Source organism: Salminus brasiliensis, chromosome 9 (genome assembly GCF_030463535.1).
Source record: "Salminus brasiliensis chromosome 9, fSalBra1.hap2, whole genome shotgun sequence".
Classification (NCBI taxonomy): Eukaryota; Metazoa; Chordata; class Actinopteri; order Characiformes; family Bryconidae; genus Salminus; species Salminus brasiliensis.
The window spans coordinates 37,492,061-37,780,418 of NC_132886.1; the positions used below are offsets into that span (position 1 = coordinate 37,492,061).

The window sequence follows — 288,358 nt, forward strand, 5'->3', positions numbered from 1 at the left end:
TTAGCAGAGTTTGTTTGGGACTGAGCTGAAGCCTCCTCATTTAAAGGGTCTGAGTGAGGTTGATTTTGGGCCACCTACAGGTGTCGGGCCATGGGTTAGTAAGGCGTGGAAACTAGATAAAGTTGTTTCCACGACTTTTAGTAAGGCAGGACTCCATATGATGTAGTCATGGTGACCCCTGGTTCTGTTCACCAGCATTGGAAAAAAAAAATAAGAGCTGGTAAGTTTCTCTATGTCAACCATTTCACACCAAACCCCCCACCGACCGACTTGGATACAGAAATTTAGAAAATTGAGCAGAACTCCCTTTAAAGGGAGATCACACTGCACTCACTGACCACAGTTCAGTTTTCTGCTACCTGTCAGATAACGGCCTACTGCCAACCTGCAACCTCCGACTCGACCATTTGTTGAGCTCTGCCGCCACCCTGTGGAGAAAACCAGCAGCAAACATCAGGAATCGCCGCAGAGGAATTTGGTACGCTTTTATTAAAAAATAACCAATATCCCCACAATCAAACCTACATTAACCCCACAAGAAATCATCAACGTGACTGAATTTGACAGTGCCCCTCCCCCTGATTGGACAGTACAGCAGATGCAGTAGAAGACGAGGCGGCATCCGGCGCGCCTCGCAGACGTGGCCGAGCGAAAGGCACCAAGCGGAGCGTCCGCTTCCGTGGTGTTTGTGCTTCCTGTAGGGAGGGTGGTCTGTTCAGTGGCGAAGGCCGTGGAGCTCTAGTGGTCAGAGGCATGCGGGCACCAGGGCAAACTGATGGGTCTTAGAAGGGAGGGAACCAAGGACAAAAAGCCGAAGAGGTGAAGGGAAGGGGGGGAGGATCTGAACAGGAGGTCCCCAGTGCCTTATTCAGCATGGTTAGGTACAGATAGAGCCCATCGGAGAAATTTATCTTTGGCTACAGAAGGCCGCAAAGAAAACTCTGGCTTATGCAAGCAGCCTGACAGCGTTTCTATGAGCACAGGAACCCAACAAAGCCTATAAATTACAATAACAGAACACTGGCTACCTTTCTCTCACCACCAGCAGCAGCAGCACTCAAACACGACCAAGCCTCAGGAGAGCAATGTGTGGCTTTCTTACTAACAGCATGCAACGGTACCTCACTTTCCACAACATGGCAGTAAAGCATCAGGCATGGTGCTATAGAGGGAGGGGGTGAGGGAGGTGTGCGCACACACACACTCGCACAGACACTCACACGCATACACTCACATTAACTGGCCTTGGAAGGACTTGAAACATGAAAGGCATATCCAGGCTCAGTGACAAGCCGACAGTTGACCGCACAGCCGCAGGACGCCTCGCAAAACAACGTACAGCTCTTGATGCAATTTCCCATGATTTGATGATGATGGAATTCCACAGTAGCCCTGCAGGGGGAGCCAGCACAGCGTCCAGACAAGTGCTCAGGTTTATGACGGGACGGAAATGCGCCCCTCCTCTACGGCCCTGGACCCTTTCTAGTCCTACCCTACGCCCCAGAGAGGTTGCATTATTCCCATTCAAGTTTCACAGCGCCAACGTGGACCCCGCTCCAGGACAATAGGCTTAGTTTAAAAGAAAGAGGAAAAAAAAAAACACAACAGGAAAAGAAAGAAGGGAGGGGTGAGGGAAAAAGACGACTCTTTAAACAGAGTCAGTCGTTCCTCCGCTGAAGGGCTTCCGCCTACAGCTCTGTGTGCTTGTCACCTAGGAAAGACAGAGAGAGAGGGAGGTGAGAGAGGGGAAGATGAGGTCATTTTTTTTGATAGTGTAGCAGTATTCCCCCCCTATCCCAAATACCATCAAATTACACAAAGCTGACTTTTCCTGCTACAAGTATGATGTGGCCAAAAGTTTGTGGGCACCTGCTCTTGCAACGTTCGTTCCATAATCAAAGAAGATGTTCTTTCTCTTCAAGGGGGGCTTTACACTAGGTTGTGGAGGATATGATTGCATTCAGCCACAAACGCATCAATTGCTGATTTTGGATAATCAATTCTCAAGCTTCATTGCTCTAGAGAAGAGCATGCAGCAGGGAGTGCAGCAGAATCTGCTGATACGAAGGGGTGTCCACAAACTTTTGGACGTATAGTGCAGAACAATGCACAGTGCAATGTGTCAGGACACATAAACCAGCCCATTGCAGGGACAGGTGTGTGATGGTTGAGGGCAAGGCGTCATTCACATCAAGCTGGAGCGCGCCTGACTCTACTGGTGGATCGGTTATATGAAGTTAGCTCCTGCTTGGTTGGAGTGAGAACCTGCAGCCACACTGACCCTTTGAGAGTAGTTCAGATTAGTGATCAGTGATCCCTGCAGTTTCCATAGTACTAAATTGGTGGGGTTTAGCGGCCACTAGCTGTTATCCCCATTAGCCTGGTAGAGGCAGACTTCACCAAACATGTCTTGGCCTACTGGTCGTACCTTTCTGTGTCTTTCCTTCGTGTGTCCGTTTGCTTCCTGAGGGACCTCCTCTCTCCTCCAGGAACTTGTTGTAGATCCTCTTGATCTCCTGGTCATAGTCTGTCCATTCCGCCACTATCCGGACAGCAGCCTGCAGCTTGGGCTCTTTCGTTTGGGGGTTATTGCACTGGGACAAAAAAATATAAGGGTCAAATCAGGCCAATGAAATGAAAAAAAAGTAGTGCAGTAGATTTGTACATGACAGATACACTATATGGACAAAAGTATTAGGACACCTGCTCTTGTTGGGAGTAACTGTCTCTACTATGCGGGGATAAAAGTCTTTCCACTAGATTTTAGAGCATTGCTGAGGTCAGGATGTTGGATGAGCACCACCCCGATGATAACAGATGCTGTGTGCTTGACTGCAGAGCTACAGAACCCCTCATACTTATTTTTAAAATGCTCTCAGATTTGTTTTGTTAATAATAAAAAAGGTGATGGTATTTGCAGTCATTACCAGGTCTATAGTTTTGGCACTCTTTTTGGAAGAATCATCACACCAGGTTTCGCACCACAGCCACTCTTGGGGCAGAGACTTGATGGGCACCTGATGGATCATGTTGTTTGGCAGATCCTAAGGTAGGAGGGAAGGACAGAGAGAATTCACACACACGTAAACATGTAACGCATTTATATTAAAGCCATTTTAATAAACGTGTAGAGTCATGCTCTGTGGGTCATGCACCTGATCCAGGTTAGACAGGCTGTTCGGGTCCTGGCTCAGACCCTGGTACTGTCCTCTGAGTCTGTCCCCAGCAGCGATCTTCCTAAACTTCTTGAGATCCACCACATACAGAGCGCTAGAAAGACATGGACAGTGAAAGACGTGTGAAGAAGTACTGCGCTGGTTCGATCCCCAGTACCATCAGGAACCCCAAATTGCTCCCTGGGAGATTTATAGGTGTTTATGTTCTCACTGCCCTAATTACTAGTGTTCAAGTGTGTTGCTGTGTAATGAGTGTCTTTTCTTACCTTTATTTGACACAGGGTTGTGGGTTTAATATCCACATCCACTAAACCGCCACTGTTGGGTCTATTAACAATATTTTAACCCTCTCTGCTCCAGATGTATCACAGCATGGTTGACCCCTGCTGTGGTAGCAGTGGTGGCTCAATGGTTACAACACTAAGTTACTGACCATAGGGTTGTGGGTTCCATAGCCGCATCCACTTTTGGGAACTTGAGTAGGCTAGACTAGCCCTTAACCTTCTCCATATCCGGCCCCTCACCTGATGTGGTACTTGCGGCCAGCCAGGTGGCTCGCCCAGTAGCCCGACTTCCAGAAGCGGTAGCCGTCCATCTCCCTCCGGCTCTCGCAGAATGGAGTGTAGCCGTACGGCGCCCCTTCCAGGTCAAAGTCCCGCAGCTCCTTCAGGTCTGTGCGCACTATCTGGAAAAGCAAAAAAAATTAAATGAGGAAAGCAGCAAAGGTTCTGGTCCGTCAAGTGTAAAAAAAAAAATAATAATAAAAAATTAAAAAGGAGGAGAGGACTGGGCGAGCAAAGTGGATTGGGGGACAAAAAATACTGGGATGTTTAATATACAATATTTAATATTTCCACACTGTACAAGTTATTGTTAGAATAGTGGTGGTCAGACATTCAGCATTACACAGTTCTACCAGAAGGGGGCAGCAGCGTATAGGTTATGGGGCTATTAATACTGGCTGTACTCAGTAAAACATTTAAAAGCCATACGATTCTGCTGGACTTTACTGATCCACTTAACCGTTTCCTAAAAAAACAAAGCCATCTCAGCGCCACGGTCCCATTCAAGTACAGCTCCCTTCTTTTCGGACTACACATCGGACCGCAGGTGTACCTGATCAGCATCCACGAACAGGATCTTGTCAACAGCCAGTGGGAAGAGCACATCCAGGAAGAGGATTTTGTAGCCCCAGATAATTCTCTGCTTCTCCGTCTGCTGATGCAGCCAGCGAGGCCACTTGTACTGAACCAGCTCATACTGGAAACCGTATTCTTTAGCCATGTATGGGATCCACTCCTGTGGGAAGGAGAGAGAAGAAAGACAGAGCTTAGAGAGAGATAGATAATTCCTTGAAGATTATGGAACGATCACTTCATCGTTCGGAATTGTAATGAGGCTTCTTCATCTGTGATTCATAAAGCTCCTCCTAATTTTCCATCCAGCAGCCCAGCAATTTCCAAGTATTATTCGACAAACATTCATCTCTGAATTCAATAAAACTTCAGGAAATGAACAGATCACAGCTGCATAACAATGGCCCACATCTCCTTTTGACCTCAACGGCAAGTGACACTTTAAATACTAACAACATTGATAAAACAAATATGAAATACTATTAATAAATGCTGCTAATACTACTACTAAGGTAACTATGCAGCACTTTTTTATATGAATAATCATAATGTCATGTAGGCACTACAGATTTAGACCAAAATATAATCAGGAAATATAAACAAACTCAATTAAAAAAGGAATTCATTAGTTTGTCATTTCAAAACCAAATCACTGCAGATCATTATAAAGGCTGTATTAAACATGTCAACTAAGACTATGTTTAACTAGTTGGCTCCCAGGTAACTCGGGTTACTCATAAGAGATTACCATACTCATGAAGGAAGCAAGTTTTGGGCTGCGGATGTGACGTGGACTGGCTAAAGCTCCACGACTGAATTGTGCCTCAGTCGTTACTAAGCCCCTATAGCATGATGCGGCTGCCAGCACCATGTTTCACAATGAGGATTGGTATTAGCCAGGTGGTGTGCAGTGCCAGTCATGGCTTTTTTTTTTTTTTGTCCTGACAATGCAGTGTAAATTGTGGGGCTTTAGGTGTACAATCAGTGACTGGTGTGGCACTATGGATAACACTACTATCTGCCAGTGAGCTACCACACCACGTAGGAGACTGGGGTTCGATTCCCGGACTTGATTTCCTGGGCAAGACTCCTAACATGGCATTGGCCCACTTACGAGTAACCCTGTAAGTCCCTCTGGATAAGAGCATCAGCTAAATGCCATAAATGTAAATGCAATCACAATTAAACACAATGTATAATAACGATGTTTTTCATGCATCGTTAAGGGTGATTAGATGAAGACTGATGATTAAATCCAGCATTTATATTCATTCCAAATCCACAACACAAGTCTGAGTATTTTCTGAATCCTATATCCTATAATCATCTGTCGTAAACACACAATAACAACAGCCTGTTTAATTCGAACACGTAAAGAGAGCTCATAAAAATACGCCACTGTTTTTTTCTCTACAAAAAAGCCAGAAAAGTTAGAACTAGACCCCAGTAAAAGGATTGAAAGAACTGTTGGATACGTGCCCTTTAAAAAGCATTCAACTGAACCTGACGATATCTTTAAAAGCCCAGACAGTGCAACAGTCTACTGCTGTCCTATCTTAGAGAGCCCTCCGATGGCCTTTTTGAGAGGCTTACCTTTTATATTTTGCAACATTTCGGTATTATGTTACCACTAACTGTCAAATATAATTAAATATAAATGTAGTTTAGTCAATTACGAATATAATAAAATTATATTATATATAGGAGAGGGGTGTATCTATCCCCTACTCTCTCTGTCAACTCATCTTATACTCTAAAGGCAGGTGTTATTCATATATGGTATTTGTCTACTTCATTCCTTATCTAATTGGTAACTCAGGCTATGGTGTACCATTAATATATCTGTGACCTTAAACCAACCCTACTGGTTTGCACTGTTTTTTTCTAAACTGCAATTAATAGCATAATGCTAAGCTAAAGCTAAATAATGTATATTTATATATATGTATTTTATAAAGTAATTATTAAAATTATTAACAAAGTATATGTAAACACAGTCACTAAAGACTCCCATAAAAATATAGCATATACCTTAAACGTTGGAGACAGGTAGTTCTTCAGAAACCAGAACTTGACCGGCGTCTTGGTATGTTTCAGTACAGACAGCATCATTATCCTGCAGAGAGAAGCAGCAGCTCAAACCTTCGGCATCGACGGCATGTCTCTCAACAGTATATACTGATCCCAGATCCTCCTCTCCTTGTTCCTACAACTGTAACAGTTCAACTATGAAAAGTAGAAACCGATGCCAGATCAGGGTTGTCGGTTCCGCAGTTCGACCCAGCTAAATCTGCCTGCAGTCACAGGCCGTGGAAGAAATATGCGAATGACCTTAAAAACTGAAATCTACTGGCAGAGGAATAATGCCAGTTCTAATAAGATATGGCACATCTAAAGTTTACTGATAGAAAATGGGCTCATTCTGGAGAAAAATAACATGGAAAAAAAAAATCATGAAAAAAAAAAAAAAAAAAAAAAAGTACACAAATGTAAAATGTCACCCAACGGCAAAGACAGCTGGTCATGTAAAGTCATTTTTCCCCCTCTTTTAAATATCAATAACGCTAAGACTGTGCCATTTCCAAATACCACATGAAACCACGAGAAGGATGCCGGTCTTTGTACCTCAGGAACCTCTCGTACAGGTGACCGGATGCCACTGAAAAAATGTTGATGACGTCATCTTTCTCCTGCTTGGTTTCGTCCACTTTTGTACCTCCAGTGAAACCTCTGAAAAAGACAGAAAGCGGATTCATGAAATTTTCTACACTACTTGTCCAAAAATGTGTGGACACCCCATTATTATTATTATGTTTGTAAATGAATTCATGGTAGGTACACCAGTTAGGTAGGTGCACACTCATAGCCTACATAACATCTAAAAGAACAGTCTGACAGTAGGATAGGATATTCTTGATGAGCTGAACATGAGCCTAAGATCACCAATCCTCTTTTCAAGCATGGGCTAGCTAGAAGGCTCTAAGGCCACCCAACACTGGACAATCCAATAGCTTGGGATGAGTCAGAATTCCAGAGCTAATCATCTAACATCAGTACCGGTCATCACTAAGTCTCTCATGGCTTAATGCAATTAAAACCTCACTGCAATGATCAGACATTTTGGCCATTATGGCCTGAGGGTTGTGAGGTCGAATCCCAAGCCCTTGCAATCAGTGGCCCAAGACTAAGACAGCACAGTTGGTCGTGTTCTCTCTGGGGGAATAGATTATCATTATCAATGTTGGGTGACACAGGCTTCTGTTAGGTGGTGCGGCGGAGCCGGGGACTCGATGCTGTCCTCAGAGTGTGTCGTCTGCTCAGCAATGTATCCTTACCCTCCTGGTGCCGAGAATTTTGTTAGGGCTAGGGGAGCTATGAATGGGTGGGTTTCAAATTAGGGGCAACAGGGGAAAAAGGGCCACTGATGGCAAAGCGGCCTCACTCGGGATTTGAACTCATGACCCCCTGGCCACAGTGGCAGTGCGGCAACTCTCTTACTGCTGAGAGTGCCGGACACCTTTGCACAGTACTTGGTTAACCTGTACCTTGTTAGAGACTGCCAGAACCCGGAGTCGTTCTCATTAGTGCCGTCACTGAGCAGCTCCTCGTTCATCCTGTCCGGCTTTTTCTGCACCTGAATTAACAAGACAAGAGAAATAGAGAAAATTCAGAGCAATGGACACTGAACTGAATCAGAGGTGAGCAAGACGACGATATTTTATCCTTATGGTGAAAATCTGTTCGTGCTAAACTCTTGTGGATCATAATTAGTCCTGTTTCACTGGATGTAGTGCAGCAAAGTTTGAGTAAAAAATCACTGAGAGGGGGAAGCAGGGCAGGGTTTTTTTTTGTCCAACAATCAATCAGTTAAGCCCACTATTATTTCATTACTCAGCTAATCAGTGTATTAAATCTTCTGCTGTTTCCTCAGACATCGCCGCCGGTCACAGAAATCATCGTTCAACGTTCAGTCAGTGCAACAAAGTGAGGTCTGAGGTCTCCCAGAGTAACTGTGCGCAAGTCTGTGTTCAAGCCCAGCACTAACCTTCACTTTAATAATCTTGCTCTTGAAGTTATTCAGCACGACTATCAGGTCCTCCGCCTCGGCTGGAGAATCTGTGCCATCGTGACTGTGGGAGGAGAAGAAGAGTGAGATACACTTCGAGCTTCAAGTACGGCTCAGCTCGACCCGACATCCTTCAAAATCCACAGAAGACGAGCGTCCAGGCTTTTTTCTGTCCTGGCACCAAAGTGGTGAAATGAACTTCCCCTGGGTGTCCAACGCTCGCGGTCTTCAAACCCAGACTGAAGACCCTCCTCTTCTGAGAATAGTTTAGTAGTGTCTAAACTTAGAGGATCTTTGCATTTTTAAGCCTGTTCAAACTAACTGAGGTTTTTCTTGGGTTAATAGTGACGCTCTTTTGTAAGTCGCTCTGGATAAGAGCATCTGCTACTGTGGATATTAAAGGTTAATATTATCACAACTTCAAACAAACATATCGCAAAAAAAAAATTAATGCAGAAAGATTTTTATACTTGAGTTTAGATGTGAAAACATAAAAAGGCGACGAGTTCAGAAAGCAAATCCCTGTATCAGACTTTGGCGGCATCATTCCCGTTCACAAAGCGAGTGTAACAGGAATATTCACTCTGAGATTAAATACAGGGGCAGTTGTGGTTAAATTATTTAGTTTATGGAGTTCAACAACTCTGTGAATTCATGACAAATTCCGAAATGTCCAAAATCTTCTTTTGGTCTGCGTTTGAGATCACACATCCATTACAAATCAGGCAAGTCTAAAAACACAAGTGTCACTAGCTCTACTGGCTCTATAATGGTGCAAAGTGCTTGGTCCCCAACGATTGCCGTGTGCAATGTAATCTGAGGACGCACAGCACATATAGCTCAGCACAGCACACTATGGAAATCAGTGTTCCACACTCTAATTTTTCTAAAATTCATAATATTTTTCAAATTTCAGTAAGGTCATCTCATCTCTGACTGGTCCATAAAAACGAAATACTATATATTAGGGATGCACCACTCTATATTTTTGTGTTCCGATACAGATACAGATACATAAACTTTGCGTATCGGCCGATACTCAATACCGAACCGATACCATTGTTGAATTAATAAACCATATACCTGACCATCTAGGAGAGACTTAAGGCATTTGGATTGACATAATAATTACTTTACTCACTTCACAAAACAAACTATAACAAATGAACACAGATATAAATGATCCCAATTTCTGTTGGTCACTAAAATGAATAACTGTGCTGGACCTCGGCACACTGTTGTCTGGGCTCAGGACTTTTTGGCCAAAATCTGTGAGACTATCTTGGTTCTCCTTATATGGAGGACAAGCTGGATTACTCGCCGATAGTTGATGACAGATCTAGTTAGATAGGGGGGAGTCTTGCTGTTTGCTATAATGTGCATGATGTCTGTAGGTTACTCTGATCCTGGGTTACGAAGCCTAGAATACAGACGGTGCGAGAATTGGGTTTTCTGAATGGATCGGCCCTTTGGATTAGACTAATTATCCGATACCTAATCCAGCTAATTTCGTTAGTATCGAGGCCTAGTATCGGATCGGTGCATACCTACTATATATATAAATATATATATATAAAATATTTAAAAAATTCTGAAAATCACATTGTCTGAATATAATTATTTATATTTTTTTATATTTGCAAATAATGGTGGAAAATAAATATTTGGTCACCTACAAACAAGCAAGATTTCTGGCTGTCACAGACCTGTAACTTCTTTTTTAAGAGGCTTCTCTGTCCTCCACTCATTACCTGTATTAATGGCACCTGTTTGAACTCGTTAACAGTATAAAAGACACCTGCCCACAACCTCAAACAGTCACACTCCAAACTCCACTAGGGTGAAGACCAAAGAGCCATTGAATGACACCAGAAACAAAATTGTAGACCTGCAGCAGGTTGGGAAGACTGAATCTGCAATAGGCAAGCAGCTTGGTGTGAAGAAATCTACTGTGGGAGCAATAATCAGAAAATGGGAGACCTACAACCCACTGCTAATCTCCCTCGATCAGGGGCTCCACGCAAGATCTCAGCCCGTGGGGTCAAAATGATCACAAGAACGGTGAGATTGAATGAGAGAGTGAATGCTGAGTTGCATCCAAAGAACACCATACCAACTGTGAAGCATGGGGACGGCAACATCATGCTTTGGGGCTGTTTCTCTGCAAAGGGACTAGGACGACTGGTCCGTGTACATGAAAGAATGAATGGGGCCATGTATTGTGAGATTTTGAGTGCAAACCTCCTTCCATCAGCAAGTGCATTGAAGATGAAACGTGGCTGGATCTTTCAGCATGACAATGATCCCAAGCACACTGCCAGGGCAACAAAGGTGTGGCTTCGTAAGAAGCATTTCAAGGTCCTGGAGTGGCCTAACCAGTCTCCAGATCTCAACCCCATAGAAAACCTTTGGAGGGAGTTGAAAGTCCGTGTTGCCTGCCGACAGCCCCAAAACATCACTGCTCTAGAGGAGATCTGCATGGAGGAATGGGCCAACATACCAGCAACGGTGTGTGCCAACCTTGTGAAGACTTACAGAAAACGTTTGACCTCTGTCATTGCCAACAAAGGATATATAACAAAGTATTGACATGACAACTTTTGTTATTGACCAAATACTTATTTTCCACCATTATTTGCAAATAAATTCTTTAAAAATCAGACAGTGTGATTTTCTGATTTAGTAATTTTTTCAATAGATTTTAAATCTATTGCCCATTGTGTTTACTTAATGAAGAGAGCCTGTTCATATGAATAGGTTATATGCTTGACTTATATAGGATATATATATTTTTTTATATTCCAATGTCTGAACATTCTTAATAATTAAAATTTATTTGCTCTTTTAAAGGATGTAATTGTATTATATTATCATCAGTGACATAAAATTGTCTTAAAATGATACACTGTGTGCAGAATTATTAGGCAAATGAGTATGCCTAATAAACATCATCATTTTTATACAACAGCAGTCTTGAAATTGCCAAACTTTTGAAACGTAATCACCGAACAATCAAGCGTTTCATGGCAAATAGCCAACAGGGTCGCAAGAAACGTGTTGGGGGAAAAAAAAGGCGCAAAATAACTGCCCATGAATTGAGGAAATCAAGCGTGAAGCTACCAAGATGCCATTTGCCACCAGTTTTGTCATATTTCAGAGCTGCAACGTTAGTGGAGTATCAAAAAGCACAAGGTGTGCGATACTCAGGGACATGGCCAAGGTAGGGAAGACTGAAAAACGACCACCTTTGAACAAGAAACATAAGATGAAACGTCAAGACTTTTTCTAAGGTTTTATGGACTGATGAAATGCGAGTGACTCTTGATGGGCCAGATGGATGGGCCCGAGGCTGGATCAGTAAAGGGCAGAGAGCTCCACACCGACTCAGACGCCAGCAGGGTGGAGGTGGGGTACTGGTATGGGCTGGTATCATCAAAGATGAACTTGTGGGACCTTTTCGGGTTGAGGATGGAGTGAAGCTCAACTCCCAGACCTACTGCCAGTTTCTGGAAGACACCTTCTTCAAGCAGTGGTACAGAAAGAAGTCGGTATCGTTCAAGAAAAACATGATTTTCAGGCAGGACAATGCTCCATCACATGCATCCAAATACTCCACAGCGTGGCTGGCCAGTAAGGGTCTAAAAGAAGAGAAAATGATGACATGGCCCCCTTGTTCACCTGATCTGAACCCCATAGAGAACCTGTGGTCCCTCATGAAATGTGAGATCTACAGGGAGGGAAAACGGTACATCTCTCTGAACAGTGTCTGGGAGGCTGTGGTGTCTGCTGCACGCAATTTGATCGTAACCAGATCAAGCAACTGACAGAATCTATGGATGGAAGGCTTTTGAGTGTCATCGTAAAGAAAGGTGCCTATATTGGTCACTGATTTGTTTTTGGTTTTGATGATGGGTATATATTTGGGGTGTATATTTGTTTTTTATTAAGTTGCCTAATAATTCTGCACAGTAATGGTTACCTGCACAAACAGATATCCTCCTAAGATAGCCAAATCTAAAAAAAAAACCCACAATATTAAGCTTTGATATTTATGAGTCTTTTGGGTTGATTGAGAACATAGTTGTTGTTCAGTAATAAAAAGAATCCTCTCAAATACAACTTGCCTAATAATTCTGCACACACTGTATTGCAATAATTACTGGGACTGTATATTGTCCAAAAAAGACACATGCTGCAGGTTTCTTCTTTAAAATGTCAATAAAATGTCAAACTTCTGTGGACATGCACACATACAGTCACACACCTACCTGTAGATCTTGTATATATCATCGGATCGTCCTTTCCTCAGGCGGAGGATCCAGGCTCCGGGGTTGGCCTTCAGCTGGAAGTAGCCCTGTTGGAGACAGGAAGGAGCAGCTGGAATTAAACCCCCCTGCACTAAGCCGTATGTCCTTCAAGTGCACACTTAAGAGTATGCATTAGTTACATCAGTCATTTTCCCAATTAGTATGTGCTCCTCACCAGGTTGGCCATGACGATGGTGTCCACTATGACTGGATCCGATGCCGTGCCCAAGGTGAACTGGAGGCCGCGGGGCGGCTGACCCGTACTCACGTCAAAACAATGACCTTCTAGCAGGAGATACTCCAACTCGTACTCAGCAGCCACAACACTGTCCACCTGAAGAGCGTCCAGAGGCACATTCATTTAGTGATTTAGCAGACTGTCCAATCAAGCAGAACAACAGTTTGTGGTTCTACGATCACAGAAATAATGACTCCTGGCTTCGCTATAAGCTTCTTTAGCTGAGAAATGACACTGGTTCTTCTGCCTTTCCACTGAAATGAATGCCTATTGAACAGTTATGGAAGCCAGAAACGGATTTCATCCATTATCTTCTGGGAATCAGATCACAAAGACTGGCCTACCTCCTCAAGGTAGATGTTGTCCAGGTCGTAACGCGTATGAACTGACTCTACCATCCAGCTCTCGGGGGTGTTCAGGTTCAGGGTGAAGAGAGGAGACTGTGGCATGTCCAAGAACTTTGCCATTGGGCCCGGCGCAAAGCTGTTATCGGTCATGAAGGACACTTCTGGTTCCAGAACATAGCGGTAGAAACTAGAGGAGGCACAGAAAAAGCGTATGAAGTTCAATTCTTGGATTCTTTCTAAAGACTAGACATGGAACGTGGACCAACGTCACCCTGCGTCAAAATAACAGCTTGTATGAACTTGGGCTTCAGACTATGTGAAGGCTACAGCGAGCTTTAACGAAGTAAAAACATTAAAATCAGTATTTTATAAAGGGAACCTTATATAAATAAAGCACAAACTGGGCACAAATATTCCTGAAGCCACGGGTTTTGTCGGGGGCTCACCTTTTCAGCGGCATGTCAGAGAGCTTGGACTGGCAATTCATGAAGACTCTCAGGTTGACGTTGACCAGCTGCTTCAGGACCTGAAGGGCAAACCCAGACATGGAGGAGATGAGCTTTAAACCTCAGAGCAAGAGGAAAGGCTCTGAGCTCAGATCAAGCTTTCCTTTATTTATTCAACAATCAATCAATAACAACAATGGTCACCCAGCCCGACCTGCTGGAAGACTGCCCGCTGGGGTCCCCTCTACCTGCGTCAGACCAGCTGCCACCTACCAGTCCGACCAGCAATTTTATGTTATTTATTTTTATATTCTATTTATTTATATATATTTATATTATTTTAAAATAACTGAATTGATGTGGGGAGAGCGAGAGACTTCTACCCACCTAGGGAGAGCAGGGTCAATTGTGCTCTCTCAGGCTCCAGCTGCTGATGTCAGGGAGCATGACCTGGGACTGTAAATTTGTCTTCCTTACCAAAGTATTCCCTGGATTTAAACCAGCGATACTCAGGTCATGCTGCCCCCCCCCCACACACTTTTCAAAGTAAAAATGTGGTACTGTACTACAGTTGGATTTAAATATGTAAATCAACAACAGTAAAAGCTCAGTCTTTTGGGCTATGGAAGGCTGTTAAATAAATCACAGTGCTGTGGATTTTACCAAGAGCAGAGGGGCCAGTTTCTGTGCATCTCTGGTGACAGGGTCCACCACAGCCACCACATCAAAATACACCTCCTCCTCCTTCGGTCGGATCTTCACGGCGCTGTGAACAGGAAAGACAAAGCGATGACACAGAGTGCCGACTGGAGATGATAACTCCATTTACAGCAGGCAATACTTCAGTTTATCCGGCTTTTAGAAAGAAACAAAAAAAAAAAAAGAAAGAAGGAGAGTACCTGTATCTGTCCGCTGCAAATCCGTACTCAACCCGCGCCTCGCCTTTGGGCTGGGAGGAGAGCAGCGCGTCCACCTTCATGACCAAATCACTGGCTCTGGAACAGCAGAAGCCTCATATTCAACTACTTTCCTATAGATTACTAAGGAGCGATATGGTAAAAATACTGTATCACGATATTTTTTATCAAGACATTTTCACAATACACTGTATTTATCACGATACATGTAATCATGTAAATACATCAGTAGCTTCAGATTCTTAAACACTACTATTCAGGTACACTCCCATACTGAGTACACTGATATTTACTCAACATCTGCTGCTCTTCATTCAATTAAACCAGTCTAATTACACTGTTTGTAATAAAACCTGCAGCTGATCAGTGTTTATTAAGCACTACCAATACCATCCATATGCTTAGAAAATCATATTGTCTATCAGAATGACTCAGAATGTATCACAATACGATAAAATATTGTCATATTGACCAGCCCTACTTATACCTACATTTATCAACATCAGGCTAATGTAGATAATAATAAAGTAATGGAGGCTGATATCCACCAATTAACATACCACAATCTGCATCCCTAAATCAACACACACTTGCTTATTAAGTAAACTTATTAAGCTTTTTACAGATGTGGTCAGAGGTTTCCGTAAACTCCTCATGGGCATAACTGTCAGGGAAATACTGGGCTTTCAATGATCTCTGGTGCGCAGGTTTTCATGTTTGGGTCAAGGAAAAGTTTTGGATGTTTGGACGAATAAAGGTGATGCATTCAGCCCCGAGAACACCAAGTCAACTGTTAAGCATAGCATGTTGCTCTGGGCTGTTTGGCTGTCCGTGGAACTGCTACAATGCACAATGAAGAAGAACTAGCTCAAATCAACAGCTAGAGCAGGGGTCTCAAACTGCCGGCCCGTGAGGCAGCTTCACCTGTTAATGTGTTTGGATTAAATCCGGCTATTTTATTTTTTTAATCAGAATTTTCCATTTACCCTCATTTTTATCTTGTTTCTTCATTTGTTTAATTTTGCTTCAAGTTCTAAAACAATCACTAAGGTGCTGCACAGGTGCTAGCTCACCATTCACGGCACAAAAGCATCAATTTTGACTAAATCCCAGCCACTAGACATGTAGATCAGTATATGCTAGGTACTGGACAGAGGACAGAGGGAGCTGCCGTATACAGAGGCAGTTTCTGGAAGACTGCAGGCTTCAGGCTGCTCATAGTACGAGGATTCAGTGCCAGACGTGCACGATAATGCTCAACTCTATAGCTATATTTGTCGGACAAGGAACAAATGACCGGTTTACGGTGACTAAAGAAGTGCTATACCACCTGTCCAGTGCACAGAACGTCCGAGAACACCACTAAGGATATACTGCAGGAGCCGTGCAATGTCATATATTGTGCATTGTGGACAGTGCATACTGGAGAGCAGTTTTTTCACACAGATATTTACTTTCAAAAAGCTTCGTTAGAACAACCTGGTTCCTTGGAGAACACTGCCTGGCTAGTGGCCCCCAGGTAATCTGAGTTTGAGACCCCCGAGCTAGACAGCTGTATATATTTACCTGTCCTCCTCCACATTAAGCTGCTGCACTTTGCTCTTGATTCTCTCTCCAGACGTCTTCAGGATTAGGCTCTCGAGGAGCAGGAAATCGTCCTGGTTAAAGACCTCCCCCTCCTCTAGTGGACCAATAATCTGCAAGGGTAAAGGAAAGAAGGAGGGGGAAAAAAAAGACAAAGATAAAGTCATGCCGGACGAAAACCCTAAGGGTCTCCTTTACTTCATTAAGCTAAACCCACCCGTCCATTACTGATGACAGCCCTCTGGCCCTTGTGCAGCTTCAGGACATCCCGGCAATAGGCAGAGTGAGCCAACAGAAAGTCCACTTTAGGCGACTCGTATGCGCTCTTGAACAAAGGCACATCCATTCCCTTAGGGACAAGCAGAAGAGATAAATATATTATAAAGAGAGATTATAAAGTACAGCTCAGAACTTTTTAAAAGGCTTAAACATTTGTGCTCTACTGGCTGCATAATAGCACACGGTGCTTGGACCCCAAACATTGCCACTTGCTATGTAATTTTAATAGGGGAGCTCAACTCGCACCTCATAACGCACACAGTTATGACAGTGCACAGAAATCCATGTATTTTAGCGACTAACTAACTACCTGCTGGTGGTCTTGGCTGTTAAAAACTACCATTTATTAAGTTAACCATTAAATCCCATTCCTAGAAAACAATTAAACCTGAATATGAAATCTGAAACCAATCCTGATGCTTATTATACATGGCTTTCTTTTCTTACATTGGTCACTTTCTAGTAGTTCTGATCGGCCCATAAAATATCAGACCTAGGGGTGGACCGAAAAATTACATTAGCCGCTCCTGTGCTCTGTTAAGGGGAGAGGGGGAATTGGCGAAAGCTGAGACCTTTACATGTATGTAAACAATGCTGGCCAACACTGTACCTGCAGATGCTACATAGATGCTCACCTAACATTTTACAAACCTCCAACTGAACGTAACCCTGCACCGAACACCTAACCCGATATTTCAGGAGTAACAAAACACAGGGCCGGATGTCTTCTTTACCCCAACTGCAAAGTCTGCGATGTTGGTCCCAGAGTAAAGGGCCTGGGCCGTCTCTTCCTTGGCCATCTTGGTGATGAAGTTCTTGGCGTTGTTGGCTGTTTGCGTCTGCATGGCGGCCCAGATGGCTCGGGCAATCAGGGTGGTGGAATTGGAGGGGCTGTCCATTGGGTTATTGATCATCCCCAGTCGTACGTTATTGCTGGTTTTCTGAAGGACAGTTTCAGAGAAAGATATGAGCAAATTACAGCCAATTCAGGCTCTGTTCACTAATGGAAAAACCCTGGCTTGACTTGTGTGTGTGTGTGTGTCTCGGTGAGGAGGACGGTTACCATGTGTCGGATGGCATCATACAGGAGCTGACGGCCAGAGGGATGGTCGAAGTCTCCAACCACCCAGAACGTCACAGGACGGATCACGCCATCATCTGTGAATCACAGAGAAGAGGAGAGGGCATGTCGGGGTCATTACACAGCTGTTTGGACGCTTTTCTGCAAAAATGGCTTACTGAACCCGACCATTGTATAAAACAGAGAGGATCCAGACACAAAGCACATGATGCCAGGTGTAAACAGCCTCCATGTCCAACATGTTGAGTATTACATGCCAAGGGAACATAGCAGCAGAAGCCATTAGCAAAAGCAGATCGCATATGAAGGAAACTGGGCTGGGTGTGACAGAATGATTATATATATATATATATTAGATATACATTTTAGATACCAGTCCGTTTTCTCAATTATGACATAATTCAACATAAATAAATAATCATACCTTTAAAAAATAATATATTTAGGCTCAACTCTACAGCTATATTATATTTATATATATTTTAATGACTGATCTTAGGTGACTAAAGAAGTGCTATCTAGTGCTATCAAGAATACCATTACTGCAGGAGCTGTAAGATGTCATGTATTGTTCATTGTGGACAGTGCATACTGGAGAGGAGTAGGCACGCTGTAGGGCAAGACCGCTGTGCCACCGTCCCACTGTCCCTCACTTTGAGTCTTTCTCTTATGAGAACCATTACCCATACTGCATGTAAATATCTTGTTATTCCATTAATAATAATAAAAAAAAATTGACAGCTGATTGGTGGACAGTAAAGAGGAGGAGCTTTCATTGTAGCTGGCTCACAGACAGGCAGCAGAGCGCATTTAGCCTAAGAACAATTTTCCAGTGGTGCTCAGCCTCACGTGTGGCAATTTCATCTGAAATTACAACAAATTTAGCTGTGCACTATATGGAAGATACTGAACAGCCTTAAGAGCGATTCGTCCGAACAGGAAATTCATTCTTCACTGCGATCGCTTCTCGTTTCAAGGCTTTTTTTTCTGTAAAAAAACAGCTCACTAGCTAAAGCCCCGGCCCGACTAGAAAAAGATTCAAAGCAAACAGCAGCAGAGCACTGCCCATTTGTGCACCGTGGTCATCTTTATTACTGTTAAGATGATCTGTGGTGCTGAGAGTGAATGGCTAGATTTCTTCCCCCTCCTGATTAAGTGAGGGAGAGGCACACACAGTGAGGGTCGCTGTTCCCACCTGTCCAAACGCTCGACCCAGACTGAGGAACCGGCTGGTATTGATTTGGATTAGGGTTATTGTTCGATAGCCCAGACCTAAGAGCAATAAGACATGGAAAGGGAAAGGAGGAGGGAGGGGATTATTGAGACAGCTCTGCTCATCCATCTAACCCTGACAGTTCTGACTAATGACAAATGTGTTGCCGTAGCTAAATCCATACATGACACCATCGAAGCCCTTCTCTCAGAACACACACACACACACAAACATAAATGAGATGGTTGAGAAAGTGGGGAAACTTCAGTCTGACAGCAATTTTAGCAGAACTTGCAGAATGAAAATTGCTGCAGCGGTGGCTGCATGCTAATCTAGAGGACTGAGGATGTCCAGCTGCAGCGCTTTCCATCCAACACATCCATCGCTGCTGTGTGATTTATGAAAATTAGTGTTATTAAGATCAAACAAATCAGGCGCGGGCCAACCGCATTTCACTGCGCAAACAAAGGCAATTACCAGAGGATTCACTGGACTGCATTCCTGAGAGAGAGAAAGAGAAAGAGAGAGAGACAGACAGACAGACAGACAGACATGTACTAACACAGACAGTCAGGGGGAGGAAACCAACGGTTACGAAATGCAAAAGAGGACGGAATCAGGTTCTGCACCCGCCTCCTGATCTAGAACCTTCAGCCACAGGATAAACAAACAACACTGTAGACTCACTCACTCACTGGCCACTTTATTAGAAACACCGATCAACTGTGCGTGTTTCTCATGAAGTGGCTAATGAATGAAAGTATATGGTAGGTGTTTCTAATAAAGTGGCCAATCAGTGAAATGACACGGTAGGTGTTTTTAATAAAGTGGCCAGTGAGATAAACTACAAGGTAGGTGGCCAGTCAGTGAAACTACAGGGTGTTTCTAATAAAGTGACCAATGAGTGAAAGTATATGGTAGGTGTTTCTAATAAAGTGGCCAGTGAAAGTGGAAGGTAGGTGTTTCTAATAAAGTGGCCAGTGAGTGGAAGTACAAGGTAGGGGTTTCTAATAAAGTGACCAGTGAGTGGAAGCACATGGTAGGTGTTTCTAATAAAGTGGCAATGAGTGAAAGTATATGGTAGGTGTTTCTAATAAAGTGGCCAGTGAAAGTGGAAGGTAGGTGTTTCTAATAAAGTGGCCAGTGACATAAACTACACGGTAGGTGTTTCTAATAAAGTGGCCAGTGACATAAACTACACGGTAGGTGTTTCTAATAAAGTGGCCAGTGACAAACTACACGGTAGGTGTTTCTAATAAAGTGGCCAGTCAGTGAAACTACAAGGTAGATGTTTCTAATAAAGTGGCCAGTGAGTGGAAGCCCAAAGTTGAAGTTTCTAATAAAATGGCCAGTGAATGAAACTACATGATAGGTGTTTCTAATAAAGTGGCCAGTAGAAGCTCACCAATCCAAAAGATCTGCCAAATGTTTGTAAATGTACAAATTTTCTGGCATAGGAAAAAGGGTGAATTCAGGACTGGGCAGCAAAGGTTGTGTGTGTGTGGACTGAACGGACTGGAGAGTGAAACTTTTACAATGTTTACACACTCTATCAAACTCTTTTATTACACCAAAAAAAAGGTGAGGACAATACGGCCGATATGAGGCCTTTAAGGCAAGAAGAAAATAAGGGAGGTGGAAAACGCACCGCCTACAGCTCAGTGGTGACAGGCTATTTTCAGAAATGAGTCGATAATGACCAGCCTCTCACACATTTCTTCCCTTATGTGAGTCGGATGTAATTAGGTGCCTTTCCCCACGGAGGCTAATGACAGCTATTGCCTTACCTTTCTTTGTCATGTAGTTCATGCTGTTCGCCACAGCTGTGTTCTTCTCTTTGGTGTCCAGGAAGAGAAAGCGGGCGTATTCATCAATGAAATGGTTGTCTAGAGGGAGTGGAAGAGGGGGGGGGAACACAACACACAATAGGCTTAGTAAAATAAAAGTTATTACATACGGAGCGAGCGAGGTTAAAACAGCTTGCTGAATTACACATTTCCCTATGCGTGGAATCAAACCCCATGCATTTTGGTATTCAGCTGCTTCAGAACATCGACTGTTTGAGTTCATGTCCCTACTTCAGCCTCCCAGAGCGTGCAAATACCCGCACGCCAACTTGATCAAAATTCATCTCCTTGAGGAAACAAAATGGGTTATGAATATCATTGCCGACGCCTCATTTTCCCCCACTCTTTGTACATAAATGGATTTTCAAGAACAAACAAGACATTTAGCGTGGAATTCAAAACGAGGAGGCATTCCCCAGAGCCAGCCAAGCACCAAGCTCTGTGAATCTGAGGTGCAGACTAACAAAGCAGAGCTTGAACAGGAAATAGATGGTAGAAGGTCAAAAGAACAGACAGTCAGAGTCTCGGTCTGATGAATTGAGAGCAGAAAAGTGAAACTGACTGGTGCTGGACAGGTCCAGGTAGGTCCTAGTGGTGGTCAGGATCCTGGAGTTGATCCGCGGCACCACATTGGGCTGGTTCATGATGAAGTCCAACACGTCATGGTCGGTAGCCAGCTCCCCCTGAGAAGCACAAGTGGTTAGTGCATCATCATTCCTGACAGTGCACACGTGGTAGAAACCTCAGTCGTACTTATGAGCTGTAGAGCGCTTCTCTAACAGCAGAAGACCGTAGCTGGTCTGGACTACGCACCGATCAGCCATAACATTAGCACTACATGCCTAGGCAGCAGATCCTTCAAGTCCTGTAAGTTGTAAGGTGGGGCCTCCATGGACCTCCATGGACATACATTAACTCACTGGTTGTCCTTTGTTGGAGCACTTTTGGTAGGTAGTGGCCACTGGCCACCAGAACAACCCACAATACCTGATGTGTTTGCCAGAGTGGCTCAGATCCTTATGTTTTTAACATCACCTTTGAGAACTGGCTGTTCACCTGCTGCCTAATGTATCTTCCCCTTGACGGGAGCCGCTGTAGATGAAGATAATCAGTGGTTTTCATTTCACCGGTCACCGGTGGTGCTAATGTTATGGCAGGTCGGTGTAAACATATTCATATTGATAATGAATAAGACCAATCTTAAAACATTGGCCATCATTTGTGCACCGATGCTCTGTGTTTGGACCCTGATTGCCGTTTTCATTTAAAAATGGACACATTTCTAATAACCTTTATTAAAAGTATGTTAAATATTAAAATAAGTTGCTGCACGCTGAACGTCAAGCGTAACAGGCCAGGCTTGATGTCTTCAAAGCGCACACGTTGGAGTTTCATCAGTGGAACACTGTGACTGTTCTCACCAAGTAAACGGCACGCTGGAAGAAGCTGGTCGTCTCCAGGATCTTGTGCATAACGGTGGTCTCCAGTTCATCAGGGTCAAGCTGCTCACGCTGCAGAGGCATGCCGTTGTACAGCACCACGGGCAGCGGCCCCACTCCAGTCTGCTCGTAGTAGGCCTTTCCTTCCTGCAAAGACAACACATCAGCCTGTCTCTCTCAAGAGCCAAGAGGTCTCCTAAATCATTTACCAACCAGGATAACAATCAGGGTGAGACTTAGGGAAAAATGTACTACTTCAAAAAGACTGATCCACCACGTTAGTATCAACCAACTTTCAGCCCTACGTTTAGCCTGGGCTGTTTACCACAAACCTGTGCAGGTTCACAAGTGGTTCTGCCATTCATTGATGGGGCATGTTTACACACTCCTGGCATTAACATACATTTCATATCTGGATCTACTCTAACCAGACTCTGTTTACACTGGGCATTAAAATGTGTCTCCTTTCGGAGCTTCTTCGGGAACCTCTTATGGTGCTTTGAGAAGGTCAAGGTTTTTTGGGGCAATGGAACTACTGAAAACACTCCAGGATGGTTGATCGCCAAGCCTGGACATGATCACCCTACAAAGAAAAACAGCACAACACACAGAGTCTTCCTGTACCTTGCGGTTGCTGTCGTATGCGGAGTCTGCTCCCAGAATACTTCGGACCTCTACGTAGGGATAGCGCTTCTCCAAAACCCCCACCACATGCTCCACCTTCAGCTTTCCTCCACTGGGCACTCTGTTCAGCATCTGATTCAAAATACACAGTCGTTCATTTCATTATCTTTCGATAAAAGACCATTTTTCATGGCATTTTGACATTTGGCTTTCATAACTTTAATAAATGTAATGTAATAATAATAATAAACCAGTTTCTTATATGATTATTAAACATCCCAGAAACGCCAACAAATACAGGATCCCTCATACATGCTGAATTTTTAAATTGAAGTAAGAATTTCTTCATATAGTTATATAGGGACAAAAGTAATGGGTCCCCTAACTCCCTCGTAGCCCACGCCTGGCCTTAGGCAGGATACCAATGTAGTGCCAATGTTGATCTGCTCCAGAGAGTCCTATTCTATTGGCAGTACTTCTCAACAGGGACTAGACATGCTGTGTGTGTGCATTTGAATATTCGTGTCAGTAATGGGTGCAATATAAAGTAGCTGAATGCATTCATTAAAAGGGAGGGGGAAATATGGAGCACCTATTTATAACAAATTCTGAATGACTGCAAATGGACTTACGGAGAGGACGGCATCAAAGGCCATCTGGTTGTCCACTTCATCTGCGATGTAGTTGAACGCTCTCAGCATGGCCACTCCAGCGTCCTGCATACCATCAATGTCATCAGCATCATTCACCACAAACACCAGCCCAATCCTGTGAGGGACAATAAAACAACCACAGACCCAGTTATTGAACAGCAGACTCTGACAAGACCAGCAAAACTCTACCCCACAAGACCTGATGCCTGATGTTTTGGAGACCCAGTTGTCTAACCATCACAATCTGGCTCCTGAAAGTGTGTCTCAGGTTCTTATGCTTGCCCATTTTTCCTGCTCTTAACAACATTAACAACACCTGGAGGTGAAAGTTTTTACAGGATTTGAAGGCCTTGAAGGGACAACGCAGAAATTCTCGCTGAGAACCGGATGTACTGGAGAACACTTGCTTAGCATGGTAGGATCTAAAGCCTGTGTGTATGTGTGTGTGCAGAGACTTACCTGAGGGGGATATTGTTGCTGTAGAACATCTCTGCCACACTCAACAGCTCTGCTGTGTTCTCATGAGTAGGGTCCAAGATCAGGACCTTAAAAAAAAAAAAAAAAAAAAAAAAGCCACACAAACTTTAGACTTTTAGGCTGTTACGGGGTTGTTTTGGGAATCATTACAGGCGTAGACATCAGTGGAACAGGCAAATCAAATCAGATGGTCAAATCCTTTCTGGCAAAAGTGGTCTGAGTCCGAGAATTAGCTACTTCAGTCTCCCTGTTGACTCATCGCTATTGGATATATTGGGACAGGCAGCTGATTCATCACTGGTCCACAAGCGACTGGTTGCTTTAGTGCGTCCAAACGCATTCATGTTCAATGAGCTTCTCTCATTAAAGACTTAACGAATTAAAAAAACCAAAAACAAAAAAAACACAGAATGTCATCTAGAAACCTGACGTATAACAGCGGAAACAGTTCAGTGCTCACCAGGTTGTGAAGGTTCTTGCGGATCTGTCTTATGACCCCCGGGAAGGTGGGCCTCAACAGCTCCTGCACGTTGGATGGCCAGGAAGCATACCGGCCATCGGTCTCCAGATTGTTTATCCACTACAGAGGGAAAGAGAGAAAGAGAGAGAGAGAGAGAGAGAGAGAGAGAGAGATGGATGATCTACCCACCCGGAGAGAGAGCTAGGCCAATTGTGCTCTCTCAGGCTTAGGCTGCTGATGACAGGCTGCTTGTTAAAACCTAGACCGATAAATGGCAGTCTTCCGACCCCACAGTCCTTTTACTCTGATTTAATGCATGTTTTTTTGTTTGTTTATTATGACATTTTTTATATATATATTATAAATATTATAATATATTGTTATTATACACATATTATATAGTGTCCTTTCTTTTTTCCTAATTTCTTTGTTAAATAAATGGCAGTAAAATTCTCACTGCTTTTGCAAGATCATGTTTACTCCATAAAAAGGATTAAATATTAATAATATGTCCACGTTTCTTAATAAAGAACTAAATATTTAATTGGGTCCCAAATATTATTTACTTATTTTATTTATTTATTTATTTATTTTTTACACACAATTTACACAACCAGTACACAGTGTAAGTCAGTCTCATTGGCCACTGGGTAAGCTATACCAACTGAACTGGCCTCTGGACACGGTCCATCATGCCAAGGTTGAGCGTGCGGTTTGGAAGCTTACGTAGATCGAGGGGCTGCGGATGTCTACAGCATAGTCCGAGTCGGCGGGCTGTACGTTCAGTTTGAGTATGTCGTGGATGAAAGGCGAGTCGATGAGGAGGCTGCGCAATCCCTCCATGACTCGCGCCTCGTTCCTCAGCACGTCGAACACGCTGCAAGAAATCACACACCCGTTTAGAGACTAACACTTGTACCGCGGCAGCATGCTAATGGCCACAGATTTTTTTTTTTTTGGTATGTGGCAGAGCTTCAGAATTGCCATGCGGAGCAGGTGTTCGCTACAGTGCTGAAATATAGCAAATCCATCACAGAGTTTGTTAATCTTCTCCACCTCTCCCTGTCTTCACTATATCTGCCGAATTTTCTAAGCCCTTAAACAGTCCTGCTTTGCATTTCCCGACTAACTCGGAGAAAGACTGGACGGGTGCAAGCTGGGTGAAAATGTATGGGTGATGTGTTATACATAAAGCCACAGATTCAGACTTCTCACATTCCTATAGTTTTTCCAGATGTGAAAATGCACAGTGCAGGCTAGAAAAAGTAAGTGAACTTCTGCGTTACAGACTTCACCAAGAGCAAATATGTTTTTAATTAATGAGATGAGATTGGAAGTGTGGCTTTCACAGGAGCTTTGCCCATTGAATAAAAGCATACAATGACATGACAACAGATTGGTTAGCGGGAATCATGCCTCTATGCTAACATCTTTCAGAAGACCTCAGAAGATCAATATTTTGCTCTGTTCCTAAAGCCAGTAATGCCAAGCAAAGGCTTGAATTTTGAACACCAGCAAAAGGACAGCTGGCTTTGAACAAGGAGGTGATTCTGTTCTTATGGTATCAATACCCAGTTAGACATTAGAACATTAACATACAATAACAATATTATATGTAACAATAATAATAATAATAATAATAATAATGAAATACATTAATTAAATGGTAACATCGACCAGCTATAATGCTGTTTAAATGAGTATGTATGCTAAAAACATAAATAAATATTAATAAAAAAGGTCCCCACCTGAAGATGTCCTGCACATCCAGGTCAATGTGAAGTCCATTAATGAAGAGAGCAGAGTCTCCCGGCTGAAGGCCCAAGGATCCCTTGAAGTACTACAGAAAGCAAATTAACATACACTAATTAACATTAAAAATTTGAATGAAACACGATTCATAACTCAGCCTCTATCCGCATGATATTTACTGCTTTAGTTAACAAAAGGAGACGCTAGGCTAGCGTTGCTAACAAACACTAGACATAAGACGGTCACCAGTCTCAGCGGGGGTAAGTGATAAGTCATGTTGATGTTAGATTTTTCTACTATTCCTTTAAGTAATAGGAAACAGGCTGCTTCAGTAAAGCCCACTGGATCATTAATCACAGGATTGTGGGTTTGAGACCCAGGTCTGCCAAGATGTCACTGTTGCACACCTGAGCTAGGCCCTCAACCCCCAACTGCTCCAGAGGTGCTATAGGATGGCTGAGCCTGCACTCTGACCCTAGATTTAGGATCATGATGTTGTGGGCTCAATTCCCACAACTGGAGGGTCTCTGTTGGGCCCTTGAGCAAAGCACAGCTGTCTGTTAATCTATCCCTCCCTGTCTGTTCCAAGTGTGCTGTAGCATGGAAGCCCCTGCTCTGACCCCAGCTTTTAACAGTGGTGGCTCAGTGGTTAAGGCACTGGATTGATTATTGATCATATGGTTGTGGATTCGATACCCGGCTCTGGTAAACTGCCACTGTTAGGCCCATGACCACTGCACCTAACCTACTCTCCTCCAGTGGTGCTGTAGCATGGCATACCGTGCTCTGACCCCAGCTTTTAGCAGAGGAGAACTGGGTTATTGGTCAGTGGGTTGTTGGTTCAATACCCATGTCTGCTAATCTGCCACTGTTGGGCCCTTGAATAAGGCACTTAACCCTGTCTGCTATAAGGGCGCCCTGTGCTGGGCCATGGCTTTTAGAATTGGTGGTTCAGTGGTTATTGATCATAGGGTTGTGGGTTCAATACCTGGCTCCACTAAACTGCCAATGTTGGGCCCTTAAGCAAGTCACTTCGTTTGTTATTCTGTTCCTTCGAGAGAAGTCTGTTTGTCGTGAGGAATGGGAAGCGGATTCACTGCAGGCTTCATTAAAGGAACTGAGAGAACGCTTTGGATCAGGGCGACTTTAACGAGAAGCACAATGACACAAGCCTCGGAAGAACCGGGGACAAGAGCAGCCGCATAATTTATTCCCTTCTGCCGGTCCGGACCAAGAACAAACGTGATGTATATGCAGACATTTCAAAACGGGACTGGAGTGGAGGGGTTGGTTGCTGGTGGAGAAGTTGCAAAAGGAATAATCATTCATTTAATTAACACACAACCGAAGCTGCTGTTCGCCAACGTGCTCTCCTTTCATCTCAGACGCTGTTTACAATTTGCAGGAAGATGAAAAGTGGAGGGGGAAAAAAAAGAAGAAAAGAAGAAGAAGTAAAAAAAAACATGTGTCTTAAAGATTTCTCCCAATGTGAGTTATGTGGCGTAAACAAAGGTTTGACTGAGGCCCTTTTTCACGGCTGTTATCGCAGCCTTGCAGCGCAGTACAGCGGCACCACTGGGACTCATAAGGGCTTAGTCATTGCTAATATGGCACTCAGTTAGAGCTCCAGCTCGGCAGAACAGACCGGCGGAATGGCTTAAAAGCACAGAAGACGCTGCCGGAGACGTGAGGGAAGGCAGGGAAACACTTTACCTTTTGGTTCTCTTCAATCTCTTTCCGGATCTCGGAGTTCACCACTGTCTTGGTTATGGACCTGAGGAGCAAAATCACATTAATGCTGGTGTCATTATTTTATTATTCCCCATTTCCATATAAACCACAGGTGAGTTATGCTGTAATAAATGGAATATTTCCCCGATTCGTCACACTGGAAGCAGCCAGTTTAGAACAGACAATAGTTAATGCTGAGAGGCAACCCAGCATAACACACAGACAGCCTTCTGCACGTATTCCTGAACATGTCTGTAGGTCCCGGCCCACTGTAGCTCAGCATACCCAATAAAAACGAGTGTCGGTGATCTTAAACACAGTAACTGAGGTTGGCTAGATGTTAACTACTCTAGCTGATTTAAGCTAGATTTGAACTACTCTGGCTGAGGTTAGCTAGATGTTAACTAACCCAGTTGATGATACCTAGATGTGAACTACTAACTACTAGCTACATGTTAAACATTCTAGTTGGAGTTACCTTGTTGTTGGCTAGATGTTAACTACTCCAGCTGATGTTGGCAAGATGTTAAGTACTCTGGCTGATTTAGGCCGGATGTTAAATATTCCAGTGGATGTTAGCTAGACGTTAAGTACTCCAGGTGATGTTGGTTTGATGTTAGCTAGATGTTAACTACTCCAGGTGATGTTGGTTTGATGTTATCTACTTCATTAGATGTTGGTTTGATGTTAGCTAGATGTTAACTACTCCAGGTAATGTTGCTTTGATGTTAGGTAGATGTTAACTACTCCAGGTGATGTTGCTTTGATGTTAGGTAGATGTTAACTACTCCAGATGATGTTGCTTTGATGTTGGCTAGATGTTAACGACTGCAGGTGATGTTGGTCTGATGTTGGCTAGATGTTCTCTACTCCAGATTATGTTGCTTTGATGTTAGCTAGATGTTAACTACTAAAAGGGTAAAGGTAAAGGTGCACATATTTGTCACTGTGTCCTCCGCATTTAACCCATCTGTGGTAGTGAACACACACACACTAGTGAACTAGGGGCAGTGAGTACACACACCCAGAGCGGTGGGCAGCCAACTCCAGCACCCGGGGAGCAGAGAGGGTAAAGGGCCTTGCTCAAGGGCCCAACAGTGGCAGCTTGCCAAGCCCGGGAATCGAACCCACAACCCTGTTATCGATAGGCGATGTTGCTTTGATGTTTGCTAGATGTTAACTATTAGCTACATGTTAAATATTCTAGTTGCTGTTCCTAGATTTGCTAGATGTAGAACTACTGTAGTTGATTTTACCTAGAACTTCTCCAGCTGATGTCAGCTAGATGTTAACTACTCTAATATTTTGCAGATGTGTGTCTACCCAGAAGTATAAATCAAGCTATATAAATGCACTTAAATAGCAAAAGAAATGAGAATACGCGAATCCCTTCAGCATCCCTAAACAAAATCCCTTTCTAAAATTCAAACAATAAGCTCAGGGTGGAGTGAAATGTGCGTACCTCGCCTTGGTAGGAAAGTTCTGACTTAGATCCCTCATGACGTTGAGAGCGTCAACAGCGGGAGCTGCCAGGATACGAGCTGCTGTCTGGAAGCTGAGATCTAAAGAGAGAGAGGGAGAGAGAGACTGAATGAGTCAGTTACAGAGTCTAAAATTTAACGTTCCAGACCAGGATGAGCTTAGGACAGGGATGCATTGCCTGCACCCACTCCCTGACCACTTGCAGCAGAATTTGTTGGCCGTCTATTAGTCCTTCATCAATGGTCCGTTTCTGCCCAGTCCCAGCTGGATATATTTGGGTGGTGGATACCCAGCTTGGCACAGAGTTTAATACACCATGCCAGTGTCTCTTTATGTTGACTATGGTTCACCACCTAAATCATATCTACACAACACTGGTGGACGGAGGAGAAGGGCTGATGAATGATAAAGCAACAGATGGTCTTCAGATGAAGTCTACTGATAGCAAACTTCCATCCAAGGAATCAACGTTTTATTACTTGAACACTGACGGGAAGCATCAAAGGGAGTAACTGTGGAGTTACTAATACGTGTGAAGTGTGTGTGTGTGTGTGTGTGTGTTTTCCAGCAGCCTAAATGTGTGCTTGCCTAAATCTCCTGGGATTTCCTCCTAATAGAGCTCTAATGAGCTTCAGGCACTGTGGTCTGTATACCGCACTAGACAGACAGAGCCATGGCTAATAAAAAGACAAGGGAATAGTGTAGCAGCCTTGGTGTATACACTCATGAAACTAAGAAATCCAATATCTTAAATTATTAGAATTTTTCTTAAGATCTAAAAGAAAGGGATGTACTGAAAAGCGCTCAATACTTGGTTGGGGCTCTTTTACCATAAATTACTCCAGGCGATGTTGTTTTGATGTTAGTCACATCAATAGTTAGTTACATCAACAGTAGTTATGTTAACAACTCCAGGCGATGGGTATGGTGACCTTAGGCCTTAGGTGACCTTAGGCTCATGTGTGGCTGCTCCAGCAGAGTGCCCTGCTCCACTGGAAATGCTTTTTTATGGAGATTACATGAGCTGTGAGTGCGGACGAAGGGGTGTCCGGATACTTTTGAATATATGGTGTGTATATATCCTGTCAGCTTGTCAGTCAGAACAGAGATGGGTCCAGCATACTCGCCTTGCATCTGCCAGACTTTGAGCGGGGCCATGTCATTGGTGCTCTCGATCAGGTGCTTGCGGAGCTCCTTCAACTGTTCCTTCAGTTCGGGGTATATCGTCCTGCATGTAGGGAGCGAGCAGACAGTTAGCAGATCTTCCTACTCTACAGGAGAGCCCCTCTCTAATTCTGAACAGTTAGAAAGTAGCACTCACTTGAGTTTTCCAAACAGGAAACCTTGGACTTCGTCCACTGGGTCGTTCTCACCAATCACCGTAGCGTTGACATCAGCACCTGCAGGTTATAGGAAGGGTGTTGAGTGTGTTATAGAATTTTTTTTTATTATTTGTGTGCAAAATCTGGTCATGTTGCTGGACCTTGAACTTGGGTGTCATCTTTGGCCTTGTACTCCTGGTTTTTGATAGCTAGCTCCACCCCATAGCCAGACAGGAACACTTTACTCTTACTTTGATGCTGTTGGAAACAGAGGAAAATTCATCACATCTGCTCCTAGATGAGCTAAACCTTTGAGGTGCTGAGATGCAAAAATGCTTCTTAATGGAAATCAATAACGTCTGAAGGCATCATGCAGTCGATGTTCTATCCTTACGGGGAGGTAATGCCGCAGGACGTAGTTAATCAGTCCTTTGTTCACTTTGGACAGCATGTGCTGATGGAAGCTAGCAAACTCTCTGGTGCCCAACTCGGCATAGAGAATGACCACAGGAGCTCCTGGATTGGCTGAAGGAAACCGGTGGTCGCCTTTGAACAGGAATGGTTTTGGCCTGTAAGAAAAAATGGAGAATAGTGTTACTAAAGGATAAGGTCTACAGGCGTGGGCTGTGCAGCAGTGGAACTACGCTTTCTTTAGAGATGGTGCCCTGACCAATATCTCTGGGATTAGATGGCGTGTCACAACCAAACATTCAACCAACATCAGTACTTTTCCTCACTAATGCTTTTGGGCGTCTAAATGCAATCAAATCCTCCCAGCAATGTTCAAAAATCAAATAAAAAGCCTTCCCCAAAGAGTAAAGACATATACTACAGCAGAGACTTATTCTGAGCACCCTGGAAACATTGGTTGTGCAGGTGTCCACAAACCTTTGGCCACACTGTGTATGTTTGCATTTACCGCTCAGAAGCCGCGTCGATCATCGCTTTCAGACTCTCCAGGTCACATGACTTCTCCCCATGGACGCTGAAGAAAGCCTTGCAGCCTGGTGGAGGAGGCTCATTGGAGGCAATCTATGCAACATCAGAGCAAATAACAAAAGTTAGCCGACCCTACAGCTGGGAGCGAAGCCTGCTTTTAGGTGACCGCGGACAGTGGACTCGACTCACCTGCTGGAAGGAGTGGATGGTGGAGGAGTAGGAGCGCAGTGACAGGGCGAATTTGAGCAGCCTCAGCTGCACAGGGCTCAGGAGCTGGCCAGCCCTCTTCAGGATCAGCTCATAGTAAGACAGATCAGAGCCTGAGGGAAACGAAACACCAACCAAGCGTTATGTCCAGGGGTTCCTCTCCACTCAGTCTTGGCAATGCAGTAATGTACCAAGCAAGGCAGTAACTGGACAGTGAAACTGGTGGTCTGGCCTTACCATCATGCTCGTTTTCAATGTCCTGGTTAGCCTCCACAAAGTCCCAGAACTTGTCCTGGCTCTCCTCAGAGAGGAATTCACTGGTGATAAACAAGGGGTTCACTATTAGCACATGTGCACCACAGCCACAGGATATACTTTTTTTTTTACAGGATTTTGCTACGGAAGGATGAAGATTCCCTTGCCCTCAACGTTAGTCTCCATGTTGGATCGATTGGCCAGAATTTCAAATATTGCAGGTATAGCAACATTATATGGTTACACTTTACTGAAAAGCATTGTTCATAAGGCCACATAGCACCATAGCAACCTACAGTACCTAAAGTGCTACCAGGTCATAGCAGGAGTAGAGGCCCCATAAGATCTGCAAATTACCGGGTGAGCGGGATCAAATTTGCAGCCCTCGTGAGTGTTGGCGCTCACTGGGAGCTGAGAGAGGTGGGCCTGGATGGTTAAAAAAAAATCCCATCCACAAGATCTCCACTACTTCTGCTGATGCAACAGCTGATGGACAGCTGAACACGCTTGGATGAGAAAGCTAACCATCATTTCTGTTATGTCAACTAACAAACTGGCTAGCACTGAGTCATGGTCACAGCTAGATGGCTGTGGCATCACTGGGAATCACACCAACACTTAGATGGTAGCGCCACTTGAGAGTCCCCAGGTGAAGACAATGGCTGGCATGACATCCATGACTGCTAAAAATAAAGCCTTGCGCTTTCAAGAGTGGGCTGATGGTACTTTCCCCCCGCTCCATCACTCCTACTGTGATCAGCACAGGTGCCTGTTAGCTGCCGTATTGGAGCTGGGGGTTCGCGCTGCCCTCCAAGCGCTAAGCTGGTTGTCAGAGGTCGGACTTCGAATCTATGCAAGTTGCAGTGTTCAGCTGGGAGTTTCTACAGTGACCACCATAGTGGCTGTTGGTGGTTATAGAAAGTAGCATGTAAACATCATTAGCATCTGCTGAAGCATAGCAATGTGGCTAAACAGCTATGATCAGGAACAAACACTTCCGAAGATAGTCTGGAATGTATTTAAGCCAGATGTTGTACCACAGTTAAGCCATAGACGACGACCATATGGGGAAGGAGCATAGCTCCCTATGCTTAGAAGGAGCACAGCTGATGCCCGGGTCAATGCTTATCAGGTACTACCAGGTGTAAACAGGGTCTTTGGTTTGTGGATAGAGGACCGACGGAAAAACTGCCCTAATTCTGAACGAGCACCTTCCAAAACAGTCCCGCCTCACTCAAATCCCACAAACTCCAAAAAGAGTCTCTCAACTGAAATGACCACTGTTGTTGATCTTCTAGTAAACAGCACACTCCGGCATAGCGACTCCATAGCGAGCACTGAAATCATTAAAACGGTCACAGGACGGGAACTGAAGAACCACTGACGCTGTACTGCTTACCTTGCCTCCAGCAGGAGAGGCGTAGAGGGCCATTTGGTGGTCAACGTCGTGGTCACAGCCTTCGAGCTCCCATCAGCAGAGGCCACAAAGTGCAGAACCACCAGAGACACACACAGCAGCCACATCTTCCAACCTGGAACAGTGTCAACAGAGCAACAATGAATAAAGCAGCTCCATGCTGGTAATGAACAGTTTCTCATAGCATCACTGTCACGCAAAACCTCGCATCTCCATTTTTGGACCAACATCTCTTGAAAGACTATATTTCCACAGACTTCCTTGGAAAGTTGAGCAGTAAAACCGCCCTTTATGGAGATACAAGGTTTTTTAATAAGCCTGGGTGTGTTAGCTACCTAAAGGACAACCTGGTCTGATCTGAGGTTCCTTCATATATACACATTAGAACAGTTCTGTTCTGTTCTGTTCTGCAGAACCTCAACTTGCTTCTTTCCGGCACCGATGATGCTTTCGCTTTCGCCGGCTCACTTCTGCTACCCTTCCAGCCAATCAGAAGCCTGAGCGTGGCCGTCCTCGCAGCTGTTATCCAATTAGCGGCGATTTCGAGCGGCAGATCCGGCTCATCCCATTGGCTACCGGAGTTAGCTTAGCCGCTGCGATTCATTCAAAATGCAGCTTGAGTTGTAACTCTCCCGTTCCACCTTAAACGGCCCAGCGCCGGCACTGCGGCCGCGAGGCGGCAGCCTATTTAAACCACGGTGATATTTAAGGTGGACCGGGCAATTCAAATAGACGTCGGCAAATAACGAGTTTGTCGCGTCTGTCGGAGCACAGCTGAAGATAAACACCTTACTGAAGGCTTTAGAGCTCGGAGAAACTAAATAAGCCCTTAATTCGCTATAAATTCGCTCAGTTTTGTGGTTAACTAGGCTAGGCTAGCACTAGGCTAGCTAATGTTACGCCCTTTCGCTAAAGCAGGTTTTGGCGTCTGCTCGTTTAGTGATGTAGATATAAACACACTGTTTTATCCACCAGTTTCACTCTTTAACGGCTGTCTTTACTACATTTATCCGAAATGCGCCGAAAATAAGCCGCAGAGACTCGGCTAGCTGGCTAGCTCTTCTCATGTAGCTAACTAGCTAGCTAGCTAGCTATCGCTAACCGGCCATTACTGCGCCATAAAACAGGACGAACCTGAGACTAGACTAAAGCAGCACCTGTTTACCTCAGATATATTTAGCTAGTAAACAACCAACAACCAGCAAGAGAAGACATGCTTTAGTTTAGGAGGGAACTGTCGGCTAGTTAGCTAGCTAGCTACCTCCACCGGCTCCTGAGACCTCTCCGTGCAGAGCCATGTCTGGTCCTTCAGCGCTCCAGTCCCCCACAGACCGCAGCGCCCGACAGAAAGTCCGGCTACAGCGGTCAGAGAAACGCCTGAGACGCTGTAAAGACGTCTGATGTGAAAAGAAAATGTCCACAAACTAATTTATTTGACTAATTGTTAAGGAGGCAGACAGTCGAGAAGCTAGTCACAATGTTTACATGGGCAGTTGACTGGGCTGCTCACTGGCGCCGTCCATTAATTTTTTTTTAGCTCAGTTTACAAAATAAGAGTCACGGCTTTTATTGTTTATTTAATGTTGAACTAATGGTAATTAAATGAAATTAATAAAATAAAATAAAAAACACCTCCTTATTTCGATACTCACCGCCCTTTGCTGCCATTTAGGAGAACTCTGTAGGTCTGTAATTTCAGCCTGTAGTCTAAGCCGAAATAGCTCAGTTGGGAGAGCGTTAGACTGAAGATCTAAAGGTCCCTGGTTCGATCCCGGGTTTCGGCAGAAGGGGTACTGTATTGTACCTAAGATAGTCCTTTATTTTGGGGCGGTGGTGGCTCAGCGGTTAGAGCGCCGGGATATCGATAACAGGGTTGTGGGTTCGATTCCCGGGCTCGGCAAGTTGCCACTGTTGGGTCCTTGAGCAAGGCCCTTTACCCTCTCTGCTCCCCGGGCGCTGGAGTTGGCTGCCCACCACTCTGGGTGTGTGTACTCACTGCCCCTAACACATGTGTGTGTGTGAGTGTGTGTTCACTACCAGATGGGTTAAATGCGGAGGACACATTTCGCTGTACAGTGACAAATACGTGCACCTTTACCTTTACTTTACTTAGTTGGCCCTAGGACTTTCACTCCATTCGTCAATGGTCAGGACCACCACGAGCAGACTGTAGTATTTGGGTGGAGGGTCATTTCCAGCAGTGCACCAAGATGTTAGCAGCATACCCTCCTGTAAGTCCTGTAAGTTGTGAGGGAGGTGGGCCCTCCATGGTTTGTATCAATGAGCCGTGGTGTCCAAAACCACCTGCCTGACCATGTTCAGCCATCTGGCATCACCTTCAAGAACTGACGGGTCACTTGCTGCTTAATATATCCACCCCACTGTAGATCAATCCTTTTTTTTTTTTTTTTTTTTACTTCACCTGTAAATGGGGCTAATGTTGTGGCTGATAATGATAATAATAATTATATTAATAAAAATAATAATCATAAAGGGAGTTTCCGAACACGGTAGCCGAGCAGAGGGTAAACCATGAAGAACGCTGGGGCTGTATTTCAGACTGTAACCACAAGGTGTTCTAGGTGCGCTGCAGTCGCAGTGCAGAGATGATTGCAGTGTGCTGATTGCTCTTTATGGATACAGCACCCTGGACAGCAGCCTGTGAGGGATCAGCCCGTCCTATGATTTCCCACAGGCTCTGTAACACCATATCGCAGCTGAACCTGCAGAAACTGTACAGGCCTGAGCCTGGAGACCAGAACCTGCTGACGCTGATGATGAACTGCTTAGGAACTCGGAGATTCTTGGTGGTCTTTAAAGCTCATTGGGCTTTCGGAACCACACTCCAGGGACTGCTTTGCACTTCTTAATGATAAAAATCCGCAGCGCTATGAGGCAGAGTGTCGTGAGGCTACGTCCACAAACTTTTGCTACTCCTCCTCCTCCTCCTTGCCAGGTGGCAAATAAGCCATATATTACTGCTGTACAGCTCATTGTATTAGATAAGTAATATCAGTATATATATATGTTTATGGCGTATGTTGATTTCCCTGTGGTCTCTGAGCGTGCAGCAGTGACGCCACTCCAGAATCTGGATGGTGCCACAAAAGCAGTTTCCGGGTCACTGAGGAGAGGAGGAGGGCCGGTAGGGAAGTTTGAGTCTTCAAATATCTCCACCTTTTCAAAAAGCTCCAATTTCTTTGACTAAAAACTGTGTTTTCTTGTGAACGGGAGGCCAAAACTCAGACAACAGACCTCTGGTTTTAGTATACAGAAACATGTGGACCAGGCCTGAGAGGCCTCAAATCTATTGGGGTGCCTAAACTTATGAATAAAATGAATAAACTGTGATCATAAACTTCTAAAGATCAGATCATCTTCTACTCACATCACTGTTCACAGCAACAGGGGTGCCCAAACTTTTGCATGCCACTGTATGTCAACAGTCTCGAATGCGGAGCATAAAGGGTCTCGAGCGTTGAACAGAGGGGCTGCTGTTACGGGGCTGTTATCTCCTGATTTATCAGACCTTTTCATCATCTCCTTCTGTTTCCACTAGGACCATCCAAGCACCATCCCCGCTGACATACCGTCTGGCCGTCACGTTCGAAGAGGCCGCCGCACCTTCAGGAAGGTGAGAGGTCAAGCAGCGGACTCGGTTATTTCCCCTTTATGGGCAGATCAGCTGCAGCCCGGCCTATAAATCAACCCTTTATTAAATCAGGCCTCGGCTCCTGCATAAATCTTCAGAAAAATCATCTCAGGAAAGCTGTGAGGTGGTCTGGTTCCCCACAAAATGAGTTCCCTCCGCCCCTACTGTCCAGGGAAGAACTCATCCCAAAAGTATTGGATGGAGCTCCACCATCCATCATTTCAGAGAACACAGCTCCTCCACTGCTCCACAAGCTCAATGCCTGGGGGCCTTGTATATACCCCTCTAGCCCACGCCTGGCATTAGTCAGCATGGCGCCAATAGGTCCATGTTGAGTCCTATTCTATTGGCAGTACTCAGACGGATCTGTGTCAGCAATGGGTGCAACTTAAAGTAGCTTAATGCTTACATTAGAAGAGGTGTCCACAAACTTTTGGCAAATAGGAGACCACTGGACTAAGCGCTGGCCGCGTAATCAAGTAATCTTGATCCTAGATGATGCCCAGCCTCTCTGAGTGGGTGGGTGGGATAGGGTGGGATAGCCCTCCCCCTAACCCCACCTACATGCAACTTGATGCAAGCCAGTGAGGGCATCGGTTAGCTGTTGTGACACTGGAACTGGCACGTAGCGCTGTCCAGCAAGCACGTTAGTGACCAGTGACCAACTCAAATAGCCACGGTAGTCCACCGGAGGCCGAGACCTTATTCATGTTCCGAAGAGCCCCGAAAACCTTACGCCAACGGACCACCTGCTGGAGTCTGCAACTCTGCCCGTAGGCTGGTAGATATTTCATGACCAGTCCAGAGTCAAAGTGCATGTGCCGGTTATGATACAGAGCATGACTGGGCACTCAGGACCTGTCCAGTTATTAGCTCCTCCAAATCCAACCGACAAGGGCACGGCTGATATTTATACCCACTAGTGCAGGGCCAATCGCCGGCCGTGATGGGGAGGCCGGAATTAAAGCGGTAGATCAAGTGTGACAGGCCGGTGTGCGGCGAGGGGAAGCAGTCCAGGCTGCTTTATGGGGTCAAGGTTCCTCTCTTATAGATCAGCCTCTAGGACACTGGGGATGGTGGAGGGGGAAGGGTGGAGGGCAGACCTATGAGCCTACTGAGACTACAGCTGTGCCAGTGAAAGACCAGGAAACATGCTAAGGTGGGGCTCAGATGGATGGAACATCGGTGGGCTTACCTAATGGGGTCCATTGTTACAGCCCACCTTAATCTCACATGGGTCCATCTTTTTGGACTTTGTTGTGGCTGTGTCCACCCTGTTATGTCCACTATTTTAGGACTCGGTTGTGGCTGTGTCCACTCTGTTATGTCCACTATTTTTGGACTTGGTTGTGGTTGTGTCCACCCTTTTATGTCCACTATTTTTGGACTTGGTTGTGGTTGTGTCCACCCTTTTATGTCCACTATTTTTGGACTTGGTTGTGGTTGTGTCCACCCTTTTATGTCCACTCTTTTTGGACTCTGTCGTGGCTGTGTCAACCCTGTTATGTCCACTCTTTTTGGACTCGGCTGTGGCTGTGTCAACCCTGTTATGTCCACTCTTTTTGGACTCGGCTGTGGCTGTGTCCACTCTGTTTGGACTCTGTTGTGGCTGTGTCCACTCTTTTTGGACTCTGTTGTAGCTGTGTCCAATCTGTTAAGTCCACTCTTTTTGGACTCTTGTGGCTGTGTCCACTCTGTTATGTCCACTATCTTTGGACTCGGTTGTGGTTGTGTCCACCCTGTTATGTCCACTCTTTTTGGACTCGGTTGTGGCTGTGTCCACCCTGTTATGTCCACTATTTTGGGACTCAGTTGTGGTTTGTGTCTACTCTGTTATGTCCACTCTTTTTGAACTTTGTCCACATTACGTTGCTGTTGTTGTGTCCACCCTGTTATATTGACACTTTTTTAGTTGTGTCCTCTCCGTTTTGTTTTTTTGTTGTTGTGTCCAGCCTGTTATATATTTTTATTCACTGTTAGTCATCTGTAATGCTGAAGGTACAATAGTGGTAGTTCTGTAAACACTCTTTCTTTCACGTTTTCTTCGGGGACTATTTTGCCACACCCTGAATGTATAACTCTATCAGACATCAGGCAGTGCATTCCCAATCTTTTCATGTCATAAAATTCTGTGATGGAGCTTCGTAGACACTTACCTCTTCAGATGTATGGCTCCATTCACCAATTCTGACTGGGTAGGCTTCTCTTATATGGCGCATTTCATACCAAACCCACTCTGGATGACTTTGCTTACCTCGTCACTGTTTAATTAAGCAGAAATTTTGAAAAACAAAGTTGCTGGAATTCCTCTTTAATGTCCCTTGCACTATCCATGCTAACTGCTTTACGAGTCCATTGCTAGCGATAAGCGCTATTTTACTGACAGCGACTGAAAAAGATACTGTTCGTCTGGGGCGACCCATAATGACACTGCTTTTTCTGCTAGTTAATGCTTAGCTAGCTGTTCAGAAACCGAAGCTCATTGTGCTTCCCTGCCTTTGGTTCGATACGCACTCCAGAGATATATAGGGCCGCCCGTCCACTCTGGAGCTACTTCATCTTCTCCATTCTGTACTATATTGTATTTGGCGTATGAGAAATCCTATTATATCCGCAGCACAATACAATAAGACGGAGCAGGCCTGGAACAATAGCTATAAGCCGAAGCGGGCCTAGGTGTGGCCCCCGTCCAACCGTGGGCTGCGGGCCTGGCTATTCATTCGGCGAGAAGTTAGAGCCATCACCCCCTCTATTTAAGACAATAACGGCTGCTGATACCGCCTTGCACTTGGACAGGACAAAAGGAGTGAGACCGGCGGCCCGCGCCAGGAGCTGTTTTTGTAATTACCAGAGAGAGGTGCGTTCGACTGACTCAGCCGCTTCTGTGGCTGTGGGCTCAGGTCCAGGATCTCCTGGCTGGTGCAGTGTGTGTGTGTGTACACCCTGCACTCCTCCCTTCCTCCCTGCTGTAGCTCCTGGTTACTTCTTATAGTGTGAACAAATGACTGTTCTGTGGATATGCTACAGATCATGCTAACGCTACACTGGATGCTAACGCTAATCTGTCATTCCAGGCCTGTTCTCAGTCGCAATCTCTTGCTTTACCTCCCCTGGTGGGTGGGTGATGGTGCTAGGTTTTCACATTCTGGAGGTAGGTGGCTACGTCCTATATATGCTAACTAAATCCAACTGAATGGCTCTAGAATCCATCTAGTCTGATTCTCCCAGATCAGGGTCGCGGATAAACTGGAATTATGCGAATTACGGGGCACCAGTCTATCGCGGGGTCCCATAGACAACCATTCATTCACGCCTACTGGCAATTTAGCTTGGCCAATTCACCTACCATGTGTGTTCTTGAGAATATAAGTCATCTGGGAAGGAGATAAGCCAGGAATTGTGAAATTCTGCTAATTTTTTCCCCCCCAATTTTTGATATTGTAATATTGGAAGTTATTCCTTCCAGTTTCCAGATTTCCCAATAGAACCAATAGAAATGCTCCAAAATGGCTTGGAGTGAAATCTGTATTACACTGACTTCCATGGAATGCTAAGAAGGATTTTCCCTTCTCCAGTGAAGTTGCCATTTTGGAGATACAAGGTTTTGGTTCGACAGTGACGTTAAAAAGAGTCCAAAACTTATTACAAGGCTTAATACACCTTCCTCAGTAACTACAGGGACTTCTGTACAAACCGGTGTGGCTATTCTTAGCCAGTAGAAGCGGGCAACGACACTTTCGGCCCGCCGGCGAGCCATCGGCTGTTTAAAGGGTTGACTTGGTATAATAGCAGGAATATCACGCTAAGTGTCGGTGCTATCGCGCTAGTTTGGGGATGTGAACAAAACCCAGCTAAGGTTGAGCGCATTGCTCAGAGCTTGTGCTGCCAACATGAGGAGCAGTAATGAGGCGAAGCGGAAACTCAGCTGCCCACGCAGCTTTCTGCTAGCTTTCTAGCGCCGCTGCCTGTTTATTCCTTTTCTGATGAGACCCGATTGCTCCAACAGCACTTGCGCATTTAATTGCTTATTAGTCAGCGCTCTGCAATGCTTAGCCTGTATGACAGATCTGTGAGTTGCTTTGCGTATGCTTTATTCCTGCTCCGCTCATTTTTTTTCCCAGCCAGTTTATCCACGTGGAAACCCGGCGCGCTGCTACGCCGCTGCTCATCACTTTTTTTGGTGGCGCTACAGGTGTGCAGCTGCCTCTAGAGGGAACACTGCACCCACGGCAGCTGTGCGAGATGTGGACGTCTGCTGTAGTTCTGGGAGGAATTGTTGGAAAAAAGACACTTACCTCGGGTGTAGTCGATCAGCTGATGCATGTTTGGGGTCCGATTTCTGCTTCGGGCCTTAAACTGGTGCTACAAGGCTAATGCTATGCTAACAAACGGCAAAGGCCAGTAGTCCCTCAAACTGTTCCCGTAAATACAAGATCACAAGCTTCTCTAAGGGCTCAAATTACATTTTAGATGTTTATTAAGGTGAAGCAGATGTGTCAGGGTGGTGCAAACCTTCACCGCGTAGCTAAACGCTAGGCCGTTTTACACGTAGGACATGACCGAAGATCTGGACGTGGGTTGAGAGAAACTTAAGATCATGTATTTCTGACCTTGTTTGACCTTGTTTGGTGTTTGTTAGCATAACGTTAGCCTTGTAGCTTCAGTTTAACACTAAGGAAGCACAATCTGGACAACCGATATGTCTAATAGATCATTAATAATGTATTAATAGTAATTATAATGTCCACAGAATTCAGAAACCACAGCTGAACCACAAGCTCATCTTGCTGATCTTCATTAAACATCAGTGATTTATCAGTCCACTCAGGCTTTAGCAGGAACTGCTGTTTACTGGTATGACGACCCAAATTAGGGTCCCAAATACATAAATACAACCAAAAAAAAAAAAAACAACAAATTGATTTATATATAAAAATGAAATCTTTTATTGGTGGCTTTGATGATCCATTTTTGCAATGCTAAATTAAAACAACAAAACAAACAAACAAACAAACAAACAAACAAAAAAACAGGCAGAGTGGAGGAGCTGGAATGTGATGGACTCACAACCTGGGGACAGAAAGTTCAGGGACTGTCCAGTGCCGTAATACTTTCTCAGCCTACATCTAAAATGTTGGCTTTTGCTGACTGATCCCAAAAACACTAATGTGGCTCTTTAAAGGGATAGTTTTGTAAAAAATCACACTTAACCAATTTCCCCTTTTGCTTTAGTCTAAATCCAATCAGCCAAGACATGTTTTGGTGTCTTAAGTTCGCTTGCTTAGTTTATTTTTTTTTTTTAGCATTGAAGCGACAAGGCTAATTTAGCTAGTAATGACAGTGTATACCCCACCAATTAGCACTGTGCAAACTGACTTCATGAAGTTGCTACAGGGCCAATATTAAACATATTTCTTATGTTTTATTCTTTTATTTAAGAAAAATCAGCTTTGCGATTTGATTTGATTTGTTCTGATTGGTTGCTTTGAAAAGCAGTCTGAGCTGAAACACTACTTATAACTTCAGCATGGATGGGTGGGACTACAGTGATGGCTAAATGGCCGGGTACACAGTACGTAAATTGGTTAGGTTTGACCTTAGCCTTGTAGCTCCACTGCAGGACTTCTGACCCCAATCATACTGGCTGACTACATTCGGGTTAAGGGACAAACTGTGTCCATTCGATTTTTGGCAAACTGTCCCTTCAGCATAAGGCAGAGGATTTAACAGTACAGCCCTCCTCTCAGACCACTAAGCAGGGTCACCGAGACCAGACACCTCAGCCTAGAACTATACAGTGACCACCACCGTGGCTTGCCGGACGCTGAGCGTTTCTGTATCGTTCGCGGAAAAGGACACGGCATTACATGGACAGAGCGACTTACAAAGTCAGGGCGACCTCGGTAACGTGACACTTCATGACGAGCTCCCTTTCACGAGATGAAGTAGTATATCAGGCTTGGTTAAATACGCGGTCGTTCAGTAGTTCAGAGTGTCGTCCTTGGTTTCGAAAGTCGCGTTCCCAGAGCCCGGCGTTCCCAGAGCCTGGCGTTCCCAGAGCGGAATGAAGAGAAGCCCGATCTCTTCCAGCAGCTTGAGGACAGGCAGAAAAGGGGAAGGTACGTTTCCAGTGGGTTCACTCGCGTCTCCGAACGTCACATTCACAACTTCGTTTTCCTGGTTTGGCGTTTGGAGTTACTTAGCCTTTTGCAGAGCGACAGCAACACGCTGCGGTTAAGCGAAGGCTTGTGTTTGGGGAGAGAGGTGCTTGCTGGGCCGATAACAATAACCGATAGTTAGCGCCCCCTTGTGCCCGATAGCAAAATGAATAACTGACTGTCTGACGCTCTCATTCAGAGTGACTTAGATTTGAATACGGTTTCACAGGTATGAGAATGTAGAGTTAGGAGTCTTGCCCAAGCAATCTTATTGATGTAGCGTGGTGTGTTTGCTTGGCTGGGGAGTTAAACCCTAGCCTGCCGCGAGGAAGGCGCTGTTGTTTACCACTATGCCAAACCAACCACCAAAACAAAACTAATCAGACTACTGTTTAGTCCAAGTTTAGATATTTAGCAGACACTCTTTCCACCAGTAGGTGAATGTAGCTTTACACTGTTCCCTAACAGCAAGCAAGCGCTATAGTATTGCATCACGTCACATCTAGCCCTCGAGATGTCTGTACTGTTTCAAAACGTAGGACAATCACTGCACTGGGAGTCGATTTCCAAACCCAAGCATTCGAGAAACAGGGAATTTGACTCTGGAGATTACCAATTCCACACATAGACAATCAAATCTGCTTGCGCACTACATACCACGGCTTCCACAGTACACAGCAGGATAATGCACTACCACCAGTTCAAATCCTGAGCCATGCCGCTTTGCCATCGGCAGCCGGGGTCAGAGAAAGCACAACTGGCAAAGTTGGAAAGGAGGTGGTGGCTGGTTTCGCATGTATTGGAGGAGACGTGTTAAGTCCTTACCCTCTTAGGGACGGGAGCGTTGCTAGTGCTAGGGGAGCTACGAACGGGAGGGTTAACTGGCAGAACTGAATTGGGAGAAAAGGGTAAAAATCTGATTTGAAAAATCAGTTTTTAATAAATACAAAGAAAAATAGTGGCATACAATCAAACAGCATAGCCAGTGAGGTTTCACAATCACCCAACAGTCAGCTAAAGTTAATTTCGCTATGGTTATCTCCCCAAATTGCTTTGCTTGGATCTTGGGTTTTGGAGTCGAGGATCAGGAAAATTGGAGTACATGTGGAATATACTTCAGCAACTCCCACAAGAGCTAATATTGAACTGGTATCTAAGCTGGGTTGGTGGTATGGTCTCTAAACGAGAGGGGACAAGGTGTTAGGACCAAATGGTGCGCCAAGTTATCAGTTGTAATTATCGACCATAGCTCCAGTATTGGGCCTACAGTGATAACGAAGTTCTCCCCTTTATCAGACGACCAAAATATCAGCACCCTTTCTTATTTTTTCCCTTCTCCTTACTGGCTTTAGCTTCAGTCCCTGAAGACCACGGCAAGAGATCGTAATAATCGCGGAGGAAAAGCCCTCGCCACACATGAACAGGAATCCCATACGTACTATTTACATTCACACTCAATAGAATGTATAAACTATGTACACACATTCATACTTCTCTCAGCACTCACACTCACAACCACACAGATGAGTAGTCAAGGGGAAATGGGAACGGCGGTGCCATTTAGAAAGTGTCTGCTTCTTCCTTCTGCTCTGGGCTTTATGAGCTCATACACACACACACAACCACACACACCTACATATACACATACGTCCACGCAATTTGTAACACTCCCTCGATAACCTAATACAGAGGAGCTGTCACAGAAGCAATACTGTTCCCACTACCATGCAGAACCAGCAGCCCAGGAGCACACAGAAGTGAAATAAGACATAGGTTCCTCTTTGGATCACCCCCCCCACCCCCCGCCCCCCTTTTTGTTCCCCACTTCAGGCATAAACCAACAGCCTCAGAATGCCGTAGAATGGCTGTGACGCAACTGCGGTTTAAGGCCAAGTCGTTGTCTCTCACCTCTCGAACATTCAGCGAGAGTGTGTGTCAGTAGCCTCGACCGACTCCCATACGTTATGCTGAAGGCTTAAATAATGGCTATGGTCCACGCACATCGGGTCATCCGACACGATACGAAAATAACTGCGCAACAGGTCTCGTCAAGTCTTATCGAACCCTAATGACAACTAACAGAAGCTGAGAAAAATTGCATCCAATAAACCTTAGGCAGCATCGTTGGTCTCAGTGCTATAAAAACGACCTCTTTGAGGAAGTGGGAAAAAGAAAAAAAACCCTGAAAAGGAAACGGAAATCCGAACAAAGGTGTGAAGAGCGCCGTCGTCCCAGGTTTCCATGGCTGAAATGGCAGCAGACGTTTAGGCAAATAACCTCTTTATACAATTTCGCGTCATTCGCTCGTCCTTTCAGATCTGCAGTGAGTATAAGTCGTCTAAACCCGCAAAGGTCTTCTCCCTTTAGGCCGAAAAGGGCTTGATGGGTCTTTCCTTTAGGCTTGGGTGACCTCTTTCGTGACTCTCTGCTGCATCCCGGGAATACGAGCACACAAGTCTGGCAGCTGGAGAGCCAGACAGGGGTGGGAATGATGGTCATTTTGAGTGATGAAGCAGCGCCTATCGCCCCCGGTTCTATCCACCTGGTCCAGCACTCATCCAGTGTTAGGGCTACAACTGACGATTCCTATCAGTTAATCTATCGACTATTTCTCGATTAATCAGAACCATTATGCTTCTGCTTTTTTTTTGTCTTGATGGTGCAAACGAACGAAACAGAAGCCATAAAGAGACCCCCCCCTATGCTCCCTGTGGGGTGTTACAATCTGTCGGAATAGCCACATGTATCGTATGAACGTTGCCTCTTTTTTTTTTGACGTTCGCTGTCCGATCGTTGCAGCCCTATCCAGTGATCAGCAGCCCCTTTTTTTGTTCCCGGTCCTCCCCCTGCTACCAGCGGTTTATGATGTGGTTCATGTAGTCCTCTGTGGGCAGGCGGGAGGCAGCTTCCGACTCAGCTGTGCCCTCGTCCCGGGACAAGGGCGGCTCGTTTAGGGCGTAGTTGGGTGAGCGGCGAAAGGGCAACAAGGCTGCCCGCTCTTTCAGCCTCTGTTCGCGCCTCTCCAGCTGCCTCTTGTACATGTACCTCTGCTGGAAGAGGTCCCAGGCGTAGTCGTAGAGCTGCACGTCCAGGTCGTTTAGCTCTTCGATGCGCTGCACCGTGTCGTTGTCCAGGTCCACGCCAGCCGCCCTCGTGCTGTTGTACTGCACGAAGGGCCGGATGAAGCGCAGGCGGAAGGTGCGCTCGAACAGGTACTGCGTCTTGCGCTGGAACTCGGTCAGGCCGAAGAAGGCCATGTCGCGCAGGTTCTTCTTGGCCGACTCCAGCAGGATCTGGGCGCGCTTCTTCTCAGGCAGCGTGGACACATTGTAGCAGCCCACCAGGCTTAGGTCGGCCAACATGCGCACCTGCCGGTTGTTGGCCAGGTTGTACGGGCAGTCCATGAACTGCTGCAGCGTGCAGCCTGACCAGTCTGCGCCCTCGTAGCACGATGGGAGCTCCTCAGGCGTCGGAGTGCGGCCGTCGCACATGTGCAGAGAGGTCTTCCACGTGGCGCCCCGCTGGACATGCCGCCACTCGCTGAGGTAGCGGGACACCGGGTCCCTCAGGAGGGTGATGTAGTAGAACTTCCTGCAAGACGAAAGACGAGAAGTAAAGGGTCAGTGCAGGTCATGCCCGGTGAAGCCCACTTATATGTTCTGGACATTCCAAACTGCAGGAATTACGAATGGAACTACTTTAGCATAAACAAAGGTGCTACAAAGACTTGTTAGAAGAACCAGCTTCTGGTTCCGTGAACCACACCATCATAAGCAGAAGTTCCTTGAGGAACGTTTAGGGGTTCTTCAAGGAACTTATACTTTTAACAGTGTTTGTAAAAGAAAACGTTTAAATCGGGAAGAAACCTTTTCATCAACTCTACACACCTGACGAAAGGTCCTTCACACTCACTCTTGGTTCTAAATGGAACCAAAACTGGTTCTTTAATGGCAACCATTGTAGCCCCTTTATTTGCGCTGCTGCAGATACTGAAAATAACTGCTAACGAAAACACTTTGACGACTCTACGGGAGAAGTAAGGAGAGCGCTTAAACTGGTAAGGAACCCTTACACACTTGTAAAAGGTCCTGCACACTCAGTCTTGGTTCCTTATGGAACCAAAATTGGTGTTTCTATGGCAACGCTCAGAGAACCACCTTCATTTTTAAGCATGTGCTGCTGCTTATGATTGAAAAATATCTGTCATGAAAAAACACTTTGCAAGAAAGGAACTGTAAGGACTGTAAACCACACTGTTAAAAGTAGAAGATCCTTGAGGAACTTCTAGGGGTTTTTTGTAATGTAAACTGTGAAGGAACCTCTTAAGGTGCTTTGAGGAACCTTCATGGAAGGCTGAAGGTTTCTCAAAAAAAACTGGTAAGGAACCTTCACATCAATTCTACACACATGTTAACGGTCCTTTACACTCACTTTTGGTTCTTTATGGGACCTAAAGTGTAGCACTCTTATTTGTAAGAGTGTGCTGTTGCAAATAAAAAAAAATAATACAATTTGTCACGAAAACACTTCATATCTCCAAAACGATGACTCTGTAAGGAACCGGTAAGGAACCTTGCCGCAATGGTTTCAGCTTACTGAAAAGTAATGTAGTAGTAGAAAGTAAATAACCTACATCACTAGTTACAGTCCCTTCGCTGTACGGAATAGCTTGCTGTTGGTGTAGACTTTTGCTACAAATTCTCATTCACTTAAATGGGATGAATGAACCTTATGCAACCTGGTAGCTACAGAACAATGCACTTGTGGGTGGAGCTTGGATGGATAGGTCAATTAACTTGAATTCCTCAAGACAAAAGGAACAATCTGACTACAGTTGTCTAAATCTGTCTAAAAATAAAGGAAAGCTTCCTACCTAGCACGAGTGCTACTAGGTTCCATTCGTTGCTCACAACATAACAACTGATTTTTTCCCCCTCCCTCTGTCTCCAGCCATATGAGACAGTCTGTCTGGGTGTCGTCTGGACTACTGGCGGTTGTGTAATTTTAGCAACAGGACATTTATTATTATTATTATTTTTAAAAATAAGGGGAAAAACAGAGTGGGAAGTATCAGGATACAGTTTTTGGAGCTGTCCAGTGTCACAGCCTGTCTTTTAGCAGTCATACAGATACCTACTGTGGCTATTCCTGCATTCTAAAAATCATTAGCAAGACAGAAAGGGAGCACGAGAGAGAGCGAGCGAGCGAGGGAGCGCGAGAGAGAGCACAATAAAGGGTAAAGTGGATGTGACTGTAAGTCGCTTCATTATTCTATTGCGCATAAGAGTCCATTATTATTCATTATTCGCTACACAAGTGGGAGGGAGAAAGACGGCGCACTAATGAAAGCCACAAAACCTCCACGTTTCTCGGCTCCCTCTTCTGTCTAATCAAATCTCGCATTAGTAAATTAATCACCGGAACAGCTCCGCCGCGCTCATCTGGCTGCGCGGAGCGTAATGAGGGCGTTTGCTTTCTGGAAGGATACTTCCAGACACAGAAGATCACCACGGTGTACGCTCTTGAAGACGAAGGTGCTACAAAAGCTGGTTGGAAGAACCAGCTTCTGGTTCTATAAAGTATTACGTTCCTTGACGAACGTTTAGGGATTTTTCCATTTGAAACTGTGAAGGAACCTCTTATGGTGCTTTAAGGAACCTTCAAGGATCCCCTCACCAGGTTCCTCCACTGTTTCGAATTGAAGAAGCTCCAAAAGTTCCTCAAGGAACGTTTGTAAAAGAAGAGCCTTTAAAGCAGTAAGGAACCTTTACATCCACTCTACACACTCGCTCTGGGTTCTTTATGGAACCTAAAGTGGTTCTTCTATGGCATTGTCACCGCCATGAACTTCGCATCTCCAAAACGAAGACCTAACATTTAGTGGAAGTCAACGCAGAAGATATTTTCATTTTTGAAGCTTTTCTATTGGTCCGTTCACCATGTTGATGCTCAGTTGGTGTTGAATACGAAGGCTCTTAGAGCTCGTGGGTCACGGCCCGTTCTGCAGGCAGCTCAACCCCGAGCTCAGTCCGTTGTGTCTCAGGGAGGGGCAAAATGTGTAATCAATCGTTCGGACTTCTTTACGATCCAGGCAGCGGGATATATGGGCCTGACCGTGAAGCTTCTGACCCTTTAACCTCTGTTTAATGGCTATCTGCATCTGCAGGAATGCCTGGTCTCCCTCAGATCATACTGCACTTTGTTATTGAAATGTTGGTCAGAATTTCCCAGATTTGGCAAAATTACAGCTGACCCCTTTCATCCGGACATCACCTCCTCTCTGGTAGAAGACTCAGAACCATCAAAACCATCAAAACCAGCACAACACATCACGCTAACAGCTTCCCCACCCACCCCCAGAGCTATAAGCGCTGCTAAACCACAGTGGACAGCTCATATCAACAGAGGAGATAAAGGAAGAGGAAAATGGAGTGAAGGAGGTCAGGGTCAGCAGCTCAGCACTGTCAGACAGAGACAGGTGAGCAGTTTACAAAAATGCTATAAACGGTTTATGCTAATGCTAACCTGCCTTTTAAAAGCATGCATGCTAAGGAGGGAGGGGTGTTCACATGGCTCATCCATTAGAGGGTTGGAGCATCCAGTGCCCGATTCATTACCACTGGAATCGGATCATGGCATCCATTAATGGGACATCACCTCTTCCAGACACTCCTCTCTGGTAGAAGACTCAGAACCATCAAAACCATCAAAACCAGCACAACACATCACGCTAACAGCTAACCCTAATATATAACTAATAACTAATATAATTATATCTGTATATCATAGTTTTGGGGGGGGGGGGGTTTACAGTCTTTAATGTTTTTTATTACTTTTTAAACATATTATTCTTTATTTGATTTCTTATTTAGTGTATTTTCTATCTCTCAGTGTAAGAATACTTTGTTCCATGTGATACTTGTAAGTAAAATTCCCGAAATAAGGAGATTCTGATTCTGATCCCACCAGCAGCTCCCCTGATGTCCTCTAATGAAGGACTGACTGGATGAAGGAGCTGGAAATACCGGGCTTTCTCAGATAATCGCCTCTATACATCATTTTCTCTTCACTTAAGACTTTCGCTCTTATTGGTCGACCAGTCCACCACTCTATAGACCTTCTTGAAGCTGTTTGCGCAGAGCTCCCGTAATACAGAACCACGCAAGGCCTCTCTCAGGCTTGCTTGAGGAGTCGTTTAGCTGCCTAATGAAAATCAACAGGCTTGCACTGTTGCCAAGCAGTGTTTTACCCGAGTGCGCTGGGTCACGCTAAAGCGCTAAGTGGCTCAGCAGCATCAGCAAACCTGCCGTTGCCGTGTTCTGTTGCTAAGGACCAATCCATTTACTCAGAAGCTCCTGTCAGACTCGCGCGGTGACCAGACGTTTCCGGAGACGTGACTGGCAGACAGGCGGACAGCAGCCAGCTTATGTCCGGCTCTATTAGCATGTGACTGGACTGGACTTGAGCAACACACTCATGCAGAGACACACACACACACTTATGAATTCACTGTGCAAAGAGTCAAAGACAGGCATGCAGGGCCTGACAGCAATGTGACAAACATAACAAACACACACAGGATTTGGGGGGGGGGGGGGGGCATCACTTCTTAAGCCATGAGGTGACAGATCCACTCGGTACACCCCCTTTCAGCAGGCACCTCCCTGCAGTGTGTATCACACAGCGGTAGCAGTGGGAAGTAGGAAAAACTGACACTCGCTCCCTCACTTGTCTACACATACACATTCACACAAAATACACACACACACACACACTCCTCCTGTGTTCCTCTTCTGTGATGTGTTAATAAAGACGCGTGTCAGCTGTGGCAGTGGTAAACAGGGGAGATAAAGGAAGAGGAAAATGGAGTGAAGGAGATAAACACTAAGGAAATACGACGAGCACAGGGTCAGCAGCTCAGCGCTGTCAGACAGAGACAGGTGAGCAGCCTTCAGAAATGACGGTTTATGCTAATGCTAACCTGCCTTGTGGGGTGTTCACATGGCTCATCCATTAGAGGGTTGGAGTGTGTAGGGCATATCGGTCGTTCTAAACACTGCAGTTAAAACAAAGCCTGGGAACTGGATGGCCATTAAAATAGCCAGTGCCCGATTCATTACCCCTGGAATCGGATTGTGGCATCCATTAACTGGACATATTTCCCAGCCGGCAGCAGTGTGGACATTTTCTGAAGGTCACAGCACCCCCACCCCCTCCACCCCCAACCTAAACATCATCACAAATCTGTGGAGCAAGTGCAGCAAGACCACCCAAGAATCTCACAGACCTGGAAGCCTCCTACAGAGAGTGTTAACAAGCTGTGACAATCAACCTGAAGGAGTGTTCCTAAGTACTAGGCACCATGCAGGGTGCCCAAACTTTTGCTGCAAGCCATCCACTCAAAAGTCTGGAGGTTGTCTTGGCTTGGTTTGCAGTCTCGACGTATCCAGAGCCGATGTTCTGAACCTAACCTCTGAACACCCGCTTGCTGCTAGGATGTGCTGTACCGTAGCCCACAGGTGGGGCGGTTCACCGTAGCAGACACACACACACACACATACACACACACACAGCACTGTAATCAAACATTTGCTGAACATGATGGATGTGTGCAGATCATGCATGATACACTTTAATGTTCTCGGAGTCACGGCCATCAGGGACACGAGGGGCTGAGCTCAGGGCTTTCGGGAGGCGCACACACATAAACCTTAATACACGTTACTGCTCACACACACACACACACACACACACACACACACATAGTGCTGAGCTTTGACTGATGACTTTTATCCAAACCCATAAGACGAATAGTTCTGATATATAACAGCTCTCCGGGGGCAGCGACACACACACACTCACACACACACACACACACACACACAAACATGGCCTTGGCACAGGTGTACATAATCTAGGTTTAGGGCTGTGATTTGCCTTTCCAGTTTCACTATCCTGTTGCCTAGACCCTTTTTTTTTTGAAGCAGGGTCCAGGGTGTAGCAGTGGACCCTGATAAACAGTTGTGAAAAAGTAAGGACACCCCATGAAAACCTTTTTTTTAATCAACTCCAGTACAGGTAGAATAGCTCCAGTCTGGTTTTACTGAGAGCACTGCCAGGAGACCAAACCGCAATCGGTCTCAAGGTTCTAGCAAACGAGGCCATGAATCTGGTTCTAAAGCAGTTCTAAAGACTTCTCAAAAGGGGGAGTTATGCGGTCGGCAGGGAAAATGAACAGTGACGCTACTGCAGCTCGGCAGAACCACTGGAAGACGGGTTTGAGCTCCCAGCAAATGAGTAACCGCTAAGAAGTCTTGTGGGGGTCCATGGGTTTGTCTTCACACTGAAAAGGGGTGGTCCCAGCACTCTCTTCAAAGCTCTGGTTGCGACTCCATGGACCCTGCTTCAAAAACGATGGGCCTAGGCAACAGGATGGGAAGACACGGCACGGGTGAAGACACTGGACCTAAAGGAACAGGGCTGGCTTGTGAACTACTGCTCTACACTAACACAGGCACTCTTCCTGCACTTCATGTGTGGGGTTAAAAATAGAGAAGTTCCAGTAGTGGCCACTTGGTGGTGCTGCCCACACAGAAGTCCGGTGTTGTTTTTGCGCAACAGGGTAAAGCTGCAGTTCTGTATCTGCTAAGACTACACTGTACAAGACCTGGCTATACACTTAGACACTATTACGATACATAGGGTTCTAGATAGATGCACAGGTGGTCTACAGGGTTTGGGGTGGGGGCTGATGGCTGTTGTTCTGACTGCAGTATAGAAGAAGACAAGGAGTGAAAGTGCTGGCACAAGCACATCATACACACACACACACACACACACACACACATTTGTTCATCATGATTCGGTCACACACATCTAGAGAATATCATGACCACCCACTTTATATACACACACACACACACACACACACACACACACACACACTATCAACTCATTGCCAGTAATTGTGTGTGTGTGTGTGTGTATATATGTGTGTGTGTGTGTGTGTGTGTTATGATCAGGGGTTGGGTCAAGTGGGCCTATTTAAATTAAACAGAGCCCCCCCAACCAATAACCAGGGACATATGAACCTGACCGCTCACTGACCGCCCCACTATCTACCACATTAAAAACCCCACCCATTCCATCTACAACAGATTAGCCTCGCCCAGTCATGCTGACGTTACAAGGGAGCGTTACAGCCTGGACTGCTTTTTCATTGAGGTACCATACAGGCCAGCCAATTAGAACCGAGCTCATTTACATATATTGGCTTCTTTAGTGAAAAGAAGAGCAGCGCTTCCTAAAGAACCATTTGAATGCAGGCCTCCTGTATTAGAACGCTATTAAAGCACCAAAAAAGGTTCCGACCCCCTTTTCGGTGCTAGATGGGACTCATTTTGGGCTACACGGTTCTTCTGCATGATGGAAAAAAGGATCTGAGTGGCACCAAAAATGGGTCCAACCCCCATTTCAAAACTGATTTTCAGTATGGGCCCTTATACGCTACTCAATATAGGTTCGGGACCCTTTTTGGTGCTAGATAGAATCATTTAAAAAGGGTTCTGATATCAACTGGTTCTTTAAGAGAACGTCTGCTTTTAAAGAGCCCAGATCCTTCATCACTCTCTACACGCTTAGCAAAAAGAGTTCCAAAGCTTGTTGCTAAGTGGTTGTTATCGTATACCAGGTGAATGCTATGGGTTAGCTAAGTTGTTTCTAGGTGGTTGCTATGGTGTTGCAAGGTGGTTGCAATGATGTCACTAAATGGTTGCTAAGTAGTTGCTGTTCCCGCTTCCACCAGCAGTTGCTACACTGTTTCCATGTTGTCATTAGGGTGAAACTTTTTTTTAGGTGGTTGCTATGGTGTACCAGACAGATGCTACATCACTCTCTACATGCTTAGCAAAAAAGGTTCTATATGGCATCAAAAAGAGTTCCAAAGCTTGTTGCTAAGTGATTTTTATCGTATACCCGGTGAATGCTATGGGTTAGCCAAGTCATTTCTAGGTGGTTGCTATGGTGTTGCAAGGTGGTTGCAATGATGATTACACTAAATGATTGCCATGAGGTTGCCAAGTAGTTGCTGTTCCCGCTTCCACAAGCAGTTGCTACACTGTTTCCATGTTGTCAGTAGGGTAAGGTAGGGTGGTAAGGTGGTTGCTATGGCGTACCAGACAGATGCTACATCATTCTCTTTTCAGTACTATATGGAACCCATTATCGTTCTTTTTGCTATGTAGGCTATTGGCCCTTTAACACCCCACAGTCCAGCTTCAGCTACTGTATGAAATCAGATATGGACCAACACACACACACACCGACACACACACACACGGATTAGGTCAGGCCACTGGCACATGCAACAGCGTGTGGAATTACTGCGGGTGGGTTTCCAGTGCTATCATATGTTTTACACAATGGCTGTAGATTTCTTTTACATAATCATGTGATCGTCCTCGATTACACACAGCTCTCTTTATGCTGTAAATAATAGATCTGGAGCACATGTGACCCCTGCCACTATAGCAACCACTAAACACTATATTTCCTCAGCTGCTTTCATGCACAGGCAGTTGGTGTGTGTGTGTATGAGAGTTTGTGTGTTTGTCCATAAATATCCTAGTCCTCACTCTTAAATCTGGCCGAGGCTCAGGGGAAATCTGTAACTCTCCCCTCCGCTCAAATTTACGAGCCCTTTCAGAGACCGCTGAGAAAAACAGGCAAATACCTGAGCAACTTCAAACTACCTGCGCTCACACACACACACACACACACACACACACACACACACACACACAGCAGGGCCAAAAAAAAAAATATCAGGGCAAAGTCACATTAGTCGATTTTCCCTCAGTGACTAGATTGCTATGGTTGCTATGGTATACCAGGTTGATGCTATGAGTTTGCTACATAGTTGCTAAGTGCTTGCTATGATGTTGCTAGATGGCTGCTTCGGTTTTGCAAGGCAGTTGCTATCGGATACCAGGTGAATTCGATGGGTTTCTCGGTTGTTGCTAGATGACTGCTGTGAGGTTGCTAGGTAGTTGCTGTTCCCGCTTCCACAAGCAGTTGCTATGGGTTTGCTAGGTAGTTGCTAGGTGGTTGCTATCGGATAGCAGGTGAATTCTATGGGTTTCCTAGGTTGTTGCTAGATGACTGCTGTGAGGTTGCTAGGTAGTTGCTGTTCCCGCTTCCACAAGCAGTTGCTATGGATTTGCTAGGTGGTTGCTATGGTACACTAAGAACAAATACTTTATAGATCCTGAAGGAAAATGCTGACTATCTCAAGTAGTTGCAATGGTGTTGCAAAGTAGTTGCTAGGTGGGTGGTAGGGTCCGGCTTTGCAGTATACCAGGAGGTTGCTATATTGCAGCAGGTGATTACTATGGAGATGCTGGGTGGTTGATATGGTGCAGACTGAAAGAAAAGCTGCCCAGGTGTATGCCTAGTAGTTGCTAAGGTGTTGCCATGTAGTTCCTAGGGTACTTCTAGGCATTTACATGACCGTAGCTATGTCTCGGGGGTTGCTAGCGCATTGCTAAGCGGTTGCAGTGGGAGTGCTGTACCCTGTGTGGTTGGTAAAGCGTATTCAAGGAAAGAAATCTGCAAAACTGCCCTATATAGCATCAAAAAGGGCTCCAAGGGGGTCAAAGAACCCTTTTTCAACACTACACAGAACCCACTTTTGCCTAAAGTGCACAGTTTTCAGAGACAGGAGGTAAACAGGTTCAGCTGAAGACGGCGCAGGCTCTTAAAAGATAGTCGAGCCTCGTCTGGACATCACAGCCATTTGTTTCCTCTGGATCCCGGAGGTCCAAATGGAATTCCTTCAGAGGCTCTTATTGGAATAAACAGCCTGAGTGTGCGAGCCGGTCTGTAATTAGATTAAGCGAGACCTGTCTGAGGAAGTGCGTGGCTTGCAGTGCGTTGGGAAATGGAAGGGCGCATTAGCTCAGGGATGAATGCGTCTCGCTCCGGTTAATGGCCAGCGTCGGTCAAACGGAAGAAGCCTTTCCGGGGGGCAAAGCAGGGCAGTGGGCTTCCTATCAATGTCCTGGACTGTCTTTCTTTCGGCACACAAACACAGCTCCTTTCGACCAGGTCAGGGTCAGGGGTGACTGGACAGACGAAGAAGCCCTTTCCTGCTTCAGGAAACTTGGTGCCGCTCTGATTCCATTATTACAACAATAACAAGGATTTGTCCGAAGATGAGGACGGAATCGCGGCCTCGTTCCAATCTCAGCACTGTGCACTTTTAGGGTTCTTGTTTGAACCATGTTACACAGGTAGGAGAATGTAGTTTTAATGTAGCGTTAGGAGTCCTGCCCACGGACTCTTATTGGTGGAACATGGTGTGCTAGCCCGACCAGGGAATTGAACCCTACACTGTGCCCCAGTGCTCTTGGAAGATGGCGAGCGATTCTGGCGATCCGACACCCAGGGGAAGTTCGTTCCACCCCTTCGGTGCAGGACAGAAAATGTCTGGACGCTCGTCTTCCGTGGATCTTAAAGGATGACTGGTCAAACCGAGCCGTACCTGAAGCTGGAAGGACTCTTTGGCTTTGCAGAGGGCAGCAGAGGAGTAACATGGCTACATGACCAGCAACAACAACTGGAACTTCTAAGAGTTCAGTAACAGTTGAGACAGGAAAGCATCGCGAACAATGAACAAACAGTTAGCGAGTGTTCACTAGCATCATGCTAATTGGGCATCTTACTAATTGGTGGCTCTTGGCTTCCGTTCAGCCATGTTAGCATTTTATCATGAACCGTTCCCGCGAACAACAGCCTCGCTTCCTCTGTCTGACTCCACATGGCTGGGCCGGGAAAAAAGCCTCGTTAGCATAAACATCGATAGCTGCGGTCGGCTCGCGCTGCTTGTGGTTCAAAACTGCGTTTGATTAAGAACACTGCAAGATAGGGCAGCACTGAAGACAAAACCTGTCGGCTCTCGATCCCGAACACGGCGGTATCCGTTCTCCGGGGACGCTGCACCGGCTAATCAATTTCGACCCGATGGGAGCTTCATCTACATAACAAAAGCTAATTACCGCGGCCTAATCAATCAGCACATCCTAATTAGCTCCGGGCTTCGGGCTGGGCGTACTGCCACGGTGAGACGTACTCACATGTGTATGCACACACACACACACACACACACACACACACACACTTAAACAAGGGCCCACAATATAGACACATGTTTTAGCACCTGCTGTTCACACATACAAACAAGCTTGAGATGCTAATCCCAGAGAGGTATTCTGTAGACTGCAGCCTAACTCCGTCTGTGGGTGGGGGGGGGCCGGTCAGTGGTTGCCATGGTGATGCTGGGTGGTTGTTATGGTATAGATAAACAGAAGTACTTTATTGACCCCAAAGAAAACTGCCCAGGTATATGTCTGGTAGTTTCTATAATCAGACATTCTGGTCCTCCCTGACCAATCAGCTCCCAGCTCCCTTACACAACACTGCAGTCTAATCACTTCCTGTGTGTGTGTATGAGTGTGTGTAGTGGTACACACTCTGGACTAATATCTGTTGTTGTTGTTAGCATTAGCATTAGCCTCCACTCGGTTCTGAATGGGTTCTTCAGTGCTGGTTTAAAAACAGAGATAGGCGAGTGAGCGGTTCTCCGGTTCTCCCGCTGGTAAAACGGAGCGTTTCAGTGATGGTTTAATAAAGGGTCAGATATTATGGTCTGTTTATATCTTTCACTGTAAAATAGCTCCACACTGCAGAACCTCAACTCCTTTATTTACCTTCTGAGAACGTCCGCACCACAGCTCACTGCTGGGGATGACCAGATGGGGCTCTGAACTGGATTGGGATTAAAATAGCCGATACCCGATCCATTAAAACCTGCCTGGATTGGCTCTGATCTGGATCGTGGTTTAGCTTTTCGAGGGGCATTTTCACACATTCAGCCCCGTATGCAGTATATTAATGACATATGGAGGTGCTGAATGCTCTAGAAGCTGTGGAGATAACTTTTCATTCTGCCCACCTGCAGTGTGTGTGTGTGTGTGTGTGTGTGTGTGTGATACCTCACATACCGACCAGAACTGAAAGAACATTTGTTCTTCTCTTAATAAAATGACACGCCACGTCTCAAGGCCGCTTTCCTGCGTTTGTTTGTGCATTTGGTTGGCCGCTGGAGCGCGGATTTATGTTTTGTTTGCCCAGGTCAGGAATATTCATCATCCCAAATGTGTGTGTGTGTGTGTGTGTGTGTGTGTATACGCAGGTGTTCCGCTGGAGTGGAGTAGCAATAGACTTTGGCTCAGAAAGAATGACATCAGTGGGTGGTGTGTTAGGAAAGATCACATCCACACACATTTCTGGGAAACCTTTGTTGGCATGCCTCTGGGACTACAGCTCACATTAGCATTGGCTATTCTTGCATCAATCGTGTGGAATGTTCTAGGAGAAGAACCACTGGGGTTTTACTCAGCATCTCATTGACTGCTAAAAAAACGGAAAATCGGAAGTCTCCCTTCATGAGGACCTCCAGTACTTTAGAAAAGCAATGCTTGAGCGTTTACGTTTACTGTAAAAACAAGTTCCGCCCAATCAACAACCTACTAGAAGTTCACAGAGTGCAGCACTGATTTCCTGATGATCAATCAGCAGTTAGACAGTAGCGCCACTCGACATTTCTGTGTCCTAGAAAAGGCAAATTTACCTGATGTTCAGCTAACATTCAACTAATTGTCTAAGTGACTGTCCATTAAATGCAACCCCGTCCCTAACCCAAAACTTACCCAGGGTAAGGTAAAGGTTAGGGTTAGGATTTAGGGTTGATCTGAGGGTAAGGTTGGGGTTAGGGTTGGGGTTAAGATTTAGGGTTGATTTGAGGGTAAGGTTGGGGTTAGGGTTAGGATTTAGGGTTGATCTGAGGGTGAGGTTGGGTTCAGGATTTAGGGTTGATTTGAGGGTAAGGTTGGGGTTAGGGTTAGGATTTAGGGTGGATTTGAGGGTAAGGTTGGGGTAAGGCTTAGGATTAAGGGTTGATTTGAGGGTAAGGTTGGGGTTAGGATTTAGAGTTGATTTGAGGGTAAGGTTGGGGTTAGGGTTGGGGTTAGGATTTAGAGTTGATTTGAGGGTAAGGTTGGGGTTAGGGTTAGGATTTAGGGTTAATTTGAGGGTAAGGTTGGGGTTAGGGTTGGGGTTAGGATTTAGAGTTGATTTGAGGGTAAGGTTGGGGTTAGGGTTGGGGTTAGGATTTAGAGTTGATTTGAGGGTAAGGTTGGGGTTAGGGTTAGGATTTAGGGTGGATTTGAGGGTAAGGTTGGGGTAAGGCTTAGGATTAAGGGTTGATTTGAGGGTAAGGTTGGGGTTAGGATTTAGAGTTGATTTGAGGGTAAGGTTGGGGTTAGGGTTGGGGTTAGGATTTAGAGTTGATTTGAGGGTAAGGTTGGGGTTAGGGTTAGGATTTAGAGTTGATTTGAGGGTAAGGTTGGGGTTAGGGTTGGGGTTAGGATTTAGAGTTGATTTGAGGGTAAGGCTGGGGTTAGGATTTAGGGTTGATTTGAGGGTAAGGTTGGGGTTAGGGTTAGGATTTAGGGTTGATTTGAGGGTAAGGTTGGGGTTAGGGTTGGGGTTAGGATTTAGGGTTGATTTGAGGGTAAGGTTGAGGCAGGGATTAGGGTTAGGTGTTAGGTGCAGGGCTTCAATAGACAGTCATTTATATTCAACTTAAAGTTCAGTTGCATTTAATAGACATTTAACATTTCTGAATATCAGATAAGCAATCTCCTACGGACCATCCAAGTACAGCCATACCGAACTTTAAAAGGTACTTTTCACACCTATGCATCTCTTAATGGAATCAGCAGTGGTTCTGCTATGGCCCTGCTCAAATAACCAACTGTACAGCACTCCCTCTAGTGTAGTACTGCGTAATCAAGCAATGACTGCAGCCCTGTTTCATGTGAACAATAGTAAAAAAGTAAAGGCTTTCAGAAAAGTGTCCAAACATTTGATTGGTCCTTAAGAAATATTCAAGAAATCTATTCAGGAAGGTCTTTCCACCCAGGAACAGCAGCTTCCCCCGCAGTGCTCGACTCTGCGGTTAAAAAGTCCCGGGTTAATCCACAACAGGCTCGAAAAACTGTGTGCTAAACACCCGAGCCTCCAGGGACCCCATTAAGAGCAGAATAAGAAAATACCACAAAATCAAACACAGGTGTCGCACCTTTGACAGCGTCTAAGGACCTGGCTGCCTCCGCGTTTCCCGGAAAAGGGTATGACTGTTTTTCAGGCATGTAGCACCCTGCCACAACGCTAACTATAGCAGCGTCATTATCGCGCACATTATAGACAGCACAGTGACAGCGTTATTTCACCAAACACCCCAACATTTCACAATAACAAGCTCAGATTCGCTTCGTAAATAACTTTAATGACGGAGCTAGGTAAGGTGGCTCCGACAGCTGCCCTATGACGAGTGGAATGGCGGGAGCCGTGGGCCTTTCGGCCCTCTAGTGGGTGTCTTATTAAAGCCAAAGCTAAATGAGGCGTCGCAGCACCCTGTCGATGCCTACTGACGCCTCTGCGGAGTAATTGGCCAGGCCGACGGAGGACATGCCAGTGCCTCATCCGAGCGGGTAAATATCCCACTTTACTTCTGCCACATGCTAACACACACACACACACACACACACACACACATGCCCATGTCAAGCTAGCTGCGTAATGAGAGGAGATAATGAAGCGAGGAGCAGCGCGTTATGTAACTGTGAAGCTACGCACACATGGGTGAGCCCCAAGGGCCAAATAAGTGCAGCCTACAGTGACCGGGCAGCACCGATGTGTTCAGAGCAAAGACAGACTCATGCAGGCGGCCTCCTAAAGAGTCCTAAGGTGAGGTGTACCATGTGGCCAAAAGTATGTGGACACGCTCCTACTGGTTAGGCTCAGGTTAGGTGTTGACGGGACAGAATCTAGCACAGGTCATGCAATCTGCATAGACACGCTGCTAGTAGGATGGACTGTAACCCAGGATGCCACCTTTGCCACCCTAAATTTAGTTTGTAAAATTTCTGCTCTGCTAGAGCTGCCCCAGTCAACTGCAAGTGCTGGCATTTTGAAATGGTGCAACGACTGCTCAGCCACCGCACCGCTGACTACAGAGGTTTTTTTAACTGCTTTTGGAAGCAACGTCAACACAAGCGATGAAGAGCATCAGGAGCTTCAGAAACTAGGTTCATGAAATCTGAGTTTTGCGAGGCCAGGAGAACGCAACCTAGAGTTTGGTAGAGGAGGAATAATGGCTTAGTTGCAGTGACAGGTGGTATTAAGTGATGTTAATTCTATAGGTAACGGTTTGTACCTACTAGAAGTTCACAGAGTGCAGCACTGATTTCCTGATGATCAGTCGGCAGTTAGACAGTAGCGCCACTCGACATTTCTGTGTCCTAGAAAAGGCAAATTTACCTGATGTTCAGCTAACATTCAACTAATTGTCTAAGTGACTGTCCATTGAATGCAACCCCGGCCCTAAGCCAAATCTTACCCAGGGTAAGGTAAAGGTTAAGGTTGGGGTCAGGATTTAGGGTTGATTTGAGGGTAAGGTTGGGGTTAGGGTTGGGGGAACTCCGGTGGCCTGCACAGAGCCCTGACATTAACCTGGCTGCCTCTGCCATCAGTACAGCGACGACTGACATTATGGATCAGTCCTCCTGTAGAGCTTCCGTCCAACTCCAACTAGTAGGGTCATCAGGGGGCAGATCAGGGCTGAATTAAAAACCTGGAAGGAAGGTAGACCACCACAAGACCAAGGCTGTAAATTTGATCCCACAGCTCTTCATGGCTGGGTGTCCCAGAGAGCATAATTAGCCTCCCTCATGTCTGTTCGTTGACATAACAGGATTGGCAGTTGGCGTTATTCTCCAAGCGCCTTGAGCTGTCCAGTGATGCCGAGGTGTGCCAGCCCTTCGCCCATTAAGCCCATTAAGATCTAGCTAGGCTGAGTTCAGGTAGAATAGTTCATAATTAGCCCTACAGCTTCTGAAGACTCTGGTTTCTCCATCGATCTGATGGACTGGCTTTTCTCCCTCCACAACACATTATATTCTCCAAACTAACGCAGCCCAAAGCAGCTCTTGCCAAACAGGCAGACACCCTTGGCAGTGCGCGAACCGCTTTTAATGGCTAATAAGAGCGGCCCCATCTAAACGCCCCTCTTAGCTGGAAGAGAGAGCCTATTGACCGATCAGCGTGGCCTCCGAAAAAGAGACGGGGAAGTTGTTCTGCTTTGAGGCCCGAAAGACAAAAACGAGGGCCGTGCCGCCCTTCAGGCTTTTGCCAAGTTGTGCTGCAAAGGGCCCTTGAATTGGAATGGACCCGGAGTCAACAGGGGCGGACCGCCGTCGGGCCGGACCCGCGTCAGGGCGCCTCACAATGACCACTCCTGAGGCATGAATGAGGGCTGCCGCTCAAAAGCGCCTCTCTGTGTGGGAAAAGAGTCCGGTCCTGTTCTGCTTGAGTGACAAGGCCCTTCACACTGATCAGCAGCTATTCAAGCAGAGACACTGGGAAAAGGTGTAGTGTCACCAGAGCAGAGAGCTTGAAAAGTGCTGATGATGTTCTCACACACACACACACACACATACACACACAGCTTTCTTTGTCAAAATACCTTCGACCTTCACAGACCTGCGCCAAAGCTGGCAAAGCCCAAGTCATCAATGCAGAGTCAGTCCTTTAGAGTTCTACACAAGGGAGCCTTCTGCACACCGAATGTGAATTATCTGAGCCATCTACTCGGATTTCAGTAAAGTTATTCAAATACATATAACACTGATAATAACTGAGAAAGATGGCAAAAAGGCGGCATTACCTCATTCGCCCCCTATTCCATCCCAATTCCATATTCAGGGACACTTTATAATAAGGAACACAAATCAGGGGCTTATTAAGGTCTTCTAAGGCTACATTACACATTTCCACATCTATAAGGCCGCTAATAACTGCCTTATTGGTTGTAATAATGCAAAATATGCACTCTTTACCACCCTGTTACGCACATTATTCAGTGTTTTTTAGTCTGTAATTAGTGACATATTTAACATATAGCATCTAAAATGTCCATTAGACCACATGCAAGCTGGGGAGATGCAAGACCAGGTTAATTTAACCTGTTTTTAACAAGCAAACACTGATAAACTGAACTTTTGTATGAAACATTCTGACATAATAGAGATTTGTTCCATGAATAGATAATGAATTTATGATTTTTTAAACACATTTAGAGCTTTTTAGTCTTCAATTAGTGATGAGCAGAACCTCACTTTAGAATATGAGGTGCTTTTTGATGCATTAGTGACTCATTAACTTATAAACTCACATAAATCAATAGACCTGGTGATATCTAGAACCCATGTGAAGCAAAGTGATGGCAGTTACACACCTTTAACATGCAAATTTAGGAAATGTATTGTTTAAAAATTATGCTCAATCCTTAATACTTAATAACAGAGAGGTAACAAACTAATAATTGGTTCCAACTAATATTATTATTACTGATTTGAACATAACCTTCCGTACTTTACATACTAATGAAGGTCAACATGATTAAAAGCTTAGTGCCTAGTGAATATTTCATTATGAACTGTCCAATTTGAGGCTTTAGTGAACAAAGAACAAAACCTTAATAAATCTCTCATTTTTATTCCTTAAAATAAAGTGTTTCCCTAAATTATACACGATCCAACCTCAATTTCAAAATCCATAATTTGTATTTTTTTGCAATTTGTAAAATACATAAAAAAAATAAGAAAAACATACAAATCAGCACATTCATTAATAAAATAATTACTAAAATCATAAAACATATACATAAACAAAACATTTAATTAGTTCTATTTAAAATACATTTATAATCGTTCATTTTTTTTAATTATTTGAATAAGAATAAGAATAAATAATCTTAATAATACAGGTGCTGCAAAGGATTCTTTGATAAATGCTGTAGAAGAGCCAGTTTTGGTTCTTTAAATAACTAGTATGAATATGAAGAGCCTTTACATTCATGAAGACACTTTGCATCAAAGCTTCTTTACACAGTTCTTTTACAAAAGGTTCTTTATGAAAGCAAAAGCGGTCAGGTGAGCAGTGGTCAGGTGAGTAAGGTGGTAATCCAAGCCTTGAAGTGAGTTTATTAACCACCATAGTGACATAGACATAATGAGCGGAGGCAAGCGTCCATTAAGGGCACATTAAATAAATGAAGCCCACCCTCCGTCATGTCTCGTGGACAGAGGAAGCCAGGTGTCTTAAGCATAGAGCTCTCAGTGATGAGTATATTCCACCGCGCTCAAGCTTTTACACTTGTCTTCTATTACAATAATCGACCCTCTTAGTGAGAGCCCCTCTACCTTCGTACCGATGCTCATATTTCAGCCTAGAGGAGGCAATTCTGCTCCCTGACTGATGAACCTTGTTGAACCTTGTTACACACGTGGTACGTTTAGCCACAAAGCTAACAAGTATCTGAGCTGCTGAGGTAGGCTGAGGTCAGGTCTCCTTGCCTTGTGCCCCTGGCATTAGCCATCGCTGATGTTATCTAACGGCGTCTGGTCTATGAACCTACACTAAAGCCATGCCAGCTGTAGACCAGCAAAGCAGGGGTTTCCAATAAAGTGGACAGTGAGTGAACGTCTCGACCCATGGTGAGTCGGTCAGTGTAGTACATTAGTATTGACGGACTGTTCAGTTAATTGATGTTTCTTATTGATTTACTCTAATCCACTTGATCTAACTGCTAAATACATCAGCATGTATGGAAAAGCACTATGGTGAATTAGTCTGTGGAATGAAAGGTGATATCTGCAATAGGAACAGACACATATTACACACACACACACACACACACACACACACACAGTTTCTGCTTGGCGGAGTGTGTTATCTGCAGATGGTGTCGGGATGTGTATTTTTTTGTTGTTGCCTCTAAAAGGTTGGATGTCATTTCTGAAGCAGTCAAGCAGGGGGCTTCAGAAATCTACTCTATCAAGACTGGCTTCTGCCTCTGTCTTACACAAAAACACACACACACACACACACACACACACGTTTTCAATACCTATTATTGTATTATTATTATTATTATAATATGCAAATACTAACATTTACATGAATATGGGGCATGCATACATAAATAAATATACATACATAACACACACACACACACACACACGTGTACTAATACTTTCAAATATATGGTGTATATGTAATAATAACATCATATGTAACATATGTAAGTACCTATATATAATAATAACATGTCCCAAATGTAATATGTACCTATAATTGGCAATAATGTGGCGTAAGTGTCTATATGAAATATGTCATATATAATATATGTAAGAAAGTATATGTTATGTGTTGTGATACATGTATATAACTATCTGTAATAACATGTCATGTAATATATGTATGAAACTACATGTAATAACATTTCTCATCTACAAGTATCTATTTTTAATATTAATGTGTAATACCTATATATATATATAGGTTATATACACATAACCTATGTGTAATATGTTTCAGGTAAAATATGTATGTAATAACATGTCCCATATATAAATAGCTATAGGTCAAACATGTATATAACTATGTAATAACATGTCTCATCTACAAGTATCAAGTATCTATTTGTAAAATGAATGTGTAATATGTAAGAATCTACGCATAATAACATGTCTCATGTAATAGAAGTAATTATCTATATGTAATAACATGTGGCACACGTAATATGTATATATGTAAATACGCATATGTAATCACATGTACTTACATGTAATAATAATAATAATATCAGGTGTCACGTGTGTCACATGTAATATATGCAAGTACTTTAATATTTATTTATATGTATGAATGTATTTAGTATGATAATAATAAATCCCACATGTTTTCTGTGTAGGTTTTTATATGTAATAAGAGCTCTAGAAGCCCAATCCTACATCTATAAATAACCCGTCAGCCCTGTTCATCTCTGATTCTCCTGTTCGTCTTAGAAATGTACGAAAACAGATGCAAACACACACATACACACACACACACACACACACACTTGTCAGATAATTAAGTTGGAGGTGTGAAACTGATGATTGAAATGTTTCTGTCCTTCCATTTTGAGAGGACATGATCATAATTCACAAACACGTGGACAGACAGCTATCTTCTCCGTCTCACACACACACACACACACACACACACACACACAGTGTGGTCCAGACACTAAATAAATTTCATATGGAAGCTCAAAGACGTCCTTATAACGGATAAGATGATATTTCAGGCAACAAGCAGTTGTGCTATCTGGCACTGGCAGGCAGAGTGTGACCTAGTGAATCTCTCCCTTTCTCTCTCACACACACACACACACACAATCACGCAAACACACACACACAGGCTTTCTGCTGTTAGATCACTTACCTTTGAAGTGCCAACAGGAGCAGCACACAGAACGCAGCAGTAGGCAGAAAATCCATGGAGGGCGAGAGAGGAAGGGAAAGAGAGGGAGAGGGAGAGAGAGAGAGAGACTTCAATGAGCTTGTGTAATACGGGCGGAAAGGCTGGGCTGGCAGCCGGAATGATTTATCAAAGTTATTGCTTCTCTTAATGAGAAAGCATGTCACACTCAAGGCTTTGTAAAAATGACAAGCAAAAACAAAACAGCGAGGGAGAAACGAGGCCTTTGTCTCGCAGGCTAAAAGCAAACAAACCGGAGGCTGAAACTCCACCGTCATAATAAACCTCCCCGCGCTCAGAGGCGAGGCTCGACAGCAGCCCTGCTCACTCAGTCCTCACTTCAGAGCGCATTTTAATAACAACACGCTCGGCATTTCATACAGGAATATTCCAAAATACTCCAAATACCTGCGCTTCATTTTTTTAACAGAATTCAGCGAATACTGGGGCGAGTCTGCCTAATACATGCTGTGTTACGGGGTGGTAAATGGGGGGTGGTAAACAGGGTGGTAAACAGGGGGTGGTAAATAGGGGGTGGTAAACAGGATGGTAATCGGGGTGGTAAATGGGGTGGTAAACAGGGTGGTAAATGGGGTGGTAAACGGGGGGTGGTAAACAGGATGGTAAATGGGGTGGTAAATGGGGTGGTAAACGGGGGGGTGGTAAACTGGGTGGTAAACAGGGGGTGGTAAACTGGGTGGTAAACAGGGTGGTAAACAGGGGGTGGTAAACAGGGTGGTAAATGGGGGGGTGGTAAACAGGATGGTAAACGGGGTGGTAAACAGGGTGGTAAACGGAGTGATGGTAAACAGGGTGGTAAACGGGGTGGTAAACAGGGTGGTAATCGGGGTGGTAAACAGGGTAGTAAATGGGGAGTGGTAAACGGGGTGGTAAACAGGGTGGTAAATGGGGGTGGTAAACGGGGGGTGGTAAACAGGGCGTTAAACAGGGGGTGGTAAACAGGGCGTTAAACAGGGGGTGGTAAACGGGGTGGTAAACAGGGTGGTGGTAAACAAGGTGGTAACATTAGCTAGATGTGAACTACTGTAGCTAGCATTGTGTAAATGTTAACTACAGTAGCTAATGTGGGCTAGATGTTAACTACTCTAGCTGATGTTAGCTTGGTGTTAACTACTGTAGCTGATGTTAGCTAGATGTTAACTACTCTAGCTGATGTTAGCTAGATGTTCACTACTGTAGCTGATGTTAGCAAGATGTTAACTACTCTAGCTGATGTTAGCTCGGTGTTCACTACTGTAGCTGATGTTAGCTCGGTGTTCACTACTGTAGCTGATGTTAGCTAGATGTTAACTACTGTAGCTGATGTTAGCTCGGTGTTCACTACTGTAGCTGATGTTAGCTAGATGTTCACTACTCTAGCTGATGTTACCTCGGTGTTCACTACTGTAGCTGATGTTAGCTCGGTGTTAACTACTGTAGCTGATGTTAGCTCGGTGTTAACTACTGTAGCTGATGTTACCTCGGTGTTCACTACTGTAGCTGATGTTAGCTCGGTGTTCACTACTGTAGCTGATGTTAGCTTGGTGTTAACTACTGTAGCTGATGTTAGCTCGGTGTTCACTACTGTAGCTGATGTTAGCTCGGTGTTCACTACTGTAGCTGATGTTAGCTAGATGTTAACTACTGTAGCTGATGTTAGCTAGATGTTAACTACTCTAGCTGATGTTAGCTAGATGTTAACTACTCTAGCTGATGTTAGCTTGGTGTTAACTACTGTAGCTGATGTTAGCTAGATGTTAACTACTCTAGCTGATGTTAGCTAGATGTTAACTACTCTAGCTGATGTTAGCTAGATGTTCACTACTGTAGCTGATGTTAGCAAGATGTTCACTACTGTAGCTGATGTTAGCTAGATGTTCACTACTGTAGCTGATGTTAGCTCGGTGTTAACTACTGTAGCTGATGTTAGCTAGATGTTAACTACTCTAGCTGATGTTAGCTCGGTGTTAACTACTGTAGCTGATGTTAGCTCGGTGTTAACTATTGTAGCTGATGTTAGCTAGATGTTCACTACTGTAGCTGATGTTAGCTCGGTGTTCACTACTGTAGCTGATGTTAGCTCGGTGTTCACTACTGTAGCTGATGTTAGCTAGATGTTAACTACTGTAGCTGATGTTAGCTCGGTGTTCACTACTGTAGCTGATGTTAGCTAGATGTTCACTACTGTAGCTGATGTTAGCTCGGTGTTAACTACTGTAGCTGATGTTAGCTCGGTGTTCACTACTGTAGCTGATGTTAGCTCGGTGTTCACTACTGTAGCTGATGTTAGCTAGATGTTAACTACTGTAGCTGATGTTAGCTCGGTGTTCACTACTGTAGCTGATGTTAGCTAGATGTTAACTACTGTAGCTGATGTTAGCTAGATGTTAACTACTCTAGCTGATGTTAGCTAGATGTTCACTACTCTAGCTGATGTTAGCTAGATGTTCACTACTGTAGCTGATGTTAGCAAGATGTTAACTACGTGTTCACTACCGTAGCTGATATTATGAGAGGTTAACTACGTATTCTAGCTGACAAACGCTAGATGTTAACTACTCTCGTTTGACATATATTACAGTAGCTGATGTTATGTAGATGCTAACTATTTTAGCTAATGCTAATTTAGCTAATTTGAACTACTTTATCACCTCAAGCTGATGTCAGCTGGGTCCAGAAACGCTGTTACTTAACACTGATATGAAAACGTACAGAATTGGCCCAGTAAGACTACAGCCCTACGCACACTTCAGCTAAAGGTCATTTGCTTGGCTTTAGTTGGTTGGTTTTTCCTTCCCCGAATAGCAAACTGTTCACTTTTACAGTTACTCGAATTTCAAGATGATAGCGAACGGCCCTTGTATAATATCACGTGGAGCCATCTTCGTTAGTGCGCAGCACCGAATTAGCAGGTGCGATTAACACCGAAGCAGAAGGTGGACCGGCAGAACTAATCTCGGAGAATCCCGTGTGAATAGGGCTTAGCGAGAACGCTGTAGCGCATTTGTTCAGAGCCATTTTCAGAACAATCTACATTGTCCCGGTGTTTGCAACATGCTGCTTTCTGCTCGACGTCTCGGGCGCACCCAGGAAGGCCTTCGTTCTGAAGGCTTTATCTTTCCTACATTGCGCTAAATAAAACATCGGCCCCTGCTCCATTATGGCTCTGACAAGCTTTCTAGCGGGAGAGGAAATCAAGACAGAGCATACGAGTGAAGTGCCATGGAAAATGGCATCTTTATGCTCCGCCAGACAGAAACAAACATACACTCGGGAGGGCCGTGGCTACAATACTAGCACTGTGATTATACTGCAACATACTGCAAATGTAATAGACCTTGAAATCTAATGAAAAGGCACTGGTGAATCAATAATGGAGCACAGTTAAAGACCTTGAGTCGTCCGAACACCCACTGCGGCCATCGAATGAAATGTTCTGCAGCCGTAATGCACATAGAAAGGGGACAAATGTCGGCCGGACAGCAAAACGGACAAAGCAGAGAAAGCGTCCTTGGCTGGTTCTGTCTGTGCCTCCACTGCCCACTCATCCCACCCCTCCTGCGTTCACTTGTGAATGCGTATAATACACTAGAGTGGACGGAAGCTTGCCTCAGCAGTGGTATTGATTGCCAGCTTCGCAGAGACTGGCCTGCTCCGTTAGCCTGAGGGCCCAGAGGCGGCCTGTCTCTCCGTGTTATCGTCTCAATGAACAATCCCGATTAAAAAAAAAAAAAAAAAAAAAGAGGCTGCGGCTACCAGGACGCACTTGGTAGGAGGGCTTTTGGGAAACGTAGTCCACAGAGAAAGCGCGGTTAACCGACTTAGCATTCCCTGCATTCCCTGCAGCCTCCCACGCACTTCTGTCCACCGTCTTGAGCTCTCAGCTGTCTTAAGGAAGTAAACAGCTCTAAACATGTCCTAATAAAGACATCTGTGTCTTCGTAATGCGGTCTGGTGAAGAGGCCACGTCGGAACCTCATGGGGACCCTCCTTGAACATACATACATACAATATGTCTACAACAGGCAAGACAGATGGAAATCCGGGCCAGTGTTTCCCCAACCTAGTTCCCGGGGATGGTCAATCTATCCCAACCCACAGTGGAGTCAGGCTATGTCCCAAAGTAGTGGTCTTCAGGGCCTATCTCAGGGCCTTTCCTATATCCATATATGTTGTGGGTTGGGACAGAGAGAGACTGTCTGGAGGGGGGGTGGGGGGCTTCAAAAACCAGTGAACCACAGAAATTGCAAATATTTTTAATTGCAAAAATTGAAAATACAGGGTGAGCATACCTCTTAAGCTCACCAAAATCCACAAAACCTCAAACCCGTCCCAGTTCCAAATAAGCTCACAATACATTAGATTAAAAATAGTTAGATAAATGATTGAAAAAAAGGGTTTATTTGAAGATAAAGAGCCAATAAAAGTACCAAACCACTTAAATCTAGCAACTGAGCCTTTAAAACATGTTAATTATTTCACTCACAGTGGAGCGTCATGTCGTTTTAACTAGACTGGACTGGCTATGGACATTTTAGGGGAGGTTTGAATGTTCACGGTTTGCGTATAAAAAAGTGCTTTTTATATTTTAAATGAAACATCCAATGATTTGTAGAGTTACAGGTGCTTACAATGCTTTTCAATGGTGCAAGAATTCCTACCCTAATTCCCTACCTGCATGAATGTCATTCCATTTAAATAGGAGTCTAGTGCTTTTTCCCTACTGTCCTCAATGTTTCCCAATAGTAAATGGATTTATTAACAGTCAAAAAATTGTCATATTAAGGCTAAAAAAATATATTCTTATGCAAATTTTAGAAATAATTTCAAAATAAGAACTATCCACAAATGTTTAAAGCTTTTTTAAAAATGTATATAAAATTTAAAGACTTTAAAGAAAGTATTTGGGAAATATTTACATGAACATTAAATGCAACGCTGAGCTCACTGAGCTTAACTGGAGTGGTAATATAAAGTTAAAATGACATTTTAAGTACAATATCATGTAACATACATAATCAAGGTTATACATCAGGTTGTACATTGCCTTAACATAAATAAATAATATTTAATATATGTTTATTAAATGATACTTTTTCTTCGTGTTGATCTTCACACCGGTTGCTAGAGCAATGTACCTTACATTCTTCAAAAACTGAAGCAGCCTACAATGGTTTAGCATTAATAAACGTAACATTTATGGTCTTGGAATGGAATTAAAAAAAAAATTAAATACAAGGCATAGCTTTATATTTATTAATATTATATGACTTGCTAGGATGCTAACTGTGTACTGTAGCACTTGTGCTGTTTCTTTATAACAAGTTTTTTATTTATTTATTTTTATTAAACTCAACTATTTAAAAGCGAGCATCCAACTTACATACTATCTGAATCTCGTTAGTTTGCAAAAAGTAGTGACACTTCCCCAAAAGTTAAAACATGGGGCTGTTTATGGGAGTTTTCAGAGCCATTTCTTACTATACAGTTCTCTAATAAAAGTATTTATTAAAAATATAAAGTAAAATAACTATAATTTCTTTAAGTAATTTGACCTCAAACATGCTACTACGCCTAATGGGTACATGAGCTTGATAGGTTCGTTTACCCTACCAGTCATTTCTGTTATCGAGTAAGACTGAGTGATGTTGATTTGAGCCCCTCATAGCCTCTTCATTCCTCCAAAACACCTCAAAATCGTACTGAAATCTTACACCAACGAGTTCCCAATCCTTCCTCAACCCCACCAAGGTCCTGGTGTCCCCTCCTGGCTTCTGCTTCCAAGCTTATTGATGGATCTGTCGGACTCTGCTTAATCAACCGGTGAAGCGCAGTGGAGGCCTGGCGGGTTTCCAGGGCACTGAGGTGCTCTCTAGAGTGCCCATAATCACACCGGCTGCAGGAAGGGTATGGTTCCACTGGTAGCAGTCAAAAAGCACCTCCGTTCGTTTTCACCCGAGGCGACAAAAAGGATGGATTCATGGTGGATTATGGGAGAGGTAGGTGATGGGACTTGACCAGCTCCTCTACTTACACCTTCTCGTCCGTCCTTCTGTGCCTGACTACCTCTTGCTCGGACTCTCTTGTGCTCTGGGGGGCCACCGGCTGTATTCCCAGCATCCAGTGGTTCCTGCGTTTCATGCCACGGTCAACCTCAGAGAAAGCACAAGATGTCGGGACCTGTACTTGGGGCCACACTCTGATACTGCTCAACATTCTTTGCTCTCCATAAAATCCTCTCAGAACCAACTCTCTCTTTTTACCTTCTCCGAGTAAATGTCGAGCCACCCAGCCCGACCTGCTGCCCACTTCCCCGTCCAACCCAGCAAATGGAGAAAAGAAACCGGAACAGGTCCGGCACAGGAAGGTCGGACGGCGCAACCGGCGGAAAAGAGGCCATGGAGTAAAGGTATTAGTAATGCCAATAGTCTAATCCAATCCCCGTGTACCCTTGTACACCCCCGCACCCCCCCCCCAGTCTGATCTTCCTCAGATGCCGTGATGTGGTTGCCTTGCCATGCTGCATATCAAACATACCTGCGAGCACCTGGCCATGGGGACAGCAGGAAAGCCAGAGCAATTTTAACAGAGGCTTCGCTGACAGATTTTGTGGGAGTGTATGTATGTGTGTGTGTGTGTGTGTATGTGTGTGTGTGTGTATTTGTGTGCACTTTAATAAGAAGGCAGCTTGTTGCTGCGTGACTCATGCTAGGCAACATGTCCGACTGATGAAGGAATGGAATGAAAATGGCTCCGAAATCCCTCTTGAGAATCCCATTATTTCTAGCCAAGAAGGAAAAAAAAAAGGAAAGTTAAAGAACAGAGCAGCTTCGGATGAAAGGAAGGGAAATGACAGCGGGGCCGTGACATCTTAGATTTTAAAATTAAAAAGAGAAACTTGTCTTAAGGAGGGCTTATGGGAATTGCTGTTTGGAAAGAGCAAAGAAAAGCTCGGGAGTATTCGAATAAAGTGACAAGATAAGGATGTGCGTGTGGGTATGTTTGTGGTGGGGTAGTGAGATACGAATCAAGTGGCGGCAGGAGCCGGCAGCTGGAGTGGCTGGCGGCTGGAGCGGCTGGCGGCTGGCACAGCAGAGGCAAAATTCTGCCTTTACAACAATATAATGTAGGTTTCTCCAAACCATCAGAATGAGGCCAAAGTCCAGAGTCCAGACGCTGCTAAACTACAAGGAACTGCGCAACAGGAATACAGGGATCTCTAAGAAAGATCGCTAAGGCTGTGTTTATACTTGTCGGCTTCGATTCGCTAAAAACGAGCCCTGGTACAATTGCTCTGTTGGTGTGGTTCATTAGATCAAGTGTGAATAGTGATGGCTGCCTTTTGAACTCTCAAATGCACCAAACTAGCGTTTCTGAACGAACTCTGGTGCGAATGCGGCTCATCTGAAGTGTGAACGCAATACGAACCAACGGCATCCAAACAAACCGGACGCAGAGTTGTGGACGGGCACGGGGTCACTCCTTCATCACGGGTGAAGATCTCTGTGCAGACCTGCCCATGTTCCTGCACTTGAACTTCTTCTGTCTGGCTCTAGTTTCCCAAACCACACAGGACAACACACTACCACACATTCACTAGTGTAGAAGTAGTGAAGGCATGTGCGAGTTGGGATGCAGCCACATTAACGGTGGATTTTACAGTAACGAACGCCTTTCCATGAACAAATTAGCATGGTTTGCACCCTACTTGCAGACCTGTGCTTGCAGCCTTCTGTCATACATTGCATCACATGTACCTTTTTTCCCCCCTTTGCTTCAATTGTAAATGTCTCAGTATGAACACAAAGGAAACCAGAACTTAAACATAGCAATGCATCATTCCCTTGCTTGGGCCTGACTGAGGGAACCCAACTAAAAGTACAAACACACCCTAAATAAAAATGCAATAAGATCTTCCAGAGATTGCCTTGCAGTGACCTGGAGCAAGTTAAAGTGGAGGCCTCAAGGTTAGGTTGATTCTGACACAGGGAACAAGGTCTACAAAAGTGAGTCTTTAACTGCCTGTAACAACAAGGGAAAGCCTTGCCTCCTAAAGGGAGGGCTGCTCGTTTTCTTTCCGAGCAGCCCAACTGGCAGGTGATCGAGATTTTGAAAGGGGGTGGTGGGGATCGGGCTGACACGTCGCCTTCTGCTGCTGGAAGAGGCGACAGCTGCGACCTACATACTGCTTAATCCAGGCAGTACAATGCGAGCTCACTTAGCCAAAAGATCCCTTTTCACAGTGAGAAAAGGTCTCGCTTTCTGAAAGCAGGAGAGACTAAGAGGAGGCCACGGAGAACACCGCTCCTCCAGGTGGAGTTACCCAGGGATGAAAGAAACCATGGCAGTGTCTCAAATCAAGTACCTCTCTGTAGTGTGTACTAGGCACCAGCTCAAGGAGCGTGTTCACACTGGGAAATGAAACAGGATGTAGTGTGCCGCTAATACATCGATGACATAGTGAAACTATCAGAAAATGCAACGTTCGCCCTCAGCAGCTGCAGCCAAAGGGAAGCCGTCAAGAAGGCAGCTGGAGGCAGTTTCCTGTTGCAGTTTCCAAAATTCTGGAGCTGATCTGTTCTGAAAATGAGGTGAGAGCAGTACAGGGCAGTGAATATCTTATTGGAGGTGTGGAAAATGGGTTGGAAAGCTGTTGATAAGGACTGCACAAAGGAGTGACTAGTCCAAAGGCCATAGTGTGAAGCATATGGTCATACGGGTCTACCAGCAGTGGCAAAGTTAGCAGACCTCCTGTTGGCCGTGCTGAAGCCCACTGAAGTTTTCGCAAGGAGGCTGAAAACCCGAAGTGCTATGATAGGGCATTTTTTAATACTTGTCCTAGGACCAATTCTGGGCTCATTTGGTTTCACACAGAGGAATCCCATGCGAACCGTCGACCCCTTGCCCAATTTCGACCACCACATTTTTTTGAGCGCATCTGTGCAAAATTGTAGGACCTGGGTTCATTCGTTTATCACTTTTCCTTATTTGTCTTGGATACAAACACCTTTTTTTTGGCGTCATGGCATTTCACCCTGCAGGAACACCTGCAAACAAGGAGCCGTTCTCACAGGAAGCAGTCACATGACAAAATCAGCCAATCATGCAGCCCAACACACGGCACAAGGAGCAGATACCTGCACACCTGCAGTGGACCACAGCAGAGCCAGTTTAAGGTGGACCCCAGACCACAGATCTCAGGGCTTCTGGACCGTTCCTGGGCTCAGAAACAGCTTTCCCACTTGACTAAACATACCGAGCAGGTGCTCCCGGGTCCGTGAAAAAACGCTGGTGTGAAAACGGGCGGGCGGAAGTTCGATAATGCTACTATTCAGAGCCGGAGGTGACGTCGCAGTGGCCGTGGTAAAGGTCTATACCCTGGCCGCTCTTGTCCGACAGCACTTACAGAATAAAAGTCCCTTTTTTCTGCACTTACAAGAGGAAACCCCTTTCAGTCAAAGGAAGACATGGAGGACAGGGACTTTCCCTTCTCAGGGAAAACAGAAGGGAGCGGTGAACCTCGGGAGGTCAGACTGGTATTAGAGGAGCGGAGATGTGCGGTGTGTTTAGGTCCGTCCCCTGGTTCGCTGCTCGTTCTGTGAAGGCTCTTTGTTCCCACTGAACTCTGTCTAAAGCAGGCTGAGGCTCTGAGGGAGGCCATGTAGTGTCAGAGCAGCACTCCAATTTACTCCACCCGCCTGATACTACTCCAGCTTCACATGACCCGCCGTCTCTCCCTCTCTTAGAGTTCCTCTCTCTCTCAATCTCACTCAATCTCTCAGTCTCTCTCTCCCTCTTTTTCCTTTGTGTCTCTCTCCCTCTCTTTCTCTCTCATTTGCTTCTGAGTTCCTCTCTCCCTCTCAGTCTCTCTCTCCCTTTTAGTCTCTTTATTCCTTTCCAAATCTCTCTCTCTCTCTCTCTCTCCCCCAGTCTTTCTTCTTTCTTCTCAGAGTCTCTCTCTCCCTCATTTTCCTTTGTCTCTCTCTCTCTCTCTCTCTTTCTCTCTCTGTTAAAGCTGTCGTTCGGGGTAGCCTCTCTTTTCCGGAGCACAAGGGTTTCAGTCTGTGTGTGTGTGTGTGTGTGTGTGTGTGTGTTATGGCTGCCACCTCTTTTTAGTGTTTTATCACTTGACTGTCAGAACGAGCGCTGCTCTCCTCAACACTTCCCGCTCTCCTCCCTCCATTTCACTGTATCTGTAAAACATCTCCACTCGTATGTCCAGGCGTTGCCACGTCACACTCACCAGAACAATGACTAAACACACACACACACACACACAAAAATACATATGTATGCTCCTGAGTGACTGGGCCGGCGCTCCTCCGGCCAGGTGATTAAATAACTGGTCTCAAGACAGCTGTTCCCAGAGCCTGTTTTCAAAACGGGCAGAAATGCAGACTCCCAGCGTCCAGTGGATTGAGGCACTGCCACTATAATCCCATGAGTCAGAGAGAGCACAACTGGCCTTGCTCTCTCAGGGGTGGGCTGATGGCACTTCCTCCCCACCCTATCACTCTCAGTGTGATGCTGGTCAGCACGGGCGTCTGCTAGCTGTTGTATTGAAGCTCAGATGCTGTAGGTGGCAGGCTTGTGTTGTAATTCTGGAATCCTGTGTGCCTGGACTCCTTCAACAATGATCATTATAATTACTTATAATTATAATTGTTGACCATATGCATCCCTTCATGACCCTACTTTACTACTACTCATCTTCAAACAGCTCCAGCATGACACAAAGCAAAAGTCATCTCAAACTGCTTTCAGGAAGGTGATACTGGTCCCGTTTCCACTGGTCATTAAAATACATCCACAGCATGACCAGAAGAGATCAGATTTTCCTGTCCAGTGGAAAAAATTACACCAACACGTCCAGTATTTCCTTCATACTTCCTGTAAACAGCGGTCTCTCATCAAAACTGTGGGACAACACTGTAGAACAACATCTGGTTCTCAGATTTCTATAATGGTTCTATTGAAACCACAGGGGAACAAACTCTAATATTGTGGGCATGTACGCATACGCACACAAATCTTGGAGAGAGCAAAGATCCACAGTTATTATTATAATAATTAAAAAATTTGGCAAATTTTCGCCTGTCTGTCAGAATCCGATCACAGAAAGCACTGTCTGTTTACACTGGCATTGAAAGTAGACGAGATCAGTCTCTGACCGCCTCTGAATGTGGTTTGAGTACTGGGGGCGTTTACACCAGGCTTTTTTTTTTTCAAGCGGACGAATTGAAATCGGAGCGTAAACAGGCCGATTGAGTTCAGAGTTGTTTAATGGAGGTTCTTCCCAGTCTCCTGAGCTGAAGCCAATAGCACATCTTTGGCATGTGGCCGAACGGGAGATTCCCAGCGTGAAAGCTCTCCAATTATTATATTATAATATATTTGTTGAACTGAACTTTCTCGGCTGTAACCTGGACGCGAGTGTATTTTCGGAGAACGCGCTGGCTTCTGTTCGCAAATGAGCCCTACTGTCATGACTGGCTAGGTCAGACAATGACGGGTGAACCCTCGCAGGGACGTTGCGATGCAAGGTATTTATTTAAACACAAAACAGGGGACAACGTAAATGTAACGGCAGCAAAGTACAGGGAAAACTGAGAACCAAAAACAAACAATAAACCCACCTGAGGCTGGTGGAAATCTAGGAAGCTAAGCCTGAACAGGGGAAATGAACAGGGAGGTATAACAAGAACAAAAACTACTGGGGGGAATATAAACAGCGCTCGTCAGGCGCAGCAGAAGTTACTCAACGTGAATACAGAGCTGTGAGATCAGTCGCCGAACCCAAGAGGCGACACAGAACAAGCCAGAGCAGTAGTACTCTCCTGAGCGGTGATAGCCGAGCAGGACCCTGGAACCGTGAAGGAACTAACTAGACGCTCGACTTCGTGAACCAAACTCAGACGCCAGCTCACCAGGTTGGCTCAGGACGGTAAATTCTCGGCAATGAGAATACTCGCGCTGGCTCCCTAAATACCCCTGCCTCAAAACCAATGAACATGAATCAACACAGTGAACATGAATCAAGAGTCCGTGAGCAGTGATGTGAACCTTGACCTGGAAGTCCGTGAACATAGGCATGAATAGAGTGTCCTGAGGAGAGCCTGCAGGCCGTGGGCTGAGTTTCCTGGGAACTGCACTAGGATTGTGGCTCTGGCTTGTGTTTATGCTTTACCCCTTATGGTTTAATTACCGGTAAAAACCCAGGTATGTGTGAAAGGGTCTATTAAGGCTACGGTGACTGGCATGGAGGTGTGGGATAAGATTGGAGAGTGAATTGGAGTGGATTTTATGGAAAGGGAAATGGAAAACAGTTATTTTTTTCTGAGCTGGAGCTTCTTCAAATAAAATAAGTGAAGCTCATGGGTGAGGGGTAAGGGGAAAGGACACACACACACACACACACAGAGAGAGAGAGAGAGAACGGGGAGGTATTGAGTTATGTTTTCATCTCAGTGTTGGAGATTTGCAAGTAAAATGACTTCCCTGCCAAAACAGAGTCAACCTGAATGCATTACAGAGGGACAGGAGGAGACGGTGGCTTTGCGTTCACTCTCTCTCTCTTTTTCCTCTCTCTCTCACACACACACACACACACTGGTGAGGTCGTCTGCTTGAATCTGTGTGTGACAGGTAGATGATTGATCTGGTACAGGCCTATGCTGACAATAGGATACTGCGGGATCAAAGCCCTATAGCTCCTCATCCATATGAATGCCTGTGTAGAGACAGAAAAAAGGCCCTCATTTACATCCCGCTGGGCTCTTATACACGTATAATAATAGTAAGCAGAAAGAGAGGGGGAGAGCGGGTCTACTTGACCCAAATACAGAACAGCCCGGTCCATATAGGATATATATGAAAACTGCAGGTTTCAGTTCGAATTATTTATTTCTTCTGTTACACTTTTAGAACCGCTTTTCTCTGGCTTTCCGTCTCCCCAGCTTTTTAGAAGGGCAGCTGTCTTCATTAGGGGACAGAGGGTAATGCGTGTGATTGTGGATCTGTGGTTGTGGTGCGTCGTACGACGTTGAGTGTATTATATTATATTAGATTGGTTCTGGATGTGAAACCGAAAAGCTCAGCAACATTCTGTAGAAAGCAGAATTTCCCAGCATTACCACAAATGAAAACTCAGACTGACTCCCCAGAGACTCAAGACATGACACAGACTTGCACCCAGAAACTCGACTCAGATGCCAGAGACTTAGGACATGACTTGGACTCAAGAAAAACATAAAAAGAAAAACATAAATCAGAATAACCTGCTTGACTCAGACTCATACCTAAAAACCTGACTCAGACTCAAACCCCAAAGACTCGAGACGTGACATAGACTCGCACCCCAGAGACTCGCGACTTGACTCAGACTCATACCTAAAAACTTGACTCTGACTCTCATGCCAGAGACTCACGACTTGACTCCGACTCACAACCAGAAACTCAACTCAGACTCACATGCCAGAGACTTAGGACATGACTTGGACTTGCACCCAGAAAAACATAAATCAGAATAACCTGCTTGACTCAGACTCAAAGCCCAAAGACTCAGAAACAACTCAGACTCACGACTTGACTCTGACTCACAACCAGAAACATCACTCAGACTCACGACTTGACTCAGACTCACGACTTGACTCAGACTCACAACCAGAAACACAACTCAGACTCACGACTTGACTCAGACTCACAACCAGAAACACAACTCAGACTCAGACTCAAAACCCAAAGACTCGTGACACCCCAGAGATTTAAGGCTTAACTCGGACTCACATCCAAAGACTCAAGACCCCTTGCAGACCTGAGACTCGACTTTCGGTCATGATCTTTATATTCTATTAATCACATTTCATTGATTGAGCGGTTATGTTTCTGCTGCACTGCCTAGATCACTCTGCCCTCTCCATCCACACGGACACACCCAGCTGTCAGCACCCTGCAGGAAGGCGCATGCAGACACCAACACTGCAATTTCAAACTAATTAATTTCAAAATATTTACCCCTGCTTCCCAGACTGATGTGCCAAAGCCGCACCTCGCTCTGATATGCCGCTGCGCCAGAAATACACCGATATCAACACTTCTGCACACACAACACACTCATTTTCACCTTATCTTTCCTGCATTTCTCTCTCGAGTCCTGTTCCTGTCCCCCCACCCTCTCCTGCTCGCTCGACGCTCTCTCTCTCTCTCTCTCTCTCTCACACACACAGGCACACAGGCACACTCCAGCATTGGCTTGTTTAAGCTGCTTATTCTTAGTTAATCCAAAAAACATATTTACACACGTGGGAGAGGGAAGGAACACTTGGACGTCTAGAAGCCCCCAAAAGTGACACAAATCTGACGTCGCCTGCCGTCCAACTGCAGTCATGCTACCTCCATTGGGAAAACATCAGCTGTCCTTAAAAGACCCCGAAACATCGTCTGTTTCTTTGAACGCCTTCTCTAGTGACAGTACACAAGACTGTGTTGGCTGGACTCCCATCGCAGCATCTCTTACAGAAGGTCATGCACAGGTGCAGACTGGGAAGGCGAGTCCTCAGCTCTGAGAATAGTGAGGGAAAGCTGTGGAGTTTGAGTTCGTTTGAGTGTCAGGAAATGCTTTTTTACTGGAATTGGAAACAGATGCACAACAGTCCAACAGAATTCAGCCTCCACAGTTAACCAGTCCACGGCAGTGAACCCACACACTCACACACTAGTGACTTGCCCGGGAAGCAAGTGGAGGTTAGGTCTTGGGTGCCTTGCTCAAGGGCACTATGGCCACGAAGGTGGAAGGAGAAGAAAGCCCTCGTCCCTACTTTTCGCCTATTCAAGCAATTTGAGTGACCTTCTTGTTCCCAAGCCTACCTGTCTACCCAAGCTTTGCTGCCCTGAAATCAAAAGAGAGCATGAACGCTAATACCATCCCTAGTACCAGAAATGATGAGGTCCAGATTTCCACATTTGGGGAATTTGCAAGGGATAGCACCACCAAAAGTGTAATGGCTGAGCCTCGCCCTGGGTGAACCAGCTTTGTGGTCATGGTCAGGCCAGGTAAGGTGCAAGCCAATGGAATCAGCATATTTATACTGTTAGGGATGGCATGGTGTGTCTGGCACTGCCAATTCCCAAAGTATTTACAACAATCTACTTAATTACTGGACTATTTGGCTTACTCAGGACACAATCTGACAGCATCCTCTGTCCTGTAGTCGTTGTTGTAGGTGGTTGGTCTACGTCAGATCTTCAGAATTACTTCAGAACGGCTGGAAGGGAAAAGGCAGGAGGAACTGAATAAAGTATCTTACCACTTAATGGTATCACTCCAAGCCAAAACTCGATCCATCATCATTAAGGGTACAGTTAGGACTTGGCCACGTACCGAGTGTACACGGCACGGCACGGCAAGTTGCCAGTAACAGAGAGAGAGAGAGAGAGAGAGAGAGAGATAGAGAGAGAGAACGAAACCCTTTTGCAAGGAAACTGCTGCCCCTCCCTCCCCCCTGTGAAAATGCTGCTGCTGGAACACAATGAATCCTACATCCCACATTTGCCAGACATCCTGTTCGCGGCTAACTGAAATGACCACTGACAAGAAGCTGCTGCACTGCTGGAGGTCATACACGGGATTCAAGAGGATTCGGCTGTCCTGCTGTGGGACTGGGCGCCATGCACCAGTAACCATTTACTGCAGTGATCAGCACTCTGCTGCATGACTACGGCGCATCAACGCCAGCCTCTGTTTCATTATTAATTAGAAGAACAAGGAACAAGAATGGCCGATGTGTTTTTTTTTTTTTGGGGGGGGGGGGGGGGGGGTGCCTGGGGGTGAACAGTGAGAGAGAGAGAGAGAGAGAGAGAGGAGGTGGCAATCATGAAAAAACACCATACTGCGTACTGCAGGTAATGTTGCACTGTGCCCATTGTGATCCAGAGGCATATCAACAGATGTGTTGTTATTACAAGGCACCTTAATGCTATGCTAATGACAGCGATCACTCCGATCAAAGAGAGTGGGAGCACTCGGCAGGAGGGAAAGGAAACCGTTGAAAGAGTTGCTGGTTACTTCAATGCTTGCCTGAGGATGTACACCTTTTTAGCTCCAGCCTCCTCGCAACACCCATAAACACAAGATTAGGTAGCTGATGGGTTCCTTGTTTGTGATTGGCGATGCTTACGTTTTTCGCTGTGGGCCGCAGGGAAACACCTCAGCGACGCCGAATCCAACTGACCTTCTCTCTCGCTGTCTACCTCTCTGAGAGGATGCAGCACACAGAGCTCTGCCAGCTGTTCCCCCCTTTCAGACGATTCTCAGGTCCTTTCGTCCGGGGGCCATCGCCGCAGATCTGGTCAACATTGCTCGAACCCCTAAACACCGCCTCCCACAAACTTCCTGTGACCCTTGGCAGTTCCGCCCCAAAGACTAAGCAGGGAATAATTATTATCTGAGGGAGGGGTTGTGTAAAGAGCTGCATAAAGTTCAGAATGGGATGTTTTACGCAGCGAAGCATCGACACGGGATCTGATATTTGTCATGTGCTTGTACCTGCAGATGATCTTGATCCATGAACATTTCTAAAATGCAGAAACTGGGACCGCATCCTTCACGTTAAGCTGAAAGACATGCATTACGTCATCCTGTTTCTGGCCTTGAAGCCAATGCGTGGTCAAAACAATGCAATGCAACCAATGGATGCGGTAAACTAGGGACATTGTGTGTATCCTCGCAGGCTGGAAATGCTCTCCTCCAGCTAAATCACATCAGTACTGGCACCTGCCCATCAAACGAGCCAGGCTACGCCTGTGCACCCTCAGGCATCGCTTCATGTTCTCTGCATGTCTAACAAGAATGAAGCACTTAGTGTATTCTCTCTCACTCTCTCTCTCTCTCTCTCTCTCTCTCCGTGCTTTGCATTATAATGTGGTTACACTTTAACCTGTTTTAGCATTAACCTGTCGCAGCACTGCTTCATTGTGTCTCAGCATTTGATGCACTTTACAGCAGGGGTGGTCAATCCTGGCCCACCCTGGACGGTTCAGATCGGACTACCCTCGCTCTAGTTTTCGGACCTTTGTTACCTGGATCAGGTGCGTGAGATCATTTGAGTCGGAACTCTAACCTAAGGGCAGGGCAGCGAATTGCCGGCCCCAAGGACCGGGATTTGGTTATCGTGCTGGTTGCAGTCCAGTACATAGAGGTACAGTTTTGGTACAGTCTGTGCTCTCATGTCCTGAATATGTCTTCTGAATTTTGGATATGCTGTGGCTTTCCCCCCTTAAGAGAATTCCGTGTTTTTTATTTATTTATTTTTTCAGGTATCCTTATTCTTACTCTTGCTTACTGAGCAAACCGTACATCACATCCATACAGCGCAATGGTTATAATTGGGTTTCATGCGCACCTTTTCCTCCTCGTCACTCTCACACACTCGCTCTCTCCACCTGTCTCCTCGTCTCTCTGTAGCTAATGAGACCAGAATAGCTCGCCAGAATAGCTCGCCAGAGAGAGGGAGAGCAAGAGCGAGAGAGAGAGAGAGAGAGAGAGAGTCCAAAACAGGCAAGAGAGGAGACAGGTCCTCCTCTCTTGCTCACTCTTTAAGGAAAGAAGTATCGACACGGGCTCCCACCTCCAGCGCCTGTTCCACTCGACCGCTGCGACGTCTGCTGCAGAGGCCGATCGATAGCCTGCCTTAGGCTGCAGACGGGCCAGGTTAACAGACACAGACGAAGGAAGGAGGGAAAAGGGTGGGGGTGAAGGAGGGCGAAAAACAAGTGGGATGTGGTGTAAAAATAATATGAACGAAAAGGGGACGGGGAGGGGCGAGAGAGAATGCCTGGGGATGAGGAGAAGGCTGAAAGTTTTCAAAGTTTTAAAGAGAAACAGCAGGTCAAGGAGGGAGGCTGAAGGGAGGACGTCAACCACTGTAAAAAGACAGAGACAGAGAAGTAAAAAGAATGGTGGCCTGAGAAAGAGAGAGAGAGAGAGAGAGGGAGGGGGAAAAAAATCCAAAAGGAAAATGGAGTGCCTCAGGGGACTATACTATGGCCATTCCTAAGCTTCGGGCTACAGCAGCTGGGGAAGGTACGGCACACTAAGCACAGCTGGGGAGGCTGAAGGAGGAGGAAGAAGAGTATAAGTAAAAGGAGGAAGGCTACTACTTTTCTCGCCTCTTATTGAGTTGCGAGACCACCAACGAACACCAAGTCTGTCACATCTCAGCAACCTTTGGCGCCTACAGTAGACTCCTGCACACGGCAGCTTTCCCGCAGACCTGGCTGATGGACAAGGTGTTGATGGGAATCGGTAATTGGCTCCTTTAGTGGACAGAGAGACTCAGGCTTCACCTTTCGGCTTTTCAAGGCCAAAGTATTGGTGGCTTTTTGAGTTTTGCTTGGGCACAGCTCATCGATGCCAGTCCAGAGTCCGGATATTAAATGTATGCGAGGAGAACTCCATTAGCGCCACCCAGAGACAAGTCTGGTCATTTCCCTGTCCAATTAAAGCGCCCCTCCACTTACAAACTCCTGAAATGCTCCCCTAAATTTGCACTTATTGCACTTAATTGCTACTTCAGCAAGATTTTGCTTCAAAAGTTACGTTGTCGAGAACACGTCCTTCCTCATCAGCATCACTGCCGAAGGGTAAAAGGATAAGATCTCATACCGAAGCTTGTGAGCGACGAGGGCATCGGATTTTAGAGAAGTGCTCTGTGGACAAATCCATTTTCTTTAAAAGCCTCTTACTTTGCATGTGTCTGCCTTTTCTCTGCCACAACTGACTAGCAGCCAAAATAATGGTGATGAGTGGTCCTCCGTTGTGGCTGCAGTGCTTAATAATGCCGGTAATCAATACACAGCGGTGTTCGAGCTGCTGGAAAAAAAGGGGGCTTTTCTCCAAGCTGCTGACTGGCGATTTGTGTATGTATGTGTGTGTGTGTGTGTGTGTGTGTGTGAGATGGGGTCTCTGTATAAATCAAAGCTCATCCTTTAGTGGGGCGGCATGGCAAAATGAGCTGCCATTAAAATGTCCCGAGTTATTGGCTACGGGTCATTCGAGTACCACAATGGTAATTAAGGTGGCTCTTTTTTGTCTCCTGGAAAGATGGCAGCTGAGTGAGCCACAGCACGGAGAGAGGGTGGGGAGGTAGAGAGAGAACATGTCGGGATGAGGTCAATGGAGAGACTAAAAAAAATTGTTTACCTAATGCCATTACGCCCTGGTCATCAGCGAACGACTATCTTCCCAGGACCAGAAGACCAGGAGCGATTGTGCCTACTCGAGGATACCTCCATATAGTCTTAAGGCACTGAAAGCTTTTATGACTGGTTGACTTAATCAGCACAAAAAAATAAGGACCAAGTGTGATTAAAGAATGCATTTCCTGATGGTTTGTTCCCAGCCCCCCCCCAACATCTCGAGCCATCTTATGATCTGATTCCGTAGGCATTTATCTCCAGAAGCTGTCTCTTGCAGCGATCCCGCAATGTCAGCAAGTCTGGACGAGGGCTGACTGCTACGCCTATTACGTCCATTCCCCTGCATTAACCTTTCATCTAAGCCAGTAATGCTTGGCTATTTCACATAATTGTGCTGGTCGGCGCAAATGCGCGCCTGCCATTATGCTGAAAAACAACCACTCCCTGCTCCGAACGGGCCGAATGTGCCTCGTGACATAATGGCGCTGAGTGACATTGACGCTCATTGCACCATCAAAGCAGGGATGACATCTGAGCACTGACCGGCTGGCGAGATGACGGGACGGCTTGAAAAAAGGAGCAGAGGAAGTGGTTCTGGCCGTCCTACACACTTAAGCCAAGTTGACTGCAAGTAGAGGCTTGTGCTGTGGCACCACAGTCTCCCTGAATGCCCCGTAGCGCTCCTCGTGATTTGGGCGCATTACTAAGTAGCTGTGAATGGAAGCGACAAGGATTGCATCCCAGGGTGTGACATCTACGGTGCAACGTCTAAGTAAGAATGACATTAGCTGGCCTCGGTGAAAGAGGATAGGAAAGACGAAACCTTCCTCTCTGGAGGTCTGGAACGGCCTCTGTGCTCCCTCGAGTGTCCTATAAATCTTCCATAGGTTCCACTAAGTGCTGTAATTGGCTTCTTTAGAGACCGGGACAAAAACTGGGACTTAATCCCCCATATGGAAGGGAAGTGCAGGAGCTCCCGTTTAAAACCCTCTGCTAGCACCTAAAGCAGAGAGGGGAAGCTCTGTACCAGCGCCCACCCCCTGAGAACCCTTCAATCAAGCACTCACCTCCAACAGCAGGGTTAAGCAGTCCTTAAACCCAAATACACCCCTAAGGAAGGATTACAATGCTTAAGACATGGGGCTGCAAGCGACGTTCCCCTCGCTCACAGCCAAGCGATTTAGCACACTATGATGGCCAGCAGACCGACGCCTGAGCTATTTCCAAGCGTTCTGTCTGTGATTTCAAACCATTTTAGCCGAAGAGAAGAGCGAAGAGGGCTGCTGCGAGTTAGTTCGCATCTGAAGAGCCAGCGTTGAGTCATATGTTCTGCTGCCAGAGAAGCTCGAGATGTTAGACTTGGAGCCTGGAGCAAGTTCATGTGGGCATGCGAGTATTTGTTTAAACATTTAGTCATCAGTCATCGCAAAGATTGCTTTCCAGACGCTTACCTGTCAAGCGAGCAGGCGAGGGCATGACGAGAGGAATGGGGCAAGCAGTCGGCAATATGAAAAAGAAAGAGAGAGAGAGAGAGAGAGAGGGAGGGAGAGAAAGAGAAACTGGATTAGTTCAATTCACACCGGAGAAGAACAGACCAGAGCATTGTGCATGATAAACCTGATATGGTGATTAGCCTCTTCGCTCAGGGTCTCAGGGGCCCTTTTGGACCCGGCAGGAATTTTATCTGTTCATTATTATTAAGCATTGGCTGCTAAGTGCTGGAGCACAAAAACAAGCAAGGCACTGAACGGAGAAGCGGCGTGCATCCGTCACGGCGCAAAGCAGGTATTCAGCACTGCTCCGGATTAGCCTTAGTGTTACCAAAGGCCTACAAACACTTGACGTATGGGAACCATCGCAATTTACTCGAAGATTAATAGGCTTTTCCAGCACAAAAAACAAGCTCACGTACTTAAAGAACAGACCCAAGCACAGATTTATGACCTGGACATTGTGGTAAGCTCAGAGACGGGCCCCTAGGCCTCGGCAGAGTCAGAACGCATGGCCTGCCAGCCACGGAGCCGTGCCAAGTGTGGTGCTCCCAGGAATGTTCTGGGACCTGTTCGCTCATGTAATGCACTCTGGCAGGAAACCAGAACTGTCCTACGAAGGGGGGGGAAAAAGGAGGACGGAAAGCGCAGAGATCGACTGTGGAGCCAGGGGTGGAAGGGGGAGGTGCTGAGTGGTGGATGGGATTCCCTCCAGTGTTTCTGTGAACTGAAGCATGAGGCAGACTTGGCCTGCGCTATGTGTATTGTGTAAGGGTGTTTTCTGTGTGTGTGCTGCCTTGCAGAGCAAGGCTAGTTCTGTACCTCCTAGACCCAAGACCTGGTTTTACCAGGATAAGGAAAGATCGTCCAAGCATCTGGTTCATTAAGGCTTTATACATCCTATAGGTGATACCAATACGCTGTTATTAGAACCCACTTCTGCAGGATGCGAACATCTGGTTCATTCTGGTTAAGGTTCTTATAACCCACTCTCTCGGTTGCAACAGATTTTACCCTGCATTCCCCGCTGCTTCGGTTTCCTTGACGTTTCCTTCTCGCGCTCTAGAGATTCAACAGCTGACAGATGACATACTGTTCTATCTGCACTGCACAGCGTGAGTACTGCGTTAAACTACAGTGCAGACGTCTCGTTTATTAAACAACTGTCAGAAAATATGATTATTAAATTAAATACAAGTCAACAATACTGGGTGATTTATACCTTTCCAAGGAAGCCAACTATCCAATACCAAGTTTATTTTATCGGTACATGGGAAGTGGAGCTGATGGGATGGGCCGAGTTAATTCTGAACCAGGGGTGGTCGTGATAGTCTGCTAAGACTGTATTTTTAAATTATTATTATTATTATTATTATTATCCATTATGGACATTTAACGTACTGCAGAATGCAAGAAAAGTGGATCAGTGCACTGGAGGACAAGAAGATTGCCCTACTTCCATCATACGTTTGGACCCCTGAGACTATCTGAGGCAAAACAAAATGCATGTCTGAGAAATGTGTCAATAATCAGCACAACAAAGTCGGGCGGTGCAACAAAAGCCGCCACAAATGCAGTACAAGGCAGGGCATGCCGGCATTTTCACCACTGACTCTGGATACCTAATGCTTAGGCTAAGCCTTCTGAGTCTGAGAATCCTTTAAGACAGTGCTTCTCGATCCTGGTCCTGGAGCAACATTGCCCAAGTTGCAATGTTCTCCAAAAAGGCTCAAGCCTTCTGAGTCTGAGAATCCTTCAAGACAGTGGTCCTCGATCCTTGTCCTGGAACAACATTGCCCAAGCTGCTCTCCAAAAAGGCTCAAGCCTTCTCAGTCTGAGAATCCTTTAAGACAGTGCTTCTCGATCCTGGTCCTGGAGCAACATTGCCAAAGCTGCAGTGTTCTCCAAAAAGGCTCAAGTCTTCTGAGTCTGAGAATCATTTAAGACAGTGGTTCTCGATCCTGGTCCTGGAGCAACACTGCCCAAACTGCAGTGTTCTCCTAATAGGCTCAAGCCTTCTGAGTCTGAGAATCCTTCAAGACAGTGGTCCTCGATCCTTGTCCTGGAACAACATTGCCCAAGCTGCTCTCCAAAAAGGCTCAAGCCTTCTCAGTCTGAGAATCCTTTAAGACAGTGCTTCTCGATCCTGGTCCTGGAGCAACATTGCCAAAGCTGCAGTGTTCTCCAAAAAGGCTCAAGTCTTCTGAGTCTGAGAATCATTTAAGACAGTGGTTCTCGATCCTGGTCCTGGAGCAACACTGCCCAAACTGCAGTGTTCTCCTAATAGGCTCAAGCCTTCTGAGTCTGAGAATCCTTCAAGACAGTGCTTCTCAATCCTGGTCCTGGAGTAACATTGCCCAAGCTGCAGTGTTCTCCAAAAAGGCTCAAGTCTTCTCAGTCTGAGAATCATTTAAGACAGTGGTTCTCGATCCTGGTTCTGGAGCAACACTGCCCAAACTGCAGTGTTCTCCTAATAGGCTCAAGCCTTCTGAGTCTGAGAATCCTTCAAGACAGTGCTTCTCAATCCTGGTCCTGGAGCAACATTGCCGAAGTTGCCGTGTTCTCCAAAAAGGCTCAAGCCTTCTGAGTCTGAGAATCCTTCAAGACAGTGCTTCTCAATCCTGGTCCTGGAGCAACACTGCCCAAACTGCAGTGTTCTCCAAAAAGGCTCAAGTCTTCTCAGTCTGAGAATCCTTCAAGACAGTGCTTCTCGATCCTGGTCCTGGAGCAACACTGCCCAAGCTGCAGAGTTGTCCCTGCTCGAACATACCTCCTTCGACTCAGGAAGGTCTTGCTAATTGGTTCTTTAGCTGAACCAGATGGCCTGAGAGTGGGACAGGAAACTCTGAAATGTGCAGGGCAGCAACACTCCAGGACCAAGGCTTTGAGAAACTTGACAATGGAGATGGCTCGGCTTGTAGCAATATGGTAAACAGACCGCACAGCCATGTCTGCTGGTGTGCTGGCTTTATCAGAATACATTACCTCGGAATGAACGAACAGTATGAATAATGGAGCCTGATGTGCATCACACATCATAGTTAAACCATCTTCACCCCCAACAAGGCGGAGGTCAAGCGATGAACGGAGCGTGAAGGAGAGGAATGGGCTGGGGTGCAGCAGACGGAGAGATGAAGGGAGGATGGATGAGGGAGCTTTCACCCAGTCTTGGTGGCCTGCGTGTGCCTTGATGTTAACGGGCACTTAATGAGGCTAATGATGAGACAGATGGTGCTGTTAAGAGAGTGGGACCAGTGCCTCGGAACCTTCCGGCAAAGGATTATGGCGGGATTTTGATGCTGAGAGCCAGGGGCATTTGAGACGTATATCCAGACCGACCCCCAAACAAATCTCTTCATTTGACAGGTCCTTGTTTCTACAAGGGATTCTTTGAGTGACGCCATAAGACAACGACTGTTTTGTCTTGTAAAGAGGAGCGTTGGGCGAGTGTATAGCACCTTTTGAAGGTCACTTGCTGGAAAAGTTGGTAAACCCTTTTCCCAGAGCGTCTGCATAATTTTGTCCTAAAATGTCCTCAGGAGAATCCAATCAAATTAACAAGACAGAAATGCTAGATTATTTATTTATTGAGGAAAATAATAATTTTCTAATATTACAGATATATGAGTGGCAAATGTATGTGAACCTTCGCTTTCCTTTGCTTTAACTGTAGATAAAACTTTCCAGTAACTGTTGATAAGTCCTGGAATTTCAGCCCATTCTTCCATACAAAACAGCTTCAGCTCTGTTACTTTGGTGGGTTTCCTCCCATGAACTGCTCACTTTAGGTCCTTCCACAGCATTTCTGTTGGATTAAGGTCAGGACTTTGACTTGGCCATTTCAAATCTTTAACTTTGTCCTTTTCAAACTCTTCTTCTGAGGTTCTCCGAAATCTCCTTTGTTCGTGCTAAGATACATTTCCACAAACATGTGTTGTGAAGATCAGACTTTGAGAAATCACCCCCACTCCCAGTACGTCCCTTAGATCTCCCCTCTGTCATGGACATTTACACTGCCCGCTGCATCCGCAAAGCAACCAGCATTTTGGATGACTCCACCCACCCTTCACACAGACTGTTCTCCATCCTGCCATCAGGAAGAAGGTACCGCAGCATCCGGTCCAACATGACTAGACTCTGCAATAGCTTCTTCCCCCAAGCCATCAGACTTCTCAGCTCCAGAGACTAAACTGATGTTTTTTTCTGTTCCATGCACACACACCATGGCCCTGGAGGAACTTCCCCTGGGTGTCCGAACAGCAGAGTCGCTCGCTGTCTTCAAAAGCAGACTGTAGACCCTCCTCTTCCGAGAGTACGAGTAGAGTACTATGGTCTTCTTATTGACTAGAGTCTAAGATTAGAGGTATCTGAATTTTTTAGGCTATTCAAACTAGCTGAGGTTTTTCTTGAGTAAATAGCAAAGCACTTTTGTAAGTCGCTCTGGAGAAGAGCGTCTGCTACATGCTGTTAATGTAAATGTCTAACATCTTCAACTTGGCTGCTAATCCTAAATGTTCACATACTTTCGCCACTCCAAGATAGGTAATATTGGATGGAATATTAGATTTTCCTCAATAAATAAAGGACCACCCAAAATGTTTGGCTCAATTGTTTGATTCAGTTCTCCTTACAAACCCTTTAGGACTTGGGTAAAAGTCTGATGAAGTTTTAGGTAAAATTTCTGCAGAAATATATAAAATATAAAAAAATCAAAGGATTCACAAAAGTTCTTTATGGAACGAACAGTGGGTCTTCTATGGTACCTTTGTAGCACCTTGACTTTTTAGAGTGTATATTCCAACAACGCATCTAATATGTCTCAAAATTGTTGTGGAGAGTAAAGACAAAAAAATAAAAAATAATAAGAATTCTACAGCACAGCCCACCTCAAGCATCGTTACCGCCGCTGCTCTCTATATGGGTTTTGCATCATGGCTGCGAGAGGTGTAGAGGCCTCATGTTCTGAGTCACACCGTGGCCATAGTGTTGCTACCGCACCAAGAAAAACACGCCACCTGAAATTACCTCTCCGGTCGACTCCGAAGATTACACTTTCGACAAATCAAAAAGCTCTCAGGGAAAAGAATCAATTTGCTCTGTGAAAGCCTTCTGTGAAATGGCTCAGTCCTTTGAAAAGCAGCTGAAATGGAAGTTTTTTTCCCCTCAGACAGACACTCAAGCACTCACAAAGCCTCATTTCTAGTGTTTGCATACATGAGCAGAGCCAAATGGAGTGGAGTCCTTCTGTAGAGCATAACACTGGGCAGCCAAAAATGGGACTTGTCTTGCCAGTGGAATTACAACCCAACCCTGTATTTTACAAACTTCTCTGGGACACATTAGCCCCTGCATCTGACACCTGCTCCTGGGAAATTGGGTTGGAATGGGAACTATCTTGCCAAAACCGCAAGGAAACTCGGATTATCTGAGCCAATTTCCCTGTTCTGCCTGTCCCTGAAGACCCAGCTATGAAGAGATGAAAAATCCTGAAATCAGGAGCATGTTTAGGCAGAAGCAGCTCATTCAAGCAGTGCTTCCACCCTTACGCATCACGAGGTGCGCGACCTTTCGGCCATCTAAAACGCCTCCCTGTGATTTCCCCATTCCCGTAAGATACTGTGAGCAGAGGCTTTCCTTGGACAATCCTTTTCTTGGAGGATGATCCTCTCAAGCAATCCACTAAAGCCATCCCGGAGTGACAGGGCTAGAGTGCTGGGTGTCTGCGCCCGGCTGGCTACCACCCTCGAGCAGGTGGTTGGGAGCTCATAGCCTGGTCAAAGCATGTCACCTATGAGCAGTAATTACAGCCACATAATAGGATATGGCCCAAGGCCCAAGACGGCATCTTCGGGTTGCGGCCTGACCCGGGGGTGTGGCTGCGTAGTCCAGGAGAGGATCAGGCCGAGGTCAGGGGGTCACACCGTCGCACTGATGGGAGTAGGAAGAGGGGTGAGTGATAAGACTCCCAGTGTGAGACAACTCTATGGCAACTCCTCCGACAACTCCCCAGAATAAAAAAGGATCAGTCAGGCAGCACCGTGGGGAAGCTATGCACTTTAGCACACAGCTTCTAGATCCTGTCACCCAGAACCCACGCTCAAATATAGCCGAGTGCAACAGACGCCAGCCCGCGCTGCATTATTAAAGACGCTCTGATGAACACGTCAAGTTCGGCTGATTAGCCCCGGGATGGGTGAAAGAGGACATGGACGGCGCGACGGGGGGAAGAGAACTTGAGTTAAACTCCCACTAACAGCGTGTCCCGAAGTCTAAAAGAACAGGGAACACAGAACACTGTGAATTAAATGGACTGTGGTTTCAAAAGAGACCGGGGCAGGCTGAAATTCATAACAGTCTTATTAAGCCTACTTTCTCTCTGCTCTCATTAACCTTTAAGGAGAATTTGACCACAGCGCTAACACGTCTAATGAGGAGGGAAAGATGGTGGTGGTATAGCTCGCAGGAAGCGGCGAGATATTACTTTCCACTTACTCTTAATTGCGTCTGCATGCTTATTTGGATTCGCCGACTTCGCAAACAAGCTGCGAAATTGGGAGTTCTGAATGTTCCAGGACATCACAATTAACCCCTCGAACCCCTTCCTCGAAAATCTCCAAATCTGAAATCCGGGGGTCCCCAAGGGCGTTTCACACGCGTGTCACCGGACCAGGGAATTTAAAAAAGCTCTGAGTTTGGTAAGTTTGGTCAAGTGCGAAAGCTGTTTTCGAGCCTGGGAACAGTCCAGAGAACCGACCTCTGGTCCTCTTGAAATTGGTGCTCTGGATTTCGCTGCAGCTTCGGAAGCTGTCCACTCCCGGCATCGCATTTGGGGTTTTGATTGGGTCATTTTGTCAGTGACCGCTTCGAATGTATCGCTTGCATGGCTAAAAAGAAAGTCCTATGAGAAACGTAATGGAATTATCGTTGGACATTTTTCAAAACTAAGACAAATGCTGTGTTATGCATAGTATCAGATAAGCACATGATAAATATCGGACACCGGCACGAGCCCACAGACAGAAAATATTCAAGCAACGGCAAGTGGGTTCACCGCAGATTCTAGTTAAGAGCCCATAGCTGTGTGCTCTCAAATTAGGCAGTAGCCCAACTGTTTCCCCCAGGGCCAGCAAAGCGGGTGGGATGGGAGGAGGGGTGTTTGACGATACATGCTTGAGTCTTCCCTCCATGCCCAATTAATTCTGAATCGGCAAGGAGGGGCTCCTGCCAAATATGTCCCTGTTGCATGGAAGGGGGCCACTGGGCTAATGAAGAGGGCGAGAAGAGTTCTGGAAGGGGAAACCGCCCCTCACCCCCAGGGATCCCTGGGAAAGCCTCGGAGTGATAGGACTGTAGGCCGAGATCACGGTCCCCCCCCCACCACCACCCCTTCCTTCCTTCCACTGGCCTCACCAGTCCAGTGAACTTGCCTTTAGCATCAGTTAACAGGGCATTCGGCCAGCATGCCGTTGTGGTCACCGCTACGGCCAATGTAATTACCGCACCTAGAGATTACAGCACATTAACGTGGGTATGCTAGTGCGTGGTGTTCGCTGACGAGAGATCAGCATTCCACAAACATCTGGGAAGCATTACCGTTAGTCCGTGGCTGAAGGATTAAGTGATTAGCTCACTGGTCAGGGACGCATTCATGATCAACTGTCAGGGGGTGCTTTACGATACACCCAATACAAACAACTCCACTCCTCTGCGGAATTTGGACGGTGTTTGGGTGGAGGGTTCGCGTCCACAAGTCCACATTCCCGAATAATCACCCGTCAGCACTGAGAACTATGCTGTCAAGGCTCATTCAAAGTCTTGCTGATATTCTGGGGTATTTCGGTGGAGTGATGGGAGTCTGGGGGCTCCCGTGGTGCAGATTAGCATACATAATGTCGGGTAGGGGGATCACGGCGATGCCTCTCCATGGTGCGCGACAGTGTGGCGAAAGCTCCGGGATGACATCATGAGGAGACTGCTTTGGAACTCCAAGCACACACAAATCACAGACGCTCACACACAAAGAGAGAGCCCCTCCTGAGGTTGGCTGTGCTACAGTTATCATCAGCCAAACAGGCACAGCAGAGGAGGGAATCAAATTAGAGCAAAACACACACACACACACACTCACGCACACACACACACACACACACACTCACGCACACACCCCGCATCCCAAACCATTCCGTTCCAATCCCACAATGGGGGCATGCAGTGATAGAGGGCCAAATATTGTGCAACTGAGCAACAACATTGTGGGATATTCCTAACCACAGACGGCTCATTGGGAGTGTGTGAATGCGCTCCCACAGGGCCGAGGGTGAAAGGGGCCCATTGTGGCGAGCCGCAGTGACCCGTGCCCCGCACAGCCGGAGACTCTGAGAACAGAGCCGGGCTGCAGGACCGCTGCCTGGGCCCGTGACAGCCCAGTTCCGCTAGGCTCTCTGTGGTTTCCTCTGCTTGGTGGCAGGAGAAGCGCTACCTGCTTTGTTTAAATCCGCTAGCCTTCTGCCAGCGACGACCCAGAGAGTTCCAAGCAGGCCAGCGGTCATTTGGATTTCAATGCAGAAATCTCAGAAATGTCAGTGTTTTTAACCTGCATCACAACCTGTAGTACAGCAACTGAAAGTAAACTACTGATTGCAAATAAATGTTAGGATTTGATTAGATTTGAAACAAACTGAGCTGTAGATTAGAATTAATTTGAGACAAATGCTAACAAATTCGGTTTTAATTTAGAATTCAATTTCAGATTTAATACTACAAACCTTAAATTTCATTTTAATTTAGTTTCAGATTTTATACTGCTCTTCTACAAACTTAAACTTTTAGTTTTAATTCAGTCAGAATTCAGTTTTAGATTTTATACTGCATTTCTACAAATCCTAACAAATTCGGTTTCAGATTTTATACTTCTTTTTCTAACCAACTGAAAGTAAACTATGAACTGCAAATAAATTAAGATTTGATTAGATTTATTTGAGATTTCATACTGCTCTTCTACAGACCTTAAATTTTGTTTTAATTCAGAATTCAGGTTCAGATTTTACGCAGAACCAATTTTTATACTGCTTTTTCTAACAAACTAAAGGTAAACTATGATTTGCAAAAAGATTTGATAAAGATTAGATTTGAAACAAATTTAGTTTAAATTCAAAATTCAGTTTCAGATTTTATACTGCTTTTTCTTTTACAAACTTTAAATAAAAATTAAATTAATAAATAATCATTTAAATTCAGAATTCAGTTTTAGAATTTAGTTTCAGATTTTACACTGCCTTTTCTACAAACCTTAAATTCATCTTCAGTTCTGAATTCAGTTTCAGATTTTATACTGATTTTGTTTTTTACAAACTTTACATTCAATTTTAATTCTGAATTCAGTTTCAGATTTTACGCAGATCTTCTACAAACTATATTAAATTCAGTTTAATTCCTTTTCAGATTGTATACTGTTTTTTTTTTTTTTTTTTACAAACTTTCAATTCAGAATCCAGTTTCAGATACAGATTCCAAATAAAACTTTTTATGCATTTCAAAAATTCTAATAATTCCAACAACCTACTCTCCTGGGTTCTTGTTTGGCTCAGCAAAGATCAGATTCTGAAATAGCATACACAACATCGCTGTTTATGCTAAACCTGGAGTGGAAAAACCTAATGAGATTGGAGGCACACCGCCCTCATATAGCAGGCTATATTGGAGGCTATATTGGAGGCCCCCCCCCCCCCCAACAGCCTGCCCATTGTCCACTTCGTCTCTCCATCTTTCCAAACCATTTGGTTAAAACTCCACAAGCCCCCTTCCGCCACCAGCCTGTCAAAGCTTTCCTAATTCCTGGCCTCTGTTAGAGGCCATGGCAACTGAAAGCACCATTTGATCCCGCTGGTTCAGGCACGTCCCTCATCCTGCAGTGCGTGGAGCACTAGCGGAATTTAAGAGCACCTCAGGTGAAAGAACTGACCTGGAGATTGAAGAGCACGGCTTTCTTCACAGTCACTTAATTAAAGCTTTTAAGAGCTCCACTTCCTGATTAAATCCTGGAGTCTTGCTGAGAGCTTCCACAAGCTGGAGCCTTTTCTGTTTCTCCTTTTTGCTGTAGCTGTAGTCAGGCTGAGATACACTTGTGTAGGATTTGCCACAGACTGCACTAGAATTCCTGATGCCAAATAGTAAATGCATAGCAAGGCTGCTGGCACTACGAGTTCTGGTCAAGAGGTTTGGGCAACCTGGAGTTTTACAATCCAAGTAATCAAGGACTGCTTGACATAAGCTTAGAAGGGCAAGGTCTGTCCGGACTGTGCCAGTGCATACAGGCCTGCAATGCAAGGGAGTGCAGAGTGGAGCAGTGGGGCTAGCTAATCAAGAGATTAAGGGCAAGCTGAAGCGCTAAGGGCTGTGGCTCAGATCGCGGGGGAGCCGTCCAGGCTTGGCACTAAGACAAGGACAAACAGCAAGTCGTACCCGGGGTGGTTGAACTAGTTCACAATAGCAATAAAGCCTCAACAACAGTGTCACAGTGTCCATAACAGTGTCCATCAGAACTTCGGAGGAATCTAAAGAAATCCGTCGGCATGATCTAAGAGAATGTGACCGAAATCTCCCTCCACTGAAACGTAAAACAGCTTAAAGAACCGTTTTCTGCTTTCTCTAAGCCTTATGACCCCTACACCCTCAAGCATGACGGCACCCATCCACACGAACTCTGGAACAGACGCTTCCCTGTGCTGCCCTTCCAATCCCGGATCAGATGCTGAAGAGGAATTCCAGCGTGAATGCAGCTGTCAGCTCGGCTTTCCCTCCCAGCAGATTTGGCCATCCCAGGGATAAAGAGACACTGAGAGGGGGAAGCAGATCTAGAGCAGGCACTGGTTCAGTAACTTGGTGACCCCTGAGGAAAGCCCCAATTGAACCAGCTTGTGGCCTTGCCTGGCCTTCTTTAGCTTGCTTAAGTCATCGCTCAACTCCACCCCCTCTCTGATGGACGAACAGCCGACAGTTCTTACTGGTGCAAATTCCGTACGCTGGACGTCCTCAAGGTCTCTATCTAGGCCTTAAATCCCTTTGATAGATGCGCTGTTAGCGAGGAAATGAACGGGGTGAGGGGTAAGGTGTTGGGTGTGATCATAAGTACTGGTACCAGTAATTGACTAATTTACGCTTTGTCCATGGGATGCATGGGATGTCGGCCCTGCATATGGATGCCCACCAGGGTCAGTGAGGGGACCAGGGGGAGTTAAACATGAGCCTGTTGGCTGGGGCCTTTTTGCAGAGCCTTTTTTCGCTTAGTGTGTCGTAGATTGTGGTCTGTGAGCTGGCGGGGGAAGTGAAAATCTCTCCAAGATTGATTCCAGAGCCGAATCTTAAGATTGATTAGCGACACTTCAACTCTGTGCTCTGGATAATTAGACAAACACACGTGCAGTTCGATTTGATTTGTTCCACTAAGGTGCAAAATGGGACCGTGTTAAATGGCTACATGGGCTTGTTGTTACTGGGATCAATATTCATTGTACCTGGGACCTGAAAGTTGCACACGTGCTTGCTTGCCCAACAACTACATGTGAAGGCTCCACTTAGGCCATGCTCCAAGACTACTCCTTGAACATGATGAGGAATAATGGTCAACTCTCTCTTATTCTTGTTAATGCAGTACAAGGACATTGTCTTCAGAATCCCCTTCCTCCTACTATAGCTCTCTTTGTTGAGATGGCCCTTGAGAAGAACCTTCCCCCTTATGCCAATAGGATAATGTGAGCCAATTGGCTCCTCAAATCCTCAAAAACGACCTTACATGGAACTGCCTATCTAAGATACACACAGTCATATCAGAATACTATGACTGCCATATTTAGGAGCAATGTGTAGTTCAATAATTACACACTGTACTCCACACTTTGTCAGCCTCCTTTCAGTCTGTACTTCAACGGTCAGGACCACACAGGACTGGCCACCACAGAGCGGACTGTTGCATTTGGATGGTGGCTCATTCTCAGCACTGCAATGCTGGTACCAGTGGTAGATCAGACAGAGCAGTGCTGCTGGAGTGCTTAAACACCTTGGCATCACTGCTGGACTGAGAATTGTCCACCAATCAGAAATATCCTTTAAATCTACAGGGTGAACCAACTAGGTAGGAGCATCTAACAGAGTGGACAGTTAGTGGACACGGTGTTTAAACACTCCAGCAGCACTGCTGTGTCTGATCTACCGCACTACTAACACACCACCGCTATGACCCAAATACTGGTTTGTGGAGCTGATCTAAGGGGTCAAATTCATTCTAAACCAGGGGTGGTAACAGTGTTGGGAGTGTTGGGAAGTGACCTCTTCCTTTAGCATCCAGGAACAACCTAATCATTATATCCAGGAGATTTCCAATCAGTTAGGTCCCTACGAAAGTGCTTATGTGGGGCTTACATGGCTGGAACACGGGCCAGATGGATTCCAGGTGGGCATGGGCTGATACGTACATACGTTCCTAATGGGACCCATCGTTACAGCCCATCCTAATCTCACATGGGTCCCATCTAGGTCCCATCACTGACCCTGGTGGGCATGCATATGTGGGGCCAACATGGAACCCATGGACAAAACATTCTGGTTGCTAGTTGAGCTACCCATACAGGCCCCACATGGGGTAGAACTACTTCAACCAAAACATGGGTGTGTACTATGTTTATGGGGAGTGGGTGGGGGGGGGGGGGGGCGCAAACGGCTCGGCTAAAGGGCTTGAGACCCGACATAGCCATGGTGTCTTTTTCTCAAAGCGGGCCCTTGAAAGACTTTATTATGTTTGAACTCGAGCAGGGGCCGCAAAACAGGGTCGGTATTAACATGTAAATCCACCTCGATATTCTAAAGTGGAAAGCAGCCAAGCATTTAGTGTTAAAAATCCTGCGGTATTCGCCATTCTCATGCTAAATTTGCGAGGCCGTGTAAACATCTATTTTAGTCAAGCTTGAGAGGAGCGGGGAATTGAGAAAGAAGAGAGAATAAGTCACGATATTTTCTGCCTTATTTATATTCATAGTGGGACGGCACATTGGGAGTACTGGACAAAGAGAGAAAGGAAAATGTGTAAATGAGAGAATGAGGCCGAGCGAAAAAGATAGGGGACAACTAAACAGTGGGACCTCCAGAATGTCTCTGGACTGGAAGTGATACGCCGGTAATCCTTAGCTGCGCTGGATCAGCGAGCTACGGCCAAAAGGTACGGCCAAAGTCGGTGGGCTTCTAAAGTGCCAACTGAAGCGCTGGAGGCGCTTCACCAAGTCTGTCTCCCTCGTTTCCCCCACCTCAAGCTTCACTGCCTGCTTGGTTTTTCCCCAAGAACACTTCCACTCTGACATAATTACAGTGGACAAGAAGAAACAGGGACACTCGCGATGCTTCTTCTCTCCATCTCTGGGGTCTAGGAGTCTTTGCTCTGAAAAATCCAGCTTAATCAAACTTTCATGGCAGATGGAGGATGTGCAGCAGACTACGCATTTGCCCCGGGAACGCCGTCAAGATGCGCCGTCAAGGGGGTGGTGCGGAGGCAAGAGACAAGACGATCAGATCCAAAGCTTCATTTTTTTATTCTCGAGCAAGCTGTTGGGAGCCGGAGGAGTCATCTTCATTCCCTCTCTTTCTTACAAGACAGAAAATCCCCCCCCCTAAATCCAGGCACGCAAATGGCACCTCAGAGTTGACGGGAAATAGATGTGGCAACCTCTGCAGACTGGAGACCTTGGTAGATGTCGTCGACCAAAAACTCTGAAGGAGTTGAAGAGCTCTTTGTGTAAGCCTGGGGCTGCCTCACTTACTGCTAAAACCTGACCTACATCTCCACTTACCCACTCCACAGGCTCTCAGAAAGAACCTCCCAGTCCTAACTGTTCCAAGACACGGCTCTATGAGGTCGCGGGGGAGTCCTCAAGTCCTCGTTTGGGACGTGTCCTGAATTGGAGGTCATTTACTCAGATGGTGTGTTCGAAGCAGTAGGATGTGGGCTCATGATGAAAAGAAGACACATGAGGTCGAGGTGCTTTAAAGTCTCTCTAGTTACCCGGAGATCAGGGCAGAGAGAAGGCCACTCCAGCAGGCCGCAAAGCAGGGAAGGACCGAGAGAACAACACGGCGATTGAAGTCCAGTGACGGGCTGAGATTAGCCCCAAGGTAAGCTTCTGTTCTTTAGCCTTAACAGCCTTCTGAGCTCCTCGCCCACATTTGCCTTTCCCTTTCTATGAAGTGCTCTCCTTCAAAACGTGCCCGTCCTTGAACTCCTCAGACAAAGGACCTCCGCAAAAACTCAGGAACTAGGAGCGTTTGACGTTCTGGAGGTTCGCTCCCTCGCCTGCATCTGTGGACGACCATCTCCGTCTTCCAAACTTGTCCCCTGGTGGCCTTAGGGGATTTTGTGCAACCAAACTTGGACTGGCAATGACAAATTGCCCCTATGTGTGAGCGAACGGTGTGCGTCAGGGACTGGCGGTGGATTGCCACCTTGTCCAGGGGAGGAATTCCTGCCTTGCGCCTAGAGTTTCCAGGTAGAGAAGGAACCCTCACAACCCTGACCATTTCATGTGACCCTGCCTGGGAAAGGACTACCACGGCGTTAATGACCAGCCGCTTACAGCAACCCTGAGACAAGAGCCGGGACTGAAGAAAGCATTGTTCATTGTTGGAGGTAGAGGGGGGTACACTATAGAGGGTAAAACAAGCGAACGAGTGAAAGGCAAGGCTGAGCGATGTACGAAGGTGTCTGAATTGCGGGGTTTCCAATGGACCTTGGAGTGATTCCATAGAGGAACCTTTTATTTATTTATTTATTGTAGTTGGATAAAAAAGGTACTGCCAACTCACAACCCATTTCTTCGACGGTGCCGTGTCCCTACTTCCATCGCACCAGCTAACAGAAGAATGTGCCGGCCACCATCGCTTAAAAGTGATGAGGGGAGACAGCGCCATTTACCCACCTGGAGAGAACAATTGTGTTCTCTCTGACTCCGGCTGCTGATGGCAAAGCAAAGTAGTGGCGCATTAGACTGGGCTGAGCCACTCGGGAGGCCTCGGAAGATTTAGTAGTTGTGGAGGTTAAAGGAACTTGGCTTGAGACTAACAGTGTGGTAGCGATGCTGGGCAAGGCCGACTGTAGTAGTGCCTGGTGAGGCCAGCAGCCATTGTGCTGCCAACGCCGTGGTAGCACCAGGTGCTTCATCATTTCATAGGGAGAGAGATAGTGTGCAGTACGGTGAAACGCCCGGGCCTTTATCCACCACCCATCTGCACCAGCTGCCGACAGCAGGATTCGAATAACCTAGTATAGGTGTTCCAACCATGAAAATAAACTGCTTTTACCTGTGTAATACCATGTCCTTTTAAATATGGATGTTGATATCATGATATTTTGGTGCTCTTGGGTGTCCCAGGTGGCGTTACCTTCGAGTGTGTCGAGTGTGCCTTGGGAAGCTCTGATGAGAACAACCGTCCGTCTGCAGCTACTGACGTGTTATGACGCAGAGTACATGCATCAGCTCAGAACGCGGCAACCGAAGAGGGGTGGGGTGGGGTGGGGTGGGGTGGGGAATAAACGAATGAAACAACAGCGGCGGCAACGCGCAAACACAAATGATCAAGATGTGTCACGGATCCGCGCCGTAGCCTAATGTTCCATTCACTGAGCAATCAAAAATGTTTTCCAGGAAAAGCACTACGGCTCGGATTGAACAATAATGAAAGCTTTCTGCTTCGCCAAGACAAAAACAGCAACAGCTGCTCCAGACAGGGCGTAATTTATTCATTTTCACTCATCAGAGAGCGAGGAGGAACGGTTTTTGATGAATAAAACAGTTCCTTTCCCTTAAAAAAATAAAAAAAACACAAAAAAACAGAATGCAATTTCAGAAGAACGATAGAACTGGAGATGGAGGCCCATATGTTTGCTGAACTGTTTCAGAAGCAGGTGGTCCTAATTCCTCCCTCGATCCCAGGGCAGAAGGTGCGGAAGCGCAAACTTTACCCACACCAAACATTAGAGGGTGTGCCAGCCGAGGAAATGCGCTTCTAATGCGCAAATAAAAACAGTAGAGGGATCGTCTGCGGTGCCTCGCGAAGACGGGTGTAATGGATGTTCTTTTGTTCGCCTTGTTCAGGGAGCATTAAATGAGATGATTGGCAATAACGGAAGGAAATGGGTGATGAAAGCAAAACTACAATTTGTGCGGAGCCTAATACCAACCTCACCTCCCCCCCCCCCCCCCCCCCCCCCACACACACACACATACACTCACGCAAGGATTTCGAGAGGATAGAGTTTAATTATGTGGCCGTGGCTGGCAGCACTCTCTCAGGAGAAGCAGCACTCTTAACACACCCGACGTGTTGATCCGTCACTGGTCGTATTCACTGGCTGCACCAAGCAGTTTATTTATCAAATAACGCGTGACAGGTTAATGACCTGCCGCTTACAGCAACCCTGAGACAAGAGCCGAGACTGAGGAAAGCATTGTTCATTGTTGGAGGGAGAGGGGGGTACACTATAGAGGGTAGAACAAGCAAACGAGTTTGCGGGGTTTCCAATGGACCTTGGAGTGATTCCATAGAGGAACCTTTAATTTATTTTAGTGGGTCGAAGGTACTGCCAACTCACGACCCACTTCTGAAACCCACCTCTGCCTTGGAAAAGTGCTCAGAGGACGGTGCTGGGTCCCCACTTCCATCGCACCAGCTAACAGACGAATGTGCCGGCCACCATCTTTACCCCCCTGGAGAGAGCATGGCCAATTGTGCTCTCTCTGACTCTGGCTGCTGATGGCAAAGCAAAGCGGTGGCGAATTTGACTGAGCTGAGAACAAAAATGGTTTTGTAATAAAGAGAATTAGCAGCTTATTATCCTTTGGAGGGTGAATTAAGGCAGCTGTTCAAGAAGAGGTTCCTTCAAGGTATCTCCTGCAATTGCAACACACCTTGCGATGTATTATGCTAATATTGTGTAGCTCTGACGCGCTGAAGCATGGACTGGACCTATGCATACCGGGAACAGCCCAAATGACCTGCCTGATGTTTTGGATGTTTATGTTCTGACCCAGTCGTCCAGCCATCACCTTTTGTTTTTTGTCAGGGTGTATATATATATATATATATATATATATGTATGTAAATATGCCTGGATCAAGCCTGACTCCGGTCCACTGGATCAGATTGGACACTAGTTTCTTTGATTTTCGCATAGAAAATGATGTTCAAAGCTCAAACTGTCCTCACACTCACTCACACAACACCGGAGCTGACCTCCGACCTTCTGTCCCTCAGAAGTGGACGAGTGGACAGCACCCAGCTTTGGTTACACGCTTGTGGATTTTACTGAACTAAGGTAGTCCCACCAACTTCACCAAAAACATCCAGCAGACCACAACTCCGAGCAGAACTCCCACGTACCAGCCTGTCGCCGAGAAAAGCGCCGCAGATGCACCAACCTTTCTTGTCTGTGAAAAACAGCGCTCTGCTCCAGGCAAGCTTTACCTCTCCGGCTGGCGACACAAGGCAAGACTTCGAAGACTTCGGCTCCTCGCTTCCATTTTCACATCAGAGCCGGGACATATGGTTCTCAAAGGAAAAGCACGCTCTGTAGTTGGGCGTACAGTCGGTGTTTGTTCAGGCCCGTGGATCAATGGCCGAACGCAGTCTGCACTCCAGTCCATTTTGAAGTGACCGGCATCTCCACCCACGCACATTTCCATGCGCCAACCTGCAGGCATCGGCGCCGACCCAGCGGTGCAGCAGCTTCAAAGAGCCTCTGCTCGGCTCTTGTTGCGTGGGCCATAGAGTTTTTGCCACAGGCTGAAATCTCAGGCTGCTTCTTCCTCTAGTTGATCTCCAATTAGAGCTCATTAGACTGCCCTCCACTTCATCTGGCCAGTGAAGGTGACGACTGGGTGACAGGTGATGCTGGTCGTTAATTAGACTTTCTTTTACTACATGCAGACATGCTGCGGTTATGGCACCTGGTGTCATTTGGCTTAGCGCAATGAAGAGAGCTATACGCCGATTGGCCATATTAGCCATAACGTAGCCATGCAACACTTGGGCCGCCAGAACAAGCTCTGACCAGTCAAGGCATTGGACTCCACAAGACCTCTGAAGGTGCCGTGTGGTATCTGGGACCGAGACGTTACTGAACACTGCATCCTGGGAAATAGGGATGTCATAAGAACCAATACTTTGGTACCAAATTGATAACATACATTTAAAACTGACAGTCCTTGATTTTATATGGTACCTTATGAAGCTAATGAAGGTCCCCAGACCAACGACGACTAATAAATAAATAATAAAACAACAATAAACATAACAAAAAAATACTCACGTTTGTATTTGGATGACTGTTAAGTATTATAAAAATCCTCTGATAAATATTATTTACAATCTAATCAATACAAATAAATAATTATTGCATTTCCAGCTAGAAATATTCTAGATTATTCATTTCCAACCAGACGTTTAAGAACATTTTTGAGCAAAACATGGTCAAATTCATGCTAATATCTAAATTCTGTTTATACAAACACACATCTCAAACGAAGACGTCCTGGAGTAGCCTAGGATCTCCTGAAAATAACATCTGGAATGTGTGACCGTCTCCTATAAAAACAATGTAATTTTCTGTCCAGCTATCAAAACATGCCACAAAATTGCCTAGGGGTCCTAAGAATCAAATAACAGAAGATGTAGTTAACTAAAGGCTCCATTCCATTCATGTTGCTGGAAAAAAAAAAGTGTTTTTTATATTTTTAATATATATATGTATAAATATATTCACTTAATTGGTTTTCGTTTTTTTTGTCATGGTTGATTGAGTTTATGTTATCGTGACATCCCAACCAGGAACACCCCCTTAAGACCTGCCTGCTGTTTTGGAGATGTTCTGACCCGGTGGTCAGCTTGGTGCTTGTCACAGAGTCTAAGATTCTCACGCTTCCCCATTTTCCCAGCTTTTAACAACACATCACCCTATACCTCCACCCCTTGACCGATGCCCTTGTAACCAGATCATCAATGTTATTCGCGTCAATCGCCAGTGGTTTTAATGTTATGACTGACCAGTGTACCTTCTCAGAAGTCCAAGCATTTTGTTCTTTCAAACATGAGCAAAATCAGCAGAGTGTCCACAACAGCTGTTGTTGCCAAGCAAGTGGCAGGTGTTTAGCTTAGCTTAGCTTCACAAAGCTAGGAGCTCTGGAAGGAACGGACAGTGTGGTGCAGTTATGTTGCAGTAGCTGCAGACCAAAACAATGCTTGGAAATGCTCAAAAATGCTTGGAAATGCACTTAACAGGGCTCCAATGCTCAACAACATGCTCATAAATGCTCAAAAACGGAAAGATATGCTCAAAAGCTCAGATATACACTTATAAATGCTCAAAATCCACTCAAAAATAACCCGAAAAACACTCAAAAATGCTCAGAAATACATTAATAAATGCTCAAAAATGCAAAAATTACGCAAAAAAATGCTCAAATGCTCAAACATATGCTCAAAAGATCAGAAATTCACTTATAAATACTCAAAATCCACTCAAACATAATAAAAAAAACTCAAAAATGCTCAGAAAGACATTAATAAAAGCTCAAAAATGCAAATAAATATGCTACAAATGCTCAAAAATATGCTCAAAATTCAGAAATACACGTATAAATGCTTAAAGTCCACTCAAACCATCAGAAAAACACTAACAAAATGCTCAAATGCTCAGAAATACATTCATAAATGCTCCAAAATGCTAGAAATATGCTCATAAATGCTCAAAAGTTTAAAAATATGTTCCTGTATGGGGAAAAAACTCCACTATGAACGCCCAAATCCGATTCCACTGGGTACCTAGTCTGCATGACTGTAGTCCTACTTCCAGATCTTCTTAATATCAAAGGAAATATTAAACTGAACTCATTAATACTCAAACCCCGAGAATACTGCCTACCAATACAGTGGCATTGTGAAAGCGTCTTAAAAAACTATTGCGATTGGTCTTTTTTTTTTAAAGCAAACCCCTCCCTCCCTCTCTAATGTTAACAATCTTCCACCCCCCCACCCCTCTCCGCGCCGCTTGGTCCGTCCCGCTGAGAAAGAGCATGCCCAGAGGCAGGGGTCGGCTTAGACAATAACCAAACACAGAACATTAGAGAGGGGGTTACGAAAACACAGCTCGGAATCTGGCAGCCGCAAAGACAGAGTGGGTTTTCAGAGCTTAGCTTCGCTCCTCTTGTCGGAGGACGGCTTTTTACATCTTTTTTACCGCTCTTATCCGGCCCACCCTTCGAAAGGCAGAAAAAGAAGAGGGAGAAAAGAAAAAAAAAGGAAAAAGGCCACGGGGCAAACAAGCCATTTGGTGCCTGTCCGGAGCCATACACAGGCATATGCCTATAAGGAACTGTGATTTATCACTGTCCACCCCATACACACACACACCTTACACCACAGTGCAAAGAAAAACACCGGCACCTGAGGGCAGGGAGGAGATCTGTCCGCTCCTTTCAATAAGACCAGAGAGTGCTTTACGGCCATGTTTACAAAAAAGGCTCGAGAGGCCATTATCCCAGAAAACGGACCGAGGTAGCAATCCTGACATCAGATACTTACAGATGCTGCATGTAAAGGTTTAGAAAATGTTTAAAAGGTTTGTGAGATGTTAACTACTGCTGCTGATGTTTGCTAGCTATTAGATACGCTAGCGGATGTTATTTAGATGTTAACTACACTAGCTGAAGTACTCCAGCTGATGGTAGCCTGATAACGACTGCTCTAGCAAACGTTATTTAGATGTTACCCACACTTGACGCTGAAGTACTGTAGCTCAAGTTAGCTAGATAGCAACCACCCAAGCTAATGTTAGCTAGACATTAGCTGCTTTAGCTGTTGTTAGCTACACCTTAACCACTCTAGCTGACGTTGGCTAGATGTTAACCACTCTAGCTGATGTTGGCTAGATGTTAAGAGCTAGCTAAGAGCCAGCTACTGCAGCCAGGCACTGCAGCTGATGTTAGTTAAATCTTAACTACTCTAACTAATGTTAGCTAGATGTTAGCTACAGCAGCTGATGTTCGTTAAATGTTAACTGCTCCAACTAACGTTAAATAGATGTTAACTACACTAGCTGAAGTACTCTAGCTGAAGTTAGTCAGATGGCATCCACCCATGCTAATGATAGCTAGGCAGAACACAGGTATAGGCTACATCTTAACTACTTTAGTTGATGTTAGCTAGATGTTAACCACTGCAGCTGATGTTAGTTAGATCTTAACTGCTCTAACTAATGTTAGATAGATGTTAACTACACTAACTGAAGTACTCCAGGCATAGGCTACATCTTAACTACTTTTGTTGATGTTAGTTAGATGTTAACTACTCTAGCTGAGGTCAGCTAGATGTTAACCACTGCAGCTGATGTTAGTTAGATCTTAACTGCTCTAACTAATGTTAGATAGATGTTAACTACACTAACTGAATTACTCCAGGCATAGGCTACATCTTAACTACTTTTGTTGATGTTAGTTAGATGTTAACTACTCTAGCTGAGGTCAGCTAGATGTTAACCACTGCAGCTGATGTTAGTTAGATCTTAACTGCTCTAACTAATGTTAGATAGATGTTAACTACACTAACTGAAGTACTCCAGGCATAGACTACATCTTAACTACTTTTGTTGATGTTAGTTAGATGTTAACTACTCTAGCTGATGTTAGCTAGATGTTAGCCACAGCAGCTGATGTTAGTTAGATCTTAACTGCTCTAACTAATGTTAGATAGATGTTAACTACACTTACTGATGTACTCTAAATATCAGCTTCTCTAGCTGTTGTGAGCTAGACAGCAACTACTCTAGCTGACGTTAGCTAGATGTTAACTACAATACAGCATTGCAAAACATAATATTGCGATAATTCGATACAGTAATATTTCAAACCCCTCCAATTCTGACAGAACGTGACATTTAGCCGCAGAATCACAAGGGCCGCTGTCGCAACATCAGACACTACACTGTTCAGCCCTTGATTCTGACTATAAAGACGGAATATAAAGGTTTTGAGGTCACAGTAAAAAAGAGGAATGGTTAAAAAGCCCTCCGCTCTGCTTATGCTGCTAATTATGAAGGGAATGAGCAGACATCAATGATCATCACACTAAATGAAATCATGCTAATTGGCCCCTATAGTTTTCATTCCCGGTAAGCCACGCTAGCATTGTCAGGTGAAGTCCTTCATTAAGGGAGCGCCGAGACCGAAATCTAGAGACGCAATAACCAGACACCCAAACAAAGTCCATTCCGGCTCTAATCAAACTGAGCTGGCGCACTGCCTCACAGAAACACAGTGAGTTAGGCCTCGCAGCGTCCAAAGAAGCCACGAAAGAGGGCAGCGACTCCGGGCTTCCTAATTAGCTGCAAAACACAGAGATCTGCAGTGGATAGTCCACATCAGCACCAATCCCGCTGCATTCAGAACCGCTTCAGACATCATGCTAATGGATACACATCCCAACCATTCCTAGACATATCGGCAATGGGGTAATGATAGGGAGTCTGACCAGCTGAAGTGACCACCTCTGTTCTTCTGGGAAGGCTTCACATAGTCCAAAGGTATTGGATGGTGCTCCACCGCTCCAGAGAATGCAGTTCCACCTGTCTGGCACCGGGCACGGTGACCATACCCTTGACCCGGCTGTCCCAGAGTGTCCCATTCTACTGGGAACGGAGCTTTTCTATGGAGCTACACTGCCTGGATTCCGGAGTCAGAAGTAGGTGAACCTCAAAGAAAGTGAACTCACTAATTATAAGAGGGTGTCTGGATACAGTGTTGGAAATTGTCGAAAGCAATTGTCGAGATGGCCAAGAAGGCCAGAGATCTGAATCCTTTGAAAGCCCGAGATGCCCAGATGTTCAAAGGCTGGCGACCGTTCCATGCATGCACTGACCAAAAAAAAAAAACACATTACACATCAAAACCCAACGTCACACTCCGTAATTATTGGCACCTGGATAGCCATTGTCCCCTCAACCCTTCATCTTTCTCATTTCCCGCCTGCCCGGCAGAGCGGAGGGCCTTCCAGGCTGGCCGTGTGCGTGCAGAATGTGTACATTATGGAATCATAATCCTGTAGCTTGCTCTTGGCTACATCTGCCTTGCGCATCCCCCAGCCCCAACAGCGTAAGGGGAGCTATTCCACGGTCCACATGCTTTCAGCGTTTTTCTTTTTTTCTTTTTTTCATGGCACCTGCGAGAGGAGATAAACCTGAGAAGCTTTAACCAGGCAAGCAGCAAATATGAGGGAAAAAATGCACTCATACTATATTTATTTATTCATTTGTTTACTTATTTCTTTCTTTCTTTCTTTGAAATGGGGTTTCTCTTGTCTTTCCACTTCATGCATGTATGGACAGTAAAAACACCACCACCTAGGACTGCACAATAACACGGACAATATCAATATTATACTGGTTCATATCTCAATTTCAAGGTTTTCAAACTATATTTACAAAAAATATGCTGATATATACATCTGGGAGCTAAATTGGTCAGGGAGGAGAGTCAGACTGCTATTGAACATATTAGGAAAAGTCTCTACTAAAACTAAACCAATCAGGATAACTCTCGGATCTCAGATCGGATCATTTTCCGCCGATACTCAGCATTAAGGTAATCGGATCGGATTGAGATCGGCCAATACTCAGCACTGAGGTACTCAGATCGGATCATTATCTGCCGATACTCAGCATTAAGGTGATCGGATCGGATCGAGATCAGCCCATACTCAGCATTGAGGTACTCAGATCAGATCATTATCCGCTGATACTCAGCATTAAGGTGATCGGATCGAGATCAGCCAATACTCAGCACTGAGGTACTCAGATCAGATCATTATCCGACGATACTCAGCATTAAAGTACTCGACTTGGATTGATACCAGCAGGTACTCAGCATTGAGGTCCCCCTGATCAGTGCAGGCCATTAAAGTACTTGGATTGGATCGATATCAATCAATACTCAGTATTATGGTTACTCAGATCAGATCATTATTTGCCAATACTCAGCATTAAGGTGTTGGCCATTAAGGTGGCCAACACCAATGCATTAAGGTGCCTGGATCAGGATCAGCCAATACTAAGCATTAAAGCACTCAGATCGGATCGGATCGTTACTGGCCTATACTCAGTGTATTAAGGTGCCTGGATCAGGATCAGCCAATACTAAACATTAAAGCACTCGGATCGGATCAGATTGTTACTGGCCTATACTCAGTGTATTAAGGTGCCTGGATCAGGATCAGCCAATACTAAGCATTAAAGCACTCGGATCGGATCGTTACTGGCCTATACTCAGCATTTAGGTACTCAGATTGAATCGATACTGACCAATACTCAGCATTCAGATACTTGGACTGAATCAATATCGGCACATACTCAGCATTAAGGGACTCAAGGGGATCAATATTGGCCAATATTTAGCATTAAAATACTTGGACTAGATCGGGTCGATACTGACCGATACTCAAGATTTCAGATACTCAGCATTCAGATACTCAGATTGGACTGATATTGGCACATACTCAGCATCAAGATACTCGGATCAGTATCGGCCAATACTGAGCATGAAAGTACTTAGGTTGGATGGTCATTGTCTGATAGTCAGCATTAAGCTTGTTAGATCAGATCGTTATTGGCGGATTCTCACCATTAAGGTACTGAGATTAGTACTGGAGAATACTGAGCGATGATGTACTTGGATCGGATCGATAGTGGATCGGATATATGATCTGTATCGGCTGATACTGAGCATTAAGCTACCGGCCAACACGGACACCAAACTACACAAACCAGTCTAAATAAACAGTCTACATAAACCTGCATCCGATCAATATTAGCCAGTACTCAGGGTTAAGGCTCTCGGATCGGATCAATATCGGCCGATACTCAGCATTAGCCACGGATCAGATAATACACTGTGCAGAACCTACATGAAGCAAACATACGTACACAGTCCAGCTCCCACACACTCTGCCCTGCTACTGCAGCAGGGCCATGGGTTGGAAGGTGGGGATTTTACGGATGATGGATGATAAGAGAGATCCCTATCCCAGCCGGTACAGTATCTGTCTGGCTCCTCTCTTCTGTAGCCGGGAAATCTATCTCCCGCATTCCGGCTCGCAATGTGTGTGTGTGTGTGTGTGTGTGTGTGCACATACTGTCAAAGTCCTCCCTGTGTCATTACCCCTGCTACAGCCTCTGTCTCCTAACGGACCCATAACGGCCTGCAGTGTGCTGGAATAGCACTTCATATTCCCTAATATAGCTCCGCTCAGCCTTTCCCTGCTTTACTGCTAGCCCAAACGGCTCCCGCGCCGCAAGGCACAACGAAGGCTGAATAATGCATGAGGCAGTAAACAAAGGCACGTATGATCGCCGCCTCGCCGCAACACACCTACCTGCCCACACGCGCCAGCAATTGAACCGGTGCTCGTATAGAAAGCATGAATTCAGGCTTTCCGTCTCATTTCATGAGCAAACTCAGCCTTGTCCCTCTCGTTCCCTCCCTCTCGCTTTGCACGACAGGCCCAACACACACCCTCGAACATGCATGCAAGTTTGTCTGTCTGTCTAAGGGCAGCAGGGTCTTAAGTGGCCGGGAACCTCCCGAGAGCTAAATCCACTTCATATCCGGCTATGACCTGCTGGGTCAGTCCACAACGCCCAGGCCTCTCCAGTCCCTCGCTTTCTCTCTCGCTTTCCATCCCTCCAGTCCGTGTTCTTTCGCTCTCTGCTCTCAGCCGGTCTAGAGCAAATAACCCACGCAAGGTCAGCACAGACCTGGGGCTTATCTGAAATTAGCAGAAAGGTGTAGGATAGGCAACCGTTATTTTTTCGGAGCATATCGTGGATCTCATCAGGACGAGAAGGATATTAAAGGAGCACTTCCGTGAAAAATCAGATGAAAAAAATTCTCTGAGCAAAAGAAATCGACGTTTAGATGTTTTCTGAGCAGGTCGAGAGACGTTTGGAGGCGTGTATTAATAGAGAGGAGATTGGTGACAGTGACGGTCTAAGCCCAGTGTAACATTAGCCTAGCATTTCCTGGGGTATACTACACACGTCTTCACCGATTGGCTGAATTTAGAGGAAGTGATCAGTCATGTTCATTGGCTTTTTTGCCAATCTGATTGGATCGATATCAATCAATACTCAGTATTAAGGTTACTCAGATCAGATCATTATTCGCCAATACTCAGCATTAAGGTGTTGGCCATTGGCCAATACTATGTATTAAGGTGCCTGGATCAGGATCAGCCAATACTAAGCATTAAAGCACTCGGATCGGATCGTGACTGGCCGATACTCAGCATTCAGATACTCGGATTGAATCGATATCGGCCCATACTCAGCATTGAGGTACTTGGATCAATACTGGCCAATATTTAGCATTAAAATATTTCGACTAGATCGATACTGACCGATACTTAAGATTCAGATACTCAGCATTCAGATGCTCAGATTGGATTGATATTGGCACATACTCAGCATCAAGGTACTCGGATCAGTATCGGCCAATACTGAGCATAAAAGTACTTGGACTGGATCATATCGGCCGATACTCAGCATTAAGGTACTCAGATCAGTATTGGACAATATTTAGCATTAAAATACTCGGATTAGATCGATACTGACCGATACTCAAGCTTCAGATACTCAGATTGGACTGATATTGGCACATACTCAGCATTAAGGTACTCGGATCAGTATCGGTCGATACTGAGCATGAAAGTACTTAGATTGGATTTTAGATTCACTAAAAAAAACTTGCCTTATTTGCTAGTCCGATTAATTATGGGCAAACTAACTAAAGGAAAACTGGTTTGGTTTTTTCTCAGTTTAGTTTCATTTGGTTCATTAAAGCAGAGCATTTTTGAATACGGTATTTCATCACCTTCATTGTTAGTTAGCAAATGCATAAAACAACCTCAGGCTAATTTGAAAAGCTGTTGCCTTTATACAAGTAATTTGGTATCTGATCGATTCATAATCCAAATATTTGATTATTCGACTGTTAGAATAGCCGTTTGTTGGAGCCCTAGCCAGGCACAACACTACTGGGATATACTGGGAACATACAGTGATGCTGAATTTCATCTGTAATACCCAACACATAGTTATGAGATGCTTCTTTACCCACCAAGAGAGATTTTAGGGGAATACTCATAAAGCAATGGTGAAAACAATCAGTATGCCAGCGCTGTCTTCTCTTGCTGCAGCTGCATACCAAAATAAGCAATTAGACCAGACCATCAGGGTAGAAATAGAAATTTATATTATAATATTCTCCACTTTCTAGTTAATAATGATATTATATCACTATATATATATATATATATATATATATATATATATATATATATATATATATATATATATATATATGGAATAATAATTCCAGGAACTAGGTACTGTTCCCAGTCCAGTGCCTAGGACTGCTGGGACGGTGGAGGCTAACATGTGCTAACAATGCCACTGGACAGCTGAACATGCTTGGAGGAGGACACCAACTACCACTGATGTACCAGTTTAGCTAACCGCCTAAAGAGAGAGAGGCCAATTCCGTTGTTTGGGACTTGCAGCCATTACTTACAGCTCTGGCATCCCCAGAGATCAAACCAGCAACCTCATGATGATGGTCCAGCGAATCAAGGCAGTGGTTTAAAAAGATCAACTTGGCAACTTGATCAATCATATGGATGCTGAAATGGCCTGGCTGAAATGGCCTCCGTCTTAATCCAAGACAGGGAATTCACTTCACAGTGCGCTCACTTTTGGACTGGGATAGCCCCCCGCCACATCAGTATAATCACTGACCCTTCCCTAACCATTGATCCCAAGCCAATCAGGAAGGTATATCAGTTTTCGGACAATCCCCGATGTTAGCCAAAAGGTCTCTCTGCCAAATTGGGACGTTCCAGTTGGAGACGTCTCTGACAGACAGAGGAATAGATGACTTCCTGGAAAGCAGAGATAGTCGGAGACTGTCCCCTGAGGAGCCGGCTTCAAGAAACGATCTGACCGAAAGGCCAGCGAGTCCAGCAAAACAGGTCCAACAGGTTGCATGCATGTCCTCCCTTGTGAGGTGACCTCAAGGAGCCACCGTAAACAGCAACCTTAAAAAAAAAAACGCTCCCAGCTGTCGCCCTCGGTTGCGCGGTGAGGGAGTCTCGTAGGTGTCCGCGTCATGCCCATGCAAACTGTTTATTAGCTTAGCTGTCTCGAAGGCTTCATCGGGGGATATACCTTGATTAATCTTTAATGAGGGAGCTGACACGGCTGCCAATTTAGCTCTGTCTTCGAGACAGAAGCCCTGAGCTCCAGATAATTGAAGTCGCTTTGGGTCTCCTCGAAGAGAAGGGGAAGGTGAAGAGTTCGCCGCTGAATGACTGCGGCACAACGCCGCCGAGATTAGTGTTTGATCAGGCAATTGAGAGTTGCTTCAGTTGAGATGCAATCTCTCCGGGACGTCATCACTTCAAACAGGCCTCCAGCAACTTAGCGGAACGTCCTGGCCCTCCCGGTGCTCCTTCTTTTTCTGCTTAGCTCCAGTTTTTTGTTGTTGTTGTATTTGTGTCGTTCTGTTGGTGTCTCCAAAGGTGAGCTCTGAGCTCTGAAGGATCTGACGCAGGGCATTCGAGCAGCTATCCCAGAAATATACTAGAGGATGAAGAACGTCCTGGGCTGAACGTCCCGGTGGAACGCTTACAAGCCAGGCTGGGCCCAGTTTCCTCAGCATGGTTAGCTAACTACACTGGGGTCCCGGAAGTGTTTGGTGGGAGGGATTAGTGGATGTTGATGCTGCTGATTGGCTCCATATTTGCATCATCTTCATGCTTAGAAGCTAGATAATCAATGCTGCTAATGTCATGGCTGAACGCTGTAAGGGTGTAAGATCCTGGGTCTTTCTATTTCCAGTACAAGCAATAAGTGCAAGACTAGCTGTTCCAGGTTAGCCTCTTCAAATGCTCTGATAATTAGTTTGTGTGGCGACAAGTACGCTTAAGTAATAAAGTTTAGCATCCATGAGTCGCCTATGGGCCTCGTCCAACACCAGTACCGGCGACTGATGTTTTCGGTACCGGGTTTCCTCATTAAGCTGATGTCTACCAGCCGTGCTGGACTATGTTCAGGATTTTGCGACTGTATATCTATGTTTTCTATGCCAGGACCACAGCTAACCTGAGTTCGTTTCAGACAGACTTGACTACTATATCTATAGTAAAATTGGCCTACTTGGCCTACGTGGTTTGAGACTTAAGCTGTAAGTACATTAGCCAAGAAGTTGTAGACTAAGCTTAAGACTAAAGAGCGAAACTCTTGCATAATTATTACAAGGTCATGCATGCACTTCCTGGTGCTGATTTTTAAGCAACATTGCTAGCGGGGCCGTACTGGCATGGAACAGTACAACATGGCCTTAGTAACCATGTACCCCTGCCGTGGAAAACGGGCCAAAGCATTCACAGGCCAAAAAGTAGACGTCCCAAAGATATACTTGAGCAGAAAACTTCCAAAAAGAATTATGGAACTCGACTAGTAGACGACATCCAAGTGTCCACATACTTTTCTCCATGACCTCGATTGTTGAACAAACCCCCCCCCCCCAATGCAGATTTAAACAAGCAGTTCCACCAGAAGCTAAAAATTAACAGGAGAGTGACTAGCCCCCCGGTGCCAGACTGCCTTACTGCATACACATCTGCTGCAAACTAGACAGACCTTGAGTGGAGGTCACTTTTAGGGTGAGTAGACTTTAGACTCATTCAGGCCTGTGGTGATCTTGTTATATGCAGGTCAGACAAACACAGCATGTCAGACCGAAAGTGTATGTGGACATTTTAGCTAACAATTACCACTGGGATTACCGCAATGACCGGCAACCTTTAACTGAACTCTTGAGCAACTCATGTGGTCATTCATGCTGAGCTTACCTGGGTTTAGACGATGGTCGCTGGTACTGCTGGACTTCCACTGCAAGCGCTTAGCATCCGGTCAGTTCTACGACTGCGTCCGAAAAGCAAGCAGCCAGCCAATTGTCCTCTGTAGCTTCTATTCATTATTAGCAATATTTGAGTATCACTTCAAAAACCTGCAGAAGGGAAGGTCTACACGTTTTACTAGGGCCTTCCCCTCTGAGAATCCCCAGGCTAACATCCAAAGAAAGCCTCCAGGAATCTGGAGACTGGCACGGACTGTGCTGTTGACGCTAAGCTGTCACCAAGAGCTAATGTTCCTGTTTCTGTCCTTTCTGTCATTTACGAGGAGAAACAAAGTATGGGCCTTTTCTTCAGAATGCCGACTGGGTGAAGACGAGCTAAATCAGCAGAAGAGGTTTCAGGGCCGGAGGATTTTAGATGGACAGCTTAAGGAGGTGCACAGGGGTTTAACTCCTGGTCACTTCATGCATCTTGAGTTTTGGGATGGATAAGGCCTGGATAAGGCCAATGTGTGTGAATTCACATATACCCTCCCCCATGCAGTGATCCGATTTCAGTCTGACTAACCCGAGACGCATTGGACTACCGGTTATAAATGCATGTGGCTAAAAGCTTTTCAGGATCTGATCCAGATACCAGTCACATTAAGTTGACCAGGTGGGTTTAAACGGGGTCATAGACTGGAGAAATACACAGATGAGCTAATACGCTAATGGACGAAGCGAATAACGCTGATTATGTGTTAACAATGGTGCATGTCCAGGTAAGGCATGAACTGGACAGTCGTAGGATCTCGTAGGCCAAATGTTGGATGCAGGAGAAATGGAGAAATGGTCAGGCGGGAAGATCTGAGCCACTCTGACAAGACTGGGCCAGATTGTTATGGCTAGACAACTGGGTCAAAGTATCCCCAAACCAGCAAGGCTTATGGGCCCTCCTGGTCAGCTGTGGTGGGTGACTGCTGGCAGTTGAAAATACACAGTGCAGTTTCCCCAATCCCCCATTCTCGGAAGAGGAGGGTCTTCAGTCTGGGTTTGAAGACAGCGAGCGCTGGACTCTGCTGTTCAGACACCCAGGGGAAGCTCGTTCCACCACTTCGGTGCCAGGACAGAAAAAAGTCTGGACGCTTGTCTTGCGTGGATTTTGAGGGATGGCTCTCGGTGCAGATCGGCTTTTGACCATTGCCATCAAGTACGGAGGGGCTGGCTGGTCCAGTCTGGGCTTTGAATCTGATGCGGGCAGCAGCTACAGGAAGCTACAGTGCAGAGAGAACGCAGCAGTGGAGAGACATGGCTGAATTTAGTTTACACTGAAGTTTACACTCATGGTTCTTTACAGAATCCCAAAGGGCTCCTTCTGCCCCTCATCTTTAGGAATGTAGAGTGTAAAAGGACAGTTCATCCAGATGTCAAAAGCTTCACTCAATGCAGCATCCGCTCCGAACATGCCCCCTGCAATCCCGGAGCGAACACGGCCCTTCTACGTAGACAAATTAGCAGGTTTCATTCCATCAGCGTTCATCACTATTTCATATTGCGTTGAATTTTTCATGGGGAGGCCAGAGGCCGCCAGAGCATTAAGTATTAACGCTGCTGTTGGGGCTCAGGGGAGAGGGCGGCCTTTACGCGCCACGTTCCTCGAGCGCTTAGCCTAGACCCTTTCCAAGACGGCCCTTAGGGGAGCCATCACATGAGCTTGGAGAGTGACAGTAGGCGTGACCGGTGGAGGCGAGAGCCACGGTGGCAAAGTCTATGAGAGGGGGCAGTGATTACTGAGCCATAACCCCACCCCCACCCCCACCCTAACCACCCTCAACACACAAACACATCATCTGTCAGGAGATTCTGAGCAGCAATAAGGTCACCTGCTTCATCTTCTTCGTTTCAATATTGGAAATATGCTGATGTGTGTTACCACATGCACTGGTGAATCAATAATGTGACATGATAAAGACTGGCCTGAATTAATTGGACAACAATACACAGAGAGGTTCAGGTGTATAGACAGAGAGTCATACAGAGAGTCTTACATCTTTACCGGCTGTATGTGTCAGCAATGGGCGCAACCTAAAGTAGCGGAATGCATTCATTAAAAGGGGTGTCCACAAACATTTGGACATGTGTATGTATATATATATATATATATTACAGCCTTCTCTGAGATGATAAAAAATAGTGTGTGCAAAGACTAATTAGAGACTACACAAGCTGTGTGTGCACACCTGAAAGCCTGTGTCAGCAGCGGGTGCACCTTAAAGAGGCTGAATTGACTAATTAGGAGGTGTCTACATTTTTTTTTGACACGTAGGAGTGTACTGCACATTCATGTGTGTGTGTGTGTGTGTGTGTGTGTGTGCACATCTAATAAAATAAACATTAGACATGAAGCTAAGCACAGAATGTTGCTCACATATGTCTGAACAGTGTGTGTTTTCTAGACTGGGCTGCCTTCTCTTCCCAGAAGACATCTCTCGGATGCCCATTAACTTCTCAACAGCTTGTCAGAGGCCTTCCAACCCTCCCATTCTACATGTCTGTGTGTGTGTGTGTGTGTGTGTGTGCGTGTGTGGTGCGTGTGATGGGTGGGGATGAGCGTTTTAAACAAATTGCACGAGCCAGCGCTTCCAAAACACGCTCGGTGGTGACGACTGTATGCAGCCACACGCCGGAAGGGTGTGTGCGCACACACACACACACACACACACACTCTTCTGGGTCTACCACAGTGTGTGTCGGTCTATGTGCAGTCTGGTAGTTGTGCTCTGGTGCGCCGGTCAAGCGTGCGTGCATGAGTGAGCAGCAAGTGTTGGTTATTGCTGCCTAACGAACCAAAGTCCTCAGATACCAGTTCAGACAGCGCTCCACACCTGTTCGTACTCACACACACACACACACACACACAGCTGTTAATATCACTTGAGTGCGGCACACGTACATACATACACACATACTTGTTTTCATGCATTGTCAGGACATAGGTTTACACATACTGCCCCACACACACACTACATGTGCAAAAGTTTGTGGACACCCCTTCTAATGAATGCATTCAGCTACTTCAAGTTGCTCCCATTGCTGACACGGATGTGCAAATGCACACACACACACACACACACACACACACAGAGAGCTTCACTAGTCCCCATAGAGAAGTACTGCCATTAGAATAGGACTCTCTAGAGCAGATACGCCTACACCTACATGCACCATGCCTAATGCCAGCTGGGCTAGCGGGGCACAAGGCCGCTAGAAGCCTGTAACTGACGTTTGGTAGCGTGAACGTTACCTTACCCACAACCCAGTGCCCCCCCAGGTGAACAGCTCTGAGTTCTAAGGAAGTTGCGGTGTGAACTGAAAGAAGTCTGCTGACCTTTTTAGTCCCTTTTAGATGAACACAGAAAGCACTGAGGTCAGCTGCAGCTGGTTCCCTTTCAGGTTCCCTTTACCAAAACTGAGGCTGGGTTTATTTCAAATGAACTAAATGTACACACACGCCACAAACCCCACCTGTTTAATTACTGGAGGGAAGCTGCCTGCTGCTCTTGGCCGGGCTCTCCTGCTGTGGGCTGGTGGAGACGCGGGATATCTACTCATTTCCCTCTCTCGCTCTCTCGCTCGCTCGCTCGCCCTCGCTCTCCTCTGCAGCTCAATAAAACATTCACCTGTTTGTTTAACAGCTTGTGCTCCGACCGCACCAAAAACCTATTCCTGTTTCCATCCTGTCTCCAACCACACACATACACACACACACACCATCTATCTACAATTAGCCATACAGCGCCAGTCAAAAGTTTGGACACACCTGGTTTAAAGCATGCTGATCATCATTATCATCTTGCCCATATCTTTGTTTTTTTTTTTACTGGGGACACATGGGTATCCACCGTAGTTAGTATGTTTGTATGTGGCTCGAGGAGGGGTTTCAAGTAGTAGGACTGTGGCAGTGTGTATGTGTGAGGCTGGAATACCTCTCGAACCCTGCAGCTACAGTTGTTGCATCAATTTTAATGTACATTAATACATACACATGTAATCATTTAGCAAGACCGCTAAATAGCCTTAACAGCCCGTATGACCAAATCACCTCCTTTCAGTTCAACGCTCAACTTAGCCCTACTTGAAAGCTCCCCCTCCCCGGCCACGGCATCCTAACTACGGTGGATACCCGCGTGTCCACGGTGTCCCCGGTGTCCTCTTTTCTGAAAACAAAACCATGGTCACGCTAGCATCTAGATCAAGCGTTTAGAAGACGATGATCAACACCCGTTCAACCAGGTAGGTCCAAACTTTTGACTGGTACTGTACGTTAAGGTGAACATCACAAGCTTAACCTCTATACCCCCAAATCCCGAGACCCTCTCTGCTCCTGACCTCTGTTTCAGTGAGAACGCGAGAATATGAGCACGGCTCCATCGGCGTAATCCACTGGCATGCTTTCCTCAAAGTCCACGGCCTAAACAGATTCAACACACACACACACACACACACACACACACACATTCACTCCCCGATGATCTGGGCTGTGGAGAAGAGATCAAACGAGATGCCTACATACCTGAGAGAATTAGGAGTGCAAGTACACACACAGTCATTTGCACAGCTCGGTGTAAAATGCATCATCGTATGGAGGCCTGACGCAAGCTGAATTTCTATATATATATATACACACACACACGTCCTGAATGAGATGCAAACTTCACACGTACCTCAGGCCTGAGGGTTCATCGAGAGTTCCTGAGCTTCTGATGAGTTCAGCTAAAGATTCATTTATGTTTCAACAGCTACAACTCTCCAGAATTCCACTTTACAAGAGTGCTACATGTGTTAGCTACGGAAAACACAAGTACCATACAGTTCATCTGTGTTTTTTTGGCACTGCAGGGTTCAAAAGAATACCAGTACGCTGCATGGGTATTACTACAAACAGTATTCAGCCTTGGGTCCATAATCGAAATAACTGTACACTGCAATTTTTAAACAGGTGCTGAAATGACGCTAATCATCACACTTTTAATACAGCTAATATTTATACCAAGTTCTCACAATGGGGTCCAGGAACCCCCAGGAGTCCATAATGTACAGCTAGGGTGTCCTCATTTTTTTCATGTACATACTGTGCTGAAATTTTAGATACCTATAAAAAAAGCTGGAATATAAATTGTGTGTTTATTGACTCAGCAAAACACTCAGAAACACCCCTGCGTGTTTAAGGTGGTAGTAACTTCAAGCTCAAGAATGACCGGGCTATTAATACATGTGGGGTGTGTGACAGGACTCAGACTGTGAGAAGAGTGCAGTACAATGCAGTGAGTGTCTCGTTGGATGGGTGGAAAATGTGTGTGTGTTCATTGCCATGAAACACCCCTTTAAAAATAATCAATAATAATCTTTTAGCGCAACTGTGCAGCAAAACAAAATAAAAATCATTTTTAAAAATAAGAACTGGAGGTGGATTAGGGTTAATATAGTGGATACCCGATGCGTTGAAATATGCCGGGATTGGCCCAGATCCCAATCCACTGGATATCTCTATCAATTATTCAGTAATATTAGAAGCTAGCCCAGTTGGAAAATGTGAGCTGTGGGGTAAGGTTCTAAGCTCTGCTCACACACACATGTGTTACTTCGTTATCGTTATGGGTAATTATCATCCCAGGCATTTCCATGTGTTTACAAAGGACAGAAAACACTTAAAATAGAAGATATTGGGCAGGTCCTTCATTAAACAGTACAGGGACTACAGTGGCACTGGTTCAACAAGAAAAGAGTCTAATTGTACACCAGCAAGGTGAAGCTACAAACTAGGGGTTTCTAATAAAGTGGCCAGTGAGCGTATGCTATTTGAAATACCTCCCGAATCCAACAGCTTAGAAAGCTCCGTAAAGGAATCAAACAATCAATGGGAAAACGCCTGAACTGGACCAACGAGCGAAAGGGAAATCAAGAAGCTCTTTCCGGCAGCCAGCTCACGCCCAAGCGATAGCTCCAGATGTTGTTGTTTTTTGGCCCTCTGCACAGCCGAGATAACTGATAAAAGACAGATTAAAAACAAAGGCAGAGAACAAGAAAAAAAAGAGGATATGAAGCAGGATGTGTGAAGAAGAGAAAAAAAAACCTGAGCAAATCTTCTGAAGCTGCTGAGGAAACATCAGTGCTTCTGGGCTGTTCGACAAAGCAGACTGTATAGAAGAAGCATTTGGACGTCTTAGAAGGGATGCGTTGGATAGATCTTAGAACTTCATTGATACTGATACTGTGTTTACTGTGAGGCTCTACTGACTGTAATTCGGGAGGACAGCGTCACAGTCACAGCTACTTCAGGCTCGGCTTTCAGTGAGGGTACTGTATTGGGTATCTCTCAGCTCGTCCAGAAAAACGTGTCCTTTGGTGGGGGCTCAAAGTGCAAATTACACCTCCGGTCTGTAGGGGGAGCCCATGGTGTTGCTTTAGTAACCGGTGTTTCTAAAAAGCCTCAAAGCCTTGCACAGTTAAAGTACTACGTAAATTCACCCGCATATTAACAACTAACCTGATGTGTTTGTTAGTCGTACAGTAACGGGTGGCCAGTAGAAAAGCACCTAGAAGCCAGAGGCCGCTAATTCTGGGGGACGATAAAGGTAATTATTATACATCAAAATTTTACATTTTTTAAAAATGACTAAATTACTTAAAAATCATAAAGAAAATCTCATTAAAAGCTCAGATTTTTCCCCCTTCTCATAAAAGTTGCCATTCTGAAAGCGAAGATTTTTGCGCAAAGCTGCTGCGATATATAAAATATTGTTTTACGCAATAATGGTAATAATAATAATAATAATGATGATGATGATGATGATGATAAAGAAGCCCACACATTGCAGGCAGTTGAAATATGATTTGCTGCTTAATGTTATATATATATATATATATATATATATATATATATATATATATATATATATATAAAAATGTGGCACCAAAACTAGATTTGATTCGATCTACGCAGTCGTATGTGTGTATATCCGAATTTTACAATCGCCAAGAACAAAGGGTGGACAAAGGGGGCCAGAGTCCAGTCCAGTCCAGTTTTCTGATTTCTCTGCTCTACTAGATCTATTCACCTGGCAATTAATAGGTAAGTTGAATCAGGTGAGCTTAAATAGGAAATGGAAAAGTTGCACAGGAATCTGGCCCTCCAGGACCGGAATTGCCCACCCCTGGCCTAGAGCATAGTAATATATAATAAGTAACATTATTACTAATATATTACTAATATTTACTGATATACTTTTACGGCACAACGAAATTCTTCTATTTGCATTTCCCCCCCGGAACATCCCTCAGCCAATCAGATTTCACCAATCTTTAATTCATTACATTTATTTATTTTGGCTGTCACGGTAAATCTCTACTGCATATCTCAAGGCTGGTCCAGGGGGGGGGGCGGGGGCCAACAAAGACACTCTTTCAACTCATTGGTTAAGTTTTAGTTTACGGGAAAGACTCGCAGCACTGACTCTGACTGATTGATCAATTTCGGGAAACTCGCCCCACAGCGGTATCTGCAGTCCTGGATAGTGTATGGCAGGTGCTGCTGGGGTAAAATGCCCATCAAACCAAGGTTATCTGTTGTGAAAGGCTGTAGAATGGGCACCATCCTTTCTGCTCCTCTAAATGGTCTCACTGTTCCATACTCTGTTATCGCAGATTCATCCGAAGACAAGCCGCTGGCAGGGTGGGACAGCAATATCCTGCCTTTTAGAGACATTCTCCACTCATATACACACAAAAGCGCTTCCTCTAAAAGGCCCATATCATCATAAGCTCTGCTGTTCCCTCTCCAGCTCATATGGTGCATATATGGCATTAAAAACCTAAGAGAACAGACATTTCCATGGTGATGTCAAAATAACCAACAGATTTGCATGTTTACACCCACCCACTTTAGCTCCACCCACTCACCCTGAAGCCAGTCGATCGAAACAGAGCTCATTTCTATACACTATATATGTCCAAATGTTTGTGGACACCTCTCCTAAGGAATTCATTGAGCAACGTTGCAACACACAAATGCCCACATACACACACATGGCTTGTCTAGTCCCTGTAGAGAAGAAGTACTGCCAATAGCAATGGATCAACATGGACCTACTGGCACCATGCTGCCTAATGCCCCCCCCCCCCCCCCCCCCGAATGCAATCAATCCTTCACAGCAATGGTCCAAAATCAACTGGAAGCAGGACAAACCCTTGATTTCAGAAGAAAAAAAAAAAGAAAGAACATGCAGGTGTCCCAATACTTTTGCCCATATAGTGTAAATCAGCCCCAAACCCATACACGGGTTCTAAGTGGGCCTCAATCCTTCCATATACCGGCTCCTGATGCCTGGCGTACCTCTCCTGCCATCCAAGCCGAGCCAGGCAGTCAGTGGTGGCTGACTCACTGTCTCCTCCCCCTCTCGTTCGGAGTGAACGGCACATCAAAGCTGGCGCTAATGAAACCCGCTAATGCTAACTGCGTGCGTTCTACTCGCAATTAAAGCTCCCTCGTAACCCTGCAAAACACACCGCCGGCAGAGTCGCATTAGCGCCGGGCGCGATGTCAGCGAACCACAAAATCAGCACACGGGCAAGAGTCTGGAGATAAAAACTCCAAACCCGATAAGCAGGCCGAGTGAGTCATATGTCAAACGGCTTATCGGCTTCAGGCAATCAGCATCTCTTCAATTCATAGAGACTCGCAATGCAGGGAAATTGAGACGAACGACAACAGAGAGTGCGGCGGAGTCAGATTCCCCCTCATGAAGCCGTTTATTTATACTGAATGGTATTAGGACTCAAGGGACATACCTTCGACTCAGGTGTACAAAAGCTGACAGTCTTTCCTTCTAGGGCTGGGCGATGTAACGGTAATATTGTACAGTGTGGTATTTGAAAGTATTGGCGTCCTCTCAAAATAAGGATGTCTCCGTCTCTTTCTGGTCCGTGTCTTTATCTAGTTCATGGCCAAATAAGCTCATTCAAGTGCATTTAAGATAGCCACAGGGTGGGGGCGCTGCGTTCCCCTGAAAACAGTCGAACCGCACTCCTAAGACCCCTAATTTGACTCTGTGCTCTCAGAAATGAGGCCTCATCCTCTAAACCTGTGAGATTTGAGCCTCGGTTGGCTGGAACACGGCCTGGGCTTGGTGTTTGTAGCCTGATAGCTAACTTATCTAGGCCTAGCTAGCCGGGGTCATGACCTATCCCCTCTGACGCCATCGACAGCTGTGTGAAGATGTGCACCATTTATTAACCAATTGAACAGTCGGGGGGGGGGGGAGGATGTGTCCGGGGGGATAGGATAGGATGTAAAGGGGCACGTATACATATGTGTCCTCCGTATTTGACCCATCTGTGGTAGTGAACACACACCATCCACCCCCCCACCCAGAGCGGTGGGCAGCCAATTTTTTAATTAAAAATAAAACCTTAAAAAAGGCTCTTTAGTTCCTCATAGTCTCTCTCTCTCTCTCTCTCTCTCTCTCTCTCTCTCACACACACACACACACACACGCACTTGCTTTCCGAGCTTCAAAATGTGTAGCTTGTACTCTAGTACTGTTGACAGGATGTCTAAGCAAAACACACACACACACACACACACACACACACACTTATATAATCTATAAATCTATGACACTTGAAAAGTCTTGTGATGAAAGGGTATAGGCTAAATTTCCAAACTTCAAAGAGAGCTCTATTAGACTTCTCCTCTCGCTGCTCTTCTTCCTCAGACGGCGTTTCAGAGGGGTCTCGTGCTGAAACGGGGAGCCGCCATGAAAAGGCTAATTATGTAAAAGAAGGCCTTGACTCGACTTGCACGTTTTGTTATGTCTGGCTAATCCTGCGCATTCAGAACCACAGCCGCTACATCTGCAGCACTCCTGCTCTCAATGCGCTCTGCGGCAACTCTGCTATTGTGTAGACAAACCCGGAGTTACGCTAAACTACCCTAAAGGCTGCCTGTCGGCCGATCTGATCCGATCTGATCTGATCTTTGTGTTTACGCAAATAATTAGGGATGTTCCGATCAAGGTTTTTATAACCCCCTAATCAGATCTGAGTACCCTAATGCTGTGCTGACTGTCCACTGATACCAATCCGATCTTTGTGTTTACGCAAATAATCAGCAATGTTCCGATCGAGGTTTTTATAAGCCCCTAATCAGATCCGAGTACCCTAATGCAGACTGTCCACTGATACCAATCCGATCTTTGTGTTTACGCAAATAATCAGCGATGTTCCGATCGAGGTTTTTATAAGCCCCTAATCAGATCCGAGTACCCTAATGCTGTGCTGACTGTCCACTGATACCAATCCGATCTTTGTGTTTACGCAAATAATCAGCGATGTTCCGATCAAGGTTTTTATAACCCTCCAATCAGATCCGAGTACCTTAATGCTGACTGTCGGCTGATATTAAACCGATGTTTGTGTTTACGTAAATCATTAGCAATGTCCCGATCGAGGTTTTTATAACCCCAAATCAGATCTAAGTACTTTAACGCAGACTGTCCACTGATACCAATCCGATCTTTGTGTCTATACAAATCATTAGAGATGGCTCAAACTAGGTTTTTGTACCTCCCCATCAGAGTACCCTAATGCTGCCTGTCGGCCGATACTGCTTTGATCTGATCTTTGTGTTTAGATAAATATCCGAGATCCGAGTCTCTCCTAATGCTGAGTTTCTATTTCTGCTGTTAAATGTACACAAACACTGTAACGGCCGCACCGTTTAACGTGAAATGGAGAGTTAGCATTAGAAGCTATGCTATTTCCTCTATGAAATAAGGTCACAGATGAACTCTGTCTGGGGTAGTTTTTGTCTGCTGCAGCTGAGGATCATGTCTACTAATTGCGCCTAGAGGGCGCCAGATAGCATTCAGCAAAAATAGCTCCAGCAAATCTAAGGATCGGAGCTTTAAAAGCTGATAAACTGTGTCTGAATCGGCCCCTCCGATCAATGGATCAGATCAGGACATCCCTACTTTTTACAAAGCTGCACAGTAGAACAGTGCGCCACCCTGAGAACTCCATGAGGTCTTCCATGTAGTTTTCCTATTCCTCTCTCTCCTCACGTTCGTTAGCTAAATGTTATAGCGTAGGTCTTCTACTCAACCCTGCAAACCATAGAGTGAACTCGGGCAAACAAGCACGTGAACATCCTTTCCCTCTGCAAGGCTTATTCTCTTTCCACATTTCAGCCTCAGGGAATTCACTTGAAAGTCATGTACATGTCGCAGAAGGCTGTCAGCATTCGCTTCGGCACAGAAAGTACAACATGTAAAGAGAGCAGAGAGGCTTACCTGCGTGACGACAAGAATCAGAACCAAGGCCAGCCGGGAGCAGACATAGGGAGGAGAGAGAGAGAGAGAGAGAGAGAGAGAGAGGCATTAGTATCACTGCATATAGTGTTGCACTATATGGACATACAATGCCATGTTCAACAAAGCTGTTGGATATTGTGATGATGCAAGAAGTAATGCATTCTGGTCACAACAGACTTCGTAATTAGTTTTTTGATTAAACAAAAGAGCCCACAAAATAAATACAAAAATCATAATTGATTACTGCGCAAAATAAATATAATGAAGTCTTAATGCCATTTTTTGTGCATTGCAAGGCAGTTAGAGACTAGCAGTCTCATCAATTAGCCACAATAGTTTACAACTGGATATTCGGTTTAGCCGCGGGTTAACGTCAGCAAAACTTTAAAGTATTTCTGTATTTCTTAAAGTATATTTTTAATTCATAGCACTAAAAAACGGTGCATAAAGAAGTGAAATACATTTTTGTAATGATGGCTTATTGTTCAGAAAGCGTGGTAAATGTGTAGTGGTCATGCTGGATGAGTGACTGAGGCTGTCAACACGTTAGTTTGTCAGAAAAATGATGTTCATGCTGTTTCTGAACCAAGCTTACAACAGCTTGAACAGCTAACATCTAACTAACATCAGGTAGCCAAGATTTACCCAACATTAGGTAGAGTAATGAACATCTACACTACATCAGATAGAGCAGAAAACATCTACCTAACATTAGCTTGAGTAAATAACATCTAGCTAACATCAGATAGCCATCATTTACCCAACATTAGGTAGAGTAATGAACATCTACACAACATTAGGAATAGTAATGAACATCAGGTGGAGCAATGAACATCTACCCAACATTGGATAGAGTAATAAACATCTAGCTAACATCAGCTAGAGTACTAAACATCTAACATGAGTAAAAGTGGTTGACATCTGCCCAACATCAGATAGAGCAGAAAACATCTACCTAACATTAGCTTGAGTAAATAACTTCTAGCTAACATCAGGTAGCCATCATTTACCCAACATTAGGTAGAGTAATGAACATCTATCCAACATTGGATAGAGTACTAAACATCTAACATCAGTAAAAGTGGTTGACATCTACCCAACATCAGATAGAGCAGAAATCATCTACCTAACATTAGCCTGAGTAAATAACATCTAGCTAACAACAGTTAACATCTACCCAACAAAATTAGGTAGAGCAGTAAACATCGACTTAACATCAGGTAGAGCAATTAACATCTAACCAACACCAGTGTGAGTAGTTAACCTTTACTAACATCTATTAATAATTAAAAGGTCCGCCCAAAAAAAGAGCCCTATGGTTTATGCTAGATGTTACATCACTAAACTGTAGAGCCCCCCTGCTAGCCATGTAGACCGGGGGGACGAGAGATCTGAAAGAGTCTAGACGAGTCTGTGTGAGACTCGGGTGCTCTTTCGGTTGTCCTGTTCGTTTCGGCTGTCAGCTGTCCCAGTTTGCCACTTCAAACACACTTTTTGAGCTGAGCTGTCTCCTCGATGATGTCGAGTATCAGCACAGACACACACCCTGTCACTACCCCAACACTACACCATGAAGGCCTATGTTCACTCCATTCTTACTGTTCCGACCTACTGTTCTCTCTGTGCATCCAGCCAGTCACAAAAACAAAGCACTTGCCTGAACTGTAGCTCCAATCACTCAAGTGTCAAAACGAAGGCAGTATGTTCGACAGATGCTTTCTGCAGGAAGAATCGGCACTTCGGAAACCAAAGATCACATGCTGGCTGGGATTGGCAGAATTCGTCCATATCGGAGTAATCCGCCAGCATACAGTACTAATTTACAGTAAAAAAAAGAAAATGAACACAACAAATTAGACGCCGATAAGAACCAATCCCAAACGGACGGAGGTCTCAGAACAAACAAGGACCTTACCAGAACCGATCACAGTCACAACCGATCACATTTGGGGGACGTTTTAAAAAAAGAAACGAGGTGGTGATCAGAACCAATCCGAGTCAGGGGGAGGTCTCAGAACAAATGAGGAGGTGACCAGGACAAATCACAATCCCCTTAGGTCTTAGAACAAAAAAATGTGGTGGCCATGAACAACAGCAGTTGCCAGAAGGTCTTAGAGCAAACAAGGAGGTGACTAGAACCAATTATAGTCAGGGGAAGTCTCAAAAAACAAGAATACAGATGTGATTAGAACCAATTACAGTCAGGGGGAGGTCTTCGAACAAACAAAATAGGTGACCAGGACCAACAGCAGTTGCCAGAAGGTCTTAAAGTAAACAAGGTGGTGACTAGAACCAATCATAGTCAGGGGAAGTCTCAAAAACCAAAGATACAGATGGTGATTAGAACCAATTACAGTCTGGGGGAGGTCTCAGAACAAACAAGGTGGTGACCAGGACCAATCACAATCAGGGGAAGGTCTCAGGACAAAAAAAATGTGGTGATCATGACCAACAGCAGTCGCCAGAAGGTCTTGGAGCAAACAAGGTGGTGACTAGAACCAATCACAGTCAGGGGAAGTCTCAAAAACCAAAAATACAGGTGATGATTAGAACCAATTACAGTCAGGGGGAGGTCTCCGAACAAACAAAAAAGGTGACCAGGACCAACAGCAGTCGCCAGAAGTTCTTAAAGTAAACAAGGTGGTGATTAGAACCAAATCAGTCAGGGGAAGTCTCAAAAACCAAAAATACAGATGTGATTAGAACCAATTACAGTCAGGGGAAGGTCTCAGGACAAAAAAATGTGGTGATCATGACCAACAGCAGTCGCCAGAAGGTCTTGGAGCAAACAAGGTGGTGACTAGAACCAAATCAGTCAGGGGAAGTCTCAAAAACCAAAGATACAGATGGTGATTAGAACCAATTACAGTCAGGGGAAGGTCTCAGGACAAACAATGTGGTGATCATGACCAACAGCAGTCGCCAGAAGGTCTTGGAGCAAACAAGGTGGTGACTAGAACCAATCACAGTCAGGGGAAGTCTTAAACACCAAAAATACAGGTGGTGATTAGAACCAATTACAGTCAGGGGGAGGTCTCAGAACAAACAAAAAAGGTGACCAGGACCAACAGCAGTCGCAAGAAGGTCTTGGAGCAAACAAGGTGGTGATTAGAACCAATCATAGCCAGGGGAAGTCTCAAAAACCAAAGATACTGGTGGTGATTAGAACCAATTACAGTCGGGGAGGTCTCCGAACAAACAAGGAGGTGACCAGGACCAACAGCAGTCGCCAGAAGTTCTTAAAGTAAACAAGGTGGTGACTAGAACCAATCACAATCAGGGGAAGGTCTCAAAAACAAACGAGGTGGTGATTAGAACCAAATCAGTCAGGGGAAGTCTCAAAAACCAAAGATACAGATGGTGATTAGAACCAATTACAGTCAGGGGAAGGTCTCAGGACAAACAATGTGGTGATCATGACCAACAGCAGTCACCAGAAGGTCTTGGAGCAAACAAGGTGGTGACTAGAACCAATCACAGTCAGGGGAAGTCTTAAACACCAAAAATACAGGTGGTGATTAGAACCAATTACAGTCAGGGGGAGGTCTCAGAACAAACAAAAAAGGTGACCAGGACCAACAGCAGTCGCAAGAAGGTCTTGGAGCAAACAAGGTGGTGATTAGAACCAATCATAGCCAGGGGAAGTCTCAAAAACCAAAGATACTGGTGGTGATTAGAACCAATTACAGTCGGGGAGGTCTCAGAACAAACAAGGAGGTGACCAGGACCAACAGCAGTCACCAGAAGGTCTTAGAGCAAATAAGGTGGTGATTAGAACCAATCACAGTCAGACTGAAGTCTCAAAAACAAACGAGGTGGTGATTAGAACCAATCACAGTCAGACGGAAGTCTCAAAAACAAACGAGGTGGTGATTAGAACCAATCAGAGTCAGGGGGAGGTCTCAGAACAAGAAGGCGATCAGGAGTCGTATTCAGCATACGGACACTACACCAGCGGTGTGTCTTTTTGGAGTGGTGTGGTGCCTGCAGCAGGACGGGAATGGCGGACATAGGGAATGGAAAGTCTTGGGCAGTGACGTAATCTCGAGATCTCAGACCTCAAGCTGATGGCGCCATCGGTTATGTGAAAAAGCACAAAGGGACACGGCTCTTTATGTACGCCATTCCGTAAACGCAGCAGCGGTGAAGGGAAAAAGATCTTTCAAGCCTCTTCTGTTTGGAACAGTGCCATTCACACACACACATACTTCAGCAGGAGTGCGACACAGGCCATTTTAAAGATTAACAGTTTGACAGCGGGTGTACGCGGCGTTCCATGACGGAAGGCTGGGTTTTGTGGCCAGCGTCGTGTAACCAATAAAGTATTCCATTTACACAACCCTCGGAGACCTGCCAGGCTGAGAGACTGCCTGTGATACGTATAGAGTTCCACTGCAGGGGTAAACAGAAAAACTGCTTACTCCGAAAACCCTGGCAAGCCCTTATTTTCAGGACGGTTAGGAGAGGGTATACTTGACTGTAGGTACCCTCTTGCTGGAATCCCCCCACATTATGAAGGACAAATCACTTCCACAAATCAGCATAGACCCATCTGAGAAGTTCCCCCCTGAAACGAGGTCAGCGACTGCTATTTTAGAGCACTGGACGATTGGACGTGTCCTGCAAAGTTCGGTACGGTGAGTCAGCAGATTCTTACGGCTACATCCTGTTTTCTAAAAACCCCTTCCTTCCTCTGCCCCTACGTTCCTCACTTCGGGACACGCTCTCTACAAAATCAGACTTGACAAGAGGTCCGTGTCATCGCCGCGGCTGGCCTACTTGTCCTTCGTCCAATTACGCTGATTTCAGCACTGATGCCTGGACTTGCTGTGGACATTGGTGGACATTTTTATCAGGTATCAGGTATTTTAGTGTTTCTTTAGGTCTTGGTCAATTACCAAACTCCAATCACATGCAATGCTCCCGACACTGGGAGGGTGAGGACTGACCCATGCCTCCTATGCCGCTGCCTCTTTTCGAACTGCCGTCAATGCTACGTCAGGAGGACGTTACGCCAGGTACCCAGCTCTGAAGCGCCGGCACCATAGTCCGCTGGCCATTCAGAGCACCGCTCTGGTCGGAGACCCACTTAGGGTACCGTGGGGAAAGCAGGGCATGGCCTACAGTGGGGTAAAATGTAACATGTAGCAGACAGCTGAAGCATGGCCATTAGCTCGCCGGACTACGCCGGTCACTATGCGACTTACTATCCGCAAGACATATACCCCAAGCATCTCCACTAACCTTGAATGATGGGGTGTATTAGAGGCATTAATGGGTAATTGTTTTGGTAAAGGGGACAAGGGTGGTTCATTTCGAACAGCATTTTCACAAAGGAACGCTTAGCCGCTGAGGCAGGGGGCTTCGCGCTAGGCCGACAACACCAGTAACACAGTGCAAGTCAAAACACGCTCAGGAGTGTGAGCTCCAAACAACGTGAGACAGAGGTGAAAACGACCAGGGAGGCTCCCTCGAGGAGCTTGTGTCATCGTACTTTTTCCTCAACAACCAGTCGTGCCTCCAAAGCTTGGAACCCTGTTTGCTCCAGAACAAAGGAGGGTGTCAAGAAAATGCAATTATGACATGAATAAACACACTGGTCCAGTTTCCAAGGGACAGATTAAGCCTAGTTGTGGACACCTGGAGATGGAACCTGTTAAACCTAATAGTGGGAATAACCACCCATGGCTCGGGTGACCCTAGCGAGACATCGTAGAAGGTGGTGATGGAAGATTTGTTCGTTATAGAGGATAACTGGTCCACGGCTAGCAGTTTCCGAGATGCCACCTACCCAACTTTTCGCCCAGTTCCAGGCCGTGTTCCAGGCCTGTGTACTGAAACAAGGGCTCTGGAGCTTTCCCATTTAAGAGCTGGGCAAAGAAAGCCAATTTTGCTCCAGCAAGCCATATTGACTTTGGTTCTGACAGATGTCTTTGCCGTTCGGTATTGAAACCAAGAGATTCAATCACGCCTGTCAAAAGCTCTTTTCTGTGGTCACCACTTCAGTACAGTTCACTGCCTCTCTGAGTGATTTCAGTCTGAAAGATTGCTTTCCAGGAAGGACGCTTTCTAGAGCCAGAGATTAGCTTATTGGCGAAATCAGCTGGCCACCCGGCCCGCCGAGTGCTCTGTTCATTTAGGATGGTGTACTAGCGCAGGCACCGCAGAGATCGATCTGGCTGCCCGTTCCGAACAAATCTCTACCCTCTTGGCTTCGGTGGCCTGCTCCGATACACCTGGCTGGATTTGATAAGTCTCGGTCTGAAATGTATTGCTGATCACTTGGATGCCCCCGGTATGCTTAACTGGCTCGAATTGAAGGAGAATGTAGGTTTTAGCCAGAGATACTTGGGCTTGAGGCCGTGTTTTTTTTTTTTTTTTTTGACTGACACGAACCTGAGGCATCTAGCGAAGAAAACGCCGCTGGGCTTTCACATGTTTGGAATAGTGCCATGCAATTAGCGACGAGGAACCTGTGCCAATGGACTCAGAAGTCAGGATAGAGGAAGCTCTATACATTCCACTCCACCACTTACCTTTGGTTTGCCAGCAGCACAAGCACGTTATCAATGGCACATAAAAGACCAAAATCCTTCAGATTTCTGTTCAGATTCAAACAAAACATCATGAGAATAAAAGAAAATGCATTCAGGAAATGAGTCAAATCCAGCTCAGCACACGCATGGCCTGTATTTCGGGTGAGCCTCACAGGAGCTGACAGGGTTCACGGCATTTTAACAGGATTGGAGGCAGATTGTGTGGGTCGTACGACGGCTAACTGTGATTCTGGCCCACCGGCTCAGAGCTTCAGGCCGTCACGGCTAACCACAGATTAGCACGTCAGTCTGCTTTATCCCTCTCACCACACATCTGTTTCACTGCGCAGTAAACACTGGCCTGGCTCTTACTTACTTACTTGCTTGCTTACATTTCAGGTCATTGGAAGCTCAGTAAGTAACATTTGGAGGACCTGGCGTGCCCTGTGACCAAGCAGCTGGACACCTGGAGATTTGAGGACAAGGCTTTTGTACACATCTGTCTTATTTCTTCGGTAATACTCTTAACCAGATTGAACGAGATAGATTCTCATCAAGAATAGTGGGAATGACCACCTTTGGCTCGGGTGACGCCAGCGAGATGAGAGGGGTCTTCGTCATAGAGGTTAACTGGTCCACTGTGGCCTGTCAATTTGGCATCAATGGCCCTAGGGGCACCGCCGTTATGCTGCTGGGGGGCACAAGACCAGTCCATTCCTGGTGTGCTATTACTTCAGTTATGAACATGTAGCTATGCTAACATTACTTTCTATCCTGTGCGAATCGGACATAACCTCTACATGTGAAACTCATCTCGTCCCAATAATGCTTGAGCCTGAGGTAAGAGGAGCATCACTGACCAATTGGAGCGGCCTATGAGTTCATCCTTTTCAAATAACCTAGTCCGAATAAATGAATGATTGCTAGACGCACCTGTCCAAGTCACCATTAATGCAAACGTCCAGCATTCAGCTCAGCGCCACAGCTAAGGCAACTGTCTACGAGACCATCAAAGAAATCGTCCAATTCGAAATCCTTAAGAACAGCGTTTTCCCCCCTTCAACCAGCAACTCCGTCCAACGAGGTTGAAGCCTAATTAAAATGGGAACCATTTTGCCAGTTCGTTTACACTCCGAAAAAAAAAGGCTTTTGATGTCTTTTGAACTTCAATGCACACCGCAATGCAACAAACCGGCTCTTTGAGGGAGCGCGAGAGGCAGACCGAGCGAATATACGCTCGTATATTTGAGAAAAGCTTTTCTACTGTCTACATACACACTCGCGCAGGCGGCCCTCGTATGAACTGGCACGTGGATTTGTCCGTCCGACTGGGAGAAATGCGGGGGGCTCATTAAAATAAGGAGCAGACCATACTTATTTTTAAATCCTTTTGTTGCTTTCCAGAAAGCGTCTCCCGGACCACCCCCACTCCCCACCCCAGTGGACAGCAGCCTTCTGAAGACTCGCCAGCGCCCAGACAGGCAGCAAAGATGGCAGATGGAAAGAAAGAGAGAGTGAGCTGGGAGGAGAGAGGGGGGGGTGGAGCAGGAAAAATGATGAAAGAGGAAGAGGGTGAAAGACACAAATGTGAGGATAGATAGAAAGTGAGGAAGAGGAGTGGGGAATTGCTGAGAAATGGCTACAGTATGGAGATAAATCCGTCTGCAGTCCTGCTGCACACCAACAGACGTGGGGAAGCAGGCCTGAATGTAGGTGAGGGAAATGGTCTTTATTGGGGTATGTGTTCCTGTACAATGACGTGGTATTAGTTTTAGTCAGAAACACACATTTGCCCGATCTAGGCTTCATTTGGGATATGATAGGATTAGGGATGTAACCATGCGTCGGAAAACCACAACGATGGGACAACTAGGACTGGGCGATATGGTAAAAAATACTATATCACGATATGTAAAGACTTTTTTCGTGATGCACGATATTCATCACGATATATGTAAACGGCTAATTAACCCAGTTTAATTACACTGTCTGTAATGAAACCTGCAGCTGATCAAATGTCCCTTGCACTAACAGTCTCCTCCATAGGCTTCGAAATAATATTGATATCACCATATCAAAATGTATCACGATACGATAAAATCTCGCCATATCGCCCAGCTCTAGGGACAAATAATCCTGGAGAACCTCAACAACCTACACCAGCCGTGCTCCACACTTGGTCTCATTAGTAAATTATGCAACAGCATGGATACAGTCTCCAGATATTTTGTTATAATAATCATAGGGATATTGAGCGGTAAACATGGTGTTGAATCGTGGGCTGAGTGTCCATCGTCGTTACACCCCTAGCTGGGTCCACATAATACCAGCAGATACACACAGATATAAAAGCATATCATAAGCAGAGACAAAAATTAGGTTTAGAAAATCAAACCCCCCAAAAAAACTCAACCAGTGATTTTAACATGAAACGTTTGGGGAATTTCTATGGAAATTATTCATGTCAACAACTATGCAAATTCAGGTCATGTCCATAAATCTCATTGGAGACCTCACATCTATTACAAATCCTGAAAGCCATCCTGACATACAAGATGACATCCATTACCCATCTTTTGTACTGTACTGGCTCTATAGTGGTGGCTCAGCGGTTAGAGCGCCGGGCTATATCGATATCGATAACAGGGGTTGTGGGTTCGATTCCCGGGCTCGGCAAGCTGCCGCTGTTGGACCCTTGAGCAAGGCCCTTTACCCTCTCTGCTCCCCGGGCGCTGGAGTTTGCTGCCCACCTCTCTGGGTGTGTGTGTGTACTCACTGCCCCTAACACGTGTGTGTGTGAGTGTGTGTTCACGGAAGACACATTTCGTTGTACAGTGTACACTGTACAGTGACAAATACCTGCACCTTTACCTTTACCTATACCGGTGCTCTCTGTGCTTGGTCCCCAAATTGCCGCTTGCATTGGACGTTACAGACTGACTTGACTTGCATAACTAACTCTCATAGTGGTTACAGCTGTCCGAAATGGACATCATGTTCAGACCTAGACTAACTATCAGCTGGTTGTCTTGGTTGCTTGATCAAGGCCATAAAGTCATAACCTTTTAAAGATCACAGTTAGAAATTGGAATATGATCAAACGAAACCAACCAATAAAAGTGGATTTCTCTCCACGGTCGGGAAACGTGATCCTAGTTCTGATTGGTCCATGATAATACAATGTCAGTGGGGTGGCTGAATAATAATGTGAGCTGCTGGACTTACTAAGACTAACAGTCTTGTGAGGATCTAAACACAGTCAAGTACTTTTTTAATGACTCGTTTGCGGACTGGTCAGGAATGTGGACGGTTTCTTTCTTTACACTGACAGAAAAAAATGTTCATTCTGGTCTTTCCATTGCAAATCTATCTAAATCTAGGTGTGACCTTCCTTTTTGTTTAAATGCATTTTCTACTTTGTACATTTAGGCTTGCAGCGATACACCATGGTATGAAAATGGACACTTAATATTAGTATTTTTTTTTTTTTAAATGCCACCCAACATAGAACACAGCCAAGTCTATTCTGAGTTTTAAACTTTAAACTAAAATGCAGAAATAATGAAAAACAAAAATCAGCAGATGAATCAAATTTTAAAAAATCATTTAATCATTAGCTAAAAACAAAACCGCATGTGCAGCTTTATTTATTAGTTTGTGTATTTATTTAGTCATATTATAAATAAAAAGGAAACTGTTTACATACACCTCCCTTATTAAATAGTTCAAAATGTTTTATCTATAGTAAAGCAATTGTTCAATCCAAAAAACTCCTGTTTTCATTCCTATAAGGGTCACTGTATCTGATATTACTATTATTATTACTATTATTATTATTAGTCTTAAGAAAAAGAAAAATTAGTCTCATGGTACCACAATATGGATTTTAGGAAATCCTGGATACTGACATTTATGACAATTAAACCACAATCAGTTTTCATTCCAAGACACTAAAGATAGTAAATAATGCTTTACAAACAATAAAAACATACATACATAAGTTTGATTAAGAGTAATTACAATTTTGCTTATCATTTTATACTTGAGGTAAACAAAGTGATAATATTTTGTAGTACTGTAATAATTTTGTATCAACTTCATCAAGTTGTTTATTGTTTTATAGTAATTGTAACACCGTATGAATAGATCTTGCATATAGTGTATATCTATTTATATTATTCCAAACTAAATAAATGAGGTTCATTTATTTTACTTGCTTAAGTTATTATTAGTAGTAATGTAGTAATAAATATAGTTTTTATATACATGTTTTGTTTTTGTAAATCATGACAACATCATTATCTGGAGAGTACGTTTCGATGATGATATAGCCATCACATTTTTACCTGGGTTACACAGAACCCTGGATAATGTGAACTGGTCCAATACTGTGTTTTGAGATGCTGCCAAAAACACTACAAAGCACAGAAAGAAGAGAGCGGAGTCTCGGACGCAGATAAACGTTGGAGGGAGCAGCTGGCATCTTCCCGCTGATGTGATTCCATCTCTAAAAGAACGAGAGATACCATCTCCCTTTCACAAGCATGGACGAGACAGAGAGAGAGAGAGAGAGAGAGAGAGAGAGAGAGAATGCACAGCTGTTAAGAGGATATCGTAATTACAATCTGAGCTTGACGCATCAGCAGGGATGCAAGTGAGGAGTGGCTGCGGTTGTGTTAGTGATCTTCCCATCTTCAGCTCTGTGTGTGTGATTGTGTGGCAAGAGAGAGAGAGAGAGAGAGAGACAGACATAATGGAGGGGCATCTCCACTGTGCCAGATTCAGACTGTGCTGAAATGCAGCAGGACGTTCACACGCTCAGTAGAGTGTCCAAAAACACTCACCATCCTCAATAAAAGACCATAATGGAAAAAAGTGCTAGTGGGAGTATAACAGCACATACACACACACACACACATACACATACACACACACACTTTCTACAATCATCCCCCAAGAGCATTTCTGCTTCACTCTTAGTCCTTATACTGTTAATGTCCATTACAGATAGACTGGTCAATCCAAACTGAGTCAGTAGGAATTAAAGCCACTTAAACCCATATCACCCATATAACAGTACACACTGTTAACAAGTGCTAAATACTTTAAATAAATACTAAATACTTTACTAAATACTAAATACATTTATGATTGCTAAATACTTTTAATAAATACAAAATACTTTACTAAATACATTTATGATTGCTAAATACTTTTAATATATACAAAATACTTTACTAAATACATTTATGATTGCTAAATACTTTGAATAAATACAAAATACTTTTCATGATTGCTAAATACTTTTAATAAATACTAAATACTTTACTTAATACTAAATACATTTATGATTGCTAAATACTTTGAATATATACAAAATACTTTACTAAATACATTTATGATTGCTAAATACTTTGAATAAATACAAAATACTTTTCGTGATTGCTAAATACTTTGAATAAATACTAAATACTTTTAATGATTGCTAAATACTTTGAATGAATACTAAATACTTTACTAAATAATAAATACGTTAAATGATTGCTAAATACTTTTAATGATTGCTGTTTTTTAACGAGTGCTTAAGACTTGGTGTTTACCATATTCCTAAACAAGTGCTAAATCCTGCTAATGAGTGCTTAATACTTTTAATTAGTTCTAATACTTTTAATGTTAGCCATATTGTTTAACGAGAACTACACACTGTTAACGAGCGCTTAATACTTTTAATGAATGCTAGATCATTTTAATGAGCTCTGAATACTTTTGAGGAGTGCTAAATGTTTTTTACAAATGCTGGCTGGGTCCTTACTGCCTGAGTGCTAAAGGTCCGAGTGCTGGCTGGGTCTTTACTGCCTGAGTGCTAAAGGTCCGAGTGCTGGCTGGGTCTTTACTGCCTGAGTGCTAAAGGTCCGAATGCTGGCTGGGTACTTACTGCCTGAGTGCTAAAGGTCCGAGTGCTGGCTGGGTACTTACTGCCTGAGTGCTAAAGGTCCGAATGCTGGCTGGGTCCTTACTGCCTGAGTGCTAAAGGTCCGAATGCTGGCTGGGTCCTTACTGCCTGAGTGCTAAAGGTCAGAGTGCTGGCTGGGTCCTTACTGCCTGAGTGCTAAAGGTCCGAATGCTGGCTGGGTCCTTACTGCCTGAGTGCTAAAGGTCCGAGTGCTGGCTGGGTCCTTACTGCCTGAGTGCTAAAGGTCCGAGTGCTGGCTGGGTCTTTACTGCCTGAGTGCTAAAGGTCCGAATGCTGGCTGGGTACTTACTGCCCGAGTGCTGGCTGGGTACTTACTGCCAGAGTGCTGGCTGGGTACTTATTGCCCGAGTGCTGGCTGGGTACTTACTGTCCGAGTGCTGGCTGGGTACTTACTGCCAGAGTGCTGGCTGGGTACTTATTGCCCGAGTGCTGGCTGGGTACTTACTGTCCAAGTGCTAAAGGTCCGAGTGCTGGCTGGGTACTTACTGCCTGAGTGCTAAAGGTCCGAATGCTGGCTGGGTACTTACTGTCCGAGTGCTGGCTGGGTACTTACTGCCCGAGTGCTGGCTGGGTACTTACTGCCTGAGTGCTAAAGGTCCGAATGCTGGCTGGGTACTTACTGTCCGAGTGCTGGCTGGGTACTTACTGCCCGAGTGCTGGCTGGGTACTTACTGCCTGAGTGCTAAAGGTCCGGATGCTGGCTGGGTACTTACTGCCAGAGCGCTGGCTGGGTACTTACTGCCCGAGTGCTGGCTGGGTACTTACTGCCCGAGTGCTGGCTGGGTACTAACTGTGTGAGTGCTGGCTGGGTACTAACTGTGTGAGTGCTGGCTGGGTACTAACTGTGTGAGTGCCGGCTGAGTACTTACTGCCCGAGTGCCGGCTGAGTACCAACTGCCCGAGTGCCGGCTGGGTACTTACTGCCAGAGTGCCGGCTGAGTACCAACTGCCCGAGTGCCGGCTGGGTACTTACTGCCAGAGTGCCGGCTGAGTACCAACTGCCAGAGTGCCGGCTGAGTACCTACTGCCCGAGTGCCGGCTGAGTACCAACTGCCCGAGTGCCGGCTGGGTACTAACTGCCCGAGTGCCGGCTGGGTACTAACTGCCCGAGTGCCGGCTGGGTACTAACTGCCCGAGTGCCGGCTGGGTACTAACTGAGACCGACACCCTAGAAAAATCCCTGAACTTCCCACTGCCCAGTTGCCGTCTGATTGGTGCCAAGCAAAGCATTAACTGACGATGTCCTGCCAGAGTGGATCGGTCCGAGAACATAGCAGGCTTATTTGGCAAGATTCCTATTGGCTCATATGGAAAGAGCTCATCATGCTAGACCTTGGTGGACCATTGGGGAACCAGGAACACCTTCTGTTCTGGACTAGCTGTAGATTTCAGAGATTTTATCTCCAGTGTGGAGATGCATGTGTATTCTCAATCTGATATCAATGTCAAACTCAATCAAACATGTCTTAAAGTGTTCATTATCCTGTAACGATAATCGCAGCCCTCCCACAGATAGCATCAAGGTAAGCGGCAGTAATAAAGTGGCTCGATCTAAACAGGTCTGAGGAACGAACGGGGTACTATGGTTCATCAGAGTTGAAAAAAAAGATAACGCTGGTTATGGGGAGCTACGCTGAACTGTGTTTTATGGAAGGAAGCGAAAGGTCACGGCCAGAATGTGTGGTTTGTAGGAAGGTTCTTTTTCTTGAAAAAGATGTGTATGAAAGCCTGCCATAGAGGGAAGTGAGCTGGCGCTTGGCCAGGTTCATGTTTGCTTTTCATTTTCATCATTGGTTATCAGAAGTACAGGTGTTTCCAAGATGTTTTATCCGTTTCATGATCACAGGCATATGGGTATGCTGTGGTCTCTACATTTTGACTGGATTCATTACCGATATATATATATTTATTTTGCACAGTATGGGACGATTCCACTTTTATACAATACAATACCGTATGTCATTTTTGAATGGGCTGATACCATTACCACTACCATTTTTCTTGTATATTATGGCATTATACCACTGTATATGCGGTACGATACCATAAACAATTTTCATATGAGATACAGTGCAATTTTCCTTTTCCTTGTAATGCTACTTGTTTCTTGTACGATATGGTTAGATATTATTTTTTGTACAGTATGGGATGTATGTACAGTACAATATCATACCTAGTTTTTCGCATAAGATAAAGTACGACACCACGTCGTCCAAGATCACTACTTTCTTGTATGGCGCAATATCACTTTTCTTGTACATATGGTAATAATACCATTTGGTACGACGTTTGTCTTGTACAGTATGGCATTATACCACTTTATCTTGTATATGGGGTATGACAATAAATAATTTTCATGTATGATATGGTATGATATTACTTTTCCATGTAAGGCATAGTACAATACTACTTGTTTATTGTACAATATGGTTAGATATCATTTTTTGTACAGTATGGGATGATACCACTTTATCTTGTACGTACAGTATGATATCATACCTACTTTTTCGACATCACTTGGTCCAAGATCACTACTTTCTTGTATGGCACGATATCACTTTTCTTGTACATATGGTAATGATACCATTTGGTACAATGTTTGTCCTGTACAGTATGGCATTATACCACTTTATCTTGTATATACGGTACAACACTGTATATTACTGTCATGTACAATATGGCACGATATCACTTTTTCGTGTAAGGTATAGTGCTATACTACTTGTTTCTCTTATGAAACACCGCCACTTTATACGGTACACTACTGCATACAATTTACGTATTTGATATGGTACAATTTCACTTTTTTCTTTAATGGGACGATACCACTGTCTTGTACAGTATGGGACGATACCACTTAATACAGTACAATACTGTATAATTTTAATATATAATACAATATACTGTTTTCTATTATGGGGTGATATTTCTTTTGTTTGTATGACATGGTACAATATCACCTTATATATATGATATAATTCCACTGATATGATACTATTATTTGTTATACAGTATGGCATTATACCACTTTATCTTGTATATACGGTACAATACTCAATATACAATTTTCTTATACAATATGGCACAATACCATTTTTTCTTGTACAGTATGAGACAATACCACTTTATCTTGTATATACACATTTACATTTATAGCATTTAGCTGACGCTCCTATCCAGAGGGACTTACAGGGTTACTCGTATTACAGAGGTGGGCCAATGTAGTGTTAGGAGTCTTGCCCAAGGACCCTTATTGATGTAGCGCAGCATAGCCACCCAGACTGGGGAATCGAACCCCAGTCTCCCAAATTGCATGGTAGCTCACTGGCCACGTTACAATAACGTATAAAAATGTAATAAATTATATGGTACAATACCATTTTTTCTTGTACAGTGTAACATTATACCACTTTTTACTCGTATATATGGTACAATACCACTTGTTACACTTCCATTTTTTGTACAGTATGGGAGTAGACCACATATCTTATATATATATATATGGTACAATGCTGTACATACTTTTTGTGTACAATATGGCATGACTCCACTTTCTAGTACAGTAAGGTATCAACCACAAATGGTAGAAATCCACTTGCCAATCCATGTGCCAACACCACATTTTATGTACACTACTGTACAACACCGTTCATACCATGTTTGCTTACATAAGAAATTCTTATATAATAAAAAGCTGCTTGGTGGGATCAGTGTCTGAGTCTCACTGCTCGTCTTCCTTCCTGTTAAATTCTCTCAATATTTACCAAGCTTTTGAGGAAAAAAAAAAAGAACTGCTCTAAAACAGGTACTGCTTTTTCAAACATCCCAACAGGAGCCGAAAGGATCGGATCCTACATCACTAAATGTTTTCTTTTTCTCCTGGAGAGCCGCTGCATCTGACAACTGGTGGCTAACCCAGGTTCTGCCAACTGGCTCTCATTTAAACTGTTTAATTTTCTCCTGTTTTTATCAGCGTTTTGTTGTTATTGTTGCTTTGTTTCCTTTGTTTTACTTGCGCACCTACGACATGTAACCCGCTTCAAGCACTTCCATCTTTTAAACCCCCCTCCTGAAAGCTCCTCTTATCTCGGCTTCTGTTCCTTTTTAGCGTATATCTCGGGAAGCGCTGGGCTCGCGCCGGCAAAGTATAAACAATCAGGTTCCCCTTTTCCCTTTCTTAACAAAGTGGAGGAAGGCGATTGTGATGCATCTACAAGAAATGCGAAGAAAAAAAATGCATGATGTTATTAAATTTCTTATTTTGTGAAAGACGGGGTAGACACATCAAAGCCGGCGGAATGAAAGCGCCGCTGGCGGCCCGTGATAAAGGTGTGACACATACAAACCAATTAGTTTTCTTCTTTCTTTTTTTTTTTGGAGGGGTGGAGGGGGGGGGCGAGAGAGTCGGCGAAGGTGGCCCGGTAATTGTGGCATTTGGACGGCGCTGCTGTTATGGCGACAGCCTCATTGCAATGCAAAGAGAAATGAATCTGAAGATAAGGGGGAAACTTTCGGAGCTCCTGGAACAAAAGCCCAGTTCTTTGAAGGTTGAGAACTTGGTAATGGGGAATGATTCCAATAGAATAACTGTAATGAGAGGATTTGTAGCATTGAACACACACACACACACACACACACACACACACATATATATATATGCAGGAACAGCGGAGAAGACAGATGGTGAGCAATTCACATTAAACCATAAATACTCATAGATGCATGCTATTTACAAATGCTAATGCAATGCAAAGGACTTAGCTAGCGAGACATCAAAAGCATTAATGCACAAGTGTGTGTGTGTGTGTGTGTGAGCCAGAAAGCAGGTCGAGAATGTGGAAACTCAACTGAGCAGCACAGACTGACAGCAGATGCAGTGCTCTTCAGACTTTTAATGCTCAACAGAGCAGCTCATCGAATCATACACATAAAAATATGCCATCAAAATATCATCGAAGCTCTTGGCTGGGAGGACACTGGCGAGACGTGTCGTGGCATGGACTGATGGAGTGTATGGGGTGACGGAAGGTGTACCACTTGCTGGAGTCGTTGCCGTTCCCCTCTGGCATCAGTGGTCCGTGGGGAAGCGCTCAGATGAGCAAGACGCAAGTTATCAAACCACGAGACGCTCCCACCCTTCACCCGGTACCCTTCTCTCACGACAGCGGTTTTGCCCTCTGCTACAACTGACTGGTGTGCTCGCTTATTTATATGTGCAGCAAACCCTGTCGTCACCCAGTCGGCATCGGTGATGACGTGGTCATAATGTTCTGACATGAATGAGACAGTGGGCGAATGGTAGCATTCCAGAAACCGCCAACTGTATGGGATGTTCTAGAGCTGCTGTAGTGAAGCTTCCACTTCATCTCCTCAGCTTCTTTAGTTAGCTCCTACTTCATCTCCTCAGCTTTTTTAGTTAGCTCCTACTTCATCTCCTCAGCTTCTTTAGTTAGCTTAGTTAGCTCCTACTTCATCTCCTCAGCTTTTTTAGTTAGCTCCTACGTCATCTCCTCAGCTTCTTTAGTTAGCTCCTACTTTATCTCCTCAGCTTCTTTAGTTAGCTCCTACTTCATCTCCTCAGCTTCTTTAGTTAGCTCCTACTTCATCTCCTCAGCTTCTTTAGTTAGCTCCTACTTCATCTCCTCAGCTTCTTTAGTTAGCTTAGTTAGCTCCTACTTCATCTCCTCAGCTTTTTTAGTTAGCTCCTACTTTATCTCCTCAGCTTCTTTAGTTAGCTCCTACTTTATCTCCTCAGCTTTTTTAGTTAGCTCCTACTTCATCTCCTCAGCTTCTTTAGTTAGCTTAGTTAGCTCCTACTTCATCTCCTCAGCTTCTTTAGTTAGCTTAGTTAGCTCCTACTTCATCTCCTCAGCTTCTTTAATTAGCTCCTACTTCATCTCCTCAGCTTTTTTAGTTAGCTCCTACTTCATCTCCTCAGCGTCTTTAGTTAGCTCTTACTTCATCTCCTCAGCTTCTTTAGTTAGCTCCTACTTCATCTCCTCAGCTTCTTTAGTTAGCTCCTACTTCATCTCCTCAGCGTCTTTAGTTAGCTCTTACTTCATCTCCTCAGCGTCTTTAGTTAGCTCTTACTTCATCTCCTCAGCTTCTTTAGTTAGCTCCTACTTCATCTCCTCAGTGTCTTTAGTTAGCTCCTACTTCATCTCCTCAGCTTCTTTAGTTAGCTTAGTTAGCTCCTACTTCATCTCCTCAGTGTCTTTAGTTAGCTTAGTTAGCTCCTACTTCATCTCCTCAGCTTCTTTAGTTAGCTTAGTTAGCTCCTACTTCATCTCCTCAGCTTCTTTAGTTAGCTCCTACTTCATCTCCTCAGCTTCTTTAGTTAGCTTAGTTAGCTCCTACTTCATCTCCTCAGCTTCTTTAGTTAGCTTAGTTAGCTCCTACTTCATCTCCTCAGCTTCTTTAGTTAGCTTAGTTAGCTCCTACTTCATCTCCTCAGCTTCTTTAGTTAGCTTAGTTAGCTTCCACTTCATTTCCTCAGCTTCTTTAGTTAGCTCTTACTTCATCTCCTCAGCTTCTTTAGTTAGCTCCTACTTCATCTCCTCAGCTTCTTTAGTTAGCTCTTACTTCATCTCCTCAGCTTCTTTAATTAGCTCCTACTTCATCTCCTCAGCTTCTTTAATTAGCTCCTACTTCATCTCCTCAGCTTCTTTAGTTAGCTTAGTTAGCTCCTACTTCATCTCCTCAGCTTCTTTAGTTAGCTTCCACTTCATTTCCTCAGCTTCTTTAGTTAGCTCCTACTTCATCTCCTCAGCTTCTTTAGTTAGCTTAGTTAGCTCCTACTTCCACTTCATCTCCTCAGCTTCTGTAGTTAGCTTTTTCTGTCCTGGGCTGAATTAACTCCAAACCGGGGTGGTCCTAATGTTCTGATATGAGTGGGAAGGTGGGCGAGGGATGGTAGCTAACCGCATGCGGTCCTCTAGAGCCATCACAGTGAAGGTTTACCAAGAACGAACCTTTTCCATATTTCTGGAGATATTTTTCTGAGGGTCAGATCATTGGTTCCCAGTTCTGGTCCCAGCAGACCTCTTGTCCTGCACATTTCAGTGTTTACGCCTGCTATCCCTTTCCATCATCTCCCAAGGCTTCTCCTCATTGATGGAGCTGATAATGAAGAATGGGCTTAACAAAAAGACGATGAAGAGGCCATTCTCTCATGGAAGGACTGGAGCCAGTGCAGAGCTTTGGAAGACCCTGACCCTGACCCTTGGTCCACCGCCCCGTTCTCGCACACACACACACACACACACACACACACACACACACACAGGCGGCCCTCCTCTCGGCTGGCGCTGGAAGACAGAAGAGGCGTTTCTTCTGCGCTGACTAGCCGCTCTCTAATCAATTAGACAGAGCCAAGGAGAGTGAGGTTCTTCAAAAGGCCAGCGTGTCAGTGAACCTTTCACCTCGGCGACACTCAAACACTCACTCACACAAAGGGCTTTCGGGCCAATTAACATTCCATTCTGTGGCGCTTTGGTAGGACAGGCCGAAGAGTTGAGGAGACACTGCCTAAAGAACAATGTCATTGCGTGAGGCTCGCCATAAACAACAGTAGCATTCTTGGGAGAAGCCTTCTACCTCTGGAGTGTGAGAAATCCACACAGATTAGCCATGCCCTTAAAACCACCAGGTGAAGTGAAGAAGCTTGACTGCTGGTTATTGACCTGGGAAGATGTTGGAGATGCATTTTAGATAGAAGGTAAGTTCTGGAAGGTGATGTGTTTGTTGGAAGCAAGAAAAAAAGCGTAGGAATCTGAGCAGCTTTGGTCCAAACGGTTTCTTTGGTCCTAGTTAGCTCCTACTTTCATCTTCATATCTCCTCAGTGTCTTTAGTTAGCTTAGTTAGCTTCTACTTCATCTCCTCAGCTTCTTTAGTTAGCTCTTACTTCATCTCCTCAGCTTCTTTAATTAGCTTAGTTAGCTCCTACTTCATCTCCTCAGCTTCTTTAGTTAGCTCCTACTTCATCTCCTCAGCTTCTTTAGTTAGCTCCTACTTCATCTCCTCAGCTTCTTTAATTAGCTTAGTTAGCTCCTACTTCATCTCCTCAGCTTCTTTAGTTAGCTCTTACTTCATCTCCTCAGCTTGTTTAATTAGCTTAGTTAGCTCCTACTTCATCTCCTCAGCTTCTTTAGTTAGCTTAGTTAGCTCCTACTTCATCTCCTCAGCTTCTTTAGTTAGCTCCTACTTCATCTCCTCAGCTTCTTTAGTTAGCTCCTACTTCATCTCCTCAGTGTCTTTAGTTAGCTCCTACTTCATCTCCTCAGCTTCTTTAGTTAGCTCCTACTTTATCTCCTCAGCTTCTTTAGTTAGCTCCTACTTCATCTCCTCAGCTTCTTTAGTTAGCTCCTACTTCATCTCCTCAGCTTCTTTAGTTAGCTTAGTTAGCTCCTACTTCATCTCCTCAGCTTCTTTAGTTAGCTCCTACATCATCTCCTCAGCTTCTTTAGTTAGCTCCTACTTTATCTCCTCAGCTTCTTTAGTTAGCTCCTACTTCATCTCCTCAGCTTCTTTAGTTAGCTCCTACTTCATCTCCTCAGCTTCTTTAGTTAGTTCCTACTTCATCTCCTCAGCTTCTTTAGTTAGTTCCTACTTCATCTCCTCAGCTTCTTTAGTTAGCTCCTACTTCATCTCCTCAGCTTCTTTAGTTAGCTCCTACTTCATCTCCTCAGCTTCTTTAGTTAGCTCCTACTTCATCTCCTCAGCTTCTTTAGTTAGCTCCTACTTCATCTTCATCCTAGGCTGTAGATTGACTGGCGGGCGAGTGGCACTTTTCACCTCGGAAGCACTTCAGGCAGAGACCTCCCCCTTGTCTCTAGCTCTCTCTCTCTCTCTCTCTCTCTCTCTCTCTCTCTCACACACACACACACACACACACACACACACATACACACACACACACACACACACACACACACACACACTCCTCAGCTCGACCAAGGCCTAATCCCTTCTGACACTGTCAAGACCCAGCACTCAACTGGCTGTCACTGCCTGTCACCTCCTGGCATTACATATGCCCCCACGCTGTGCACACACACACACACACACTCTTCACATGGAAACTGAGATGGTTATTTGTTTAAACAGCTGCTGTAGACATTCCACAATGCAATGAAAAGCTACCGAGTTTATTTGTGTCTGAGAGCCTCATTAACAGAAGAAATCACACAAATCAAGCGGCCCAAAGCTAGAACAGCTTTTCCCATGAAACCTCAGCTCTGCTCTTAAACCACACTGAAGCCAAACAGCATCAAAACAGCCCAGCGAGCAGCACAGCTCCTCCACAACACACTCTCAATCCCATTCCAAATCACTGACGAGCCATTCAGAAGGGCAGTGCCCAACGCTCTCTACCCGGGCAATAGGTACGCTCTGCAGCCGTAAACGGCAGACGCCAGGCGCCTAAAAGCAAAGCTCGCCGTGACGTTCAGTCAGTCCGAACCACTGCTCATCGTTACGAAGCGCTGGCTTTTGGAGCTTCAGAGCCATCCCCCCCCCCCCCCCCCCCCCAGACCTGTCCCTTTGACCATCGATGATCCATAATGACTCCGTGCGTAAGGTTAATGAGGCTACCGTGGAGTCTAAATGGCTACCATGTGGCCTATTCGCCCGTGCTAATGAAGGTCCTGCGCGAATGCTTTTCGGCGACTGCCTGTAGAGAGGCTACGGTGGTGTAGACTAATGATCAGGTGAAACACAGAAGAGGTTAGTCTGAAAGTACCGAGGAGAGTCGGAAGTGACTTACTGAATGACGTGATTAGGATAGGGTAGGCAGTTTATCGGAAATTAATCGAAAGCGGAATTCCGAACCTCTACCGATCCGCCTGGTCCGCGACATGGAAGCAACTTGGAGGAGAACTCAAACACAGAGCCAACCGAGCAACTCCAGCAGCTTCTATAATCGTAATTGAGGTCAAATGTTCAATTAATCCGGATACTAATTTGAGGTCATATCACCCAGCACTATTACACTATTAATCCAGTGATGCTGAAAGTTCCTAAAAGTCTATTAACCTGCCAAGGCCGGGGCCTCTTAACGTCCTGATAGTGATCATGATTGGCTACAGCTGGTAGCTTCTCTGTACACACATACAAAGGGTTAATCTGATAGCATTTATTGGATTTAACACTATGAGAAAATTGGCATTTCTTGCTCCTGGGCTCCCTCTGCAGTCAGGAAGTAGGATTTGCACTTTAAGCCACCACTAAAGAACACGTTTTTCTGGACAAGCTGAGAGTTAGAGACGCATGTGGACGGAGACGGTAGTGATATCACCAGATCTTATGCCACCATGACCCAGCGTTGCGCACTTTCCCAGCTTTACCAGAGTTACATAGCGCCGTTAGCGCCGACTTTGCTAGCTACATGCTACATAGTGTTGCTTTAAACAACACTGATATTGGGTGTGAAGACCTAAACGGTCACCTCCAGCTGAGAGGAAGCTGGTTTAGCATGTCTCCAGCACAAACCATGGTGTAGACCACTAGTTTCTCTAGTTGGATTAAAAAAATATCAATTCAAAATATCATGAAATATTTCTCTCGTGGGGATGCTATTCATGAACAAACGTGGATGGCTATCCTCAGTGGTGCCGCAGAGCCGTAAGCCTCTTCGGAGTGAGAAGGCAGGCCGTCAACGTCTATCCTGCAACTGTCCGCGCCTGCTGAATCAATCGATGTGGCGTGAAAAGAGGATTGGATGCTAGATAAGATGCTCGCATGCAAGGCTGAGCGTCTCCTTTGAAAGCTTGGCGGTGGAGAGCCGACGTATCTCTGGAGCTGAAGGATGGGGTGTCAAAACAGTGATCTGTACCCAGTTATGGAGAGGCGAGGAGGCGAGGAGGCGGAGAGGCGAGTGGGAGAGACAGTTACGTTCATCGTACACAACGCGTGGCGGTCAGTGCGGCAAGGCCTTTATCAAGGACACCTGCCGTAAAGAGGGGCCCGCATGCACACGGTGCTGTAGAACAGGTCCGGGGAACGCAAGAGGAGGAACAACAGACTCGAGGAAGCGGCACCGATGCTGGTGTTGATACGGACGCATACACGAAAAACACAAACATCCATTCGTTTAAGTTCATTTACCTGTCAGTGAGTCTTTAGTCGGAGCAGAAAGCACACACACCTGCTCTGGACAATGGTGAGGGGAAGCAGGAGAATTCACTGAGAAAGAAGATGATGATGAACAGCGGCGGCGACGAAAAAGAACGAGACAAGTGAGAAGGAAGAGAAGACGTCAGAAGCTGAAGACGAGGACACCCTAGAAGGAACAGGGGAACAAGGAGTAGAAGGAGAAGGAGCAAAAGATGAAGACGAAGACTAAGACGGAGAACAAGAAAGAGAAGAAGTAAGAGTAGGAAGATGAAGATGAAGAAGAGGGAGAAAAGGGAGAGCTGTGTCCCAATCCAGGGGTGGTATCCTTCGAAGGCTGTCCTTGTTGTTGTGTCATAAAACGCCAATCCTGTCAACTACCAACCTTGACGGTTTCTCAGGAAAAGTTGCCCAGCGAAGACTCCAACCGTTAGATCCCTCATCGCCATGGAAGAGTTTGTTACGTTTCTCAGTCGCATCCGAAGAAGATTTCGACATGGGACAGCTTAGTCGCACCGTAATCAGCTTTTGAATGCAGCCTCCGAAGCAGGGACGCAGCTAACAGCAGAGGGTGTGTCCCAATTGCATACTAATTAGTATACTATCTAGTTTTTGAGTACGTAGTAAGCAATATAGATAAAAGTGTCAAAGTTGAGTACACTCAAATACCCAAAGTGCATCATCAAAAGCCAGTGGTTTTGAAGCGTGGCTCTGATATTAGCCCATAATGCAGTGCGAAATGAAAAAGGGAGGAGCTACTCACAAAGACGTGGCGGGTAAGGATGCAAGTTGAGGGGTTAGGAGAACTTGCAGTGATGGACTAGGTGGGTTCCAGGAGGGCATGGGTTCTGAGGGGGTTTGGGCATACTTTGTTACTGGGACCCAGTTGAGCTTCCCGAATCCATCTAGAGAATACAACCCAGATGGTGCCCATGCGTAACCCCTTCTGCTCTGATCACTGACCCTGGTGGGCATCCATATGTGGTGCCAACGTGGAACCTGGGGACTAAACTGGGTCCCAGCTGGACTCCCCATACTGGCCTTCCAGGACTCAGGATGGAGGCTGACGATTCCTCGAGTTGCTCTCGGGAAGAGGACGTCATTAGAACACACAGGCCTATTCAAGCGGCCACGGACCTTAGAAAACGAGCATCACAAAGGGAAAGGGCGAGGGAGAAGAGAGAGACGGAGGAAGGATGAAATAGAGGAAAGTGGCAGATGGAGAAAAAAAAAGAAAATGCAGGGAAATTACGAGAATGACAGGAGATCCGGAAAAAGAAAAGCACATGCCCACAGTGGAAACAGTGAGCGTTTGCGCTGCCTTGATTCTTGACGGCCCTGTTGGACTTGAGAACGGCAGTAGTCTGCAGGGTCTTTCATATTAAAGACACCTCAGCGAAAAATACATCTGACAGTTTTCCCCAAACGTAGTCCATCAGCCAAGCCATGAGTGATGTTCTGCAGTTAGCTGCTTTAGTTTTGCTCTGGAGCTCCAGCACTGAAGTAGCTGCTTATAACAAAGCAATGGAGGCTTATACCCCACTGACTAGCCTTGCGTACTTACCCCAGCAATCCCTAACAGACTTGCTTATGTGGTTTCTGACTCCATTACTAACTTCGCATGACAATAAAGGAAGAAGCAATGCGACGGCAGGGGTCTTCTTGGGCGATTCTAATATCTGATGTTTTTCCATATGCATGTATCCACGTATATTAATAAGCTCTGTAGCCAATATTGCCCAAACGTTGTAGGACCATGGCAATGTGTATGTGTGAGGGTAGAATTCCTCTGAAACCATGCAACTGAAGCTTGTTAATGCATATGAATAGCACATAGAACACATTTACTCCTTTAGCAAGAGCAGTAAATAGTGAGCTTGGCTTTGCCATCAGCAGCCGGGGTCAGAGAGAGCACAACCGGCAGTGCGTTCTCCTGGTGGGTAGACGCCGCCTCTCTTCCCTTAATGTGCTGAAGCGCTGTTGCTCGTCACAGCTGTCTGTTAGTGGGCAGTGCTTGGGGCTGAGTGTGTCGGCTGCCTGGCAAGGCCGCATGGGCAGCAGTTTGCATATATTGGAGGATACAGTGCTAGGGGGAGCTACAAACGGGTGGGTTAATTGGTGGTACTGAATTGGGAGAGAATAGTTGTCCCATTGTCCGAAAACATTGTCCTTTCTTTTTTTTTTTTAACAATTCTGCTATGGCATTAAAGCACATCTGTCACTCGCTGAGAGAAATTCGACAGCGGCGTCGTATGGCAAGGCCTGGGAAGCCACGAGACCGCGAAAAGCCTCCGGTGCCCTCCCCAGCTTTTTAATCGTACACCAATAAGAAACATGCGCTCCGACATGTTCGGCTTTTTAACAAGCTTCTCTGCCTCTCTCGCTCAACCCACACCTCCCTGCCCCGAGCGTGCGCTTTAATTGAAACCAAAAGTGTGTGACAACAGCCCAGCTCGTGAGTTTGACAGAGACAGCGACGGTGATGACAGCTCGGCGCGAAGGAAGAGCGCTTTTATTAATATTTCACAGCGTGGGGGTGTGCTGCAGTCATCGGGGCGGATACACATGTACACACACACACACACATTCATACATAACACTGTAGACCGGCTTTATTCACCAAAGGGCCCAACACACTTCACATTCCACACATTACCAGAGGTAGCAAACCATTCCTCAGCAAACCATCAGTCTGACGGGCGTCTAGACGGACGTTCATCTATGGCATTCACCGATTGACTGGTTTGACTTGCCACTGAGAGGACATCCTCCTCACACTTATCCCTTATGGTTAAGTACCCTGCACCCAGGGCTGATCCTGGGCTTGTAGGCAGAGGATCTGGACAATATTCTGGACTGCTCCCAGACTCAAAACTCGGCAAAAACTTGGGGCCAAAAACAGACCAGCATCTAGAAATGTAAAAAAAAAAAAACCCACCATAATCATCTCCATCATGATTCTAATTTGCAGATAGTGGCCTGAATACATAGTCAAGAGACATTCACCCTATGGGTCACAGTGCACTTGTCACCTACCTGGGAACCCTAGGCGCAAGGCAGGAATACCCCCTGGACAAGCTGCCAGTTGATCACAAGGTAAAACAAGCAGACCTCAGCCAATGGCCAATACATTACGATTAGACTTGCCTGGTCTTCCAATTTCAAATAAGGTCTTGAGACCATAGAACTACAACACTGGACTCTACCACAGAAAGGCCAACTCTTCATCCCTACCTGAAGGTGTTGCAGCCAAGTACCTCCACACAAAGGGGAGTACTGCTGCTGATACGTTGTGACGTGATGTTCCTCCTCCTATCAAAAACACCCAAAGCCTTTAACATTCTTTGTGCATTTCTTGACAAAAGAATCAACAGAAGAGCATTTTCTGAATCGGACATTGTCTCATTCTTCTCTAAAGTTCAAGGTCTTCTTACCAGGCCTGTATTTATTGAATTTCCGTATGTAGACGTACGTACATCGCAGAACCCTACGCGATTCATGCTGGGATCAAGGCCAAGCATGTGCACGGCCAGGCAGCGAGTTAGGAAGCGAAGGGGGTGGGGGGGTGGGAGGGGGTTTTGCCGGGAGCTGGCCTCAGGCTGCAAGCTTCGGAGCTTCTCTCCGAGGTCAGCAGAGTCAGTCTATTTAGACTGCATTAGAGCACAGCTTACGGCCCAGCCGGCCCAGAGGATTAACCCAAACTCAGCGTGAGAGGCCTCCACTCCTCTACCCACATGACCGCACGGCCATGCTCGCTTTCAAAGACACACACACACACAGACATATACATGCAAGGAAACGTAAATCAAAGACAAATATGGGTACATATACTCCTGCAGTGCAGGCCTGAGGCACAGGAGTGGCTTTGGCGGAGGGAGGGAGGTGTGTGTATGTGTCTTGGGGAGGCGAGGGAAGACAAAATGACGATGTGAACACACCCGGGACAAAGCCTGCAGGTGGAGTGAGGGATTAGATGAAGCAACAGAGCCCTCATGACTCCTTTTGTCCTCGATAGGGGGAAGAAAGAACAACAACAAAAAAAAAGAGACGAGTGAGAAAAGGAGGATAAACAGACGGGCCGGGGGGAGGGGAGTGCTGCTCGGTTTTTTGGGCCTTGTCCTGGTCTGTGTGCGTGTCGGTGTGTTTGCTCAGCTCTCCAACACTTGCACAGTCCATGCAAGTTTCGCGTTAACCCTGTTACCCCAACGACAAATCGGATTTCCATCCCGACATCGATCCCCTACACTGTCAAGGGCGGAAAGCTCGAAATCAGGGCTTGCCTGGTCACTCCTGGTGCCCAGCCATCGCTGAAACGGGGAGGCCATATGGAGCTATCCGCTAGAGTTATGTCACACAATCTGCTGAAGAGATGCCAGACAAATTCTACGGATGGAGCCACTTCACACAACAGCATGCCCTGCATGGGTGAGAGAGGGGAGAATGTGTCTGTGAAAGACGGGGAGGGCGAGATCTGGGTTTGCATCCATCCACCGCTCCGTAGACAGGGAGATGGTTCATCACAGGGTACCACACATGCACCCATTTGTCAAGCACTGCCAATGAAGTGCCCACCCGTTCGTAGCTCCCCCTAGCACTAGCAATGCTCCCACACTAGGGTCTCCTCTGACACACGCAAAGTCAGCAACTGTCACCGATGCAGCAATGCAGGCAAGCCGGCAAGCTTGGAGGAGAGACACCAGCTGGCCACCATCTCTTTAAGAGTGAAGAGGAGGAAAAGCCCATCGTCTACCCACCCAGAGAGAGCACGGCCGATTGTGCCCTTTCAGATTCCGGCCACTGATGGCAAAGCCGCATTGCCATCAGTGGCCCTACTGCTACCCCATCCTGAGTCGCAAATCATCTGGTGGGTTATTCCTTGTGGCCACCGGATCGTATCCGCCCCGCTCGATGCTCTTTCGCCGGGCCACTGAAGAATCTTCCTCATGAGGGCCTGATGAGTTACGCGTTCTTTTGAAGCCCAGAGTTTGGAGCACGCCTGGTCAAGCACAAAGAACGAGCCACAAGAGAGGCCGAGGCAGAAAGACAGAGAGGGGGGAGGTATTTAACACCCCCTCATGCACACACACACACACACACACACACACACACACACACAAAACAGCTTTGCGAAATGAATGAGGGGAGTGGTAAAATGCTATTCCCCGCGGTGCAAAAAGCAGGAGTGAAGAGAGGGAGCAAAATCCTAAGAACATGACTACGACAAAAATCCCATCAACTAGAGCACAAGATAGAGAGAGATATAGAGAGTGTGCAGGAGAGAGAGAGAGAGAGAGAGAGCGAGAGAGAGAGAGATAAGAGCCCCTTCTCAGCACTTTTCCCCCCAACTCTCTTATTAGGTTATTTCAGGTAAAGCTGTCACTAGGTTTTCTTTGGCGGAACGACAAATTTAAGGCGAGCGAGAGAGATCGAGCGAGAGAGAGAGAGAGAGAGAGAGAAGGGGAAAGAGACCAAAGCTCTGCATGGATGAACAGTCAGGAGAGATCTTTGCATTTGTATTCCATCACTCTGACTTAGCCACCTTCTTCCAATGAAGAAGGTCATCTGACCGAGCCTGGACCAAGCGTCTCTGAGGACGCGGCACAATCAAGGCATGATCGCATGGCATAATTTGAGCTTCATAATCGGCAAGAGAGATCTGATCTGCTCCTGATAACCGCCAAGCAACTTCCTACCGCATCACTTCCGGAGTGGGCCGCAGAGGCGAAGGACGGACGGACGGACGGATGCAAGAACACCGGCAGCACTGTGACCTTTCTGTCCAGAACAGACACACACACACAGCGCGATCCAGAGATCCTCGGTACAGCTGGAAAATTAGCACGCTACAACAAACTACGCCTTTTTTTATGCTCATTTTGCACTACGGAGGGTACAGAGGGGGGGGGGGGGGGGCACAGCAAAGTCATTAATTGCTCTGCCAACTCCTACAGAGTTTTCTAAGAGCCAGAGTTCGCCGAACAGAAGCTGGTGGTGTTTTAGCACTCTTGGATTTCTGGACTGTGCGTTTATGTAACGGCAGCACAATTCACTGCAATCTCTGGGAACAACGATCCCTCGTTTGATACGGCAACACTGTTAGTTTCTTGGTGTACCGCACGAAGCAAACGTCCTTGGTTTTAGCAGCTGCTAAAATCTCGGGCCAGACCTGTCCGGAACAGATTAGGCTTGGGGGTGTAACGGAAACACTGTATACCACGGTATCTCAAAATAATAAGGACAGTATTCTAAAAGGACGACAATGTGTCTGACGTGTCAAATTTCTGTGGGAATTCACTGATTAATGATGCTGGATGAACTAGTCAACTCAATGAACCTAAAAAAGACAGACGAAAACACCCCTAAGACCCTCAATTTGACTCTGTGCTCTCAGATATGAGGCTTTATCGACTAAACGGGTGAGATTTGAGCCTCAGTTCGCTGGAACATGGCCTGTGCTGTGGTGTTTGGCCTGATGGCTAACTTATCTAAGCCTAGATAGCCGGCTACGAGTCCCAACACGGCAGAACCGAGCTCTCATTCCTCTTTCGCTCGACTTCACTCTCTCAGACATTCGTTTTTGTCGTCAACACTTGTGTCGGTGTGTCAGCAGTTAGTCAGGAGAAGCTTGTGGAGCTGTAGCTGAGCTGTATTTGGTCATTTTTCGGTTAATAAATGATGCAGGATAATTGAGAAGTGTATAGAATCCACTAAAACGGGCCCCACCTCACACTCCCCCGCCAGTAATTCCCTTGTATTATTATTTTGAGACGATATGAAAAGTGGGTCCAGTTTCAGCAGGTCCAATAGTCAACTCCCTTAACCCTAGTCCAGATGGTCCCGTCAATCAGAAGTTGTGAGAGTAGTGCAGGCAAAAGACGATGATTTAGGCTAGTTAGCCTCGCTGCGGGTTGAGAGCCTGCAGAAACACCTTGTTCTGCTGCGGGTTAAGAGCCCTTCAGAGTCCAAGGGATCAGCAGACACGTGCTGGGTTTGAGAGGGTATAGCGCTCTTTGCTTCCAGCAAAGCACTCTGCTGCAGTCGAGGTTCTGCTTCACACCCTTGTCCTGGACGACGGGTATTTTCTACCTGCCAGGTAGAGATCTCCAAAATACTACCAGAGGGTTCTGCATAGGGGTCAACACTCATAGACCCTTGGTCTTTTGGAGTGGAAGGGTAAGTGATACCTGCCGGAACACCAGAGTTACTGAGTCGAGCAGCATCCGACCAATCCATCCGGGGCCAGGGACGTATGTCTTCCCAAAGCCTAATGAATGTCTGCTGGATTTCACCAGTATGGGGACGGACATGCAAACATGAAGTCCACACCCAGACCATTCTCAGAGAGGTCTGAGGAGCGCATCTCGACGACTGGTGTTCCCAGGGGCTTTAACAAAAAAGAGTGGCGAAGACCGCATGTGGGGAAAGAGGGGAGGGCGTTGTGCAACAGTGGTTGGCATGCAAGTCCCTCGCCAGCAGCGTCTCCAAATCTTTAAGAAACGAAAATGACGCAACAGCATCGGGCGCTCCTCATGCATTAGCATTTTCCCACAATTCAATTAGCACGCCTGTCAAGCGGGGGAGTGGGTTCACATGCCTCCCTCTGCCTGGGGTACGGTGCAGCTCCACCAAGCTTGGGCTCCCTTCCCCGGCACGACGGCTGACGTATCGGGAGATTCTGGAGTCTCATTCCGTTCCGCTTCTCCATTTCACGTCTCCGAAAGCAGCGCGCCCATAGAGGCGCAGGGGCCAGACTCGATAAGAGCTATGTTTGGAAGAGCAGTGCAGCTAAGAAAAGCATGTGAGAGAGAAAGAGAGAGAGAGAGAGAGCGATTGCAGAGTGATATAGACAGAGGTAAACCACAGGGGTCAGTCCTGCGTGGCAGGCTGACAAATCCGTTCAATATTTCGCCTTAGAAACGGAGCGCGAAAAATGATGTCTGCTCGAGTTTTTGGCAAGAAGGGAAGTGCTGGCGCTCGCTTGCTCATTCTCCCTCGGATGCTTCATCCTCCCCCCTCTCACTTTCTCTCTCGCTTCATGTTTCTCACGTTCGGTAGCTTCCTTACACTTTTCCACATTCAAAACATTCACGACTGCCCCCCCCCCGCTATCTTTCCATCCCCCTCGCCCTCACTCTCTCGTGACAGGAGATCATATTCAGTAATGGAGGCCCTACATGCTGACAGCTGTAACTCTTCCGATCCGCACCCCTGCCACTGCTGGGTCATCCTTGAATCCTGCTGAGTTCTGCTGATGGAATATTTACCGCCAGCCTCCAGCTCAACCCCTCCTCCCCTCCAGTCCTCCCTCTGTCTCCACATTGCTTACTCTACTCCGTTTATCTTCCCAGGAGAAGCACAGGGGTTGCTGCACAGGGCACGTTTCACCCCAAATCCACCCCAAAATCTGGGAGTGGCTCATGGGCCAGGACGCTCATGTCTAACCTGCATGCCCAATGATGATCCGATCGTAATGCTAATGCTGGTTGTAAACAGGCTCTATGGAATACCATCGCAGACCTTATCATCAGAACAACACCACATGACCGGACCTACCGCAGAACAGACTGACCTCTGTACAAATGTCCACTCCAAGGCCAAAAGACAAGCAGTCAGTCCAGGCTCAAAGAAATGAATCACAATAGCTTTGAACCCACCACAAAACGTCAGAGCCAGAAATGCCATGAACAACCAGTTCCTGCCATTCAAACTGAACGGAAGCCAGTGGTATCTCCTGCCAACCATCGAAAGTATCCTAAAGTATCCTAAAGTGTCCGAGTGCAATTTTTTCATAGTATGAGTAGAACAGATTTGGGGTGCCCAGTGCCTGTTTTTATAAAGAGGGTCTCCGTGAGGTGTAGCCAGGAGCTCCCAGTGGGCATTCATCATGCTTCCACACGCAACCAGTGGAGCAGGAGGACTGGTGATTAGAATGGGCACCATGGAGAAAAAGTGCAGCCCTTCCACCATCCACTGAAGATTAGTGTTAAGGGCACAACAGCTTAGATAAACACTCGAGATCATAAAAGCACCTTCACTTCGAGAGTCTATTTGTCAAGCCACCACTTGAGCAAGGGATGGAATTCCCATGTTGGCAGTCTACTTAATGTTTGATAGCCCAGCCCTTAAAGAACCGTTTGAAATCCGATTAGAGGTCACCGAAGATCACCAGTGAATCACTCGCTAAGTAGAGGCAGCATTCCTGAAATCTACATACGGCTTCTACGCACATGAGCAAATAAGGTAAAGGTGCACGTATTTGTCACTGTACAGTGTGTACAGTGTGTCCTCTGCATTTAACCCATCTGTGGTAGTGAACACACACACACACACTAGTGAACTAGGGGCAGTGAGTACACACACACCCAGAGCGGTGGGCAGCCAACTCCAGCGCCCGGGGAGCAGAGAGGGTAAAGGGCCTTGCTCAAGGGCCCAACAGTGGCAGCTTGCAGAGCCTGGGAATCGAACCCACAACCTTATTATCGATAGCCTGGCGCTCTAACCGCTGAGCCACCACTGCCCCACCACTGCTCCACCAAATGCTGCTCGTGTGGGTCACATTCCTGCCCCAAATCCGAGCCGGCAAAGCAAACCTGCGTATGCTTCTAGGAATTTTCCACGGAATAGCTCAGAGCGGTGAGCTCGGGGTATCTATCTCTCTCTCTCTCTCTCTCTCTCTCTCTCCCTCCCTTGCTTGCTTGCTTGCTTTTGCTCTTGATCATCTCACTCTCTCTCTCTCTTTCTTTTTCTGAGGTGCACCATCAGTAAAGCCTCATGGGGCGAGCAACTGACCGAAGGGCATTCTGAGCAATTCCCAGGGGCCTCTTGCAGGCAGTGGGAAAAGAAGAGGGAAGTTCCGAAGCCACACAAAGAAAAGGAAGGGGAGTGAGACGGAGGGCTGGATGAAGGGACAGCGGACAGAAGGAAGGACGAACGGAGGTGGGGGGCGGTGGGGGTTTGTGGCAAGTCGGTGTAATTCCTGAGCAGGGTAGATAAAAGTTGGTCCTTTTCAGCAGGTCCAATAGATCCTTCCTCCCCTCAAAACCCCTCAATCGCAAAGCTGCTCGCCCCTATTCTTCAAGCTCCAAAAAACCTTCCCTCTCTTTCCTCACTCGCTACCCTCCCTCCTTCTCTGCAGAGGCAATAAATCAAGAAGTGGTGCTTTCTCCTCCCTCCCTCCCTCCCTCCCTCCAGGAGATAACACGGAGCAGGGGCTGCCAGAGCGGTGGATGTGGATGACAGCGTGGCCGAATCAGCGGCGCAAAAAACAACAACAAAAAAAAAGGGATAAGAAAATGGAAAGAGGGACGATATGTACAGTAATATGGATCTGCAAATAAACTTTATTCTCCCTGACACAGCTCTCCTGAGAGGCCGTACGGGGTGGAAGGGTGAGGCTGAAGCTCCTCTTGCTCAAATCTCCCTCTCCCTCTGACCTCAATATATGTAATATCTTAAACTCCAAAGAAAACATAACCCAGTGCTCAATATTACGGCCCTCCTTAAAGCCAAGATTAGAGGACCTCTTCATGACCTCAATAAAAAGGAGGATGAATCATATAAACGCTGGGATAGGCACCATGTTCTGAACATACTGGGCAAAAATAAAAGGTTCCAAAATTCTACCAGACGCTGCATTTGAGAAAAACAAGCGTAGCTACAATTAGGGCTGCAGCTACCCATTAGTTTAGCAATTAAGTGTAACCGATTATTTCCCCGATTAATCGATTAATCGGATAAGACTATTATTACTGGATAAGAGATCGTCTGCAGGATTTTCACTGCGTAACTCGCCCCGAGTTTAACATGGCGGCATTGTTCCAATTTCAGATTTTTCTGTTTTGCCCATAGAAATGCATTGGAATTCGTCCATAAACTTTTAACCAAAAACTTCTCAAACTTCTCTACCAAATTTGGCAAAATCCTACGACTAACAGCATAGATTTAGGTTGAACTATATCAGATCTGTGAACTGATCTTAATAAAGCTGATATATATATAAATATATAGATATATAAATTGATAGATTTTACAAAATTTAAATTTCTCACGGCTCTCCAACATATCTGAATATACTTGCTGTATTGGATTGGCACCAACTCCCACTAATGCCGCCAGATATTTTACTTTCTGGGGTACTTCATGCATCACCGTGAGGGGACTAGAGGGGCATATGATCATAAAGGTAACCTGAATGAAACTCTGGATTCCACAAATTCCCTACAGCACTTTATTCTCTGTGGTTGTTCTTGAGCAAAGCTTAGCTACCCAGCTAAATGCTCATGTTACCTTGTGTTAGATGTATTAGATCCACCTTCTGGACTGAAGGCGTAGACTGGATGCTTAGTGCTGAGGCACTGGTGATGTGCTACTGTTGTAGGCTAGTTCGTACATTGAACATTGAACCCCTCTTAAAGCTCCACCCCAGGACAGCTTTACTTGCATTGTAGAGATCAAGATCCAAGCTTCCTTTCACGATCACTGGAAAGCAACGTGTGAGAGGTCAAGGTCAAGAACACGAGGTTCTCCAGTGTCTTGGGCTCATGAAAGTCACTTGGGAAAAGCCTGGCCGTTCCCCTTTCCATGCATTACTTGCAAAGCTGGTAATGGTCCTTCACCAAGTGATGTAATGCACCATGGAGGGGCTCTATAACTGAGAGCGCTTTCACCAGGCAGGATTTTAGCCTTTGTGTCCACATTTACTCAGTCCAAAGTGGGCCTCTCAGTCTTTGTAATTAGATTTGCTTCTGGCGTGGTCAGAAGTTCTTCTTAAAGGAATAATTCACCCAATGCTAATGTTGCACAGAATGACTAGGTCAATAGAGGCTCTTCAATATGAAAAGAAGACTTCCTCCATGTTCCGCTCCAGTCTGTGCCTTAAATCTCATGTATTCCTGGCTTCACAGTTCAGGTATCTCAAGATTAAGCAGCGACTGGGGGGCTCCGAGTGGCTCAGCAGTATAATGCGCTAATGCCTCTATGGCCCGGAGGGTCTCAAGTTCGAATCCCGAACCATGATGCTTTGCCATCAGCAGCCGGAGTCAGAGAGAGCACAACTGGCCAAACTCTGGGTGGGTAGATGGCGTGCTCTCTTTGACCAAGGGGCGCTGGTCAATTGGCAGTACCAAACTGGACACATTTGCCTCAAGTCGGGTTCCCAGCCTATACCTGAACTGCGCTGGGTTAGTGCTGGGTCAGTGCTGGAGTGGAGGCACCTGCTGGAGCAAAGCAGAGCAGGGGAACGAGAAGGAGACGGAAGAGCAGAGGAGCGAAGAGGCTGGAACTCAGATGTGAGGATTTGCTAATTAAAGCTCGGCTGAGATCCAACTCACACGGAGAGAGCGTGGAGGCCCTAATTAGGAATAATAAAAATGTTTGCTAATCAGTCATTGCATGGCAATTTGTCCTCAGCCCGGGAAATCAATCTGAAGCAATCATCAAGGGGTTGTACCTGGCATAGCAATGCCTGAAAAACACTACCCAGCTAAGTCTTGGTTTAAGCAAACACTTGTATGTTGTAGTGTTACATGAAGGGCCACTCAGGAGCCAAGAAAAACAATGCCCTAACATTCCTAATTAAGAGTCTGGTACAGATAGGGTGGGAGGGTGCGAGAGAAAGAACGAAAGAGACGAGCGCATTGTGCGCTTGGTAGTAGGCCCGTGTCCGCGTTCTCGTATTCATTTATGCAAAACACCAAAGGGCAAGAGGATAAAACGAGTCAGGTCTTTGTTTATTAAAAAGCTGTTCGTCAGAGAGCATCAGAGCGTTTTTTTTTTTTTTGTAGAGGGCCCGTGTCAGGGCCGACTCTAGGGCACACTTCTCTTCACGGCCTGCGGGCTCCATTATCTAGCTCCTAGCAGCGGCATGGTCCTTGCTTTTTTCTTCCTCCGTTTAATAAATAACTCAACCGAGAGACTCCGAGCCGGGGCCGCCTCGTAAGGAGGGGTAAATACAGCATAAATACAGAACTGATAAGCAAAAAGACAGGGTGATCCTTTAAGTAGATTAAAAAAAAACACCACTAAAACATTAATATACAAGCCAAGCGTCCAGTGGAAGTCGGCAGGAAGGGCGAGGTTGCTCTAAGTATAGTACGGGCAGGCAAACGAAATGTCTTGGCTCTTGTTTTACCCTGACTGTGAATTGCAATGGTTTCTAGACCCTTGGCCTGTTCACACCAGGCATTCAGGGCCGGATTCTGTTTACACTTGAGACCAGAAGAGATCAGATTTGACTGTCCCGTGTATAAACGTATAAATGCAACACACACTTCGTAAATAACAGTTCCCATCAAAATTGTCCACCTCTGGAAGACTGTAAACAGTTCGATGGTTAGATGGTTCTTACAATTTGCGTATTTCCGTTTGAACGATCGGAGTCCGATCACAGAAAACGCATTCTGTTGACACTCGTATTAAACCTGGACGGGATCCGTCTCTCACCGCTTCCAAATGTGGTTTGAGGGATTCGATCGCAGTCTGATCACAGCGTATCTCGAGGGTGTTTACATCTGGCTTTCCAATGCGGACAAGAGCAGTCCAAACCTGATCCATGCTAAAGCCAGCTCGAATGTCCCTTATACAAGCTGGATCTGACTAATGCAGAGTTGCAGAGTCCATTTGCCTTGGAAGTCGGAGCTGGGAATGACGTCACACCCGAGATGACCGTCTTCCATGTTTCCTTTGCCGGTGTTCTGGCAAATCTAACCAAAATATGGCCCATGTTAGCATGCCAGTTAGTGATACCAGTTGATGGCAACACATTATGCAGTATTTTGCACATCCAAACACTACGGGAACATGTCCACAGACATGCTGGACGTTGGACAGCACGGTGTAATACTACAGACGTACAATGTGGCCAGTAAACTCAATACAGCTGTAAATGGCTGGGAGCCTGCGGTTGGTCCGAGCTTCCACTCTGCGTGCCCAAAGGTTTGTAGATCCTATTGAGTCGTCTGATATCAGTAGGGGGTGGTACTGGAAGGTGTTAATAGGGACTTTGTCCCTGCTTTGCTGCAGTAACGACCTTTATTCTTTAGGGAAAGGCTTTTACGCTAGTTCGTGGTAAATGTTTGATTCCGTTCGTCCACAAGACCGTTAGTGAGGTCATGTACTGATGCTGGATGATCAGGATGGCATACTCTCCACTGCTACACCAGGCTTTACAGCTCTTTAGCTGACGTTCGGCATTGAGCATGGAGCCCTTAGCTTAGCTCCAATGCTTTTCTCTATGGTGATTATACAACTGAACACCGGTGTCAGCAATGAGTGTCCAGATACTTTTGGACATGTAGTGTATAACTTAAGAATGGTGTTGTTTTCTATGTAGTTACTAAAAGGGGGGTGTAAAGAACCCCTAGCAGTGGAACAGCTTTCTCTGGAGGGATGGAGCTTTATCCATCCAGTATCGAGTGCTGTTTGGGATCCAGGACGAATCATCCAGCATCTGTACCATCTGTCCGTATTAAATATTTTACGCCTGAAATTGTTCCAGAAGTTAGTGGTAAGCCTTCCATGATGAGAGAACGGGGCATACTCCTTTACAACACTCTTGATTTTAAAAGACACGCTAGACAAGGAGGTGTCCTCAAACTTTTGGCCACATATTTACTACTTGTAGCAGGGGCATTTGTAAGGGATATGCTTGTACAAAGTCAGCAAGACAGCTCAGCTTGTTGTAAAGCTATCCGGAGTAACAAAGGGGCCGAGAGCCGAGAAAATGACCAACTGAAGAGGTGACTGAGAAGAAAAGCACCTTTCATTCATGTGCCGCCGCCGCCGCCGTTGCCGCTACGACCCTCACACTGCTTTCATTGTTCTGCGCTCAAACAGATACAGCGTAGATACAACGGCAAAGACAAAGAAATTCTCAGACAAGTAACCCGACTGTAGCGCTGGTTTCTCGACAGCAGCGGGCCGGCGCGGGATCAGCGTTTGGACGTAACAGGCTTTTCGTAGGGAGGGTTGGGTGGGGGGGCTGTGTTTAATCCAAGCTGATCTGATGGGATTAACACATGAACGCCAGGCTGCTTTCCCAGAGGCCAAGCTCCAAGACCTTGAGCCCTGCTCCTGCCTGAAGTCACCATGTCGTGAAGCTCTGGCCAAAGGAAACTGAATCAGCCCGGAGGTCTGGCCGCGGGATGCTGGCAGAGAGCACCCGGCCATCTGGCTCACTCCTGGACTAGGAGAAGGTGGAGGTGGAGGGCACTTCTTGTTACACTTCTTATTACACTGGTTTAAATTTCGATATTTATCCTTTATATCGACAGGAACATCTCTTAGTATCTTAAACCAGATATCTGGTTGGTTGACATTGAGGGGTGGGCCACGTATGGCCCCTTTAAGAGGTTAAAGACTCGGCTGAAAGCCAGTAGGGAGCAGGAGGATGAACTATAGAACTGCACTGGGCTAGGGCTCTTGAACTAGGGCTCTCAAAATCCATCATTCAAAACAGCAGCAATACTTTAAGACCTTTCCGCTAAACTCCAACAATAATTTATAATAGATCATTTATTAAAAACGAATATTTGGTTGTATAGCATCCTGTATTTACTGTAAAAATGGCTAGGGTTAGCCTGTTAACACTGAACTTAACGGCTAAAACTGTTTCAGAAAGTCAATATTTTAATTACGAACTAACATGCCAACCATGACCCAATCACTGATCTATAGCTAAGAACGTTTCCTGATGAATGAACCAATAGGAATTCTCTAAAGACTCTTATTTTACATTGACGGCCATTCAGAGTTGAGAGCATTTTTGCCACCGTTTTGGAGATACATGTTTTTATTGGCCAGCGAGATATAATATATAATATACAGTGCAAACCATAAACCAATAGCTAAGACCGTAAAAGTTAGCTAACAAGCCAACTACAAACTAACACACCACTGTGGAGCTAAAACGTTAACCACAAAACAACACGCTAACTGCAAACTAGCATGCTACCTGCTAATTAGCGCGCTAACAGTAAGCTAACACAGCAATATATATAATATACATAAGCTCAATCTAATGCCATGAATGTGATCCAACGCACTAAGTACAAGCCGAGCCAGCGCTAACGCTGACGCTAGCGTCCAGCTTCGGTCTGTTGATTGGGTATTGTGCGATAACCTGTAGCGTTACGCTGCCCTCCGAAAAGCTTCCCGAAAGTAGGAGCATGTCTGCAGTATTGATTCTGTGCATTGACAATTCCACAAAGAGGGTCTGTGGGTCACTTCTCAAAGCATTACACACCCTTCCAGCTTTTATTCAGCGTCATTAAAAGCAGACATTCACAGTGAATTAGACTGCCACACACACACACACACACACACACACACACACACACGCCGCCTTCGGGCCCTGCAGAGCGCGCTGCCACTAATCACACTACACACACACACACAATCAGAGGGAGTCAGAGCCGGATCCAGGGGAGGATGACCCTCGGAGCCGAGCTCGCAGCGCCGCTGGAATCCCTCCTCATTTCTCAGAACTGGTCCTGTCCTGATCTCCTCGGGTGCCTCCTCTCTGGCGAGCGCTTGTGGGGAGCAGGCGGACACACTCGGCGCTCCGCGATCGCTCGTTCTCCTCGCCCCATCAGCTGCTCCTCTCCATTTAAACAGCGCTCTCTCCATCACTGCCCGGCAGGCTGCGAGAGACGCGCGACTGCGCTAATTGAGACGTCTCAAATTACCCCATTCTTTTTTTTTACTCCAGAGCCGCACCCTCTTCGCAGCGCCCCGTGCGCCGCTTATAGCGCAGGACACCGTGATGTGGGCTGTATGATTATGCGTGAGGCGGATGTCCATTAGCGCAGCTAGCCGTTGTAGAAATTGCAGCAAATCTTCCATGAAAATACATTTCCCCTAATGTCCTAGTCACGCGTGGGGCGCGCTGTGCGGCCCGTACCCATAAAGCTACAGTGTGGAAAATTACCTCGCCTGTTTGATTAGAGGATGACACTAGCAGGAGCAGAGAGAGAGCGAGAGAGAGAGAGAGACAATAGGAAGGGGTCTTTATAAAATTAAAAGAGCGACAGCAGCGCTGCAGCATTTTTCTGTGCCAGCTTATTGGCCTGGGACTGGAAATCTGCTGCAATATCTTTAAATAGATGGGATGAGATCAGTGTGGAGAAGTGAAGTCCTAGCAGTGAGCACCCGGAAGGCTCCCGGCGCTTTGTAGATAACCCTCAATCCACATTACTCAACATCATCCACTGTAGTAACTCCATTACCGACTCATTTTTAAAAGAGCCCGTATCGCCCAAACCCGATTTGAACATTTTTCCAGCTAAAGAGCCTGATATGCTAAAAAAACCCGCCAAAAAACAGCCCTTTATATGCAAAATATGCAAATATACCTCATTCGGCATTCGCAGTTTCTGTGATGTCACAACCACCAACACATTTACGCATACGTAAATACACCTAATCAACGGCTCACGGCATGTTTCAGTCCATTCTCAATGACACCGGAGTGTTTTACCCTGAGCTGAGTCATAAAAACAGGGCAGCCAATCAGGATACAGCTCATTTACGTACATCTCACATATGTTAAAGTTGCCATAGAATGCATTTACTCAGTATTTCATCATTAAAAGTTGTTGTTTCGTGTGTAAATAGTACGTATTTGGCTTTATTTGGGGTTAAAAAGGCTTAACAAGCTTATTTACCACCCTGTTATTTCACCAAAGACGATGAGCTCTGCTGTTATTGGCCGGTTTGTGCCACACCGGCATTTACAGCCGCACTGTAGCATGTCGCCAACGCGCCAGCTGCACATTATCGAGCTAACTGTGAACGAACGCGCTAACAGCAAGCTAAGATTGTAACCGATAGAGAAGACTAACATGGCAACTGCAAACTGGTAGGTTACCCGCGAACTAACTGATTAGCAACTAACAAACTAACCGACAGCAATGAATGTAAATGAAAGCTAACAAGCTAACTGCAAACTAAGGCACCAACACTGAGCGAAGACTGTAACAGCAGCGCAACATGCTAACTGTATATTAACTGCACATGTGCTAAAACTGTAACCGACAGATAAGACTAACAGCAAGCTAACATGCCAACTAACATGCAAGCTAGCAGGCTAACATTGAGCGAAGACTGTCACCGCAAGGCATCACTAAGGCTAACTGCACATCATTATCGTGCTAACCATGAGCAAACAGAGCTAAACTGTAACTGTAGCAAGCTAACATGGCAACTCCCATGCAGTTTAACAAGCCTATTTACCACCCTGTTATGTCACCTCACAATGAAACACTCCAGCATTTACAGCACAGCATAACTTAGCTTAGCCTAGCCTAGCACGAATTATTGTTAGTAATTATACCCGATCCTAAACAGGTAGTATTAATGGCCTCGGGGTGTCCTTTCAGCATTGTGTGCAGTTAGCTATCTCAAGAGTTAGCCTAACTAGCATGTCCTTCTCCCTTCTCTGGTCAGCCTAGTCTAGCCTAGTGTTTGTTAGCTGTTAGCATATTAGCTGCTCCCCACTCCGCGAGCCACGGCGTGATTTTTAGCTCGTGTTTGAGGTTCATAATATGGCATACGGACCAAACTGATTATTCAACTATGCTAAGCTAAATGCTGCTTTGCATTCCAGGGCTCCAGGTAATCCACTTCCCAGTCACAGCGCCACCTACAGCACTGGAGCTCCACAGTACTGCAACAGCCAGAATGGAGTAGCTGCAAGTAGGTCTATACTGAGGCTCTTAAAGGCGCAGTAGCCAAAAATTAAACCGCCCCTTTATTGCGAAGGGTTCGAGTGAGGGTTCTGTTGAACAGCAATCCATACAGATGGCTTTTTATCTGAAACGGCGGGGGATACAAATTCTAACCTCACGACTTGCTGCCAAGTACACCGAACCGACTCTCAGAGCAGCGCAGAAACAATTTCACAGACAGTATCTTTTCTATCAGCAGCTGCATGATGAGACCCATTCCCCCCTCTTTACTCCGCTGAAACGGAGAAGGCCGCTTGAAGAGCGAGCGAGATGCAGTCGGAAGAGGGGGCTCGGCAGACGAGTGGCTCGCCTCTTAAGCCCCTTGGTGCAGGGACCAGAGCTTGCGCGGTGGTGCTTGATTAAACATGGCGTGATGAAAAGAGTCGGCACTGTTGAAAACTGAGCAAAGACTGAGACGGAGAGGAAGGCTGCGTCGCAACTGCCGCAGCCCAGAGCCCAGGCTGTGTCGGCCTAGTTCATGAGCAAGACAGGATATTAATGTAGACTGACCTGGTCAACACGGCCTTCCGGGGATGCTGGTTTCTTTATGAAACTCCCACCCATAAAGCTCTGCTCTGCTCCTTCCCCACTTTCCAAAACCTACGACAGGTGGAGTGCCCACTAGAGGTTTCAGAAAATATCGATTTATCAATGTATCAGGATATTAGGTTTGGCAGTACTGTATCGATTCTCAAAAACACAATATTATATATTGATTTTACGTAATAATTCACATTAGTGTTGCACCGTTACCGATAATGTTTTGGTATTGGCACCGATACTGGCTCTCTCACACAGAGTATCGGCATCGGCCGATAAAAAGCACCGATACCATGAAGCTTACATGGAGACACCCTATTTATTTATGTGAAACCAAACATTTAAACAACCAGTAAAAGCCAGTCCTAAACCGTTATCACCATTAAACAGACATTTAATGGAACTTTTAGCACTTTTTTGGTTCTGAAGGTGTAACCAGATTATGCTTCCCTACCTGATTTTTCCATAGCTCTGAAACTAGCTCTGAAACCTCAAATGTGCAAAAGTTTCTCAACCAGCAAACGCTGTTCTTTCAAGCCTATTAGACCTTATTTGGAATGAAATATAAACAAAGTACAACCTATAAAAGTGGAACACTAAATATCAGGATTTATAGCAGTACTCTATATCGGCAGATACTCGAAAATCTGGCAAAATGGTGGCAGACAGTGGTTCATCTTGTGTTGTGTTCAAACCCCCCAAAACACTAGATGGCAGTGTTGTACCCAGTCTTCAGATCCCACTGTTCTGATCGCATAAAAAGTCAACTTTTCTTCTACTCAGATTTTTATGTCCAGTCTGCAACATGAAAGCAAGGAGGAGAACTTAAACCCCTGAGTCAACTAAGCGACTCGAGCTGCTTGCATAATTGTTTGTTAATTGTAACGTTAAATTAAAATGTTAAATTAATCGTAATGCTGATTTAATACTTTTCCAGGTTAAACCTATCCAGCTATCTTATATGAACATATGCCACTGACTGGAAACAACAAAGCAAATGACCTGACTGGTCAAACCGAGGCCCATTTCCAGAAATCAGACGCTATTCATTCAGAGACCTCAGCAGTTTTCCGACGTTTTTATTTAACTGGTTGGTTTTTCGGAAGTGATTTTCTTAGTCACTATAATAATAACAACAACATACGTACTTGGCAAAAAACCAACAGAGCCACTTTCAATGAGTCCTGGAAAGCAAACGAGAGCTGAATGTAAACAGCTGCCTATACAGCTCATTACAGTCTATCCAGGATAATGAGCATCGTAGTACACACCACAGCACAATCCACGGTGCTGAATTAACACCTGTGGCGTAGACTCCTTAAACTCTAGGCTTATTAACCAGTTGTTAATTACATATAATGATTTGGCAACTGCTACGACGCTGATGTGTAGGTTTTTCCTACTACAGACCCAGCTCACACCTAGTCAGTTCAGGATTAGCTGGTCACTTTTGGTCACTTCACTGATCCAGATTTGGCATCACATCATATTAAAAAAATATCGTTTGGGATTGAGCATCGTAATGCTACCCATGGTAAGGATGCCGATCCAGGCATAGTTTAATGGACTGGATATCGGCTCGGAGTCTCCGTTTTAACCACGGTGTTCAGAGCTGGTGGCCTCAAGGCGCCATGAACGGACATCATCCCCAGCAGTAAGCAGCGGTGCGGACGTTCTCAGAGGGTAAATAAAGGAGTTGAGGTTCTGCAGTGTGGACCTGGATCTGGATCTGACCCTTTATAAAACCATCACTGAAACGCTCCGTTTTACCAGCGGGAGAACCGGAGATCCGCTCGCTCGCCTTTCTCTGTTTTTAAACCAGCACTGAGGAACCCATTCAGAACCGAGTGGAGGCTAATGCTAATGCTACTGCTAACACACACACACATACGCTATCACACAGCAAATTCCCCCACTATAAACCAGTTATTACACACCAGTAGACCAAACAATCACAGATATCAGTGCAGAGTGTGTACCACTACACACCTCAAAGGAAGTGATTAGACTGCAGTGTTGTGAAGGAGCTGGGAGCTGATTGGTCAGGGAGGAGAGTCAGACTGGATTATAATATTCTATATTAAACACTATAAAACAGTTGTTTTAAGAAAAGTCTCGACTGAACTGAATCAGTCAGTCCAGAATGTCTGATTGTAGAAACCGATGCTGATAATAAAGGGATTTGATCTAAACTGTGGGGTGGATTATTATTATTTATTATAGAAATATTTTTTATGATCATTATCATATTTATTAAACACAATAATCGGATCGGTGTCTGCTGATTTGGGTGTCAAATTTAAAGGGTTAAGCTCAGACGGATACCTATGAAGTTCACCCAGCCCTGTAGGCATTCGACATTCTTGGATCCCGAATGCCGTGCACGAGCGCTCGGCATGCCACTGCATGTTCCTCATTCGTCTTGATAGTTTTTCCAAGTCAGAGGTCAAGTCCAGGGTAGGCCTGCTTTTCGGACAGGGGCAAAGGTTATTTGACAAACACTGCCTGCCTTCTCAGCAACATCCAGACAGCGAACAGGGAGGTTCGCTCTCATGCAGGCTTCCACCAAACTGGTATTAGCTTTCATACTGCTGAGCGGCTAGACAGAGAAGAAATACCCCTGGGTATAACAACTCGCTCTCTCCAGGGATTTAACGGAAACCACTTCTCAGAATCGGCAGATGATCGTGTTAGCCACCCTCGTCTACCCATGTTCTTGATATGAACAGCTGACCAGTTTCTCATCAACTGCTCTAATCGGTCCAGACTGAAGGGCAATGCATCCATCCTCACAGTGGTCCTGATCCTGTTCAATGCGATCGATACGCCATATTAATCCACGGCCTTGGAATCAATCGGACGCGGAAACGGAAATACGGCTCGCTGGCACTGGGCCAGAATTTCAGCTTATTCCTGTAGAGGCCTCTCAAAGGTTAAATGACATTAAGCTCTTCTGATTGGAGCTGCGAGACCTCCAATCTGTCCTTCATGAATTTATAATTCAGCGTCACCGGAGTGAATCAATCCCTGACCACCAGCTATGAAACTTCTGCACCAGTCCAACCATCAAGGCCCTCCGGTTCTTGAGGCCTGGCTGTGGGTGTAGCGCTAAATCCTTGGCGTGGCTTGAAGAATTTAAGAATCTAAGGACATCGCCGTGTCTTTCGGAGCAGCAGACTGGTCCATTCGACCGTCCCTCAAGTCTGGAATCGCTTGGATGGAGCAGTGTTGAATCCTGCGGGGAAAAGGCTGCCTTCTGACCAAGGGTCGGTATCGAAATTCAATATTACATGGCGCTGACTAGAGGCAGCATATTAGAGATGGCATTTCGGATGCAGTGCCGCAATTAAAAACATAGGTCATTCAGACGGTCCGTCATTGTTAAAGAAGACATATTGGCAGAGTTGTCAAGTAACGAAGTACGAATACTTACGTAGAAATTTTGGTTATCTAAACTTTACTGCAGTAATTCTTTTTCATCTTATTACTTCAATCTTCTTACTTCAAAGCCTCGTTACTCCTATTTCATTTCCGTTTGTTTTCAATCCAGCTGTGATTGGAAGTATAAACATACCCCATTCTGACTCCCTATTGGTCTGTAAGCGATCCATCGCACCTGCACACGTCCCGTCACTCTCCAGCGAGCTCACAGCAGTCGTCTGTAGTCTAGTATGAAGACTGTGTCCGTGGCAGAGACTCAAGAGACCTGCAGTGAAACTGGAGTCCCGACTGAGCCCCACATTTACATTCCAATAAAGCTGATTGATCACACGCCTCTGAAGTCTGACTTTCTGCAGCGTTACAAAACTTCTAGACAACGACTCCTCATATTCTCCTCCATGAAGCTCATGTTGATGCTCAGTAGAGCACAGAGACGCTCCTTTAATAGAGCTGATATTACTGAAATGCTTCATTTTCAATGGGCAGATCTGCAGCTGAAACAGGAGCCTAGTGCAGCCCAACATTCTCCTCATTATGGCTTTTAGAGAAATGTGTTTTTGGGGAGGGGGGTAGTGCACTATAGACCCCTGTGGTGCGGCCTAAGCTTTAGGCCTTTGTTTTCCTTCCATTACTTTTACTTTTCTACTTGAAGTCGTTCTGAAACCAGTACTTTTACACTTTTACTGGAGATACTTAAACCCTAATAACCCCTAAACCCCAGTATCTCCACTTCTACCTGAGGAATGAATGGGAATACTTTTCACACCTTTGCATACAGGATCCTGCTGTGTTTTTGCAGTGTTGGTATCGGAAACAGGAAAAGGGGCTAGTGTGTTAGGGTGTGTCGATGGACTCGGTCCACAGCTTGATAGACGACCTTCCTGCATCCATATTCTTGCTTGATCTGCTAATGAGACTAGGGCTAGCCCATAGGATGGAAGCGATGCAAACCTTTTATATTCTAAACGGCGACTTTACAGAAGGAAAAACAGCCGTCACAATATGGACACAATATAAGGAACACATGCCAGATTCAAATCATGTCAAAATGTGAAAAACAACAAAAATTGAGACACTTTATGACAATGACGATATGAAGGCATAGTACCAAAAGCGATGGCTTAATTGAGTTATCATTTCAAGTCAATTATAACAGTTGTTGGTACATTAACCCAAGCAAATATGGTAAGTAGATCTCAGATGGAAAGGAAAACATAGTTTCGATAGTTAATGGCACTGTGAGTCATTTATTTGGTGCTGATTAACTTAACTGAAATACTGACACCCAGAACTACAAGCCACCCACTCCTCCCCACTGCAGACTAGGGTTCAATTCCCCTGCTGGACAAGCCCACCAATCTACACCTACAACTGTCATTGGGCAAGCTTCCTAACTCGACATTCTCCTACCTGTGTAACATGATTCAAATGCACACGGCCTGAACGGATAGCTCCAACACACTCCCTCCCCAGAAGGTCCTCGTCCCGATCTCACGCTTCAATAAATCACATTTTTAAAGCCCGGTGTTTCCCCACTGTCCTTTTTCCCTTGACCCACCTGACCCTACTCATCAGCTCCATCCCAAACCCTTCACTGCTTATGCTTAAATGTCGGAGTTACAGCAGGAAAGACACCGGCGTTCCGCACCCAGGGCTGGGAAACGCTGCTGACAGCCAGCCTCTCGTAAACGGCAGCCAGACTCCTCAAAAAGAGGAATGCATGTCCGTGTCAGCGCTGAATTTTTTCGGACGAGTTGCTGGGATGCGATTCCTGTGGCACGAAGCCAGGAATCTTTAAAAAAAAAAAAAAAAGAGAGAGAGAGAGAGAGAGAAAGACGACAAAGCGCAAAGGATGAAAGGAGGTGGTGGGATCTTTTTTTTGAAGCCGGTTGAAGCCATGGAAATAGTATAATTCCGAGATATCGTAATCGTGGGATGTATCTCTTGCTTCCCTCTCTGCCTTATTCCCCCTCTCTCTCTCTCTCTCTCTCGCTCTCTGCCTGTCTGTGTGGGTGAAAAACTGATGATCAAGTCAAACCACCACAGAAATACTGTTAAATAAAGCAGGAATCCTCGGAATACTCAGAATACTCGGAATACTCGGAATACTTGGCATGTTGCCGGAATGTTTCGAAGACTACAGCAAGACAACAGACTATAATAATAAACGAGGCACAGTTTTCCTCTGCACAGAAACGGCATCAAACACAGCAGGGCGCCAAGGGCACACACACACACACACACACACTTGTCGTGAAATAGGCTATGCACAGCACACTGGACATTGGAGTACATTTTGTAACCCACTGCCTGGCTGGAATTACTCCCGTGTTGACAAGGGGCTGCTGGGCTAAGTAGTAATTTTCCATTTCCACTCCGCAGCGCGGAGGCTGGAATACCCCGGCTGAGGGCTTCAGGTAAATGCAGCTGGAATGCTCCAAATTGACACAAATAAACCTGAAGCCAGGCAGGCAAATGGAGCTTGATGCCGAAAAAAACAACCACTTACATGACACACTTCACAGGCTAACAGAGGCCTCACGACGTATACGCCGACAGTCACTTTCCGCCCTTTAACCAAAGCCTCAGACAAGTTAGGCATGGGCAACATGGCAGCGCATCATCAAGTACACCGATTCACGCGTCTGACTGCATGTCCGATTACTGGAGTATCCACTAATGAATCCATTTAGGGTGTCCTCTCAGGGGGTCTAGTAAATACATACAAACGTCTGATGCAGGAGGTTTCAGACAGATATCCAGATCTGGAGTGGACAACGATGTCCGAATCCCAAAAACACCACTGGTTAGCTGTTCTGATTGGACCGAAATCTGATGCCGTATTTACTGTTGGCGATGTTCGGGTGATGCCACGCTAGCCTATCTCCACTGTGTTCATTTTACTCCCTAGGACAATCAAACGTAGACTGGCTAACGTAATGAAGAGCTTGTGTAGTTGGATGTAGTCCAATCTTCTACACTCTATAAACGCTTATGCATTAGGATCTGCATTTTCGGTAAGGGGGTTCTGGGTTGGCCCGGGTGATGCCACAGCCATCCATGGCTGGGAGTCCTAGCGAGTATAACTAGCTTCGGAGTGGGAAGGATGACCCTTAGCGCGAGCCTAGTACCACAACTGGTGGTCAGCGCTCTCCTCCAAGCACGTCGAGATGTCTACTTCATGTGGGACGTGGTGGAAGTACATGCTAGCCTTCACCCTGCTAGCGCTGGTAGCTAGCATTGAGCGATTTGGATGGGATGGGGGGGGGGGGGTGGACATGAGTAAATTAAGATTGGGTTGAAATGAAGAAAAACTATTTCAAAATATATCTAGCTACCGGAAATATGGTCCGATTTAGCGTTATTTCAGTTTCAGGTCGTCTTCAGATTGGTCGGGAAACTGATACGTGAAATTTATTTCCGTGAAATGTCAAACGGTTAAGTCGAGCCAGAATAACGGCTGTACTGTTAGTGAATTTAATGATTTACTGTCAAACCTCACGTCATTATACCTGTGTATCGTTGCTGACAGCCGTATAAACAGATATTGGTGGACTGACAGCGTGTTTACAACTTTTTACGCCATTCTTACGCTTAGTTTTGTTAGCCGGGGAGCTATTACAGCTATTTAAGCTCTCTGATAACTTGTTTCAACTTCTAAAACTTGAAAAACACGAAATATTGCATAAAACGTCGAGTATCGTACAGATATCGTACAGATATCGTAAAGATATCGTGAAATGAAACCACGCAAATGGCGGTAAATCGGTCATATCGCCCAGCCTCAGAGGTCGGTTGGTCGCTCGGTCGGTTTAACGGTTTTGTTTTTTTTTCAAACTCGTGCGCGCGCGCGCGGCTTGAAATCGTAAACACAGCAGCTGTGCAGGGGGCAGCAGGTCTCGCGCTCACCTTTGGCTTTTCATCTTGCTCTCCTTCTTATTGAGGACCCCCGGCACGCAGTTGGTCAGCTCGGTCCAGTCGGCGTGCAGCCCGCAGCTCCAGCCGGTGGAGAAGCGGGAGAAGAGCCACGTCTCCTTGCGGTTCGGCCGGTAGCAAGTGCACTTCTTCTGGCCGGGTCTGCAGTCGCAGGGCACCTCCAGCCGGACGTTCTGCACCAGGTGGCGGCCGAAGGTGGTGCCGCCGGTCTTCTGGATGTGCAGGAACACGATCACGTCGTCGCCCTTGATCTGGAAATCCAGCGTGCGCTCCAGGTCTCGGACGGGGAAGTAGTACTTCTTCACGTAGTGCGGGTCCGGGGTCGGGTAGATATCCGCCTCGTCCTCCACCACGTAGCCGTGCGGGGAGCCCAAGTTCATCATCCCCGGCGCCACGTACTGGTACAGAATCAACATGAAGAGGACCGACCCGACCACGACGAACCAAAATTTGCTGGTCCTCTCAACCATGTTCCTTCCAGCGGGCTTCATACGTTACCATTTCTCGGTTCACACAGACTGGAGGGGCTGGCGAGACGTTAACCAACGGTCCAGCACTACGCGCGGCTCGCCGGCCCCAGCACCGAACCGCGGCTCCCACGGAGAGTGAAGACGCATATGGGGGCTTGTTTGGGGCTTGTTTGTTGCTCTTTTTAGCCCAAAAGAAGCCTGGGAGACCCGAACGCGTCCGGCTGCCTGTACCCAGCCCGGTCTCCCTCCTCTGGCGTGCTAGCTTGTTTTAAAGTCCTCCACGCACGACGACGTTGTTTTTTGTATCCCCACCCGTTTTCGGGCAAGCGCCCGCCCCCTGCCGCGCTACGATTGGCTGGACTGCTCCCGCCACGTACGCCGGGATTGGTTGACTGTTTATGAGTACAAGCGACTAGGCGGGGTTTTCCGCAATGCGGGTGGGAAAGAAAATAAACAACGTCCACAGCGAAAAGAACATTTTTATTTATTTTTTAATAAATAAAAATACTCTTTTTAATGATGATTACTTTATCAGGTGTTAACAAATAAGATGTTATATGGGGTGTAGTTACATAAAAAAATTAATAAAAAAAAATAATAAATAAAATAAAAAAAAACAAAGCTATCGTCATTAGCAACGACTAATCTGACCTGGCAGATATCATGGTTATGGGTCTATGATGAGCAAAAAATGATGAAAAAAATATAAAAACCACAGAATCAACCCAGTGCAATACAACCAAATGAGTTCAGCTCCACAGCTAGTGGGCAGCATTTAGAGCTCCTCATGATGCAAGGTGTTCGTGCCCACTTGCTGGCATTGACAAAAAGCAAAGCTGCTTGAGGAAACCTTCTACAGTTTGTACTCTCAGGCCCGGTGTGGAGAAGAGCTGCAAGAGGCTAGATTATTAATTTTATGACCATATCAACGCAAGTTCCACACGTGCATATGGAGACAGGCCTAATGTGATCCACAGGAGCTCCAGTAGCATGCTCAGCATGTCTTCATTTGAGCTGGTCAGAACAGTTCTTCAGCATGGCCTAGACCAGGGGTCAATAACCGTATCCATAAAAAAAAAGGCTGATGTGGCTGCAGGTGATTAGTTATATGAGGTGTGCTTTTGCTTGGTTGGATTGAAAACCGATAAATATATGAATATAATAATGAGATATTGAGGTAACCCCGGGCCTAGACCTTTAACGGTGTTTAATGGCATTATTCACATATTAGGAACTTTTAGACTGAGCAGTGTTAGGACATGGCATTGTTTATATATATATATATATATATATATATATATATATATATATATATATATATATATAAAACATAAATAAATAAATAATATATATATCTTTTGGAGAGTCATTGTATTGCCTGTAAACCGGGTGGTAAATAGACCTCTAAAACCACATCTGATCATTGCTCTCCCAAACTAAACTCACTCACTTACTATGTAAACTACTTTACTAAGCTAGAGACTGTAGTTCCTGTCTGTTCGACGATGTAGCAGAAGTTATTTTGTGGAAAATAAATAAATAAATAAATAGATAGATAGATAAATAAACAAATAAGAGATTATTGGAAAGCTATACATAAACTGAGTGTCTGCATCCTATCAGCAAGTGTAGGGAAAATTTGGATTCTCAACTATGGGACTTCCCAGCTTGGCAAATTGGACAATCTATGTATCAGATCTATCTGAGATTTAATTTTTTTTAAAATTGGAGTCAATCAGAAGTGGGCATACTGTACAGTAATTACCCCGTTCTTCTCAAAAGCGCTTCAAAGTGTGCCGCCTCTTCTGCTGCGCTTTCTTGAAGACGCCATTGGAGTCAAGCCAACAGTTAAAACCCGCTGACGGAAATGCGGGTGTGATTAGCTCCGGCCTTCCTGAAATCAACATTCATTTCTTTTGCCTCGTCATCATTCGGATGGGGCGGCTGTTCTCACAGCACCACAGGGTTAGCTGATCCACTTCACTTCTATAAGCGCTCTCATCGTTGCCACTTACTAGCCCAATTACCGTGGTCAGTGATTGTCATCTGCTAATGTAATGACCCTATTGTTGATATATCTGGCGACACAGTCACACGTGGGTGTGCTGTAGGACAGAGGGTTAAGTACTGATATGGATGACAGGCTTCGCTTTTGATTTAAAAGGTGGAATGAATGAATGATTTTCAGAATTTGCCAAACCACCTCAGCTTTCTTTACAGTGGTGGTGAACGGCACTAGGAGCCTACAGCATAGGCCCTGCCAGGGATCTTTTTTTTGTGGGCCCTAGGAAAAGATATTACACTGGGCCCCACAACTGTAATAAATGTAATTCTGCCAAAATACTCAAAAATATATATTTTTTAGGGCTACTGTCTGGCACAGGCCCGTATTTTTGTTATGACCCAACCCACCGCCCGCAATATGGTGCCTCCATGTCCAGAGGCTGGACAAGAGAGAATCAGGCTGAATTTTCTCTCAACGGTCTAATGTGCTACCACTCTGGCCCAGGGGTTGCAGGTTACAGCGAATCCCAAGCCATGCTGCTTTGCCATCAGCAGCCGGAGTCAGAGAGAGCACAACTGACCTATACAATACCACCAGTTCAAGTTAATCTACAAATCTCATCAGAGTATTGATTTAATAGATGTTTAATTGTGTTTACAATCTTTAAAATGCATAAATCGTTGTTTTCTTGTGTCTAAAAAACGTCAAAACTGGAGTTTAAAGCCGAAAGCTCGTCCCAGAACTACGGTAAAACAGTGTCTCAGGCATCAGGAAATATATCCATAACCATTTCATGGAATAGCTTTCCATGAGGGAGCTTTTGGAGGCTTCTGGCTCCATCCGCCAGCACTGTGCACCTCTCTGACTCAGTAGGTTTCTGTAAAATGCAAAGTTAATTATTTATTTATTTTTATTTCTATAAAAAAGTTGGGTGGAGTTCCTCCTTAAGCAGAAAGTCCAAAGGTCAAAAGGTCAGGAAGACGCTCTGTTAGGTAGTTGTTAGCAAACGAACAGAACTTGTTCTGTTCCCCCGTAGCTGTTTGGCTCCAGCCGACTCAAAATAATGATGTTTGCTCGTCGTTATCCACTCAAAAACCCAGCGAGCACCATTAGCATGTTTTTATTTACAATCCGACGGCAGCCTCAGGCTCCGCCCCCCCTCCCTCCATTCCTCCCCACTGTCATGTAATAATACTGTGATTGCTCCAGCCGAGACTCCTGAGTTAAGTGCTGTCGGATGATCGTTCCGTGCAGATAAGGCGAAGCCTGAAGATTGGGTTTGGGTTGGGTTGAGTCAGTCAGGCCTCCGGTGCTGCCGAGGCAGAGGCCCAGGAAAGCCTTCGCTTTCAGGTGCCTTTCTGTCCGTCCACATGAGTGACGGTGCGGCACAGTTTCAGCGTGCATCTAAATATAGGCAAGGTAGATGTACTTTTTGAAGCTGCCGTCAAGAATTGTTAAACCATCACAGCGGCCACCCCGGGAGCTAGAGGAGCTTTGGGTTTACTTAGACAGGTCACTGAAGATTGGAAGATGAAAGCCGTTGACAGGCATGGTATTACTGGTGGCAACAAAGCAAACATCCTCTGCAGAAACACCATTATCAGGGGGAGAGAAAAACTGACATTCGCTGTATTGGATAAACCTCTGTGCTGTGAGGGAACGGGCTGCATTCAGAAATAGCGGCGTCTGTAAAGGACAAGAATGTAGTACGGTAAAGGATAGGATTGTATGCACAGTGGTGAAAGGCATAATTAAAAGATTATGGTGGAAACACTGCTCTAGAAAAACTAGCCAGAAGGGTTCACAGTGGTGGTGAATGAAATCAGACGTCCGAAAAGTCTAATGCCTCACAGTAGGTTATTAACTGAAATGGTTGCGAATACGTCGCCTGATGCCCGAGATGCTGTTTAGCAATAGTTTTGATAAGGTTTAGGCTAAATGTTATCTTTTAAAGGTGGCAAAGAATGAATTTATTCAGTATTTAAGTTGTTACTTGATGTAAAAGTAGCAAGTATGTGACTTCAGATGGGGTGAAAATTGCCCAGATGCGATTTTACCACCCTGTTATTAAGCTGATTTTGCTTTTACGGTGGAAAAAATGGTAATCTCTGCCTATATTGGATGGTTATGTCACTGTGACAGCACTCAGCCACATAGCCTAGCCTAGATTTAGCACTTTAACAACAAATTATTTTTTGGTAACTATTCCAGACTATGGAATAGTATTGCTGTCCTCTCTGGGTCCTCTCAGTTTCCAATCAGCGTAGCGTCTGGTTTTCTAGACGAAGTGAGAAAGTGAGAAGTTTGCTGGGTTAGCTTTAAGACTAGCACCGGCTTTGCTTTTCGTCTAGCTCCCATCGGCCTAGCATCAGGTTGCTTCCTTTTCCAGAGGCCCGTATTCCTCCTCCAGCGGGCCTAGTGTTAGCTTTTAGCAGCTCCCTCGTCTTCTGCGATACTCAGTACTTCATGAGGTGGAGAATCAGCTTATTTTCTGTAGTGGTAAAAATGATCGATGGCTGAATTTTCTGTCAGTGGTCTAATGTGCTACCACTCTGGCCCAGGGGTTTCAGGTTATAGAGAATCCCAAGCCATGCTGCTTTGCCATCAGTAGCCGGAGTCAGAGAGAGTACAACTGACCTGAATGCTTTCTCTGGGTGTGTAAATGAGGGTGTTTTCTTCCCCATCACTCTTTAACTATGTATCTTAGCTGGTGTGGTGGCACTGGGTCCTGGGCTGCCTGGTGATGCTGCATCAGCGACAGTTTGGCTTCATGTATCAGAGGAGGCGTGTGTTAAGTCCTTACCTTTCTAGTGCCGGGAGCGTTGCTAGTGCTAGGGGGGCTTAGAACGGGCGGGTTGAGGGAGAAACAGGGGAAAATTTGAAAAATGTACAAAGGTGCTGTAAGGCTGAATCCAATGAGGGAAAGTGAAGCACCAGGTTCACCAGTATCATCAACAGCGGCGTGAGCAGCATCTATACTGTGAAAAAGGGGAATATATATGGAGGTACATTCCAAATGTTCCTATTCGTACAGAGAACTGATGAAATTCTCCAAGATTCTCAACTCTCAAATATTAAAACTCTGAACATAAAGATGGTGGTGAAAGCGGTGGCTTGGTGTACGATCCCAGATTTCCTGCTGCAAGTCTCTTGCAGCCATTTGTTTGGGTGCCTACCACCATACCTGGTTTAAATCTTCACAGCATTCTCATTCTCTCTCTATATATATATATCTCCTCATCTCCTCCCTCAGGCTGCTTTTCTTTTGAGGCCTCACCCTGGAGATGGCCTCGCAGACTAGACCGCCGCTGACCTTTACGTCACCCGAGTCCTGGAATTAAGCAGATGCTGATATTGTGATTATTCTTCCACTGGTGTGGAACATTATCAGGTTACACAGGTCGACAGAAATCTTTATAAAGAAAGATTGCAAGGGTTGCAGAGGAGGTTTAAACACTTATTGATTTCTCCTCCTGAAGAAAACGCTTGCGTTCCACATGCACGGTCTTGCACTCTGATGAAGATGCAAACAGAACAATTGGAGATTTCAGGCAACCGAAGGTAAGTAGACATGAAATTCATGTTCAAAAAGATACAGGGAGCGAGAATAAATATGCATGCACCACCTACCACACATGAAAGCCTCTGTCTAGACAGTATTTCAAACTTTACTTTTGCTGCTCACAATATTTGAGCCTCCAAGTGAGCTTCAGGCCCAGGCTTGTCAGGCCAACATTTGTCAGCCAGTAGCTTTCACACCCCCACTGTAGTCGCCTCTGGCTTGAAAAGAACTACTCCATACAAACCGTGAATCAACACAAGTGGACAACAGTTAGCGTGACTTCATTTGCATAATGTTAAACCACACAAGCATTAATTTACTGTTAGCAATGTTAGAGTCGAAACAACCGTTAACCCCTTAATGCAGCGAGGCTTATTACACACTAAAGGATTGCTCAGTAACTACATCGACTTCTGTACAAACTGGTGGGGCTGTTCTTGCCATTCCTTCGCTTTCGGCCCGCTTACGGCCTGCGGTCCAACCAAGTTTTTACTTTCTAGGATGTTTCAGAGGAGATCCGATAATTCCTTGCTATAAAGAAGTCCAAAAGATGACTAAAAGATACTGAACCACCGTGCAAGACCTGATGGACCGCCAGAACTGTCGCCATCAGATCAACAATTTTCATATTTGAGAAACGAGAGAAAATGAAGCTTTACTCTCGCTTCCTATACAAAATCTAGGTGTTTCTGTTCAGCCTTCCACTGGAAGAAGACGACATGTGAAGCTGATCAAGAAATGAAGGCACGTCCACGGTGCCACCCTACACTGCCCTGGAGAGACTAAGGGCACGCTAGAACTGCTAGAGGCCCAGTAAGGCCGTCATGTTCTGAAATAGTTTTCGTTTGGGTGTGGTAGAGGGTGTTAAAATGAAGGCATGTGTATCACTTGAGCCCTGTGTTTGTGTCGTCTCTGGGCCTCGGCAACCCGACGAACCTTTGAGAAGAAGAAACCTTTGAGCAAATCAAACTGCTAAAGTTGCTGGCGATCTCAGAACAATGGATTGACCAGCCCAGAGTCCAGACCTCAACATTACTGAACAGGTTTGTGACATAACAAATCAAACTGGACCTGTTGAGGCATGGACTCCACCAGACCTCTGAATGTGTACTGCGGTCCTGAGCCGGGGCCTCCATGAGCATCAGCAAGGCTTTGGCGCCGCCAATGTCGCTGGTTCACCGGCTGTTCTGACCCAGTCGTCTAGAAGGTCACAGTTTGGTTCTCGGTTTTCCAACACCTTCATCACCTTCACTCCTTGCCTAATATGTAGGTACAGATAGTCAATGTTAATGAAATGCATGCATGAGGTACGAGAAGAACCAGCCATGACAGCAAAAGCCCCCCAAAATGAGATCTACGAGAAAGAGATGATATGCATGAAGAGCTGGTGCTTTGATGCCCGAGGTAACGGTGAATGAGTAACAGCCCTGAACTCCGAAATAAACAGCAGAGCCATGCGTATGGTGGTGCACTGAGTCCGAACGGTGCTCACCTCTGATGGCCAGCGTAGCATAACAGAGCTGTAGGACTTTATTTCCTGCAGACAGAGTGAGAATGTGCAGCCAGACAGAGAACGAAAGACAGACAGAGGGACACAGTATGCGTATGTGAAAGGCAGGACTGCACCAAACCGGCTTCCAGTGCTGGGCTTGGATGGGGATGGATTCTGATGTAAGCCCTGAATCATCAGGCCATGGGGATAATTGCCCTCGTCTGGCACAAAGTGTTGCAGCGTGGGGCGGAGTTGGGGGGGAATTTGGCAGCACGCCAGCACAAACCAGCGAAGCGTAATCAGTCAGTCAGTCTGTCCAGGTGCTCCAGTACACACAGCCCACACTCAGTTTCTTACCTGGGCGAAGGCTAAAAAATCCCAGCTTCTTGGCTAACTCCAACACCATCCATCCAGGCACCTTCATTAGGGCTCTGGAACAGAATGAGGGAAACAGGGCTGTCATTATCAGAGCTCTTTAAAAACCTGTCAGTGGGGATTTACACACAAGATCCGCTTCAGGAAACGGGACAGCTGTTCTGCTCCGAAACAGGAAATCGGAAGTTTTTTAACGAGTTTGTTAACGATTCTGGAAGAAGGCTTACTACTTGCATCTAATGACTAGCGTCTGTATAAAATGGTCCCAGTTTAAGGAATACGCTGTGGAAAAGTCTCTACAGTCACTAGTCTATCACAGAGTTCGTCAATCCCACCTCCAAGGGGCTGACGCTGCACAGATTTGCATTCTCCCTGTTCCGATTCCGCTCACGGAAGCTCCCAGGAAGCGCTGTAGCTCGTGGACCACTCAGAGCTAATGGGATAGCAAATCGAGGGGAAGCATCGACGCTATGTTGTCCTGAAAGCACATCTATCAGAAGACATGAGGAGCTGTACCCATAAAACAAGTGGAAGTGTTTTCTGACTCTGGAACTGTTGTTGGATCACCCACTAGCCATGTCCATTGGCTCGGTCCATTGGCTCGGTCCATGGCCTCGGTACAGGACTTGTTGGCTATCCTGGAACATGAGGTAGGTCATTTATTGTTGCTTCTGGAATTAATTTGAATTAAAATCCCAGAGATTAGACACTCAGCTTGGACTCAAACACCAGAGACTTAAGACTCAACTCAGACTAAAACCCCAGTGATTAGACACTCAACTTGGACTCAAACACCAGAGACTTAAGACTCAACTCAGACTAAAACCCCAGAAATTAGACACTTAACTTGGACTCATAACCAAGAGACTTAAGACTCAACTCAGACTAAAACCCCAGAGATTCGACATTCAACTTGGACTCAAACACCAGAGACTTAAGACTCAACTCGGACTAAAACCCCAGTGATTAGACACTCAACTTGTACTCAAACACCAGAGACTTAAGACTCAACTCGGACTAAAACCCCAGATATTAGCCACTCAACTTGGACTCAAACACCAGAGACTTAAGACTCAACTCGGACTAAAACCCCAGAGATTAGACACTCAACTTGGACTCAAACACCAGAGACTTAAGACTCAACTCAGACTAAAACCCCAGAGATTCAACACTCAACTTGGACTCCAACACCAGAGACGTAAGGCTCAACTCAGACTCAAATGCCAGAGATTCGACACTCAACTCAGACTTAAACCTCATAGATTCAACACTCAACTCAGACTTAAACCTCATAGATTCAACACTCAACTCAGACTTAAACCTCATAGATTCAACACTCAACTCAGACTTAAACCTCAGAGACTTGCGACTCAACTCGGACTAAAACCCAAGAAACTTCCATATTCCTGTTAACTTATCAATCAAGCAGAATTAGTGAGAAGGTTACACTTCAGGCTGCACCGCACAGCATGCCATCGCGTAGCTTTGCTGGGTTAAGGACTTAACCCATGCGTTAAGGAGTGTTCACTGTTCTCTGCACCGCTTCCGGAGGTCATCCAAGGCAAACTCGCAATCAGCTTGATCTGAAGATTCTATCCGACAGATGTGTTTCCCAGACAGCACCCGACTTAATCACAATGTCTGGGAAGGACATACACCGCTGCAATGATGCCCGAGAACCTCATTTCGGATCTTGTACTCTGGACGAGCTGTTTCGGCCCGTGAGCCAACAAAATGCTTTGGGCCTGTTTTCATAGCTTAACAACTTAATCATGCTTCTGAATGTCAAGCATTTACTTGCTTTAACATAGAAGAATTTCCTTTCATGCTGCCACATAAAGGAGGCCTATAGTGTTCCCGGTGCTTTCTCATTCACTTTCAGCCATTATCAAGCTCATTAAACCGCATCAATTATTCATGTTCTCCATCTGCAACTGGGAGAGGAAAGAGAATGCGAAAGAAATCGAGAAACCGTGGTAACGCGACGTCCCTCTCCGCAGCCTGCTGGATGGAAACTAATGAAAGAAAAACAAGCCAGCCAGGCATGCTCACCGGTTCTTATTTATTGGGTCATTATATAAAAAAGATGGCATATTATGAGCTTCAGATAGTTTTTTATTGGGTAGTGAGAGTGTCTGTGCGCCAAGGTCGACTGGCAGTGATCATCATAGGCGAGTGATTCACGACTTTTCAATTGCCCAAGTGGAGAACTTTTATGGGGATATTTGTTTCAGGTCGTGAGAAGAGTGGACATCAGTGTTAAATGTACTGTTCAAAAAAACTCAATGTCACGTTTTATACTGAGTTTATTATCACTCTTGAAATACCGCTTTATTTGTTTGGCAGATTTCGAGCGAACATGCAGAACACGTTGCTTGGCTTTTAATTGAATATCACGAATCAACTCAACTGGGACTCAGACTAAAATCCCAGACATTTGACACTTAACTTGGAATCAAAACACAAAGACTCAAAACTCAACTTGCACTCAAACCTCAGAGGCTCTAGGCTCAATTCAGAATTAAATCCCAGAGACTCAACTCAGTCTTAAACCTCAGAGACTCTGTGCTCAATTCAGACTCAAATCCCAGAGACTCAACTCGGACTCAAACCTCAGAGACTCTAGGCTCAATTCAGAATTAAATCCCAGAGACTTGAGACTCAACTCAGAGTCAAAACACAAAGACTGAAAACCCAAATCAGACTCAAACCCTAAAAACTTGATAGTCAACTCAAAGTAAAACCCCAGAGATTCAACTCAAACTCAAACCTCAAAGACTCTTTGCTCAGTTCAGACTCAAATCCCAGAGACTTGAGACTCAACTCAGACTCAAACCTCAAAGACTCTTTGCTCAGTTCAGACTCAAATCCCAGACACTTGAGACTCAACTCAGAGTCAAAGCACAATGACTCAAAACTCAACTCAGACTCAAACCCTAAAAACTTGATAGTCAACTCAAAGTAAAACCCCAGAGAATCGACACTCAACTTGGACTCAAAACACAAAGACTCAAGACTCCAATCAGACTCAAACCCCAAAAACTTGAGGCTCAATTCAAACTAAAACCCCAAAGAGTTTTGAAACTCAAATTGGACTCAAAACATAAAGACTTGAGACTCAACTCAGACTCAAACCTCAAAGACTCTTTGCTCAATTCAGAATTAAATCCCAGAGACTTGAGACTCAACTCAGACTCAAACCTCAGAGACTCTGTGCTCAATTCAGACTCAAATTCCAGACACTTGAGACTTAACTCAGAGTCAAAACACAAAGACTCCAAACCCAACCGAGACTCAAACCTCAGAGACTCAGACTTAGACTTTTCAGATTGTGACTCAGTGTCATGTTTTATATTGTATATTTTTATAATATATTATATTTTTTGTCGCTATTTAAATACAGCTTTATTTGTTTGGCAGGTTTCGCATGAACATGCAAAACAAGATGCATGACTAATTTAATATCATGAAGCCTGCTATCACACTTGAATTAGCACGTGCCGGGTTTGTTTGCGTCCTGCCGGATTTAATGAACACTGCAGGAGCCAATTCAACACTTTAGGTGTTAATTCAACAATGGAGATTTCGCCGTGAACAATTCTCTGGAGAGCTATGTCTCATTTTCACTCACATGCGTGCACAAGTGCACCAAAGGCTAACCCCAGGAGCCTATGGACACGGCTCAGATTAATTAGCTTGGCCGTGCAAATGTTCATATCATTAGCTTTGGGATAGCCAGTTTCCCTCTGGTACTAACTGGTACCCTGATAAGTGCTTTTCTGCTGTGTTTAACTTTTGGACTGCTAACTACTAACCACACCAGTGGGATGCATTCTGTGGGAATGGATAGACTGAGTAGGAACAAGAACAAGAATCAGAAAATTAACCTATATGTAGCTTCTCCAACTTGATGGACAAATGTGTCTCCATCAATACTCCAACTTGATGGCCACATGGGTCTCCATCAACAGTCCAACTTGATGGACAAATGCGTCTCCATCAATGGTCCAACTTGATGGACAAATGTGTCTCCATCAATGCTCCTACTCAATGGACAAATGGGTCTCTAGCAATGGACCAACTCGATGGACAAATGCGTCTCCGTCAATGCTCCTACTCGATGGACAAATGAGTATCCATCAATACTCCAACTTGATGGACAAATGGGTATACATCAATGCTCCAACTCGATGGACAAATGCGTCTCCATCAATGCTCCTTCTTGATGGACAAATGAGTATCCATCAATGCTCCAACTTGATGGACAAATGTGTATACATCAATGCTCCAACTTGATGGACAAATGGGTATCCATCCATGCTCCAACTTGATGGACAAATGGGTATCCATCCATGCTCCAACTTGATGGACAAATGTGTATACATCAATGCTCCAACTTGATGGACAAATGGGTATCCATCCATGCTCCAACTTGATGGACAAATGTGTATACATCAATGCTCCAACTTGATGGACAAATGGGTATCCATCCATGCTCCAACTTGATGGACAAATGGGTATCCATCCATGCTCCAACTTGATGGACAAATGTGTATACATCAATGCTCCAACTTGATGGACAAATGGGTATCCATCCATGCCCCAACTTGATGGACAATGGACAAATGGGTCTCCATCAATGGTCCAACTTGATGGACAAATGAGTATCCATCCATGCTCCAACCTGATGGACAGTGGCCAATTTGGTCTCCATTAATGGTCCAACTTGATGGACAAGTGGTTATCCATCAATGCTCCAACTTGATGGACAAACAGGTGTCTATTAATGCACCAATCTGTCGAAGTTCTCATGAATGGAGATTGAGGAGCATAGTGAACTTTGGTGGCCTTTCATACATGTTCTTAGAAGCTACACAACCTACTTTAAGCTTTACGATTTGTTACCAAACTTGTCTTGAGGGGAGGGGGCAGGGGCACACCATTCAGACCTGCTAGAAAACCATGGCCTTCAAATCCAGACATAGCTTCCAGTCCTGGAATTTGTAATCACTGGTAGTTAATTGAACTCTTGATACAGCTCAGTGATTCTCGACCCTGGTCCTGGGGTAAATCTCATATCTTTAATTGTTTGTTCTGTTGGCAAATTGCAATGTTCATGGTGGTCCGAGGGCCAAAACTCTAGAAGGCAGGTAGGTGGGTGAATGTAATTCATAACATTACACTACTCTTAGAATAAGGGTACTATATAAAACAAGATCCATCTACAAGAGATTCGTTGTTGTTTTGTATATTTAAGGAACCTGTTAACCAGGCAAAGAAACATTTAAGCATCCAAATGGTTCTTAGAGTTGTCATGACTTTAATGTAGAACCATTGCCCTCACCAAAGAACTTCTGAAGACCCCTCCCCTATACAACTACTGAGATACACTTGTGTAATTACACAACATCCTTAAACTTAACCTCGATACACATATATTCACATTTACTCTACCTATAAGTGGTTCTATCTACTGATGTAATTAGGTTCTTTGACTCATAACAATAGCAGAACCCTTTGTAGTGCTATGTAGAACCATTTTCTATATAGAACTCTCTGCAAAAGGTTTTATTTCTAAAGGACGCTTGAGCCAGGCAAAGCATCCAACACCTAAAACCTCCAAACGGTTCCTTGAGTTGTCATGGTTCTATATAGCATCACAGCTTTCACGGCAGAACCCTTGAGGAATGCATCACCAGTAGTAGCTGAAAAATCCAGGTTTCAGATGGTCTAAGCTGGTGTTTGATGGTCAAGGTGGTGGAAAAGCTGGTCATGCAAGTGAAAACATACTCTGCTGGTAAGACAGCTAATTATGATGGTTCTTGACCAGTTTTTGACCTACCTGACCAGTGTGACCAAGATTGTTGACCAAAACGGCCAAACTAGTCGACCAGCATGACCACAATGGACCAGCAGTATGACCACTTTGACCATACTGGTCAACCAGCTTTATGAAACTAGTCAACTATCAGCATGACTAAGGTGCTTGATCATCATGTCCAAGTTGGTCTTTTGGCATGACCCCGTCTTGACCCAGCTGGCTGTCATGCTGGTCAAATGGGTGCTCTATTGCGGTCGTGCTGGTCATGCTGAGCAACCAGCTTGGTCATGTTGGTCAACAATCTTGGTCATACTGGTTGACTTGGTCATGCTGGTAGACCAGCTAAACCATCAGAGTATATATGTATATATATATATATATATATATATATATATATATATATATATATATATATATATAATCATAGCAACTCCAAGAACCATTCATTTGGATGGTTCAATGGTTCTTTGCCCACTTACAGGCCTTTTCTCAATGGTGAAAAACCTACGATGGTTCTATATAGCTCCAAAAAGCTCAAAGGCCTGTCTAGAACCCTTTTTATGTAGAGTGTAGAAAGCACATGGGTGTCCCAGCCTACTTTATGCTTTCTCCTCGAGTCCTCTGAGCGCATTTAAGGAATACAATGTGGATATAATCAGGAGCAAACACAGCGAGGGGGAAATCAACACGACGCCTTGACAAGCGGACACATTAAAGAGACTGCCACACAGACCGTGCATTAATGATGAGACCGGCAGAGAGAGAGAGAGAGAGAGACGATTAGATGATTTGCTGATGTCTAATCACATTCAAACAGACGAGAGAGGGAGGCAAAGAGAGATAGAGGCTCACTGTAATCGAATTACATCCTTGCAACTAGGAGTTGACCCGTTTAGGAACTCAGCTCACATTGCAGCAAACATACAAACTAGATTGACACATTTGTAGAGGAACAGCTGGCAGGCTATTCATTCACGCTGTTATCTAATCAGCCAATCGTGTGGCAGCAGCGTAAGGCGTAAAATCATGTAGCTGTGGGCCAGAAGGACCAGTCTCTAGAGTTAGTGGTACTCTGAATAATGGACTAAAGGAAACACATCCAGTATGTGGAAGAAATGCTGTGTTGTTGATGAGAGAGAGGTCAACTGAGATTGTCCAGACTGGATGGAGCTGACAGAAAGGCTACGACAGCAGAAGACCACGTCGGGTTCCACTCCCACAGTCAGCCAAGGACAGAAAGCTGAGGCTGCAGTGGATTAGCACAGGTTCACCAACACTGAACTGAAGGCCTGGTCTGATTAATCTGGATCTGGAGGCTCACAGATGGTGGAGTCAGAGTTTGGCTCTAACTGGTTGAATCCATGGACCCATGGACCCTTGTGGCAATGGTCCAGGCTGGTGGAGGTGGTGGTGGTGTAATGGTGTGGGGACGGTTTTCTTGTCACACTTGATTGGTTGTTGATATCAGTCAGTCATCGTTTGAATGCCACAGCTTTTATGAGTCCTGTTCCTGACCACAACTGGCCCATCTCCTATGGGTATTATGATACACCATGACACAAAGCAAATGTCCCAAACTGGCTTCATGAACAGGACAATGAGTTCAGTAGTCCTCAGTGGCCTTCCCAGTCCCTAGATTTGAATTCAGTACAACATATTTGGCATGGTCCAGAATCTCCATGTTTCCAACATCTTGTGCAATCCATGCCATGAAAAATGAATTATTTACTGCCATCAGCAGCCGAAATCTGAGAGAGCACAATTGGCGCTCTGTCTCCTCATCACTCTTAAAGCAAAGTTGGCTGACCCGGGTGTCTGTTAGCTGGTGTGGTGGAGCTGGGGAGCCGGCACTTTCCTCTGAGCCTGTCGGCTGCCCGGCAGTGCTGTATTTCCGTGGCAGTAGCTGGTTTTGCATGGATCAGAGGAGATATGGGTTAAGTCCTTACCCTCGTAGTGTCTGGAGCATTGCTAGGGCCAGGGGGAGCTACGTACAGGTGGGATTATTAGCAGTACCACATTGGGAGAAAAAAGAGAAATATTAGAAAAGTGAATAATTAAACAAACACTATTACCATATAATTACTATAGCTTTTCCTGAATTAATGAATAAGTCCTTATTTGGACTGGCATCCTGTCCAGGAGTATTCCTGCCTTGCACCCAATGCTTACAGGTAGGCTACGAACTCTCCGCAACCCTAAGTAGGACCAGAAGTGAATAAAAAGATGGATTGATGGATGGATGGATGGATGGATGCCGTATTGGGGCAGGGGGGGTGGGGTTAGTATTTGGGTTGTGAGACCCAGTGTGATGTCTTTTCATGATGCCCCAAATCCCTTACAGCGCCCCTGGATGGATGGAGGTGAAAATACGGTATTTATTATTGAACATTTATCATTTATAAAACACTACGTGATTTATTTGTTGGGGGGGGGGGGGGTACAATGCACCTTGGATATAGATGGGCTATCATGATGTTCTGCTACTGACTGAGTGTGGTAGAAAACTTCGCAAGGGGGTGGGGGGGGTGTCAAAGACTGTAGTTTCCAAACAAGTCAGTAGATTAGCCGGGTGAGAGGCTGCTAATGAGTCTCCTCGGACCACCTGACCTTCCTCTCGGGTATGAGATGAGGAGAAGCGATGAAGAACCAGCAACCCGGAGACGGCGGCGCTTAGCGAGAGCGACAGGCCTCGGAACGCGAACACTTTGAAGCCGTCCTTAATTTCACATGGCTTCGGGTTTCTCAGCAGCCCGTCAGCTGGGACTGTCGAGGACAGTAAACAGGGTTTGATCGATGGGTTTGAGGCACGGGTGTTGACGGTGGTGCTGGCGGTGGGGGCTGACTGCTGCACGATGTTCACGACACATCTGTACGCCCGGGCCTCGGTCCAGCTCCTGCCTGCCAGGGGTGAAGTGTGTGTTTATCCTGGCCTGCATTTGGAGGAGAGCAGACAGAAGCCAAACTCATAAAATATGTGACAGCATGGTAGAGAGACAGTGAGAGAGACAGAATATGAGGGAGAGAGAGGGGTTTCGTGCTGCTAAGACTACAGAGGTGTTAACGCCTCATCTGTCATACCAGATGACGGTGTCTTAATAAACTGCCGGGCTCGCTGTGATTACAGCAGCCGAGGTAAGCAGCCCATGCGAGAGACAGAGAGGGCCTGTCACGCAAAGAAAACAGAGGCGTCGGCTTATTACAAAGCCCCCCTCATCAATACTCAGCGAGAGAACCTGACCAAGGACACCCACCGCACACTTTGTACTTCGTCATGCGCCAATCAAACCGACAGGGCCATGGGGTCCATATCTGGGCCTGTTATGGGTGTGTTCTTTTCGTGGTTTGACAAAAGCCAACACGTTTTGATTATTATTGGCAACGTACATTAACCTGCTACTGCAGCTCAAAAAATTTAAACATCATGGAAATTTTCATTTTTGTCATAATTTAATAACTGGGTTTCAGATTTTTGTGAGCTGTAAGCCATACTGATTTTACAAAAGTAAAAATAAAAATGCTTAATATATGTTAATTTGCTTGTATTGAATATAAAATATGACATTAAATTAAATTATATTATCAATTTTAGAAAAAATGGTCATTTTCTTATTTTTAATTCTAATTTAAATCCTGCACATTTACATATATTATATGTAAATTTACAAAACAAATTTACATATAATATATGTTTTGTTTTTTTATTTTTATCCATTTTTTCCCCAATTTGGATCGCCTATTACCCAACCCGAAGAGTGTGCGAATCTATGTTATCTATCCCTCTCAGATCTGTACTGAGTGCCTTGGACTTCCCCCATTGTACTGTGTTGGTCAGTCCAATGAGTGCTGTCAAACACACCCTTTTTATAAGGGCACAGAGAAGCTGTAGCCAGCCGTAGCCCATCATGATCACTTTCCAAACCACTGAATTAATGGTAATCATAATAACGAATAACAATGTATTTCCGTGGCAGTAGCTGGTTTTGCATGGATCAGAGGAGATATGGGTTAAGTCCTTACCCTCGTAGTGTCTGGAGCATTGCTAGGGCCAGGGGGAACTATGTACAGGTGGGATTATTAGCAGTACCACATTGGGAGAAAAAAGGGAAATATAAGAAAAGTGAATAATTAAACAAACACTATTACCATATAATTACTATAGCTTTTCCTGAATTAATGAATAAGTCCTTATTTGGACTGGCATCCTGTCTGACCTGTGTTGGTCAGTCCAATGAGTGCTGTCAAACACACCCTTTTTATATGGGCACAGAGAAGCTGTAGCCAGCTGTAGCCCATCATGATCACTTTCCAAACCACTGGCCACAGCGGTTCAGCCACGCCCATTCACGCTATTATAAGTAGCGTTTTAACCTGGGCTGCTTCGGAATGAGTCCCAATACAGGGTAGCCAATCAGAACAGAGCTTATTTAAATCTTGATGAAATGAAATGAAATGGAAACAGCCTGTCTTTACAGGTCATGTTGTTGTTGTTGTTTGAGGCCGTACTGAAACATCACACATCACTAGCAGCAATGCTTGATTGGACCTCTGAGTCAGCTGAAAGCGCAGCGAGTTCACTTGCGAACAGCAGCGTAAGCAAGCACTGCGAAAGCTAGGGGAGTCCTCACGGACTTATCCAACCTCTGCGTTCTCGATTTAGACGAATGACTGCCCCCTTCACACCTTCTCTAATACGCCCTTGTTATGCTCTAATAGCAGAGCGCTCAGGTAAGTGATATTTGAGCTGGCAGAGTAAAATAATACAACAATGTAAAAGAAAAAGCATACAGAAATAACTGCCATCACTGTGCACTCCACATCCACTTCATCACCCACTCCAAATGTTTGTGCACACCCCTTCTAATAAGCGCATTCAGCTACTTTACGCTGCACCCATCGCTGACACAGATGTGCAAATACACGCCCACAGCTTGTCTAGTCCCTGTAGAGAAGTACTGCCATTAGGACTCTTTGGAGCAGATAAACATCAACTTATTGGCACCATGCTGCCTAATGCCAGGCGTGGGCTAGAGGGGTATATATAAAGGCCCCCCCCCCCCCCCCAGCATTGAGCTGTGGAGCAGTGGAAGAACTGTGTTCTCTGGAATGATGGATGGTGGAGCTCCATCCAATACTTTTGGGATGAGCTGGGGAGTTGGGGAGGAATGAGGTGGTGGTGGTGGTCATCATCCTACATCCTGGCCTCACTAACGCTCTTGTCGCTGAATGCAATCAAAACCTCACAGCAATGCTCCTCTACTAGAAGAATCTAGGAGAAAGTCTTCTTCCCTGGACAGTAGAGACAGTTACTCCAACAAAAGCAGGATAAGCTCTTTTTTAATAGGATGAATGAGCAGGTGTCCCAATACTTTTGTCCATATAGTATATATACCTACCATACATCCACTCACTGGCCACTTTATTAGAACCCCCTACCTTCTACTTCTATTCACTGGCCACTTTATTAGAAACTCCTGCCTAGTGCTTCCACTCACTGGCCACTACAACACCTACTCTGTGCTTCCACTCACTGGCCACTTTATTAGAAACCCCTACCTTCTACTTCTATTCACTGGCCACTTTATTAGAAACTCCTGCCTAGTGCTTCCACTCACTGGCCACTACAACACCTACTCTGTGCTTCCACTCACCGGCCACTTTATTAGAAACGTCTACCTTGTGCTTCCACTCACTGGCCACTTTATTAGAAACACCTATCTTGTGCTTCCAGTCACTGTCCACTTTATTAGAAACACCCACCTTGTGCTTTCATTCACTGGCCACTTTATTAGAAACTCCTGCCTAGTGCTTCCACTCACTGGCCACTTTATTAGAAACATCTACCTTGTACTTTCACTCACTGGCCACTTTATTAGAAACATCTACCTTGTACTTTCACTCATTGGCCACTTTATTAGAAACCCCTACCTTCTACTTCTTAAACTCAGACTCGGTGCGTTTCTCTAGAACCGCGCTTTTCAATCTGAACCACTGTGACTATTTAATCCTGTGGGAATTACAATTCAAAATAAAAGGCTAAACTGAAACTGAGACCCTTCCACCTCTCTGTACCTGTCCTTTCCTCCTCTCCTCCTCCTCTCCTCCTCCTCCTCCTCCTCCTCCTCGCGGGTTTGATATGCAGAGGCTCGCTGGCCTGGCCGCTCTTCCGCTGGACTTGTTTGATCTGTCTCTCTCTCCTTGATTAGGCCGGAAAGTCGGACTAACCACGTTCCGCCCCACGGCAAACATTCCGAATCCCTTCATCTCAAAGCTGCCTCAAAGACAAACAAATACACACACACACACACACACACACACACATACACCCTCCCCTCCTCTCACACACACACACACACACACTCACAACCCCACCGCTGAGGTGTGAGATTCTATAATTATCCTTCCTTAGCTCACACTTTCCCAGGCTTCAGCCGTGCGCTGCTCAGCTCCAGCAGTTTACTTAATGTTAGGGTGTTTAAAACGTTAATTGGGGGTATTGCTTTGCCTTCCGAAAAAAAGAAGAAAAAAAAAGAAAGGAAGGAAACGGGCACGTAAGCGGTGCTTAGGTAAACTGCGGTGATGCGGTGGCGAGGCTTCAATTACAGACAGAGCACCGTGTCCCAGCGTGTACCGCAAACGTCGCCTCCGCTGCAAATGCACTGTTTACGCTGCCTCCGAACACTGACTGCTCAACAAGCCAAATTAGCAAGTACAAATACCCGCAGTCTAGTCCTAGAAACACAGCAAACAGCAGGCGTGTGCTGACAGAGGAGCAGCGGCAAGAGCGGAAGGGGTAAAGGCACGTCCTGCTCGGGGACTGGGGCTTCCCACTGAATATCAGGGGTCAGTGTTGACAAAGACCCCTTACTAATGAAGTGAATCTGGCCCTCTCCTCAGGGCCCCCAGTGTAGTGTACAAAGTATGTCCTGGGAAGATCTTCCCCAAGTCTAATAAACGGCGGCCCCGGCCCGTACCCGGACCAATCAAACACTAGCTAACATGGCTCCGCCCTGTCTTACAATCTGAGCAACCTGGCGAGCTAAAGCTGGGGGAGCAGCTGCCCCGTGTGCCCCACTGTCCCTCAAATCCTCAAAGACGTCTCCTCGGGATTTAGTGGCTGGGTGTCGTGATGGACAGGAGGTCCCGTTGCAGCACTGTGGCACCTGTGTAGGTCTGCTATCCGCCATCCACCTGTAGCCCACCGTACCGGCAACAGAGCGCCATAGACAGGCACTGGATGGGAGGAACGACGGGGCATGCAGGACAGCCCCTCCCCCAGCTCAAGCTTTTGTCCATATGTGAGGTAGTTACTTGGTTCCAGACATCAGAACCTCAGTAGACCCCTAAAGATCTGGAAAATCTAAGGGAAATCTGGGGGAAATCTAGGGGGAAATCTGTGCACCATGCTGCCTGGGTTAAAATTAGAGGTCTACCCATAAACAAAGGGTTCTTCAAGGAACCTCTAATAAAGGGTTCTCATAGTAAAGGCTATGGAACAACTTCCATATGTTTATTTGCCAGAATTTGATGGATTTAACCACCGACTGTCAAGCAAAGTTGCACCGAATATTGCCCCCCCCCCCAAAAAAATGAAGAGGTGCTAATTACACTGTCTGTCACAGGGGGCTGTCTCTGGGGTTGAAGGGGTAATAATAGGAGAGGCTGGGCAGCAGCTCTCGTTTGTGCATAACGGAGTGGCCCTTGTGGTCACTGGCTGTCGAAAAAGCAGGGAGCGGGCCTTTTCTTAATCAGGGTGTGATGAGTGAGGCCATCTAGGGTTGACCTTCTCACTGTCACATCAAAGGATGAGGACGAACCTCATCCCAGACTAAAGTGCCGTTCACTGCCATTGCCCAGGGAATGGCGCCTTTAAAAATCGCCAGCCCTCAGTTTGCGAATGTTCAGGTTAAATGTCAAAAAGTCTCTTGAACAACAATTACAATTTTTGCTAGCGACTTCATAGCGACATGCACATGTTCCACATTGAAAGCTTGTGCAAGTTTAAAACTGTACCTTGTACAGTACCTTGTTCCAGGCTTCATAAATTCCCTGACTCATTCGAACCTTTCCCCCATGGATCTCTTCGAGCAACTGTCTAAAAGATCTGAAAATGAAGGCAATCGATGCAGAAACCACAAGCTGAACCAGTCAATTTCATCTGTGGGTTCCTTGTTGGCTCCGCATATGGATGCCTACCTGGAACCCACCCCGTCCCACATGAGCACGTTGGCTGGGACCCCCGTATCACTGTTAATAACTGTGCAGGAATGTTGATGAAGGAGCAACCTTGCCAACTGTGAATCTTGGGGACAAATGCGTCATTCTTTGGGGTTGTGTTGCTGCCAGTGGCTTTGTCAAGATTTGACAGGTGGAGGGAGGAATGGATCATTGGCCAATGGAATCAATGGAATCCACAATTAGCTGCTACAAGCTGAGGTACAAGAAGGTACGTCCCGACTCTGTAGGGGACAGGCAGAAACCAAAAGAGTTGCTCATATGCTGGCAAGAAGAGCAACGGGTTAAATGTTGGCCCCACATATGGTTACCCACATAGGTCAGTGATGGGACCAGGACGGGTTAAACATGGGCCCCATCTGGGTTGTACAATAGGCACAGCCCATGGTGGGCTGTAACAATAGAGCCCATTTAGGAAGCCCAAATGAGTCTCAGTAACAACACTCGGGACCCCATTGGGACCCCAATATCACTGTTAAGAACTTGCATGGAAGTTTAGTCAAGAGCCAAGAGTTACCTTTCCAGCATGGAGGTGATTGTGCTGCCAGTGCCAGAACGACTGGTAGCTGTTAATGATCTAGTTTAACTCTGTAATCATTAGCTAAGAGCTAACGTACTAGCAGACGCTAGCAGAAATTAGCAATAAGGTGTTTTCTTTTTCCTGGGTTTCTTTCACAGTTTTCATATTTGAGGCCTTAACTGAAGGCCTAGCCCGTCTAGCCTCGGTTCGCCACTGAAATTAGCAAGCATTTGCGGAGGTGTTGATTATATCACAGCTACGACTTGTTACGATGCACCCTGAAGCCCAAAGTTTTTTGCCGAAAGCAACTCCCCCGAAATAACTCCCTTCTCAGACTAATTGAATGACTCATCCGTGCCTCGCCGTGTCTGACACCTTCCTTCCTTCTTTCCCCACTTTTATTAAATCAGCAAGAACAAGAGCAGACTCCGGGAGTTGTGAGGCTCCAGCATCGCTCGCTCTCTTCTGAAAAAAGGAAACGGGTCGACTTTCAGACTCACTGCGCGGCATGTCAAAGAGCTCCCGCGCCGTATCAAACGCCGCGCTGCTATATTTGAATGGCTTCAAAAAGAATGCGGGAGAAGTTCAGACTTTGGTTTTTCTCCGAGCGGAGTCTGTGTTTCTTCCAGTGATTAGGACTTCGGCTGTGTTTTATTGGTTCGCTCCCTTGATACAGAGCGCGAAGGTGAGCTTCTGCAAACAGCGCAGTAGCTCTGGAAACAGTGTCGTTATCCTGGCAGGTAATGCCAATCGTCTACGGAAGTTTCTCGCATGTCGAGTTTCCAGACAGAAGCTTCCCCAAAGAGAACTCTCCAGAGCTTCTGCCAATCGTATTTCCAACTTGATCATGAGGAAGGAAGGATTACATCATGCTTTGCGGGGCCAGCCTCCTTCCTCACTTGTTTTCCCGCTTGCCCTGCTTTTGGTTTCGTTGGTTCTTCAAGGATTCTTCAGTAAAGGCAGCGCTTCTACACTGTTCGGACTCCCTGCCCAATATTGTGGAGGTACAAACAGATCTGAACATTCGAGACCTCTGTTCTGTACCCTTGGTCTCCTGTGGCATCTGGTACGAGGACCTAAGTTCTGTAAGTTGTGAGGTGGGGCCTCCATTGCTTGCAACAATGACCTTGTTGTCAGTTCACTGGTTGTCCAGCAGATCCTTTATGTCCTGTAACTTCTTCAAGGGTTCTTCAGTAAAGGCAGTGGTAACATGTTGAATTGTGTGTAGGTTCTTCTCATCCTGCCACAACATACAGATCTGAATAGTAAAGAGATGAACTCTGCAAGACCTCTGAAGGTGTCCTGTGGTATACCTGGCACCAAGTCCTGTAAGTTGTGAGGTGGGACCTCCATAGATCTTATTAATGAGACTTGGGCACCAATAACCCTGTTATTGGTTCACTGGTGGGTCCATCAGATCTCAACATTCGAGGCCTGGACTTCACAAGACCTCAGAAGGTGTCCTGTGCCATCTGGCACCAGCAGTAGATCCTTAAAGTCCTGTAAATTGTCCACCTGGGAGGGTGAAGACCGACACTCGCCTCCTCCAGACACATGCACAGGCAGCCACCGCCTCTTTTTCCGAACTGCTGCTGATGCAATGTCACCAGGCAACCAACACGCTCTGAGGAAAGCCCTGTGTACCCGGCTCTGATGCATCAGCCATCTACCCTGGAGAGAGCAAGGTCAACTGTGGTCTCTCGCGGCCACGGCTGCCGATGACTAGCAGCATGATCCAGCGAGTCCTCTGGTCGGGAACATTGCAAGTGAAGGAGGAATCCTAGGGGGTGGGTGGGTTAATTGGCTCTGGGTAAACTCCTTTTTAAGAATGTACTACAGTCTTTTGGCCGACGGCATTGTTCAGGCAGGGCCTTCAAACAAGGGGTCCCACAGCAGTAATGCGTTTTCAGTCCGTCATCTGTCACGCCCATCACTGTCAGCTGAGGTCTTCTCCTGGAGAACGAAGAGCAGAAAGTTGCGGACAGTGAAAAGAGTTTGCTAGAACTGTCTGAGTGTTCTGCCCTGCATGAAAGTGGACCTGAATCGGCATTCGGGGGAGCATTTCCTCCAAGACTCTCAAACCAACAACATCGCTCTCTTAAATCAGACGCTTTCTGTTTTCTCGTGTAAGGAGGCCTTCCACCTGTACCTGCGCCATACATCCTTGTCATGTGGTGCGTAGGCCTATCCCTCTAAATCAAGGAGATGAAGCCAGGGATCTATCAAGCGGATGGAGGAATGACGGCGACAGGGAGCGGCAACGAAAGAGAGATCCTTTTTAAAGTAAGCTTCAGTCATTCGTCAGGCCTTGTCCTCCGCCGGCTACCTTCTCCGCACATCCCCGGAGAATCCGCTTGGCATGTCAATGTGCTGCGGGGGAGGCGGCGGCGCGTTGCCGAGCGGAGCGGCAAGAAGAAGACGAAGAAGGAGAAGAAGAAGAAGGGGGAAAAAAAAGCCATGCTGATTATAGATGACTCCAGGCTCCTCTGATTGCCTGTCTGTAACCCCATCAATCACACGTTTACTCATGAAAGCGCTGATGCACTTCACCCTCCAGCAAGCAGTGAAGGCTTGGGTGATTTCAGCCTTTGCAGTTTCAGCGCGTGAGGCAAGAGTTGGGGCAAGAGGCAGGCGGTTTGATTTGAAAACTCTGAGGCAATCCTTGAAGTGTGGTACAGGAGGTGTAAAGGTGGTTCCGCCGGGATACAGCAGCATCTCTCCATCACTTTTCTTCATACCCTGCAGAAGAGCATATCTTGGCCTATACTGCTCTAAATATCTAATATTTATCACCTGAAAATAAAGGTGCCAAAAAGGTGCCTTTCAAAATAGACCATTTTTGGAAAAGTTTATTTAAGGTAAAACATCAGGCTTTTTTATTAAACTTGTTTAACTTTAATTTAAGAAATACTGGAGTTTTGTTTATTTGAAAAAATAATGCAATTATTTGAATTTAATGAATTAGATCATTAGTTATGGTTAAAATATTTATTTTATTTCATAAAAAAATGCAGATCATTTGGCTTATTCTACAAAATAATACAGATATAATTTTTTAAAAGTTTATTTTAATTAAAAATGCAAATACGTTTGCTTATTTAAAAAAATAATGCAAATCATTTGGCTTATTTTTTAGAAATAATACAGAACACAATTGTGTTTATTTCAATAAATAATGCAGATAATTTTGGATTGTTTGAAAAAATGCAAATATTTTTAAGGACTTAATTAATTAAGGACTATTGGAGGTAATCTTTTGATTTTAAAAAACAATGCAGATTATGTATTCAATTATGTATTCAAATAGTGCAGATAATTTTGGTTTATTAAAAAATTTAGATAATTAGATAAGTAGTTATTAATTAATGGAGGTCATCTTTTTAATTCATGAATAAATGCAGATCATTTTGCTTATTTTAGAAAATAATACAGGTATTTTGTTTTTTCAATGATTAATGCAGATAATTATGTTTATTTCAAGAAATAATGCAGATAATTAATTAATATCAAGAACATAGTTAAAGTACTTTGTTAATATCAAGAAATAATATAGATAATAATGTTTATTTAAAAAAATAATGCAGATATTTTGAACTGTTTAAAAAAGAACATCATTTGGCTGGTTTCAAGAAACAATGCAGCCCACTTTGCTTATTTCCAGATATAATTCAGATAATTAGCTTATTTCAGTGTTTTGCTAAAGTTAATCTGACAGTGTCTCCTCAGTGCATCCTTCTGATTAGCCCAGCATGGGCGTCAATTCAGCGTTTCCATTTATCAGGACTGGAAGTGTGTGACAGGGCTGCAGTGACACCATTGTGAGGCCTTTTTGTGGCGATCCAGAACCTTCAATTACGCCGTCGAGGCCTCCTTAGTCAGTGGCAGCTTAAATAAGCAGGTGTAGCCCTGCTCTGAATGAGGCTGGTGCTGTGTGTTTAGCGGCCTGTTTCTCTCCCACGCGAGAGTGTTAAGCCTCACAGAGCCGGCAGGCGAGGGGAAACTCATTTTCTCCACAAACTGCTCGACAGAGGCCACGGGCACTTGTGTTTCGGAGGCTCGGAGGCTTTAATTTCGCTCGTCTTTATCACGGCGTTTCTGTCGGATAGCACCTAGCGGGATGCCCGCTCATTGTAAAATCCCCCTGAGGCAATGACAGATAGCAACCAATCATTCTTCCCCAGAGAGAGAGAGAAAGAGAGAGAGTGAGAGAGAGAGAGATGCCAACAGAAACATGAATTAGTTGATGAAAGGAGTAGATGCTGTAGGTAGTGTGTGTGTGTGTGAATATGGCTAAATGACACAAGTGTGCCGTACGTCACATGATGTGCCGTTAATGTGTTTGCATGTTCCACCAGTTCCTGCGGTTGGTGGTTGGTTCTGGTCTGCAATTAGTGCATTAACCCCCCTGATAGCACGCGGATAGCGGACCACTGCTCAGCCAACATGCTCATATGGAGCTCACATGGGTGGAAAGTGAGCTAGGTAGGCTCCTGGTGGGTTCCAGTGTGAACTCTAATCATTACAGCCCACCTTAATCTCACACAGGTCCCATCTAGGCTCCTTGGGCCAGTGTGCAACCCAGATGGGGCGCAGGATGACCAACCTGACCCAGCAATTCAACCAGTTTGAACAAGCTTGTGGACCAGGATGAGCAACCGGACCAAGCAAGTCAGCCAGTATGGCTTTCCCCAATGGGTCCAATCATTACAGTCCACCTTAATCTCGGACACGAGTCCCATCTAGGCTCCATGTGCCAGTGTACAAAATAGATGGGGCCTATGCTTAAAGCATTCTTGTCCCATCACTGACCTTGGTGGGCATTCATGTGTGGGGCCAATGGGAAACTCAAGAGCAAAACTTTCTGGTCCCCTGTTGGGCCACCCAAACGGCAAAGATGCCGGTCCACTGGGCATTTTGCTCAGCGTTTTCTAGGTGCCAGTGGCCCGGTCCTGCAAAAGCCTGGTTCTCCAAAAGCATAAACTTACAAAAACATGATTCTACATATGCATGGTCCTAGCCTGGTCAAAAGCCTGGTCCTAAAAAGCCTGGTCATTCAAAAGCCTGGTCCTACAAAGGCCTGGTCCTACAAAAGCCTGGTCTTACATGTGCATGGTCCTACAAAAGTCTGGTTCTACAAAAGCCTGGTCCTACATGTGCATGGTCCTACAAAAGCCTGGTCCTACATATGCATGGTCCTACAAAAGCCTCAAAAAATCCTGGACCTCAACAAAGCCTGGTCTTTCAAAAGACTGGCTCTACATAAGCCTGGTCCTACATATGCATGGTCCTACAAAAGTCTGGTTCTACAAAAGCCTGGTCCTACATATGCATGGTCCTTCAAAAGCCTGGTCCTACATATGCATGGTCCTACAAAAGCCTGGTCCTACATATGCATGGTCCTACAAAAGTCTGGTTCTACAAAAGCCTGGTCTTACAAAAGTCTGGTTCTACAAAAGCCTGGTCCTACATATGCATGGTTCTACAAAAGCCTGGTCCTACATATGCATGGTTCTACAAAAGCCTGGTCCTACATATGCATGGACCTAAATAATCCTGGCTCTACAAAAGCCTGATCCTTCAAATGCCTGGTACTACAAATCTTTTACTGAGGCCTTGCACACTCACACGCTCACTGCTTGAGCAAAAATATCATTAACATAATTTTCATCGCTTACCTACAGCGCGACACATTATCATTTACCGCTGTGATTTATGAGAATATTACAACCTGCAACTTATTTATGACACGGGGGGTTGCAGGGCTCAGCGAATATTGGATCCCCCCCCACCCTGTCCTCATTATCAATGTTTCGCTTTTGATTGATGACTCATATTTTAATTATTTATTGAAATACTGTAAGCGGATAATTAGAAAATGTCCGAAACGGGCAGAAAGTGCTGATGTGTGGCGATTGGAGAAGAGAAGGCCAGTGGGGAAGGTGATAAAGTTCAGCCTGGTCTGTTTTCCAATTCAGTGCCATGAAAGTGCAGATCAGATCCCCGGCTAACGTCTGTAGAGCATACTAATTACAAGCTCCCTCTCTCGCTCTCTCTTTGCACACACACACACACACACTCATCAGTCATCATACGGTTATTACTATTTCATCAGACATTAATATTCACATATGCATTAAATAAATCACTTCCATATATGCACTGCTGGGAAACGTCTCCGTATCCGAGTAGATATTTATGTCCGTTTGTATTTGGAGCTGGTGAAATTTCTCATGGCAGCGTGGAAAGCTCTTTTTTTTAACTTCCATTAGTGCAGCACTGCCACCGCTCAGACACGCCACTTTATGGCAGCATCTTATACTTTAAGGAGCAGAAATGTTGATAACTGGAAGCATTTTGTTGTATGTTGCCAGTATGACCAAGCTGACCAAACCAGTGACCCAGTATGACCAAGTAGGATTTTTACAAATTCATCAGACAGCACCAATACCTCAAATACATCATTGGCACTTCACAGTGTACTCCTAAAATGGGTTAGACCTAGTAACCTTCATGCTGGTCGGCCAGCATGACCAACATGATCAAGGTGGTTGACCAGCATACCCGCACGTCAACAAGTTTGAACGAGCTTGTTAACCAGGATGACCAGCTTGATCAAGTTGGTCTACCAGTATGACCAGGCTTGTTGAACCAGGATGAGCAACCTGACCAAGCTAGTGAACCAGTATGACCAAGCTGGTCCACCACCATGACCAACCTGACCAAACTAATGAACCAGTATGACAAAGCTGCTCCACCACCATGACCAACCTGACCAAACTAATGAACCAGTATGGCCAAGCATGTTGACCAGGATGAAGCAATTTAACCAGTATCAACAAGCTTGTTGACCAGGATGATCAGCAAGACCAAGTTACTCGACCACCATGACCAACCTGACCCAGCTAGTGAACTAGTATGACCAAGCGAGGTAACTAGTATGACCAAGCTTGTTGACCAATATGACAAATCTGATCCAGCAATTCAACCAGTATGACCCAACTTGTTGACCAGGATGACCAGTGCACCCAAGTTGCTCGACCACCACGACCAACCTGACCCAGCTAGTGAACCAGTACGATCAAGCCGGCAGGCGAGCATGCCCAAGAGGATTGAGCAGCAAGACCGGATGAGCTGATTCCTCTGTTCGTTCCAAAGACTTGACTTGACTGTATCGTATCTACCTAGATACCGAAGAAACAACTATCCTGATTGGACAATTTTGGGCGGTTGTAATTCTTTTGCTTCCAGGCTAAAACTACAACACTTGCAGAATTGAAATACAAGGATGATTCTAATGAATAAAAATGAACTAAAAATGACAGACATGCATTTTTTTAGTCCCCAGAAATCCAGCATAGCAAGGTACAGAGGAACACGCTGTCACGACTGCACCTGTTCCACAAGCTTCGTTTCGGCATGCGTGTTTTATGCTGAGCTGGGCAAAAAAAAAAAAAAAAAGGGAAAAGGGAAAAACAGATTTGCATCATCCCGCTGCAGTCTCCTGGCATATTAGTGCTGCGAAAGTCAGCAGTGTGGGTGGCTGCGGGCGTGTTTTTCAGGTTTCTCGCAATGTCCTTGACAGGAGCAAACCATGCAGAACCACGCTGCAAGGGCTGCACGAGTCGCCGTAACGAGGCTGCAGTTCGGCTGGTCAGGGAGTTGGAACTGTAATGGGAGAGCTAAATGTACAGTTGTGGTTGGAGGGTTACCTACACTCGTCATGGACATGTCATGTCATGGCAATACGGGGCTTGCAAAGATTCCTGGGTTTCCACACAATAAAGTTGTACCTTGACCAGATGCTTTTGGATACCATCGGCAAGCTTCTGGTAGAATTCTGGTGGGATACTGGACCACTCTTCTTGGCAGAACTGGTGGAATTTGTTGGTTACCTGGCACAGTCCGCACAAACTCCCTGAAACAAAACACTAAGGGTATGGTAACTTTAGGCTCCTGTAGATGGCGCTGCAAGAGGATGATTGGGCGGTAAATATCTTGTGGGGTGTGTGATAGAACTCAGACTTTGAGAATAGTACAGTACAGTGCATTGAGTGTCTCGTTGGATGTGTGAAACGTGTCGCAAAGCAGACACAGTGTGAAGAAAGTGGCTGAATCTGCAGGTGTGTGGAAGGCATACGGTCATACGGGTCTACCAGCAGTGGCAGAAATCCCACCCATTAGAAATGTGGCCAAAAGGTGAAATTGACGTCAGGGACTGCTGGTGGGTTTCACAGTTTGTTTAATGAAAATTGTTTCTTCTCCAGGTGAGAATTGCTCCTAGAAGTCAATGCAGGTCCTTCCCCACCAATTTTTGAAAGAACCTTCATTCACAGGCCGTGAAACCTGCCATTGATCAAAAGTACAGTGTGGAGGAAGCCCGCCAATTCTCTGTGCCCCTCTGCTCTCTTTCTAGACAAAGGAACACCTCACATATTTCATATGTGTTTCCATATATAGCATGTCACTGTCTAACTCCATGAGGGGTGTAAATCAACCGTCTATACAACATACTATGGAACGTATGTTCAACCTAAACAACCTCCTGTACTTGTTCAGTTCATGTTCAGGATTTACCAAGTTATGCCTGGGAAGTCTAACCCATGGGCCTCACCATATTATTCCTCCACACCATTTCTTCAGATCTATGAAGAACACCTGCAGAGGTAATGTATATGCAGTACAATTCAAAACTTCAAATTTCAATATATTATATAATAGAAAGCCTCATACAAGCAGAAACAGCCGAGCGCCGGGCCTTGGCTCAGGCTGCAATGGGCTATTTCCGTTCGTGGGGAATGTCTTGCAGCTTTGATACGTGCTTCTCTTATCCAAACCCTTCTGTTCCATCCGTGTTGGTGGGTGGTAGGAATGCTTTTCTCAGATGTTTGCGAAAAGCTGGCGATGAGAGGGAGGCCCTGTATTTTATACATCCAGTGCAGATTTCTAATGGATGTCAAATTTCAGCCGGTCAGGCCAACATGTTTTCTACACCAAGCAAACAACTGCAACCCCTATTCTTATTTCAAATTATATATATATACATTTGATTCTCCCAGGTTGGTACTGCCAATTAACCCACCTGTTTGTAGCTCCCATTAGCACTAGCAATGCTCCCAACACTAGGAGGGCAAGGACCCAACACATGGCTTCTCCAATACATGTGAAGCTAGCCAACACCTCCTTTAGAGGACATTGATGGGTCGAATATCGGGACGAATATCGCTTATATCGAATATCAGGCCAGTATCGTTTCAAGAGTGATGTGGGGAGAGAGCGCCATCTACCCACCCAACTGTGCGACAACCGTATTTCTTCATGTCTGACGGAGTCCAATCACAGAAAACTCATTCTGTTTAGGCCGTGTTACCTGTGGACGAGATCCGCCTCCGATTGTGGTTTGACTGATCCGATCGCAATCCGATCACATGTGTCTTGGGGGTGTTTACACACATGTTGCAAGTGAAATCCAAACGCTGTCATAGACAGACTCATTGGGTCACATATCCAGTCTTGAGTGGACATTAGGGAAATGGCCAAGTCAAGCATCCTGTATTTTCCACTTTGTCAAATCCAAAGTGACTCAGTTCCCCACCTCCAGGCCCCTGGTCTTGTCTTGACAGGCTAGCCGTGGCTAAGCTCCGTTGGGTCTTTCAAAGGCAAATCATGTGACTGACTGTAAAAACAACAGCCATTGAGTTGAGTCATTGTGAAGAATGCTCATGACAGCCACATTACCCTGGATAATATGGATAGTGTTACAGGCATTGTAACATCACCATGACATGACATCTTGAAGAAGTAGAAAAACCATGGAAAAGCAGAAGCATTTGGACGTAGGGAAGCCTGGCTGGGCCTCGTCCCCATCTGAAGGTAGTTTTAATCTTCACCATAAATGGCAACAGCATGTGTAAATCTGAACTTTGGCAGGAGACGAAGCCCAAACAGAGCGAGGATAAATCTCGTTGGACAAACATGGATCTCATTATGTAATGTTGTGGTTTTGGGGGGGAGGGGGGAGGGGGTGTTTGGGCAAACTTCAGAAAACTGTCTCGATGTGAGGTCCATAGCATGGCTGGAAGCAGCTTATCTCCATGTTTATTCTCTGCAAAACCACTCTCATATATCAATAGCCAAAACAGACCCCTATTACTCCCTTTAATTTTCCACGAATGCAGAGGAGCTGGCAGCGTCCTCCAGGGGGAGAATTTGGCCGGCCTAAGCTGCGGTCATGTTTGTGTTTGCTTTAGTTCTGCCATTCTCTTAAAGGACTAGCTCGTGCAAAACAGGGCTGAGAGTGAAGCACACTAGCGAGAAGTTGGGACCAGAGCCTGGGACCACTTGTGGCGCATAAACCAAATGGCTGTACTAGGCCAAATCTGTTGGGTCATATTATTAAAAAGTGAAAGTTATTACACGAAAGGGTCGTGGAAATGCCACCAGATGCCCCAGATTGGATCGCCAATCTCCCCCATCACATGCAATGCTCCAAACTGGGAGGGTCTAGACCGACAAACGCCTCCTCCAACACATGCACAGCCAGCCATCGCCTCTTTTTCCTGAACCGCTGCCTCCCCCAGAGCCACCAGAAGCCGAAGGAAAGCACGGTGTACCCGGCACTGGCATCAGAAGCACTGAAGTGATGTGGGGAGAAAGTGCCACCTACCCACACTGGAGAGAGCAAGGCCAATCACACGCTCTCGGCACCCCGGTTGCCGATGGCTTGCAGCATGGCCGAGATTTGAACCAGCGATCCTGAGGTCATAGTGACAGCACCTTATTCCACTGGACCACTCAAATGCACGCAGGGAGGATAGTTGCTTTGCCATCCGCAGCCGGGATCTGAGTGAGCACAACTGGCAGTGCTGTCTCCGAGTGGGTAGATGGCACTTTCTCCCCTCAGGCCTCTGTTGGCTGGTGTGGTGGAGCTGGGAACCTAGCGCTGTCCTCAGAATGAGGCGGTGACGGGCTTTACATGGGTCGGCAGCATTTCTAGGGCTAGGGGGAGCTACACAGGGGTGGGTTAAATGGGAATTTGATTGATTAATATTAGTAAAGTAAACCTAAGCAGTCATTTTGGGTGGGTGGGCCTAGGCCTGCAAGCCAGGCAACCCCCACTAATGATTCATTAGCTAATGAAAGTCATTAGTCATCCAAAAGTCATATGTCGGCCTTCTGGCATTGGTGGCTTAATGTGTTTCATGTATGTGAATTGAGCAGCAGAGGGAGAGGTCTTGCTAGCGTTTAGCGTCCATTCCTCTGGTTGGTCTGTTAATGCCGAAACATGACTGGAATCCATTTTTTTATTGGCTGTGTCAAATTTGCAGCAAGGCAGACTGCTGGAATGCTGACTGTAATTAAGGGATATTGACTCAGTTAATCCCTGTAGAGCCAGGCGATTGGATGTAGATCAATATTAATTCAAACTCCGAAACCAAACAAACAAGCAAATGAAAGGGGTGGGGAAGATTGTGGGTCCTGATAAGATCTTAATAAGCAAGAACAAAGACTATAGGAATAGCAGACACAACTGGTCCAGTATGATTAAAAAAAAACCTCAGTGTAGTTAATGACAATTAAAAAAAACTAATACCAGTATCTCGAAGGTCCACCTGTAGCCTGTTTAGCTCCTCCCACTGCTTATGTCATAATGTACCTGCCCATACTGACCTGCAGGGGGTCAGTACCATGATTACTAAGGTATTTCAACCAATATGTGGCTTAACTAATCATTGCAACTACTATCTATCTATCTTTTTATATATCTATGCAATAAGGACAAAAGTATTGGGACACCTGCTCAACTGAACTGTTTCTTCTGAAATCAGGGGTATTAAAAAAAGAGCTTGTCCTGCTTTTGTTGGAGTGACTGTCTCTACTGTCCAGGGAACAGGGCTTTCTACTAGATTTTGGAGCAGAATTGCTATGAGGATTTGATTGCATTCAGTGACAAGAGCGTTAAGTGAGGTCAGGACCTCATTCCTACCCAACTTGTCCCAAAAGTACTGAATGGAGCTCCAACTCCATCATTCCAGAGAACACAGTTCTTCCACTGCTCCACAGCTCAATGCTGGGGGGCTATATACACCCCTCTAGCCCACGCCTGGCGTTAGGCAGCATGGTGCCAATAGGTTGACGCTTAGCCTCTCTAGAGAGTCCTATTCTGTTGGCAGTACTTCTCTACAGGAACACATCTGTGTCAGCAATGGGGGCATCTTAAAGTAGCTGAATGCAGTCTATAGAAGGGGTGTCCACAAACATTTGGACCTATAGGTTATCTGTCTATCCATCCCTCCGCAACCCACTGCATCGCATGGAGTGATCCCTTCAAACGTATCCAAAACAGCTGGGTACTGGCAGGGTATCTTAATTGTTCCTCAATTGGTTCTTTCTACAGATCTGTTCATGGTAGACTGTCCTTGGCAAGACTTCTGAGCTTTGATTGGTCAGTTGACTCCCTGAGCATGAGTTCAGTCCTGGCTAAGCAGATTTCAGGTTAATGACTCAAAGGAAATCAAACGTTTAATCATCTAAGCATTTCAGCACAGGCCTAGTCCTTCTGCTCTTTCACCACACACACACACACACACACACACACACTGGCCTTCTTTCCACTGCAGGGCCGAGCGGTTCTGAGCACAAAGGCTAACCGCTCCGGTGGTAACCAACATGGACATGGTTCAGCACGGTTAGCTAACCGTACTTGGGGCCACACAACCGTGATGACGTTTTAGTGTGCTGTAGCATAATAAAGTTTAGCATAGTTGGCTACAAGCCTTGTCTATGATAGCACAGACCATATGCCAGGCTCATCCAACATGGATACCGTGACAACTGCATGACCTGGATACAGCCTTGTCCAACATCGCTACCTAAGTGTTAGCATGGACCATCTACCAGGCTTGTCCAACATCGCTACCTAAGTGTTAGCATGGACCATCTACCAGGCTCGTCCAACATCGCTACCTCAGCATTAGCACGGACCATCTGCCAGGCTTATCCTGCATCGCTATTGTAGCATTTACATGACATGGATACAGGCTTGTCGAACATTGCTATTGCAGTGCTAGCTTGGACCATCTACCGGGCTCATCCAACATTGCTACTGTGATGTTTGCATGATGTAGCTACAGGCTTGTCTAACATCTCTATTGCAGTGCTAGCTTGGACCATTTACCAGGCTCGTCCAACATTGCTATTGTGGCATTTACACAACCTGGCTACAGGCTTGCTCAACATTGCTATTGCAGCGCTACCTTGGATCATCTACCAGGTCCGTCCAGGTTCTGATTAAGCAACACAGCAAATGGAAAAAGACTGGGCGGTACGGCCATGGTAACCATTTGGCCCTGCAGTGGAAAAGAGGCCAGTCCTGACAGGCCTCCAACTGGAGAAATACAAGTAGCCAGCAATCCCTTTCATCCTCTCTCCCTTATTCCCTTTCTCCATGAAAGTGTCAACCTCTGGTTGAACCCGGCCAGCTCTCTCGCTTTCTCCTCCTCCCCATGTCTCTCGCTTTCTTCGGCTTAATTAGACACTGCCGGTTTTGTCCCCGTCACCGATGCCGCGGCAGCCCTGGAGAACAGCCGCCATGTGATTCATCTCTGCTTGACCCTCCTCGTTCTCCGGAGGGAGGGGACACGGCCCGGTCATAAACCCCAGGATACATCTCAAATGGCAGCTCCTTAACTTCACAGCATGATGCCGTTCCAGTGACCCTCCACGAAGTGTGAGTGATGTGATGCTCCCCCATGGGTGTAAGCCCTTGTGAGATGTTACTGACATAAGGCAGTTCTGGCGCCATTCAGCAGTGCCCTAGATAACAATTACAGGGACAAGTCAATTGCGACCTCCAGGTTTACACTGACTGGCCGGATTTCCCCCAGTTTTCACAGCCAGTTCCACCTGCTAGTTAGATGGCCACTTGATGGCCACCAATCTGAGAAGGGTGGAGGTCAGAAAATGCTTCCTCAGATGATGAATCTTGATGGCAACACTGGGGAAATCTTACTCAACCATCTGACCAGTGCTGACCCACTTGACAGGTTTCACGTTTCACCCCAGCTCCAGCTAATCAGGAACGTCTGACCGCAGTAACTACAGCAGATGGGGTCCGATAGGGTCGAAGCTTGAGCCAACAGGATGGTATGCTCACTATATGTCCAAAAAAAATTTGTGGACACCCCTTTATATGAGTGCTATCAGCTACTTTAAGCTACGGACAGATACTGCCATGCTGCCTAATGCCAGGCGTGGGCAAGAGGGGTATATATATATATATATATATCGCTGGGGTAACGATGCTGAATGAGGCTGCAATTTGGCGTGACAGCGATGCTAACACCACAGAAGCAATGGTAGGGATGCTAATGCTCCAGTAGCATTGCAAACCCTGTGATAGTGATGCTAATGCTGCTGTAACAATGCTGGGCAATGCCGGCAGCCGACATGCTACTAATGCCGCAGTAGTGATGTTAGGCCGACAAACATGTTGGGGAGACCCAACATCAGCTTACCTAAGATTACAGCTCCTTTCAGCAGCACAGATACCTGTTAGCTTTGTGGCTAAACGTAGTCCTCAGACTGTCAGTACCAGAAAACGTCTCTTCTCAGCCAACAAGAAGCAGTTCTTAAGGCCCATAAGTCCAATTGGACCTACTATTTTATTTTAAACACTTAGCCAATAGCTGAACTTTGTAGGTGTACAATAACTAGCCCACCTGTTGCTGCCCAATTGACCAACCCAGTTGAAAAGAGTGGGGTTGCTGTTTTACAGTTATACAGATAGTGGGGTATTGGATGCTCCATCAGGCAAAGGATGGGGTATTTCAAGGCCTAGTATGAACATGGACATTACTGGGATACTTTCAGCGCTAATATATTTTCCCAGGGACATCCCGGGTTTCGTGATGAACAGTGCTGCTTCTAAAGAGCCGTTATCTCTGATTGCAGAGGCTCGGTAAGACGAATGGTGCCGCGGCACAGCTCCTTCAATGTAAACTACATGTAGGCCAGAAGTGATCAAGATCCACATTTACATGCAGAGTGGAGCCGGAGAAGAATGATGCCGAATGAACTGCACGTGGTGATGGGCTGGAAATGTGCCCGGTGTAAATAACACTGCCATATCCTTCATAATAATGATAGGGTAGTGGGATGGGTAGCAGGTCAAAAAAAAGCCCACTAAGCACTGCAAGGGCATCACAGCGCAGAATGGTCGGCGGTGGCATCAAAATGTCACAGCGTAGGCAACGCTACGATGGCTTTTATGGCCATGAAGACCTACGAAAGATGTCTGCTAGCACAGTGCTATTATTTGAATTACTGTGACGCTAAGTCACGGGTTGGTTGGACGACCGATATCGTCTAACATCGCAGCCCCGGTGTTAGTGTGCCAGCCAACAACCTCGTCCAACATTGCTAATACAGTGTTAGCACGCCAGCTAATGGCCTTATCCGGCATCTCTAGCTTGAGGGGGGGCTGTAAGAATGGAGGTCTTGGTCTTGTCATGCTTTATTCATGCTTTCATTGATTGGGGTTAACCTCAGTTTGTTAATCAGTCATTAATCAGGTCAGACGAGGCTGTTCGCTGATGTGCTAACATTGCGGTACTGATGTTGGACTAGGCCGGTAACTGACGTGCTAACACTGTGGTAGAGATGTTGGACAAGGCCGGTAACTGACGTGCTAACACTGTGGTAGAGATGTTGGACGAGGCCGGTAACTGACATGCTAACACTGTGGTAGAGATGTTGGACAAGGCTGTTAGCTGACGTGCGAACACTGTGGTAGAGATGTTGGACAAGGCTGTTAGCTGAGGTGCTAACATCACAGTAGTGATGTTGGACAAGGTCGGTAGCAGATGTGCTAACACTGTGGTAGAGATGTTGGACGAGGCCGGTAACTGACATGCTAACACTGTGGTAGAGATGTTGGACAAGGCTGTTAGCTGACGTGCGAACACTGTGGTAGAGATGTTGGACAAGGCTGTTAGCTGAGGTGCTAACATCACAGTAGTGATGTTGGACAAGGTCGGTAGCAGATGTGCTAACACTGTGGTAGTGATGTTGGAAAAGGCCGGTAGGCAACATTCTAACACTGTAGTTGAGATGTTGGACAAGGCCAGTAACTGATATGCTAACACTGTGGTAGAGATGTTGGACTAGGCCGTTAGCTGGCGTGCTAACACCACAGTAGTGATGTTGGATGAGGCTGGTAGCCGACGTGCTGATACCACAGTAGTGATGTTGGATGAGGCATGTAGCTGGCATGCTAAGACCATTTTAATGATGTTGGACGGGGTCTGTGTTTGATTTACTGTCTTTTGAAGGGGGGTTGGGGGGTTGTTAGGGGGGAACTGAAGGAACAGGTGTATTTGTCTTGAGTTTAAATATTAGTCGTTCTCCAGAATCTTACCCAGCCCCTTTCATTCGTTTATCCAATCATAAACCCTAAAACCAGATAATAATTAAATTCCTTAGTCAGAAAAAACGATGTGAACCTTTGCTACCAGTACCTGGTGTGACCCCCTTAGGCTGCCATTAGCAAATGTCTCTGGTAACTGATGACCAGGCCTGCACAATGGTTTGGGAGGATTTTGGCCCCTCAGTGATGCTGGTGATCTTCCTTGCATGAACTCCACACTAGGCTCTTTTTTTTTTTTACATTCTTTTAAAATTCTCCCGCTTTAACCATTTCCTTGTAGACGTACTTGTCCGCCTAGGGGTGTTGTCTTCCTGCATGACCCACTTATGCGGAAGCCTCAGTTCATGAACAGATACCCTGACATTTTCCTGTAGGATTTGCTGGAACAATCCAGAATTTATAGGTCCATCAATCATGGCAGGCCATCCTGAACCTGAGGCAGCAAAGCAGCCCCATGATACTGCCACCCCCACGCTTCACAGATGGGATGCAGTGTTTGATTTTATTTCAGACAATAAAGAAAATAGTTGAGAGTTTTATCAACCGTCCACGGAACATTCTTCCAACAGGCTTCAGGCTTATGCTTGTGGTCTTGAGCAAACGTCGGGTGGGCAGCAGTGGTGATGAACATCCTCCATTTGTAGACCACAGCAGCCTTCCACTAAAAATATCCAATGTTGGAATAACATCCCGTGAGTTGGGAGTTGGGAGCTGGGCGTTCCCGCCATCTCGATCTGGACAGCTGTCTTAACTCTGTCCATTTCTCGTCTCGATAAAATCACCATCTTTAATCTTGGCTCATGCTAATTGTGACGTGAACTTTGTCAACAACCAATAGGGGAACTCCCTCCAGCACCAAACAGGAAGCACCTTCCTGTCCCTGTTAATTTAACCAGGGCTGTGTCCGAATTCGACAGTGTGGACCAGCTCTGAACGGTGCATTCAGAACTGAGGAAGAGGCTAATGTTAATGCTAATGCTAATGCACACACATATTAAGTGATCATTGAGGAACTGGGAGCTGAATGGTCAGGTAGGTCAGTCAGACCGGACTGTAAGTAGACCAGTGTAGAACGTCTGATTAAATTTGAATATTGGAAACCTTGATTGGGACGTCCCTTAATATATCTTTTGACTTTAGCATCATTAGCTTACCGACCAGTGCCACAGACTGGCCGGCTCCCACAGATGACCATTTTCCACCCCTCTGCAGATGGCCTAAAGCCTCAGATCCCTCCTGCTGCTGTCCATTTCACCGGAAAAGGGGGCGTGGCCGGTCAGACGACAGGCCGAAGAAGTAACGTGACGTATGTGTGGTTGCTCCCATCCATATCGTTTGACTGGCAAGGTTACGCAAACCCCGTCCTTCTAAACAGTGCATGCCTTTCTAGTCTACCAACCATCCCAGCGTCCTTGAGCAAGGCCAGCGGCGTCTGCTTGAGCTGGTATTCCACAGACCCCCGACCTTCCCTATCTAGCTGCGCTCAGGGTTGTGTGGTACAGTATGAAAGGGAAGGGAGATGAAGGGAATTTGCAAATAAAAGCCGTCTTCCTTCCCTCCCTCATCAGAGCATGGCACATCCAGCCCTGATAACAGCAGCGTTCTCAGAGCTCGTCATTCCGCCTCCCGATCGATACCGTGGGCGGGTTTCCAGTTGTCCTTTTAGTTCTCTCCTAGTCGGCATCCGCAGTATGACAGGAGGCTCAGAAGCATGCAGGGTTAGACAAGGCTATGATATCCCTCCCGCGCGTCTCCCAGAGACACGTTAAAGGAATAGTTTGGCGAAACGTCAGATTCTAGAAGTTTTCCCCCCTTTTAACCAAGACAGAAGTGTTGCTAGGCCTGTTATAGGGGGCTTATTTATTTCTTTAGAGGCAGACATACAGAATTGTATTCTAATCTATATAGCTAGCATTACCTATCAAGTTTCTGGCCTGTTCTTATTTGCTTGCTAGCTAGCTAACTTGAGGCAACACATTAGCTGCCTTCCAATTAGGTTAGAATTAGGTTTAGGTGTAGGTTAGGTTAAGTTCAGGTTAGGTTAAGTTCAGGTTAGGTTGGAGTTAGAATTAGGTGTAGGTTAGGTTAAGTTTAGATTAGGTTGAAGTTAGAATTAGGTTAGGTTAGGTTAAGTTTAGATTAGGTTGAAGTTAGAATTAGGTTAGGTTAGGTTAAGTTTAGATTAAGTTGAAGTTAGAATTAGGTTTAGGTGTAGGTTAGGTTAAGTTCAGGTTAGGTTAAAGTTACATTTAGGTGTAGGTTAGGTTAAGTTTAGATTAGGTTGAAGTTAAAATTAGGTTAGGTTAGGTTAAGTTCAGGTTAGGTTAAAGTTCAATTTAGGTGTAGGTTAGGTTAAGTTTAGATTAGGTTAAGTTCAGGTTAGGTTGGAGTTAGAATTAGGTGTAGGTTAGGTTAAGTTCAGGTTAGGTTAAAGTTAGAATTAGGTTTAGGTGTAGGTTAGGTTACGTTCAGGTTAGGTTAAGTTCAGGTTAGGTTGGAGTTAGAATTAGGTGTAGGTTAGGTTAAGTTTAGATTAGGTTGAAGTTAGAATTAGGTTAGGTTAGGTTAAGTTTAGATTAAGTTGAAGTTAGAATTAGGTTTAGGTGTAGGTTAGGTTAAGTTCAGGTTAGGTTAAAGTTAGAATTAGGTTTAGGTGTAGGTTAGGTTACGTTCAGGTTAGGTTAAGTTCAGGTTAGGTTAAAGTTACATTTAGGTGTAGGTTAGGTTAAGTTTAGATTAGGTTGAAGTTAGAATTAGGTTTAGGTGTAGGTTAGGTTAAGTTCAGGTTAGGTTAAAGTTAGAATTAGGTTTAGGTGTAGGTGTAGGTTAGGTTACGTTCAGGTTAGGTTAAAGTTACATTTAGGTGTAGGTTAAGTTAAGTTTAGATTAGGTTGAAGTTAAAATTAGGTTTAGGTTAGGTTAAGTTCAGGTTAGGCTGAAGTTAGAATTAGGTGTAGTAGGTTAGGTTAGGTTTAGGTTAGAATTAGGTTTAGGTGTAGCAGGTTAAGTTTAGATTGAGGTGTAGGTTAGGTTAAGTTCAGGTTAGGTTGAAGTTAGAATTGGGTTTAGGTTAGATTAAGTTAAGTTCAGGTTAAGTTAAAGTTACATTTAGGTGTAGGTTAGGTTTAGGTTGGAATTAGATTTAGGTGTAGTAGGTTAAGTTTAGGTTTAGGTTAGGTCATGTTTAGAGTAAGTAAACGTTACTACTGTTACTACTGTTACTACTTCTACCACTGCTACTACTGTTACTGCTACTACTACCATTACTGATACTATTACTATTACTACTAATACTACTAATACTGTTACTACTTCTACTACTGCTAATACTTTTACTGTTACTACTTCTACTACTACTAATACTGTTACTGCTACTACTATTACTACCATTACTGATACTATTACTACTAATACTACTACTGCTGCTACTACTAATACTGCTACTACTACTACTAATACTGCTACTACTACTATTAATACTAATACTACCATTACTGCTACTACTACTAATACTGTTACTACTCCTACTACCACCACCATTACTGCTACTACTACTAATACGGTTACTACTCCTACTACTACTACTACCACCACCATTACTGCTACTACTACTACTACCACCATTACTGATACTATTACTACTAATACTACTACTACTGCTACTACTACTATTAATACTAATACTACTACCATTACTGCTACTACTACTACTATTACTACTTCTACTACTGCTAATACTATTACTGTTACTGCTATTACTGCTATTACCATTACTGATACTATTACTACTACTACTACTACTACTAATACTGCTACTACTACTATTACTACTAATACTACTACCATTACTGTTACTACTACTACTGCCACTACTGCTACTACTACTACTACTATTACAGCTACTACCATTGCTACTACTATTGCTTCTACTGCAACTATGACTATTAGTAATACTGCTACTAAAACTATTACTACTACTACTACTAATACTATTACTACTTCTACTACTGCTAATACTATTACTGTTACTGCCATTACTGCTACTACTACTACAGTTATTACTACTAATACCACTACCATTACTGATACTACTACTACTACTGCCACTACTGCTACTACTACTACTGCTACTACTACTACTACTATTACAGCTACTACCATTGCTACTACTATTGCTTCTATTGCAACTACGACTACTAGTAATACTGCTACTACTACTATTACTACTACTATTACTGCTACCACTACTACTACTGCTACTATTACTTCTACTGCTACTATTGCTTCTATTACTACTACGTCTACTACTGCTTTAACTACTATTACTGCTACAGCTACTATGACTACTGCTGCTGCTACTGCTATTACTACGACTACTAAAAAAAACTTTTTCTAGGTTTCTAGATTTTTTATTGTTTTTTTTTTAAAGAAACAACTAAACAAGCATCTCATAACAACTAGGGTCATGGACTGATCAATCTAAAATCTAAAAACGTTTTTGGTCATGATGAGAAAATGTTTGGAGAAACAAGTGAGCAGAGTTTCATGAAAAGAACACTTTTCCAACTGTTAAGCATGAGGGTGGCTTGTGCCGGGGCACAGGCAGGGGCACAGGCAGGGAAATTTCAGCATCTGTAAAAAGGCTGAAAATTAAAAGAGGATGCCTTCTACAGCATGGTAATGCCTCAGCATCCACAATGGACTACCGCAAGCAGTCCTCCGAACCTAAACATCATCGCAAATCTGTGGATAGACCTCAAAATTCAGACCACTGCAGGGCTCTGGTCACGTTCACATATGGATCTGAGAGCTGTCCTGACGACTCAACTCAACTCAACGCACGCCTGTGTGTTATTCCCTCACTCGCATCAGGGTAAACTTCCTAAACTTTCTGGGCTCTTGAAAATCTGCCTCAGACTACATGAGAGAGAGAGAGAAGCTGGACGGAGGCTCGCTCTCCAGAACAAGCCTGGAATGCTTTTGGAAGGTTCGCTTGAGCTTGAGAAATAAGTGGGTTTCAGCATTGGGCATCAAAGCAGACCCCCAACACAACAGCCTCTATCTGCACTGAAAATCATATTACCTTTCTGAAATAAATAAACACACCACATCAATACACACAGCTCACACCACAGATCCCCTTTCGTCCTTTAACCACGATCGATAGGAACCCAGGAGGACTTTATAAACAGAGCACTTTGCGGAGTTTTAGCAAACGCCAGGGTTTTAATCACTGATTTCTGGTTTGTGCAGAACTGCGAGCTACAGCTGAAGCGTGCAACTGACGTAAAGGTTTGCTGTCATGTTCTTCTCTTCTTTTATTATTACTATTATTTATTAATTAAAATGTGTGATAATTATATATAGTTTTTTGTATAATTATATATTTATACTATGAGTATTTTTTATATGCTCACTTGCTGACTTGTATGCTGCTGAATTGTAATATCTAAAAGGCTTTTTAATATCATTAATATCACTATTTCTACAAGACTACTGCTATTATTACTACTACTGCTACTACTACTACTGCTATTATTACTACTGCTATTATTACTACTACTGCTACTACTACTACTGCTATTATTACTACTACTATTATTACTACTGCTATTATTACTACTACTGCTACTACTACTACTGCTATTATTACTACTACTATTATTACTACTGCTATTATTACTACTACTGCTACTACTACTACTGCTATTATTACTACTACTATTATTACTACTACTGCTACTACTATTACTACTACTGCTACTACTACTACTATTATTACTACTATTACTACTATTACTACTACTATTATTACTACTATTACTACTATTACTACTACTATTATTACTACTACTGCTACTACTATTACTACTACTGCTACTACTACTACTATTATTACTACTACTATTACTGCTACTACTATTACTACTACTATTACTACTACTGCTATTACTACTGCTATTATTACTACTACTATTACTACTATTACTACTGCTATTATTACTACTACTATTACTACTACTGCTACTATTACTACTTCTATTACTACTACTATTACTACTGCTGCTACTATTACTACTGCTACTACTACTACTATTACTACTGCTGCTACTACTATTACTACTACTGCTACTATTACTACTACTGCTACTACTTCTACTGCTACTACTGCTACTACTACTATTACTACTACTGCTACTACCACTATTACTGCAACTACTATTACTACCACCACTACTACTACTGCTACTATTACTACCACTACTACCACTACTGCTACTACTACAATTACTACTACCACTACTGCTACTACTACTACTACTGCTACTACCACTACTACTACTACTACTGCAACTACTACAATTACTACTACTACTACTGCTACTACCACTACTACTACTACTACTGCAACTACTACAATTACTACTACTACTACTGCTACTACTACTATTACTACTATTGCTACCACTACTACAATTACTACCACTACTACTGCTACTATTACTACTACTATTGCTACTACCACTACTATTGCTACTACTACTGTTACTACTACTGCTACTACTACTGCTGATACTACTACTACTGTTATTACTACTACTACTACTGTTATTACTACCACTACTGCTATTACTACTATAACTATGACTACTACTGTTATTACTGCTACTATTACTATTTCTGCTACAACTACTATGACTACTACTCCTAATAAGCCTACTAATGCTACTACTACTGGTGCTACTATTACTTTTACTACTAAAAGTACTACTACCAGTAAGCTACTGCTTACTACTGCTTTTTTATTGCTGCTTCTACTACATATTATTATTAATAATAACAGTAATAATAATGTTCACGTTTATTTGATATAATTACAATAATGATGGTGGTGGTTGTTATTATTATTATTGTTATTATTATTATTATTAGTGCATTGCCACTACCACTGCTGCTACTTATTGTTGTTATAGTAAGTCATCCATGCCCAACAGCTAAACCTGGGTGATGCAGAGCTAATCAAATTTCTGTGGATGTTTTGTTTCCTGGAGAACCTTAAAGAAAATCACTTGATCATCCAACGAAACAATGCAAGGCACCTTGTCCTCTAGCTAGAGAACTGAGATTGGGACTGTTCTGGGAAATAGGAGATGTATGGACAGCAGTGCAGAACGTGAGGAGGTCTTCAAAGCCAGAGGAGGACCTACACACCACTGATGCTCTTTATCTGTAACCAGTGTATCAGCAATCATTAAAAACAAAGGTTTCAGCTAGCCATTAGCGGTTGGGCTAACGTGGAAAAAAGTTTCCCATGTGAACGGAATGCCTGAAAACCCGCAGCCACACACAGCCCATTACATCTGATCTGTTTACTACACTAGAGGTTAGCCGCTCCCCAGCCTGACCTTATCAGTGCCCAGCGATCTTCTGCGGGAGCATTAGGGTAAGCGATATGTGTGTGTATGTTATTCTGTGTGTAAGCGTGTGTGTGCATGTCACGGGGTGAACCGAGTGCCCCGTGGGCCTCGGGTGAATCATTCCCCTTCGGGTCAGGGGATATGTATGCACTGCAAATTCCCCCCGCAAATGAGCTGTGTGGGAAAAGGCCCTTCAGCAGGCACAAACATTCCTGCTGATTACGGGACAATTTCACCGAGAGCTCGGCTGAAAGTCAACAGGGTGCTGTGTCTGCTTTCTGAACGGGGTTGTGTATACAGATTTGCGTGTGTTTGTGTGTAGCATACTGAATAACTGTGGTATTTGTATACAGAGTCGAAGACAGCTGCCACTGATGTCATATACCCAGGCCACCAGCAAAAGCCTTCTTGTGGCTAAACGACTGGGTTCCTTTAAGAGTATATGGAAGGCAGGCTCTGGAGCAGCTAAAAGCTAATGCTAGCTGACCGAAGCAAGCACCAATACTGTTATCCAAAGCAGGAAGGCCTCTGGAGCAGCTAAAAGCTAATGCTAGCTGACCGAAGCAAGCACAGATACTGTTATCCGGTGCAAGGATGCCTCAGGAGCAGCTAAAAGCTAATGCTAGCTGACCGAAGCAAGCACCAATACTGTTATCCGGTGCAAGGATGCCTCAGGAGCTGCTAAAAGCTAACACTAGGCCAACTGAAGCAAGCACCGACAATGTTATCCGGTGCAAGGATACCTCTGGAGCAGCTAAAAGCTAATGCTAGCTGACCGAAGCAAGCACCAATACTGTTATTCAAAGCAGAAATGCCTCTGGAGCAGCTAAAAGCTAATGCTAGCTGACCGAAGCAAGCACAGATACTGTTATCCGGTGCAAGGATGCCTCAGGAGCAGCTAAAAGCTAATGCTAGCTGACCGAAGCAAGCACCAATACTGTTATCCAAAGCAGGAATGCCTCAGGAGCAGCTAAAAGCTAACACTAGGCCAACTGAAGCAAGCACCGACAATGTTATCCGGTGCGAGGATACCTCTGGAGCAGCTAAAAGCTAATGCTAGCTGACTGAAGCAAGCACCAATACTGTTATCCAAAGCAGGAATGCCTCAGGAGCAGCTAAAAGCTAATGCTAGCTGACTGAAGCAAGCACTGATGCTGATATCCAGCATAAGGACACCTCTAAACCCAGGATCGATGCTGTTATCTGGCACCAGGGTGCAGCTAAAAGCTAATGCTATGCCAACTAGCAACAATCTCTTCAGCCAGCTAACCACAGCATGCTGACTGAACACTGAGAGAACCCCAACCCACCAACACCAACAGAAACAGATTCAGAACTTTTCTGCTTGTTTGTATTTGGTTGTATTTGTTTCAGTGCTAAGCTACGCTATGCTAGGCTAGGCTTCAACATGTATAAGTAGGCGGTCTCATGTGTAAATCAGCTCGTTTTATTTATTTATAATATTTATTTTGATGTTTTATTCTGAGGTAAAATAAATAAGGGTGGTAAATAGTGGTAGTGTAATAGTGTAAAACCGCGTACACTTTTAAGAGGGGCCGGGTCAAAAACCTTGTAACTCCAAAATGGTAACATTGCAGGAGAAGGATTTTTGTTGTTGTTGTTGTTGTTTATTTTTTAATGAACTGATTTTTCAAATGAAGTAAAAAAATGAAAACTGGAGATGTTGTTCTGACCTACTTTTGGGTCCATAAAGAACTGTGAGAATGCGAAGAACCTTTAAAATCATCAAAAACATCAAGCAAAGGTTCTTCAGACCTCCACAAGAACAATTTCTAGCACCTTCAATCTGAAGAGTGTACAAGACATCTGAAAGGGTCTACCTCCCAGCCAACATGGGTGGAACATGTGGGCTAGGTGGGTTCCAGGTGGGTATTGTTGAGTTCTGCTCCAAGGTTACAGCTCCCCTTAATCTCAAATGGGTCCCATCTAGACCCCCATATGAGGTGTACGACTCAGATGGGACCAATGGTTAACCCCTCCTAGGCCGGAATCCATATGCAGGGCCGACGTGGAACCCCTGGACATAACTTTCTGAATCCGAGAACCGACTTTCCAGTTCTCATTTAACGTAGAAAGGTCAGCCATAACATGAAAAACCCACCTGCCTAAAACGACTCCAGCTCTGACCAATCAAGGCATGGACTCAACGACACCTTTGAAGGCGACCTGTGGTGTCTAGCAGCTAATCCTGTAAGTCGTGGTGGGACCTCCATGGGTCACCTCAATGAGACTTCCCTGTCGCTGGTTCACCGGTTGCCCTTCCTTGAAGCACTTTTGGTGGGTACTGACCACTGCATACCAGACCTGCCTAAAGTTTTGGAGATGTTCTGACCCAGTCATCTAGCCATCAGCGATTCTTTAAGAACTTACTTTTCATCTGCTGACTAATATGTAGAGTCCATCTCTTGACAAACGCCACTGGAACGATCTGTGTATTGCGCATATGGAGGGCCTCTGAGGGCCTGGAGGTAGCACAGACATGACATGCCAAGCTAATTAGATGTAGTCACGGAATTCCTGAAAATACATCCTAAGGCAGACAATGTTGTTTTTAAAAATCCGATGTCCGATGATGTCCAACATATATGTTGAATGTATTGTCAGGTGTGATCCAGCAATGGGATTTCCTAATTCCCTTCAAAATTCCGAATGGTGCGAGGGTAATCGGCTTAGTGTCTCCAAGCCCTCACAGCGTCGCAAAGCTGACTGGTGCACTTTGACTTTCAGGGCTAATTCTGTTAGAATGCAGAGATGCCAGTGCTCTCAATTTCCTAAAAAAAAAAAAAAAGGTGCTCTTTCAGTCCTTCCAGTCCTAGAACCTTCACCGTTCCTACATTTCCACATCTCGAGAAAGCACTCCGAAAAGTTTCGGTCCAGGGATCGGCCCATTTATCTGGGTCTCTTTCACCTCTGATGAAAGGCGGCAGCTCAGCGATAAGCCGATACCTCAGCAGATCTCTCCAAACGGCAGGTGACAGGCCGAGCCTGAGCCTCGCAGGCACTTTGCCTTCCCCCCCGCCCCGGGGAAGGAAAACGCTGACTGTGGAGGCAACCAGCGAGGGAACCGCTGATGCTAAGGTCATCAAAGTGCGGTCAGCCACTTAGGGCGCTGTGCTGGTGCCCGGCCAGTCCTGGAGGCGCGACATTCCACAGCTTTAAATTGTGCCGCGGAAGGTCAACTCGGCAATCAAGAGGCGAAATAGTAACATAAATCTTGCCAAGTGTGGGGCAAGGAGAACAACACGCTGACAGAGCGGAGGTCACTGGGAAACCCTGCAGTGCACTGTCACCTTGATCTACAGTAGTGGATGTCCTCTGGACACTCGGAAAATCCTCGCTATGCTCACCACCCTCCACGTTAGAAAGCTCGGCTTCGTACCTACAGTGTGCCGGGGTGCAGTTGGTGTTTCTAATAAAGTGGCCAGTGAATGAACGTACAAGGTAGGTGTTTCTAATAAAGTGGCCAGTGAGTGAAAGTACAAGGTAGGTGTTTCTAATAAAGTGGCCGATGAGTGAAGGTACAAGGTAGGGGTTTCTAATAAAGTGGCCAGTGAGTGAAAGTACAAGGTAGGTGTTTCTAATAAAGTGGCCAGTGAGACGAAAAAACAAGGTAGGCGTTTCTAATGAAGTGGCCAGTGAGTGAAAGTACAAGGTAGGTGTTTCTAATAAAGTGGCCAGTGAGTGAAAGTACAAGGTAGGTGTTTCTAATAAAGTGGCCGGTGAGTGAAAGTACAAGGTAGATGTTTCTAATAAAGTGGCCGGTGAATAAAAGTACAAGGTAGGTGTTTCTAATAAAGTGGCCAGTGAGTGAAAGTACAAGGTAGGTGTTTCTAATAAAGCGGTCAGTGAGTGGACGTACAAGGTAGGGGGGGTTCTAATAAAGTGGCCAGTGAGTGAATGTGGAAGGCAGGTGTTTCTAATGAAGTGGTCAGTGAGTGAATGTGGAAGGCAGGTGTTTCTAATGAAGTGGTCAGTGAGTGAAAGTGGAAGGCAGATGTTTCTAATGAAGTGGTCAGTGAGTGAAAGTGGAAGGCAGGTGTTTCTAATAAAGTGGTCAGTGAGTGGAAGCACATGGTAGGTGTTTTTAATAAAGTGGCAATGAGTGAAAGTGGGAGGTAGGTGTTTCTAATAAAGTGGCCAGTCAGTGAAACTACAAGGTAAGTGTTTCTAATAAAGTGGCCAATGAGTGAAAGTGGAAGGCAAGTGTTTCTAATAAAGCGGCCAGTGAGTGGAAGTAAAGGCAGGGGTTTCCAATAAAGTGGCCAGTGAGTAAAATTACAAGGTAGGTGTTTCTAATAAAGTGGCCAGTGAGTGGAAGTAGAGGCAGGTGTTTCTAATAAAGTGGCCAGCGTATGCAGCTGGAGTGTAGTCACTGTGCTTTCCAGACACAGGCTGCTGGTTATCACTGCAGACACACCTTCACTTCCACATTAATGTCCCTGGAGAACTTCACTGCTCAGCTCCCGGGACTTTCTTTACGTCTCCCGTCTCCCCGTCTCCTCTGCGCTTAACGAATTCCAGCCCACATGCTTGCTCTAATCATGCTTCTTAAAATGACATTTGGCACGTCTACAGCTAGTGCGACACTTCCATTCTCGCCATCTGCTCGAGGGCAATGAATCCTGGGGCTTTCAGTAGACTTTAATCAAGACATGCATACTCATTCCACTGCCACAGTGCGGAGGTCACGGGAGCGGCACATTAAGGGAAGTGCGTAGAAAACCTTCGAAACCTGTCACATCTTAATGCACGGCCTTTGAGAATATGAACTGGGAGCAAAAGCTAATCCGTCTTAGGTGGAGAGCTGCTGTACGTCTGCGGTGACATCTTCATGAGATGTCACAGGTGATGGTAATTCCATGTCGTGCACTGTAGAGGAACATGCATTAGATCCATTTCCTCGCCGAGGAGAAAAAAAAGACTAGAGTAAAGTGCAGGAAGGAGATACAATTCTTCAGCTAATCATCAGTGCTGTTCATGAACCCTCAGCACTCAGTTGAAGGTGTTGGATGATTGGGGGGGATTTTTCATTTCTTTTCAGGTCCCATAGCTGGTTGAACCCATCTGCAGCCCTCCTGGAGAGAATTGCAAATTAGCTACATGCTAGTACTGTCTAGCATTTGCTGCCAAACAAATATACTGCAGGTAAAATACAAGCTATACATGTACATGGGAGGTATTTCTAATAAAGTGGCCAGGGAGTGGGAGGAGATTGTAGGTGTTTCTAATAAAGTGGCGAGTGAGTGGAAGCACAAGGCAAGCATTCATGATAAAGTGGCCAGTTAATGGAAGTAAATGCACCTGTTTCTGATAAAGTGGCCAGTGAGTGGACGTACAATGTAAGTGTTTCTAATAAAGTGGCCAGGAAGTAGATGTAAATGCAGCTGCTTCTAATAAAGTGGCCAGTGAGTGGAAGCACAGGGTAGGTGTTTCTAATAAAGTGGCCAGTGAGTGGAAGGACAATGTAGGTAGAACTGTAGGTAGAGCAGAACTGTGTACCATACTGGTGAATGAGGCTCAATGTCTGGCAATGCTAGATTGAGAGTGGCCGACCATCATGACCATGGTCACGTCTAGATGTTCTGTAGAGGTTGCAGGTTAGGTTTCCTTCTAATGACTCGTCCGGGAAAGCAATGCTGCACAGTAGAACGGAGCGCCACCCTACCTGGCAGTCATTCAGGGTTTGGATTTGCCTGTCCTACCGGCATATCAACAGTCATGTCCAAGAGTTTTCTTGGTCTTCCAGATCACATGTTGACCACCACAGTTCCCCTGACCTGCCATTCGCTGTAGAAAGCAGAAGCTGAAGACTCTGGGATGAAGGCTGGGACGTTTTAAGGGCGATTCTAAGGGCTGTGACAAACAGGGGCTCTGAAAAGCTCACCAATTGAGTATTTTGGTAGAATTAGTTGGTTAGATTTGTGGAGCACAGGGTAAGATCTTATCATGGGGCCCTAATTCTAGGCTAATCTTATCGTTTTCAGATCTCGAGACAGTTTCTTAGAGGAGCCCATGGTTGCCCAGAGTTAGCACAAGGTGTAAAGAGTGTTTTGCCATAGACAGCATTTCCCCTGAAGCTCCATCGTCAACGCTGTACGTTTCATGCCCATCACCGCCTGTTGCTCATCAGACATGCGTATGTTTTGCTTAGCGCACGTTCATTTCAACTTCACTGGGAATGGCTGCGACTTTCGGATGGCGAGGCCTCGTTAATTCGCCGCTCGCCGCAGGAGCGTTATTAGACTTTAATCAGATTTGTATTATGGAGTGTACAGGATGGCTGCATGTGATTAAAACAGCAGTTTAAGAGAGGCCCGTCTTTACGCCTCCCAGATAAACAGGCAAATGCGAAGAAAAAAAAAAAAAGCGTCCCTGCATTCGGTCTTATCGGCGCTGAGCGCTGAGCTGCTGGTTCACACACGAGGCTCGGAGTGCTAACACCACATTTATTTCACACGTCATGAGTCGGCCGCAGACAGCCATTCAAATCGGGAGCAGCACTGCCTGCCTAAGATAACAAGTGGATTTTGCGTGCGGGGCTGAGTGTGTGTGTGTGTGTGTGTGTGTTCCCAAGCAGGGCATAATGCGCTGTGTCTCGCTCCGAGACAGAGATTAGGCCGCATGGGTCCACCCGCAGTAAATGAGGGAGGGGGACATGTACCCCGAACCAGCTCTGTGAGGTTTGAGCTCTTATTTCAGCGTTACTTAAAGGACCACATTAGAGCAGACGTACCTGGACGTCGGACAGTGGTCTCCAAGCGACTCCAGGACTCTATAAACCCGGTGGTCATATATACATACATATATGGAAATGACCACTCACATGTCTCAGGTGACACTAGCGAGACGTCACGGCATGGGCTGTATTAGGAGAAGCTGCTCCACAGTGCAGTGCCGATTGCTCTGTACCACTTGCTGGAGTCATTGTCATTCCCCTCTGGCATCGATGGCCCGTGGGGCACCACTGCTATGCTGTTGGGAGGCCCTCAATGTGCGAGAAGCCCATTCAATATTACGACCAGCCCTGGTTTGGAATGAACTTGGCCCAGGACGTCTTCACAAATGCCACGTCGCAGGGTTTGCTGCATGTATAAATAAGCGAGCACACCAGTCAGTTGTAGTGTGGAGTTCAAAGCGATGGCCATGGGCAAAGGACGGGATTTGACTGATGTCCAAGCAGAGGGAGGCATTGTAGAAATGCAGCTTAAAAGACTGTTACAATAGGCCTAAGCAAGAAACAAATGACGAGTTATTAGGAAAGTATTTGAGAATTCATATTTGAGAATATTCGTACGAACTTCTCAGCAAAGAGGGGCGAACAAATGTCCCTTAAGGGCTTGGTTCTTTGCAGTGGTTCTTCCTTGTGCTTCTACAGAGTGTTTCTTTGTGAATCTTGCTTCCTGTTAGTGGTTTTCACTCTTACCCTTAAGGAGTTTCTTCTTCGGAGTCCAGGTTCCCCTCAGCAGTTGTTCCTTATGCTCTTAGGGAGGCTACCTTTTGAGCCTTGGTTCCTCTTGTAGTGGTCTTAGGGAGTTCCCTTAGTGTTTGTTCCACAAGCTCTTAAAAGAGCGGTACAATCGGCGACAGCCTGAGCAAGAAAACAACGACGAGTAATTAGGACTTCCGACTTTCTTAAGAACATTTTTATTCTTAAAAACTGGTATTTGAGGATATTTGAGAACATCCCCATGATCTTCTCAGTGTTCCTCTTATGCTGAGTTCACACCACACAATTTTAGCCCTGATTTTCCGCTTGCCGTCAGGTTTTGGAAGTCGCCGAGAAAAACATCAGCTCAGAGGGGAAATCGGTGTTCGCTCAGGGCTTAAAATCAGCTCTAGATTGCTACGTGTGATTTCTGGATCTGTCGGCCAATGAGAACGTAAGGAGAGAGGAAAGCTGATGAATTGACTCCCTGTCACTGACACTGACACTGGCATACACTCAACCACACGCTTCTTGCGAGCGGCCTGACGACTCTACAAGTCGCGTAGAATGTCGAAACCATCAGGAGTCTTCGTACGTTATTTTGTTCCCTGGAAAGCTTTCGAGAATCCGGCCCCAGAACCATGCAGCATGTGGACCCGAGAAAAATAAGAGAGACACTGCAGGGCGGTTTGTTCAGTGACAATTACAGATGTTGCCGACATCCTTTCCTCAGCGTGTGCAGGATGTCATTTACACCAATCTGACAGCTGACTGATAGAAATGTGCTGGAATAAATTTGTAGACACGCGAAGAAGAACATCCAGAGGGAAATGATGCCGCGGCGATGGTCTGTTTGGCTTGTGAATTTTTTAAACATTTCCACATCCCCACTAATACCTGTCTGAACTCCTAACTGACTGCAGAGGGTCTTGCCGTTTCGAGGCGTCTTTAAATCCGAGCCGTCTAATCTTCGAGCGCCTGTATGCAGCCAGCGGATGCCAGCGTGATGGTCTCTATGGAGACAAGGCAAAAACAATTAAAGCAAATGTCAGAACATGAGACGCTCGTCTTATCCCTACCGTGTCATACCCGATAAAGATGACGTGCTAGTTTTGAGAATCTCACAAACTGAAGGAGTGTCTCGACTCGACTGCTGCGGCAGACAGGAGGATGAGTTCTGCTTGTCTCTTGGTTCCTCTCAGTGGTTCTCAGCTCTTTGAATCTTTGGTTCCTCTAAATGGTCTTAGGGAGTATCGTCTTCTGAGTCCAGCTTCCTCTCAGTGGTTCTTCCTAAGTCTATTATGGAGTCTCTCCGTTGTCCTTTGAGTCTTGGTTCCTCTCAGTGTTTCTTCTGAGTCTTAGGATTTAGTTTTTTGTCTTGGTTTCTTTTTGTGGTTGCTCATGTTCTTTGAGAAGCTCTCCTTTGGTTGCTCTTTTAGTGGTCTTGGGGGGGGGGGGGTCTCCTTTGAGTCTTGGTTGCTCTCTTAGTACTTAATTCTTATGGTCTTAGAGAGTATCTGCTTCTGAGTTTCTTTTAGTGGTTCTTCCTAATGCTCTTAGGAAGGTTCTTATTTTGCATCTGGGTTCCTCTCAGTGGTTCTTCCTAATGCTCTTATGGAGGTTCTTCTTTTGAGTCTTGGTTTCTCTTAGTGGTTCTTCTTCATGTTCTTTATGTCTTGAGTCCTGTCAATGGTTCTTCCCCATGCTCTTAAAGAGGTTCTCATTTGAGCCTTGGTTCCTCTATTGGTGTTTAATTCTTATGTTCTTAAAGAGTATCTGCTTCTGAGTCAGGGGTTTCTTTTAGTGGTTCTTCCTAATGCTCTTAGGGAGGTTCTTCTTTTGAGTCTTGGTTCATCTCAGTGCTTCTTCCTAATGCTCTTAGGGAGGTTCTTCTTTTGAGTCTTGGTTCGTCTCAGTGCTTCTTCCTAATGCTCTTAGGGAGGTTCTTCTTTTGAGTCTGGGTTCCTCTTAGTGGTTCTTCCTAATGCTCTTAGGGAGGTTCTTCTTTTGAAGGGGATCTTAGATAGGCTCTGATAAGACAATAAACGAGAGAAACCCAACTCTTCATTGAGTCTTGGGTCATCTCTTAGTGGCTTACATTTGAGTCTTAGTGGTTCTTCTTCAGGCTCTAAAGGATTTAGTTTTTGGGGCACAGGACAGAAGTCATTCCTTGTGCTTTAAGGAAGTTTCTTCTTTTCAGTCTTGGTTCCTTTCTGTGATTCTTCCTCATGCTCTGAGGGAATTTGCTCTATGCATTTTAGTGGGCTGTAGCCACATTTCTGGAAATAGGCTTTTGGACAACATCTGTTATAGAAAGTCCAGAACAAATAAAATGGAACTGAATCGGACAACACAACTCTTCACGGCTCTCTGTGATCAGGGTCAGGGGGGCGATTCTTGAGGCCAATTTTTGTTTCCAAGCCAGCATGTCTGGGGCATGCTATGGCCTGGGAATGGGTCACCCTGAGCCCTGGAGGGTCCAGATTCCCGACAGTGGACCAGTGGACTTGGCCACAATGAAAGGTCATTCTGTAGCCATTCTTCCCACAGAGACCCTAAAGGTCACTGATTAATCAACGCTCCACAGTGCAGATACTGTCTCGCCAAACAGCTGACATCCACACAAACATCCACAACGATCCAAAACTTAGAACTGCTCAGAGAGCGAACCTTAAAATAGCAGTACTTTCGTCTAAGTCTTGCCGAGGTCATCAAACTGATTGGGGAAATTGCACCTCAGGGCACAAGCAGCTTGACTGGGGACGGAAATCCAACTGTGTTAAATGGTTTCTCTCAAACATCAGCTCAGATGTGCATGAAGTGTTCCCAACTTTAGAACGAGAGTTTATTCAGAGGAAATCTGTGTCATACTTCCCAAGAAGTTCAAGAAACACACTTCACAATAGGCTGTTTTTATTTCCTACTCAAATGCTGGGTTGAAGCTATTTGGTCATTTTGACCATGTCTCCAACCCCCTTCGTCTACTGGCAATTGTCGCTACGACTGGGTCACCTTAACCCTGTTTTCTGGTTCGTCCCAGGCGGAAAAAAAACAACTTTGTTTTTTTAGCATGCTGGCTCTTCCACTTTGCTGAAGGAGACCCTGATGTGCCGCAGTAAATGGTTTATTTTCTGCAATGCTTCTGGACCTTGACCTGCCTGTAACATTAGTGACATGTTTGTCTCCATTAATTCAGATAACTTCTAGGTAGCAACCTATATAAGCTACATGAGCTACATAGACCACTGGCCTAAAACTGTGTAGGTCCCTCTGGTGCCACCAAAACACCTCAAACCCATTGAGCGATGGATTTTTCAAGATTTCTAAAGATGTTATGTGGTATCTGGCATCTAGATCCTTTAGGTCCTGAAAGTTGTGAGGTGGGGCCTCCATTGTTTGAACCTCTGTTGCAGGTTCACCAGTTGTTCTTCCTTGAGAAGTTGCAGTTATGGTCGATGCTTTTGAATCTCGGTTTCCCTCAGAGTTTACTTCATCATGCTGTACATCCCTCTCAGGTCACCAAAACACCTCAAACCCACTGAGGCATAGATTTTACAAGACTTCTAAAGATGTCCTGCGGTATCTGGCACCAAGAGGTTAGCAGCAGATCCTTTAGGTCCTGAAAATTGTGAGGTGGGGCCTCCATTGTTTGAACCTTTGTTGCAGGTTCACCGGTTGTTCTTCCTTGAGAAGTTGCAGTTGATGCTTTTGAATCTCGGTTTCCCTCAGAGTTTACTTCATCATGCTGTAGGTCCCGCTGGTGCCACCACAACACCTCAAACCCATTGAGCCATAGATTTTACAAGACTTCTAAAGACGTCCTGTGGTATCTGGCACCAAGAGGTTAGCAGCAGATCCTTTAGGTCCTGAAAATTTTGAGATGGGGCCTCCATCGTTTGAACCTCTGCTGCAGGTTCACCGGTTGTTCTTCCTTGGAGCACTTGTGGTCGGTACTGACCAGTCCATGTGGGGAATACCCCTCAAGACCTGCCTGATGTTTTGGAGATGCACTGACCCGACTCTGTTCTAACAAAGTTTTGCAAGTTGATCCATTGGCTGGGTTGTTACTATGACTTCCAGAGTAACTGACTAAGCAAGTGTGTTGAAGGAAACGGTCCCAAAAACAACCCAGAACTGTGGAAATGACCCAACAGGCTCGATCCAGTCTTCAGGTAGAAAAACTAACCCTGCAGTTCTTAAAGTGTCCAGTGAATAAAAAGTACATGGTGGCATGCTAATTATTTCAGTGACTTTCCTTAATCAATCAGAACGAAGAGAACCTCAAAACACAGGAGTGATACATCCTGGGGGAGCACAGAAGAATGGCTCCAATCTCCCCAAATGCAGTGATCTAATTGGGCCAAACCCCTGTTTACCAGGATCATGTTGGCACCTGTTCAGAAACAAACCAAATTAGATATTTGATTGGGACCTGAAAGGAAGGACTGCAAGTTGCACATGGTGTGTGTATGTGTGTGTGTGTGTGTGGATGGAGCTTTGAAGCCAACAGATTAAAAAAAAAAAAAAAAAAAAAAAGACCCAACATTAAAGGCCAAATTTACTTTGTGGAACAAAGGCCGCATTCCCTTGATCGGCAGCTACGCAAACGGGCTGCCATTCACTTTACTGTGGGGAGGGCTGCTGACGGGTCACAGAAGACAGCCCTCTATGGCTGCAAATAAATCAGATGCTCTGAAAAATCTCCTCGGAAATAAGTGGCGTCAATCACAGTCGAGCGTTCGGTTCTGCGGAAGGATGTTGGAGGTGATTGAACGCAGAAAACGGGGAAAAAAAACATAACAAAGCAAACATGTCCTGTTCGTCAAGAGGGGAAAGAGAAATGGGAAGTTTGGCCACAGATTCGGTAGTAAATCGATCGTCAGGCTGAATTTTGCCCTTCTAAAAAGGTTCTATTAAAGCCTTCCAGCCCGAATACTGATGGTTCTTAACAAACAACAGGCCATCACTGGCCACTCTATGAGAAACACCAATTTTGTACTTAAGAGTCTGTGGCTACTGTATGACCTCTGCCTTCCTTATAGGCCCACTATAGGTTACAGGTGCAGTCTGTAGCCCCTTTTGGCAGGAACGTTGTACCCTAGGCACCATTTAAGGGGTTTCTAGGTTTCCAAGAAATGCTTAAATATTGCAAAAAGGGACAAGTCAGACTGCACCTGCCTGCACCGCTGTAGTGATGCTGGGTGAGGCCGGTAGCTGCTCCGGTAGCACTGATAACGGTGCAACAGCCATGATAACACCACGGTAGCAATGCTAAAGCAGTGGTAGCAATGCCGGACAAGGCTAATGCCACGGTAGCGATGCTGAGTAGCCATGTTATCGCTACGGACTTTAACACACACATTAATGCCACAGTATGTCTTCACACCACTTACCTTTAAAGTAATATTTCAAGCAAGGAAACCCAACTTTCACCAAGGTCCGTCAGTCACTCACTCACTCAGCCAATCAGTAAGAGAAACTGCCTCGGCAATAGTCAATTTTAATAACTGATGACATACCAGGAATGAAAGCCTTGGGGGACCATGTAGAACTGTTAGTGGCTATATGGCAGCTAGATTACTGTCGTTTTTATTGTAGCATAATTTTCTTCCGATCACATACAGTAATGGACAGTGTCTCTGTAATGCTAACCAGCTACCTAGCCTGGATATGGATGTGGACATGGATTAAGCCTAATAATGGACAGAAGTAGAGAATCTCCAGTCAGATCACTGGGTAGTCCAGGACTAGGCCTCTTGCTAGCTAGCATCTTGCCAATGCTAACTCTGTTGTAGATCTGTCTGATCTTTTTCAGTACGCTTTGGCCACTAGAGGGCACATTGCTAGCTACTAAGAAACATACGCAACGATATAAAACAATGACATTTGCCCCGAGGTGGGATCTACATATCAGGCAGCAAGTGTACGGTCAGTTTTTGAAGGTGATGTATTAAAAAGGGGGTAAAATGGGTAAGCGTAAGAATCACCAAACTGTAATGGCTAGACAACTGGGTCAGAACATCTCCAAAACATCAGACAGGTCTTCAGGGGTGTCCCCAGCCTGCAGTGTCCAGTACCTACCAAAAGTACGCCAAGAAAGGACAACCAAGAATGAGCGCCCATGGCTTACTGATGCCATCAATGGAGGCCCCAACTCACAACTTACAGGACTGCTTACAGGATCTGCTGCTAACGTACTATTGCTAAGCGGTACGTTAAACGTAAACGTGCTAACGATTAGGGGTACCACAACCCATAATCCCCAAATATGGTGCCCCCTCCCCTCAGCTGTCTCCAGTAATCAACTCAAAGGAACTTTTCGGACTCCAAATTTCAGTTCATCGTAAGTTGGGGCAAATGAAGTACTGGTTATTTGGAGTTTTTGTCATTTTGCCTGGAAGAAGGTCTGGAGGAAGACCTAAACTGTCACCTTCAGCCAACAGGAAATTGGTTTGGGTGGTCAAGAAAAACCAGAGAACCTCCAAGGCGCAGATGGGCTGGAAAACTGCTGTGCAAGAAAGACGCTCGTGATATAAAATTTGGAGTTGAGCGCATGGACAAAGAAAAAGTCCTCTGGTGGACAGCTTTATGGTCAGATGAGACAAAAATGTTCGGAGGACCTGGTTAGAAATGTAACTGTAACGTAATACATATGATTACTATATTAAAGTAATGTAATTTGATTACTTTCAGTTACTTTTGGATTACCTGACACACATTTAAATAAAATGACATCTAAATGTACTTGAAACTGTCCTGTGTGTGTGTCTACAGCAAATATACCTCAGACAGTCCTCTGTCCCCAACTTAGCGATATACTTAGCGACTCTGTGGACCCCTCTAGTGACTGTTTTTTTAAAAAGTGACTAGCGGCAAATCTAGCGACCTTTTCTGGTGTTCCTGGAGACTTTTGGAGACTCTGAGGTGAACACACCACACGTTCTTCACTTACCGTCCTCAGCAGCGGGTCCTGCCGTTACCCCCGTCCCACAACACTCACCGTGCTCGGCCTCACAGTCCACGTCCACACTGCAAATGAACTGCGCATGCCCAATGCCGCCGCTGACCCCGTCCCCTATGTACAGAGCGGGATGTAAGAATAATAAAAGTAAAAAACTATCAAAGTAACCAAAGTATCTCTTTTAGGGTCACTTTGCCGGTCCCAACCCTGGATAAATGAGGGGGTTGAGCGTAGAGTAGCAGGTTCACCCCACATAACAGATTGATTAAATTTAATATGCTAAAATTTAATAACACAGGACAAAATTGGTTTATGTAATTTACATAAAAATGATTTATGTAACGTGGGTCTACACAAAGCATTAAAGTCATGAAATTATTTTAAGGAGTGACGGCCAATTTCAAAGGAAAAAGAAAATAATAGAAGCAGTCAATTTATTCATTTGATCATTTGTAGTTTAAACATATTTAGAAGATTATGCAAATTAGGAGAAGACGTCATTTAGCAACTTCTAGCAACTGTTAGGACAAGCAATGGCTACTTTCCTTACCTCAGAATTGTGCCTGAAGCTTGTTGATGGCTACCAAAAGCATCTGGTAACGGTGCAACTTGCTAAGGGACATTTTACCACATGTTAGCTGTCAAACATCCGTCAGAACCAAACAGCTTAGACCAGTTAAAGTCCATCTACATTAGTCTAAACTGGTCCAGTGCTGGTCTGGTTTACTGGCCTATGCTAGCTAGGTGTTCTAGCCAGGCAGTGTAAAGGGCTGCTAACTAGCTAGCTAGCTACCTTTTTAGAGTATGTTAGGACACTGAAACACGTCTAAATGGAGGATTTGAGAGCGTTTCATTATGTCAGTGAGGAGATAGAAGGTGTAGCTCATAATTAATCGTGATTAATTAATTATTAGCTCTAAAATTTACCACAGAAACACTCTGAGTTAGCCACAGTCAGCTAGGCTAACCGCACAGCAGTGCTAGCTGGTGCTACCTGAACTCAGTGGGTTTTTTTTCCTATCTTCAGATTTTCTTTGGAAAATGGAGTGAAGTCTTTTAAAGCTGAGGTAATATTTACTGCTGGGAGGCTGAATTTACACGGGGTGGTGATATTCCTTTACTTTTCACTTTTAAAGATGGAGTTTTTTTGAGATTTCCATTAGTGAATGCAGTTTTACAGCCAAGCAGGAACTGCAAGCTCAGGATTCTCCACCGGGGGCGCTGTTACACTCAACCAGCTCAGTGAAAAAGACAGGAGCAACATCAACAGCAGCTCACTGGATTAGAAGCAAGCCTGGTCAGATTAGTGATCCTGCTTAAACTACAGTGTGATCCTGCTCGTAATCAAAGTATTTTTTAAAAAGTATCTGTAATCTAATTACTCACTTTTTTCTTTTTTAGTGTAACATCACATGTGTTCCCTTACTACACAGCCCTGATTAAGGGTAAGGCATTCAGCCCCCAAGTACGCTGTACCAACTGTTAAGCACGGTGGTGGTAGTATCAACCTTGCACAAAGTGGATGGAATAAAGAAGAAGGAGGTCTGCCTCTGACTTCTTCAGCAGCTGGATGGTTGAAGCTTGTTGTTGACTAAGCTTTAGGAATGGACTTTCCAAAGGTGTACTGAAAACTGTCAAAATTTAAAAGGAGCTCAACCAGTTCTGCCAAGAAGAACCAGAATTGTGCCCAAAGCTTGTTGATGGCTACCAAAAAGCGCCTGGTAATGGCAAACACTGATAGCGGTGATGAACGCTGGCCTTGCTCAGCATTGCTACTGCAGTGTTAGCATCTATTGTGGCATTAGCCTTGCTATCATGTGGGATGCTGGCTATTGCAGCGTCACTGTTTTGCCTCGTCCAGCATTGCTACCACACCATTAGTCACAAGCCACATTCAGGGGGTCCTGGGCCCTTCACCTTCATCTACCACCAGTCCATATGGGGTCTACATCTTAAGGTGCTGAGGCAGGGTCACATGAAATGGTACCATTATAGGGGTCATTTTATATTGTTGAAATGCCATCACCGGTTCTACGCAGACAATGGCGGGCCGGCAAAACGAGGCTTGCCCGGTTGATCTTGTCAGATCACCGAAAGCCCCTTAGATGAAGCACATTGACCTGCAATCAGGGCTTCGTACTTGCCTTCTGAAGAGTGCAATCGTGTGTGCAGGTGGGCGCTAACCCAAGATCAGTCCTCAAGCCTTCAGGAGTTCTGATACTTGCACTCGGAGGCTGTGCTCTGGCTGTGCAAGAGCTAGCGAAGCATTATCCCCTGCCTTATCTTGTAGGAAGGCACAGTTTAACAGCAGTGAGGAACTGCTTATTGCTCCTCGTTCTCATTTATTCTGTTTGTTCCTGGAGAACGGCAAGCACAAACCTGCAGAGGCAGGTGTTCGGGCCTGCTGAGTATGCTCCCATCATTTGTTCATTTACAAAAAAAATAAATAAAGGGACCACTGCTGTAGTTCTGCAGGCTGTAATTGAATCTGATGTTCGCGGAGAGCCACGGCTACGCAGTCAACTCCCAGTGAGTCGTGCTCACCCTGGTAAGAGGAGGAGAGCACCTCGGGCAACTTGCCCCCTGCCAGAAAACCGACTGAGGAAAAGGCCCCTGATTGCTTTCACTCTCCGGTTCCGGACGCGAAACCCAATCAGGTTCCCGTGGCAATGTAACATCTGCCGTGATATCAGGCCGAATTAATTCCCGTCTGCGATTTAATTGAGTTGAAAGTGAAGCGCTGTCCCTCTCGCTCTCGCTGCGGTCATCGAAACTATCATTCTCTTAGGATTCGGGATGAAGCTGCTTCGCCAGACGCTCACCGGTTGAATACAAAGGAGGAGATCTGCAGGTTCTTCAGATTGAAGGTGCTTTGAGGAACCTTCCAGGAACCTTTTTCTTCTAAAAACCTTTTCAAGAGGTTCCACCACAGCTTCAAACTGAAGAACCTTTAAAAGTTCCTCAAGAATGTATGTAGGACCAAGTAATGAGGAACTGTAGGTCATCTGGTGCCATGTTGGCCATTCTCTAGACCTTTAATGGGTGTCAGTTGCTGATCTTAAACCTAGAAGCGCGAGGTCGGGTCATGTGACCGCTTTGGCCTCTTACATGAAGCACCATGTTGGTTTCACCTACTTTTAGCATGGTTCGGTTCGGCGGTCAAAAGGCCGCCTAGTCTGTACACAAGGAAGCTGTTAGGGTAATATAACGAGCACTAGATGGCGCTTTTTTCACGTGTCATTCAATCAATTCCGCTAACTGGCAGATTGGATATTTTAACTGTTGTAAGCCGTCTGTCGGACTTCATGCATATTCAATATCATAACAAATGTATATTTAAATATTGCCAAAAAAATCTAATTGTTTACTGTAGTCTACTGAATATTAATTTTCAACATATAATTGCTTCCTAATATTATTATAGAAGAATGTCATTTTTTTAGCTATTAATGTATTTAATAGCTTGAATTGAGTACATTTTAAATAAATTGAATTGATGTATTAATTTATTGCATATATTTTTCAAAATACTAAATAAATAACTTTCACATAATAAAGAAATACATTCAATTTAATAAAATTTTAGTTAATATAAATTCTTAAAAAAATACAAAACAATTATTTATGAACAACATTTAAAAATTATTATTGTTAATATTACTATTATTATTATTATTATTTAATTCTTAATTAAATCTTTCACACTGACTGCAAGGCTGCATACATTTTTGTTGTTGTATGAATGGATGGGTTGAAATCAGGCAGATCCCTGCAGTGGCGACCTCCAGTACCTCCAGTAGGCCCTTCTCTGTCTAGTCAGCTAGCATTAGCTTTTAGCCTTCTTAGCCTTGCTTTAACATTCCCCAGTTCCGTCCGTAGCCATTCCATTTAGCCTCGAAGTGTATGGGAATTTTAGGTGGGGTACAGATAAGACTGTTATGTAACAGTTTGGAACTGGCCCGAGCTTCAGGGTTTGTAATGTCCCTGCGTCCAAATGTCCCTTGTAGGACACCTTGACCGAATTCCTAGATGTAATTTGAGCAGGTTGAGAGACTATTGACTTCTACTGTTTGTTGGCAACTTTATCCTCCAGCGGATTTGGCTCCAGCGCTAAACGAAACCATGTATGCGGGGCTAAGCGTTGTCCTGGACGGACGTTCTCAGTCTCGGTGTCCAGATGCAGTTGCGTGGAGTTTCCGTTTCGCACATGTATGCTCCTTGCTGCGGGTTGTCAGCTTCAGCAGCGCCATCAATCAGATCTGGAGAAGAGTGAAATGTATACGAGAGGACTTCTCGTCATATTAAAAGTGCTGCGTCAAATATGCCCCGAGAGCGGCAAGGCGTCTCGGCGATCTTCGTCAAACTGACAGAAAGGTTTGAGAGAAAAGGCTGCTGTTAGCTAAGGAGCCAGAAGCCCTCAGCAGCAGGAGCAGCAGGAGCAGCAGCAGCAACGTTCCCATGGGACTCCTAAATGAAGATCCTGCTCCTTTGCTGAATTTCAACACAGAGGGCTCTAAAATAAACTACTTTTATTTGCCTGCGAATCCCAAGGGTGGATGATGTGAAACATCTTGGCCTGGAGAATGCCACCACTGTCTAAACGGAGAAAGCATGTGCCATGTCGAGCTGGTCTTTAAATACCAGATCCCAGAGGCTAATTACACCCCGCACACCTCAGCGCTCTTAAATCATACGCAGGCTCCAAGTTATCTGGGCTTGTTTGGCTTCGTGTAGGTGTGCAAATGACCGTTTAGGCAAACAAGAGTCTCAGTGTCTGGGCAGTGTCTGGCAGAGCGCACTGGCTACTTCACCACATCTGTAGCGCATAAAAAGCTCAGCAGTGGAGGTTTCCTGCTCGGAGACTGGCAGTCTACATATTTATACAACACCAGCAGCAGCTAATTACAGTCCATAAAAGCTAAATTAGGCAGCATTAGCATGAGCACAGGTAGCGTGTGTTTATAGACAAAGTCAGGACATCGACTGAAAACACCTACTTTGTACGGCCACTTACTACTGGCCACTTTATTAGAAACACCTGCATTGGACCTTCATTCACTGGCCACTTTATTAGAAACACATGTCTTGTGCTTCCTCTTGCTGGCCACTTTATTAGAAACATCTAACCTCACCTCAACTCATTGGCCACTTTATTAGAAACACCTGCCTTGTACTTCATCTCACTGGCCACTTTATTAGAAACTCCCGACTTCACTTTTACTTATTGGCCACTTTATTAGAAACACCTACATTGGACCTTCATTCACTGGCCACTTTATTAGAAACACATGTCTTGTGCTTCCACTTGCTGGCCACTTTATTAGAAACATCTTACCTCACCTCAACTCATTGGCCACTTTATTAGAAACACCTGCCTTGTACTTCATCCCACTGGCCACTTTATTAGAAACACCTGCATTGGACCTTCATTCACTGGCCACTTTATTAGAAACTCCCGACTTCACTTTTACTCATTGGCCACTTTATTAGAAACACCTGCATTGGACCTTTATTCACTGGCCACTTTATTAGAAACTCCCGACTTCACTTCAGCTCACTGTTGACCACTTTATTAAAAACACATCTCTTGTACTTCCACTTGCTGGCCACTTTATTAGAAACATATCTCTTGTACTTCCACTTGCTGGCCACTTTATTAGAAACATATCTCTTGTACTTCCACTTGCTGGCCACTTTATTAGAAACACCCGAGTTCACTTCAACTCACTGTTGACCACTTTATTAGAAACACCCAAACTCACTTTTACTCATTGGCCACTTTATTAGAAACACCTGCATTGGACCTTCATTCACTGGCCACTTTATTAGAAACTCCCGACTTCACTTCAGCTCACTGTTGACCACTTTATTAGAAACACATCTCTTGTACTTCCACTTGCTGGCCACTTTATTAGAAACACCCGAGTTCACTTCAACTCACTGTTGACCACTTTATTAGAAACACCCAACCTCACTTTTACTCATTGGCCACTTTATTAGAAACACCTGCCTTGTGCTTCCACTCACTGGCCACTTTATTAGAAACACCTGCATTGGACCTTCATTCACTGGCCACTTTATTAGAAACACCTGCCTTGTGCTTCCACTCACTGGCCACTTTATTAGAAACACCTGCCTTGTGCTTCCACTCACTGGCCACTTTATTAGAAACACCTGCCTTGTGCTTCCACTCACTGGCCACTTTATTAGAAACGCGTACCTCGTACTTCCTCTCTGGGTTGTGAGATGCTGGGCTGTGTTGGATATATATATTTAAGCAGGTGCTATACATGGCCAGCGCAGCTTTCCATGGCAGCTTGGGCTTTCATAAGCACGTCAATCTTTCCTACATCATCCGTCACGAGCCGACGGAAAGCTGTAGCATGCGATCTTGGAATGCACAAAAATAAACATGTCACGGACATGCCAGCGCTGATCAGGTGCTGACGGTAGACTGAAATATGTACGCCAGAAGGCAGAATCAGCGCGGGCGAGACCGATAAAGTATGTTTCATCTGCGCAATCAATAGCTTCGCCCGGAGCTTCAAGGAGCTGCTATTGACGGGCCTAATGGACCAGTTTCCCCAGGATTCAGATAGACCTGCAGTGGGAGGAATGACAGCATGTTCATGGAGTCAGCAGACCACGTCAGCTCAGCCCAGCAGCATTCCCGGGGAGTGCTTGTCTACGTCTATATGTGCCAGGTTGGAGGGGTTTCTGGCCCTAACACATCTAGCCATCTCCACTCCCTCGCATTTCGGGGAGTGCGGGGACGGCCGATTTCTCTTTCATTCCCAGTCTCTCGTTGCGAGCTCCGGAGACGGAGCCGGTTGTCTAAACGGCGCGTTGAGAAAACGCAGAGAATATTCTAAACGGCTCTTCAAACCTCTCGATGAATAATGCACTAGAATTGTGCTCAAGTGGGCTGCGGGAGAGCAGACACTGAAAGCTGGAGCTCCTGTATGGAGTTGTTAATACCATCGTGCTCGAGTGGAGGTTGCACTAGGATCTGCGGCCGCGAACGTCTCTGCATCTCGCCGGTGGGGAGCATCATAATTTCGGGCAATTAGAAAGTCAGAAAGGAGGTCGGTGCAGATCCAAGAAGGGTGATGGATCCAGCTCAAGGCCAGCTGGTCCTTGATGGCCGAGGTGTGTTGAAAAGCTTATCATCCGGGCGAGAACATACCCTGTGCTGGTAAGCTAGCTTGGTTTGAATGATCACCAAGATCAGCCCACGAACCACCGAGGCACAGGCCTGCCATGAACCTGGACGTTGTCTACGGTAAAGTGAGCTTAACATCACATGAACATGAAGGAAAAAGTCGAGACAGTGGAAGAGTTGATGAGACTTTCAACCCCAAGAACACTGTACCAACTGTTAAGCATGGTGGTGGTTGTATCATGCTCTGGGGCTGAGGCTTTGCAGCCGGTGGAATTGGTACATTGTAGAAAGTAGATGGAATAAAGAAGGGACCTCAGAATACTTGGACACATTTAGTAAACAGCTTTGGTGCTGCCAACTAACCCACCCGTTTGTAGCTCCCCCTAGCACTAGCAATACTCCCGACACTAGGAGGATAAGGACTTGACACACGGCTCATCCGATACATGTGAAATCAGCCACTGCCTGTTTTCGAACCGGCAAAAGAAAAGCGCCGGGTCTCCTGCTCCACGGCTTCCAGCCAACGGATGCCTGTGCCGGCCAACACCGCTTTTAGAGCTCCATCTATTCATGGCTAATGGCTAATTGTGCTCCTTCAGGCTCTGGCAGCTGATGGCACGTGTGTATTAATGATCAAATCCAATGTAAATCCAATGAATTATTGAACAGACTGACGAAATAAAAAAGTTTCAGATACTTAGGATAGACGTGATAGACGTGATAGACGTGATTGCGATTGGAAGGAACTCCCCCAGGCCCCCAGGACTGCCATCTGCATCTTCTGCATGAGCGAAATTAGTCGTGAACAGGAATTTTAGCCAGAAATGCTCATTCGCAGGCCTCAGCCTCGGGTATTAGACTTCAAGTATCTTCCCTCTTCTGGCACCTCATCTGCGCCCACTTGTCCTTATAATCTCCCCGGCCCGCTAAAGTGCCGTAAATTGAAAACGTAAACACACACCTTGGCGCGGGGAGGGAGAGAGAGACCGAGAGACAGCAAGAGAGAGAGAGAGAGAGAGAGAAAAACAGCCTCGGGAGCAGGCTGCGGCTGATTACATCTGCTGCTCCAGCAATCACTGGGCCCGAACTGTGCGAGTCAGCAGCCGATAAGCTCCCACAAATAGCTCGCAACAGCCAACTGTGCAGGGGCATAAAACAACATATGTAAACCCCCCTCCCTCCGTTACCAGGGAGGGGTACGCGGGGGTCTAAATAATTCAGGCCCAGAGTTTTTCGGTGTAAGCGGAGCTCGGGGTATCATTCTTGCGCCCCAGACGTGGCGACGCCACTTCGGTGGATGTCCGAGATGTCAAACATGTCCAAGGAGAAAGGGCTCAGTTCCGGGACAATGATGCGATACGACTGTGATGGACTGACAGGCACGCTAATGGCTAATGGCTAATGGTTAATGACTACAGCTGAGGACCCACGTCTACTGTCTACACAAGTGAGATGACTATTGAACGGCGTAAAAAAACGTTGAAAATAAAGAAATAAATAAACAACAAGGGCCCAAAGGACACATCACTGATATAACTCTACAAGGCTAAGGGTGACTCTGAGGTCAGAACCTGCCCAATAAGGAAGGGCAGCGTAAACACGCCCAAGATGCATGGTCTGAGGCCCTGTTCACACCTGGCATTTTAAATGCGTCTCCTGTGACCCAATGAGATCATGTGAGGTCAGCCTCCGCCGAGGCTCTCCGAGGAAAGCGCCGGGTCTCCTGCTCCACGGCACCAGCCAACGGAAGCCTGTGCCGGCCAACACCGCTTTTAGAGCGCCATCTATCCATGGCTAATAGCTAATTGTGCTCCTCCAGGCTCCGGCAGCTGATGGCACGTGTGTATTAATGATCAAACCCAATGTAAATCCAGTGACTTATTCAATTGACTGACTTCATCAGTTGAATAATTAACCCACCCATCCGTAGCTCCCCTTAGCATCTATTTTAAATGCGTCTCCTGAGACCCAATGAGATCGCATTTCTCAAGTTACTCACATTAATAATGAATTATTCGAGATGAGGCATTGAGGTTCGCTTGCATACCGGCCACGAATATCACCCTCATCTATTAGTTAGTGTGCTATAGCTATTAGCATGCTCAGCTAATTCGTGTGGGCGGTGGGCGGCGTGGTCTCACGGTTATGCAGTGGATGTGGGCGGTGCTCTGCCGGCACTTTGGCCTCCACACTACAAGAATAATGAGGTCATATGACCGCCCATCATCAGAGTGGATTACAATGGAGTCCTCGAGATGCCCTGGCTACCCCAGGACGCCTGTTAACGCCAGGTGTAAACGGGGCCTTTGATGCATTTGAGCCACACTCACTGTCCACTCTATTGGACACTCCTACCTCATTGGTCCACCCTGCTGCACAGTTGGTTGTATTGGTCAGCCTCTAGTCACACTGCTGCCCACAGGACGCTGTTGGCTGGGTAAATCTGGTTGGTGGACTGTTCTCATCACACTACTAACCTAACACACCAACACCATGTCAGGGCAGCCACTGCAGTGCTGAGAATGACCAGCCCATGTCTTCTCTGTGTGTTGGTCAGTCCTACGGGGTCCTGATCACGTCCCTATATGGGAAGTGGAGCTAATAGAAAGGAAAGTGAGTGTAGATTGAGAGATATTGAGATGGAAGATGCACGCCAGTGTGATGCAGGGCGGTCCTCAGCAGTCCCACGTCCCCTCTCCCCACACTCGCACAATCAGGAGAGCAGCACACCCTGGCAGCCAAGAGTCTAAATAGTTTCATCTGTGCTCTCACAGCTTCCGGGGAATCCAGCACGCAGCTCTGCACCTGTTGCCCCCCCCCCCCCGCTGACGCTGAAGCCGCAGGACCCGTCTGGCATCGGTTCCGGAGCTCCACAAAGTGGATAGAATTAAGCAAATGTGTCTTATGGTGACGATATTTACACACGAACCTTCGCTAGCTTCAACCCGCGGTCTAATCTGAACGCCAGCAGACGATCAGGGCCTGGGTTTATTCTAGTAATTACAGACACAGGCTGACTCCAGCACCTTCAGCTCCGGCAGGGTCATCTGATCACTACGCTGTGAGCAGGGATGGGACGTTTTAACTACCCCATTAAATGGTTCTGAATAAAACATGTGGAGATGGAGAAAGATGGGGGCAACGTGGTGACCTTATAGAACCCTTGTAGTGCTCTTATTTAAGGGGGAATTACGTAATCCTGCATAATTCGATGGTTGAGATGTAAGCAGAGGGTGAAAAAAAAAAAGGGCTTCATTATGGAGACCCTGATTACTTTAAAGTGGTGGCGAATGAAAGCTGGGGTCGCCACGTCGACAACACAAATTTAGCCGTTTTACTTGCAGTGCAGAACCATTAGCGAGATTATGCGCCACTTCGGATGCTTAAATGCAATGTTAATTAAGGTAAAATAGGTCAATCTGGGTCCTGTTTTGCCTCATGACGCCCTGCATGTAGCTCTCCGCCTTGTGTTTATGTTAAAAATGTTGATTTTAGGCCGAAATCTTGTGGCAAAACCTCGAGTATAGCCATTTTCCCTACCGTTCCACGCCAGTTTGGAGGCCAGTCGTGGTTTCTTTGTCAATTTTGTCAATAGCTAGCTAACGCATCTGTTAGCATCGTGTAATCTGCATACATAAATCACACTCATCTCAAACCATGCCAGGGAGACAATTTTATAAATGTAGCGCCAAATAATGCTGGAAAACAGAAAGTAGCGATAGCCTGAGTGCCCTTAGCACACTTTAAATGATCTGTGTATAAACCTTCGGGAGTTTGGATGAGCAGGACAGCATCTATCTGTCCACAGCCAGTCAGAGAAAATGTATGCACCAGCCCATGTGTTAAAAAGGTCATTTATGTCACATTAGTTGATCAATTTTTACCGTGACAGGGTCTGTTCCCGTGGTAACCCGACAACCCGTCTCCCAGTGATCAATGCTCAGCCCAAAACGTATTTATTTACTCAGAAATTCACGGTTCCTTCGCATCTTTTTCATGCCAAGAAGAAGTTGTACTCAAACTGCTGCCAAGGTACACTTGGACAAGCTACATGCTAACTGAGGTTACTAGCTAGACTGCTAGACCTTCAGTCTAGTCTGGGCCATAAACATCAAAAGCACAACCTTACGCTAATACTCATTTCTCACCCTATGAGATGTCGTATTGTAGAGATTGTGCTAAGCTAATGCCAAGAAAAAGCTAACCACCAAGTGGTGGCTAACACTAATGCTAATACACACACACATTCTTTTCACCGTGACTATGAGTTGTGTGTTTAAGGTGGGAGAAACATCAGGCTCTTGCAAATGGCGTTGCACAAGGATGATGGGGCTATAAATATCTGTGGGGTGAGCGACAGGACTCAGACTTTGAGAAGAGTGCAGGACAGTGCAGTGAGCGTCTCGTTGGATGTGTGGAAAATGGGTCGCAAAGCAGATACAGTCAAAAAGGGAGTGATTGCAAAGGTCATGGTGTGAAGGAAGTAGCTGAATCTGCAGGAGTATGGAAGCATACGGTCATACGGGTCTACCAGCAGTGGCAAAAAATCCCAGTCTACAGGACATTCACAGTCTACTGGACATTCTCTTTTGTTCTTTCAGAAATTGTTGTGAGGGACCTGTGTTGACTTCTAGGAGCACTAATGATTTCGCTGTGCCAAAAGCTGCAGGTGTAAGGACGCATACGGTCATGCTGGTCTACCAGCAGTGGCAAAAATCCCAGTCTACAGGACATTCTTAGTCTACTGGACATTCTCCTTTGTTCTTTCAGACACTGTTGTGATTCTGAGGGACCTGTGTTGACTTCTAGGAGCACTAGTGAAGCGATTTTCATTCACAAGCTGTGAAACATTACCGACGGTCCCCGTCCATCAGTTTCGACTATTGGACACAATTCTGAAGAGAAATTCCCATAGACTGGGATTTCTGCCACTGCTGGTAGACCAGCATGACCATACGCTTCCTTACACCTGCGGCTTTTGGCACTGCGAAATCATTAACAACTGCCTTGCGACCCATTTTTCCACACAGCGAGCGAGACATTCACTGCATTGTACTGTACTATTCTCAAAGTATGAGTCCAGTTGCACACCCCACAGGTAGATATAGGCTAATCATCCTTGTGCAATGCCATCAGTTACTCATTTTTGCTACTTTACTTCTGGGACATCCCTATAGTCCCTACAATCCCTAAGACTGCTCAGAGCCATTGTGAGATTGACATTGCACTTGGATCCCTCAACCTTCCCCCATAAAATTCCTTTGTATGCTTTTGCATGACGCATAGATCAAGAATTAGCATTCGAATAAAAAGGAAGCACACAAATCTCTGAGTGAGCTTATGTTTAAAAACGACATACAAGTTTTAAAAACTACATAAGCTTACTTTGGGCCCCCTGGTGGCTCGGAGGCCCGAAGCGACAGCTTATACTGCTCATAGCAAGAAACAGCCCTGAGCAAACTCAGTGAAATTAGTCATGCACTCTTTCTCTTACAGTCTCACTCTATCTCTGTAGCAGTGGACGGAGAAGGTCAGTGACCTGGCAGCGTCTTATACTTTTTTTTTTTAGTGTAATGGATCTCCTGATTGCATCTGCTCGCTCTCTCTCTCTCTCTCTCTCTCTCTCTCTCTCTCTCCCTCCCTCCCTGTCCCTCTCTCGCTCGCTCAACCTGCTCAAGGCTCGTCTTCTGGCAAAAGGCATAATTCATCATGAGCATGACAGATTACACCAGGCTGTGTGCTGGAGAAGAAGCTTGGCTCACTGTATCAGTGTGTGTGTGTGTGTGTGTGTGTGTGTGTGTGAGCAAGTTCATATGAAAGTGGTAATTTCGGAAGCTCAGCACCCAGCAGATCTTGATTTTCCAGAGATGAGGAGGAGGAGGGGGATAAAAGGGAAATGAGTTTGGTGCAAAGAGGAAGAACTCGTTTGTTTCGAGTGTGGCTCCTGCCCAAAGGGACCCCCTCCCCTTCACTCTTTTCTTCGTCCCGCTAGCAGATGGCTAATAAGTCTGGGAGCCATCACCCGGCCCCAGAGGGGAAGAGAAGGAAGAGCAGGAACAAGTGGGTGATGAGGGCTCTTCAGAGTCAGAGGAGACAGAAGGTCCCAGCAAGCCACGTTCTGCCTGATGTTGAGATGTCAGAACATCTGATCTCATCTTATGAAGAATCATCTCAGATGATTCCTCACATGCATCCTTTCATCTATCCCACATACAGCCATGGGATGACGGTGAAGGCAGGAACACAGCCACAGTCGGCTACGTTTTGGACAGTTCTGGGGCAAGACCGAAATGCTGGACAACAAATAAGTGCTGGGAGGGTGAAGCTCACCACGCTTGTAGGACAACACTAACTGCCAGCTAACTAGCAGACACCAACAGGGAAGGCGAGCCTACCCACCCAGAGAGAGTGAGGCAAACTGTGCTCTCTGGGACTTACGGATGGCTGTGGCATCACCAGGGATCGAACTGTTGGCAACTCCCGACGACAGCGAGGCAATGGCAAATTCTGTCGGGACAACTCTAACGCCAACCCTAGGCCTTCTGGAAGTTCTAGATTTCAGGTTTCCGTCAGTTGTTACAAATGAAAACAGCAGCGGCACTGGGGTGTTTTATACTGTAGCATAAGCTATCGCTTGAGGCTCCTGCAATCACCAGGGGCCCCAGAGGACATACTTTGTTAAATATATTCAATAATGCCTAAAGAGAAAACCCAAAATATCTGCTCTTTGTCGTGAAAAAAGGTTCTGCGGTATAAAATGACCTCTATTATGGTTCCTGTGCCATTTTCTGGCCCTTTTCTGGGTCACCCAGCCCGGCCCTCAGAACCTTAAGATGTAGTGTATTTACATAAATTTACTAGTTTTTAGTTGGGTACCTCAGTAGCAACGCTAAATCTGATGTAGTTATGGTAACCGTGAGGCCAACTGTCAGTGCAGAAGCGCTGCTAACGACGTGGTTGCGATGGAAACACTGTGGTAGCAATGCAAACACCACAGTAGCATTGCTAAAGTTGTCATTGGGATGCTGGGAGAGGCTGTCATGCTGTCCTCAGATTGTCAGTACGAGAAAACGTCTCTCGTCGGCAAACGAGGCAGTTCTTGCATACATTCAGCAGTATATCAGTCAGTCACTCTGCTGCATCTAGGGGCTCGAATCTCACGTTAAGTCCAGACACTTTCGTGCTTCCTGATCAAGATTAATCAAGTATTAAATCTTGTTCTATTGGTGCACATAAAAAAACTGCGATTGAGGTGCCTCGGGCCCCCAGATGTTCAGAAATGGCCCTGACGTTGCCGTCCCTCCGTTTCCCATGGTGAGGTATTCTTCAAACCCACCTTCACTCTAAGTAATAGCCACTGGCTTTTATTTACGTTTCAATCACGGATCAGAGGATTCCTGCGGGACATGGAGCCATCGCGGCCGCCCCCCCATTGCCAGACACTAATATATCACTGCATCCCCCTGCGGGACCCAATCTCCCAACCACACACTTTTAAAAGGCTCAGACTCCTCCAAATCCCCTCAAGCGTCCTCCGCCGCCGCCACCGCCTCGCACAGGAGGCCGCGGTGTGTTTATTTGAGACGGGAAGAGTTATGGGGTCTGGAGAGTAAGAGAACGTTATGAGGTTATGAAGTACGACCTGACCTCAGGTGTGCTGGAATCGGCTGGGAGACCTTCAGCAGCTGATAGCGGGTCATATCGAGACTTTTTTCGCTTGCAGATAAAAGTCATATATGCTGCAATTTTTTCAGATAGCTGTAGTCACGAACTACTGAGTCTCCAGGTGATGATTCCGGGCCTGTCTACGCGTCTGCTGCATTTCAGGCTTTTGCCAAAACCTTTTATTGTTGAGCTGCGCTGCATTTTGTCTTCCTAGGAAACGCATTTCAAGCTCCCAGCCGAGGCGGGTTGACTGGGTTATGTAAACGTCTTTGTCTCAGCGCTATAAAAAAAGGCCCAGCCTGGCTTTACTGCACACCGTTTTAGTCCTCGGTCCAGTTCCAGACACCAGACCTGCAGTGCCACAAAAATGAGGTGCTAAATTTACGTACTTATGAACATATAAAAATAATATTTGAATATTTTTCTTAATCATATTCCCCTAAAAACACACAGTGTACACTTCAGGGCATTATTGATATATAATATAAACATAAAATACCTCATTGGTAACCATGGTAACCATGCTGTTTTACCTCATAGCGACTAGGGGTGTCCCGATGTCTGATTATTTTGCCTCCTGATCTGATCCCGAGTCTCTCAATGCAGAGTATCAGCCGATATCGATCCGATCTTTGTGTTTCTATAAACACATAAATAAACACCCCTCCTCCCAGATTAGATAATATGCTAATAAATTAATAATTTATAATAATGTATATTAGCATTAGCATTAGCCTCCACTCGGAAAACAGAGAAAGGCGAGTGAGCGGTTCTCCGGTTCTCCCGCTGGTATAACGGAGCGTTTCAGTGATGGTTTTATAAAGGGTCAGATATTATGGTCTGTTTTCATCTTCCACTGTAAAATAGCTCCACACCGCAGAACCTCAACTTCTTTATTTACCTTCTGAGAACGTCCGCACCGCTGCTGTCGGCCGGCTGGGCGATAATGTTTAATTAATCCTGATTAGCCTTCATTTAGTCTGATCTTGATGAATTAAGGTGGACTAAGTTAAGTCCCTGTTGCATCATTGCTAATCATGAATAAAATCTAATATGATCAGTCAACAACAGAAATGCTAAAATGCTAACTAGCCCACAATAGTCTTTATTCTATTATTCTACTATGAGCTTTAGTATTGTAAGCATAGTTTGAATTAGGGCTAAGCTGGTGTAAATCAGTAAATCAGTGTTGTAAACATAGCTATGAATGCAAACTTAAAAGTGAAACCATGCTAACTAATGCTATTGATTTTACTGTTCCCCACCAGGAGGCACCGCAAGAGCAACCTGGGAAATCGGACATATTGAAATTTCCGATGCAGCATGAACTGGCTGAGCTGTGATGCAAACATGTTTCCAAGATGGCCGAACGGTTCATCAACGGTAAGCTATTATTCTTATAATAACGTCGTTTTTAAACATCTGCCACACAAACCACATGACATACCAACTGACATGCACTTGAAAGCTAATGCTAAACTACCAGTGGAAATCCAGCTCATGAGCTTTGGTTGGTAGCTTGTTTTAGATGGTCTCAGCTGGTCTGTGATGGTCAAGGTGGATGAAAAGCTGTTCTCATAATCAAGCTTGAACAGCATAGCGTATGTTCTCATTTCAGTTTGCTGGATTAGCTGGTTAGTATGGATTAGCAGCATGACTAGCTCTTGGGCATGCTAGTGAACCAGCTAAAGCTCAACCCTACTCTGGTCAATAGCAAAGCTAGTCAACCACCTTCACCTTCTTGGCCAGCTTGTGCTTGAGAACTCTCTTATTGATGACGGTCAGCTTTCATTCATCGTTAGCCTCTTAGCTTCATGGGGTAAAAACAAGGGTAAAGGGCTGAGCCAGTGTTCTAGCATGAATTCCAACTTCAGCGTTCCTCAGAAGAAGGGTTCTTCAGGCATCCACTGCGGTGGAAAAGGCAAGCGAACGTTAAAAGCCGCTAAGCCGAGACCATAGTTACCATCAGACTGGTGAGCGTGGTCTGCATGATTGATGGAAAGAGCATTTCCCGCTCGTCTGCAGGGACCCTCGCTTTTGTGTCTGTCGTGGCCATTACTCTCACTTTAAGAAGAGTTCATTTGTAAGCTGTCCGTCATCCGCCTCCTCAGGGATTCACCCGCAACATAACTCCGCGGCTCCGACGGTCTGCTGAACTTAGCATGCAAATACAAACTGGGCCAAGTAGGCCGTGAATCGGGATTGCGTAAAGTCATTCTTTCTGGCAGTCAACTCCACCCCTCCACACACACATACTCTCACACACACACACACACACACATACAGACAGGCTCACAAAATTGACTCAAGAATAAAACTATGAAGAGCAGTTCACTTATTTCCTCAGGGGCAGTAAGAAAAAGGAAAGGCAAATGGAGGAAGACGGAGAGAATGGCAAGAATTTCCTCCAGGACGAGGTCCCCCGCCTCTCTTTTATCACTTCTCCGGTTAGGGGTGACCGTGGTAATATCTGAGGCCAGATATTACTATGATATGCATTATCTCCTCGCAGGAGAGTGCGAGAGAGAATGAAAACGAGAGCAGGCATAGACATCAGGGTTCCCTGTTACACCACTTCCATAGATTTTACTGTCTTTAGTGAGGGCCACAGCCAATGCTAACTGAAGAAAAGCCTTTAAACATCCTTTATAAAATGTAATTAAGGACAAAGTCTGGACAAAGGAGCTGGACCCTGCTGGCCCGAACGGTAGCTGCATGCCAAAGCCTAGACTGAAGCCCAGAAGGGGGCTGCATTTCTCAGCCACTGCATCATAGAAGGCTGGCCCCCTCGCATACAGCCCAGAAATGCAGCTGATTTGGAGAACGCCTCAGTAGAAAACCACCTTACCTGCAGGAGGCGGGACCTTTCTGGTGACATCACCACACAGCCTGGTTAGACTGTTCCATTTGCGTGACCAATAGGCTGCTGAGAAGGAGTCTTCATATGGGAGTCCTACCGAGTCTGACCTGCCCTGCCTCGACTGCAGCCTAGGTCTTTTCCAGCCCAGTGCTTCACAACTGGTTTGAGGGTCTAGTTTGTGTTAAACATGAAGACACCCGGCTGAAAAGTCCAGCTTTTCAGATGGTCTAAGCTGGTCTTGATGATGGTCAAGGTGGTTGAAAAGCTGGTCATCCAGGCAAACATACCCTATAGCTGGTTAGCCCATTGTGTATGTTGCATTTGAGCTGATCCACCAGCTTGGTTATGTTGGCCATGCTGGTTATCCAGCTTGGTCTTGCTGGTCATGATGGTTAACCAGCTTGGTCATGATGGTTGACCAGCTTGGTCATGATGGTTGACCAGCTTGGTCATGCTGATCCACCAGCTTGGTCTTGCTGGTCATGATGGTTGACCAGCTTGGTCATGATGGTTGACCAGCTTGGTCATGATGGTTGACCAGCTTGGTCATGCTGATCCACCAGCTTGGTGATGTTGACCATGCTGGTTGTCCAGCTTGGTCTTGCTGGTCATGATGGTTGACCAGCTTGGTCAGGTTGGTCATTCTTGTAGACCATCTAAGCCAGCTTGACCAGCTAGACCAAGCTGGTTGACAAGCATGACCAAGATGGTCAACCATCATGACCAGTATGACTAAACTAGCCTACCAGCATGACCTTGGTCTTGCTGATCATGCTGATCCACCAGCTTGGTGATATTGGCCATGCTGGTTGTCTAGCTTGGTCTTGCTGGTCATACTGGATGTATAGTTTGGTCAGGTTGATCATTCTTGTAGACCATCTAAACCAACAGACTCAAACAAAAACATACCATATATCTGGTCAGCCAGCTCTTGACCAGCATGGACTTTGTTTGCATTTGATTTTGGTTTATCAGCTGGGTCATGCTAGTAGGCTAGTTTAGTCATGCTGGTCATGCTGGTTGACCAGCTTGGTCATGCTGATCATGCTAATCCACAAGCTTGGTGTTGTTGGCCTTGCTGGTTGTCCAGCTTGGTCTTGGTGATCATGCTGGTCCACCAGCTGGGTCATGCTGGTAGGCTAGTTTAGCCATGCTGGTCATGCTGGTTGACCAGCTTGGTCATAATTGTTGACCACCTTGGTCTAGCTGGTCATGCTTGTTGACCAGCGTTTCGGTATGTCTTGGTCATGTGATTTCCTTCTTGCACACCTACCTTGGAACTCAGTCGTGATTGGTCTCTTTCTAAAGGTAGATGCTACTTGTAGGACCAGTGATGAAACCTTAGGATTATTGGTGTGAAAGTACAAGGGTGGGTGTTTCTAATAAAGTGGCCAGCAAGTGGAGGTACAAGGAAGTACAAGAGAGGGTGTTTCTGATGAAGTGTCCAGTGAGTGAAAGGACAAAGCCAGTATTTCTAATAAAGTGGCCATTGCGTGAAAGTAGAAGGCCAGTGTTTCTAATACATTGGCCAGTGTGTGAAAGTACAAGGGTGGGTGTTTCTAATAAAGTGGCCAGCAAGTGGAGGTACAAAGGGGGTGTTTCTAATAAAGTGGCCAGTGCAAGGAAGTGCAAGGTGAATGTTTCTCATTAAGCAGATAGCCAGTGTACTTTCTTCAGAAATGCTAACATTGCTAATGGCAAAGAGCATTAGCTAGTAGGGATCATTGCAAATGAGGTCACGCTAACGGCCCCCCACTAGTGTTCCTTTATTGTTTGTAACTGTAGCATTTCTGGGTTGAAGTACTCCTTTAAAGAGACTTGCTGGGGTAAGGGCTTCTGTCTGCTGATCGATGGCCATCGGCTCTTTTTTCATACGGAGCCGCAGCGAGAAGGAGGGGAAAGCTGTTTTCGGTGCGAGTCGGGGCCATCTGGCAGGCCGGCTCTGCATTTGCAGAGCTCTGAAAATCCTCTGGCTCTGTTCTTGTTACATATCAATAAGACCGGGGACGACAAAACGGGGCCGTGAATGGGAAAGGCACCACTGATGCTATTGGGAAGGCCTCCTCCTCCTTTTTCCAGTATTGAGAGAAATGTGTTTGAGTCCGACTAGAGTTCCTTTAACCTTGACTTTCCTTTCAGTCCATCGCACACTGATGTAATCAACATATCTGGTTTTGGCAGACATATTGATGGCCTGCTCTCGTTTTGTGGCCAGTGTGTTTAAAAGCTTAAAAGCCCCATTATTGATGAAATGTTGGTCAGAGACAGAAAACAGGCATCTGGGCCGAACGCTAAACGCTGTTGACTTCTCTCCAGGTCTTTGTTTTCATGCTTCTAACCTCAGCTGTCAGTCTTTATCTGATTCCATGATTTTCAGCTTCCCTCTCATCTGTAGCTTTGCCTGTTATCTGACCTGGCTAATGGTAAATGCCCTGCTAATACACTGTACATAGTTGCGTAGTTGCTTCAATACATGTTTGACCTCCTCAGACATTTTCACATAAGGACAGTCCTTGGTAAGTTAGTGGAGACAGACATGGTAGGCCATGAACACAACCATCGACCCAAAGTACGACCCAAAGACCTTGCTACCTGCCATCAGCAGCCGGAGCCAGAGGGAGCACAACTCCGTCAATTCTCTCTAGGTGTGGTAGATGGCTCTCTGTCTCACATGTAATGCTCCCAACACTGGGAGGGTGAGGACTAACACATGGGCAACCATTTACATTTACATTTAAGGCATTTAGCAGACGCTCTTATCCAGAGCGACTTACAAAAGTGCTTTGCTAGTTTGAATAGACTAATAATTCAAAGATTCCTCTCTCAAAGTTTAGACTCTACTAAACACAAGTCAATAAGGTGACCATAGTACTCTGCTATTTGCCCATGTCCTCTCAGAAGAGGAGGGTCTTCAGTCTGGGTTTGAAGACAGCGAGTGTTGGACTCTGCAGTTCGGACACCCAGGGGAAGCTCGTTCCACCACTTTGGTGCAGGACAGAAAAAAAGCCTGGACGCTCGTCTTCCGTGGATTTTGAGGGACGGCGGGTCGGGCCGAGCCGTACTTGAAGCTCGAAGGGCTCTTGGTGCGGATCGGCTTTTGATCATTGGCATTAGGTACGGAGGGGCTGGCTGGTCCAGTCTGGGCTTTGTAGGCCAGAGTCAGGGTTTTGAATCTGATGCAGGCAGCAGCTACAGGAAGCCAGTAAAGAGAGAACGCAGCAGTGGAGAGACATGACATGAGAGACAAGACGACCCGTGCCGCTGCATTCTGGGCATCACTGGGCAACCGGCGTTCTTGAAGGAAAGCACCGGGTACCGGGTAGCTGTGATACATTGGGCAGCATCACAATGAAGCGAGCTTTCTACCCACCCGGAGAGAGAGAGAGCAAGGCCGATTGTGCCCTCTCAGGCCCCGGCTGCTGATGGCAAGTTGATGGTTTTGATCCTCAAACCACGACCTTCGGGTCATAGCGGTAGCATCTTACTCTGCTGGACCACTCGGAGCCCCTTCCAATGAAATACGTTGGTTAATAAATACGGAAAAAGTTAAGCATAGTCGATTCTATTGATAAACTGCAGAAGCTCTAAAGGCTAAAGTGTCTAGGAGTGAGCGCCTTTCAATGCTACACACTCTCCAGATGAATAAAATGAGTGCACTGAGCTCACAGCTGCAATGTGGGTCTATTAAAAAAAAGTATTTCATCACTGTTTTGTTTTTTTGTGTTAAAAGTTCGCTCAGACCTCCCGAGTGTTTGTTCTGTTTCTGGAAGCAATGATCCGACGAGGGCAGAAAGTGTAGTTTAAGGAAGATAATTAGAAAGCAACGACCAGAGGGAGATGCAGAAAGCAGGAGTGACTCACAGAATGTGGCTTAATACCATTGTGATCTAAAGGTAAGAAGTAAAATCAATCCCTGTCCTCGCGTACTTATCAGTGTTCCTTTCAGAGGAGCAGGGCCAAGAAAGAAAATCCAATACTCTTCTTTGAATCAAGCTATTAATACCCTGCTTGATACCTCAGTGCTTGTTATTAGGCCCATTAAATCGCACCAAGCGATTCTGGCCGTTCAAGTAATTGGCACAGTGTCCCGTTTGATCCCGCATCCAACTGAGATGTACAGAAGGGGGCTCTATTATGCGTTGTTTTTTCCTCATTCCTAAATGAAAATGAATCGTCAGTGTTTGCATAATGAGTGCTTTTATTTGAATGCGGAAAACGACCCAAACTGAACGGATGCCAGTGGCTGGTTTGGATTCCTTATATGCTTATATGGAACTGGTGAAATACACCAGTTCCAAACTACACAGCCAAACCATAGGGCTTCTATTCATTTTAGAGATTCCATAGACTTCTACTCATTTAGATCAGTCTTCCAAACTCTGAAATGCCTCAGGCTTTTCAGGCATTGCACTGACGTCCATTCATTTTGAGGCAGCAAATAAACAATGGCAATTTAGCTTCCCTAAATTTTTGATCAGATCTCCCAACCACGACACATCCTTATCCTTAAGGGATCCCCCTGACCTCCATGTGTTGGGGACTGTTCCTCCTAATCACAGTGTAGCCATGCATTCGACAGATCTCTTTGGTGACCATTCACCAAGGACTTTCTCCCACATGACTTCCATTCATTTATTGGCACTCGGTTAGTCCTTTCATAGACCTCCATATACACAGTCATATCAGAATATTATGCCCACCCTGGTTGAAAATGAACTCTGTCCACTCCATCAGCTCCACTTCCTGTATAGTAGACTGTAGTCTGTCCCAAATGAATGGAGGTCAGTGGGAGAACTGGTCACAAATGTAGGGAAGCTGGTGCATTTTTTAATTTTTTACAATGGCCCATAATGCATGATGCACCAATGTTTGAAGGTATGATCTAAATGAGTAGAAGTCTACTGTGCTATGGTTGAATGAATGGCCCAAAAAGAATGAAAGTCAGAGGGAGTCCTTATATGCATGGCATGCATACTGTAGGAGGAATAGCCTCAGATGAATGGAAGTCAGCAGGACTAATTGTGCCTGCCATGGTCTGGAAGAAGGCTCCTAAATAAATGGAAGTCCCTGAGATCCCTTGTTTGCTGTGAGGCACCATGAGCTGTATATAATTGAGATAATGAGCCCTGGACCCTGGATGAATGGAAGTCTATGGAATATCCTATATGAATTCTCTTCCAATGTGGTGTTGCCAATGAACTCCTGACACTAGCAGGACTAAACTAGCAGGTCTCCTCCAATACATGCGACGCCAGTCACCACCTGCTTGATGGAAAGCACCAGGCCCCCAGCTCCACCACACCAGCTGACCGAGACCCCTGTGGTGGACAACATCGCTTAGGTGTTTAGGGGAGAGAGCATAGGTAATTGTGCTTTGTCAGACTCGGCCACTGATGGAAAAGCAGGCCAAAGTGGCCTGGCTCGGGATTCGAACTTGTGACCCCCAGGCCAGAGTGGTAGCACATTAGACCGCTGAACCACTTGAAGCCCCTGATTTGTAGGTCTGGCCCAAGATGAATGGTCATGTGAAGCCATGGTCACTTGATCTGCAGTATAAGAATGGAAAATGGTCAATCATGGGCTTCATGGTCTCCGAATCCTAAACCTCACCCTATTGAAAGGTGTTCTGCTCTGTGCCACAGCACTGGACAAATGATTCTCCAAACTTTCCTCGGCCTCTGCGTTTCACCAGAGAAGAACGGTGACATTTTCGCTTTGTTCTACCGTTGGGTGGCATAATATTTCAATTTCAGTTAAATGTCATTAATCAATTTAGCACTAAATGTCACGGGTTTCGCCGAAAGCCCGCGGTAGGCTGCTTTGGTGCGGTATCCGTTTAATGAGCCCCTATTTATTCTTCACTGTCCATTTCCTGAGCTGGAGGAGGGGGGTGGGTGGAGGCATTGAGAAAGCCTATCAGTTCTGTACCCCACCACTTCCTGGCCAGCCGGGGCCACATTAGTGTAGCCCTTAGTTTATTCATTTCCTCACCTGCCCATATCTTTTGTTCTTAAAAAAGGCAGCAGCAATCAAGGGGAAACAATGGCAAATCCTAGGCTCATCCCCTGAAGCATGAAATTGCTTTCTCGAACAGCACTCTTCTGAGTTCATAAAAATTGATTCCACTGTACCTGCCTCGCCTTTCGGAAAGAATCACAGTCAGGGCCAGGCATGACACAGAGCATGAGGGGCTGACAGTGCAACAAAGATGGTTCTCGGCCTCCTCTGCTTCAGAAGAGATGGTGTTTACTCCAGAGAGCTGCCAGGATGACAGGTACATTTGAATACATGCCATTACATGGATCTCATCAATGCAGGACAGTGGGAAGGGCCGATATTTTAAATATGTAAATAAGCTTGGTTCTGATTGGCCTCACTGTATTGTACACCTCATTCCAAAAGCAGTCCAAGCTGGAACATCCCTTATAGCTTCAGGTGGCCAAATTGCTGTAGATATACAGCACTGTATGGATAAAAAAGTATTGGGACACCTGCTCATTTTTATTGAGTCTTCCAAATCAAGGTTTTTATTAAGGCTTTGTCCTACCTTTTTTTTTATCCTTTTGGCGTAACTGTTTCTACTGTCCGGGGAAGAATGCTTTCTACTAGGTTTTGGAGGAGCAGAGAAAAAAAGCTATGGAGTTTCTAGCCCCGTTTAAGGAGCATGAAAGCGTAAAACATGTCAGACATTTTTTTCGTAAAAAAAACAGAAATCAAAGGCCGTAAGTCAGGGTAACTGCTAGGTCCAGAGTGGCCCACAACAGCCAAGAGCAGCTCCGTGGTAAGGAAACTGATGAAGGGCTTGAGGTTGGCTAAGAAAAACTGTACCCCAGCAAGGTAGGGGTTTCAGATAATGTGGCCAGCGAGTGAATAATGGAATTCTTCAACTCGGTCCCCCACGGCCAGATTCTGCTTTTAATGAGGCCTCCTGCTCCTCCTAATAACAAAGCTGATCAGCGTCGCTAACTAAAGCACGGCACACAGCGCTCTTCTCACAGTCTGAGCTGGGAGGAGCAGGAGGATGAGGAGCAACAGGTGGTTCTGGCTGTGCGATGAAGGCTGAAGCACTGCTGCACTGCTGCATACCCGTCCTGAAAGAGCGTGGGGAAGCTGACGGATTGTCAGAGGGAACGGTATGCCTCGGCTTCCTCGCCACAAATTCTGTCCCTCACACAGCGGATATGAATAATTCAAGTGACGAGCTCCGCTAGAGCGTGTGCAAGATGCGTGCATGCACACACACACACATGTGTATGCACACACACACACTCTGTTGGTGCTTTAATGTGGCTTTTGCAGCTTTGAAAACAGTTGGATCTTTGCCCCCCCCGAGTCTGCCTTGTGTCACTCAATTCCCCAGTGCTGCAGGGGCCACTCCTGTGTGTGTGTTTGGGGGACGAGGTGGGGAAGGAGAGGAGTAGTGTAGGGTAGTGAGTAGCTGGGTGATATTCCTGTGTGTATAAATGAGTGAGCAGGCATATGTGTGTGAAGTGTGTGAAGGTTGAGGTAGAGGGGAAAAGAGAGGTGTGTGTGTGTGTGTGTGTTGAGTGCTGCGAAAATGTCAGAGACTGTCCTTTAATTCTTTCATTTCTAATCAAAGTTGCATTTTTGAACGTACTGGTGATGCTTGGTTGTTGCAGTATGGTTGCTATTGTATTTTAGGTGGTTGCTAGGGTGTTGCTTTGGTATAATAGGTGGTTGCTAAGACTGCTAAGGTGGTTCCTAGCAGTTGTTTATGGTGGGCCCATGCGGTTGCTATTGTATTACCTTACCTTGGCTAGGCAGAAATCTTGAGAGTTGCTAATATGGCTAATCTGGTATCCCAGGTGGTTGCTTAGGTATAGTTTGGTGGTCGTCTTAGTATCCCAGATTGGTTATTGCTAGGCAGCTTTTTTATGGTCTCTAGTTGTTGCTAAGGTTTTGTTGCTAAGGGCATTCTAGGTGTTTACTAAAGTGCTGTTTGGTGGCTGATATGGTATTCCCAGTAGTTGCTATGATGTTGATGTTGCTATGTGGTTGCTAAAGTGTTCCAAATAGTTTTAAGATGTTCCCTTGTCTTACTATCACTGGTTGTTGCTGGTTGGTTAATATGAAATTCCAGGTGGTTGCTAGATTATTGCTTGGCAGTTGGTAAGGTGTCTTAGGTGGTTGCTTAGGTGTTGCTTAGTGGCTTAAATGGCATTCCATGTGGTTGCTAAAGTGCTGCTAGGTGGTTGCTATAGTATTCCATGTAGTTCATTTGATGTTGCTATGTGGTTGCCATGGTGTTTCAATATAGTTCATATGATGTTTCCTTAGTATCCCAAGTGGTTGCCAGAGTTGCTAAAAGACTAATATGGTGTCTTAGGTGGTTGCTTGAGTATTGCTAGGTGGTTGCCTTGGTATCCCAGATGGTTGTCAGAGTGTTGCTCAGAGGTTAATATAGAATCCCAGTAGGTTACTTAAGGATAGCTAGGTGGTTACCTTCGTTTCCCCAGATGGTTGTCAGAGAGGTTAATATGGAGTCCCATGCTGTTGCTAGGATATTGCTACCCCAGGTGGTTGCTTTGGTATCCCAGCTGGTTGCTTGAGTATTTCTAGGTGGTTGTCACAGTGTCCCAGGTGGTTGCCAAAGTGTTGCAGAGAGATAAATATTGTTGTCGCTACAATACTGCTACCTTAGGTGGTTGCTTAGATATCCCAGACAGCTGCTATGGTACTCCAGGTGGTTGCTATGATATCCCAGGTAGTTCTGAGTTTGTTGCTAGTGTATCATGATGACATGAGAGGGGTGCATAAAAACCTAATTGAAAAAAGGAAACAGCTGAAGCTGATTCTGTTGTCAGAACAATGGACTGACTGCCCCAGAGTCCAGACCTCTACATCCTTGAATGTGTCTAGAATGACTTGGATGGTGGAAAGCAGAAAACTCCAGGAGAACGTTGGAGCTGCAGAAACTTTGAAAGCGAGTCTCCTGAAAAGAACAGGAAGATGAAGGTGGATGCTCTAAACACTCAAACTACCTTGTCGAGGATTCTGGGTTGAAGATTTCTGTAAGAGAGGATGCACGGCAGATAGTGTAGAGACTCCTCCACGGCATTCTCGCTGTTCCCCACCTCAGCTGTGGTGTCAGCTCCGTGCTGAATAAGCAGTGAGCAAATCAATGGGAAGTCTTCTGCAGACTTGCCTCCTACTGTGCTTTAGCCATTTTGATAAGATGCAGTAGCCTCCAACCTCAGAAACACATTGCACTATCGCTAGAATACCAGCGTCATCACAGACCACAGCGGTTAGGGGGGTGTTTTAGCAGCTGGGGTTGAAAAAAAGTTCATCTCGAAGCACTCAAGCGATCTACGTCACGAGCCCTTTTTTCTGTGCTGTCTGATTAGAGCAGATCAGTAACAGCTGGAGAAGGGATTAATGGCTGCAGTCCTTCACAGTCCTCCGGCCCTCCCTCTAGGGGTCATTTTCTAACATAAGCATTATTTATTGGGCAGACTGAAAAAAGGGACTAGAACCTACAACCTCATGGTCAGGAATGGAAATTGGTATGGAGAGAGGAGTCTGTATGTGCATAGGTGGGACAGCAAACTGGCGGTCTTCCGGCACATTCGTTGAACTTGTCCCTGGTCAACAAGTACGTGCACTTGGTTCGAGTCCCTTACAAGCACAGTGGTTGCTCATAGCAGTTGGCCTCAAGCTAGTTCTCAGGGACTTCCAGGCAATGAGTGATGAGGTCCTGAAATGACATCCTTGATCATGACTGGTCAATAGTGGATGAGCAGCTTACCTAAAAAGGTAAGACTACGCATTGCTCCATAGACCAGTGGTTCTCAAACTACTACTTGCAAAAATCTGGAATCAGGGGGTCCCTCAAGGACTGGTTTGAGACTGGTCTCCATGCTTCTGAGTGGGTAAAACAAGCCTTGGATGCTGGACAGGTTATGGTGCCATTACCAGTATCTGATGTCATGTCATGACTGTTACCAGGATTGGTTGGTAGAGCATAGTGGGTAACACCATCGCCTTCCTGTGGCACACTAGAGTTTGATTCCCTGGCCGGACAACCACAGTGCTCCGGCAAGACTCCTAGTTCTAGCACTAGGCTCTGGGACTAGCAGCGCTTCCTACACTAGGAGGGTAAGAACTCATGTCCTCATGGACAAAGGAAAGCTCTGGGTCTCCAACTCCACCTTTGAAATTTGAACTCATGACCCCCGGGCCACTCTGAGCCACTCTGTCATGACATTTATGGCATGGTAACAGATCCGTAAGACTACGACAGAGAAGGAGCGAAGCAAATTCAGGGGGCTTTCGTGACCGATACACTGCAATTTACAAAGACTCAAGTTTCAACAATGCGTATAAACAAATGTCTGAATCATCATGTGTAGGCATCCACGTCCCCAGGTAATCTTTACTGAAGCTATGAAGAAGCACCACTCTCTCCTGCAGCAGGCTGTTGTCGCTAAGCCCGCTCCTCGGGACCCGTGGGAAATCAAGGCAGGGAAAGAGAGAGAACAAGAGCGAGAGGCCAAGAGAGTCCCCAGACATACTGCCAGGTATTCTAGCTAGCAAGTGACGGTCCCCTCCCACACTCCTCTCTCCCTGACGCTGAGACACAATCAAGTCCCCATAAACAGCGTGATCATTCAATTGCTCAAAAGGCTTCAGCCCATTTGCAACCGGTTAGAGCAACCCTCGCTCAACCTCTGCCTTCCATCCCCCAAGCCCTGGACATACCCTCTCTCTCTGTCCTAAGGCAGCCTTGTAATTGGACAGACCTCTCGAATACACAAACAAAAGCAACAGCGGTTTTCCCATCAGGCATCGAGGTGGTTGCAAACTTACCTGGCATGCTCCCGGGTGCATCGCGGAGGGCGTCTGGCATTTTAATCAGGCTCGCCTCAGGTTAGACCTGGGGTTAATCGATCCCGCCGCACCCAAATCACTATCAATCTAGTTTAGCCCTGCAATTTTTGGAGTGATGCACGTCGCAAGCAGTCTTAGATGCTGGAACCTCTGTTGCTGTCGGGCACACAGATGTACCTACATACCTCACAATTGTCTTTTTGACACATTTGCCGTCTCCAGCTACTGTATTTGAAACCCTTGCCTGGCCGGAGTCGCTGCTCTAACAGACCTGTCAATAACAGATTAGTTAAATCAGGTGGGCTTGATCAGGAAAAGCAAAGATCCAGGACTGGGAATTGTCCACCCCTGCGCTAGACCTTCATCGATGGTCAGTTGGGCTGCAGCAGCAGATGGACTCAGTGGTATAATTGGGATCTTGCTGCAGGTTGGGAAAGAGCCGTTAGTTAGCATGGTGTGTAGGTATTGTGCCTGCCCCCTGCTTTCAGCACATCGGTTCAAATCCCCCCTGGGGCATCTCCTTATGGGGCAGTGGTGACTCAGTGGTTAGAGCACGGGGTCATTGATTGATTGATCACTGGGTTGTGGGTTCAATATGTGCGTTTCGGGCACTTCAGCAAGACATTTAACCCTCTCTGCTTCTGTATATTTGTGTCATAAATGTACAGCTGTGTCAGCTCAGTAAAGACTGGTAGTTACCCCACTGGATTGGGACCAGTCTGTTTCTAATAAAGTGGCCAGTGAGTGGAAGTACATGGCAGGTGTTTACAGTAAAGTGGCCAGTGGGTGGATGTACAAGGTAGGTGTTTCCAGTAAAGTGGCCAGTGGGTGGATGTAAAGTGACCAGTGAGTGGAAGTACACGGCAGGTGTTTCCAATAAAGTGGCCAGTGAGTGGAAGTACATGGCAGGTGTTTCCAATAAAGTGGCCAGTGCGTGGAAATACAGGGTAGGTGTTTCCAGTAAAGTGGCCAGTGGGTGGATGTACAAGGTAGGTGTTTCCAGTAAAGTGGACAGTGGGTGGATGTAAAGTGACCAGTGAGTGGAAGTACATGGCAGGTGTTTCCAATAAAGTGGCCAGTGAGTGGAAGTACATGGCAGGTGTTTCCAATAAAGTGGCCAGTGAGTGGAAATACAGGGTAGGTGTTTCCAGTGAAGTGGCCAGTGGGTGGAAGTACACGGCAGGTGTTTCCAATAAAGTGGCCAGTGGGTGGATGTACAAGGTAGGTGTTTCCAGTAAAGTGGCCAGTGGGTGGATGTAAAGTGACCAGTGAGTGGAAGTACACGGCAGGTGTTTCCAATAAAGTGGCCAGTGAGTGGAAGTACATGGCAGGTGTTTCCAATAAAGTGGCCAGTGCGTGGAAATACATGGCAGGTGTTTACAGTAAAGTGGCCAGTAGGTGGATGTACAAGGTAGGTGTTTCCAGTAAAGTGGCCAGTGGGTGGATGTAAAGTGACCAGTGAGTGGAAGTACACGGCAGGTGTTTCCAATAAAGTGGCCAGTGAGTGGAAGTACATGGCAGGTGTTTCCAATAAAGTGGCCAGTGCGTGGAAACACAGGGTAGGTGTTTCCAGTAAAGTGGCCAGTGGGTGGATGTACAAGGTAGGTGTTTCCAGTAAAGTGGCCAGTGGGTGGATGTAAAGTGACCAGTGAGTGGAAGTACATGGCAGGTGTTTCCAATAAAGTGGCCAGTGAGTGGAAGTACATGGCAGGTGTTTCCAATAAAGTGGCCAGTGAGTGGAAATACAGGGTAGGTGTTTCCAGTGAAGTGGCCAGTGGGTGGAAGTACACGGCAGGTGTTTCCAATAAAGTGGCCAGTGGGTGGATGTACAAGGTAGGTGTTTCCAGTAAAGTGGCCAGTGGGTGGATGTAAAGTGACCAGTGAGTGGAAGTACACGGCAGGTGTTTCCAATAAAGTGGCCAGTGAGTGGAAGTACATGGCAGGTGTTTCCAATAAAGTGGCCAGTGCGTGGAAATACATGGCAGGTGTTTACAGTAAAGTGGCCAGTAGGTGGATGTACAAGGTAGGTGTTTCCAGTAAAGTGGCCAGTGGGTGGATGTAAAGTGACCAGTGAGTGGAAGTACACGGCAGGTGTTTCCAATAAAGTGGCCAGTGAGTGGAAGTACATGGCAGGTGTTTCCAATAAAGTGGCCAGTGCGTGGAAACACAGGGTAGGTGTTTCCAGTAAAGTGGCCAGTGGGTGGATGTACAAGGTAGGTGTTTCCAGTAAAGTGGCCAGTGGGTGGATGTAAAGTGACCAGTGAGTGGAAGTACACGGCAGGTGTTTCCAATAAAGTGGCCAGTGAGTGGAAGTACATGGCAGGTGTTTCCAATAAAGTGGCCAGTGCGTGGAAATACATGGCAGGTGTTTACAGTAAAGTGGCCAGTAGGTGGATGTACAAGGTAGGTGTTTCCAGTAAAGTGGCCAGTGGGTGGATGTAAAGTGACCAGTGAGTGGAAGTACACGGCAGGTGTTTCCAATAAAGTGGCCAGTGAGTGGAAGTACATGGCAGGTGTTTCCAATAAAGTGGCCAGTGCGTGGAAACACAGGGTAGGTGTTTCCAGTGAAGTGGCCAGTGGGTGGATGTAAACAGCAGGTGTTTCCAATAAAGTGGCCAGTGAGTGGAATTCTAAAGTAGGTGTTTTTGATAAAGTGGACAGTTGCATAAGATGGTTTGTATAATATTCAGACAGCACCGGAAAAGTAGGGCTGCGCAATTAATCATCATGTATTAATTGAAATCGCACTTTGTCCTCCACACTTTGTTAACTGTGAAAGGCAGAAATGAATGCATGCCATTTAGCGGCGTGTATGCTGCATGCAAAATCAAGCATCCTTCCTTGTTAACGTTATTCACCAAATGGGCATTCTAATGAATGCCCAGTGAGCACTGCTCAACCAATCTCGGATATTCCTGCAGAGAGAGCCTCACACGCAGAACGTGTTCTCAGAATTACAGGCCTTCCCGTGGAGAGCAATGTGCAGCTGAATTCTCTCAGCATAAGTCACATTTAAAGCAGCAGTATGTAGCATTGTTAGCTTAACATAACAACCTCAAAATCGTTTTGATGCTCCACTGACTAAGGCAGGAAAACATTCATATTCATGCAAAATACTGTAATGTTACTGTACCGCCTCAGTCCACATGCTTCTTTTACTTTCAGTGATGGTTCTGTAGCTCTCAGCTTGTCCAGAAAAATGTGTCCTTTAGGAGCCCATTAGCAAAAAATACCAATTCTTGCATAATGCTGCTTTAAAAGTTAGTAAGCAAAGCAGTCAGTGGGTGGAAGTAGAGTAACCAGTGAGCGGAAGTACATGGTGGGTGTTTCCAATAAAATGTCCAGTGAGTGGACGTTCAAGGTAGGTGTTTTCAGTAAAGTGGCCAGTGAGTGGATGTACAAGGTAGGTGTTTCCAGTAAAGTGGCCAGTGAGTGGACGTACAAGGTAGCTGTTCCCAGTAAAGTGGCCAGTGGGTGGATGAAAAGTGACCAGTGAGTGGAAGTAGACAGCAGGTGTTTTCAATAAAGTGGCCATTGAGTGGACGTACAAGGTAGGTGTTTCCAGTAAAGTGGCCAGTGAGTGGATGTACAAGGTAGGTGTTTCCAGTAAAGTGTCCAGTGAGTGGACGTACAAGGTAGCTGTTCCCAGTAAAGTGGCCAGTGGGTGGATGAAAAGTGACCAGTGAGTGGAAGTAGACGGCAGGTGTTTTCAATAAAGTGGCCATTGAGTGGATGTACAAGGTAGGTGTTTCCAGTAAAGTGGCCAATGAGTGGATGAACAAGGTAGGTGTTTCCAATAAAGTGGCCAGTGAGTGGATGTACAAGGTAGGTGTTTCCAGTAAAGTGTCCAGTGAGTGGAAGTAGACAGCAGGTGTTTTCAATAAAGTGGCCATTGAGTGGATGTACAAGGTAGGTGTTTCCAGTAAAGTGGCCAGTGAGTGGATGTAAAGTGACCAGTGAGTGGTAGTACACGGCAGGTGTTTCCAATAAAGTGGCCAGTGAGTGGAAGTACACGGCAGGTGTTTCCAATAAAGTGGCCAGTGAGTGGAAATACAAAGTAGGTGTTTCCAGTAAAGTGGCCAGTAAGTGGACGTACAAGGTAGGTGTTTCCAGTAAAGTGTCCAGTGGGTCACATCTAATTCTTGCATAATGCTGCTTTAATAGTTGGTAAACAGAGCATTGGTCGAACTCCTGCACAACCATATGGAGAAGCTTGCAGGTGTGTATCTCATTAGCCATGCAAGGCTCCGAAATGATGGGACTGGCCCAGTCTTTTCCACGAGTTCCTCCCGTCAAGGACGCATAGCCAAAATCGAGTTAGCTTAAGTTTTAGCACTTAAATCAGGCGAGACATCAGGACACGCCTGCTTGGGTTTCGCTCTCTGAGTCCATGTGCTGAAAAGCCATTTCCCTCCTAGCAGATTAATTGACGCTGAGCTGACATGCACCATTAGACTGATGCAGGCCGCAGACAACGCCAGTGGCCGTAGGGGAAAGAGGCTCCTCAGCCCAGTATGAATTTACTGCAGCTGTTTGTTCCCACAGAAATACTTCACTGCTTCATCTTTAAAACATGCCAGGACTGATAGTCGGAGTATTCTGGGTGGCTGTGTTCTGAAGACGGGCTAATGTGTGGTCCTCCAAGACAAGGCAATCAACCAAGACTTTGTTAGTTTAACGCTGGAGCTACGAGGCTAATGCTGCTAACAGGCCGCTCAAAGGGCATCTTAGGACAGTAGGATGGAGTAAAATGAGGTTCCTGGACATGCTTTCAAACCCCCGTAACACTCCAAAGCTTATTACACACTAAGGCCTATTACTCCGTAACTTCCAGGGACCTCTGTACAAACTAGTGGGGCAATTACTAGTGGTAATAGAAGTGTGTAATAACCCTTTCAGCCCGCCGTGTCAGACCATAGCCTCTTTCAGAGGGTTAAAGCCTGTGTGTAGGCCCACAGGTCAGGTCATCACTCTCATAGCATTGCTGATTAACTACATCGCTGCCACAGTTAGCATCTGTTTTGCAAAAAACCCTAAAACCGAACCCTGAGGGACTCCTCAAAACGCGCTAAACAGTTGCGATATAATAATTTTGAATGGTTTCCATGATTTGCTGACCAGATGGCCAAATTCAAAACAGCTTTCCTAAGAAAGAAGTCTCTAGGAACACATTTTGATATTGATTCTGTTTTTTTTCGGTATTGTCCTAAACTCGAGTGCTCGGTGAAGCGTTCAGCAAAGTTTCAATAGAAAACACTGAAATAGAAATCTGATAAAACACTCCTCAAAATCCACCAAACGCACTCATCCTCACACCTCTCTGAGAACGCTCTGGGCGGGGTCTCAATATTCTAATGAGCGCGTGGTACCGACAGCCCTCTGTCACTGGCAAACCGAATTTGTTTCCGTTACTATGGCAACGCACACATGCTTGAGAAACCGAGAAGTTGTGTTTTTTTCCCTTTTAAGAATTAAGAATTGCGGTTGTGACTTCACAGATCCTTAGGGTTTACTGAGGTTCTGATATCTAGAACCCAGGTACCAGCCCCATATATAGATACTAACTGGAGCCGAGACGAGGTGGGAAGGGGGTGGACTTTAGCTAGCCAGCTCTGTTGGTCCGTCTCGAAGAGAGGGTGGAGCCATGTGTTTGCCTTGTGATTGGTCAGGGGTATGCCGACGTAAACCTGACCCACTTTTAGGACCGCCCATCCCACATGGAGAGGAGAAATCCAGCTGACATGATTTTCATAAGACATACTTAGTATGTTTACACTGGGGGCCCTGAGGAGCCTGGTTCACTTCATTACAGAGAACGCTCAGATTTAGGTTGCCGGAGGGGGGGAGGGTTAAGATAAACACCAAGACGTTCAATAGAATGGAATTCCAAAAAAAAAAAATTCTCAAGAATTTCTAAATTTAGCCATTTGTGTTATCCAATTACGTACAAGGTAGGTGTTTCCAGTAAAGTGGCCAGTGGGTGAATAAACCGTGGCCATTGAGTGGAAGTACATGGCAGGTGTTTCCAATAAAGTGGCCAGTGAGTGGATGTACAAGGTAGGTGTTTCCATTAAAGTGTCCAGTGAGTGGATGTAGAAGGTAGGTATTTCCAGTAAAGTGGCCAGTGAGTGGACGTACAAGGTAGGTGTTTCCAGTAAAGTGGCCAGTGAGTGGACGTACAAGTTAGGTGTTTCCAGTAAAGTGTCTAGTGAGTGGACATACAACGTAGGTGTTTCCAGTAAAGTGTCTAGTGAGTGGACGTACAAGGTAGGTGTTTCCATTAAAGTGTCCAGATCTCCTCCCAGTGCCCTCGGGACCCATGTTTAATATTCAGGACAGATTCAGCATCCTGCGACGTGGGGTGGGCACGCGACTCCCCATATTAAACCTCATCGTTGGCCATCTCTGAATCTGAAGAAATGAAGCCTTCTCAGAAAAAATACAGAGGCTGGAACATTTCTATTTACATTAATGGCTCTTGTCCAGAGCGACCTGCAAGGAGGTGGGCCAATGTAGAGGTAGGAGTCCTGCCCAAGGACTTTTATTGGTGTCTCGCAATCGAACTTGGGTGACTACCAGTTGAATGGATTGTAGATTGATACCACAAAAAAATTCCAACTAATTAATAAATGGACGCATTTCAACAGAAACAGCAGCTTTTCAGCCATCCTGACCATCAAAGACCATAGCTTAGACCAATCGAAACCAGCCACCAGTTACTTGCATCACTGAAGTGGGCCAATGTAGTGGTAGGAGTCTTGCCCAAGAACTCTTATTAGTGTAGCGCAATCAAACTTGGGTGACTGGCCAGTCGAAGACCGGAAGTTAACCAATGAGGGCCGAGCTTTTCTTGAGCTGGACTTTTCAGCAGGCCTCATACATGAGCCTTTGTCCTCTAATTTGGGTTTGCTTTCAAATATGGCTGAAATCTAACAGTGTACCATTTCTTGTTTGGTCCGGACCAAGGGAACACACTCTAAGAGTCAGATTAGCTAGCCCTAGAATCCTAGAAAGTCACTTTTCAGGTATTTTCCTTTTGCCATCATGATCCAATCCAAAATGAAAACGTGAATGAAACGTGTAGTGGATGTACAGAGGACCAACAACTGATTTGTATCTTGTAAGAAACCCGTCTGGAAGGATCCGCCACACTGGCTAATCGCTTACGCTTCTCCACTTGCTTATTCAGGATCTTCCTTCCATCATTTGTTGCCCATAAAAATGAGCCGTTTCCACCACAAAAGAGACCTACTGAGACCTACTTCAAGTCTGAATCTGAGCTCCACCTGGAACGTCACCAATTAAAAACTCCCCTGTGAAAGTAAACACTACATGCTAACCATGCTAGTTACAGAGGCCTTTTCATTCCCGAAGTTTGTCGAGTTCTTTTTTTAGCAGTGTTTCATTGCGCCCAATCCATTGTGACTTGCCCTTATTACGGCCGTGCTGAGCGCGGTGACTTGCTGAAGAAATGTTAAACATGACCTTTAACAGCAAACAGGGAACGCTGCTAATGTTTGGGCTGTGCTAGTACACGACTGCGCGGCTTGTGGTGGGCTAATTTGCAGCTATATTGGAGCTAAGTGGCAAGACCTGGCCTGGACTACTTGGAGCAAGTAGTTGGAACAAAATTCTGGGGTGAATTTTTACAGATTTTTACTTTCTTGCGTTGAATTGTTAGCTTTTTTATTTTAGCTATTTAGCTTATTGATTTTTTATTTATATATTTTTTAGCTTTTTTTATTTTTATTTTTGTTTTATAGCTTAGCTGCATATAAGCTAAAAAGGCAGTTGTAACAAAATCCTGGGATCCTGCAGATATTTACTTTTTTGTCCTGAATTGTTAGGGGTTTTTTTTTAAAGTTATTTATAAAGGCATAAAATTCTGGGGTGGATTTTTACTTTCTGGACCTGATTTTTTTTTTTTATTTAAGTTTTTTTTTTATTATTATTATTATTATTGCTTTTTATAACTTAGCTGCATCTAAGCTTAAAAGGCAGTTGTAACAAAATCCTGGGATCCTGCAGATTTTTACTTTTTTGCCTTGAATTATTAGTTGTTGTTTTGTTTTTTGTTATTTATAAAGGCATAAAATCCTGGGATGGATTTTTACTTTCTGGACCTGAATTTTTGCCTCTTTTTTAGATTAGCTGCAGCAGAGCTGCCCAGGGTTGGAACACAATCCTGGGGCAGATTTTTACTTTCTTGCGCTGAACTGTTAGCTTTTTATTTTAGCTTAGCTGCAGCAGATCTGTCCAGGCACAAAATTCTGGGGTGGATTTTTACTTTCTGGACCTGATTTTATTTCTTTTTTTTTATAACTTAGCTGCATCTAAGCTAAAAATGCAGTTGTAACAAAATCTTGGGATCCTGCAGATTTGTACTTTTTTTGCCCTGAATTGTTAGTTGTTGTTTTGTTTTGTTTTGTTTTGTTATTTATAAAGGCATAAAAGTCTGGGGTGGATTTTTACTTTCTGGGCCTTTTTTTAAGCTTTTAAAAATTTATTTATTTCTTTTTAGCTTAGCTGCATCTAAGCTAAAAAATCAGTTGTAACAAAATCTTGGGATCCTGCAGATTTTAACTGTTTTGCCCTAAATTTTTTTTGCTTAGCTGCAGCCGGTATATAGTTATAAAGGTATAAAATTCTGGACCAGGATTTTTACCTCTTTTTTAGATTAGCTGCCCTGGAACAAAATCTTGGGGCAGATTTTTACTTTGTTGTGCTAAACTGTTAGCTTTTTATTTTAGCTTAGCTGCAGCCGATGATCTGTCCAGGTACAAAATTCTGGGGTGGATTTGAACTTTCTGGACCAGATTTTTTATTTATTTATTTTATTTATTTTTTTTACCTTAGCTGCATCTAAGCTAAAAAGGTAGTTGGAACAAAACCCTGGGGCAGATTTTGTTTTGTATATTCTGGAGCTGAATCTTCCCTCTTTAGCATGAACAATCATTATAGAAGAGCAAGCTAATCTGTGTGAATGCAATTTGCCGCCATCGTAGCGCTCATTGTATTCAGAGGAATGCGTCGCAAAAGGACAGATTCATCCTAGCAGTTCCACTCAATCACGCCAGGCACATAATCACAAGCACATGAATAAATTTGAATGGTAATCCCAGCCAGCAGCCACTCCACTGCATTCATCTCTCAGTGTGCGCCGCTTGGACTTGGACCCGGCATGTTGCGTGATAATTGTACAGTCGATGGCAGACAAATGAAGCGCAATCGGCGGAAAGTAAGAATGAAGACATGGAGATATTGTTTGTTTGTGTGCTTGTGTGGGCATGTTTACAAAATCTATAGCTGTCTGTCAATTCGAGCAGTTTCATTAGCGATCTTCAAACCTAATTGTTCAGAAGGTAATGGCCCATCTCTGAAAAGCTCGTATGAACAGAGAGCTTAATTTAGTGTGACGGGAATTCTCATAGAAAGCTTTGTTCCAGTATATCAGCTTCACTTACCATATACACTGTAAAAAATAAGCAGTACCTTAAATCACCTGTAGAACATCCGGAGAATTCCACCCTTCCTCTCTAGAGAGTCGCCCAGGAGCTCAGACGTTCAGTCTCTCGTCACTTCTAGACTTGACTACTGCAGCTCTCTTCAGGCTGGTCTCCCTCTGCGCACCATCAGGCACCTGCAGCTTCTCCAGAATGCAGCGGCACGGGTCGTCTTCAGTGTCCCTAAATTCACCCATGCCACTCCTGTAGCTGCTGCCTGCATCAGACTCAAACCCCTGACTCTGGCCTACAAAGCCAAGAACGGACCAGCCAGCCCCTCCGTACTTGATGGCCGATCCGCACCAAGAGCCCTTCCAGCTTCAAGTACGGCTCGGCTCGACCCACCATCCCTCAAAATCCACGGAAGACGAGCGTCCAGGCTTTTTTCTGTCCTGGCACCGTGGAACGAACTTCCCCTGGGTGTCTGAACAGCGTCCAGAGTCCAACGCTCACTGTCTTCAAACCCAGACTGAAGACCCTCCTCTTCTGAGAATACTTGGGTGAATAGCAGAGTGGTCACCTTAATGACTTGTGTTTAGTAGAGTCTAAACTTAGAGGTATCTTTGAAATTGTGGCCTATTCAAACTAGAGTCTTCAATGGTCAGGACCCCATTGTAAACGGAAGACGTTTGGAACCACCAAGGCCAAATTGGGTGATCAGGGAAGATGGGCCTTGACCAGGGAGGTGGGCAGGAACCTGAGGGTCACTCGTACAGAGCTCCAGTGTATCCTTGCTGAGATGGGAGAACCTTTCAGAAGATCCACCATCCAGGCAGCACTCCACAAAGCCTCTCCTTAGTAACAGACACTCAACAGCCTGCTTGGAGTTTGCCTCTCAAATCATGAGAAACAAAGATTCTCTGGTCTGATGAACCCAAATCTTTGAACTTTTTGGCTCCTTAGGTCTGGAGGAGACCAGGCATCAATCATCACCTGGCTGATGCCTTCCCCACAGTGAAGCATGGCAGTGGCAGCATCATGATGGGGTATGCTTTTCAGCAGCGGGACTCGGAGTGACTGGTCCTGATGGAGGGGAGCTAAGTTCACGGAGATCCCATTCTGGAGCTCAGACTGGGACGAAGGTTTACTACCTTACCTTCCAACATTACAACCCAAGGACTGACTTCCAAGAAAGTCTGGGAATGTCTTTAAGTGGCACGGCCAGAGCCCAGACCTGAATCCAATTGAACACCTGTGGAAGGAGCTGATGATGGCTGATTACCGAAGCTCCTCATCCAACCTGACGATGCTAGCAAGGATATGCCAAGATCAATGGGCCAAAATGTCCAGAAACAAGCGTGCCAAGCTCGTACCTTCTTTCTCAAGACGCCCTGAAGCTGTAACTGCTGCCTAAGACGTCTTTACTTTGTAATTCTTGACGGTTGTATGCAGATGTTTGTAGAATTTTAAGGCCAAAATGATCTCAATCTACTCTTCTACGCAGTTCCAATAGCATGGCTTCTCTTAAGCTTTGCACCAGGACCAGAGCCGGCCCAAGGCATACTTGAATTACGCTGCCTCTTAGGGCCCCAAAGAGCCGAAGTGCACCAAGATATCATGATGAAAAATCTATATTTGAAATAATAACATTGAATAATAACATGAAATGGTATTACACAGATAAAAGTGGATCTTATGTGAATTTATTTTCATCGTTGGCACACCGATACTCAGTTAATCAATTCCTGCTGTTGGCCAAATGCAGATATGCGCCACTTGGGTGGTCGATAAAGGCCTGGACGCTTCAGCGTATTGGAACGATGAAGCATCTGGTGCTAAAGTGGTGGTATGGGGGACCCCCCGAAATGAAAATCTGCCCCATAAAGGCTTGGGCCGGCCCTGACTAGGACTGCAACTTTTGAGGGTTTTAAGGGGTGGGACTAACGGCCCAATGACTCCCTTTTCGCTGCCGCTACCTTCAGGCAGCTCTGTTCAGCAGTTCAGCTCTTCAAAAAGTTCAAATGCTAAGTGCCCTCCGTTCATATTTGGTATGTAATGTTCTCTCTCCTGCTCTGACTATGGATATGGAGATGAGATGAGGAGAAAGCCTTGTTGGCGTCACCGCTGAATTCCTGTCCCAGCCCTATTTGCATTTTTATTGATGCCCCGAATTGCCTCGCCTCCCAAAATCAGTTTTTGTCTTTACAGCGGGATTTCTTTTCCCACTCTCTAGCTGCAGCACCTACAACCACCACATTTAAGAGCTGCACCATAATTTATCTGGGACAACACCAGAATGTGTGTAATATATAAAACTGTAGGAGAACAACACACACACACACACACACACACACACAGCTTCTACTCTGAAAGAAACACCTACCCTGTGCATTCACTCACTGACTACTTTATTAGAAACACCTGCCCTGTACTTTCACTCACTGGCCACTTTATTAGAAACATCTACCCCATAAGTCCACTCATAGGCCACTTTATTAGAAACACCTACCCCATATGTCCACTCACTGGCCACTTTATTAGAAACACCTGCCCTGTACTTTCACTCACTGGCCACTTTATTAGAAACATCTCCCTTATACATTCACTCACTGGCCACTTTATTAGAAACACCTACCCTGTACTTCCTCTCACTGGCCACTTTATTTGAAACATATATGCTGTTCTTTCATTTACTGGCCACTTTAATAGAAACACCTAGGCGCCTTTAAGTGTATACCCTAAATATACCCTCCTTTTTGTACTGGGCTACTTGTGTGTTCTACTACTAATGAGGAATTTATATACATTTTCCCTGTTTCTATGGATACCACCACTTATACTGTATATGAAGCGCTGCTGTACATTTCTAGCAAAACTGTCCCTGTTTAACAGTGAACTCCTGCTTGGAGGGCGACCATCACTGTAGTCAACACAGACCTAATAAGTCACCCACGTTCTGTGTACGTACTTACTAGCACTTGTACGTTACTGACAAAACAAACAAGCTCTGGAGGTCACTGGACTCGTATCACGCCTACATCTGCATACTTTCTAGGAACTATGAAAACACGTCTGTTTTGGCCACAACGTCTGCAGTGAGGAGGCATCCCATACTGCACCGGGAACCTCATTAAGCACAAGCATACGCGGCTCGGTATGATATGCGCCCTGTTATCTCAAGTGGGCCTATAATCCTCCGACTATTACGTCCGCAGGGAACTAAACCAATTAGAGATTATTAGAAGTAGGGGGGACAGGAAATAAGAGCTACAGCGGTTGTCTGATAATTCATGAGGATTAGTGCATTTCGCTTGTCATGTTTATTTACTGGGTTCCTGTGTCTGTGCGTCCAGTCTCTCTGACTCTTGTCCTCGGTATTATCCTTTGCGACTCGGACAGATTTTCTTGAACATCTGTTTTTCAGCTGGATCAGGTGAAGCAATTGCTAATTGGGGGGGTTGATAAGGACCCTTGGCACATTGCAGACGGAATTGATCACCTTTAAAACAAGAGCCTGACATCTCTTATATGAGGATGTCCTTATATGTGAGCCATGTGGGCCATAGACATGTGCTATCTAGACCAACAAGGGATCAACCACTTAAAGAACATCTGAAAAACACCTGATAAAAATGAGCTTTCGTGAATTCATCACTTGGGAGCACTGTGGATAAAGGTTGCAGATCCAGGAGAGGGGTGCGTGGACATAGGACATAGATTGATGCTGTCGTCCCCTCACGTTGTGGATGGCGGAGTGTATGGATGCCAGTGTTTCAGGGTGCTCCCGTGTCTGTGTTACCTTCTGGCTCTCTCTTCTTTTAGTTCGAATCCCAAGCCATGCTGCTTTCCCATCATGTAACCTTGAAGCTCTGTTTGCAAGATGCTGACGAAGGGGACCTAGATTTTCATTCGGAGCTACGGCTTGTCGAAGTACGTCCAGAAAGTACATCACTGGGAACATCACTGATGCCATCAGTGCGTGATGGTGGAGTTTATGGATACTAGTGTTTCAGGGTGCTCCCGTGTCTGTGTTACCTTCTGGCTCTTTCTTCTTTTAGTTCGAATCCCAAGCCGTACTGCTTTCCCATCTGCGGCCCACAATTGGCTGTGCTCTCTCAAGGGGGGTACTTGGCGCTCTCTCCTCATCACTCTGAAACGGCGTCTTCCTCCGGCAATACCACATCAGCAACAGTTGGAAAAGAGGCGGTGGCTGGCTTTGCATGTAAATATCAGAGCATGTATCAATGCTCCCAAAGTGTTGGGGGCATTGCTAGTGCTAGGGTGGGTCAAGTCAGGACCAAATTGGGAGAAAAAGGGACAAATTTATATAATAATAAAATAAATGTGATGATCTTATTATATGCCGAGGACCTAGAACCTATTGTGTGAAGATGACGACGACCCAAAGGCTCATGCATCGGCCAGTAGACACCAGTGTCGGCCAGCACTGCACTACAGTGATGTGGGACGTAAGTGCCATCTACCCGCCCCCCATCCCCAGAGAGAGCGAGGACAGTAGTGCTCTCTTGGAGCCCCGGCTGCCGATAGCTAGCAGCATGACCGTGATTCGAACTAGCAGCCCTCCGATCGGAGGGCCCACCCGGGGTCTCTACTATTGAACTTGTAAGTACTTGTTAAATCTATAATTATGAATTTGGAGTCATTTGAGGACAACATGTTGACATATTCAAACATAAATACCTAGCTAGAGGAAACTCGAGTCACAGAGAGGGAGAGAGAGAGAGACGACATTTCCGATTTGCCCCTCGATGGCTTCTCCTGCATTCGCAATGTCCGTTTTAATCTCTGGGCTTTCTTGTCCTGTATCTGCATGCGATTCCTTGTCTCATCTCATTTCCTTAGATAAAGAAAGGAGGGGGGAGAGGGAAAGAGGGAGGCTGCGTTGGCCCGCGGGGCCCTGCTGAGGTAAAATGGAGTCATCCGTCAATCTGAAAAGGTCATTGGCTGTGGCACGGCGACAGTGCCTTCCCCGATAATCCATTAATCTCCAAATTCAAATTGTCATTCCTCATCCTTATTATGGCGAGCCGGGGTCCTGTTCCCGGCCTGCCGTCGACCTTCCTCATTTTCATAACCCAGGCCTGATCACGAGAAGGCTTGCGCACCGGCGGGGATCATCACCGACAAGCGGGAGAGAGAGGGGAAATAAAAAAGGGATGAGGAGGCAGGCAGATGATCCACGAATGAAGGCCACAGTCCGGGACAGTCATGAGAGATCCGTATGGTAATGGAATACATTGGAAGGAGGACCATGTGAGCAGGTGAACTTGAAGCTCTGTTTGCGAGATGCTGACGAAGGGGACCTAGATTTTCATTCGGAGCTACGGCTTGTCGAAGTACGTCACTGGGGACATCACTGATGCCATCAGTGCATGATGACGTGGGAGGGGACTGTGAAAGACATGGGAGAGAACTCTGGGTGAGAACTTTGGGCTGGAGCTCAGGGGGCTTCTGCTTGTGAGACTGGAAAAGGGGATGGGACTTCAGGCTTCAGGTCCCAAAATTCAGGCTGTGGCTCTCACACTCTTTTGATTGATCGTGTGTCTTAACGGACTTAAAGTGTGCCAAGAAAACACTCCCCACACCATTACACCACCTCATCCACCAGCCTGGACCGTTGACACAAGGCAGGTTGGGTCCATGGATTCAAGCTGTTAGAGCCCGATTCTGACCCTACCATCTGTGAGCCTCAGCAGAACTCGAGATTCTTCAGACCAGGCTACGCTTCTCCAGACTTCTGCTGTCCAGTTCTGGTGAGTTCAGTTCTGGCTTCCCGTCGCTGCCCACATCAGATTCAAAACCTTGACGCTGGCCTACAAAGCCAAGAACGGACCAGCCAGCTCCTCCGTACTTGATGGCGATGGTCAAAAGCCGATCCGCACCAAGAGCCCTTCCAGCTTCAAGTACGGCTCGGCTCGACCCGCCATCCTTTAAGATCCACGGAAGACGAACGTCCAGACTTTTATGTCAATGTGAGCCTGTGCCCACTCATAGACATTGTTGTAGAAATGGAATTTATAGGACATTATATTGGAAAGAAGTTTGGAGGATTCTATTGGTCAATTCATCATGAAAACATGGAGACAATGTAAACAACACCAGCTGGATTCCTAATATGTCCAAAAATTTGAAACGTCAAGGACTGTGACAGTATACTACTGCTACTGCTGCTTCAGTTCTGGACGAAAACAATCGAAAAAGCCCACCTGTCTGTTAATATGTACCGCTGGTAAACTGGTGTCTGGCTTTGGTTTGAATGAAACCAATCAATACATGATGGATGGGTTTTGAAACTGGCAGTAAATGAGTTTTTATCGTCATTGGGGTCTGTTACCACGGTAACTTGGTTAACCTTCACCCTGAACAGGCCTGAGACACTAATTTAGTGAGCATACCATATGACACAATGTCTATAATACAATCTAATGTACTACTCTCATCTTACACTTTTCAGATGCCTTTACCTTGCTGTTGGGAGTTGGGAGTCTGGATGGCACCACTGTTTGAGAACCACTGTGGTAGTACTGTACCGTTTATATAAGCCATCCTTTATCAGTATCAGATTCTGTCAACAGAGTCACTCTTAGCTGGACATTCGGTGGGTAGTAGATCAATAGGCCTTCTCTGGAGGGCCGAGCGGTTCTGAGCACAGAGCCGATAGCAGGTCTGACGGCTCATAGAGCTAATAAACCAGGCTGAGTCCGGTTAGCTAACCACAGAACTGTTCAGTGGGAGAGCTTAAGGATGTTACGAGCTTAAAGAGTTACGAGCTTTATCTGGCATAGCTACTGGGGCATTAGCATGCTGCCTACAACAGCCCAGCTAAAGGCTCGTCCAACACATCGCTACTGGGCTTGTCCAGCATGGCTACGGTGGTGTTAGCATGGCCCGACTATCAAGCTCAATCTAACATCGCTACCGCTGTCTTGTGTAAGTAAACAGAGTCAGAGAACCTCTATTAAATGGTCTAACTGGTCTAATGGGTTTGCAGCAGTGCCGAATGGTATGGCATGGCCTTAGTAACCATTTGCCCCTGCAGTGAAAACCCGGCCAATATCAATGGCCCAGTGGCCCAGCAACACCACTGTGTGAACGGTCCACTTCCAAAATAATGTCTCGTCAACAGCAGACCTTTGGCTCATAAACTAACCAATGGTGAATGGCTAGGCTAATATACAGTGGACTTAAAGGTGGCATTACTAGGTGACATTTGAAAGACCACGGCCTCAATTACGGTAACAGGAACGCACCATTAAATGCACTGTTGTGTTTCACAGCTTGGCAGGTCAGCTACAAATGGGCCTGGGCACTGTAAACCTCATTTCTTTATCTGCCTCTGGCAAAGGAATCCAAAGGCCAGCTCAGCTCTGGCCATGGGGTAGAGGGTGGCTGAGAAATTGTGCAGGACATCAGATGGGCTACAGTAATTGGACATACCTATACAGTGGACCTAAAGGTAGTTTAGTAGTGTATGTTACTCTTCTATGATTTACTGTAGCAGTGACTCTCAGACCAGTCCTCAGGGACCTGTAGATGATCCAGATTTGGACCATCTATGCCTGGAGAGCCATTGTACGATACTTCCAGTCATATCATGGGAAGGGTTTAAGGTGTTCTGTATTGACGAGTGCCATTCAAGAACTATTCGAGTTCAAACACAGTAGGGTCCTCTCTCCCACCGCTGCCCATGCTAGCCCGGAAAAAGCACCAGCGCTCAGCACATTTGGGACGGGCAGACAATACATCCCGTGGAGCAGTGGGAGTCTGTTTGGACAGTGGATTATAGGCCCAAAGCTTTGGCCTGCTTGGTTTTTCCATTCCACCATGCAGCCGGCCAGGTCCCAGGCCTTGTTGTCATTAGAGACGAGCATGTTGCACCCGACGAGACTCGGTCATAAGGGTTGGCAGGGGTCAGGTTCGGTTGTCCAGTGAGTGGAACTGGGGCATTTTGCGCAGATGGCATGGACTGATGCGAGCATAGCTGGATGGATATCCAGAAAGAAAGGATTAGGGGTGGATATGTGGATCGACAGAGGTCCAGAGTGAGGAGTTGGCAGGGGTCAGGGTTGAATTGATGATGTACAGAAGGAAGCAATTGAGGTGGATATGCGGACAGTCAGAGTGAGGTCCAGAGCGAGGAGTTTGCACAGATCGCATGGACGGATGCCGGCACAGCTAGGTGGAGATCTAGAAATACGGGATGGGGTTGGATATGTGGATATTGAGGATTTAGAGGAGCTGGGCGATGTGAAATGGGACACTGTACTAAGAGGAAAAAAACAATTCTACCGCAGGGTGCACAGCGCATCAGGCCGAACACTACACCGTCTGGTAGGCAATTACCAGGCATGTGTGTGTGTCTTCCCGGGTTAGATCTAAGACAGTGGAGAGTGAGGGGGGGAGAGAAAGGAAGAGAGAGGGAGTGTGATAGATACACACTCAGCTGGAAGGGAAGAAATATCCCTAAGAGGCCGCACGAGTACTCCGAACAATCTCTGCGTTGGAGAGAATGAGGCGCAGCGCCTCAGTGGGTAAGAATGGAAATCTAATGGAGAGTTTTTTATTATGCTGTTGTGCATAGCAAATTTCATCTCCTACCCCGTTTTCCCAACTGAACCTGTTTTCATCAGCGTGCAGGAAAGAAAACATTTCCATCCCTCCCTCATTTCCGGAGAATATCTTTTTTTTTCAGTTGAAATGTTTATTTTTGTACGTCTTGCAGCTGCTTTTCATTAAAGAGCCTCGTTTTTAAAAAAAATCAACCCCGAAAACAAGCCCATCCCAAATAAATGCATGTTAAAGGCATGTATAATGAAGTAAGGGCCTTGCCCTCTTTGAACCGCTCTAAGGAAGGAGGTCTGGAGGAACAGTCAAGTCAAGTCAAGTCAAGTGGGTTTTATTGTCATTTCAACTACATACAGAGTACACAGTGAAACGAAACAACGTTCCTCCAGGACCATGGTGCAATATAGACACAGTGCATACAGAAAACAAGTGCAACACAGTACAAGTGCGGACAGACAACACAACACAGTACAGACAGAGAATAATAAATAATTGGGGGTAGTGTGCAAATTATGCAGTGTGTAATAAATATTGAGTCCAGTGAGGTAGTAAAGTTATTAGTGCAAATGCTTTGTGCAAAAATGCTTCCCATTTTATCTGGGGTAAATGGTTGGAGTGAGAGAGAGAGAGAGAGAGAGAGAGAGAGAGAAAGAAAGAGAGTGCATGTAACAGAAAGACATCAGTTCAGAAGTTGGGTAGAGAAGTCTGATGGCTTGGGGGAAGAAGCTATTGCAGAGTCTGGTCGTGTTGGACCGGATGCTGCGGTACCTTCTTCCTGATGGCAGGAGGGAGAACAGTCTGTATGAAGGGTGGGTGGAGTCATCCACAATGCTGGTTGCTTTGTGGATGCAGCGGGCAGTGTAAATGTCCATGACGGAGGGGAGAGAGACTCTGATGATCCTCTCAGCTGTCCTCACAATGCGTTGGAGGGTCTTGCGGTCAGAGGACCAATGAAAACCGAGGCGGCCGGGCTCTTCGAGTTTGATGGAAGACAGGAGTGCAGCCGGCTCAGAGCACCACACATGTGACACATGCATGCCAACAGAGGTCAAGGGAAGATGAATAGAAAAATGTGTGGCTCGTGGTTGTCGCTCGGAGCATCTCAAATTCAAATGGTATTCCATCGAACTCGAAGAGCCCGGCCGCCTCAGGTTTCCTTGGTCCTCTGCGAAAGTGTTTGATGCCTTTTTGCTCCGTGATTTTCAAAAAAGGAAAAGAAATCAAAGCGGGCTTCACAGAAACTCACACCAAGACGTTGTAGGTCCCAAAGGGGCCGGGGCATGTCCATGGAGTCCTGCAGATGAAAGATGGATCCTGGAACTACAAGACTTGGTTTCAGAGAAGGGAGTGTATGAGAAGGGCACTCGCTTCAGCAAATGTATTCCAGTGTAATTGCTGAACGTGATAGTGGGCGACATATGAAGGACCGTGGCCTCCTGTTCTAGCACATCCCGGTGGTATTTCATTGGATTCAGATTTGACAATTGATGCATATGGTCAGCAACAATGCTCAAACAGGCTGTGGCATTCACGCCCTGAGTTTATGTAAGTGAATGTAAGTTCCACTAAAAAAGGTAGTTTTATAATAATTAATAAGGTCAATTTGGACCATGTTTATTGATCCATTCATCCTAACTCCAGGTTAGGAAAATTTGCTCAAACTTGGTGCGCCACGTTGTTAACCCAGGGCTGAAGGCTGTTGACCTTCTGACCCCTGACACCCGCTCAACAAATACAGTCCTTCATAGTTATGACCAGCACAGCAGGGTGACCCGACGGTCATGCCATTATTCCACTGTAATAAAGCCTGAGTTCCTGTGAAGAACAACACAGCTTTGTGAAATGCTAACTGCCTGTGTGGAGGAGGCCTGCCAGGCCTTGGACCTTTTCATGTAGCCCCTGCCTTTACACACACACACACACACACACACACACTCTGAGGAAAACATACGGGTGACATTACCCTTGCATTTAAGTCTGTTTGCAATTTGGCCAGCCTGATCTGAACACAAACATTTACACAATCCGCCGCCAAAATGGATTTCTTTCAGCCGCTTTCCACTCAGCCCATTAGCCGCTGTTA

General features: G+C 45.5%; 2 protein-coding genes and 1 non-coding gene across 4 annotated transcripts; 1 reads left to right on the plus strand and 2 right to left on the minus strand.

Moving 5' to 3' along the window:
• Window positions 1-468: 468 nt before the first annotated feature.
• uggt1 (UDP-glucose glycoprotein glucosyltransferase 1) lies at window positions 469-34,868 on the minus strand. Of its 2 annotated transcripts, none has more exons than XM_072688303.1 (40): window positions 34,657-34,868; window positions 33,378-33,510; window positions 31,961-32,040; window positions 31,706-31,836; window positions 31,497-31,609; window positions 30,972-31,146; window positions 30,739-30,835; window positions 30,577-30,655; window positions 30,383-30,483; window positions 29,236-29,335; window positions 27,756-27,816; window positions 26,039-26,130; window positions 25,017-25,167; window positions 24,291-24,410; window positions 23,813-23,898; window positions 23,333-23,468; window positions 22,701-22,832; window positions 22,059-22,223; window positions 21,200-21,320; window positions 20,578-20,676; window positions 17,560-17,654; window positions 17,231-17,437; window positions 16,435-16,566; window positions 16,200-16,330; window positions 14,616-14,711; window positions 14,380-14,482; window positions 13,717-13,796; window positions 13,268-13,457; window positions 12,861-13,019; window positions 12,647-12,732; window positions 8,358-8,442; window positions 7,858-7,946; window positions 6,938-7,042; window positions 6,344-6,428; window positions 4,293-4,475; window positions 3,701-3,861; window positions 3,156-3,270; window positions 2,928-3,044; window positions 2,429-2,594; window positions 469-1,711 (listed from the first exon to the last, which is right to left on the minus strand). In XM_072688303.1, exons 1-40 carry the CDS (start codon window positions 34,691-34,693, stop codon window positions 1,689-1,691), a joined length of 4,617 nt encoding a protein of 1,538 aa, XP_072544404.1. In that variant the 5' UTR covers window positions 34,694-34,868; the 3' UTR covers window positions 469-1,688. The 2 variants fall into 2 exon arrangements, with proteins under 2 accessions (XP_072544404.1, XP_072544405.1); XM_072688304.1 differs by lacking the exon at window positions 34,657-34,868 and adding an exon at window positions 33,743-33,803.
• Window positions 34,869-35,106: 238 nt separating this feature from the next.
• On the plus strand, window positions 35,107-35,179 carry trnaf-gaa (transfer RNA phenylalanine (anticodon GAA)). The gene has a single exon. It is a non-coding gene; the product is annotated as a tRNA-Phe (tRNA).
• A 9,842-nt stretch (window positions 35,180-45,021) lies between these two features.
• On the minus strand, window positions 45,022-179,720 carry hs6st1a (heparan sulfate 6-O-sulfotransferase 1a). The gene is made up of 2 exons (XM_072688305.1): window positions 178,956-179,720; window positions 45,022-46,796 (listed from the first exon to the last, which is right to left on the minus strand). Exons 1-2 carry the CDS (start codon window positions 179,471-179,473, stop codon window positions 46,055-46,057), a joined length of 1,260 nt encoding a protein of 419 aa, XP_072544406.1. The 5' UTR covers window positions 179,474-179,720; the 3' UTR covers window positions 45,022-46,054.
• Window positions 179,721-288,358: the final 108,638 nt, after the last annotated feature.

Coding starts and splice junctions, on each gene's coding strand:
- uggt1 (XM_072688303.1), bottom strand. CDS start 34,693: ATGGCTCTGCACGGAGAGGTCTCAGGAGCCGGTGGAG. Junction 21,321..22,058: donor TCCAGCGTGCCGTTTACTTG/GTGAGAACAGTC, acceptor TGTGCTTCTCAG/GGGGAGCTGGCTACCGACCA. Junction 14,483..14,615: donor TTTGCAGCGGACAGATACAG/GTACTCTCCTTC, acceptor TCCTGTTCACAG/CGCCGTGAAGATCCGACCGA.
- hs6st1a (XM_072688305.1), bottom strand. CDS start 179,473: ATGAAGCCCGCTGGAAGGAACATGGTTGAGAGGACCAGCAAATTTTGG. Junction 46,797..178,955: donor AGCAAGATGAAAAGCCAAAG/GTGAGCGCGAGA, acceptor TTCGTCTTGCAG/GAAGTTCTACTACATCACCC.